At 44.8% G+C, this 283,393-nt stretch overlaps 32 protein-coding genes across 32 annotated transcripts in view; 12 read left to right on the top strand and 20 right to left on the bottom strand.

Moving 5' to 3' along the window:
• Positions 1 to 2,167, bottom strand: part of LOC128709666 (kinesin-like protein KIF3A) — a 15,789-nt gene extending 13,622 nt beyond the window's left edge. Inside the window, exons 1-2 of the mRNA XM_053804672.1 lie at positions 2,162 to 2,167; positions 1,842 to 2,057 (exon numbers count right to left, since the gene is read on the bottom strand). Of these exons, the coding sequence (XP_053660647.1) occupies positions 1,842 to 2,057; positions 2,162 to 2,167 (222 nt within the window). The remainder of the gene's footprint in view (positions 1 to 1,841; positions 2,058 to 2,161) is intronic.
• A 414-nt stretch (positions 2,168 to 2,581) lies between these two features.
• Positions 2,582 to 3,422, top strand: LOC128707440 (protein OPI10 homolog). The gene is made up of 4 exons (XM_053802392.1): positions 2,582 to 2,620; positions 2,696 to 2,825; positions 2,906 to 3,144; positions 3,225 to 3,422. The coding sequence occupies exons 1-4, from the start codon at positions 2,582 to 2,584 to the stop codon at positions 3,420 to 3,422; spliced, it is 606 nt and encodes a 201-aa protein (XP_053658367.1).
• A 251-nt stretch (positions 3,423 to 3,673) lies between these two features.
• Positions 3,674 to 5,839, bottom strand: LOC128707400 (cysteine sulfinic acid decarboxylase). The gene is made up of 4 exons (XM_053802353.1): positions 5,633 to 5,839; positions 4,989 to 5,176; positions 4,689 to 4,914; positions 3,674 to 4,618 (listed from the first exon to the last, which is right to left on the bottom strand). Exons 1-4 carry the CDS (start codon positions 5,837 to 5,839, stop codon positions 3,674 to 3,676), a joined length of 1,566 nt encoding a protein of 521 aa, XP_053658328.1.
• A 2,059-nt stretch (positions 5,840 to 7,898) lies between these two features.
• On the bottom strand, positions 7,899 to 112,646 carry LOC128706909 (semaphorin-5A). Its single transcript, XM_053801852.1, has 9 exons — positions 112,573 to 112,646; positions 87,644 to 87,738; positions 70,528 to 70,627; positions 10,799 to 11,515; positions 9,098 to 10,728; positions 8,859 to 9,026; positions 8,616 to 8,783; positions 8,301 to 8,527; positions 7,899 to 8,162 (listed from the first exon to the last, which is right to left on the bottom strand). Exons 1-9 carry the CDS (start codon positions 112,644 to 112,646, stop codon positions 7,899 to 7,901), a joined length of 3,444 nt encoding a protein of 1,147 aa, XP_053657827.1.
• Positions 112,647 to 120,841: 8,195 nt separating this feature from the next.
• On the bottom strand, positions 120,842 to 121,556 carry LOC128709662 (uncharacterized). Its single transcript, XM_053804668.1, has 2 exons — positions 121,057 to 121,556; positions 120,842 to 120,983 (listed from the first exon to the last, which is right to left on the bottom strand). Exons 1-2 carry the CDS (start codon positions 121,554 to 121,556, stop codon positions 120,842 to 120,844), a joined length of 642 nt encoding a protein of 213 aa, XP_053660643.1.
• Positions 121,557 to 122,017: 461 nt separating this feature from the next.
• Positions 122,018 to 122,741, bottom strand: LOC128709658 (uncharacterized). Its single transcript, XM_053804663.1, has 2 exons — positions 122,233 to 122,741; positions 122,018 to 122,174 (listed from the first exon to the last, which is right to left on the bottom strand). The coding sequence occupies exons 1-2, from the start codon at positions 122,739 to 122,741 to the stop codon at positions 122,018 to 122,020; spliced, it is 666 nt and encodes a 221-aa protein (XP_053660638.1).
• A 1,866-nt stretch (positions 122,742 to 124,607) lies between these two features.
• Positions 124,608 to 125,974, top strand: LOC128719869 (proclotting enzyme-like). Its single transcript, XM_053813509.1, has 2 exons — positions 124,608 to 124,883; positions 124,949 to 125,974. The coding sequence occupies exons 1-2, from the start codon at positions 124,608 to 124,610 to the stop codon at positions 125,972 to 125,974; spliced, it is 1,302 nt and encodes a 433-aa protein (XP_053669484.1).
• A 7,158-nt stretch (positions 125,975 to 133,132) lies between these two features.
• Positions 133,133 to 135,990, top strand: LOC128706988 (inactive ubiquitin carboxyl-terminal hydrolase MINDY-4B). Its single transcript, XM_053801932.1, has 5 exons — positions 133,133 to 133,186; positions 134,695 to 134,784; positions 134,851 to 135,210; positions 135,281 to 135,502; positions 135,562 to 135,990. Exons 1-5 carry the CDS (start codon positions 133,133 to 133,135, stop codon positions 135,988 to 135,990), a joined length of 1,155 nt encoding a protein of 384 aa, XP_053657907.1.
• Positions 135,991 to 136,818: 828 nt separating this feature from the next.
• Positions 136,819 to 138,257, bottom strand: LOC128707725 (putative Dol-P-Glc:Glc(2)Man(9)GlcNAc(2)-PP-Dol alpha-1,2-glucosyltransferase). The gene is made up of 3 exons (XM_053802684.1): positions 138,102 to 138,257; positions 137,434 to 138,030; positions 136,819 to 137,370 (listed from the first exon to the last, which is right to left on the bottom strand). Exons 1-3 carry the CDS (start codon positions 138,255 to 138,257, stop codon positions 136,819 to 136,821), a joined length of 1,305 nt encoding a protein of 434 aa, XP_053658659.1.
• A 731-nt stretch (positions 138,258 to 138,988) lies between these two features.
• On the bottom strand, positions 138,989 to 140,885 carry LOC128709655 (cytochrome P450 4d2-like). The gene is made up of 4 exons (XM_053804661.1): positions 140,729 to 140,885; positions 139,468 to 140,487; positions 139,220 to 139,402; positions 138,989 to 139,146 (listed from the first exon to the last, which is right to left on the bottom strand). Exons 1-4 carry the CDS (start codon positions 140,883 to 140,885, stop codon positions 138,989 to 138,991), a joined length of 1,518 nt encoding a protein of 505 aa, XP_053660636.1.
• A 1,865-nt stretch (positions 140,886 to 142,750) lies between these two features.
• On the bottom strand, positions 142,751 to 147,798 carry LOC128709653 (uncharacterized). The gene is given in 12 exon segments (XM_053804659.1): positions 142,751 to 143,187; positions 143,257 to 143,807; positions 143,882 to 143,951; positions 144,026 to 144,305; positions 144,374 to 144,480; positions 144,602 to 144,842; positions 145,221 to 145,558; positions 145,625 to 146,181; positions 146,263 to 146,332; positions 146,397 to 146,676; positions 147,260 to 147,366; positions 147,630 to 147,798. Coding segments are annotated over 12 exon segments (3,207 nt in total).
• Positions 147,799 to 148,785: 987 nt separating this feature from the next.
• Positions 148,786 to 151,375, bottom strand: LOC128719752 (cytochrome P450 4d1-like). Its single transcript, XM_053813383.1, has 6 exons — positions 151,207 to 151,375; positions 150,990 to 151,096; positions 149,989 to 150,268; positions 149,842 to 149,911; positions 149,206 to 149,762; positions 148,786 to 149,132 (listed from the first exon to the last, which is right to left on the bottom strand). The coding sequence occupies exons 1-6, from the start codon at positions 151,370 to 151,372 to the stop codon at positions 148,786 to 148,788; spliced, it is 1,527 nt and encodes a 508-aa protein (XP_053669358.1). The 5' UTR covers positions 151,373 to 151,375.
• Positions 151,376 to 155,211: 3,836 nt separating this feature from the next.
• Positions 155,212 to 157,049, top strand: LOC128709648 (cytochrome P450 4d2-like). Its single transcript, XM_053804652.1, has 6 exons — positions 155,212 to 155,368; positions 155,451 to 155,557; positions 155,618 to 155,958; positions 156,028 to 156,328; positions 156,394 to 156,805; positions 156,874 to 157,049. Exons 1-6 carry the CDS (start codon positions 155,212 to 155,214, stop codon positions 157,047 to 157,049), a joined length of 1,494 nt encoding a protein of 497 aa, XP_053660627.1.
• Positions 157,050 to 157,277: 228 nt separating this feature from the next.
• On the bottom strand, positions 157,278 to 159,080 carry LOC128709642 (cytochrome P450 4d2-like). Its single transcript, XM_053804647.1, has 5 exons — positions 158,933 to 159,080; positions 158,742 to 158,848; positions 157,990 to 158,664; positions 157,792 to 157,922; positions 157,278 to 157,731 (listed from the first exon to the last, which is right to left on the bottom strand). Exons 1-5 carry the CDS (start codon positions 159,078 to 159,080, stop codon positions 157,278 to 157,280), a joined length of 1,515 nt encoding a protein of 504 aa, XP_053660622.1.
• Positions 159,081 to 159,463: 383 nt separating this feature from the next.
• LOC128709639 (WW domain-containing protein tag-325) lies at positions 159,464 to 160,851 on the bottom strand. Its single transcript, XM_053804644.1, has 6 exons — positions 160,760 to 160,851; positions 160,626 to 160,662; positions 160,268 to 160,565; positions 159,871 to 160,194; positions 159,708 to 159,801; positions 159,464 to 159,641 (listed from the first exon to the last, which is right to left on the bottom strand). The coding sequence occupies exons 1-6, from the start codon at positions 160,849 to 160,851 to the stop codon at positions 159,464 to 159,466; spliced, it is 1,023 nt and encodes a 340-aa protein (XP_053660619.1).
• Positions 160,852 to 161,789: 938 nt separating this feature from the next.
• LOC128709622 (carboxypeptidase D) lies at positions 161,790 to 172,865 on the top strand. The gene is made up of 13 exons (XM_053804627.1): positions 161,790 to 162,278; positions 166,282 to 166,517; positions 166,600 to 166,927; positions 166,989 to 167,137; positions 167,216 to 167,307; positions 169,257 to 169,362; positions 169,435 to 170,065; positions 170,138 to 170,821; positions 170,885 to 171,261; positions 171,336 to 172,018; positions 172,084 to 172,270; positions 172,395 to 172,678; positions 172,750 to 172,865. Exons 1-13 carry the CDS (start codon positions 161,790 to 161,792, stop codon positions 172,863 to 172,865), a joined length of 4,362 nt encoding a protein of 1,453 aa, XP_053660602.1.
• Positions 172,866 to 175,406: 2,541 nt separating this feature from the next.
• LOC128708902 (protein krasavietz) lies at positions 175,407 to 182,988 on the bottom strand. Its single transcript, XM_053803882.1, has 11 exons — positions 182,953 to 182,988; positions 181,141 to 181,183; positions 179,777 to 179,848; positions 178,731 to 178,904; positions 178,541 to 178,641; positions 178,111 to 178,249; positions 177,525 to 177,829; positions 176,664 to 176,771; positions 176,131 to 176,350; positions 175,916 to 176,038; positions 175,407 to 175,429 (listed from the first exon to the last, which is right to left on the bottom strand). The coding sequence occupies exons 3-11, from the start codon at positions 179,835 to 179,837 to the stop codon at positions 175,407 to 175,409; spliced, it is 1,254 nt and encodes a 417-aa protein (XP_053659857.1). The 5' UTR covers positions 179,838 to 179,848; positions 181,141 to 181,183; positions 182,953 to 182,988.
• A 783-nt stretch (positions 182,989 to 183,771) lies between these two features.
• On the top strand, positions 183,772 to 184,831 carry LOC128707160 (probable 39S ribosomal protein L45, mitochondrial). Its single transcript, XM_053802108.1, has 2 exons — positions 183,772 to 183,819; positions 183,881 to 184,831. Exons 1-2 carry the CDS (start codon positions 183,772 to 183,774, stop codon positions 184,829 to 184,831), a joined length of 999 nt encoding a protein of 332 aa, XP_053658083.1.
• Positions 184,832 to 185,544: 713 nt separating this feature from the next.
• LOC128710502 (regulator of G-protein signaling loco) lies at positions 185,545 to 230,793 on the bottom strand. The gene is made up of 7 exons (XM_053805557.1): positions 227,758 to 230,793; positions 203,924 to 203,989; positions 190,029 to 190,400; positions 189,276 to 189,961; positions 188,037 to 189,214; positions 187,470 to 187,973; positions 185,545 to 186,497 (listed from the first exon to the last, which is right to left on the bottom strand). The coding sequence occupies exons 1-7, from the start codon at positions 230,791 to 230,793 to the stop codon at positions 185,545 to 185,547; spliced, it is 6,795 nt and encodes a 2,264-aa protein (XP_053661532.1).
• Positions 230,794 to 231,949: 1,156 nt separating this feature from the next.
• LOC128707628 (pseudouridylate synthase 1 homolog) lies at positions 231,950 to 233,378 on the top strand. Its single transcript, XM_053802587.1, has 2 exons — positions 231,950 to 232,505; positions 232,579 to 233,378. Exons 1-2 carry the CDS (start codon positions 231,950 to 231,952, stop codon positions 233,376 to 233,378), a joined length of 1,356 nt encoding a protein of 451 aa, XP_053658562.1.
• Positions 233,379 to 233,483: 105 nt separating this feature from the next.
• On the bottom strand, positions 233,484 to 234,701 carry LOC128707525 (MYG1 exonuclease). The gene has a single exon (XM_053802481.1). It carries the CDS (start codon positions 234,699 to 234,701, stop codon positions 233,484 to 233,486), a length of 1,218 nt encoding a protein of 405 aa, XP_053658456.1.
• Positions 234,702 to 235,028: 327 nt separating this feature from the next.
• LOC128707347 (28S ribosomal protein S18a, mitochondrial) lies at positions 235,029 to 235,587 on the top strand. Its single transcript, XM_053802298.1, has 2 exons — positions 235,029 to 235,128; positions 235,202 to 235,587. Exons 1-2 carry the CDS (start codon positions 235,029 to 235,031, stop codon positions 235,585 to 235,587), a joined length of 486 nt encoding a protein of 161 aa, XP_053658273.1.
• Positions 235,588 to 235,672: 85 nt separating this feature from the next.
• On the bottom strand, positions 235,673 to 236,499 carry LOC128708317 (COMM domain-containing protein 2). Its single transcript, XM_053803291.1, has 3 exons — positions 236,433 to 236,499; positions 236,281 to 236,358; positions 235,673 to 236,220 (listed from the first exon to the last, which is right to left on the bottom strand). Exons 1-3 carry the CDS (start codon positions 236,497 to 236,499, stop codon positions 235,673 to 235,675), a joined length of 693 nt encoding a protein of 230 aa, XP_053659266.1.
• A 388-nt stretch (positions 236,500 to 236,887) lies between these two features.
• Positions 236,888 to 237,693, top strand: LOC128708472 (proteasome assembly chaperone 1). Its single transcript, XM_053803450.1, has 2 exons — positions 236,888 to 236,985; positions 237,057 to 237,693. The coding sequence occupies exons 1-2, from the start codon at positions 236,888 to 236,890 to the stop codon at positions 237,691 to 237,693; spliced, it is 735 nt and encodes a 244-aa protein (XP_053659425.1).
• Positions 237,694 to 238,233: 540 nt separating this feature from the next.
• On the bottom strand, positions 238,234 to 241,039 carry LOC128706797 (cullin-5). Its single transcript, XM_053801738.1, has 5 exons — positions 241,028 to 241,039; positions 239,424 to 240,907; positions 239,221 to 239,341; positions 238,463 to 239,146; positions 238,234 to 238,371 (listed from the first exon to the last, which is right to left on the bottom strand). The coding sequence occupies exons 1-5, from the start codon at positions 241,037 to 241,039 to the stop codon at positions 238,234 to 238,236; spliced, it is 2,439 nt and encodes an 812-aa protein (XP_053657713.1).
• Positions 241,040 to 242,509: 1,470 nt separating this feature from the next.
• LOC128708299 (8-oxo-dGDP phosphatase NUDT18) lies at positions 242,510 to 243,520 on the bottom strand. Its single transcript, XM_053803274.1, has one exon. It carries the CDS (start codon positions 243,518 to 243,520, stop codon positions 242,510 to 242,512), a length of 1,011 nt encoding a protein of 336 aa, XP_053659249.1.
• A 124-nt stretch (positions 243,521 to 243,644) lies between these two features.
• Positions 243,645 to 249,109, top strand: LOC128709636 (copper homeostasis protein cutC homolog). The gene is made up of 3 exons (XM_053804640.1): positions 243,645 to 243,756; positions 244,211 to 244,249; positions 248,499 to 249,109. The coding sequence occupies exons 1-3, from the start codon at positions 243,645 to 243,647 to the stop codon at positions 249,107 to 249,109; spliced, it is 762 nt and encodes a 253-aa protein (XP_053660615.1).
• A 2,579-nt stretch (positions 249,110 to 251,688) lies between these two features.
• Positions 251,689 to 253,528, bottom strand: LOC128707280 (V-type proton ATPase subunit E). Its single transcript, XM_053802231.1, has 4 exons — positions 253,496 to 253,528; positions 252,333 to 252,677; positions 252,076 to 252,270; positions 251,689 to 252,013 (listed from the first exon to the last, which is right to left on the bottom strand). Exons 1-4 carry the CDS (start codon positions 253,526 to 253,528, stop codon positions 251,906 to 251,908), a joined length of 681 nt encoding a protein of 226 aa, XP_053658206.1. The 3' UTR covers positions 251,689 to 251,905.
• Positions 253,529 to 254,255: 727 nt separating this feature from the next.
• On the top strand, positions 254,256 to 255,609 carry LOC128707278 (39S ribosomal protein L37, mitochondrial). Its single transcript, XM_053802230.1, has 3 exons — positions 254,256 to 254,779; positions 254,841 to 255,133; positions 255,194 to 255,609. Exons 1-3 carry the CDS (start codon positions 254,256 to 254,258, stop codon positions 255,607 to 255,609), a joined length of 1,233 nt encoding a protein of 410 aa, XP_053658205.1.
• A 630-nt stretch (positions 255,610 to 256,239) lies between these two features.
• LOC128707277 (uncharacterized) lies at positions 256,240 to 257,898 on the top strand. Its single transcript, XM_053802229.1, has 4 exons — positions 256,240 to 256,343; positions 256,413 to 256,583; positions 256,736 to 256,890; positions 256,967 to 257,898. The coding sequence occupies exons 1-4, from the start codon at positions 256,240 to 256,242 to the stop codon at positions 257,896 to 257,898; spliced, it is 1,362 nt and encodes a 453-aa protein (XP_053658204.1).
• Positions 257,899 to 257,924: 26 nt separating this feature from the next.
• LOC128708347 (uncharacterized) lies at positions 257,925 to 258,392 on the bottom strand. The gene has a single exon (XM_053803322.1). It carries the CDS (start codon positions 258,390 to 258,392, stop codon positions 257,925 to 257,927), a length of 468 nt encoding a protein of 155 aa, XP_053659297.1.
• A 1,375-nt stretch (positions 258,393 to 259,767) lies between these two features.
• Positions 259,768 to 278,299, bottom strand: LOC128710413 (uncharacterized protein CG45076). The gene is made up of 8 exons (XM_053805467.1): positions 278,216 to 278,299; positions 271,809 to 271,838; positions 270,113 to 270,481; positions 269,232 to 269,347; positions 269,006 to 269,157; positions 260,764 to 260,962; positions 260,475 to 260,691; positions 259,768 to 260,400 (listed from the first exon to the last, which is right to left on the bottom strand). Exons 1-8 carry the CDS (start codon positions 278,297 to 278,299, stop codon positions 259,768 to 259,770), a joined length of 1,800 nt encoding a protein of 599 aa, XP_053661442.1.
• Positions 278,300 to 283,393: the final 5,094 nt, after the last annotated feature.

Genomic DNA, 283,393 nt, shown 5'->3' with positions numbered 1-283,393 from the left:
ATTTTCCGGTTGTGATTAGTGCTGGAAAATCGAACACAATCACCATTAGCTCGACCCAGTGACGAGACCGTCCAATCGAAACCCGTTTCCGTCCACGGAAATTGTCACTCAACAAAGTTTAACCTCCGTTAGCTTCATCACCTGCGAGAGCGTGCTATAAAATTCATTATCGATTCTCAGATCAATCGAACATTTTTTGGAGCTTACTATCCAAACATTTCTCTGCAGTTACTAAGAGAAATCACGAATCAATTTCAACAAGCAAATCCTAATCTCGTGCGAATCTTTTCTGACTCTCTCACCATCCGTATTACAATCATCAAATGGCATTTGAGATGTGTGAAGAACTAATCTACCAAATATTAGAGCGTAAGAAATCGTAATGGGTTTATCGAGACCCGTAAATACTGTTTACGTTTTCGAGAATCTTTATTTATGTTTAACTTCCACCACCATAGAATTCTAAGTTTCGTTTTTATTCGTAACCCATAAGCATCAAAATACTGCAAGCTTTTCCTTCTCAATCAGTAACTTTATCTGATAGAACAGAAGAACGGTGAGCAGCATGGACGACAGCGAGTGTTTTTCTCTTCAAAAGCCATACTTTAATTACTTTAAATAATACAATAAGATGGAAGTGAGTGTCCTCTTGTACAAATTAAGTTTTCAACATAATTTGATTAAAATAATACCCACTGTATTGTGCGTATGAAACATTTTTCTTGCTCGAATCAACATTGAAATTTCTAATAAATACATATTTGTGTCCCAATTGTTAATGAGCGGTGTATTGATACCATCCGAAACCAAAACAAGTGTGGCTCAGCAGCCATAATCAATAAAGATTTATCCGAAAATAAGGTCCACTCAAACCAGGTAGGTTTTAATTCACACCGGCGTGTTGTTAGTGATACTTAACAATTGTACTATAGACCTGCCAGGATCCAGATGGTTTCTCATGCAATTTGAATATCACCGAACGGTCAAACCTATAAATCGTCTAGATCGTCCACATGGACAGAGGAGATTCGGTAAGCCGAAATTCGCATCGCCTGATCGCATTGCTGCGTTCGCCAGAAACACCTGGATATGGCATTTGCAGCGTAAGGCACTTGGTTTATTTAGCAGACTTCTGCTGCAGACCCTGACCGCGAAGAGGTTGTAGTGCCTATTTACCACTCTCGAACAGTCAGTCTAACGTTTCGAACTGTGTTTGATTAAAACCCAGGCATTTTCCACTGACCTTCTTTGTGCCGAGCCATGTAAAGGACTGATAAATGTAATTTCGCAAAAAAAGGTTAACTCTTTTTTGTCTGTTGTGTAAGAATCATTTCATGTACTTTCAGCGTCACTACATCCGGTAAAATAAACATATTTCGACAAACACTCGGTTGTTGAATATTTTACCAGCAGTGCATGTCTTTTGACCTATTGCAAAGGTCATTTACAGCCCAATAATTCCAAATATCTGTACAAATAGAGACAGGTGGCACAGTCTCGATTTGCTTTCGACCTTGGAACAAACTTTTGCTCTCCTTGCATTCTAAGATGCCATCTGGTCAATAAACAAGGCAAAAATCGTCATGTAGCCATCTTAGCCATAGTAAAACGTAGTGAAAGCAATTAACAATACCCAAAGCATATTGGCAAATGGAACCTGCAGTCCGAAATGGGCATAACACACGAAAGAGAAAGGAAACGTAAGCCACGAAGAAGCAACGCAGGTGGACCAGTTCGGAGCCACTCAACCCATCATAATTGCAGCCGCATCTTACGATACACTGCCGCTGTGCTAGCCCGGTGTGGTGGGGTGAAACATTGAAACCAGTTGAATAACGCACCTGTGTCGAATCTTCGCCGAAAACGTTATCAAAGTAGTACACCTTGGGTGGTTCGCTGGAGTTTGCAGTTGGCTTTACGACCGTGATGCTTCGATTCGATTTGTCCACCTTGATCACGTTCTGGCAGTTAGAATCGAGCTCATTTTTGTCCATTGGCCGGACCCGTACGACGACTCGAACGTTTTCAATTTCACCTTCATTTTTGATCGCTTCCTCCTACGGTAGATAGACAGGGAAAGGGAAGCAGTGAGAGCATATCGGAACCACCAGACGGTTCGGAAACAGAGTGATGATGTCATGGCACCAAATTAACTACAAACCGGCATTTTGGTAATGTCTTGCGTCCCCGTCGTGAAGATCTTATACTAACAAGCACTGTGCACCGTTTTCACACTAGGAAACTGAACAAATTACTCATTGGTAACCCTCTTTCGGCAGCGGTCTTGAAAATTCGATTTTTCTATTTTGACAACAAAACATTTGCAGCGATTGTTGTTGACAGTTTCCCCTTGACAACTGATAGTTCGCACATTGAGATGCAGAGGACGCTGGTGCTGTCACAACAAACGCGTTCTGTGCTGGGACGGGCGGGAAAGTAAAAAAAGCAATAAATGATAACACCGATCATTCGATATTCGTCTGCTTTGTGGAACAATTACCGTGTGGATTGTAAACTGTACCGAAGATAGGACATTAAGAATATTTTATAAACCCCATTGGTTGCGTACGTTGATAGGAAAATGTTGAATGCACTAGGAGTGATTGTATCCGGCCGTCTGGTAAGTTCGAGAACATATTTTTCACCTGCTGTGGTATGTACTGGAAGATCTAACCGGTATCCGTTAATCCTCTAGGTCCAAACAGATTTTCAACAGATTAGTGAGTCCCATTTCCTAATTACCATTCCGGATGCGGATAATGTGAACCATGTGGTGGTGTTCCTGACCGGAACCATTCCTTTCCCTGATGGTATGGCCGGCGGAGGTATGTGTTCTTCTTCCACACAACTTTATGTTTTGTTTTCAAATGAAAAAGGAAGTACAATTATCATCATTCGATCCCAGTTTATTTCAGCTGGCCCGATCCGAATGCACCACCGAGCTGGCAACTGCTTGGGTACATTTCCAACACAAAACCATCGGCAATCTTTAAAATATCCCAGCTGAAAAAGTTGGACGAAATTACGGGCCAAACTACGATGATGAACAATGTGTTTGGTAGTAATCTTCCCATCTCACACATTGCTCAAATCGGTGTGTCTATCGAGCCGGAAAGCTCGCTCGTACAGCAAACTCCTTCAACGGTGAGTAGCAAATACCGGGACCGGTACGCTAAAGATCCTTTTGCCGATTGTCCGTCTAATCATTCACAATTCGACAACAGACAACATCGAGCACCTACTACCAGTTCGGTCAGAAGATACTGGAAAACTTTTTCAACTTTGTCAGCAGCTTCTCGGTGACGCAAAGCCAAATGACGCCGGCTCCGAACGAAACGTTTGTCCCACTATCGACGGTACAAACGTGGTACACCAACTTCGAGCGTAGGTTGCAGCAAAATCCAAACTTTTGGAAAAACTAGAGCCATTTCATTCGAACAAGGCAGCGTTACGTTGTACAAGGGCCTTATGGGGATTTCGCTTCGTGTTCTTTTAGAGTCACATGTACCAATTTAAAAAAACGAACTGGTTTTAATCATCTTAGGTATAGACTTTTTTGTAACCGTTCAATATTGCATCATTAAATGCTAAGGCTTTTGTGGTTTGTTTACAGTATGCGTCTGTTATATTTATGATTTTTTGTTTAATTTTAGCATTTTTGTGAGAAGCAACATTATTTTTGTGGCATCAACTCTTCGCCGACTCGCTCGATCTCGTCGATAATGTACTGCATTGTTTCAGGAGTTGGTCGCGGGTGGCAGGTTACAACCATACGGAAGAAATTACCAATCCCTTTATGCAGCAGCGGTACGTAACCGATCAGCACGGTTCCACGCTTTACCAGCTGTTCCTTAATGTCGGCCGTAACGCTGTACAACCGTTGCCACCAGTCGCTCGTCTCGCATTCCCGTCCGGCCACTCTCATCCAGGAGGGCACATACCAGAAGCTGATGTTCGTGTACTGATACTCTTCCAACACCAGCCGGAAGCCGGTCCTGTTGCGAAGCTGTTCGTGCAGCGATCGGGCACACTCAAACGCATTGTCGACAAGCGCTTCAAGCCCATCCGAGCCGCGTGCCTTGTACATGAGCCAGAACTTGAACGCATCCACCTTTCGGCCACACTGCACACTTTTGTCGCCCGTATCGTACGAGATGTCGTAGAACTTGTCCTGCTGGAACAGATAGTCCGCCTTGGCGGCATTGCATTCATGCAGAAGGCCACGTTCCTTGATCAAGAAAATCGAACACTGTAGTGGAGCGCCGAGTGTTTTGTGTGGGTTCCAGGCGAGCGATTGCGCACGATTAACGCCACTCAGTAGATGTTTGTGACGGCGGGACAGAACAGCGGTACCTCCGAGGCAAGCGTCTATATGCAGCCAAATGCCATACCGCTGGCACACATCAGCGATGAGATTAAAATCATCGAACGCTCCGAGAACGGTTGTACCGGCCGTTGCATTGACGAAGAACGGTTTTCGTCCAGAGTCGATCACCGCCTGGATAGCAAGCTCGAGCTCTTCCGGTATCATGCATCCTCGGCGATCACTTTTTACCTTGACCAGATTGTTTAATCCAATCCCAAGCCAGTGTACCCCCTTGGTAATGCTGTAGTGAGCCTGCAATTAAAGGAAAATTATTGAGAGTTTGAAGCTTTGCTGGAATTGTGTCCAATATCACGTCACGTACATCCTCGGAGGTAAATACAACCAAAGGTTCTGCAAGATTCATTACACCGGTTCGCTTTACATCTGGTACCGTGCGATATCGGGCCGCAACCATGGCGTACATGTTGGACATGGAACCACCCGGACAAAGAATTCCATCCCCATCGCCGAAATCGAACAGTCGCAAACATTTGTCGATGACCGCATCTTCGATCAACGTAAACGTTGGTCCAACCTCGAATGTATATCTGAGGAAGATAGCACAAAGAAGATGAGTTTCAGAAGAATTCTAGTATAATCGGTCAGGCTCATCACGTCTTACTGGCTCGTGTTGAGCGCCTCGGTAATCCAGCTTCCGGTCAATCCGTATGGATCAACACCGGCAAACAGTTGATTGTGGAAATGGTTGTGACCGGTGCGAACAGAATACTGCAACACTTGCCGCACGATCCGTTCTACCGTTGTCCCATTACTCGGTGTCCGTTCATCCATCGGGAAGTGTATCAACTTCTGTAAAGCAAGCGACAAGCAACGTCATAATGTCAACGAACGAGCTTTAGGTGTTTTGGATAGCCGGTTTGGTGCCTTTATCACCTTCACCGAATAATGTAATCATTATCAGTCGCTTGTCATCTTACTGTCTACTGATGTCTCTGTGCGCTTTGAGGATAGATAGACGGGCATTCTTGTAACACTGTGGTCAATAGCCTTATTATCTACGCTTCCCCAAATCGGCGGAAGCATAAATTTGTACCAGTTGGACGATATCGCTTGATTGGTGCTGAGAGAACACAATGACCGTCACCTTCATTGACAAGATCAAGGTAACGTTGCGTCCTCGTTGCGTGAATGTTGGCTGAGTGCTCTCTGCAACGAACTCTCTTCTGCGTGCAAATTCTCAAACAGTGCGCACGCGCACAAAAACACACGCGAACGTTCCTCCAGACGATCGGCAAGGTGGCTTACCTTAAGATCCTCCGGATATTCAAACGTAACCACCGGCTTCTGATGTGTGCTGGAACCGAGATAACCTTCGTCAACCAACACTCGATAAACTCGCTCCAGAATAGTCCACTCATCTTCGGCACTAGGTGGAGTTGCTTTTGGCGTCGAAGTGTGACCGTTCAGCTGAAGTTTCTGTTCCGATTCACCATTTCTATTGTCTGTGGCCATCGTTTCGCTCTGGAGAATCACCTGTCAATTGATGATTTAGACTACAGATGCACCGCACGCACTGCACTTTGTTCGGTAGCTCGACAGCGTCTGATGTTCAATCTGTCACGATTTCTCGTTTTCACCGTGCTACTTATCGGTGTGACACAGCGCACAGTCCGACGATCGGGATGATGGGTGGTGTGTGGTGGTAGGACACACAACGGACTTGAGACACGCATCCACCGTGCTGTCGCGTGGTTAGGGACGCTCTACGGCAATTCTCTGCTAATCAGCTGTATCAGTTCTCTCCCTGGATCTTCTCTCAGTGCGTTGGACGTACGGGTGTTTTCTCTTGTTTTCGCGAACTATTACGCGGCTGAATCGTAGCAGCAGGTTTGTTATGGCTGCGCGCAAACGCATCGTCGCGAATGGGGGAGCGATAACGAAACGAGTTGACACGGCGGGTTCGCGGGTTTGTTTGGCGGGTAATACTTGTTTCACAACGGAAATGAAATCTCGAGCCTGTGGAGTGCAGTGAAAACGCATTACGAGAACTAAACACAGCCGCAATTACGCTCGTGCGATAGTTTTTGTATAGCAAATTGCAAGCAGTCAGCGATAGTGAATGTGTAAATATTGACTAGCAAAAAAGTAAAAATAAAACATTAATCCCACCGGAGAGCTTGAAACCTACCCGACAAAGGTTCTAGTAACCTCTCCATGGGCTAGTCTGGATCAAGGAAACGATCCAGAACGTCATGTTTGTATATTTTGTTCTCCATGGGTTTTGTTTTAAAATCATTGCACTGATCATAGCTGCGTCACAATCTGGAGGTTAGTTCTTCATAAAAGACGAACGAGTCATTGGCATAGGATCAGGATTTCAATAATACATCAGTCTGACAATAATTAACCCTCAATTCGAATAGGATTTTTAAAAGAAAGAGATCACTTCATTGAGAATCACAGGATACTTCTCGAGCGATCTCTTGCTGTTAATCCATTGTTTACCTTAATCGACCAAAGCGTTGTTATGGCAACGGATTTCCAACGAATATTCCCCTATGTAAACAAAAAAAAATCTCCATGCGGTTTTAGCCCCTTAATGCCAATATTCATACTTCCATGCACAAAATTACCCAGGAGGGTATTTCTCAACAAAAAACACGTTATTACTGCTGGTTTTTCATTTTATTTAGAACTGTTTTGTTTGCTGTAACAATGCTACTACATTTTACTTGGTTTATCACTATATTTAAGTCATCGTCGAAATCGAACACATCGTTAGTGGAAGCTTCAACAAACTTAACCCAAAACGCTCTGTACGCTCTTACCTCTTACCTTGCTACACGTTTTGCACTACAATCTACACAATGTCTTTCAACGCTTTGCTTAAGTCTTTTTGAATTGTTTCATTTTGGCCCTTCGTCTATAATTAGCCGTGTCTTTCCTTTTCGACCGATGTCAACCAGTATTATGTTATGCCCTTATGTTATATTAATCAACCGCCCTAACGCTGGACATCATCATCGACATAAATGCTACGGGATCTACTATTGATACACTGCTCAATATGAGCTACCTTGTACTGTGCTACCGTCAACTCACTGTAGCATTAACTCACTTAAAATGGCTTAAAAGATATCGCCTACGAGCTAAGTCTTGTCTTTTTTACAACTTTAAAAATGTTACCTTTAGAGAGGTTACGTTGATTTTCTCCAGTAACAACTTATAAACGACACCATTTTACACTATTCAACCTGTTAGCTTACAACTTTTTTTTTTGTTACTTTGATTGGGCGATCCTACGAGATAAAGAGAATTATACTAATGGCACACATCGGCATTGCAAAGTTTCATCTTATCGCAATATTATCTCTACACGTCTATGTTTTGTCCGTGTTGCGCTAAGTGTTGCTACTCAAAACCCAAATACTTTCCATTAAAAGCTGTCAATCTTTAAACGCTTCCTAACAATCCTTTCCAACAGCTATCGAAAAACTTTCAAACTCTTCGGTTAAATTGCAGTTCGGTTAGAATTCCTTAACAACACATTTGACTGTCCCAATTCCATCCATCAGTACTTGTCCTCGTCCATTTCAAGCTGGCGGGCATGCCGGATGTTGTTGGGACCGTGGGAATTGCGCTTGATTGTGGCCGTGTCGGTTTCGTTGAACGATTTCGACAGTATCTTCGGTGTGTTGTTACCGAGCGGGCCACCGTTCACGTTGATCGATTTAACCAGCGTACCGGTGCCATTGGAAAGCTTCGATCCACTCGCATCGTTCCGCGAACCTTTGAAGGACGATTGTCGCTTAGGTTTATGGCCGCCATCGGTGTACTAGAAATGGAACAATTGGAGAATTAGTTAAATCAAACCTTTCATGCATAATATTCTGCATTATGGAATGTGTTAAACATGTGTCTTAATGTGTTATAAGCCAAATGAGGAAACATGGAACAAAGGGGGTCTAATTACCATTAAATCCATACTAACATCCTTGGTCGGTAGTGACGAGTATTGGTTGGGATAAGAACCATAGCACGGTGAACCCTGGATCGCTTTCAGTCCTTTCTTTTTCTTGTTCATGAATACTACAGTGCCGACAATGCTGGCACTGCAGCATACTACCATCGTTACCAGCACAGTGATCAAAATGACCGAAATGGATGACACGTACACGGCCGCCGGTGGCAGTGGAACATCTGTAATGCAATGCAAAAAACCCCCACGGACCGCTGTTTAGTATCTTTCTGCATGTCTAATAATGTTTTTTTCTTTTATTATATTTACCATTTGCTTGCTCGATGTTACACTTGCGCAGTTCGCGATCACTGCCCTGGCACGTGAGCTCACCGGTGGGCGAGACGGAATGTGGCTGCAGACAGGTCCGGGTGCGAATCTTCTCATTGTCCGCATTGCACGGTAACCATTCGCTCCACTCACCCCATCCGAGGAATGCTGGAATGCAAAAAAAAAACAAGAGTTGTACACTATGGAACTCCAGTTTGTTGGAAGTGCTTCCTTTCTACTTACAGTCACAAGTCGGCATATCGCAACTCTCGTACTGGACGCTTTTGCCTTCACAATCATTCTCGGGCGTAACACTACCCGACATCGAAAGGCATTGACGCGATCGGGAACGTGTGCCAGTACCGCAACTAACCGAACACGGTGACCAATCTGTCCAGCATCCCCATTCGCCTGTAAGACACAACCACATCGTAATGATCAGTGCTGTATGCGTGCCATCGTACGATCGACAACAAATTTACCTCTGCATGGTTGCGTGTTGCACGCTCGCCGTGTTTTGTTAAAACCAACACACTCCAGCTTTTCGCAGGTGCGTGTGCGATGCTGATATCCGCCACCGCACGACGCGCTGCACGGACTCCAGGAGCTCCATTCGCTCCATCCATCCTCTCCGTCCTCACCGCCCGCCAACCCCGTCGCAAGTGCATTTGGATCAACCAAACGCTGACAGGACCCGTCCGCCTGACACACGCGTACCTCTTCCTTCGGTGTAATCTTCAGCAGTGCCGAATCAGCTATCGCAGCTTTGCAAGTAAACCGGAACCGCTTCTCCACGTATCCACCGTTAGGGATCGTTCCGTTGGACACTGTTAACCACGGTGTCCAAGTGCCCGCCTTTCGGACTTCCGGACACGCCTGGCTATTGCACAGCTCGTAGTCAAAATGACAGCCCGAACAATCCATACCTCCGTTCTGCGGTACCGGGTTGTCACACTTGCGGCGCCTTATCCGGAATCCACCACCGCACACGGCGTTACACTCACCATAGTCACCGTACGGGCCCCAGCCACCATCGACGGGCGGTTGCTTCGGGGCCGGACACGGTGGTAGATGTGAGCAGTATATTTCCGCCCGATCCGGTCCCACACACACCCGGCCACCATGCGCTGGCTTCGGATTGCCACAGGTGCGACGCCGTGTCTTCACCGCCATACCACAGGTCTGCGAGCAAGCCGACCAAGCGGACCATTCCGTCCATCCGCCGTGCACGGTACAGTTGGTGACGGCAATATGCATACCGGTGCAGCCACGACCACCGTTCTTCGGCGGTGGATTGTTACAGGTTCGCGTCCTACACAGACAACTGTCTGCATTGGGACCGAAGTCGTCACCAGTCGCGCCTGCACCTCCGGTCGATGCCTGACCGGGCGATTGTGCGCATCGGAACCAACCGGACCACGCCGACCAACCACCATCCACAGGTGCTGTCAGTACGGGACATTCGGTCGCATTCTGCACCCAGTACCGTGCGAGTGTGTCTCCGTTTGGAGCGATCGTGCACGCCTCCTGCAACTCGTTCCATCCACAGTACGGATCCATCGAGTTAAGGCAGCTCGCTCGCGACAGATGACGCCCGCAGTGGTTCGCCGGAATGCGCATCAGTGCTCGCTCCGTACCGACGTACAGTGATTCCGTATCCTTCACGTACTGCATCACCTTGATGGGTGTTTCCGGAAGTTCCTCCGGTTGCCAGATTTCGATCACACACGTGTCTTTCGTGCGGGGCAGCACCGAGATCTTCTTGATCGTACCAGCATCGGTTGCTGCGTAGATGATGTGCACACGCTCGTGCAGCTTGGTGGGAATGATATCGATCGCTATGTGACTCAGCCGCTCCAGTTCCGTGTGATACAGTGGACGTCCCGTGATCGGTTGGATGGCTTGATCCATTAGCTGATATTTGGAAGATTCGATCAGTGACATGTGGCGTCCAGTTGCTCCAGCACCGCGACACTCGTAGTGATCCCGATTGTTGACTTCCTGACCGCGCCAGGCCGCTCCCTTCGATTCCTGGTACTTGAAGGCACCGTCGAAGGCAGTTTGTATGGCGGACATGTTGTACGCACAGATGGCCGACCCATGAATGCTGTTCCTAAAGGAGGATAAACAGGGTATTAGCATAAACAATCGAAAAATCACCTTCATTCGCAAAAAACACTTACTCTGGAGTGGTGAAGGTCGCATACAGAACGCCTTCATCTTGCGAATACACCATGCCCTGCACCTCGTTGTAGTAGAATGGATAATTTCCGGGCAGCGAGCAGTTGAGGCGTGCCTTCACAAAAGACGTCCAGTTGTCCTTCAGGATGCCTAGCGTACCGCCGGGATCGTTCTTACAAACGCGTGCTATCCGCGAGTAGATGATCTTCCCACAGTTCATGTACTCAACGGCGGCTTCACGCAGCACGAAATAAATAAACCCACCGTACTCGAAACTCCCCGCGAACTGTGGTTCGTTCAGCCAGAGGGAATTGTACTGGACGGTGCGCAGGATGCGCGAGTTGTTCTCCGTAATGTCCGATCGCATAATGGCGGAATCGAGCCCGGAAAAGTCGGTCGCCGTACCGACGAACAGCTGACCCGTCTCGGATATTAGCGCGGTCATGTTGGCGTTCGGGTTGAACGGACATTTCGCCACACCGTCATCGTTCCTGGTCACGGAAAGGTCCTCCATGTGGCGCACGGTGCACCGTGGATTGAACGCGTGAGTACCGCAGACGTACAGCTGGCTGCCGTAGTTCTGCAACACCATCACGTAGTTATGGCAGGCGTCCTCCGATTGACCCTTCTGCACACAGAGTGCATGCATACTGGCCGGCACCTCCCACGGAGCTCGTTCTTTCTCTACCAGGTTCATTGAAAACCGGAACAGGTAATCTCTGTTGAAGGGAAGAAGGGAAAAAATGCAGACATTAAAATGAGGAACTTTAACTTCATAGAAATGATTTAATTTTAAGTCGATAGCACAGGAATGGTTTTAAACAAACAAACATTGATGAGATTCAGCCTTTCGGTATCAACGCCATGACGAGATCTTCTGCAGAAAGGATTACTATAAATTACCATAAAATAATGGTACTCGGTAATATCTGCATTGGTGCTCTATTTTACAATACAATATTGCCTAAGACTTACACTGGCTATAAATATTGACCAACCATAATATCCTAAAAAAATATCAGCATTAAACATCCATATAATGTGTGTTTGGTACCATTTCGGTTCCTGTAATTAAATGCCTGCCCATGAGCACCCGGCAAGTCAATTAAAATGTTTCTTTCCTCTGCTTTATATCACCTAACACCCGCCCAAAAGGTGACGCATTTTAGCAGCTTCCATAACGATCCATCATCCAAATGGACCGCTCCGTACACGATGAACGGCGGCGTTTGGTTCAACCATAAATCGCCACCATAAAGTGTGCAAATAAAGTTTGGTTAGGTTTATAAAACGATGAATGCGTGAAGCGCACGGTGGATGGAAAAATGACTTTAATGTTGAAGGTAATAGTGGAGTGGAACCAAAAAATAATAAAAAACAACAAAAAGTCGTCGTCGAATTTTTGCGAATCGTCCAACCGCCCACACACGGCACGTCGCCATGAAAAGGTGAGTTTTGGGCAAATCCTACACTATGGGTGCCGTTGTTTTGACTCGAAAAGGAAATCGATCGACTGGCCCAAATGCGCTGGAAACCCGAGGAGGGTGCTCGAGAAGCAAGGAGTGATGGTTTATGTTGTTAGCTTTTGTTGGTGTCGTGGGTGCGGTGATCACCTTTGCCGTGCCGTGTGACTTTTGGAGGCGCCAAACATTAATGATTTCCCATGTTTAATTTTAATGCCCCCCAAAACAGGGAAAGGTCAAAGTGGAGTCGTCGGTTTTTGGTTGAAGAAGATAGTACAAGATAAGGAATAACATTTGATAGCATGCTTCTTATGCACTAAACAAAACGGAGCACACGTTTTACTGATGTTGATTTATTCATGTCTGGAATCGTTTCATTTGAGAAAGCTTAAAAAAGAAGAAGTTTTATGGGAAAAAATTAATTTATCATTAGAAAAATGGATTCTATTCGTTAATTTGGTATCTAAAAAGATCTTATGACCGACACCATAAATACGACGACTTCCGAATTTGAACAATCCCCAATAAATCAACAGAATCTTCCAGAGATAAAGATGTTCTCAGAGTAATTGGCCGTAAACTAAGGAAGAGTTTGATAAAATACCTCATTCAGCAACTTTAAGGATTCTGGGAGGACAAATCTGAATGCGACGTCTTTAAAATATTCTGGATCTACCGAATAGCTTCAGTTTTTTTTACATACCTATTACACAAAGTAACTTAGGCATGTGGATTAGATTAAAAATTTTGTGCCATCAATTCATGACGCTTCAAGATCACTGTTAAGCATACTAGTTGTCATCAGCAGTCTATGACCTATATTTTTCACGATCCTCAAAATCTGAACCAATTTCACCAAAAAATCATTGATTTATCTAGCATTAGTGTCACAAGTGGAAGATTAACCATTATTAATGACATAACCCATCAAGGTATCTAACTTTTCTTTCTTACGAAAAAAACTGCTTCACTATCGCTACCAGGTTACCTATTTGGCCACTAAAATAGTAAGAATAATATGTTTCCATACTACAAATAAGGAACACGGGTGCGATACCGTATGCAAATCCGAGAGCATCCATTTAGGCAAATCCCGTAAGTAATCGTACCGATTTGTTGGTCACAATTTATGGTCAGAGCGGGAATACCCCCTGTGTTCGTGGGTCTTGGTTGCCACCGTTTACGTGGGGTTTGGTTGTTATTTTGAAAATGCAAATCCACGCCATTACCTCACAACATCAACAGGTGTACGTAACCGGGTGAGCTTTTGTAAAATTGAACTCTCAAATGGAATATCTAATTATTCGCTTTGAGATTTACGAGATTTGAAGATAAGAGGAATATGAAACAATATAAAATAACTTTTTCAGTAAATGTAAAATTTCGATCAATATGCCCTACTTTATTTGCCGTACAATGGAGGACAACCGAACCATCTTCCGGAGCCAAAGCACAACAAACAGTTCATCATCCTACGCGTAAGCTTAATTAAGGAAAGATTTCACCCCAAACGTCACTTCCCGGAGCTGTGTCAACGGAAAGGACATCTACACGAAAGAGTCCGTTAATTCCAGACCACCCTCCTTTCTACCGAGGCATTGCGGTATTAAGATTACCATAAACAAGAAAACCCATCGTCTGAGGTCCATTACATTCATCTGGTGCAATATTACGCCCCTGGACTGGATGATGCCCCAATTGGTTGGCTGAAAGCCTTTAGTCGTCGTGACAGCCTTTAGCCGGCTTAATTCACCTTCCAGCCGTCTGCGGGTCGATTCGGATGAAGTCATGGGCGGGGTGTCATCATCCGGGCTGGTTGTGCTAAATCGTACCATGATCCTACTGCACGTACCTTTACTACAATTGTCCGTCCATTGTCCATCCGTCGTTGACCTTAGCGTCTTATTAACTTCAACCCAGCGCTACACTTCACACACAGCATTCGAACAGCAAGCTCTCGGTCTCGGCACCTTCGCCGGATCGTCCTACAGGTTAATGAGGACTCATTCATTCGCGAGACCTTCGCAGCCTTAGTAGGACTACAGCTTCGTAGCGACAAATTCGCCAACCGTCGAGAGAGACCCACACGCGATCACCAAATGTGTGCCAGGTACCAATCGCTACAGAAATGGCAATGACACTAACTCCACTGTTTGACAACCGCACCCATGCCAAACGCACCCTAATGGAGACACCAGCGCACCGAGCGTCATTTGCGTACTTAGTTGCGGCACTTGCGATCGATCCGACGGCGTAATGGTTCAAATTACTCTGCGATCGGATTAGGTGTAAACGCGCGCCGAGTACGAGATTTTGCACTTTGCGGGCCCCAGATTCAAAGATCCAGTTTGCAAACCGGACACTCGAGATCGCGATCGATCGTATGATGGAGCCTGCTTAAGGCCGATCGTTTATCGCCTCCGGATTCCGTTGTAAAACCACAACCATAATGAACCATAAGTCCATAAGACCAACAAACACAATGCGCGTACTTTGGCAGGTTGTTGGGGTTGTCTCCAGCTCGAAAACAACTTTTGAACGGAGCACACATCGCTCACCAATCGCGTTTTTTTTTTCTTTTTGCTGGAGCGTCAACTTCAAAGATATCTTCAGGCAATGCACCGGTGCGGATGGAGATTGTTCAAGAGATTCGATAGAAAGAGAAAAAAATGGGAGAGATACCAGAGATGCAGGATTGAATCAATCAGATGACAGTTTTATTAATTGGTTGCCATAAAGAATCCATATTTATTTGGCTGTCTGCAACAGTGGAGACGTGGTGGCGTAGGTTAGTGTCGTGTACTTGTTGCATCGATCTACGTGTGTACGGGCGCTTTAGAACACGCAATTTGCGGAGGAGTCTACAAAGTGCTTCACGCTGGGTGGGTATCGCACCTAGGTACATTATTCCTGCGCTGATTCCTAGTATTGCCGGCGGCGACAATGCATTAAGTATGTCAGTGATTTTTATGGCAAGTTTTGCAGTAACATTTGTTTTGCTTGCTTGCACCCCAGCTGCTACACGGTGCAGCGAATGCTTTTTTCTTGCGAATAATGCTTATCGTTACGCAGCAGTTTATGACGGCTGTATGAGATTTGTCGCATGGGTGGTACCGACAACGCCACGAAACGGGCGGCTAAAGTTAATTTATTATGCGTTCAAGGATGTGAAAATGGTCAGAAAAAAGTAAGCAGGAAAGATTTTGCTTCGAAAATAGCAAAACAACTTGCAAACTTGAAGTTGTTGATGCTAATTCCACAGTCGGTTTTGGCGGTCCTTATGCAAACGAAAAACACCTCATCACATAACATGATACAGCGAATGTATTGTTCCACTAAGCCTCTCCTCTCTAGGCAGTAGTGAGAAAGTAAGGATTAGCCAATCCAGCCACACATGCCGTTATGGGGTGACTGTTTTGCTCATAAATCCATTCCTTTTCGTTCAAACTTCCATCAAATAACACCATTAATCAAACAAATTAGTTCCAACGCGTCAGACGGCCGATAGAGGAGTGCCCGATTTTCTGAACCTCGGGAGACAAATTTCGCAGAAGAAAAAGAGTGTGTGAGAGAGAGAGAGAGAGAGAGAGAGAGAGAGAGAGAGAGAAGGAGGGTGACGCTGGCGCTGGCCCTTGAAACTGCTGCAGCCTGTCTGGTGTTAGCGTCTTGCAATCGCAACTAATACGCATTTATAACGCTGATAATAAACTATGTGAAGGTGAACAAGTATTACAAGAGGACGCGCAACACACGGTCACGATCGCGTACGATCGCACCAACATCATGTTGACAGATGTGTAAAGCACAAACAGAATCCGCGGTCTATGCTTGGATGGTTGACACTTTTCGATAGCAGGTGTTGATCGTTGGTTATGTTGGGATCATCTTCTCTTTCTCGTTAGTCGTGTGCGTTATTATGCAGATGAAGATTCACGCCCGATTGGTTATTGTTTGGAGTGTGATGTGTGAAGACGTCCTTCACGATAACCTTGAGCGAGGTAATCATGTCTTGAGATGTTCATTTTTAAAACGGCCAGATTAAGCGGAACGTCACAGCCAATGGTTGGGCTTTGGACAGGGGAAAAGCTTTGAATTTCTGTACAGCGTGATTTTATTCTCGTTTCCTAGACTACACTTGAGCTGATGACATTTCCTCGAGGCATTTGATCGCTTCAACTTCAACCGCAAGCAGACAGTAGACAGCAATAACATTTGCATCTTAATGCAGCACATTTTCGGTACAACAACATCATTAGAAAACTATCAAATCGTAATTCACATTACTTTATGAGATCTGTCGTAAAGGAAGCGAACGAACTCACTGTTCCACACGGGGACAACAACTTCATCATGGAGATGCAACCATCTGCAGCTTAAAATTTAAAAAAGGAATTAAATAAATTAAATTGAGAAATAAAACGACATTATGTAATGTGAGGTAATTATTTCCTACACATTCTTTTAGCAACATTTAGCAACGGAACTCTCATTAGTTTGCTAATCCCTGTTTTACAACATTTGCAACGCGACCGCGACGTTGACGGAGGAAGCTGGTTGATTGCCTCCTTTTAACTTCGTTTTGGTATCATGAAACTATCTCTTCTTGATGTTGGAGCCTCGATGAAGACAATCTTCACTGTAAAGCAACACTAAACTCATCCGCATCATGCGTACTTTAATCCAGTCTCCATAATATCACCACCATGCCGTGTGAGTGAGAATCCCAGTGTCAAAGGTGACAGTAACTATAGGGAAGAGATTATAATAAAAAACAGAATCACTTCCATCGAATGCAATCAGAGAGTTGCAAGTGGTGGAATTAAATTAAGATAATAGTACCCTTAGTTAGTAAACGGCACTCACCAGTGACTATCTGCATCCAGTCCCGTAAAACCTGATAATCCGCAAAGCTTTGGAGACTTTGGAGTGATTTTAATTGTCGGTATTTACTCACTAGCAGGTTCTTTTCAAGAAGGGATTGCGCGCCTCGCAGGCGTACCTCACAGTGTCATCCTAGATCACGATACCTGGATGTAAACGTAACAACCCCATTTCAATGGATAATAATTGAAGATTGGAGTTAAATTGAGATACCCTGATGAATCCGTGCACGAAGCGGATAGGCTTAGCTCCGAATTCTTTCAATTCCAAACTGCCGACCTAAACAGGGTGCCAACGTTTCCTGGTATTCGGACTGTACGACTACGATGTAGTAGGGTAACCAGATGGCAGGGATGTGAGCACTAGCATCATCGGAGCGCCACCTGACGTGTTTCGCGCATCACGGCGACTGTGACCAGACCGGTGGGTCATCAGCGTTACCGTGTCGAGCGGATTTAATTGGTAATTGCTTGTTGTTGAAGCAATTAAGCCTTGCTATAAAGCCAGTGCTGCGAGTGATGTTGAACTGACGTGGACGGACGTTTCGGAAGATATCGTTAAGACCTCCTGCTTTTTTATTTGCAGTGATTAGAGGAGTAAAAGGTGATTATTAACGGTGCACAAAGAGAGGTGGTTTTTTTTTGCTGCTGCGCCTGCTGCAATCTACTAGCGAGTGGTCCGGCCATTGCGACCAATAAAAAAGTCCAGAAAATCATTCCGCCGCAATCCTGCTACGCGCGTGGGTGTCCATTTGTTTGTGCGTTAAATGATTACATGAAGTAAGATGGGGGCCGCAACTGCAACGGTGACTTTTTCTTCGCGTTTATTTGAGTTCAATAGACGCATATTCACCGTAATGGTGCGTTTTGTCGGTGAATTTTATGTCCAACTCGTCTGGACAGCGTAGACTAATAAAAATAAACATCAAATTATTGTTAAACATACAATACGCGTCATGATGAGATGTAATTTATGAACATTGAAGGTTATTTCATGCGATATTTTGAAACATTATTCATAATTAAAACTAATGTCCACTAACACTCACAGATTTTATTTTTACTATTTTTAGCTACATCCTCTTGAAGATGCAACATCATCACATCTGCATAATGTGCTCACTTCAAAACTTCGTCTTAATTTGTCCATCACTTAATGCTGCTCAAAAACGCACATAAAGAACCGATGTGCAGCATCTTCTTAAAGTCAATCAAACTGTACAACTGGCAGGAACTTTGTGTCAAGTCAGCCATATTTGTGGCAAGCTAAAGTGGAGAACGCATCGCGAGTCTTTCCGGAGCTTATCGTTTAAGGTTGAATTCTGAAGAGTTGGAGCGTATGTCGGCCCCGATATCGATATTTGCACTCATGAAAATCGCACGGTCGTCCACAGTGATGCATCTTTCAAAGTCAGCGTGCGGATGACGGCGATCGATAAATATGCATCAATGACAGGGAAATGTTGGCCACTCACCGCATCACTTCACATCACCAAGAGAGACGACCCATCTCCATCGAGGAATGGGCGTGTGCATCGATGTCTTCCTTTACAAACAGCACACACACACACATGCACGAAGATGCGCTCAGTGTAAAGTCAGAATGCATTAATAATACCGCCAGGAGTGTGGCCCTACTCCAGCATTCGAGTGGCGATATAAATCACGTACTAAAAAGGCCCTTCAACGAAACGCACTGGCGGTCGAACAATCGATCCCGTATGAATCGGTTCTTTGCTTCTGAGTAAGCAAAATAATAGTACAAAAAGAATGTCGATTCCCCAGCCTGCCAGACAGGGCAGACTTATTATGCTAAAGTTGGCCCACCGTGTGGGAGCTAATTGAAAAATCGACAAGACATATTGAGACCCGTTGCGATGAGTTCTAATTGGCTTTTTGCTCCGAAGGGAACGCGAGGGTTGACAGAGGATCAGGAGTGGTACAGAAATTTCAAGATGATTTGCCATTGAGTTAATGATGAAGAATTGCTTGCAGACTCTCCTTCCTTTTTGTACATTTTCATTCTGATTTCGAAACGAGACGGGCGATGGTAGGGAAGATGCATTGCAGATTTGTTGGAAAATTTTATTCATTATTCGATTCCAGCACTTATTTGTCTACAGGTAAAACATTGTGACTCTACTACGTTGGGCTGCACCAGGGTTTTATCGAACAACTTATTTGAGTTTCAATTTGGATAAGAAACAACACTCATGTTCTATTAATCGTTTTGCTCCTCTTATGGAGAAGGTCTTCCAGTCACCTACATAGAACAAGGTCACGCCAACACCACCTAGCATGTATTTATCAGCACGATTGTTTTGAGATTGTCCACCCAACATGCAGCACATGCAAAGCGATCGATTCGATGTTTGTAAAACACATTCGAAAACGCATTCAGCGATCCAAAGCTCTCTGTGGCAGTGGGTCACATGCATTCGGTTAGAAACAATTCCCTTTCGGACGGTTGGCACCAAATGTAAGTTAATCGAATTGAAATGTGTACCACATTCATTCATGCCTTCGATCGCCTCCCGACCCATTCGCATGCTATTGTTCCACGCAGGTCAACGTTGGGCTGAAAAATGACCAGTCGACTCAATAGCAGTGGAAGTCTGCGCAGAACCACCAACTTAATCAAACACAGCAAAATGCAAAACGATTCCGAAACATCAATCATCCCGGGTACTGGCAATGCTTACAAAACGTCTACACAGCCTTGTGTGGTCAACACTTTCCGTGCATGCTGCTGCTAAAACGGGGACAAAGCGTTTTAATGGTTTGCGATCCTTCGCAACCAACCGTTTACTGCGAAATCCCGATGGGGCAAGGCAACGTGAAATCGGAGATGACGATTCAGTTCAAGTTCAGCGACAGGATCTGTTTGGCTTTTGGTTTGTCTTATCGCCGATCTACCATACGTTGCAGCGTAGTCGATGAAAGTTGTGTTGATCTCGCGGCTGTTAGCCTATTGACCTTTGGATAGTTTGTTAGATTAATCGACTACTAATCGAATGCGGAAAGGTAATCGAGATGGTTGAGTAAAACTGAACAGGTTATGACGATTTTCTAGAGGGAATGTTATGTGTAAATGTAGTCTTTAACATGAACTCATGTCAGTATGCACTTATAAGAGTATTTCATATGATGAAGAGCAATAGTAGAGTTTAGAATATTGTACATATATATCACACAAAATTTGTTTAATTTAATTTATTTTCTTCCTTTACCCGCATTGAAGTCTCCAGGTTTGGAGGTCCATAAGATATCGTCACATGGTACTACGTCATTCTGGTAATTCATACAGGTATTTCTTTTGGGAATTGTAAGCACTTCTTGGCCTAACGACCTTCCATAGGTCATGTTTGTCAGATTATGGATTACTTTGACATCCGCTGTTTCATATTTATTCAAATAGCTCATTGAAACAATGACCGTAATCTACATGAAAGTAAATCAAAATCAATTAATAACAGTTTTTCCGACGTGTACCAATTAAACACGGTGCATTTCGCTGCATGAAAATCAAACAACAATTTGTCGGCTTTGTCTTGTGTGCAAATAAATCACAGCGGCGTAACCATTAGCAACGGAGCGAGCGCGCGCGTGTGTGAGTGTTTAATTTTCCAATTAGGGTTTACCAAGGCGCCCCAGGATACTGCAATTAAGTCTAAATAGGTCCACCTCCTCGCACAGCTAGAACAGTTCCGAACACGCAATGCAAGTAATCTGATCGTCGCGTATACGGAGGTCTACTACTGCATGCTGATACACACCGTCAACTTTAAGTTGCTCGTTAGAATGATTATTAATTGGTACGGCAGTAAGATCTAGTTCATCTAGAATATCTCACTCGAAGGCTCGATTACCTCAGCAATGATTACTTTTAGTTTCTAATTCATTCATGGATTTCCGTCCCGTAAGTCGTCGACGATTGAATCACCATTATCACCCGTACCCGTCAGTTCGATCGCTGATCGTTTGCAAGCGATTGACGCTCTTTATCGAGGCAGGATGCAGCTCAAACACCGCCAAGGTGGTGAATTTATCCCCCACCCGGCGCACCAGAAGGTCAGAAAGGTGCCGTGTTCCTACACGTATCATTAGCATACGAGCCGCGTTGAAGTGCCCGTCGCGCTATTCTTCTAGCTCAGCCATCGTTATCCGTTTTGCCGGTGCAATGTTAAAGTGCAACTGATGCAAATGACCACCGGCTGGGATGATTGCACGAACCGAGGGTTAGCGAGGGTGGCGAGTGTACCGGCGGTGACAGTTGCGCCCGAGAAGCCGTTGCAATGAAGCCGTTAGCATTAAAATGATGTAAATATGCAACTGCAACTTGAACATGATTTTACCATCCTCACCGCACCCCGCCGGGACCGAGGACCGGGGCCCGGTCGATGGGAACCGAGCGCTGAAGTACAAACACGGTACGTTGTCTGTGCAGAGTGCAGCAGCAAAAGTGCAGCGGTGCAGTTGCGCTGCTTGCGGTAACTGCGCCTTACTCATGCAAGTCACGTCCTGGGAAGTCGCGCAAATGAAAACGGGATTCGTTGCGGTAAGTTTAGCACGTACGCTTGCGGTGGGTGGATCGGTGGGACGGGTGGACGCAAAAGGGACGCAAAAGTATTGGCAACACATGATCATGTTCTCGCAAAAAGGGTTTTTTATCAATATTTCACACGAATCACGAAACCTGTCCGAAATTTGAAACTAAGCAGACAAACTGAGGGGAAAAAGGTACTCCATCCCGAAAAGGAGGAGAATATAAGAAAGATAAACAGCAGTAAGATTGAACCACCGGTTCGATTGAAGCAAAATGGACAGCGGAACAGCGGTACATGATGATGGAAAAGCGGAAACCGACCCAACCGAATGGCTGCAATATTACAAAAAATGACACCGCAGTGCAATATCGTGGTGCATCTTGTGTGCATTGTGCCGGTTTGATGTTTGTTTTCTTGCTTTGCATCTTCCCCCGTTGTGCTGGGTGTGTAGCATTCGTTTCTTTTCTTAAGTGCTTCTTTATTTCGCTGATACTTTGAGACCATTCGATTCGAGGCGTTCGATTGCGCTGCGGATGCCGCATGGAGGCATCATAGTTGGTGATATCGGAACGGTAGAAGCTGTTTCGTGTCATGTCTGCCGGCTTGAATCGATGGAATGATGCACTTGCGATGCATTGTGCACGTTGAGATGGACTGATGGAAGTATTAACGGGCTATCATACGCATGATAATAATTAAAACATGATGATGATGTTCTTATTTGCATGCTGTGCTTTGGTTGACGAAGTTTGGGTTTAAATTGCCTAAGAATCCATATGTTTTATTAAATTTATTAATTCAATTTACGAATAGCTGTCAATGACCTTTAGAATTCCTTGCTTCCTAATATAAAACATGCAACCGATTGATCGGGGAAAGGTTTGGCCATTTAAAACGATAAAATTTGGAATAATGTTGAATTTTTCAAATTGATTTAACATGAATTGTCCCATGAATTTCTTTTAATCGCTTTATTGAAATTTTCTCTACACACACACACACACCATTCAACTGATCGTCGCATCAGACGCTTCCACCAATCCACCAGGGAGGAAAATAAATTATCAAACTAATCACCAAAATATGCAAACGTTTTCAACCTGACGCGTCCGTCGAAACGTAGCGCAGCATTAGGGACGCAGCCGGAAATTGGCCGTAAAGTTAGACCTTTTTCTCTCACTTTTACCCCGTTGCAGTGCAGGCAAAGACCAACAAAAAAATCCCCTCCTCAAAACAAATCCTCTCTAAACAACAAAACGAACTGCCAACATTAATTGATAACAACCGGAACGACCGCTTGCTGCGGTTATTTCGCTTCCCCCCGGGGTGGGGTTGGTTTGGAAGGGGTGGGGGGATGTAAACAGAGGGGTGCAAAAATCGCTTCATTCAGCCGCGTCCGAATGGCGGTTAATCGGTAAACAAAATCACGAAAGCATCCCGGAATCTCGCTTCATTAGCTGCGCATCTTCGCGGATGAGAAGGATGTCCGATCGCACGTTTGCCATTTCTGTGTCGATGCTTTGGCAGCATAGCAAATGACTTTATTAGTTGCTACCGAGTCGCTGCTAAAGAGTCCCCGTGGGAGATGGGTGCCGAGAGGGTGAGCGAAGGTTTGGCACATTGGCATTCGATCGCAAATTAGCGTAATTTTTGGACCTTTTTCTTGCGGTTGGAATTTGGTGTTGGGTGTACGGACGTCACCGTCAGGATCGTCAGGCCCTGTCCGCACCGGATGCAGATGATCTACTGCCATAAAGGCATAATTATCTCCAAAACACTATGATTCGGCCCCGTGTGTTTGAGCGATGAAGGTAGAAAGGGCTCAAGCATGCCAAAAAAAAAAACTCCCGATCCCAATATAAACATACCATAATGGGGAGCGCATCGATCGACCTACTCGGAACGGGGCACGACCACGCAGTTTGGGAACTCTTTCCAGACCGAACGAACGATTGTGCAATTAATCGAAAGGAAAGTGTCAATCACGGTACCGTGCTGGCGAAAGGTTCCGGGAACTCGCTCCCGTACCAGGGCCTCCAATATAAATTAGTCAAACAACAATGAAATTATCCCTCCCGGGAGTGTTCGAAAGTGGCGAAACGAAAAGCTCACCGGAAACCATTGTGATTGGATGCTGTCGTAAAGCAGCTCGGACCGAAAGAGAGCGAGAGAGCAGCGCAGGGAAAAAAGCATAACTTGTTCGTCTGACACAATGTCCACACGAGCGCACACTTCAAATGTCACACGTGTCTGTCAAAACTGTACTGGCCCCAAAGATCCCAGCAATCCCAACGCCCAGCGATCTCCGAAACTCCGAATCGATTTCACTTTCGGTGCGGCGTGCCATACTTATGGAAGCGATTCGGTAGGAGATATATTTGCTTATGGACGATAAACCTTGAACTCGTCCTAATCGAAATGTAAACGAGCAATTTTGAGCTTGTAGTCAGAGCGTAGGCAAAGGTATTGCCGACTGTAGCATATATTTCAGCTGATATTGCACGGACTTCAAAGTACATCCAGTATGCGTCACGACTGCGTCTCTCATTTTCGATTCAGAAGTAAGTTTTGAATCTCGACGAAAGCAGCTAACAGCTCAGAGAACTCCTGAGCAACCTAAATGGCAATTCATAATCCAACCTCATACGAAAACATGAAGATATCGCCCCTGCGAAGAAGACATAAAATGTGGTTTATACTGCACATAACCATTCATATTAGAAGCCACACAATCTGTCAACTGCCTGTCACGTCTTATGGGCTTAGACGATGAATTATGGACTATCCCCAATGTGCTGCAAAATGAGGGCACAATAGAAACACCCCGACACGGAAAGTGCATTCGACCAGCCGCCAACCATATGCTTACACACAATTTAACCATCCAGTTTTTTTTTGTTCCACAGTCGTGGTTTTCGAGTTGGCCACGGCGAAGAAAAAAAACATCTCATTGCTCGTCAAAGTCGTGTCACGTACTTACGACATTTTCGGTACACCGAGTACGCGGATGTTTACTCATGTCATTCAGAAGTGATCACTTTCTCCTTCTGCACGAAAAATGATCGAGGTAGTATGATATGGAAGGCCTACCTCTACACAACACTTCACCAGATTCGGAGGTAAATAAAACGTATCAGTTGTGGTTTGTAGGACGCAAACGATGTTTCAACACTTGCTTTAAAAAAAATGAAACACTTTAAACATGTCTCCTTGGGATGATGGTTCAGTGACTTAAAAACCCCCAAAAGCTATTACTTTACATTCTACGTGCTTGCGCGTGCATTAGCAACCAATCTTTCTCGCTCTTGTTGCGCGAGTGACCGTCGCTGTTAATCGATTGAGCGGTCGTAAAAGTGCAACGCCAATTCTGAGTGCTCGTAAAAGCGCCGCACCATAAACTCGTACGCCTTTGAGTTCTGAGGTCGAAAGATCTCGGGTCTGTTTGATTTGTGGAGTGAAATAGCGCCGCTATTTCAAGGTGTCGCGCGTTTAAATAAACGTTCTTTAATATCCCAGCGCTGCGAGTATGAAGGTCCGCCTGGTCACCTTTGATCTGGTTACTGGGACAAAAAGTCCTTCCGTACGTAGCAGACCTCGTGGTGAGTAAATCTGCACCTTTTTTTCTCGGAAATCTACAACAATGCCCGGTACGCCGCTTCTAACCGGCTTCTATTCGCGAAACCAATCCAACGCCATCTACAAGAAGGAACGGTACCAGAAGTCCCACTGTGACAATCGTACCCAAACGCGCACCGGTGTAGGTCTATGAATATTCAACGCGATATATTCGCACAAAACAAACCAAACAAACGAAACAAAAAACCCGCGATCGTTACAGACCGAGTGTTCCGTGAGACCTGAAGAAGCGCATTGCTTACCGATCGCTCTCTTGTATCACCCATTCGGGAACGGATCGAACCGCGACAAACCCAACGCGGTGGTCGACATAAATTTCGCTCTTATTTTTCTAGCCCACGTATGGTCGATGCGGCATGAGTCTGTCGCATCTGCAACACACGACTCCACCACTTGGAGACATTGTTCCGCTTTCCGCCACTTCACCGCCGCCGGTTCACCACCCTGCCCTGGTACCGAGTCGAGCGGGATGGATAATTTATGGAGTGTTGTTTTGGCGCGCCAGAGACCAGCGGCACATAAAATACACACGATCTCGTCCAAGTGTCGGAAGAATGCCCGATGTTTAATACATTCCGTTTCGTAGTGATGCTGTAACTTTGCGCCGAAGAGACCGATCCTTGGCATGTGATTTGCAGCTGTTGCGATTAGCTTCACATTTTCGGGGAAATGACAAAAGTTGGACGATTTTTGTGCGAAAAACCAGATGAATCATAAAGAATCAAATCGGGAACTAGTGCCAGCTGCAGGAACTGTTTCGAATTTTTAAAGTGCACGAAACTTTCTCTCAATTTCAAGCCTTATTCAGCATCTTTACTTGGTGTTATCTTATCTTTTAATGTGGAAGGAAATTAGCATGATAAAACTTCCTTCGTTGAGTTGCATTGGTTCTACCTTTTTCCCTGCAAAAGACGACCACCCGGTGACGTCTGATCTGGTGAAATAAATTAATTTCAATTAAAATAATGAAATGAGTGAATTAAATCGCTGCGGTAGGTTGGTTTCTGGTTTGCTTGCATCCGCCTGGGTATACTTTCTCACACAAGCTTAGGCGCACATCGCGGAATGGATATTAATTTCGCAACAGTAAATACCCGGCTTGAAATACCCCGGGAGATACGTGGTGACAAATGAAAGATTACTAACAGGGTGGACGATGGTTTGGTTAATCTCGTTCGTCGTAGACCCGATACACCTTGCTGTTGTCGTGATTGGGGCACACTAGAACGTAAAGTCACAGCAGGAGATGATTCTACGGGAAGGTGATCTCAACGCATTGGAACTAGCTGTATATCTGCACAAAGTCACTACACAATATTCCATCATGCTGATAATGGGCCAGGAAATACCTCTCAAGGTTCAAGGTTCTTTGTCCGTGTAGATAGGTTGCTTGACCATAGGACAATAAATTTCCATTTCTTCCCTGCATGAGACCACATTTTTACAACCCGTCAGGTTGTACATCGGGAACTCCACAGCTTGTTCTCGTATATAACCTAGTAGCGTAACACTTTGTAGAGTGTCATTCTGGCCTGCAATCATTAACCACGCAAGCAAACATAAAAAATACACCATAGGGCATGGTGGCAAACGATATGTGTTCCGGAAATAAATAGTTCAATATGCGTCCAAACCTGTCGTCAAGCTAATTAGCGATTAATTTGTAGTGGCGAGCGATCTTTTTCCCGCACGCAAACCTACCGAGAGCTCACACGGTGCGGCTACATAAAATCTCTCAAGCTTCACGATTTCTCACGAGCTTTGGATGCTTTCATTGCTTCGCCAACCGATAGGAATTCTTTGCCGTGGTCGAAATATACGACAGTGCCGTTGGTGGGATTATATTATTCACCCATTCCAGACCCACTTTCCCGGGCCTCGATTTGCAATGCGCAGCAGAACCACCACACGGGTGTGCCTCAGTACGAAATATGCATTTGTTGATGGCAAGATCGCATTATAAATATGATCCTCGGTTAGGCAAACTAGATCTCGGATGGGTATCACTTACCAAACCAAATCGTACCGAGAGGTAAGCTGTAGCTAACCATTGCTAAGACACCTCCCGAGCGATCTCTTTCAGGATGTATAAATTATGGAATGTTTACGAGTTAATTGAAATGTTTCCCGACCACTTTCAGTGACTCCCATGCTAACACGCGTGCACGCAATCCGCATGAATGAGACGTGTTAACGATTTGGAGCCAAGAAACGTTTTCTTGCCTTTGAGCTTGGTCTTAATTTCAAAGCTTTCAATACCGGAAGCAGCACAAGGCACGAGATTTACTCAACGATCTGCAATGGCGATCACCGGATTGCATGTTGAACTGTACACTTGTAGAGTTGGGAAATTTACATTTTTCTCTCATCATTAGATGAAGCGTCGTTAGTACATTTGGCATTAAAAATTTCCAAAGCAATAAGTTTACATTTCATTTGTGTAGGTATTTTCTGTCTTAACCCCACAAACCGTGAGAGACACTTACTCCTCTTTATCTCGCGTATGATACGATGAGATTGAAACTGATCCACGCATTGATCGTGGCGGTGATTCATTCCATTATCACCTTTCCAAACGGATATACACGCAGCACGACATCATTTCAACGTACCTGAAATGACATAGGAAAAGAAAATCAGTAATTAATAAGGTGTTCTCTGTGTTTTAGCTATCGATTGGTGTGACGGAACACGTGTGACGAGATGATCATTTTCATGAGCTTCATAAATAACGATAACCGTTAAAGGGAGCGATAAATGGCCACAAAAAATGTACCGTTTGCTAATAGGCGAATGTCGCACGAAATTAGATATCGAAAGTGGAAGGGAGTTTTATGATCGACTATTCCCCAATTAACGCACTGTATCAAATTTCATTACTGATGCGACTTTGGCTCCCAATACTATTAACTGTATTAGAATAGTCGAGAGAATTTTAAGACACTAATGCAATTAAAATAGTAAACACGATAGAGATACCAACTTTGCAAATTTAAACTCAACTCCTTGGCACTCCACAAAACGAAAACCTACATTTGCCGCAGGATACTTCCCGTCCGATTGGCATATACTACACACGATTACCAACATTCTACACACAGCCGGAACTCATTCTCTGCCTCATAACGATCGTACAAATCGCCACTAACGCAACGCTCACTCTCAGAATCCCAAATTCAATCACTCCCGGTGTGCCGGTGTGCGCACGCGCCATTCGTAAGCATTGCCATTAAATCACGACGACGCATTACGTACGGACGGTGCATGGCGAATCTCGCATGGTGCATTGTGGCTATCGGATACCCGTCGCGATGGATTGAACGCCGCACACTTTATCTGCCAGATTGTACCACTGCAGTTGCCCAATGGGGACATCGAGGGAGGCGAACAGCCACAACAACAAAAAGCCTAATCACATGACCGGCAATCCGTATGATCCGGCCATCGGTGTCCATCGGCAGCACGGGCATCGGGGGCTTAATTGACAATAAATAATGATGCAAACGAAAGACGGCGAATGAAGATGGGGTTCGCGTTCGTGACGCCGCCAGTAGGATATTGTGTGACGTTTGTCTTGCTTTTACTCCATCGTTTCTGCAACGCTTCGCATCGTTTTATCGATGCTTTCGATTGATGCAGCGCACACAGGCGCATCGGATTGATTTCGTATGCAAATGCGTGGTGCGACTGTGACATCGCACGATTTGCAACATTATCGGGGTGTTGCTTGTCGGAATGCTTTGAGGTCGTTTCGTCGAATGCAAACATTTGTCCTCGCATAACGAAAGGAAATGCAGCGATGCGTTTTTTTTTTGCACAATTGATACTGGTGAAACAAAATGTTCCACACTGCATGTTTATTGCTTTTATGTTGGAAAATTTCTTCGGGTTTTCGTGCTTTTGAAAAATTAAATTGATAATATTTTAAACGAATCGCATAAGTTTAACCATCATTTCAAATGAGTAGTTTATTAGCATTTCCGGCGAAAAAAAAACGAGGATAATAAAATTTGCGTGGAGATGGTCGAGGACAAAAATGTGTTACAATTACAAAAGCATACACACAATGTGCACAAAACTATGACTCACGTAATTGCTTAGAGTCCGATTGCAATCCAAACACACTAAGAGTCCCTGTCTTAACATCTGTTTCGTAGTGTGACGTGCTGTAACTGCTGGAAACCGTGACCACCCGGACCGTTTACCGATTGCTGCAAATAGATTGATGAATGTTGATTTCCATCAAACATGCAATCCTGCCAACTGTGTACTGGCGCAGCGAGAGCAAAACTCTGAACACCTCCGATCAGCTAGAGTGATCTTAAAAAATTGTTTAGCAATTAATTCATGTGCTTTGCGCATGTAATACTGCTACCTACTTTAACATGGGCAACATCAAAACCAGAGCATATGTAAACAAATACAAACGTTTAGACGTTAGAAACCGATAGCCCCATGAGTGTGAATCTCTTGCTAAGAAATTGCCTCTTGATCATACGAGCGTGTCTCGATTCAATTATTAAATGCCCGTGAGCTCACTCCTTTCCACCTCCATCCGAACTGCTATAACATCCAGCATTCTACATTCTACCACCAACTGCTTCTGAGACACGTGACAACAAACAGTGACACGAACTTTGCTACCTTCATTGGCTTATTTTTTTTTATTTGCCTCCGATGTCTGATGGCGATGAATTTAAAATGCGAATCAAATATCTCACGCTTCGCTTGTTAATTCGATGAAACCTGTGGCAGATAAAATTAAAGTTCGTCTAGCACGCCAAACCGCTTTACCGCAGCAGAGGTGGCCCCCAGTGGCCGTACTTTTCGAGGAGGAACGATAAAAAACGGGTGCATGATCACCGCCGGGTGGTGTAATGTTCATGTCACTGTACCCCCCTTCAAATGCACCCCGAACCGACGGTCAAACAGTTCGTTATTCTACATCGCGATCACGCCGTTGTCCAGCGCGGTTGGCGAAGAACTCGGGTAAGTGCTAAAGGCGAATGAAGTTAATGAATTGTCACGCTAGACATCCGCACACGATTGCTGATGCAGAGCAGCAGCGGCAGTGAACACAATTAATGTAATGTTCGGTGAACTTTTATGTATTTCTAATAGAACGGTCAGTACGGTGGCGCACACAGACCACGGATTGCCACTGATTTGCGCCACACGATCAGTGAATTCGGTGGCGAGACAAAGTCACGCGATCGAATCAAATGGGATTTTTTCAACGCATTAGAGTATTCCGGTTGCAATTAACATAACTAATATTTGATTGCATCAAAAAACGATCAACATATGACTGTTCGAAATGCGAAAATACGCGAAATTCTCAAGGATTTTTAGCTTTCAATTTCATGCATCAAATTGGCTTCTCTTATAGAATTTGTTATAGAAAAATGTGAGGTATTAATTCATTTTTCTTTAATAAAATCTACGAGAGTTCCCAACTTTTGAACTAGAATATTTCGAATTACTCAAACAGATATGCGTAACCGGTTCAACCAGGCAAAGGATGTTACCGATCAATGTTCAGTGTGATTAATGACTTCGATTTTTTCCCTGCGCCACAACACATATTAAAAGCAACTCGTGCAGAAACAGCAACCAAAAGTAGCTCATTTGTATCCGGCAAAACCCAAAACGACAAATTCACGGTTCTCACGTTCGTGTCGAAATGTCTCATTAACGTGCCGAGTCCGGAGGTGACAAAATGGCAATAATTTCACACCAAACATCGAACCGTTGGGTTGGTTGGTGCTTAATTGCAATCTTGCTACCATTTCATCGCCTCCTTCGATCGCGCCGTTCAACGCCGTTCGATCGCGTTTTTCTCATTACTTTCTACCGCATCTACGCAGCATGTGTTATCCTTAACCTGCGTCGGTTCAAAGCAATTATAGCTGCGGAAAAAGACGGCCTCCCCCCGAACGGCTCAAATTATTGAGCCGTGTACGGAGCGGGGTCGTGTACGATACAGTAGCGGAAAGGAGTTGCTGCTGTTTTTGAGATCAATTGAGATGAACATTGATCGATTACGTTGCGCTTTCATTTAGTCATCAGTCAGGCAGTCAGCTCCAACTACCTCTCCGACATATCGGCAACATGTACGGATCAAAAGAAGCCACAATTAAGCAGACCTCAAAAAACCATCAGGATCCGGTCGATCGATCCTTGCGGAAAAGGGATCCACACGAAGAAAACGATGCTCCTTTCATGGTGGTTGTTTTGTCGATGCCGATTACTGATTAAAAATCGATTGTTTTTTTTTGTTCAAGCACCAATGTTTGATTACCCGTTGAAAGGAGACGGAAAGCGTCCATGGTGCTTGGGTGGACGTCCTTCGAGCGCCATCCTAACTGCAACAGTTTGTACTCGTCGGTTGCTTTCCAACATCGATTACTCAATTAATCAACCGAGGTTAAGTAGTTCCGCTACCAGATTTCTGCCAAAGTACCACTGCCCAGAAATGGACAGCCACCATGGTTCCTTCCAATTATCCGTAGAATCGGGTTAAAACTGAACGCAAACTCGGCAGTACCCGGACAAGGTAAAATCAATCGTAAAAGTTTACGTTTCCGAACGAAAATGGTCATGGGTATGATTTATGGGTGCTGATAGTGGCCGTTGGTTCGGCGGTACAAAGGTTCTGGTCATCGCCCAAAACTGGCCACTTTCGTATGGTCCTTTGCGTAAAATATCCTGCAGCTATGTGTGTCAATCCGACTGTCCGACCGCCTGACCATCGGATGCGTTGACGAAAAAGGATAAAAGTGGGAGTGAACGGGGGCTATAAAAGAAGGCTTATATTACACGGTGGTTTGGAGCACCATAATGCCGTACGATCGTAAACCAATATCACGATGGAAATGAAATAAAATGTAGCATTGCCTGGACCTATTAGCCCTGCGGAGATGTATGTACCTTCAGAACGAATTGGATCGGCGAAACTAACTCGTTAATGTGTATTCCTTTCACACCAAAGCCGTACACTAATTATGGAGATTTAGTTTCCATAACGTTTTATTCATTTGTACCCTTAAGGGTCAATAAAAGGCGCATAATATTCCTGCCGATATTTTAAAATCTTTGCTGAATATCCTTGTTGCCCTTGATAGTTTGAAGGCGAGAATTAATCCAATATTTAATTTAAAACAAAAACAAAACAAACAACAAATACGCCTAAAGTCCTTGGAATGTACGCAAAACACAACAAAAGAGGCACAACATAAAATAACACCCCACGTACACAAAATTAAGCAACCCATCTTCATCCATCATCCTGCAGGCAATTCGCAGCTCAACCGCCCGATTGTCCCTCGTATTCACTCCGCCCTGTCTACCCGTTCCAGCACCAAGACTGGAAGACGCCGCCAGACATATCATTAGCGAAATCACATTCATTGAGCCGCGCGCGCACACCACCTTTGTCATCAAATCATTTAATTTTATCACAGCATTAACGACACCGGCGAACGATCTCGGTTGGTTGGTTCGGTTCCGTTTTGCGCATACACGGCCGTGATACTATGGGAGCTTTATGCTAAATTGCTGTTGCCATCGTGCGAAAACGATCCCCCTCATTATCTTCACACGTAGTAAAAAGAAAACTCATACCGAACGATGCGTTCGTGTATCGCGATCATGTTTCGGGCACGGAGCACTACAGAGGAGATGTTATCGTAGAAACTAAAGGCGCGGGAGGTGGAAAATTAAATGGTAGTGCAGCGAGCGGACGAAATCTCAGATTCTATTGCACAATATCTGAACATCTTATGCGGTTAGAGACAAATGGTAAGCAAATAGGATATACAACGATTGCACGGTTGATAGCAAGCAGTCATTGATTACAGAGTCACCCGCAAGTCAGTTAGAATACCATCATCATAAGCATACTCCTATGAGATTTGTTGATCACTCACCAAGCCAAGATGCATCCTCCGAGAAATGTAGTGGTCCATAATTCACCTCACGTTAGACCTTTCATTACGTTCAAGCCCCAAAGCGTACGGAACGGACCATTCCGCTCGTAATTACATTAATCACACTTTTCCAACCGGCAAACAATCGCATAAATCTTGATAACGCGCTCTCCAGTAGTTGCCAATGGCCAATGGCAACTCTTCGCGACACGCAGCTGCTCAAAGCTGGGCATCCGCACGAAGCTTGCTTCCATATGCCCTACCCGCACAGCTGGTCACAAAATCCAATCAATTGGTTCCAATAGTGCCAATAGCCACTAGCGCCATTTGTGCACTTTAATCGCGGTAAATACGATTCAGGGTCAGTATGTGAATGGTTTCGGTACCGCGCCAAGAAGGCCAAGATGTGCCGTTTGGAAGGATAATTGAAGGTATGAAATAAAAGGAACGAGAAGCAGTACGTTTGGCAACCGAGAGCTTCATCGAGATTTATCGCGAATCTAATTTAGTTTTCATTTTCCACTTCTCGTTGGAGGACAGTCGACACCTTATATGGTTTAGGAGAGGCACATGACAGGGATGATTTGTTGTTTTGATCTTAAGAGCTACTTCTCGACAGTGTACAGAGAAAAAAAACATTAGCCTTAAGCGATTACAATGGCATTCTTTTATAAAATTGAAATTAAAATTGGAGGTACTTTCTGTTAGACCAACTGTCATGCAATTTGAAGATGCTTCTTTTCAAACATCAGTTTTTATTGGACTTATTATTTGATTTATGCTTGACTTGTCAAAATCATTTAAACACTTTGCTATAAATTTTATTCCTATAAAGCTACTCTAATACTAGCCCAAACTCGGGACACTCACAGTCGTAGTCAGCCAATTAAAAAAAACCCATCTGATAACGTATACATCCTTCAAATTCCTCACCTATTACATCACATTGCAGCTTTCCATTCCCCGTATCTTGCGCAGCCAATGTAATCAGTAACTTAAATGGTGAAAAGGAAATGTTTAATCAAAACATGCGTCCCCAAACGTTGACACATTGGTCACTCGACTCGGGTAACGATATAAATCGTACGTGCTTGCCGGGTTAGCTTCCTGCACGGCCGTAGCAAAAAAAAACGGGCTGCGTACTTGTTCACCTTTTTCGTTTCTTTTCGTGCCGTAAGTTGTACAGCTTCCTTCACGATTACGGCTGAGGACGATGAAAATATCACAATTTTGTCTTATCGCCCTGCGGGTCCAACCCGTGTCAGATAAATGATTAATCACCGGATAGATGGATCGATGGACATCGTTGCGAACCACGAAAGTTGTCCCATTTCGATCCGCGCCGGGGGCCGAGCAGCGAGGTGAGGGCGATTCGCAGCTCCGAAGGTGACAGCTGGCGTTGCAAACGATCAGTTGTTGCGTGTTGCACAACTCCGACTTGCAGTTGCATCCGTTGTTGAGCGGATTATTCGACTGCCCTTTTTTCTGATACGTGCACAGTATCGATTTCTTCCCGTCCGTGTGTCGTACCGGGAACGGGAAAAGGAATGGGTAACTTATTGGCAGCGATTGCAATGACGAATCGAAAACCTTCACGATCGATACGTAGCAAGGATTAATCACTGACAGCATGGTATCGTGCGGCACCGCACCAGATGGCGCCGCTGTGTACGAGATCTCGTTCGGGCACTCGTTATCGGTCTGTGGCCGATCGGATGAAGCGTGAGCAGGGTGAGTCTCTGCAGAAGTTGCCAGTTGCGGCATTCGTCACAGAATCTCCAGACGATCAAGGGGTTACTCTTAAGGCTGGATGGTGCACGGGTCAACAGCAGAATACTGATGTCGACCTTACAGTGCCGGTGTCCACAACTGGGGCTTTGGCGATCTTCAGCAGATTCTGAGAAAGCGCTAAGAGAACTTCCCGTAGTCTCGCATTCGCAACGCTGGTTACAAAATGATTACACATAATGATTGTAGCAAGATCTCTTAATCACGTCCACGTTTACGTCGGTGCCAGGTTAAGCTTCCGATGATGGTGATGTACCCAGGTAGGGTTGGGCCAGTTCCTTTAAGTAGGTGAACACTCTCCAATTCTAACCACCCCGTCCGAGGGTGACTACTTTCCTGCACTGCCTTTGGGTGATCGGGAACCGGTGGTAGAAAGATTTTCACTTAACGATAAACTGGCAGGAAGTAGAGAAGACCGCAACAAAGCAAAAAAACGATGGAAAACAATTTCGAGAGAGTTCACGAGGAGAGTTAATTGCAAAATCAGCCGAGGCGCGCTGCACCAGCTGGACAATGCTGTTGCCTGAGCGGACGCCAGATAGTGGCTGATCGGTTCCGAACCCAAACTGTGGTTTACGCAAGAAGGAAAATTAATTATCAATGCAATCATTATTCGTTTCCCGCTGAATCTAGGATTCGTTTAACGACCTGGGGTCAGGTTAGGTTAGCGATTAGCAGGTGGTATTTTATGGGTAAGGATGAAAATACGTTGTTCGATTTGTTCGATTCACTGCGAGAGTGTTTACATTCTTTCCCTGTTTAAATCACGAAAAAAGATTAGCAAACTACGAAGCAATACCATTCAATAGTGCAGGAATAAACAATGCCTTTTAGCTAACGTTATGGCTCACTTTAATCACCACTGATAAAGTCAGCGAGACATTTCTTTCATTCGCACCTTACTGTCGTCGAAACCGTGGGTTTATCGTGCATCGTATCCAGTAGAAACAAGTGTTTCTAATTGCGTTTCAAATGGCATGTTTTCACTCATTACATTAAATACGCAACTAACGGGTATGTTTCCGCTTGAAAAGGCAGCATCCGAAGATGTTCCATTGAGTTTACCAGATTGAAGATAAAAAAAAATCGTTGAAAGATGTAGCCTTCGAGCAATAGGTTAACCATTTGCATCTTGCAGAAAGATCGGCCCGGACTAAGCACACTAAGTGAGCAGGAACTCTTTCTTCCACGACTTCGTTTCGCATACTCACTTCCAGCAGCAACATGTTGAACATGTCACAGGCATTGCATGAATTTTCAATTAGGAATGTTAGCATCGCCGATAGCATCAATTAGTTGAATGTTTCGCTCGAAACAATTACCAACACGAAAGCGCATGGTGCGACTGGTGGACTAAACCGCTTCGCACAGAACTGATTCTGGAATTGGACACATGTAAAATATTATCCCAGCAAAACAATGTGTGATAAATGATCGGACGGGAAACCGCTGTACAGCTCCCTTTTCCGATTGCCGATGTGCCAGTCACTTCAACTTTGCTCAAAAATGATGCTTGGTACAAGTGTTTTTGTTTAAAATCACTTCGTTTCCACACTATTTTTAACTGAAACGAATCGATTCAAAATGGAAAACAAAACCAAAAGCTTACCACATCTCACTCTCAAGCAAGGAAAATAAAAACAAGTATTCCCAGAGAAACTCCGGGATGCATTCCACTGCTCAGCGATCTTTGGCGCAAGAAGAGACACCGATCAAGTCCCGACATATATGGAAGTCGTCCGCCCATTTTCGTCCGTTTCGTTCCAATTCTACAAATCTTGGCGCAACGCAACGCGAAAGGAAGAGCCAAGAGGAAAAAGGGAAACAGCTCCTCCCCTAGTGCCCGTCTGTCCTCGAAGACAATAAGACTCCACAGCGCATCGTTCGCAGTGCAATCTTTCCCTTCGCGAAGTGGAACTCCCCACTCCAAAAACGCATCCAGACCTAGATGCAGCGCAGAGCGACAGAGAGAAAGGACCTAACTTTTGTGGTTGTGCGGTTACGTCCCCAGCAAAACGGTTTGGGCCTGTTATTATCCAGCCTTTGGAGATGCATGTTGGCAGGGATTTGTGACACTCGGTACGGTATATTTCCCCCGCTTTTCGCCGCACGATCGTGCGCTTCATCATCGGAGGCTGCTTGTTCTTGTTGTCAGTGAAAAGAAGTGCACTCAAATATAGACTTTAGCTGACCGTCATTGAGGTCGCTGTACTGCCCGGGACCGAGCCATGCTGTAACGGTATCCACGTGTGCGTGATGCATGCGTCTGTTGAATCGGAACTTCATCATGAAACGTGTGATCCAGATTGAATACCTACGCGATACAACGAACATTTGTGGCCGCGCGCATGAATGATTCGATGCGGAAGGAAGTGTAATCATCACCTTAATCTGACAGGTCTATTTAAATGAGACGGATCTTTAATTAAACGAAATGAACTGTTTGCTCTGCTCCGTGGAGTATTTGTTACTCAATCACTTATCAAAAACCACACCCCACACACCGGACGGACCACTTTCAAACCGGATTTGCGCGGTGGACGTATAACCGAATTGCCGTCATTAAATTAAATGTATTCCAGCATAAATCAGCTCCACCAGCTGTACAAAATATGCAGGAGGCAGGGTGCTTTATGAAACTGAAAACCCATAAAACATAAAGTTATTAGTATGGCTGGCGATCGAAAACAGATCGTAAAAATAGCCGAAATCGAACAATCAACTTTTAACGAGCGAAAGCATCCTGTTCACCTTCTCTACGTCGCACCCATGATGACCCAGGATGGCGATGAATATTTTGAATTCCACACACTTGCCACACTCGATGGAAAACTGCCTGCCGGATAAGAGTGACAGATTCACTTCGAACTTATTTGCCGTTCCGTCTTACTTTATCTGTCAGGTGTTGGACAGTTCCTAGATGTAGAGGGTTGTCTACACAGTGGAATCGATTTCTGTCAGTTGTTAGATTTTCCGCGCATCGTTGGTGAAATTTTGCACATCATCCTACCGTTGTTCAATGAGTTCAATTTTGCTTGTCTCTCTTGACCTGGCTTTGGTATGATTCAGTGTCGTCCAACTTTATTCGTGTAATATCGAGGAAGAATGCATTCAGTCATCGGCGTATCTTAAAAGTGCCCTCGACAGTATATCGTAACATTGAAGAGCTTGTTCAAGAAGTGTAGGAATTTCACACTCAAACCAACGTGTTCTCTAGCAGCTCTGACGGTCTCACAAGAACTAGAAAGCAATCTTAGACCAATGTAGGGTCTGACATTTGTAAACTAGAGGTTCTTTCCGACAACTTATCAAACCCAACATATTTTAAAAAAATCGCTTCACATCAGTTTGATCAACTGATTGTTTGGAATTGATCGAAAGGTAGATTAATTGATTGGAGGTTGAACAGATGGAGTTATCCAAATATTCTTCAAGTTCCATATGTAAGTTGGTTTGACATTCCTGAGATATTCCTACTCGCTCCATAATAAGATTTGACTCTTCCCTAGCTGGGAGAGGAACTTTTGTTTGGAAATTTTTCAATTTACTTTCAATGCAGCCTCCTAGCAAGTTCAGATTATGGCCGAAAAAAGCACTCCTCTAAAATATCCAACCCATTCTCCAACCGTTCCAAAGAAACTCGTGAAAAAAGGGTGGGCCATTGGATGGAAAAATTGTATGCAAATTAGTTGTCAAAACGATTGCAATTGAATTGAATCGACGGAACGGACACGAACTTTCATCTCCATCTCGCTAGCTACGTCCGTCAGTTCCGTGTGGTTGGGTGGAGATTTGGAGGCTTTGGCTTATCCTGCCGTTCCCTGGCACGAACCACACACGTGAGTGGAAATTGAATAAAAGACGCGTGCGATGAAAGCATGACTGCATCGCGCAAAACGATGTAAGCCAAGTAATCATACTTGTTTTAACGATTATGCATGCATTATAAGCCGACGCGTTGTCGTTGTCAGTTTGCGCACTGCGGTTGGGACGGAAAATATTGCCCACAGCGCACAGGTTAAACTTCACTCGGGCACACACTGTGCCGCAGGGTTTTTATTAGTGTTGCTGCGGCTGCTGCTTGGGTTGATGGCTGTGGCACCGCTCAGCTCACTTGCCTTCCGAATGCGCAGCAAATGTTACCGATCGTGAACTACATGCATGGTAGTGGTGCACCAGTTACCGAAAACTCCCCGAAAAAATAAAGCAGTGGGTGTTTTTTCGAGATGTTTAGCCAATGGTCTTCGTGTGCTCTTTCCCCTTACAACGCTGCCAACAACGGGCAGGTATGTCGTTGCTTCAGAAAACTTATTTACCCCTAGCATTGCTAACGATCCACTCGGGGGCTTTCACGGTCCCGAAATTGTAAGAACAACTCCTTAGCAGGATTTAAAATTTATTCCAATACGCTGCGTTGCGTTGCTGTTGCTTATCCTTCCTTTCGCAATCTTTTCCGCAAGGCGTGCATATTTTTAAGCCACGCTGCCCATCATCGGTCCGAGCTTCTCTCGGCGCATTTTCTTTAACGAGCCGCAATTAAAAAGTAAAGTATTCGTAAATTAAAATTAAAAAATTCTCCGCACATCATCGCACCGATGGCGTTTTGGGGTCGGGTTAAGATCTGACATGCATTCCACCCGTTGCGGTTCCATTTATCCGATGTTCCACAGGAAGCCTTGCTGCTTCAGAGTGTTGGGAGCCGACTCGTCAGCCTCACCGTTATTACCAATGCCCGGAGTTTATTACGAAAGAACGTTAAAGATGCGATTTTGCGTTGCTCCCACTGGATCGTTGCAAATGCCAAACGTGTTGCAGTAAGATTCTTGCCATTGTAAGAATTTTGGGAAACATTTGTTTTTGTGTGTTTTTTTGCTGGTTGGAGCTCCCAGCTTCTCGACAAGCTCCTAATTAAGCGGTACGTTTTAAGCGATGACCGTATGGTGGGAACGGAACGGGCATCACACTGTGAAATGTGCCTTAAATATTCGGGCGTGAAATTTGCAAGAATACGTTTATGGCTTTATTATTCGGTGCTGCACTAAGGCAGCAAAAGAGAATTCCAAAAAAAATGCACCTCAGCTTCAGCTAAACAGTGCAAAGTCGGGTGTTTTAAATGAGTCGTTGCTTTAATTATCACATTATTCTTACCCACACTGGACGACCATTTATTTTAATAAATATAAAACTTACACACACAAAAAACATCCACCCTTAAGAAACCAAAAAGGCTCCACCTTCAAGTGTCATCGAACATCTAACCGGCCGTAACAGCCAGTCGCAAATATTGGGCCCAAACCGAATCGATTCACCAATCACACTCAAACCAAAACGCGTGACCTAACATCGGTGTTTGGGCAGCTCGTTACCGTAACGAGCCCCAAATCTTTCCCGATGGCGCTCGAAACAGAGACTTACGAAATTATGATTTGTCCGTGAATCACGTCAAACACATCGCACATCGCACACACCCTTTCACATCCCCGCCCCAATGAAGCGCCAATTGTCGAACGCCCTCCAGCCCGTTAGCAGCAAGTGTGATTTACCACGTGGTACCACTACCCACAGCACCGTACATCACGGAACCACAATGCGGATAAATGGGCAAACATTTCGAAAAAAAAAACACGAGCTGAGCTGTGCAAGATGCATCACCGGTGATGTGACCGTGTAGAAAGAATGTGTAATGTACATTTACCTGTAGTAAATAAATAAATAGTAAAAAAACACAGAAAACCCCATCCACACGTTAATTGTGGCCCGAGCAATCGGAAAGCTTGACGCAACTGTTCGAAGGAGTGGTGAAGCACCTGGTACACCTTGCACAGGCTAATGGATTTGTTGCTTATAGCGGTGTGGTAAAATTGAGCTCCTAATAAACGTGCTAAATCACGAATTGCCCGCCAGGTTAGCGACATGAACTAGTTTTAACCCGCCGCTGAACGGCAAGGTGCGAAACGGAACGATTGAACTATAATTGAATTAGGATCGTTAGAAATCGCGAAATGGGAGAGCAAACCGCTACACGGTTAATGATAGTTTTTGCATTCGAAATAGTGCCGCCATCGGGTGATGGAGTGGATGTAAATGTGTATAATAATGCCTTTCTTACATGCGTGAAAGCCAGGGCAATGAAATTTTGTGGAAAGCACTGTCGAGGTAATTGTGTCTAGTGTTTCTTTATTAAATACTTTACTACTATTTCCATGCTGCTTCCTTGGTAAATGCCACCGATAAGTTTCCAGAGTGCCTTGTTTATGACAGTCCGGTTGTCATAATTCACCTCATTACGTGGTGTGTTACACGATACGGATTTTCCTGAGCAATAAATTGTGGTTATTAATGCTACACATCAAACCGTTGACGAATCGCTTTCATCCATGAGTGATTACCTTGGTGGTATTGCGATCAATCATGATCACGACAGACCTATTTACTATGCTTACTTATTTGCATCGTTATGATAATGGGAAATGTTTTCTAGTCTTGTTTCCTCGTCTAATAATATTTACACAAACAATACATCCTTGAAAGCTAATTTGTGTTATTGATACATGTTTTGTGCATACAAACGGAACAAAAGCATCCTTTCACTAACTTCATTAAAACGTGTGGAAACAATTTACTACATTTCTCCATGCACAGACTAGCATGCCGACTGGCGCCAAGCTTACATCGAATGCGCGACAAGGAAACCTTTATGCTGTTAATCAATTTTCTACCATCAAATGATGGAGTGCAGTGAACACTTGTGGGCATCCACGGTGGAAAACAACAGGAAAACAGTGTTCTATAAATCATAAGTGCAAGCAAACCGGTAGCAAAGCATCCCGAACGGGTTCAGCTGCGGATAATGTTGAGGCCGGCGTCAATGGCAGACGTCCGAACGAGGCCATTAATGACTAGTTTTGTTGCTGTGTTTGTATATACCTCGGATCGTAGCCAGATAAATGGCAATCGGAAGAAAATGGAGTAGTCGTGCAAAGTGTACGTCTAGTGTATGGTGTAGTGAAATGCTGCATTTTTAAGTAAACTTTGCTAATACTCTCATTTTTTTAACTTTAAAATAAATCAATCAAAAATTTTCCCCAAATATATATGCTAAGCTATTAAATAAGAAGTATAACTACAACTTGAAACTCCCGCTCGTAAAGAGAAAACAAATGAATGATGCCTGTAATGCGATACCGAACTCCTTCCTTATTTACTCGCCGCTATGCTTTCTTTTAACCAGAAAATCCAACACCCGGCAAATCAATAAGAATATCCTATCGCATTGCCAATTACATGTTCGAACGATTTAGCTCACACCGTGGCACGATTCACCAAACAGTTGCGCCGTAAATTGCGGCAATTATTTATTGATCAGGATCTCGCCCGAGAATCGAGAATTAATAACTACCAACCATCGTTTACAAGCTCAAGGTTGCAACACGGGGTTTCCCTGCCGGTGAAGATCGCAAGCAATTTTGCCTTATTTCGTTCGTCCCGTGTAGTTCCGATTCCGGGTGTTCAATTTTATGCACAAACATGCAGACAAACCCGTGCGGGCGCAGCCACTTTGCGCCTGAGCTAGCTTTCTTCGGTGGGCATTTGGCTGTGCTTCTTTCACGCAATACCAGGGCGGAATATGGGGAGGAAACAAAAAAAAAACAGGAAAGCTAGCTTCCGATGGAACTAGCGACGATTTGTGACACAAGCGAAAAGTGTTACTGGTTTTACGGTGCTGCAGCGTACCGTGCTGGCAAGTTCATGAATGCCTACCGTGCATACGATTATTGATATCCGCACATGTGTTCCATCCGTTCGCAAAATATGTACGCTAGTCGCTGCCGGCAACCGCCCGGTTTTTATCGATAACGGCTGTAGCAAACGGCGACACTGGCGGTGAAATGATCTGCTATTAATATTAATTTACAAGCTTTCGACATCACCGCCCTACGGGTTGGGTGAAGACCTTGGAGTCTAGGAGTCTCTCTCTCTCTCTCCCTCGTCAAACGTCACACGTTTCCAGCCAAACCAAATGTACCAGGGGAAATCTATTCAAATAAACATCTGTTTTGATTCTTAAATGATGTATAGATCCGCAGTTCGTCACTGAAATGGTAAGATAACTGGATAACATCTATCTCCACCAACCAGCAGAACATAAGACTAAGCAAAGACTTGACTCTAGGAGCTGTTGGTCAAATGGCAGCATAATCTTAAGGCGATCGACTGTTGGCTAACTACCGATTCCCACGCACCAATAGCTGAAAGTCTTGCGCTATCGCCCACAAACCGATCTATTTTATAGTCCATTTTCAACTTTTACTGCTCCGTCAACAATTAGCATTATTCAAATTTAGCAACCAGATCGGCCAGGATTGATAGCAACGAATGGTATTTGGATATTGTCGGCACATGTTTACTCTTCCTGGTTGGAGACGTACGTAACACTCCAGTAAGTGTACGTTGGTGCTCGAATTTAAAAAAAAAACACAGAAAACATGATCGTGCAGTACCTCTATCGGTTCCCAACTTTCCACCAACGTCATGCTGGAAAGTAATTTTCCAATTTGACGTTGGCCTGTGTTTCTAAAAATAGCAACCTTATCACGCATAGGTTTGCCAGGCGAATGCACAAGACGCTTCGCAGAAAACGGCCTTGGACATCGAGTGCGCATAGCTCCAACATCAAGAACTCGTGTGCAGAGCCGTGTCCTTATCGGTAACTTGTAGCGTTGGTAGCACGAAGAACGATGGCGACAGGCGACAAACGCAACCCATCAGCCCACGAACTCTCCGGTCAATCTTGGCGCTATGAAGCGACATTCACTGCACCAGTTGGTGTTCCAGCGCAGAAGAGAGCGAGAGATTGAAGAAAAAGAAAAAAACTCAACCAACGCAATGGTCAGCATGCAACCACCGTGTACCGTCGCCGATATCCGAAGTAGGTAGCGGTCTCCATCAGCGGCCCACCGTGGTCTAAGATTTATTAATAATGTTATAATTATTTTAGCCGCTCCGAAACTAGCTTAACCATGCTGCTGCAGCGTTTCGTGATCATTCTGTCGATGCACCGCGAGATACAGCGCCAGTCGCAGACGAACGAGTGGCCACGGCGATAGCATGCAAATCAAGCGAACCCGGAACGGAAGGTCGTAACGGTGGACACACTTGGCGGGTTTGCCATTAGCCGGGCGGTTGATTTGTTGGCGTAAAGTTCGCAAGCTTCCGTTGGCGTTCGACCCTGTCAGTGACGCGTCTTATCTTAGGCGTCCCAGAGGCATTCGCGTAAGTAATGGATCTCCTTCCCATACACACTTTCGATAGCGATCGCTGGTGTGCCTTACAAATGAGCAGAAAAGTGGAAAATATCACTGCACTATTAAGTCTATTAATAATTTTGACCGTACAAAAATAGCGAACCCAACTATTCGAAATATTAATTTCACGCCAACCGAAAACGTGATCGCGCTGAGGACGGCGTTTGCCTGCGGGGCTATATATTTCGCCAACATGCATCAAGCGAGGATGGTAATTTATTACCGCATGAACTCTCGCTTCGTGTCGTATTTGCGCAGGGCGGAAGAGTAAAGCAGCCAGCAACTAGAAAGTAACCCACCGGGCACGGGTTTACTAATAGGCTTGACGCATTCACCCCTGGCAGACCCTGGCGCAACTCACGGAACAAATCTGCTCGAAAGCTTTAGGCTATTTGTTTAGCTTTTTTCCGTTGCAGCTTCACAGCAGCCTTGTGCATGCCCTGGTGACGCTGAAGACGTTGTGGTGTCGTGGCTAAAAACAGCATCATTATTTGCGATCCAGTGCAGAATGGAGCCAACTGCAGTGTGGGAGATGGAAAAAGAGTCGCAAAAGTGGAAAAAACTGTACTTTTTACCACTAAAGTTCCACAAGACAAACTCTTCCTGCAAATCACATACCGATCGGTTGCGGTTTTAAGAAGATCTCCCACAATGTCACGACCAGCACAGTACCTTCCAACCGATCGGTTCCAGCGGGGTCCGTTGACGGCAAACGTCGACATGGCAGCCGTAATATGATTTTCTCTCAATAAATTATGCTGCGTGCCGAGACCCATCTAAGTCCCTGTTCACATCTTTGGCCTCGGAATGGAGCAAGGGCGCCTTGCCGTGGGTAAAATTAATGGAGCGCTAAAATCGATGTTTGTTGATAATCCTTAAGCAAAAGCTGTCCATCGGTCCGCCTCCGTTCGCGGTAATACCTTTCGGCAAACGCGGCGAGGGTCAAGCGGGCGGATGGGAGTTTTACAACAATTTACTTAGCGTTTCCTCGTCCCATTCACCCGTACCCGCCGCATCACGCATTCGAGCGCCACACATCAACTTTACATCGTGGCCGCCCTCGGTCTTAAAAGCTTAAACGTTTCGTTGAGCATTTGTGCAACAAATTTGCAGAGTGGCTATTAATCTTCCCCCGAGACCCGTCCCAGAGGACTTGGCCTCCTGCTCGTACTTTGACGCGGTCAGCAATCCCGATCGTTGGACTGTCCACTGACACTGTACTGTGAGGCTGAAGAGGCCACGTACTGGAGGTCCTGTCAGCTAGTGTGGCTTAGAAGTATGCGCCCGGGTGAAAAGAAGCAAAAACAAATATGGCGTAAATCGGCTACTAGCTGGCAACAGCCTAACCGTCATTCCGGTTCAATGATTAATGACACTGCGCCCGGGAAGAAGATGGGGTTGATCGTTCGCGGTTGGTTCGACACTTCGTCTGGTAGCGATTTCCATGTCCGCTTGCACCGTAATCCGCATTATCCCGAAGCAGCAGCGATGTCGAGCATCGAGGGATGTCAGTGTACTACTAACGCCACCATCAGATATCCTGCGATCTGTCAGGATGTGTTCAACGTCTTCCTACTCTTGAACGTTCGACGTGTCGAACGGCCTCTCACGGGCTGTGAGCTGAGTGTGCAGAATGGTATTGTAATAAATTGATAATTAAAAGCATATAAATTCAAACATGGCTCCAAAGGCAGCCAGCTAGCCGACGCCAACCTGCACATTCCTAGCATCCCACCGACCTGTCCGATGCGGCGTAGCGTAAATTTGAAATCTCAGGCTCGGGCAATAACCGGACCTTGCCTACGATGTGCCAAAGCCAAATCGCTGATCGCGATCAACCTTCCCAACAAAAGGTAGGTGGAGTGTGAAATAGTGCAGTTCGATTTTGCCGGAGCACCGGACCAGACGGAGCAAAATACCTGCTGTGTGACCGTTCCAGAGGCGGATCTAGTTTGACCGAAGGCGACCCTATTTGTGAACATATTTACACCTCTGCACCTGAAGCAATTGCATCGCAGTGGGGTGAGCCGAGCTGCCGTGGAACAATTGCAAGTCGAGTGAGGAACCTGTCTGGATCTGCTGGCAGATTGAAACGGTGGCCCGTCCGTGCAGGCACGGAGCAGTCTTCCGCGAAGTTCGCGCAACTCCGTGCATCCGATACTGCAACCCTTACTAGCGCGTCCCAAAATGTCCCTCGTTGGCTTTGCCCGTGGCATAAATTATGGGTTAAATATAGCAAACGACACCATTTGTTTAGCACACGCCGAGACGAACTACTTTTTAAGCATGACAAATGCGCACACACCGAACCCAGTAGTAGTTTGCCAGTTTGGTGTGTTTGCGGAGGAGCACCGGAATGTTTGCGGTCGGTCTATCGTGGAGGCGGTGGACAAGTGTTGAGCAAGTGTGCTGCTGCTGCTGCCGGGGGCAGACATCGGGGCAGGTTAATGAGTGCGCGCACGGGGACCTCTGCTGCCTTCGGGTGGCTTTGACAGTTGTATGTGGGATTTGAGCAGTCGTCGATGGTGACGATGTCGTAGGGGCTGGGCAATTCGCGTTTTGGTGTGGCGTTTGTTTGCTGGTTGTGTCGTACTTTAGTGACTTCTTTTAGCAGCTATTGGCCCTTGTGGGGAAAGAAGGTGTTTCTAATTGCGTCAAATGGCTTAGAGTTCAAAGAGTGGAAAAAGTATAGAAGTATGAGAAATCTTAGTCTTCAATGTTGTTACGATTTGATAAATTTTCATACAAAAAATACTGGATGATAAAGTAAGATGCTGCATGATGTCCCAAGCAGAAACTCTTCCATTTATTAATTTAACATTTCATTTAGATAATATGTCTCTGTTATTTACTGAGGAGATAGACATTGTAATATCTTGCCTATTTTAAATATACTCAATTCCAATTTAAAAGTGTTATACAATGAATACTACAATCACCAAAGACTAGTTTTTCGCTAAAGCTTCCGAGAGTGAATCAAATAATTGAATAATCAACAACATTTAGTTTGTTACTATTTCATCGAAATATGACACCGGTTGTCCAACATCATAATTTCACCGATAACTCAGCTATGTTCACTCTAAACAAATACAAAACGACTAGCTACAACAAATACACACGAGGCAACTTTCTAACTTCAAAGTAAAACATTGAACGGTTCGTAATCTATCCGCTAATGCAAAAGGGAAAAAATCAAGCCACCCGTAATCGATGGTGAAGCTGTATCGCATTTATGTTAAGAATTAAACACAGCTGCACGTTGATATCGGATTCCAGCGCAATGTTTCTGTCGGGAACTAAATTGTTTACCGCCCGACCCCGACGGACAGTAGAAACACCGGTGCGCTATGGTTCCTGGGCGAAGTAGAAAAAGGCAGCCGCTAGCCGACATCCGACATACTCGAACGACCACTTTCACTTCACACTAATGGGCGACATTTATTGACCGGTGTTTGCAATTAGTACTACCACCGTTGGGACAGAGGTTGTAAACCTCTGCGTGACCGTGCGGTACTCCACCTATAGGCTCATTATATTCCTTCCTGGCCATTTGACGTGTCGATCGTGCACCGTTCATTTGAATCCAATAGCAAATGACCCCAAGGAGCAATTGGTTTGGAAAGTTTTTTTTCCCTGGTGCGCATCCCAGCTGCCCACGCAACTCGTTTGGTGTAGTAATATTTGTTACGATTATTACCTAATGCGAGATAATCTTAGGACGGGAAATGGTCGTAAAACAAACTCTCCCCCAAGCAAAAGAAGCTACCGTCATGACATTTGTGACGATGAATTTCCAGCCACGGGTGCATATTACAAAGATGGGGTGGAGTGAACAGAGGCCCTAAACTGCAGTTGCAGCTGTATGCAAACAAGCGGCATCGCTTTGAGTTCACTCCCAGGCCGTTTCTGCAGGCAAAAGGAAGAAACCATAACATAACCAGCACCAGTCACTGTGTCAACTGTCGTTGTCGAGCGTTTGCATTAGCGTGGCACTGCGACGGAGACATTGCGACAAGTGACACTTGAGCGTACGCTGTATAGATGCCGCCCGATCGATTGCAGCGAACGCTGCCGTATTGCACCGCTGACCGCGTGCGATCAACCATCAACGACACCGCAACTGCAGGCAAGTTGTGACCATCGAAAATCCCAACCGTCCCTACTGGAGAGATCCCGCGAGGGATCCTGCTGGCGTAAGGCACAAGTGCTAACAACTCTTCGGCAGCCACCGTTTGGAACGTTTCGCGGTGACATTCGGCTGCTGTGTGTGAGTGCGCGAATGTGCGGAAGGTGGAAACATTACTGGCTGCGAAATACTGGCAACTGGCGCCATGAAACGACCCTCGCGACGCAACAGTGTTCGGCTCCATCTGCGGTCTCCACAGGCACGGTGGCACGTAGGCGACTCAGTATTCTTGTCGCCAAGGGAAGGCACACGACTGCACAAGACACGAGACATTAAAGTCACAAACCACCGCTAAGCCACCGCGAAACAGCATAAAAAATAAAACAGCTCCACACACAAAAGCAATCTCCCCCACGGAACAGGTTGATCGGGTAAAGTCACAAACAAAAACAACAAGGTCGGGAACGGCATTGCCGTACGAGTGGGCACCGCACATCTCACACGGGTGGGCGCTGAAAGACTGTGGACAGCGTGGTGGTACGATCATTATCGCCGATCGCGTCTATTGACCACCAGCCGATGTTCTACCAGCCATTCTACAGGAAAGTGAACGATCAGAGCGATCGCTCAATTTTCGGCAACTTCCGAACCACCCAGCAGCTGTGATGCCATGCCTCCCGTTCGTTTGCATAGTCTCGTTGATTGATTAATGGGGAAAACATCCACGGATCGCTATACGTGGCATGCGTGGGGTGAGCCAACTTTAGTGAGGGCGGACACACCATATATGCGTTTGCGGTGGGCTTGCGTTTCGCGATACTGGGCTGGTTTTGTAGGCGTCTTCATCAGGCTGGATTCGGTGTCGGAATGAAGCGATTTAGATACAAAAACACGTTCCTTTGGGTAGAAGTCCTTCGGAAAAAGGTGTGTGTGTGTGTGTGTGTGTGTGGTTTTTATGGTTTTTTTCAGTTTTAAATCTATGAAATATGGGCAATAATTTATCCACCAGAAGCGCCAGCCGAATGCGTCCCGTAACCATTTAAGCGTATTACACAGCCAAAATCTCATGCTTAAGAAGCTTATTTTTGTGTCTCGCTGCGCGTACCGCACTGATGAACAACGACAAACGAAAGTGAATGTATTAACGGGTTCTTGGTTTTGGAAGAAGCAAGCTCAATCGTTTATCAGCTCCAATATCTGCTGATTGGCGGAGTATTTTTAACAGTCGTAAAATGCTGCTTTTTCCATCTACAAAATGATAAGCTCAATAAGCCGAAACGATGTGCATGAAACGTGCCGCTGCTTATTACCCTTGCAAGGCTATCCCCACTCGAAGACTTCATTATCGATCGTGGTGAAAAGTGATGAAGCCGGTCCACGATTTGCATAATCCTGCGCGGAATGCACTATTGACAGACGGGATAGCATTTTCATCGGGCGACCGGTCCGATTGGGCCACTGATTAGACAAGAATTTTCCATTCTTCGCACCAGCTGCCAAACAGCCGAACGCGATCCGCGGCACAATTTGTCCGCAAGCGGCTGTGTGAAACATTTCTTTCCACGGCTGTGTACCCACGGACGAGGTCGACCGTACAACACATGTTCGCATGCAGTTCGCAAAACGTTCGCCCGTGCGGCGATTGTCCAAGATCGATCCGGGCGCGATATCCCGGACAGTCGCGCTGTGGGTTGCTGGGCTGCGCGTGGACCGCGTGCGCTGGTACTGGAGCGATCGATCGATCGACCTTTGCGTAGGTTGCGACCACAAGCACCACGTTCAGCGGATGGTTGCATGATGGAAGCCACCACGGTGTCGCCATCGAACGGTGGTGATCGTTGCGCCGCGCGGAACAAGTTTTTTCGCACATCATGGCGTCGCGCGATACCGAACGCCCGGAGGACAAGCCGGTGCTGCCAGTTGAAGGAGCGAACGCTTTCGCAGCGAGTCCACTCCAGTTGGCGTCAGTCACAGCCGACCGACGAGACGCCATCGTGTCGCTATTACCCGTCCGATTTGCGAATCGAGCGTTACACAACTTCCCGACACAATTGCTGCTTGTCCTGGGACTTGATCTCGGCGCGTGTTCCATCTGCTCCAAGAATCTTCTGCAGCGCCGTCTACGAGCTGGAGGGGAGCGAAACGATGTCACGGGATCACTGTGGTTTGGTTGATTGCGATTCAATTACGCTACCGTACGAACGTGTCTGAACTGCCAACTGTAACATCTACCCATGGTCCGGCAGAACCTCGTCAAAGCCACGGGAGTGCAAATGAATTCGTTACCGGACATGATAGACAAGACGCTGATCTACCGTTTCAGAGCAAAACGTACCAAAAGAAAGCATGAAAAATGACACCGACAATACTTAGCCAAAGCTTAACGAAGATCTCCCAAATCCTTGGAACACAAAACTGATCTTCTTCAGCTGATTAGAAATCCATAGCACAGCGGGAGGCACTCCGTGCCACATTCCCAAAAATGGGAAGCATTGATTTATGAATGCTCCTGATCGGAAACTGAACTGGCTGATGGTGGGATCTTGTGATAGCAATATCCGTCACCTAGCAGGGGAGTGTTGACGGATCGTTAGCTCATATATAACCACCCAGTAGGGGGATGTCCCGTGGTTCCGTGAACGTACCAACCTCGCTGACGTTTGCCTAATGGTTTTGGATGACTCACCTGAAAGTAGACAGAAGAACAAACGAGCAATTGGTAAACGGGATCTGAGTAGTGTTTGAGGTGGTTAAGTAAAAACAGTAAATAATCTAGGAAGCGCAGGCGACGGTACGGTTATTGCGCCCACGCCAAAGAAGACGATGCTTCAGAAGACTCTCGAACTCGATGCAAAACTCGATTTTGCAGTGTGGATATGTTAAAGACAACTAGACAGATGTACCTAACCTGCCTGGGGATATGTTATTGGGATGAGGCCCAACTAGTGATCATACAACTGACGTTGGCGTAGTATGTTTTCAGAGCCCACTTGAAACATAAACTGTAACTCTCTGCGTGTCTACTTTTCAGAACTCAATAGTGCCCAAAGATAAAGATATATTTAGATTTTAACTCTCATACCCTTCTACCATTTCTTGGCGTGCGTCAACCATGTCCGAGCTGTTGGAATGCTGTTATTATTTATCTACCAAAACCTACAACTTTTGTACCTCCCCAACGCTCGTATTCACATTCCACAAATTCTTAAATCACTTCAAATTTTCTTCCCACAAAGGCTCACACAAATTGTACCCAGCTAGTGCACAAATTAATGCTCAAACACCTGCGATATCGACCTACGCAGTCAATAACTGCCGCATTTGCTGGCCTCCTCTTCAACGAGTCCCATATCCATGCACCGCTCTGGACACATTCCAATCGATCGAGCACAAACACACACGGTGCTCCGCATAATTCCACAGCGAGCTAAAGATTTGCAAGCAGCCATCCTAACCCAATTCGGGATCTGTTTTTTTTCGTATGCAAATCACGCAATTGCCCCTGAGGCACGCGCCGATAATTTACGAACCGACATCCTTTACTCCCATGAAGGTAGGAACGGGCCATTTTTCATGTCCAACTATCGTTTCCAATAAAAATGTCCCCAATCTTAAGTGTGGGAATGATTTTCTTATTGATCAGGCTGTGGGTGAGTGGTTTATTGTGAGAGGTGCAGTAGAAGAAATATGCACTTAGAAAGGAGGAACTAAATCGGGTTTCAATTACTACGTATGGTCATAATAACCGCTTCACGTACATCGATAGTCATATCTTATTTTTTAATGATTTCATTGATAATGTTGCTTCTTTTACAACTTTGTAAGTATAGCTTATTATAGTGAATTAGTAGTATTAATTTCAATTCCTTCACAGTCCTAATGCAACTACTTGTCTTCGACCAAATAAAGTTTCCACTAGCACTGAGTTTCCTTCTGAATATCTCCAAAAAATACTAAACCTAAAACTCAAACTTTCAGAGTATAAACACTTTTTCACTTCTCACAAGCTTGAGGAGTCTCCGCACAGTTTACATCATGGATTGCGATCGCTTTTCCAACCAGCCCTTACAATCGATCATTAGCATAAATATTGCGCTCGTAACATTAGTCTTCCGTCGCTGCAGATGATCGGTTACGAATGTCACTCAGCAGCACCGGCCACAATTTCCATATCCATAGGACGAGCTGCTAATTAATATTCCAGATGCAAATGCACTCGCACCGGCGGAGTGTGTGTGCCTGGTTTCGTTCACCCGTTGCTGGCATCACAGCTGGCTACAGTTACGAGCGTCGCATTGTAATTAAGGCAAATGGAATTACATTTCGATTGACTTATAAGCCAAAGTTGCTCGCTCAATTACTTGCAGTAATGATAAGCCGAGAAAAATAATATGCAAAACAGACATGATCGATCTAACGAGCAGCAACGCGATTGGTTTGTGTTTTTTTTTTATTTCAATTACACAACATCACTACTCTATCGTTGGAAGACCCTGATGTGGATAGATCCAGTAATGAGAGCAGAATATTTACCAAAAAAAATATATTTCGACTACAAGTAGTCGTATCCTTAACAAGATTTGCAATAAAACGTATAACGCAGTGTTCGTCATTCATTTGGGTGCTTTAAAAAAAGTCTAAAGTAACCTCAACAAGCTTACTACGGCTATGGCCTATAATTTACTCGCCGTCCTACTGAGCTCCACTATTTGTAATTCGTAACGCTGTGTAAATTGTTTTAAATTATTTTCGGAAACCATAAAATTCACTCGTTGCACTGTATCGATATTCCTCGCACGCTACATTGTCGATCCCGTCGTATCAGCTCATACGCCGCTAGTGTATGAAATATGAATGATCCCATACACCTGAGCCGCCGCCAATGCGAACGGCCTCGAATGCCTATGCGATCATGCGAAAGACAAACTCCAACTGCTGCACCGGGCCGAGTACCACGATGCAGAAGGTTGTAATTATCCTTAATTTACGTTCTTTCATAAATGAGTGATTTTGCGAACTGGTGGCCGCTTGCGACAAAGCATTGCGGGGCGACACCGTGGAACGGGTAATCTTTGATTAAGAGCAAAAAGAACACGCACCATGCGCAGGGTGGAAATTGCACACCTTTTGCATGTGACGGTGGCGCCACACAACTACACGACTAGACACTGTAATTTGGAGACCGTCTTTATCGTGCTACAATTTGTTTGTATTATCTAGGCGGTTTTTTGTTTAATTTTTGTTGTATCGCCGATACTTGTTTTGTATCGCCGGTACGATTTCTCATAAACGTGTGCCAACCATAGGAATTGCGCCAGGGGTTCGTCGCCTACGGTTTCGCAAGAAAAATCGAAAGACTTCAACGTAAATCACGCAAACGAATGGTTCTCTTCCGGAACCGCCCGCACCTATGCGTCAGGGGTCATATAAATATTTGTGCACGTTGGCTTCTTCACCACGCAGCGCGAGCATGCATTCATTGTGCTTTTGACTGGATAAAAACAAAACCAAAATTGCACTTTTCCCCAAACTTTGCATTTCCCATATTTTACATCCTGCGGTGCGAAATCTCGCACACAGCATCATCATCAGTGAGCTACAACTTTCTCATTTTTTACGATTCGCTTTGTAAGTTGTGTGTGTTTTTTTTTCTTTGCACCATGAAAGGGCTCCAGGGTGTCTTTGCATTACTGTGCGCTTGACTTATGTGCCTCGGGTCGTTTTGAAACCATTTTACACTTTCTGATACGCGTGCGCAAAGTTCCTAGGGACATTCAGCGCAACGACATTGTTGCCCGGGATGAAGGGCTAACGGGACTGAGTCTTGTTTCTGGCTATCGCATTCTATCTTCAACAACTTATTCGAAGCGATCTTCGGCTTTTTGCTTGGAAGCAGGCCTGGTGAACGAATATGAAACACGGAGAACGCAATGTGAAAATAAAATTAATGGCTTACGATTAGCTTCCAACCGGTATTACATCTTAAATATATTTCCATTTTTGCAAGTCTCTTTGAGCGAAAAATCTGCAATATTATCCATTATGGCAATGGCATGCAGTTTTCGATTATCCTTGAGGTAAACTATGAAAATGACTTAAATGAATGACTAAATGCTTCTTCAAATGGAATCAAAATTTGAACAATACAACTGTGCTTCTAAATATCATTACAATAACGCCTATGTTTTACTTCAGAATTTCTAACCTTATCTTATCTTTTTTTTTTTATTCAATAAGAACGGCCAGGCCGTATTGCTAACCTTATCTTATCTTATTCGATTGAAAATTGAGTGCTGACACATGGAACATCGACTCACATGAACATCCAGACAAACAAACAGCAATTCGATGATACAATGTGTTGTACTTAATATTGCATAATTATGGAAAAGTGTTAATTACAGTTAATAATTTGAAAATTATTTGAAACACCCTAACGACATCTACAAACTTCAGAAAAGCTATTAGTTCATCCATTTGAGCATCGAAAGAAATCATCCAAGAAATATCTAGCTTACAGTGCATCATGCAACACACAAATGCAGCCTCCGAACTGCGGCAGCATCAATGTCACTGTGATCATCACCCAAACTTGTTCGAAAACATGCCCCCGAGCGTGACCTTTTCAACTCTTCACGCACTTCATTAACGTTCCAGCCCTGCACGACCTACCCCACACTGGTCGCTGCCTCACGTGCGGATAATCGAAGCAATTTAGCAAAACCTTTACCGAACACTGTCTGAGTGTGTGCGGTGAGTAAAGAAACAACCATAATGCTTCATACGGAAGATACCATCACACGTCCACTTGCAACTGGAACATATCCCTTTGCACTCGTGACACAGCATGTCATCAGGGGACATTCGAGCCCGGTCTCACGCCACCCGATGACAGCATCGATCTACGCTCGTCGTTGAATGACTCCCAAGTCTCTTCCCAAGTTGTTTATATCCTTCGCCTTAATCTCATCTTGTCACACACAGATAGGTCGCGAGTTGAAATCTCCCCAGAGGGGCAATGATTGAACGACACCCAAATACGCTAATTACACGTCTCGGCACTGACTGTCAACTTAACCTGCTCCCCCATTTCACAGCCGAGCCCGTGGAGGAAACGGTGGTACTGCAGGAAGCAAATCGCTGCAGCAGCAGTGATGAAGCAACGGGGGATGAAGAACCCATGGGGGAAGCAGCTGACCGGCAGGAAAAGATAGCCCTGTAAGTACCCGTTCGACGGATGGGCAATAAATTGAGATGCTTATCGGCGGTAGGTTAATGTCTTTAAGCAACAAAAATTGAGGTCAACCCAGTTCCAAGCGCCGGGCCGGACCTTTACGCGATGCGTTCCGCGCCCGACGGGTTGACGATGGTAGAAAATTATGATGATAGCCCGTTTCAGCAGGTTCCAATTGTTCCGTAAGGTGACACTACATAAAACCAACCCCTCCCGCTTTTGTGTACGAGGGTTGACCACACGAAAGCCACACACGAACTGAATTCGCGGCCCGTTGCAGGATTGCGTCATGTTGATCATGCGCCATTTGCACACCAAGGGAAGATTCGCTCGATGATACTCAATAAGTGGCAGCATTATCTGAGTACATTAAGTACTGCTTAATGCATTTTTGTTGCATGTATTATGAGCAAATGGAATTCTTCAACATCTTCATCACAAGAAAAATAAATTTTCGGACATGTAAATCTCAACATCTTAAACGGAAAGAGACGAAGTTCATCGGGAGTTCATGTTTGCCACAGTAGGTCAGTGAACAACTTCGAGCAAGTGCACGAACGGTCGTAACGGGCAGTAGTTGAAGTAGGGCTTGCAAACTGCAATCCGATCGCAGCCCAGATTGCATCGTGACCACAATGACGAAACTATCAATTTGCTCTAGTTATTGCATGTGCATGGCGCTGCTGGTTTTGGTGCCATAGACGCCACGGGATCATGCGCAACGGCTGCACCCGATGCCTAATGGGCGCCACAGCCTCCTTCCGTTGGTCAGCAATAATCTCCGAAACCTGCGATCGCCAGAACAGACACTCTATACTTAGGCAAATGGAAGGAAAGTTAGAAAGTGCATTTTGGTCCGCAACACGCCCATTGTGATGAGTGTGTTTTGCTTTCAGTTTTTACGCCTTTCCACCCTTGTTGCGGTGTCGTTGTTTCCGTGCGTACGTATGTACGTGCCACGGCCAATGCCGTGCACGGATTAGTGCGGGCGAATGAACCCAAAGGGCAGAAACAGACTATGTGGAGTATACCCTTCTGGAGGGTTTAAACGATCCTCCACACGCCGGATGTGCTCTACGGTAGAGGATGTGGAATTGGTTGGGGCGATGTGTATTTCGTACGATCAGATACAAATGGGACTTCCTTTGTTGCTACCGGGAAAGAAAGGTTAATGTTACTAATATCTCTATCATTTGTTACGAACGCTGCCTGCTTTCTACTGGCAGAAGCTTAAACAACGCACACTTTACTTGCATAAAGCCGAGCAGAACTCTATTAACGATTCGGGCCAAGTTTTGCGTGATCTAGCAGCATGCAAATGTAAAGGATTATGTAAATCCATTAAATTACTTCTGCCTTCAAACTTAATGTCCTATAAACTATTTAACCTTATGTTGGTTTGTTAACAGTCCCAAAACGCGACACTTAACCCATGACCACTTCTTTCCTACGGTAGCGTTGAATTATAAATCCGATAACTTATCACACTCGGGCCCACACACACACGCACACCTCCAAATGAACCACTTTGTCTGTATGCTTTTTTCAATGCTAATCTTAATACGACAAATTATGATCGTTACCGTGATGAAAGTAATGCTTCCTTAAGGTGGTTTTTGCAGTTATCGGCAAAGCCGTCACATATTTTGTTGGGTGACGAAAATGGAGGGTTTCGGAGCTTTCGTAAACGAATTAAAGTGACCGACCATTTTCTGCGCCCGAACGTGTATAGCACAGGTAACAGGCAAGCACAATGAAGTTTGTTAAAAAAATAACACTGAAATCTTCATACACGAAACTGTTGTTTTATGATATTTGTGTTGAGAATGCTACAGCTCGAAAACATAATAATTAAATTTAGTGTTGACCGAAACATGAAATACGGTGCAAAAAGATGGTAAAATTTTCCAATTAAAATAGTTCCTTCTAAATAATTTACAGAAACATAAATCCACCAAAAAGGTTCGGTAGACAACGGTATACAAAACTACACGTCACACATTGCATGTTGCAAGTTGAAGGAAGGTTACAACCCTAAAATTATGGCGTAGGTTTTGGCTCCGGATTTAATCTGCTTACATTCGTACGCTCGCAACATCGCTCGCTCTTGGACCATAATTTATACCGCGCGTCGTCTTTTGTCCTGGGTGAAAAATTTCGCCCAGTTCCCTTCGGTGGGTCTATCAACATCCTTCGGTTTCCGCAATCGCGATCGCGAACGGTTCGAAAATGCACCGTGTCGGAGTGAGATACTGCTCCACAGTGCCACAACGGCATTGCATTTCGAGCTCGCGAAAGTACTGTTTAAAGCCGCGACACTTCGCATCTTTTTGCGTTGGTTGCAGTACAAACGAAAGTGAGCAAAGCGGGGGGAAATGATGCGGAGTGGAGAAGGAGCACTGTAAAATGCATTTTCCTCGCAAAACATCTTTGATTTTGTGGTCTTTTTTTTGCCACCCCGAATCACTCTTCTCTCGCTGCGGGGAAACTTCACATGATGGGCGAAAAATAAATAAAACATAAAACCGTCCTGCGGCATGGAAACGGGTGGACGGAATAAAAGGTACTAATTTATGGATGTCGATTTCAGCACGAAATACAACGCATAAACGACAGCGCATAAAGGATGCATTGAGATGGTTTGCATCGATACGTGTTTTGTCGTCTAGCAAAGACCCGGTGCCGATTGGTTTCGAAATCTGGCGCTGGTGTGCACGTCAAAACACACGTGAAGCTGTCCTGTTCCGCATTCGCATTCGGTGAAGCATAATGCTGGAATAATTATTCATAATTTTCGGACCATATTTTATTGGTACATGTGTGATGTGTTTTCCTTCACTGCTAGCAATCTTTCAAATTGAATCGACTAAAACACTATAATCAACTAACGAGCCGAGATTTCTAACAAGCTCAAGATTGGGTACGCAATCGGCCCTTCCCCACAGAAAGAACACACGGTAGAAAGCCACAAAACAAACACAAGTTCAATGAATATTGCATAAATGAATATGTTTACCCCGAGGGAGCAGGAAATTGTACCCTGGTGATTATGGGACGACACGAACACGAACTGCGTTCGACACCAACGCCAGAGAAAGAGAAATTTCTGTTGAGCGCTTCTAATGATCGGTAGACAAGACAAACAAACTGCGATGAAAACAAAAATTAAAAAAAGTAACCCACATAAAATATGACAACACAGGGCACAACAATTTGTAGCGGAGACCCTTGCCGCAACCAATAGCTACAATACCAAACCTTCCCTGCAACCTCTCATTCGTTTAGGGTTTTGACCGAAAAATGCAACCAAACATCGTATATCTCCTGCGGACTATCTAGAAGATCGAAAGTCAGTGACTTCTCGCGTCAAATTGTTACTTTTCCGTCGCTTTTTTCGACTCCACCATGTACAGCAGGCCCGGTTCAACCACCTATACACCAGTAAACCCCATGAAACGGTTAATCATAGTGCCCTCTGGCGTCGAGAGGTTAACAGAAGGAACGCACAATGTCGGGGCCCACCGTTTGCTAAAAATGGGTCCCTGTCGGAAGAACTGTCAGAATATCCAACGGCGAACAACAACTGATCCAAGCCGCACACGGCTTGTGTTGCAACAAAACAGGGTCCTCAAAGGCAGCCCGCTTCTTTAACCTTTTTTTCGGGACTTTGGGAGATTCAGAAGATGTTTTTTTTTTATACTTTAACACTGTTGAAGAGGGTTATGTTTTGTTCGAAAGTGTCCAACCCTTCTGTTCCCTGTGGCGTTGGGCGATCTCCTGCCTACCCCTCCACCAATGCATATCACACTAAACACGTTGATTATTATTATTAAAATCGATATTTTCAGCGTTAAGATTTATGCCCATATTTCCCCCCAGCTACCTTTCGCTTGCGACCGCTGTCTTCATAGTTGCCCTAGATCACTTGCATTATGTATATGTGTGTGTGGATGGGTGGATGCATTTGGTAGCCTAAACGGGAACCTCCGATCGAGCGCAGTCTCACAAGAATCGAACATCACAGATACATCGCCGCACAAAAACCATAATACGACTGGATGTTTCAACCCCCGTACAGCAATCCGATCGGTCAACAAAGATATCCCAGCGAGCGATACACTGCTAATTATACACGCTGGAAATTGGCTTTAATATGTGATAATAGCGTCCATTAAGGGTTAAATTTATTTGCCTGTTTGGTGCTGCTGCTCTTGCGCTGCTGCACCAGAGCGATAAAGGGCACGATGGTCTTTGTCTGATTCGTGCATCGAGGTGGCGGGTCCTCCTATGTGTCGTATCAGATTCTTCGACCAAAGAGATATTAAAAAGATTATAAGATGCGAATTTTGATTTTAAGTTAATTGTTCGTTTATGTTCAAAGCAGGTCCAAGATTTTTCCACGAACCAAACAAAAGGTATAAAGATAAAAATTTTGGAGTTCCGAAAATTTTGGTAAGCTTAATTAAATTATGACTTTAATTTATATTTGATCGACGTCAAACTCACCTTTGTTCAAAATTACTTTGTTGCAGCAGTACGGTAAGATTTTTTTTTACGGAAAGCTGTCAGTTCCTCATGTTGGTACACACACCTCCTTCAGATCAATCCACCCACATGAAACGCATGGTAACCAGTACCGCTACCCGGTACCCATCCATTCAATCAACTTTCAAGCTCAACTCATATCAGTGGCTTTCCGTGCGACCTTGTTCCAGATGTGGGACGAAGATTGCAATGCGGTTAACGATCACTTCGGTGCAAACCACACTACAGTCCTTGGCGAAGGATACGATGCATTATGAGCAAGGTAACCCGACTTCTGTATTGAATTATAACAGCTTCCCCCCACACACACATATACTCACGCCATCTGGCGCATAGAGCCAAATGTTAATCGCAATAAAGCAAAAGATCATCCACACGCACGCAAATCTTCGTGCGCAACACATCCACCACCAGTGCACCGCGGCGCACTGCTTTGGAAATCGATGCGCATCGTGATTATCATTACAGCACCGCGGGCAGTGTAAGCTCATGCCAAACTATTAATTTACCTTGTCACACTGTATGATGTATTATGTTTAAAAATTACCAAACAACGTCCGTGAGGATGTTTTGTAAAGAAGAAATAGGAGATAAAAAGGGAAGGAGAAATAAATTCCTACATAATCTTTTCTCCTATCTTTTCACCGATGTCAAAATTGAGGAAGCAGTTGAGTTGCGAAAATGTACTGCGAGTGCGACGGTACGATACCGCGTTCGTCGCTTTTACTTTCGTTGATGTCTTTCGTTGTTCGATAAACCAAACAAATGTTTGATATGGACCGCAGTGTTTTGTGAGAGATTTCTCTACTTGCTACACTATTGGCGGTCGTGTAAGGTAATTATATCGCATTTAACATATATTTCTAGCTATCAGGTCTTGTACGCTTGTAGGGATGCTGTACAACATTCACACGGTTCTAGGTAACTTGTACTTTCCCCAATCGTTGGACTTTATTCAACAAAATGATACAATATTCTGACAAACTATTTTGTCATTTAATATGTGTATCTATGCCGCGGGAAAAATGTCATATTATAACAATAATAACCAAGCTGTTAATTCATGCGATATACAAACAAAATATTAAAACGTGCTCACTTCAAGCACGTAGCAATGAATAAACTTATGTTTGCTCAATTTCAATTTAAAAACATATTAAAATTTCGTATCCACCATCTTACAACCAATGTGCATTCCGTTTTTCCCCTTTTTGCCGTATTGACAAATCGATCAACTGATATGCGCGCCTTTGCATGACATTCGCCGGGCGTTATCAATTTTGACCGATCGAACACTATCAGTTTTGGGCTATCGAAAACATTAATCAAAACATCGACCGATTGGGCACTATCATTGACTGATAAATTAACACAAATCCTTCCAGATGGCAGTACATGCCCCACTGGGGTTACACGTACAGCCCGGGGTACAGTTATCTCGATTCTCGACTCAACCATCGAAAGTGATTCGTTTCGATTTCGGTCTCAATCGTTTCGCCACCACCATCGGCAAACATCATGGTGGCATAAGTGGCTCACCAACCAGTGAGTTCTCCTGTGCACGGCACAGTTGCAGGCGTTTACTCCTTGACACGTAAAGCAAATAAGCGATCGAGTGTGCTGCATCAGCAAAAGCCAGTCTGGTAACGGTAGCACCGCCGAGTTTGGTGCCCTCAACATATACATACACACGCTCATACTGCACTGCTAACATACGAATTTATTAAACCGGGGGAGGTAAAACCATGAGAAATGGAAGAAAAAATATCTCAGTGCAACTGCAACAGGCACAGGCACTGAGACTGCAAACTCTTCCCAGCTGTCTGTGCTGGCGGTGTCGATTAAAGAGGACAAAAATCGCTTGCTTAAGCAGCAAAAACGACGAATCAAAATTTAAGGAAAAGAAATATTCGTGCAAGAAAAGATACACGCTACCGCAGGTGGGTATTATTTTTATAAACAACAAGAAAGAAATAAAAAAAATCAATCAACTACCACCAACTGGATGAGTGAAGTGTTTTGCGATGCACTCGAATGTTATCCAAAAGCAAAAATATTCAGAGTACCACAGCAACATATGGTAGGTTCGTTTCTCTTTAGATGATTAAAAAATTCCACCTTATTGCAGCAGGAACGCAAACTGTTGTTGGCGTTGGCGTAACTGTTCTTAGATCATAGCGTGTGTCTTAATTATCACTGTGTGACGTTAGTGTTCCAAACAAGGTCCTTTGATGTTTTTATGTTCCTTCTTTACCTATTCTATATCAATAAAAAAAAACTGTACAGTACTGTATCTTATACGGCTTTCATATTGCTCACAGAGAAGGCTTCAGTTACGTCATTAACAATTGAACTGTACCTTTAAAAACACGATATCGCTTCTGTAGCGAAGCAAAAACTTTATTCCCAACTCACAAAGATGTCTTCCTTCATCTAATCCAGCTTCTTCTGATCTTCAACTCGGCGAAATGATTTTTTATGCTCCCTTTTTACGCTGCCTATCAACCGGCTGTTTATGGGCCGTAAATTATAGACTTCCTAAATATCAAAATATTAGTCAATTCGGTGTGGTATACCCGCAGGAGTACAAATGTAGCACAACTCACTCGCCCCGTTACCCGGTTTCTGCCATAAAGAAAAGGAAACTGCAAAGGGTTGGCCCGACAGTTCGACGAGAATTGGTGGCAAAAATGAAACCGAAAGTAGGTCTAAGAGATGTTTCAATTTCTACCAACGTTTCAACATTTCAGGGTGTAGAGCGACGGAATACACCCCGGAGGGTTTCTCCTCTCCGAGCGAACTGCACGCCACACTCGACCTGGCTGGTCCGATGCTAACGAGAATTATATCATCAAATCTCCACAATAGCGAACAACCATTACGTGAACGATTAATGACTTGCGAACGTATTGTAGTACACTTTTTACTGATAATAGGACTACTTCCTCAACGATTAATTGTGTGAATGACATTTCGAACACCAATCATAATTTCCATCAATAATAAATGCTTCCATTTGAAACTTGATGCATACGATATTGCTCTTAAATCAGACAATTGACAATGTTTTGGCTTTAAATATCATTAAAACAACTTTTCATCTTTCGAAATTAACGTACCATAAAGAGACCTCAAAAGCACTCGCACAAAGAAAAAAACACCTGGCGATGATGCAACATAGAGTCTCTTCATATTAACGAAGAAATATTGAACACTTTGCTTAATGGTAACGATTCATTCGCCAAGCTAAAACAGTCCATACATTAAGTCCATCGAAAATCGCATGTCCTCCTGTGTACAGTAACAGAAACATAACCTATCGAAAGCAGGCGCAGACACGGGAGCTGTTAATTATGCGCGAGTAAAATATTGCCGCAGTCAATAACAGTTGTAACGCCAGCAAAATGGGAGGCCGACCCGATGGCTAAGTGAAAGAGTCGAAGCAAAAAAAAAAAGGTGGTAATAAAACATATCCATATCTCATAAAGCTTTCGCAATGGTTCAGATTCATCCAGCATAAACGTACTGTTAAACTGCCTTCATGAAGCAAGAACACTGCCTCCGTTAATACCCGCACCGGCCGTTGATGACGGTTTCCCTCGTTCTCATCGCTAACAGGATCCGGGCGGGAAGTGTTGCGTTTTTGTGAACAGCAAATCATCCCCAAACCCGGCTCATATTCATGTCGTTAAGCCACACGGTAACTACATCCTTGCGGGGAAAAGCAAAATGGCCAACAAGCAAAACAGAATGAGGTAAAAACTATGTGAACCTGCACGTTACTCATTATTTGCAAGTGATTTGGCCACGCTTTAACGAGCCAACAGGCAACGAACTCGGACCAGATCGGTTGCTCAGGTGCTTCAAGCGGTGCAGTGAAATCAAACCTCCTTCCAGAAGGGGTCACGGTGGTGTAACTGATAACGATAAGGATACTTCCCCCCGAAAAAAAACAAGATAAATGTATTTTAAACTTGACCGCTGAGAACAGAGACGAGGAGGCGAGAAGATTGCGCAACGGAAGCAACGTGGAAGCCGTTGTGCCATCAACTGGTGGTGCCGATTATCGGAGGGGCAAAGATCGAAACACACCCAACGATCCCCCTGCACCGATCCGTTTTAACTTACGCGAAAGTAATTGGGACGGGTTTCTGGATATTCTTTGGCTTTGGTAGCGATTTATTACCGATGGAATGGATGGAAATTGGGAATGATTTATTTCTACCAAAAGTAACAGGTTCCTTCCCAAGCCGTTGTTTCGATTTCAATAAATACTTTATCGTGTTAAACGATCGATCAGAACCTTTAACAATTTCAAGTCCTGTTTCATTTAATATCTTAAATTGTCTTAAAGTAAGCAAATGCATTAAAACTCTCCAAAATTGCTGCCAATTAATATATATTGTATTCAATTTCATTTATTTCCACAATTTATGGATCAGTCTGTCTTCATAACTGAAGTTATTATGAAACTCTTTGATGTTTCTTGCGTACGAGATATTTGTCCATTGCAACCATTGTCCCATGAACAAGATCCACACTAATCTGTGGTTGTGGTGGGCTCCTTCGCAAGAAGGAATCCCTTCATGTAAGCAAAGAAGAACACGCACCACAATGTCTGCCAGATTGTTTGTTGGCGTTCAGAGAAGAACGAAACCCCAAACCAAAAGCAACACGATCACGGTAAGTCTCGAGTCATGTAACATGCAGTTTGGAGATCGTACCTCCAAGTAAATGAGTCTTCGCACGCTCAGCTACGAACAGAACAAAACCAGGCACGAATGGAAAGGAAATGCAGCAAGGACCAGTCACCTCTACTGAGCAGCATGCAATTTGAGAATATCCCGTTGTTAAACCGCAAACAGCAACGAACCAACAAAAAAAAGTGTAACTAATTAATTAGGTAAGCCCTCAGAAAGATGTTGCGCTTGAAGCCATTTTGTTTTTTTTTTTCTGGTTTTGTTAACATGATTGCACTCGAGCCGTGATTCTTGCCACCATTACGATTTGTCCCAAAAGGAACAGCAAGCAAAAACGGTAGTCGTGTTTCAGAAGTAAGCTCAAAGCTTTGGTCGCTTAAATGGTCTTAATTTGCTCGCTTGACGCAGATAGGGAGCACGATAATGCGTGTGGCGTGTTCATTCAAATTACTTCCATAATTAGTTAAACGTGATAGTGAGATCGCCATTCTTACAGGGTAGAAACATGTGTGCCCATGAAGATAGACCACTGAAGGAAATAAATCCTACGAAAATATTTATCAAACTTTGGGTTTTCTGTCACAAAAGTAAAACGAAAACTGGTAGAGATTTTAAAAAATAAATAATCAAAATTAAATTAATACACAACGACATTTAGCTGAACGAAAAATGCTAAACCAAACCGATTCATCCAACAAACGTCCGTCCGTCGGATAGAACCGATCGACTCAGAGCTATGTTTGACAGGCTAACGGGAACAGTGTCGAGTACACACAGCCCTGATGACGGCAGACGATACTCAATGATCCTCCGACGACACTCGCGCGATACTTTCGACGATCATTCATCAACGTGTCTCGGTTCGATTCCGTTTTCCCTTTTGATAAATGATGCGATAATCTCATCCACTCAACGCGCCCTATCATAACACTCGCCGCACAGACGAGTTGGAAACGGTTCGCATCGCGAGTAGAAAAAAAGGCCTCACATTCTATGCAAACGAGAATATTCTCCCTGGACCTCTTCGCCAAGTGTTCCCACTTTCCCAAGCTGCCAACGAGTCGAACCCGTGCGGCGCGGAGGTCAGGACTGTATCCAATTAAAAACTCATCGCAATCATCGCCTGCCCTATCCCAGGCTGGACGTCAATACGCGGTACGATCTGCGATTACTAATGAGATTCAAACGATTCATTGTCATTCTGTGGACACGGGGGTTTCGAAAAAAAAAGCAGATCTTAAGCTCGTTACGGAACGGAGTGGAGTTGGGTTTCCTCTTTCGGTCTTTCAGCCTCAAGTGTCGCTCAAACAGCCGAACAGAATAATCTTCACTTTGGCGGTCATCTTCTTCTAATTACTAGATGACAAGTGCGAGCCGCCAACGCGGACGCCGAGACAATCTTCCGCCGGTGTCCAGAGTTTCAAATCCGGTTGACCTAATCCTGTCCGTCTGGGCGGGTTTGCCCACAACACAAAAAAGTACCGATACCGTGCCGAAACAGATCAAACGACATCGAGAGCATTCAAATCGCCAACGCGTCCAGATCTGCCCAGCCCAGGCATGTGTGCACAGAAACAAGCGAACATTTGTTGCCAATCACCACCATCCTCACTGTTGCCAATATCGCGAGGATTTGTCGGACAACGGTTCGGAGGTTCGCCGCGAGATGCCTTGGACGATCGGTTGATATGACAAGTGTGTCAGTTAGCGATCGGCAAGCGATGAATCGAATTAGACGCAAGCATTCATTCGCTGACGGTGGAACCATATTAGAGGTTTTATTCAATAGGAGGATAAAGTAATTTTACAGATGGAATCAAATCCCTGCAGTCTACTGTTAGTGTGCTAATTGTAATAAAATTTCCTCTCTAATAGCTAAACTTTATTCGCACGCTGATTGATATCTGATACTAGCCATTTCAAACATTTCTCTACATAAAGAGCTATTATAATCACTCGTCGGGTCATAACCCTACCTTCACGAGACTTCCACCATACTTCCGAACAAACTCGCCAGTCAATAGACGCGAAAATGAGAGTCCCACAAAACCCTTCCACAGACGTAGACGTCGTCGTCGATAACATTGACAGTATTATTTTTAATGAAGTAAAAACAGCTCCATAATCCGGCATGGCAGGATACGGATAAAGCGTGTCCATCTAAGGAGATACCACTTGTCCCGTCCGTATTTCCCCCCCAAACACCACCCACATTAGGCGGAGATGGTTTCGCTCCGGCAACGCGGCGTTTGATATAAAATATCTTTCCAATCCCGGTCCCCGTTTGACGGAGGACAAATCAAAATCGGAGAGAAAGTTTTCCTTCGCCCTGTCAAATGCGATAAGTTTCGATACGATCGATACATGCGCTCGTACCGGTGAATCGAAAGGACCGATTTCGCCATTTCCTCCCATGCTCGTCTTTTGTTTGCGCCAGCACTCCGGAATGATCAAAGTCACCAGTTTTGTCGCTAAACCTTGACAGTGAAAAGAACTTTGGCATAAAACGAATTGATTGAGCGACGGATTTTGCTGCGCTCATTAAGCGGGGATTGAATAGACCGGGATGTGGATGCAAATTTCGGTCGTTCGGTCGTGTTTATGTTTATCGTAACTGTTTTCGAGTTGGAATTTTCAACCCCACTGGGAAAGTAATTAGGAAAGTTGAGATGGTGATTGAACGGTGCACGTATCAAATTACACGCAAACTATCTGATCCTAGCAAGACCCATCTAGATTACCCTTATTTACATTGTAAAATAAAACTCAAACAACTTTGACATTCTTTTACGTTGTTTTTGTATTCACACGAAACTAAAAAAATAATCATCTTGAATGAACAATGCAAAACGCTCCACCTCTTTTTAACTTGAATGCAGTGGAGAGATGATCCAAAGCATTATCCCGAAACCTCATAAAATATCCACCTCACCGTCGTTGCGTGCAACCTGCTGCAACTCATAAATACACCGTTTATTGTGACAATTATTTCGGCATTTAATATCGAGTTAAGTGCTTGTTCGGACGGGCAAATAATTCTCACTAAGCCACTCGCGTCTGGATTTTCCATGCAGGATCATTCGTTCACGTGCAGATCCGACACGGGCGAAAGTTGACCATGAACATTCGTCCAAAGAAAGACACCGGTACGAGATGTAATATAAAGCCGTATCGAGCGTACGCACGCAATGGTCGCAAAAAAACGCACGCAAAACCAGACGCAACCTGAACTCGGTTCTTTCACCATCGCAACTCACAGGTTTTAATGTTGTATTTTACCTTGAACAAATTGCATGTAGAGTGAGTCGAGGATGATCAAGGGTATTCAAATTTTTATCTCATCTTTTAAGCCATTCTTGCTTTGAAGTGGTTTTAGCCACGCTCCACAATAACCGAAAATAATCACGGATGTTTTTATGGAGCTGAACAAAAGTAACTCACATTTGATAACAATGTCGGAAGAGCGACAGTTTTGTGCTACGTATCATAGTAAACCATCTCCTTTCTTTGTTCCAGTTACTTAAATTACACTAATTACAAGATAAAACCATGACATGTTGGAGGTTGCCGGACAAAAGTTGTTCCAACATTGTTCGCTTAATGACCTGTAATTGTAAGCACATTGGGCTATCTCTCGCATGCCTATTTAAATCACATATGTGAAAGCCACACCATAACCAATCGTTAACAATCGTCCAGTGCAGTTGCTGGGATGCTTTTCCAAATTTTCAACACCATCAGCAGCAAGAACTGGTTCCTGCAAAAAAAATGCATCCCGCAAGCAAACCGCTACAAATGTGCCTTCTTTCCATTTCTGTAAATTAGTTCCTTCATTATCACCTACTGCGGTTGAACAATCTCGTGGTACATCATACCCACCTTAAGGTTGTTCTTTCCGTAAAACGTTTCTCCTGCTGTTTGCTGTCTCGCTGCATTCGATACTATGAGTTACGATGCCAATTATGCGTTGCCAATTTGGCAAGTGCATCGCAAAAGAAAGTATATCCTCACATGGACACATACCGAAAAAAAATGTGAGAACCGAACCAAGTTAATAACATTCCTGCTTGATATGATAAAAAACAGGGTTTCATCATGAGATTTGCGGTAAAATATAGAAATTATGCAATCTAAATTGTTATTAGCATAATCTTTCCAAAGTTTGAAGCTGAATGTTGCACTATTCTGAAGAAATTGATTTAAATAATATAATATGTACAGTTTCAAGTAATTTTACAGATGAGCAATCATTCTAATTGCTAGAAAGCATATTATAAAACTCATCAGTAAAAGCAATTTCACCTTACTCTACTCCTTCAAACTGTTAAACCACATTAAAGGAAGAGTTCCCTCAAGATATTCACACAGACAACACATAAACAACCGACACGCTCACACACTTTTAATCAAGCAAGTGAGAGCATCATTAAAATTCGCACTCCCCGTGTCGAAAGTCGTCGATAGCGAGAATTTCTACCAAACGTTCCACAACCCCAGCTGGTGGGCGATCATCATTCTCCAAAAAACCCCGCAAGGATGGACGCCATCGCGATGCAACATTCCCGTGTCCATTTCTTTTGCTCCTCCCACGACCTCGGCCGCAAACGGGCAAAAGGACGTTGGCGGTGCCGGGCGAGATGACTGCCTCCGGCCATCGGAACGAAGAAGTGCTGCGAATGATCATTGTTCGGCATCGATAATTATGACCGGAAGGTGAAATGAAAGTAATCATACCTGCGCGAACCACCTTCGTAACCCTGCCCTGCTCATCCTTGCGGCCATCCTTTACCGAGTTCGCAGGTGAGACCTTTTTCGGCCACAACAGACACTCGACACCATCCCCAAAACTGACCGGCCGGACGACGGTTCGAGACCTTTTACTTTCCACACCATATGCATCGGTGCCGAAGCGTGGCGGGAACCCGTCCGGTCGTTACAGTACCAGCCCGGGTGACGTTCGATGAAATCGATCCCGGCAATGACCATTAGACTGACGGGGCAGCACAGAGATATGGGGAGACTTTGAATCTCGTAACATGCAGCACAGATGGATGAAAAAAAATCCATACACAAGAGGAAGAAACAACGATCTTTACTGCAGCAGATGGAACAAACGATGGTAAAACAGTATAACTCTGCCTGCAGCCAACTGTCTGGCATCGAATGCATGGCGGAGAAAGCAGCTGCTGCCATTGCAAAACGGAAAGCGATTTTTAGCGTTTTTGTGCAGGACTCACTGCCCGACTGGTCATTATGATATTTTCATCGTTCATTAAACGATCATGATCGCGAAACCGTGTTACGGCAATCGTCGTGAAGGAGATACAGCGACTCGAGGTGGACCGGAGTGTAACGCTAGAGCTCGGGCAGTGATTTTATAAGACGCAGCAGCTGCGAGCGCAAAATATAACAAAGAAATCGTTTACTCTACGGTATTTCGTCCGATATGGATCCGACATTACTTTTATGCTTCGTTTACATCTTTATTTCCTGTTCCGCGACTCCCTTTTCTAGTTCTTTTTAATCATACTAATTTACGAGTACATTTTACTACTTCAATTTGTATTTCAACTTACCTTGCTCCTACGATAATTTGTTCACCGGATACATCGATCAGCATTCGGGTGTATGAAGTTACATTGGTGTCCGTAAACCGATTCGCAGTTGAAAGAAGATCTGGAAGAAAGAATAAAGAAAAAAAAGGATAAAGTAAGGCAACATTTTGATGAAACTAAAAGATATTGGAATTTGCTTCATTAAGCTCAAGAGACTCAGTGCAATTAAATAATTCTAGAACACAGATTTCATGCAACTTGCATGTAACATTAGAAAATCTGAGCGTAGAAATGTCGTAATGTTACTTTTAATATTGGTTTGGTGAGAAACAACCAGTTCAACAACCATTCTTCTATTATTTCTTTCTTTAATTAGAGATATCTGTAAGAAGACCAATTACCAAGAAATTAAATTAATAACTGGAAACTCCTAAAAACATTCATGTTTCATCCACTTACGTATATTACGTGAGTATATTAGGTAAATCTCTGCATCATTCAACGCATTTAAACAAAACTAAGATTCCACATATTTCTTCCTTGACGATACCTCCGGATGATAAGTGAGAAATTATTAACCAAAGCACTGAAATGGACCGGATTAATGACATTTTCTTTTTGCACACATGAGTTCATTTTGGTGATACGCTTTTAACACATTCATTCATCACGAGAACAAGCTTCCATTAAAGCCGCAGGACGTTGATGATGACAAACTGTGCTCATCACCGTCGCCGCGCCAGCGACGTCAACGCCCGCGGTTGCCGTTCAAGCAACCAGCTGCCCTCGCCATTTAGGGCTAGTTCACTTAAGTCACGCCGAGGCGTGAAAGGAAAACAACAGCCCAATCCGCACAAAGAAATAATTCCTTTCAGCACTCCAAAACTGCACATTAAAATACAAATAATACAAGCAAAACACATCTTGTCCGATTTGCTAATGGCATCGGTAATGTGCAGTCTGTGCCCACCGAATCTGCGCGACATCGGGAACGACGAATTGTTTGCCGAAGACCTTTTAGCGTGCAGAGACATCGTCGTAATATGCCGTGCACAACGCCGTGAACCGTTGGCAATGCAATAACCATAAAGATAATACAATGCATTGTTTTTTTTTCTACTGTGATGATTTTTTTTATAAATAAGGAATACCCATCAGAACTTTTCGATGCGATAAATGACGACACTGTGTAAAAGGTTTGTTCAGTAAATGAAAGCAAAGGGAGCTATGGAAAAACAAATGTGCGGAAAGGATTGTTCTTCCTTTCCGATAAGTGAAAAAACAAACACTTTTTAATTGCTTAATTAAAATATCACTATAAAACATACAGACAGAGCGAGGTTCGCCTAGAATCTTGAGCTTATTTAAACGCGATAAAACAGCTCGAAGCCACAAACCATTCCGTAATATGCAACCAATAATCATCAATAACCGCCCCGCACAACCACACGACTTAGGGCCGGCTGCCGTATTACTGCCTATTCTTCTCATGTCGCTGCTATATCTTTTGCATTCCATTTTACCAGTTCGAATGACACACTGCGCCCGTTCTACCGCGCTTTACTTTAACGTTCCTATTGCAGCCAATCGTTCCATCAAGATTGCCTCATAATCATAAACAACGTTCGACCATTAGATCATTTGTTTGTACATTGAAGACTAATTATTTGTGCATGGAATAAACGACAGCCCTTTCGGAATGGAGTAAAAGGGATGATGCGGTAACGGAGAGGGTGAGTACGGGGGGGTGGCCAACAACCCTTCACCCTTGAACGGGGGTAAAGGTTTTCTGCAATTCTGCAGTAGCATAAAACAGCCTCAACGTACGTCGAAGTCGAATGTCGAGCAATTGAACCGTGGAAGCTGCCGGGAAACGGTGTAAAGTAGAGCCAATCGACAAGTTCCACCCGGTAAGCGGAACTCAAGCAGAACGTTTGTGCATAAACGAAGGGCTGAAAAAAGCGAAGAAATCGCTCCAACCAACGCTCCAACATCCTATTCAGCATCTATCCGTTCGAGAAGTGTCTCTTAGAAATCGATTCGTACAGTGGAGTGCCATTGTGCCTCGCGTACCTGAGCACCGTGTGCCCCAGCGCCGAGCGGTTGCATAAGATTTTATCAATTTATTTAAATTGTGCTCCCAACCAATCCGTCCGACTTGGCAAAGTCGTTCACACAAACCCGAGGCGGTGCTGCACCGTGCGACACTCCACGCGGGAGAACAATGGAATCGAAGGGTCGCCGCGATTGTGACCGTGCAGGCTCTGGCTGGTACAAAACTTCCTTTTCGTCGTTGCAAAAAAAAGGGTTCTTTAAGCAGCGTTTGAAGGAGAAAGATGAAAACCATAGCACACGTTAGCATAATGTACTGCTGGTGGAGGGCCGGAGTACCAACCAAAATGACAATGGCACATGTAGGATGCCTGTGAAGAGGGCGAGTTACAGCACAAAACTGGGTCCAGCGAGCTGACGACATGATCGTGCCTACGGTTCTGAGCATTTTGTGAATTATGCTTTCGAAACGCTTCACCCCATTGGTGCGCAAAAGTGTCGTGAAGCTCGTTGTATGTGTGTTGAAGGAATTAAGCCCGGAGCTGCACAGCTTCTTAGCAATACTAACCTTGCAGGACGCTTTCACAGTTTTGATTTAGAATTCTTAAATTAATTCAGAATTAGCTGCTGTAAGTGCACTAATATTCTAAATAAATTGTACAAAAAGTCATCCAGCTTGATAAAGTAAAACTTTACACTAAACTTAATGAATCCAACAACAAGCGAATCTGTCTTTCTATTAAACCCAAAGCATTGCTCAACATTCAGAGAGTACACGCTTCTCGTGCTTCCATTTCATCGGTAATTTATGATTCGCCCTATTGCAGGATATTTTAATTACGCCTGTAATTCATACATCTCGCTTAATGCACCACATCGCGCTCATTGAAGTGCGACGTAGCCTCGCTCTTGCTCAACGCCATCCAACCCGACCACGCGCAATTGTAACCAACTTCTTGTGATCTTTAAATGATACAGCATTAAAAAAAACAACGACACGCGACAACCCAGACCTTAGGATGGAGCAAAATGAAGGAGTAAAAAGAAACAAGTAAACACATTAAATAGGAACATTGAAAAGTGAATGTGGCATACTGTTCCGCGTTTGTGATGGGATGCAAGAAACTGGAGCCGTTACAACGTACCACGGGTGGGGGGGGATCTATGCCGGGGATGGTTCGTAGCTTAATTGAATATTGCAACAGACTAGTCCCCACGCGGAGAACTGACTTTGAATGCATTTGCTGGAGAATATTAAATATTACTACACTTCATCGAATTAAATTTCTCCCACATGAGTAGTTATTGTTCAATCAATAACGATTTCCGCAATGACTTTGTTACACATTTCTGCCTATTTATTGATAGTTAGCAGGGAATGGTACAAGACAACATGGTATGTAAGTCACCCATTAAGCCGATAACACGAATCGTACAGTATCAAGTGCTTTAATCAAAATCTCACCACCTCACAAAACCAACTGGAAGGTGATCTACTTCGAGCCACTTGCCACTTGTGATTGCAACAACACCACTACATGACAACTACCGGTCTTGGCTATTGGAGGTCGCTTTCAAATGTCTGCGCTGTTCGTTCGTTCCGTTTGATCGCAACACGCTATCTATTTTCGATTTCCAAACCTCTGCACACACTATCCGACTATCGGTACCGATTGGCAAACGATTGCAACAAGTGCATTCGGGAAGCAACTCGAGAGGCTGGCCCGAGGAACTAGGAATGGATATCAATGGTGACACACGATTGGGTAAAACGCTTCCAATTAACACCCCTTCGGCAGGGAGTTGTTATCGCGCGATTAGGTCTTCGAAAGAGCGTGGTGAAGCACCGTACCACGCACCCGGCCCGGCTCGGGTGCAGAGCCGGTGACAAGTGTCCAACCTCCGTTGTTGACCTTACAAGGTATGCGTTACTTTCTGGTATGGGATTCTCCGTCCGCAGCAGCAAGTATGATCAATTTTCGCTGGCCTGGCCTGTTCCTTTTTCTCTACCCAAAACGGAACGTTCATTGTGGTCGCTGGAACACACACAGGAGACAACCACTTGAAAGAGGAGTCCGTTCGACCTGTTTGCTAAGCGGGATGGAGTGGCATTTGCTGCAGCGTTGTGCTGTAAATAAGCACCTCCAGATGTGTCTGCCTGATTCGCATCCCAGTCGGGAAGGAACACCGGGACAGGTTCTACCCGATCCAAGTGTACTCCACCGTGCATCCCACCGGGCCACAACAGCATCCCGTCAGGGAAAAACGGGTCCCTTCGACTCGGTAAGACGAAACTTAGAAGTACTCGTCCATCGTCCAACAATTCCAACCCGGTTCCTTCCCCATATTCTAGGCCCCATCCAAGACACGACTTTCGGGTAAGCTGCTCTAGCTCCTTCGTCGTGAAGCGAAAGACGGCCGTGCCAACCCGCAAGACCCAGACAGACAACCAGACGCAGTGGTTGTCACCGTCCGTGACCAAGATGACCGTAAAAGGAACGCTCCGTTGCACTGCCCGGAGCCTGTCGCGCAACGCATCGATACAACACCAACATAAAAAAAGCGCAACAACGGGATCAAGAAGAAACATTAACTGCATCCACGCCAGAAAGGGACACACACAGGTCAGATTCGGGTGGCAAAATCACTATAGCCTTCCTTTTCCGATCGCACGCTACCCACGAAAACTGTCGAAGCATAAGAAAAGCGGCGTTCGATCGACGACGACGATTTGTGGTGAGCTCGAAAACTTAACGTCAGCCCAAGCCACAAAAGGGAGACGCGTGGAAAATGAAATAAGTTAATTAAAGTGTTGGCTTAAAGTGTGACAAACGAAAAAAAAAACGCGCCCTCAACCAAAATCCGACCCCGCAAAACATACAGCATGCCCAGTATGCTGTGGCTGAATCTTCCTTTACGGATCGACATCGACTCCACCGTTGCACGCTGTCCTTACCACCGAAATGTAGCGAAATATCCTGCTGCAAAAGATTAAACTGAAAAAAGTGAACGGACCCAACCGTGCCAGCGAGCTTGCGAACTAAGCATGCGATTTAATAAAGCCATCGTGCGGTTGTATTATATACCCCCGCAGGGCCAGTGGTTTATACGCTATACGTGCCGTTACGAAACCGAAGACGCCCGATATAAACCTCAACCGCAAAACGATCGTACTGCGGGGCAGGGACACAAACACAGGGGAGTCATTCTTTCGCGCAGTAAAATAGCAATCGAACTCATGATGAACCAATCAGCACAAAACAATAGCCCCACTGACATAATAATTTATGCTGTCAAAAGTAATCTGGCCGTTTTGTGGTACGGTGCCGTGCATGAAAAATTACCACCAAGGATTGCTTTATTTCGTCAGCGAATAAACTTAAAAAAGGCGACAGACGCCACCGAAAGGAAGTTTCGACGGACCAGTCGAACGCAACAGGCATGTTTTGTGTGGGTTTTTTTGGTTTAGTTACAACACCACTCCACATTACCACGCTAAATAAGATTGATTCGAATGGATAGTAATTAAATCGCGTTCAATTATTGTGTAAAATGAAAGGGAATAATCTACAATAATTGAAGGAAGAAAAGTTTCATGAAATATTTCAAGCTAAGAACTGAACTAGACACCTTGGACAATCGATACCGAGCAATGTAAATTGAACTCTTTGACAAGTGAATAAACAGTATCAAACAGAACGGCGCCCGAGACACACAGTCTTTTTGGTGAAGCAGAAAATATAAAATTCCGTATCACAACCAGTGTTTGCGTGTGAAATTCTCACATTTTTTGGTCCTTCGAACCGGATTCGTGATTCACGGAGTTTTTTCTCTTCCATCGCTCTGCATCAGGAGCTCGGTCAAACGCTCTGCATCAAGAGCATTTAGCAAATCATCGTTCGCGTCGTTCTACCGCCATCGCGCATAGCCCTGCATCAGGGGCAACGGCCGACGATAGTGCGCCATCGCAATACAAAATTTGCGCCCAAATTTTGTTGTTAGCGTCGCTTCGTTTGTTTCGTTTTTTTTTATCGGCTTCGCTTGTTCGTTTCGTGAGTGTGTAAATTAACTGTGCCATGGACAGAAAAATCAAAGCCGTTCAGTTGAAGAGGAGGATTGCAGTGGAAAATATTAGTGCCCTCGAACGCTTTCAAGCCCAATTTGCCGGAGACGACGTCGATCAAATCCCGGAGGCCTTAGAAGACCTGGATAAGCACAAGGCAGATTACTTCGCCGCGGTGGCGAAGTTGGAGGAACTCGACGATGGTATCGAGGCGATCGAGGCATGTATCCTGGAAAGGATCAACGTCGAAGAGCGGTGTAGAAAACTAAGATCTTTCTTTCGAAAGCATCGGAGGGAGGAAGGTGCTCTAAACGTGACCACTGATTTGGCTTCTTCGACTCTTGCTTTTGGTAGGCCAAACGCTCCACACATCCGCCTTCCGAAGGTCGAATTGCCAACGTTCGACGGAGATCAGACGAAATGGTTATCGTTTCGTGATCGCTTCATTGCGATGATTGATGCTTTGCCGGATCTTCCGTCGATTGCGAAGCTCGAATATTTATTGTCGTCATTGAAAGGGGACGCGGCGGTTCCTTTCGAACATACACCGTTGACGGCGGACAATTATTCGGTAACGTGGTCAGCGCTTCTCAAGCAGTATGACAATCCGCGTGCACTCGTTCGTGAGTATTACCGAAAACTACATCATCTTCCTGGCGTGCAATCGGAGAGTGTGGATAGTCTGACCACTTTAGTGAACGAATTTTTGCGGAATGTGAGCGGTTTTGTGAAACTAAATCAACCGGTGGATTCATGGGACACGCCGTTATCAAACATGCTACTTATGAAGTTGGATCGTGCCACACTTCTAGCATGGGAGAAACATTCAGTGCACTTTACGACGGACAAGTACATGGACGTGGTACATTTTGTACAAGACCGGATTCAAATCTTAAAGTCGACTAACAATTTCGCGAGTGATATAGTCGATGGTTCGAGAAAGGTGGCCGGCACCTTGCGCTCATCACCACCGCGTCGATCGATCGCCAACGCAGCGTCTTCGCGATCATCTCCCATTACGCCAAATTACAAGTGTCCTTTAAAGTGCGTAGATAGTCACCTTCTTCGAAACTGTCCAGTGTTCTCTGGAAAGGACGTGCAACAGCGTCGGGAAATTGTAGCATCAAAGCAGCTGTGTTGGAATTGCTTGAGTGATTCCCATCAGGCAAAAGCTTGCAAGTCAGACTATACATGTCGTACCTGTCACCAGCGTCACCATACACTGCTACATACTCCTACTCCCAACTCAACAATCGCTATGGCAGTGCAAAACAACCATGGAATGGTGTTTTTGGAAACGGTGCGGTTGTACATCCTAGATGGCTACGGAAACCGTCATGAGGCAAGGGCTCTCCTCGATTCGGGCTCTATGTCAAATTTCATCTGTAATTCGCTGGCTCGGAAGCTTCTGGGGATACCTCGGAACAAGGTTCACGTATCGATCCTGGGCATCGGCAATTCATTACAGTTGATGAAGGGATCAATCTTTGCAACTGTGGAATCCCGAAACCTTACACATGCTTCTCAGCTGGAGCTACTCATCTTGGATTCTCCATTTATGGAAATCCCAACGGCGCCCATTGATACATCGTCGTGGAAGCTTCCGGAATTGCCACTAGCAGACCCATCGTTCTTTGTTCCTGACAAGATCGACATCATCATTGGCGGAGATACGTACTGGGAGCTTCATTCCGGTAGAAAACGTTCGCTCGGCAGAGGAAAACCATGGCTAGTGGAGACGTTATTCGGTTGGGTCATCGCTGGAAACACGTCATCGGGTGCTTCGCATGGTTTACAGTTGTGTCATCTGGCTGCCAATGAAACGCCTTCATTGGAATCGGTTATGGAGCGTTTCTGGGATACCGAGACAATTGGCGATGATACTGCCTTATCTGCGGAAGAGGATGCCTGTGAGAAGCATTTCGTGACCACCACAACCAGAGAGGCATCCGGCAGGTATGTTGTCTGTTTGCCACAAAATAATAATCCCAGTATCGTTTTAGGAGAATCAAAGGCGATTGCTGATCGTCGGCTCCTTGCGGTGGAACGAAGGTTAAGATCGAATCATGTGATGAAGGAAGAATACAGCAAATTCATGAAGGAGTACGAGCGTTTAGGTCACATGAAGCGACTTACCGAACCGGTCGATGATACCTATGAGCATTACTATTTGCCTCATCATGCGGTAGTAAAGGAGACGAGCACAACCACTAAGGTCAGAGTAGTGTTTGATGCATCCTGTAAAACTTCCTCAGGATTTTCCTTAAACGACAAATTATTGGTGGGACCGGTGATCCAAGACGACCTGTTTTCGATGATTGTACGTTTTCGGTCACATTCCATCGCCCTATCAGCGGACGTCGAAAAAATGTACCGTCAAATTCTACACGATGATCGCGACCAACGGTACCTTCGCATAAGATACAGAGAAGACCCAACAGAGCCCATTCAAACTTACCAGCTACAAACGATTACATACGGAACTGCGTCCGCTCCGTTCCTGGCAACTAGAACACTGAAGCAAATAGCTCATGATCATCAAACACAGTACCCGCTAGCAGTTAACGCAGTACTGAACGACTTCTACGTAGACGACTTATTATCGGGTACAGAAGAAATATCGGATGCAATCGAGATGCGTAGGCAGATCACAGGGATGCTCAAGTCAGCTGGCTTTTCCTTAAAAAAATGGGCATCCAACGTTCCAGAAGCTTTAATTGGCATTCCATCAGAAGATTTGGCAGTTCTCCCGACGCATGAGTGGCAAGATCCTCAATTTGTATCAACGTTAGGACTAGTTTGGGAACCAGCGGTGGATATGTGTAGGTTCCGGATTGACCTACCTCCTCCTGCGACAGTATTGACAAAAAGATTAACTTTGTCCTACATCGCCAAAATCTTCGACCCACTAGGCTTGCTCAGCCCAACCATCCTCATCGCCAAGCTCTTTATGCAGCAATTATGGTCCTTGAAGGCAAACGGAAAGCCTTGGGACTGGGATAGTGAGCTACCATCACATCTCCAAAGGGAATGGACGGCGTTTCATTCCAAATTACACTTCCTTGGTGAAATATGCATTCCTCGATTCGCATCACTCAAAGGAGCAATTAGAGTGCAGCTGCACGTGTTCGCAGATGCTTCACAACTGGCCTACGGTGCTTGTTGTTACATCAGGGCAGAAACTCATGCAGGGATCGCGGTGCAGCTTTTGGCAGCAAAATCAAAGGTTGTATCATTGTCCAACACCAATTCGATCCCCAGGCTAGAGCTGTGTGCGGTAAAATTGGCAATACAACTGTTCCGAAAGGTCAATCGAGCTCTCAATGGGACATACGAAGCTTACGGTTGGAGTGACTCAATGACAGCTTTATACTGGCTAAAATCTCCACCACGACGCTGGAAGCCATTCGTTGCCAACAGAGTGGCACAAATTCAAGCAGAAACCAAAATCTGCTGGAATCATGTTCCTGGCGTGGACAATCCGGCAGACGATGTATCGCGCGGTCTACTACCTGATAAATTACTATTTTGTCAACGGTGGTGGCATGGACCAGTCTGGCTTAGCAGCAAGGTCAAAGATTGGCCCAAGAGCCGTGAAGTAGAAGAAATCGACTCCAATGAAGAAGAACGAATTATACAACCGCAAGTTACTGCAATGGCAACCACGACCGAATTCAGCACCAGGTTATTTGCACGGTTTTCCACCTACCTCAAACTTCGACGAACTATGGCATACTGTTTGCGGTTTATACAGTGTTTAAGGACGGGCAAATCATCATCAAACAATACGCATGCCACTATTATTCAACTCATCGCATCAGTGGCACCACTAACAAGCAAGGAGTTACAGGAATCTGAGCTGCAGTTGTGTCGTTTAGCCCAGAAGGATTCTTTTTTGGAGGATCGTCATCATATCGCAAGCGGCAAGGATGTGCCGCGTAATTCGAGGCTGAAATGGTTATCGCCCTTCATCGACCAGGCGGGAATCATGCGTGTTGGTGGCCGGCTTCGGAACGCACAACTCCCAGATTCTGCGAAACATCCAATTCTACTCGCCTCCAAACACCAACTGTCTTCATTGTTGGCAGAAGCCTACCACCAGAAATATTTACATGCGGGCCCGCAACTATTGCTATCCATACTGCGTCAACGGTTCTGGATAATCGGTGGACGCAATCTGACGAAATCTGTTTTCCATCGATGTCACAGATGCTTCAGGGCCAAACCCACACTAGTGAAACAGTCCGTAGCTGATCTTCCTGTTTCAAGGGTTTCACCAACAAGGCCATTCGCGGTGAGTGGCATCGACTACTGTGGGCCGGTTTTCCTCAAATCTACTGTGCGCAACCGGAGTGCCACAAAGGCATACATCGCTATTTTCGTGTGCTTTGCAACCAGGGCGGTCCACATCGAACTCGTGAGTGATCTCACCACTGCTGCGTTCCTGGCTGCACTTAGGCGTTTTGTGTCTCGCAGAGGTAAAATCGTAGAACTCCATTCGGATAACGCCACCACATTTAAGGGAGCTGCACACGAGCTTCATCGTATCTATGAGATGCTTAAGTGCAGTGATCGCGAGCGCAACGCGATCTTCAACTGGTGTGTCAACGATGAAATTCAGTGGAAATTTATTCCACCTCGGGCACCACACTTTGGCGGGCTGTGGGAGGCTGCGGTACGATCAGCGAAACAACACATTATTCGCACGTTAGGAGGCACGAGCCTTACTCAGGAAGGTATGGTCACACTTTTAAGTCAGGTCGAACAGTGTTTAAATTCTCGACCATTGGTTCCACTATCAAGTGACCCATCAGATACGGAACCACTCACCCCAGGTCATTTTTTAGTAGGATCAAATATGACATCACTTCCTCAAATTGATAGAAGGCAGGTATCATCAAATAGACTGAAGGAGTTTGATTTGGTAGAGAAACACTTCCAATCTATTTGGTCGCGTTGGTATCCGGAATACCTGCAACAGTTACAGGCCCGCGCGAAACACTTAATGGTTCAACCGGTTCAGCTAAAGGAAGGACAATTGGTAGTCATCAAGGAAGATAATGTACCACCTACCTTATGGCCGATGGGTAGAATAAAGGTATTACATCCAGGAAAGGACGGTGTAGTTAGGGTCGTAACACTACGTACAGGTGCAGGAAAGGAAATCGTTCGAGCGGCAGCTAGAATTGCAATTTTGCCTGATCCTAATACTTTGTCCGACGAAGAGTGCTAAGTAGGTGCAACACGAAACTTACAAAATTAGATTTCAATAATATAAAGAAGTTCCTTCTTTGGTGGCCGGGAATGTGTAAAATGAAAGGGAATAATCTACAATAATTGAAGGAAGAAAAGTTTCATGAAATATTTCAAGCTAAGAACTGAACTAGACACCTTGGACAATCGATACCGAGCAATGTAAATTGAACTCTTTGACAAGTGAATAAACAGTATCAAACAGAACGGCGCCCGAGACACACAGTCTTTTTGGTGAAGCAGAAAATATAAAATTCCGTATCACAACCAGTGTTTGCGTGTGAAATTCTCACAATTATCATGAAACATCTGTCATTACAACTGGACCATCCCTTCGCCGCGAACCAAAACGAAGTTAATGAAAGAAATGCGATGTTTTCCAAACCATCGTTCGGGAACTCTTGTCAAACTCTCAAGGTTTCGGCGCGTCCTTTCTCACGCGGTACAAAGTGAAAGAATATGTAATTTCTGTAATTCGTCACTTGTTGGTTCGGGACAAGCAGCGAAAGAAAGCAACCATCTCGCCACAGAATCAACAAGACTTTCGCTGTAAATAAATGCCTGCGCGAGCGTTCTTTCACAAACCTGTTTCCGCGTGGATATGCTGCAGGCTACGGAGAATGTGAAGTTCTCAGCAAATTTGAGCTCCTGTCAATAATGAAACAAGATGCAAACTGAGAAGCACCATGAGAAAATGGGTCAGTGGCAGAAAGAAAGGAAAATAAAACCACAGAAACCACACAAAAACATGGCTTCGTTCTAAAAGTGAAAAAGGAAAAATTCGCACACACACACACACACTAGCATCGGGGAGATGGAGTTCCCCGTGCAGTTTCATCGCCTTAATAATTGATTACACATTTATGGCCTTAATTTTGATAATTTAATTTTTACTTCCCCGGTAGCATTCTTCCTTGCCTGCGCACACACAGCTTCGTCCTTCGGGTTCGTCGTCTGAGTCTTTTGTTTGTCCCATGGCAATAAACTCTGCACTGCCGCGGTTGCACCTAAATTATGGGCTGTACTTCCATTGATTCCCGTTACGCTCAGCGTGCACAATGGAAATGGGATGGGTTTTAAATTATATTTCTGCATTATTTCCCACCATTTACACCGCCAAACCCTTGAGGCGAGTGGTTCTGGTCAGTGCTGGTAGGTTTAAATCATTTGTTTGATTTAAAAATTCCACCCCGACCGGACGAGAATGGGAAGAAATGCCACTTCTTCGTCGAGTGTTATCTGCATCATCATGCCCATCTTCACCCATCGGCAGGGTACCCCCGGTGTAATGGAAGTCTGGTTGGGATGTTGTTGTACGCAAATGCGCAAAAAAAAGAAATGGTACCTTTCAAGTGCGCCTCCAACCTTATTGACATAAGGTTACCCCACCACGCAATCCGTTGCTGGTGCTCTTTCAATGGATGATTGGATTCAGAGATTCTGCTCAAAATCACACCATTGAAGGAACGCTTCTGTTTTGTTGATCCTTATTCCAGCTGCAGGGTGTTATCTCGCCTCCAGCGCAATGACGGACGTACAAATTGACAGTTATACGGCTGTACGGGCGTATAACGAAGGAACGGGGGAGGGGAGGAGGACGCCAAAGGGAAACCTGCGCACGATGACGCTGACGGGAGAATCAAGATCGAGATCGAAGTGTGTGCATGTTTTCACGTTGCTTTTCCTTCGGTTTGCTTCGGCCGCGTTCGTCCGCTACCGTAACCTACCCTCGTACATGGCTTCCATACCAATCGACCGGTACTGGGATTGGAAGTCCGCTCAACGCCCGGAAAGGAAGCGGCACCGGTATGCAGTTAGGCCGTTGTGTGCGGGAAAATCGATACCGACATGGGAGCAATTGGTTGCACCAACCTGAAAGCGGTGGAAGCATGTGTGAAAAGCAAGTATGTTGTAGCTGCTGCTGCAATGGTCAGTACGAGACATCGATTTGTACGCTGATTCAACCCGCTATTTCGAACCCGCAATCGCACGATAGATCAACTGCCCGTTCCTCCCGTGCTAGCCGCAGCCGAAAGCGAAGAAAAATTTCTGATGGACGTACTGACGGAAGAAAGGCTACACCATTCAAGCACGTACCGTAGTGGGGTAAGAAACCGTAATCTTTCGCCATAAATCAAAACAGCAGCTACGGGCTCCATACACTTTGTGTCTGTGTGTGTGTGTGTGTACCGTATGTGTGTACACACTCACACACCTTCACATATGAACTATCTCGACCGGGCGCAAAACCGGACCAACTGTTGCATTCTGTCAAATTTGCAAAGAAAATTTATCGTAATTCAAAGCGTCATTAATCAAAAGACTGCACCGTGTGACGAACGACGAACTCCCGGACGGACTAATGTGAGCGAGTGATGCGACGAAGCGCGTACGGGTCCGGAAGTATGACCGTGGAACATGGTGTCTTGTTTTTTTTCCTTCCTTTCAAAGCGCAACCAACCGACCATTCAACTACCCTATTATCGTTATCATAATCGTCATCATCTGATCCGGTGTAGGGTCAGGTTTTGGGGTCTTTTTTTCTCTCACACCATCTCTCTCGCTTCTTGTTCGCCCAACCGTACATGGTGGTGATACGCGAACACAGAGTAATACCACTTACAACACGTTGAGGATGAGAAACGCATATCGTTGGGCGTAAATTACATGAGAGCCTAGTATTCCTCTAAGTGCACTCTGCGCGCGAGATGACATTGACGGATAGCAGGAAGGTGGCGCTTACGGTACCGGAAAAATGCACCCAGATAGACATCACTACCGAACGTACTCGAGCGGAAACAATCCCACAATCTGCTTCTTCAACAATAACATTTAAGTGGATAAATAGCCCAGGGAGCAATCAAAACTACAAAGCGGACATAGAATAAACACACCGGCGACCGGTGCAGATGTAAAAACGATCTTTAAATTTCACACCGTAACGAAAATTCCACAATATCCAAACAGAGTTTTTTCGCTTTTTGCGCCACATGTCAATGTCATCCAGCGTGAACCAGCGAACAAGTTTCGCGAAAAGATCGCGACAGTTTGGGCGAATTCGGTTGTCGTTGTCATGATTTTCGGGATCGGTCCGAAAACTCGACACCGGCACCAGTCAAGTCAATACCGTTTACGTCAACGACATTTCCTTGCTTGGAAGGTATCGAAGATCCAAAATGGCGCAAAAAAGAGATCGTACCAACGCCGAGTTTGTGAGTCAAGTTGGACCAGTTGAAGGGGTTACATACATACAGGCGAAAAAAACTGCACAACTTTACCTTGAATGGTATGCAAAGACATTCCTCTGGTAAACTCTTTCTCTTCCCCTCAAACACGGTTTCCTCACGTGTCCAAAATGTGCCCGAGCTCGATCAATCACGAAGAAGGATACCGGGCTGAGTTGCATTTGGAGCGATTGTCGGTATGGCCGGATTTGCTCGGTTGCGGCAAATTCCCCACAGAAATCTTCCCCCCGACGACACGCATCCAGTGTACGTCGAACGGTGGTTTCAACATACCGATGTCTGTCCATTTCAGTTCAGGTCGGCCAAAACCCAAGTCGAACATGTCGATCGGTACGAGATGATACGGGCGGGCATGATGATCCGCACAGACACAGGCGAATGGCGAATTTCCCGCTGCACAAAACGGTTGTTGCAGGTTTCCGTATTTCACCATATTCCTGTCCGCCTACAGCAGCCCATCCCACAGCACAGCAGGTTTGATGCGCCATTTCCCATAATCGATCAACGCCTGATTGAACTCAGGCCACAATCGGGTGCACGGACACGCACAACAAAAACGATGGAGGAAAAATGCTTTACAAAACCGACCAACTTGCCAATTTCGTACGGGCTAATGAAATGGAAGTGTCTTAACCCTTGGTGCAACCGATCAAAAGTGTAACGAAATTTTGCTGCTCTACCGGCACACGACCCAAAACCGAACCGAGCGACAGACCCGCGGCTCAGGGAGATGGCTATGGAAATATTATACAACGCATTTATCTCCAAAATGGCCCTAATTGGCCCCTCGGTTAGCAGCCAATGTAAACGGTTATGACGCTTTACGGTTTTACGATCCATTTTAAATTTTATGGCTGACCAGTGGTTGACGATTTTTTTAACTTTATGTTGCTCGTGCCCCACCTCCCTTGAGGCCGCCTCATTTAGCACCGAACACCGAATGTTCGAAATGCTGTGTGTGCATTAATTGATTCGTGGATATTAAAAACTGCATATTAGCTGACACGCTTATTTCGGCTCGGATGATGAAGAAGGCAAGCAGACGGGATTGGAGGTAAAGCAAGAAGTGTTGGGTTTCGTGCAAATGGAAAGAACCATCCTTGAAAGGAACGTTACCAAACTGCCGAAATAAAGATGTCACTGGTAAATCGATGAGAAAGTGAGACATGCTAAATTAAAGCGAAAATGAACACGTCGAACAACATTCTTGTTTCATAATTTAACGATTTTGAACTGCACCGAGCGGATTCAGTTATCTTTTCATGAGTTTGTCTACATCTTTGCTAAGAAAATACTCTTTGTTTAACCGTATTTATCGCAGACAATCTTCAAATAATATTAGTTTACACTACTTCAACATCATTAAACGCTCCCTCTTCAGCACAAACCGCATACAAAATAAATATAATCGCAACACTCGCTTATGTATCGGTCGTTACTTCGATGGCGTACGTGACATTTTGCATGAGAACTTTCGATAGATTGACAGTTGGTTGAAAGTCATCAGTGAGGGGCTATGCGATAGCGAATTTACGTAGCAATGATGGCAAAAAATCTTATCACACCCTAGCGTTATCACACTTCCTAGCTTCTATTGAAACCACACGGCAGGAGGGGGGGCTTTCATATTTCATGCAACTTCACACCACGTGCCTCGCAGCAGGTGTAATGCAAACACTTCAGGGCATGTGTGCAAACAGTTTCGCAATCGACAGAATGGAAATAAATCCGATACGGTGACACTTGGAACACCTTCCAACATTGCTTCGATTTTGTCGATCCATTCTTTTTTTTCGAAGTTATTGAAGTTGTTCAAATTACATGAAATTAAGTCATCATTTTCTAAAATAAATTCTACAATAATTACATCACTTTCCTACAACCCTACAAACTAAAATAGACAGTTTCGCATCACAAAATCACACGCTTCAAACTATTTCAAGTGACATCAGGGAAGGTCTTCATGAAGATTGTTTTATATCTCCAAATAGCTCGGAGCTATTTGAAAACGGCTTTTTACACTCACACTTACACTTGCAGAATGGCGCTTTTCATCGCACTACTCACGTGTGCATATGCGCAAGTTGTGATTTAACTACACGCCATGCTAACGCTGAAAGGCATTCATCAAGCGAAAGTGCAGGCTACGTGAATAAAGCAAGGTTTGCTGCTCCGAATACGGAGCAGCTCGGATAACATATGCTCACACGTTTCGTGAAAGGCGCTCATAGAATGTGAGCTGTCCATAGAATTTTTCGACCATCAGCGGCACACATGCAATGAATGAAACGGTGCACAAATACTGAATACACGCTTTTGAGCTTTACATTAGCTTGCACAATCTAAATTAGAACATTGCCTGCCAGAGCGCTTGCATACATTGAGGACTCTATGGGAACATGGGCGCTGTAAGAGATTGTGAAGATTAACTAATGTGTGAAACATGGAGCATAGTTTAGTTGCAAGAACTACAACATATCAGTCATGCAGAAAATGTATAAAAACCAAAGCTTAATTTACTTACCGTTGTGTGATATAAATCGGCGATCATCCTTAATGTCTTCTATCGTAGCTACGACAAATGCGGACATTAACACCAACAACCATAATTGAGCCATCCTGCAAATGAAGTAAATAAAATAAATGAAAATCATTAATTATTCCTTACAGTACTTCATGATGACATGACATCGATTTTGTTGTGCTAGGTCCGAATAGCGGAATGCAACACGGAAACACTTCTCGCTAGCCTTATGCAACCTGCATGAGATCGATCAATATCAGTTCCCCGGTTGGAACTGTTTACCTTAACCGGCTACCATCCACACAAAACTACAGAACCGACAGAACCTAACTCAAACACACCGAAAGATGATTGATCGAAGGCACACACGGCCAGCAGCGAGTGGACATCGATATGTGCAACAAAACGCAAACGGTTAGCGTAAATCAAACATCCAGATATCGAGCTGAGGTCGGTAAACTTCATCTTCGACATCGAGAAAGCCACTCAGCACGTTCGATCTACATGCGTGCGTTTCTTCTTAGAAACTTTCCCACAATCTTCTAGCCGCACCGGTACGCCGGTTGATCAAATAAGGTCAATATTTGTTCACCCTAACATAGCTTATAATAAGGATGATGCGTTTGTAGCATCACGGAAAAAACCCGAGCCGGGACGTATTTCACGGAGAGCATCCAAAATATTGAGGCTTTTCAAATCGAGCGTTTGTTAAATAATGGTTTTCCGAGAGATGGTATGTTTGCGTTTGCTGTCTTCTAAAACTTTGAGGACGTGTTCTTTTCGTCGGGATAGCAGCAATCTTCCAACATTAACCATGGAGTGTTATCTCTTCGTCGCGCGAGTTATCAGTTCTTCTTTTGCTGCCCTGTCGTATCTCATAAAAATATGCGTCCAACCGTGGTTTAGTTTCTTATCGCACCGAGGCGTAAGTAGTTTACCGCATCTCATATCTGCGCGTCCAGTAAGTGTGTGCAATAAATAAGGAACCAGCCTTCTTTTTTCTAATCTACCCAGTGCCCTGCCCGGTAGATTTGGATCCGTTGATGGTACATTTCGCTTGGGCGGTGCAATGGTCTAATGTAGGACCACCGGCAATAACCTCCTCTTGCCCAATGTGCTTGGAGCGATGTTTCTGTACCAAACACACGTTCAACACAGGTAGGTCTAAAAAGCAAACCATTAAAGCGTCTTCGACGTGTGCTGGAATTGGTGTTATAAAAATTTTGGTGCTATGAACTACGGAGTCGGGACAGACCAGACACATCGTACAATCCAGCTCCAGCTGGGAGCTATCATAGCGCTGGGGTTGAAGAAATAGGAAACGACAAGTGAAAAAGGAATTGTTTCGGAGTGGCAGCATACGCTTATCTCTTCAACAGTTGACGTTTCATCAGCGTCACTTAAGCCATCGAAATTTTATTGATTGAGATACTTCAGTAATATTGCTATATTTTTAATTGCTAAAACTGATGTCTATACACCTTTTATAGCTATTATCATATCTATTGAAATAATCCGTTTGATCGCGAGAGATTATTTTGCGTATACCGATAGAATTAAACCCTAAAGAGAGAAAGGCATTTAATAAACTAAAATGGATAATATCGATGTGGATATCTATCGACTTATTTTCATTTCGGCAATAAGAAATATAAGTTCTATTATGACCAATATTAATATGAAATGGCAGATCTCTGTTACCAGATGCCAAATTTTGAGCATCTTTTTATGCTAATGATGACGATAATTGTACACTTGATGTTATGCAGTGCACCAGATGGTCACAATATTTGAAAACAGAAGTAGGAACATGTATCATGATTATGATTTACATAAAGTTTTTATGATGTCTTCCTTATATAATTATGATTTGCATAAAGTTTATGTGGAGCTGTTCCTTATTATGCACGACGTATGCCAGTCTGTAACTGCTCAAATTATTTATGCAAATTTCGATTTATGTTTAGACGAGAGCTCGAAAAAGAAGATGTTATAATTCTATATTACTACCTCCTGAAGAACGAGAACAGCATTCTAAAAATTTTGGTTCGAACCTGTTTCTTTAACAATAATTATGACACGATGGACAGCCCTTTATATTTACACTCAATTAAAGGTTATTCAGTTGTCAGTTACGTGTGTATTTGACTAAAGGTTTAGACCTATACGAGTCAATCAGTCAGAAAGACAGCTTTTCTTCTCATAAATCTACGTAACATCTCAATATTGGTAAAACTGGTAGATACAGTGAAAAAATGCATGATAGTTTCAAACATTTTCCATATGCACGTTAATTAAAAGAATGAAATCTCCAAACCGAAACAAAGGATTGCGAAACCTCATTTCAGCATTCCTTAGAATCAAACTGCCTTAGCCCCTGAATAACTTCGCGTCTAAAGAACGTCTTCGCAACCTCCCGATTAAACCATTTAGATGGGGAGAAAACAGCAAACTAAACTTGGGCTAAAACTTCTCGTTGGTAAAACCACAAACCTCAGGACAATCTAACGATAAAACAAAAGAACCTAAATTGGATTTACCGAAGGTTTAGGGCTGCACGACCGGCGGCTACTAACATTTGGGTTATCCTTCGCCATAGTTACGTTCCGCTGTTTGATTTATCGGTTGGAATTCACCAGAATTTTTCGCTTGCGGATCGGCATTTAGTGCCAAACAATTCGCATTCGAGCTAGGCCGAAAATTGATACCTCCAATGAAGTAATTTATGGCGGAGTTTAAGAAAACCAAACAAGAGCCGGAGTTTCGACACGAATTAAGAACGGAAGCCGAAACGCTCGGTTCATTTATTGCTGGGTTTGAATCCGAACAGCGAACTTCACCAGCTTTCTTCAGCTCCACCGTTTCGTACCGCTTTGACACCTCGGTCACAAATCAATGCCGTTAATTACACCCGACCGTAAGGACGAGGCAACACACCCAACACTAAACCAAGGGCACAAACAACAACACATTTCCTTCGGACGAGGTTAAGAAATACGCAACCCAAACCGTGTCCGTTTGCGACGTAAACCGTCTTAAGTAACAGTGACCAGTCATACGTGTAAGCTTGTCACAAGAAACCGTACAAATCGTACAAACGATTCGTGGTGCTTTAGGCCACCTCCATCCGAACAGTTCGATGTTCGGCCGTTGTTGCAAACAGGATGCATGCCAGCATAAGCCCCGTAGGGCAGGGAAAAATATATGCCAACGTGACGGTGACAGCCGAAAACAAAAAACAAAGGAATCGAAAAACATAAAGAATCAAGCTTCGTTCCAGGCGTCTGTTGACAAGTGTCACCAAATATAGCAAATCCGAGGGCAAGCCGTAACGTAGCGTAATGTAACAGAGACAACAACACCGTCGAAAACAACAGCTACATGGAACCGGCTGGGGTGCATGAAACGTTTGGTTTGGAGTTTTTGGTGCGACTGTACCAAACGCACGCTCAGACCGTCCCCGAAAAAACGTGTCCAGGTGAGGTAACGATCTACACACATAAAACATCTCGCACATCAGTACTCTAACTACACACACACACACACATGCCACAAAACCTTGTAACTCTAAATGAACTTCCAAACTCTGCCCGGTTTTCGCCGAGTCGGAGCAACATTGAAAACTTGCTGTGGTAATATTAAAATAAGTATGTAATCCTGCACTCAATCGCGTTCGATCGACTCCCGCTCCTTTGGGTGACCGGGAGAGAGTACGGACAGTTTCGTCCACAACATCCGTTGGAAAATAGACGCCAGTCAGCTAAAAACACGACAATCTTTCCGACATGTCCTCGAGCAGGCTCCAGGGTTCGGGTTCACCCGCTTATTCAACTCCTTTCACCCGCGCCAGCTCACCTCCCACTCGTTCGTTCCAGGCTCTGAATTATGTGCAGTGCGCGTGCTGTGCTGATGCTTATATGGGCGAACGAGATCGTCAGGACGCGATATTGATGCTAGCGAAACCGCGACACTAAACTAACACCGTTCGCGAATGTTGGCGATGACAGGAATCGCCAAAAATTGGCAAACCCTTCCTTCCCATGTTTGTGTAGAGCAGTGGGTCACGCTAACCTCCACGCGACTTACGCAACCACCGCCACCGCGGTGGACGTTTATGCAAATTTTGGAGCTGTTGGGACCAAATAAAAAAGGTTAAAAACGCGCACACACACACACGGTGCATGGCGTCAAACGTGTTGTGAAGGTGTACACACAGCGAAACACTCGCACCAACCACAAGACAAAAAAAAAACATCATGCCGCACAAATATGACACATTACTTAACTTTGTTAACGTGGTTTAGTTTGGTGTTTTTGCTTTTATTTGTTTTCCGTTGGTTTTCTTCTTCCTTTTTGGGGTGTATTTGAGCGAGTTATGGTGTTTGTTATTTGTTTGTTGTCGTTTATTTATTTATTTTTTGCATTGCACACAAGCTCCGACATAACGCTAAGGTCGAATTGGAACCGAGCGCGATTAACGCTCTTTGGACCAAACCCAGTCCCATGTTGAGTAAATGTAGACGTTGAGATTAAGCTAAGCAAAATTCATTGTCTATTTTTTTCCTTCAAGTCAAATATTTAAAAACACGAAATATAAAACTTGCAATGAAATAGTGTAAGTGGCTAAAACAAAACAAAAATCCGCTTTAAAACATATCCCTATTTATTGCAGCTCTCTAGCGGGAAAACGAGATGAATGCGTAAGCAGCGTTAAGTTCTCACGAAAGAATTCACATTTGTTCGAATTAGCATCAAGCAATGGGAAGCACGATAAACTGCGCACTGCGCATTGCGCACAATGCCATGATAGCGAAGAACTTACGAACAATTCTGCATTCAACATGCGAGAATACGATCAGAACATCCCACGGGAAATTTGTGCCATGCAGTGTGCCGGGTGTTGATAGGGTGGTGAGTGGATCGCAAACACTGTTGAGTTATATTCTTACACCACCAACATACCTTTTAGTCACGTACACACACCGAGCGTGTTGTAAAAAGGTTGTCTGTGGCTGCTGCTGCTTCAAAACGGTACATAAAGTGCCGTAAAACAGTGTCATGATTCTGCGCACGGAAGCTCAACGCACTGCTGTCAGTGTTGCTGCGAGTGCATCGAACCATTCGCGCCTCGGCAGTGTGCCCTGTGTGCTGCCACGCCGAGATGAATGCGGGTGGATGTGTGCAGCCCAGCTAAGCGCCGCATAATCTGACATCCTCCTTACACCCCACCTCACATCTTACCGGTCCGGTGCTGGGCTTAAATCTGCTTGCGTTTTGGTTTCGATGTGGTCTTCAAAATTGGACAGCGGTCGACGTCGATTGCAGTTTCTGGGGTTTTTATACATGTATTCTTCTCCACCACCTCTCAATACGAACCAAACGAGTGCGGGTTAAATCTAAGCCAAGCGCCCGCAGCCATACTAGCCAGGCAGGTTGGACTGGTGCGGTGTTGTGCTACGGTCGCCGGAAAGGGCAATGTTATCGAAACCACTGCGATCGCGCGATGCTCGACCGAATGCCGATGGATGGCCGTCCCGTCGGTTTGAATGCATCATCATCATGATTGGTTAGTAGGGTTGTGGGTTGACTTTCCCATAATTCACGTCAATCAGTACGGCCAAAGTACCGTACGTCGGATTCTTTCGCAGCTCGTCCGATTGAGGTAAAGGGATTTGATTTTTGCTGGAGGAAAATTACGGCCTTCAATCGAAGGCAGGATGGAATGAGGGTATAAATTGCATTAGAAAATTATTGCTTGTATTAAAATATGTGTAATACACTCAGAAGCATAAAGTATCAGCTAAATAATCCCCAATAAACGGACTCAGTTTTGGAATTCTCCCCATCTGCTGGATTTTCGAATGACATTTGGAAAGTTTTATAAATGTGTCAGACAAGAAGGAGTCGAACAGAGTCGATACCAGGTTGCTGAAGTTCCAGAACATAAAAGGATTCCAGAAATACCTCTATTTTAATTCAACTTGAACAAAATCCAGAAATCTACGACTCTTACTTCGTCGCATGAACTCTATAACTACGTAATATACACAGCTTTCGAGTTCAAGTGACGAATTTGGAGCATTTCTGGCCTTTGTTTATGGTCAGATCTGGTTTGTTAAGGATATGAAATTCTTGGCATTTTTTGGATCATTTTCCAAATCACTTTTATTCTGATTAAAACTGTCTCAAAATCGAGATCGTTGGAAATTTGTAAATCAGAAATTTTCGTTTCCAGCTATCAAAAGCCCCAAAAAGAGGAGAGGATACTAGATTTACCTCAATATGCCTCAGTTGAAATGTGAAAACCATGTAAAAACTGTAGTGAAGTGAATGAAGCGTCGGTAATTTTTCGGTAATTACCAACGTTTCCTTAAACATAAACTGTAAAAAAGAACAACTCCGCAATAATTACTTTAAGAATTCAATTACATTCAGCTCCGGTGCACTCAATTGCAGAGTTGTACACCTCCCTTTTCTGTACGTTTGCTTTCGCCCACGCAATGCTGACGCTTCCATTCGTTCCATATTTTCGCAAACAATAAACACTAATCCATCGTTACGGTTACACCGGTACGTGTGCCGTTTTGGAAAGCATTTTCCGTAAGTAACTCTATCGCTGCAGCATACTTCTGCATCAACTTCCACTCCACACCACAAGGCAGCAGGAAGAAAACCAGGCAAGGCACAGCATAAATGCATCTCCGGCAAACGGTGCCACCGACGCACCGAGTACCCTTCCGTAATGCACTCAAAGAATGGAAGCTGGCACGGATCGCATACCGTGTGCAGCCTACCTACACAACCACACATCAATCACTGCAAAAGCATATCCCTGCCAGCATCTACGCCGGGGCATACGACTTCGAAACGACAAAGGCCTCCGCGTTTGTTGTTGTTTTGCTTGGAGCAGCGGGCGAAAAATCGGAACCGTTGCATGAATAATTGCCTACGTTGGGCAAAACCCAACAAAGCACCTCCTTAGATGTCACTGCATCGCTCGCGGCCAGCCTGTCGAGTGGTGCTGCCAGTAGCGGATTAAAGGTAAAGCGGTATGACAAGAAGTAAAACAACTACACAAACCCCGAGACTTGGACGGAAACGTTGTTAGCAGAAGTGTGTGTGTGTGCAGAAACAGAACCAAACAAATTGCCAACCGACGCTACTCAAGCTCATCATGCGAGGAGAACAAAACAGCGTTGTCTGTCGTTTAAATTGGAAAGCTGGTAATAAGATTTTTACTTCCCAGTTTTTCCTACACAGTGTCCTACACCAAACATTATTGTAGTTTAATGAGCAAAAACGAGCATGAAATTATGTTTGACATTTGCGTATTTTTCAGACATGTTTATTATCCTGCATGTGGGAGTTACCAATTTGGTACTTTTTCCACCAATTGTCCATCTCTATCGTCAACACACAACGAAAGCTAATCTTAAAGCAAAGTAGAAGCCGCATAAATGCAAAAAAAAACTGTCATAAATGTCTTGAACTTCAATGTTTCGTAGGTCACAGGCCACAACCGATGCCAAACAAAGCGGTTTAACGCTTACACGCGATAACATAACATAATATTTCCGTCTTAGATACAGCACATAATCAGTAAAAGTGAACTTATTTCCCGCAAAACAGATTAAATGCTTCGCAACCAGTTGAGAGGGTGACACATCGCACGTTGCGAAACGGAAACGCAGCCTGTACAATAAATCCAAATTTCCCTCGAGCAAAACAACGGCTCATGAGGCGATAAGCTAAATGCGCCTAAATCATCGCCGTGACCAACCACCAGTTCCAACCAAAATCCTCGATCACAATGCTGCCCCAAATCGGACCAGGATTTAAACTTCCTGCCATCAGTGTGGCCGTGCGGGTAAAAGGGAGCTAATTGGCAGAGGCAAGGTGTTGATAGTACCGGGTTCTCATCCGTTCAACCAAATCTCATCAGAGCACTGCCATACTGTTAGCCATACTGTCTCCGTCGGTACGGTCTGAGCTGATAAGCTCACGCTCGGATCGAAGGGCAAATATTTAAGAAAATGACTTACTACGACAGCGCACGTACACTCGCATCAGCCGGAGCTACAATCTTATCTAGCGAACTAGCTAACTTACGCAAGAGATGTCAAACCGTGAAGTGAATTGGCGCAAACGATGGTGCGTATTACGCAACGATCCGTGAGTGATCGTTTTGGTGGGCTTTCTGACCCACATGCGTGATAAGCAAACGTTTGTGGTACAAATGGATTTATGGGCATGCTGGTACATGGAAGTTAATCCACCTGCAATCCTCATCATTTTATTTGAAGCAGAATTTGAAGTATATTAAAATAAAACTTGACACAAACGAGCGATCATCTTCATCTTTATGCTTTGAAATACTATTAAAAACATTTTCAGAAAAAAATCAGAAAACAACAAGTGCATTAAAGCGATATATTAATTTTCCAATGTGCAGCATTGATTCCTTTCTATTCATACTAAATCAAAACATATGCTATAAACCCGACTATAAATGTCAAACCAGACAACTTATCAACTCATCAATTTGCTTCCATCTCTTCAAAGAATCAAAGGAAATTGATTCGGTCTTGACCGGGTGATGATAAATCTATTAAAGCGCCAAATTGCATGCGCTCGCCATCATGTTTTGTTGAACTTTCTTGTTTAGCCCTTCCGTTTACAGTTTTATCATTCATCCCAGTATTAGTGCAAAACGAGTGGTCCAGCGAGGCCAATTTGAGATGCCGTCATGAGCGAGCGGTTCAACGTTCTTGTTGATTGATTGATCAATCTTCGGCGTTTCTTTGGGAAGAACTTTTTCAATCCACTATTTGTATGCGATACATTTTTCACAAACAACGCATTCGGAAACGCATAGGCGCTTGGTAGTGCCCCAATTATGCAAATCAAAACATCCAACCTTATGTCAGCCTTCCTATCGAACGAGTTTCATCTGAGCTGGAATCTAGTTTTGGGTACGAACGTCATCTTAAAATCTCAACGATTGCTCCTGGATGATAATGGAATGATGAATTGTTATGACTTTATTTCTATAAAGGAAGGATGAAGATTTACGATTTGCTATTGGGGTTTATTTTGATTCACATTTTTATAGCTCGGCTCATTTTATAACGAAAACAACGATGAATTAATAAGCATTCCAAAAATGTCTTTTGATATCAATTGTATATTATTTATTAAATATTTTAAGAAACTTAAGAACAGGTTTTTAAGCTACGAGTAAGACGAAAGCATTTAATGACACAAATGGAAAAAAAACAAATATACACAATTGAATGTTACATTAAAAAGAAAGTAAAACCATTACTGTTTCAGTAATGGTAGAATGTGTTAAATGGCTGAAAAGAAAAGAAAACGAGTTATTATCCAGTCGGTGACGTCGTTGTGCAAGATTTTGTTTCTGCTTTTGTTACCACAAATGATAAACCCATACCATGTATATTGATTCGCGAGCGAAAACTGTGCGCAGTGCAAACAAAAAGCGCAACAAAAGCGAAAACCGGACACTCGGCCGTTGAGGCCGAACAAACGAAATAAAAACATAAATGATTGAGGGACGAGAGAGGTTCGCCAACAAAAGTAAAAAAAAAAAACACAATCACGCACAAATCAGCAAATCGTAACGAACGACCGAGAAAAGCGAAAAACCAGAGCAGACAACGGAAGTGCAAAAAAAAAGGAAAAACCGAAACGAACGTCAACCAACGGTCAGCAGCGAACGTCATGCGCGTACGGGCGAATGCGCGGGAAAACGAATGACCTGAAACAATGACGCGCCGGTGTTTGCGGGTTTGCGTATTGTGGGGACGCGTTGGGGCGGTTTGGTACGCGCCACATATTTAGCCTCCCTCCTTGCCAGATCGCAAGATGACGCCGAAAATTACCCTCAAGGTCGATGTCCCAGGTGGATCAGGTGATCGACGTGCCGTATACACGACGATCCGCGATAGCACTGATTAATGGCAAGGCAACGACCGGTTGATTAATGCTGACTCGTTATGAAGCTGGCTGGAAGTCTTAACAGCGCACAAGCGACCAAACCGATTCTGCCACACTTTGGATATGAGACAGATTTCTGTGTTTTTTTTTATATGAGCGCTTGGCTATGTTATGGTACAATGCAGAGATTATGAGTTCAAGTCACAAAGTTGGAGCATTTTCTTGGTTCTTTTTAGGTTGAACGAAATTTTCTCGATCCGGAAGAGTCTCTCGTATTCGCACCTTGCAAAATCTCCTCAAATTTTGTGTATTCTAGACATCAGAACTCCAAAGAATTTTATTTTTGTGTTCCAGACTCCAAACTCCAAACAAAAACTCCAAAGATTTCCAAATTGGATTTTCCCAAGGTAGACAAGAAATAGTTGAAATTATCCTCAACTTTCCAAAATTGCCATGAATTTTATTCAAGTCTTCCTCAAATCTTAAAGTCCCTCAAAAGTTGTCGAGAATGTCTCAACCGAATTGATTTATTGCGGCTTGATGACTTTCTACTGTTATGGTTCACGAGAAAGGAAAAACGCTCAGAGCAATCATAACATTAAATGATCTCAAAAGATCCCGCAAGTTGATCCTCGAAACTTCACAAAGAAACACGCATTTCACACCAACAGTATCGATCAGCTGGCAGGGTCAGCTGGCCGGAAGATCAAAATATTGTTGCACCCAATGCTGCTGTTCTATTGACCGTGGGTCAATCCGGTACCAGCCAGCAGTCAGCAATTGCAACCGATGATTTCATCTTAACATTCCACGAACAAGCAAAGCATCCGAGCGCATGCGATAAGCGCAATCAGGGCGCTGTACGATCGGGAAGTACAACTGCACAGTGAAAAGATGCCGATGCAATGTTTCGACCCACAACACGATCGTGCCACGAATCACGTAGTCGCACCCGTGATTGCAAGTGTGACGATGACGCATGACACGATGAGCAACCAGAAAAAAAAACATGCCCCAACAGTTTAACAGTTTATCGCAAAAACTCATCAAACGACCACCATCAACAAGCCTACGTTGTGGCGATGAACGAACAACAATGACTGCATTCTGATAACAAAGAAAAGTGTTATATACATAAATAAACAACCATTTTTGCTGCTTAAAAACATAACATTATCGCACGGTCTGCGGTCAACTGGTAAAATATCAAATTTAGCATGTTGGCAACCCTTACTTATATCCCATTCTAGCGTTTTAAGCATGAGCATGACCCCCCGTAACCTCTCATTCTCGATCGACAATTTATTAATCCCGCATGACCTCATCAGTACCGAGTCTAGTCGTGTGCACAGTTCCGGGATTCGTTTCGACATTTTTTATAGCTTTATAGACATTTGCAAAGCTAAAACAACTTCCAATGCCGGGCTACCGGTACGGTGATGAGCTTTAGTGAATGTTGTGTCCGCCTGTCTGACAAGAGAGGCTTTTAAAGAAGCAAAACACACAAACAGAACTAGCGAAAATCGTAAAACTCGCTATTCTTTCAAACGCCTATTGAACAATGTCTAACAACAAAGAGAAACGAGTTCTATGGCATAAACTAACCCCTATGATCGCTAACTTCCTGAAAGGGAGCAGCAGTTGAAAAAAGAATACAACAAGCTCAAATAAAATTAAAATCATGCTTGAATCGGGAATTAATTAATGAACACGATACTTCACACCGCCATACGTTCAAGGTAGCAAACGCGAACGAAACGAACATAACGAGCCAGGAAGGAGCGCATAAATCTTCCGTTCTGATGTTTTTCTTTTCGGAAAGAATCGTCGCATTTTTATGGTTATGGTGCAGTAGGTTTTGTTAAATGAAAGCAATATGAGAAAAAGAGTCACAGAAAAATCACGGTGGAAAAGAAGTAAACTTCCCGATTGAGGATTAAATGCATTTCAAAAACGAAAATCAAAAAGTCATGTTCGCGCCAATCAAGAACAAGAACGTCGCCATCGAGATCGTGTGCACCAATGCACAATAGCTTTAAGCCCAATGCATTTGTGTATGCATCCTTTCCCGAATCGCGCTGTGTGCGTTGATTATAATTCCCACACAAAGCTTCCCCCGTACTCATCCCGCATCCCACGCCCTTTAGCTTAAAGAAGTAATAATAAACAAAGAAGTTTTTCTTTGGCAAAGTACTCCATCTTCACCAACCCGTTTCGCTCGCAACGTTCGCTTTACATTGTCACAAAACTTCACACCGACGCCGATAGCATAAAAATTCGCACAAATATCCTCCCACGGATCACGGGGTGCATGCGCTCCTCCGAACCGAAAGACTCCCAAAATTTCCGGAGTCATCGTAATTTATCACCTGCGAACGGCGACGGGCACGATGAGTTCACGCTGATATTTCACCCTGCCATATAAATAAGTGCAGCCAAAAGGAATGGGTGTTCCAATATCCGAACCAGTTGATCGCATTGTTCCGGAAAACATCCTTCCACCCCAGCAACTACCGGCACATTTTCCATTCGAAGTTCTGTTCTGCTTTATTATTGAAGCGCTTGTTAAGAGGTCGTTGTTGCCCTCGCCGTCTCTTTAAACAGCTAGCAGGAAAGAGTGCGAAACGTCCAGCGTACATGCGGGCCAAACAATGTAAATAACAACGCCATACATATGAAGGGAGCATGATTTTCGGCAGCAGCAGCTTTACAACAACTCTATCAAACGAGGTTTTTGCGCACATCAATTCAACGGACATGTCTCGAACAGGGCACAAGCGGCGTACATTTATGGAGATGTCTTTATTAATCCGCAACCGCAACAACCGATGAGTGTGCGAAAATCGTTTTTGGTCAGGGGATTATTTACTGTGCATTACAGAAAATATTCAGATCCGTCAGTACAATTCGAAAGTTTGACGTATGATTTGTGCATTGTCTTCGTTCGTTTTTGTATATGTCAAACAGTTTGGATTAAAGTTTATTATCGTGACATCTTTAAATGAAAGATTAATTAAACTTTAAATAATCGGTTGATCTTGAAAATTTAAACGAAATCAAAAATTCAAAACTAGGAGTCTTACACAGCACCAACATCAAGAAAATAACACGCCATATTCTACGCCTCAATGCAGCCCATTTCACAATCATCTGGAAACAATCAGCAGACGAAGCAACGCACACTGCAAAACAGAAAACACACAAACCACCAATCTAACCAAACATAACGCGCCTGGTGCGAAACGCCACACAAACCTATGGGGGCATGATAAGATGGTTCGCTTGCCTTGAACTCGCGCACCGTCGACCTTGCCATCGACACACAACTTTCGATATGTGTTCCGCGTTTCTATTCGCTGGGAACGTTCCAACCAAAATCTGGTGGCTACCTTCCCGAAACACTATTTGCCCCTATAGGCGAGCCAAAAATCAGGCGAAACGTTTCTTTTTTTTCTCCGTTGGCTTTGACTTCATAAATCCCAAACCTAAGGAAGACGTAGAACGAAGCTGCGTAACTGGTGTGTTGCGAATGGTTCGATTCAGCAAAAAAAAAACCGCTTGGAAAAGAAAGATGAACAGACAAACTGACTGTGTGTGAAGGAAAAATAATACCCTTGCGCAAGGAGCAATTCGCTCCACGACGTTAAGAATGATCGCAGCATACGAAAGACTTCTTGGTTGATTCTTCCGGGGCGTATTCCTTTTCTTTCGCGGGCTTACCAAACGCGAGTGAACGTACCAGAAGGAGGCAATAATAATTATGATTTCTGTCTTCTCGTGGACCATTGCAAAGAGCCAACAGAGCAAAATGTTTGCACCAGCTTTTCGACTCGATGATGTTCTAAAATCGTTAGTGAACGAATTTTAATGTGCTACACTTCTAGACCGAATGGAAGGAAGAAATCCGATAGTGTGGTAATTTTATTGGAATAAAATATCAAAGAGTCTTACAGTTTTAACAAAACTTGTACTATCTGTTCACACAACACGCAATCGATCCTTTAAATGCATGTCTAACTCTACCTTCGTGCTCTGAAACCATCATGCTCAACTCCTGCTGGTATGATAATGCTATACCGTCACTCTCAATCTTTAAGATGCACTATTCTTTTCTTATTTTTCAACTCAAAGCCTCAAAGAACTCACCTCCAGACGGCCGAAAACGACCCTTACCACCGTTGCAAAATGACCGACAAATAACGATCATTTGCCTTTCACCGGACTGCATTTACTGTTTTATGATGTTTCCCAATCTCGTGCTTTGTACGGTAGTGCGCAATAGCAGCAAACGTCACGCACACCTTCAATAAGCTGCAACAATCAAGAAATAAGAGGATCAAATTCCATTCTCCAACGGTTTGAGGCACCCAAATGGCCAGCGGAGGAGAAAAAAAACCGATCCAACACATTAGAACATTAGCATGTCAAGATAGAAATCACTGTTTTAAACATGTTGATGGTACGATTGAAGTTGCCTCCTTAGCTTGCACGATAAAGGACTCAAGCTTTGCCGAACGACTGCACTTGTCTTCTTGTCAATCAATCGACCGATCGTGTTGCCGTCCGTGCAATTTTACGCGGTTCGTGTTGTTAATAAATTCTTACGATTTTAACAAGACAGATGCGTGTATGTAATTTTGTGTATACAATACTTCTTAAGACCCTAGGCAGAGATTCAAATGGCAAAAAATTGCTGACAGTGCAGGAATCAAGCAGAGCTAAAAAACATCACAATAGCAAGATCATGATGAAGTACTTTGTACATGGAATTTATCAAAAACAAAAGACAAATATTGCAACTTTATAGAAATATTTTCATTATATACACACTGCATTCTTATTAACCCTAGCAAGCAACTGCTTTTTGCTGCTGGAAATCCTCGGACAAAAACCAGAAACCATCAACCGCCATGATAAATTGTGGGCGCTACAGTTTAAACGAGTTGTACTGCAATTACACGCAGTCTCCTTTAAGAGCATCGGAATATCGTGAAGGTGCCTCGTCACGACAGCATTGCCGAACAACGACACCAGTTAACTATGATCGTATGGCCGATCATAACGACGACACTAGTAAAAGCCGAGAACAAGCGTACGGACACGATAAAAACGAGTTACGGATCCTACATTACAGCCCAAGGTTCTATGATGTGTAACGGAAGGAATGAAAACTATTTAATGTCCCACTCCCAGATGCCTGTGATGTCTGCACCTTGCACACAACATTCTTCGACAAACAGATGCTCGGGAGCAGATTTTCTCTACACCCAGCGTAAAGTTAATGATGGAGCTCATTTTGTCCGCAGATGCCCACTGATTGTGGGATTACAAGTTGAAGGTCATTCGATTGAGTCCTCGAACTTCCTTGTCCCATCGGGCGACAAACGCACGACACTCTGCAATCAACACGCAAACATTCCACGGCGTTGTCCAAGAAAAACTTGGAACTCTTCTGCCCAGCTGCACTGGCGTCTACGATGGCGCCGTTCGGAGCCACCACCACCGACAACCTCTCGGAGTGATGAACGTGATGAAGTAACCGTCTCGTAACTCGTAACGCTACCCCTTTATACGAGGATTTAATCCACGCGTCATCGAAGTACGGCGGCACTCATTTGCATATTATTCAACTAATTTGTCATCTCGTTGCTCTTTCCATTGCACTGCACCCCCTGCTAGAAGAGGTGCTTTCTTCCATTCCACCGATCTTCTTCCGGTCAATATTTGATTTTGTTTTCAGCCAGCCAACCAGCCAGCCAGGCCAAGCAAAACAGTGCAAACGACTGTGAGCCCGTCCGTTGGTCTCGGCGCATATGCTACACTGTTGCTGCGCTGCATTCTCTGGTGCTGCACTTTCACCACCACAGCTGTTGCACCGGGGGTGCACCGGTTTTGTTTTTACCGCAGCAAATCGCTCGGGCACTCATTTGTCAAATGAGCCGTTTCCTTTGCCGGTGTCATAACAGATAGCGCTGCGCAAGGCAAAGACACAGCCAGTCTCAGCAAAGTGACACTTTCTGCCTGGTACAGCAAACAAGAGTCCATGATTGGGCCGGATGTAGTTACATCGGGCAGTTGTATTATCATACCACATAACAGATAAAAGTAATTATATTTGTGTTATTCCACTCATTTAAAGATCTTCAACATTAAACAAATCTTACAAACAGAAGGTTCTTCAATCGTAGCAACAGCAACGGTCATGTGATAGATTTGTGAATTCTCGATTTTAATCCAACAGTTCTATTTCGAATACCAAAAGTTGTCTAAAATTCCCTTTCAAAACAACCTCTTTGAATAACCATGAAATAACCCTGACCAGTTCATACGATTACTTAATACCACTTTGGTGCATCATTGCAATACCAATGCGACAATTATGTGGTTTGCTTAGCTAATTGGAGTCATTAAGCCGATTGCTGCGAGCACATAGCTCCCCCTTACGTGCGAAATGCCATCGCCATCCCGTCGATCACGGTTTTTCACACGGATCTAGCACAGAGTGCTCTGCACTGCTCTAGAACTCCCCAGCCCCCACCCATCACAACCAGTCAGATTTGTTTGAAAAGCACTCGAAGGCTTCACCGCAAACTGTGGCAAGCAAACGCTCCAATGATACGCTTGTCTCAAGCCTGGCAATCAGAAACCGCCGTACACACGGACTCACTCGTGGCAGCGTGGAGTCGGTGTGAGGGTTTTGTATGTGGCTTCATTCATGCAAAACCATGGGTGAGATTTTCCCGCTTGAAGGGCTTGACACAAATTCCGCACCGGATGATCGTGCACGGCATGGCGTGTAACGGTCGATCCATCCGATGAAGTCACCGCCGACCGCGATCGTCGACCTGGGGTCCAGTAGATCAAGCTCCCGACACCATCATAACCACCGCCACCAATACCAAATAGCTGCATCTAATCGAGATGCAGCGAAAATTGAAGCTGACGGAAAAATTGCATCGGATTAAAGCCACTCCAAACTATGCTCGATGAATGAGTGGACGCGGGCAGGTGCTAGTGGGCCTCTAATGTCCACTTGCAGAAGAAGTTTGAAGGTTGCTGTAAAACGAATCGTGCCTGTTCGTATGTAAGACATCATATTATTTAATGCTCTTTGTAAACAAGACTTCACGTACAGCAAAAGGGTTTGTTTAAGCATTCATGTTAATGTTACTCAAGGCACCGAAAAAATGCACTGGTAGAATTTGATACGCTTCGCCTTTTTTTACACTACATCCGCTATGACTGGGGTTACCTGCGAAAGGAAGCAGCCTTTTAAAGTAAGGAATTCCACGCTTTGAAATTGGAGAACTTCGTCGGAGGATGTCTTTTTAATGCATGAAGCCTTATCACCGCCACTGCATCCGTTGCTGAGTAGTTGTGCTTTGGTACATAAAAAATAAGACAAATAAAATAGTAAAACATAAAACTACAAACTAATAAGATGTATCTTCCACTTCTGGATGACATCTGCATCAACTCACATCTGATTCTGTGACAGAGACTTACCTCCATTCTGACCCAAAATTTCTCTTTTCATCTTTCATCTACTATAACCGGACACATATTGTTTTGATTTTGTAGTGTTTGTTACACATCCACCAGCTCCAAAAAGAGATTTAGGCTGGTCGATAGAAAAGTGTATGCCGCCAGATCAGACAAACAGACGAGCTTGCCGACAAACAACGCACGGCACGCAAACCTTACCCCAAAACTGTCAAGCGACAACGAAAAACATGAGTGGGTTTCTGTTTCTGGCACAGCAACAAAACACACCCCAGCATAACGAGAGGAAAAGCAACACAGCCAACCTCAGGCCTACTCTGAAACGTACAGGTTGCCGGGGTTTTTTTTTTGTCGGCTCTCCATCCGACCCGCCAAAAAGGTAAATGTTGATCTTATCTTGAAGTGCGTTTCACGAACATGAAGTCGTGGGTTTCTTTTCGTTGTGGTGCACGACACACGGGCTTATCAGTAACGGAGAAGATAAAAACTCGATCGCTGATGATGACGAACGATGAAACGGCCGACCATCAGGCACACGGACGCACACCGGCGCAATAAAAGGCGCGCGATAAGCGGTTGGAACCCGATTGAAAATTGCGTGGAACACTTATATCTAAAGCGAGGGGTATTTTTGCCAGCGCCAATTTGTCTACTCCGTTCGAAATCGGTTTTTACATTAAAAGGGTATTTACCATTTAATGAAGGACGGAAGGACTCGCCAGCACACCGGCAAATTGTTGATAACATATCAACCATGTGCTTGTGGGTGTTTGCTACGTTTTCTATTTTAGCACAAGCTTCAAGTGAAAACATTTGTGCAAATAGTTTCAACTACGACAGCTTTCTTACTATTTACGATCAATAGATAACCTCGCTGCGTTGTTGATAACCGGGTACGCCAATCAACACTCACACCGTTTGTTTTGCCAATCTCAATATACCTGTAATAGTTTCATTATATGATGGTACCTATTGTTTCGACAACCCCCTTCCCCCCTCCTCCCCCCCCCCCCCTCCATCCGGTTCGCGGAAACTTGAACACACATCAAACAAATTCGACAGGAGAAATTCAAGTCCACGTCCGTAGCAAACCCATGTTGATTACCTTTTCCATCAGTCCATCCTCTTGAGGCCCCGAACTTTAGGGGGCAGGTTAATCCCGGTGCAGACAGAAGCTGTCTAAGCACCGTACACTCAAACGGTAGTTCATATTTCATGCCGCCTTCTTAGCGTCTCAACGTCAGCGATGAGAAGCTGGCAGGCAGGTTAGTTGATGGACTTTCCCAACCCGCGATCCCGCACCGAACCCGAACACGTCGGGACAGTTTAAATATTTAACCCGACCCTTACTTGGTCGATTGTAAAAAGGGTTACGCCGCCGACATAATCCCATCGATCGGTGCTACCGAGTTAACGAGGAGACGCTGGATTAACCCTCGAAAGGGTGAGCACGCACCAAGGCCATAAGGTGGCCCTTCGAACAGACAACGAGGCAAATAAAACAATGCATCGTGTGGACATTGAAACCCTTCAAAGGATTAGCTTTCGCAGAAGCAAGTGAGTGTTTCATAGTTTGATAAACTTTTCCGTAAGCGTTTATGATTTACTATTGACAGAAGTGGTCGCCACCAACTATTCTTTCTTTTCATAACCTCAAACTCCGCTGTACGGAAAGCAACAATCGAGAAATAATACAACCAAGAAACATCCTTCATTCTTGCACAGTTTTATTAATGAAACCCTTGAGATAGTATCAGTTCCAGTGAAAACACAACTTCTAAGGCAAAGCAATTTCAAAGTTCTTGGAATTAAAACGGGACATTCGCACATTCGCGCGCTGAGCTGCATTATGCACACGCTGCACGGGACCGCACGTCATTGCCGTTGTTGGAAAAGTGTCAACCATTTCCCTTCCCGCTAATCTTGTGACGGAACGTGGTAAAGCAAACGCAAGCCAGCTCGTTTTTGTGGCGTGTTGGTGCTAACAATAATGCTGACCTAGCCACTAGACGTTGCACCCAACTTGTGAACATCGCGCACTGCACTTGCCATGTCTAAAGCCTCTCCAACAACAGCAACAAAAAACCTAACCTCATCAAGTATGCTCATGTGCACTCGGTACCAGGAACGGACCAACGCTTGACCGTCATTGGCGAAACCATCCGAGAATTCCGAAAGACGAACAGAACACTCACTGGAACGAAATGAGACGCACCTGTTCTAAGGCAACGTACACCAACGACAGCTTAAAGATCATTCGGAGCAACTTCAACCCCCAGAGCTGCAGGTAGTTAGTTGCATGATTAATCGATGCCATCGTCCGATCCGACCCTTTCTTAATGAGTTCGCATAAGCGTTGCGGCACGCTGTAAATGAACGTCAAACGGCACCTTCGATCGTTGCGGTCGGTGTGGTAACTGTTCCTTCAGGTACTGCTGCCGGATTCGATGCGTACCACCGATAAGCAATTGAAATTTCTTGCTGCGTTCCTTAAGGGTCAATAAATTAGTCACTCCCCGTGTAGAATCTTCAATGGGCCGGAAACACATCACAGCGAATTACAAACCCAAAAAAAAGAAAAGGAAAAACAAACTCCACACATGGCTAAACATATCTGCATAACTTATAATTACCACGCCGATGAAGATATGTACATGGTTTCAGGTTTAATTATGCATCGTTTGTGCCCGCGCGTGGGGAAGACGTACGAATGCATCACTGTCCCGAAACAAAGTGGCGTTGGGTTGCAGTTTATTCCGCGCAAGGGAACCAATATCAATCAAATTCATCAACAATTATCTGATGCCATGTTTACACATTCTTCACATTGCTGGCCCGTCGCGCTATGCAGATGTAACGTGTCCGGGCAGCGTATGCGTGGTCACGGTACAAGGTATGTTTTAAAAGAAATATGTAGCAACGTTTGATAAGATAAAGAGAAAATGAACTTATCAATTATTTTAAGTGCAGCAATGCGCACAATGCGACCATATGTTGAGACGAGATGGCGTAAGCTTGTAATGGGACAATTTTTTAATTAACCTGCACCGTCGATGATGGACTGTTTTACCATTTGTTTTCGTTTGTTTTATGATAAGAAACCCTGCCAACAAATAGTGTTTTCTCAATAACTGACATCATCATTTTTTTCCATTTCCACTAATCTCCGAACTAATCACCCTTTATGATTCCAAAACTCCCGCAGTGTGTTCGTGCGATAAAGATGATAAATCTGTGCTTTTCATTTCTGGTCTCTCAAAAATCGGCTCCTAATCTAAGGGTCTAAGGAAAAAAAACACAATAATGATTGCCTAAAAACTAACAAAACCCACAACGCAAAGCAAAGGTTCCAACAACAAATGAAAACCGAAAAAAAATGTATTCACCTATCGCCAAGGAACAATCACACTCGTCCAAGACAACGGCAGAAAAACCACACCGGGATAGGTGGAAAGTGGCTGAATAATGAAATATTGCTTCATCTCTCGATCGACCGAGATGTAAAAAGCAGATCAAACTTTTAAACATTCATGCAGATGACGGCTGAGCGAAACCCCTTCCACGATCGTCTCGGGGATGTTTGCCGTTACTTACATGGAAAGGGCCCACAGCCAAAGAAACACCCGGGATGAGAAGCATACCCCCATCAGCACACAAAGAAAGCGATAAGATAAGCGAAGGAAAAACTCGAAGGAAAATCTTACATTACAATGCAAACGGTGCGAGCAGCGGGGGAAACCAAAACGCGCCCGAGGAGAGAAAGTCACCTTGCCACAAAATGTAGACAAAGCATAAACACGCGCTAGAAACATACACACGAAAAAAGGTCTGAAAAAGCACTAATTAAAGCATTCAGAAAAAGATTGCGCCAGTGCGATTATGAAGGGCAATCTGATGAGGACGGTCCGAGTAAGATGTTCAAGCATCACCGAGTATAAGCGAGCACCGGACATCAGAATGGTTGGTTCGTGGTGCTTATGTTATACATGGTAAATTACAGAATAATGCATCCTATAAAACATGCTACATCTATTTCCAACTCCACACTCCAACTTCATCCACACGCATGAGAACTTGCCTGTTCACCACCGAAGATCTGAACGAAAGCCACCGCCAAGGAAGTGCGCTGCTCTAATGCTGCAACACCTCCCGCGGTGTGATCTATTCACAGCTCGCTGCACGATGGAAATGTGCCGGAGGGTATTAAAATATTTTGACACCAGCAACACACCAAACTGCGGTAAAACCGTCCGCCGGATAGGTCGGGGTGTAAAGTTGATTAATACGGCCCTCGCTCAGTCCCGGCGATCCTGCACAGCGTATCGTGCGTTCGAATTCGTAACACTCCGTTCCGGTGGTACGTAGTTACGACGGAAGACCTTAAGCACCGCGAAGCCAGGCCGTCTACCTACCGAGAGTTGAAGATCAGCGGGCTCGAAGAGCCATATCCGAAAGGCGTCTCTAATGTCTCGACGAAATCCGATCAATACCCGGATGCTTTCCGGTCGCCAACATATGGCCGTGGCGGAGTGAAGCCGAACAACCATTCGAGGGTTGGACCAATTACCGATCGAGCGCATTATTTCGGTGAAAGCTTACATTTGAAACAATCCAATCGATTCACTGTCTGAAAGCACGATAATCTGCTCTATAATTGATTACCTAAAATCTATCCAGATAATCTGTACTCGTTAGCTAATGTACGCAATGACCTTTGGAGAGGACTTTTTGGAAAGCACAATGAAGCCTTTGTTGAAGGAGTTGGTGGCTGCTCAAGGTTTTATTGACAACTAGAACTAGACTCTCGCAACAAACCATCCATAACAAGTGTTACAATAGTGTTGCTGCATTGTAAGTCATCCCACGCTTTAGCGCAACATTTCCTCTGGAAGCTATTTCAAACGATCACCGGGAGCTGTTCCAACTACCAGCATCTAGAAGATATTACTGTAAGCTGACCAATATCATCAATCAGAACGGATCTAATCAGTGGTACACGCGCACTCCACCGAGAGAAAAAAGGGAGACTGCACCTTTACTTAATAATCTCGTATTTCACGCAAAAATATCCCCCACAGCGCGGCTGACAGCGCTCGTAGACTCGCACAGAAGCCACACTGGTGAGGCAAAACACCCACACGGTCGTCCAACTCCATCTCCACAGCTCCATGCTTGCTGCGTTGCTGGGATCTCCTACGCCCACTGACTAGCCAGCTTCCAAGTGCGAAGACATCGTCCCCATCAAGCAGCCCGATCAGTCATGGCAGGATAGGATGCACTTTGAAGAACAATATACGCCATCCCATGTTGCATCACAACGCCGTTAAGCCGTACAGAAAAAAAAAATGAAGAACTTTCAGGGCTAAGAAACTAATGGTGGACCGATATATGGTTGAAGCTTACACACACTCTCCCTCCTGCGCGTAGGTACTTCGGCTTATCGGAGGCCACCCTGTAGGTCGGTTGGGGGGTGGCACGTACGCAAATAAGAGCCACAGCTCCGTAGGTGTACCGTGCAGCAAGCCGCGCCGGGAGGCTCGTATAAAAGGTCAACAAACCAGCCAGCGTCAGGGTGACGTCTTCTGCTGTTTTATGACAGCCACAAACCACGACGACAACCCCGAAGCCCAGCCACATGATTGAACCGTGTGGCGACAGTGAAGACGTTTTCTCCGACACGCCGGTAGGGAGGTACACCGGGGGGATTGGTTGTTGGTCCCAGGTCGGGAAGTCTTTCTACTCGCGCCGTTCTTCGAGCGAATGGGAACCGTTCGATTGTGCCCAGCAGAATGGAAGTGAGCGTCCGTCGTTTGGAAATAAGCCGCTCGATAAAGATACGAACCAACCGAACGTGTGTGTAGTCGAATGTGACAAGCATCATTCGGTAGCAGAATCAAGGTAGACCTCCGGCCAAGCAGCGCACCAAAAGAACGGCCGGTGTGACAGAAGACGAGACCGATCGAAGATTGTGTGTGTGACGGCCCTTCCAATGAAGCGCGTCATTCAATTGCTTGAATCTTGATTAATTATTGATCTACGAATGGTACGAGCCCTGTAACCCAAAAAAACCCCTAACGATCAACACTGACCGTGAACATCGCAGGAAGAACCCCTCGGAGGCTTTGGGATATAACAAAAAAAAACCGAAACGAAAAATCAAACAACGACATCCAATTGCTTCGACATCGTTTAGTTAACAAGGTAAGTGGTCTGCCCAAAGACAAAAATCCAACCCAAAACTCCCCGCATTGCCGCAATCAAAGACCGGTGGCCGGTGCTGGGATTATCATTATTTTCGAATTATCAGCCATTAGTTTTAATCGAGTGTGCATTAGTGTGCCCACACACACCAGCCCCGGCACCATAGCGGGACATGTTGGCTGTTTGATCAACTCCACGATGGAAAGTCGGTCAAAAGTCGGCAAACGAAAGCACGACCCAGCTCGGCCAGGGAAAAAATGTTTGGCTAAGCGAATGATCGACAAATGACACACTTTTTTCCTGCAGGATTGGATTGGGCAAGGTACGGGAGAAAATAATGGAGCAGAAAGAAGAAAAAAAAACAACCAAACATACTGTCACTAACGGTCACCCGGTCCTCACACTGATGTTTGATCTTTGTGTATAATTAAAAGCTACTTAGCAGTTGTTTAAATGGAATTAGCGACGAAAAAATTGATAAAATGTTGCCTTTGACTCGTTCGTTACGCCTTGTTAACAGTGTTGAGCGCCGGTAATGCATGAGCTTGTGAAAGTTCTCTTAAAAAATTTTTAGACTTCACGCTTGTACCTTATCAATTTAGGGGTGTAACAGTGTACCGAAGCGAACGTAAACCCCAACCTACAATTATGAGTGTGCATTAGTAACTTATTGCGATCTCGTTGGGAAACAAATGACTACATTCGAACTATTACAACTTCAACTTGTTCAGAACCATGGTGTTATTCAATAAACACACTTTTTAGCCAGCCATCCAATCGATCACCTTCAATAGTTGGTAAATCGATTCCTGCCACGATTTCGGTACATTGGCCACCGACCAAACCACCGCAAAACACAAGCGCAAAGTACACATTTTTCCTTCCCTTAGATTGTGTCGTTACGATAAAGCGTAGCAGCGATAAAATACAAAACCAGATGGTAATACGCATATCTTTGCCCCGGAATCGAATCAACGCGGACCGTATCGTACCGGCAGAAATCTTCCACCGTACGGATATCATCCCCCATCATCCAGATTCTGCTGCCAAACAGCGAAAATTTATCCGCGTAATTTTACGACGCTTCGGCCGGCACCACACTATCCACGGGACCGGGATCTGTGCGCATAAACTATAAACTATCACGCTAACTATCGATCGGTGCCTATCGATTGCCGGGCCATCGACAGGGTCGTCGATCGATAAAACGCAACATCGCAACGTGCGTTTCCCGCGTCTCGTATCTTCCAATCTCGGGTCGCACTTACCTGCTGACGAAGGTGGTCCGAGGTGTCTTTGCTGCTGGGCCGAACCACGTCCGGCACGGGGCACCGGCACTCATCGCAACCCGAGAGCGAGAAGAAAATTAATCCCACCGGAAAGCTATACCTTACTTGGACGGTGGTTCGAATCGCCTGGTGGTTTTGAGCTGCCGGACGGTCGAGCATCCACACAGGCTCGCCAGAAGTTCGGCCGTCGGTGGAGGAGTCGACTCCTAACGCGAAGCAATAATTTCCAATTTACCTCCACCACCACCACGGCACGGCACGGTGTTGCTTCTCACCCTTATTTTCTATTCTTGCCAGAACGTCGGTATGCCGTTGTTGTCGAAAGTAAAACCTTTCGTACGGCAGCACGTTTACCACGTTTCGAGCTTTTCAACAATCTTGCACATGCACAGCACACCCGGTTTTGGTGGCTAACCGCTTACAGCACCGCTGTATTATTGCTTCATTATACCACTATTTATGGATAATTTATAATTTACTGCCATATTTCACTAACCGCACAGCATAGTTATCGGCACACTACCGGCACACTATCAGCATTAGACTATACCATAAACACCCACACTAGCGCACGAATGCAACGGAATCGCGGAATCACATTCAACTGTAGCTGGACATCGGCGAAAGGTCCTCCGAGCGTTGGTTTCAGCAAATTGCACCACAAACCATTCACTTCTCAAAGAACATATCTTACTGGGACCGCATACTGCACCGGTGATCAGCTACTTCTTTGCCGATGCGTTTCAAAAATACAAATTCTATTCACGTTTCTTGCAGTTACTTCCGATGAATGCAGGATGACGTAGAAACATAACGTCCACATAGCGTTTCACCTCTCGCTGGTCACTCGAAACACCGCTGTTGATTAGTGAAGCAACCGATGGGGCAATCTATTTATTGCTCGAGAAAGTTAGTGGGTTTTTTATGGGTTGTGCTGAAAATAAAACCGAACAAAAGCATACATTAGATGGATATGGTGCGGTTGAGTGGATAAATAAACAAAACGTCAAGCAATTTGCTCTCTGCTAAGAGCTATATAATTGATATTCATTTCTACTCTTCTGTATTTGTGTCTTTTTAGAAGAAAAAGTCTATTTCTAAATCCTCTATATGGAGGAAATGTAATGAATGCTTCATGATTTCAACCTCAACCCGCTTACTGTGACGAATGCTTTGCTATTTCCGTGTTTGAAATGCTTATGTCGACTTAATGTCGACATAGCAATTTAAGGATATCTCTACGATAGTGATGCAAATGTTTTGTGAACTACCTAAACGCGGTTCCCCTAATACATTTATTAGAGCAATACGTCTTGCTCACTGCCTAAATACCCTATAAGAAATACCCCTTAGTACATCAATTTTCTAGAATGATTTTCTAACAGTTTATTGGCTATTCAAAATTAACGTCCACTAGATCACGCGTGGCAACATTATGAGAATAATATTGTACCACCCGCTAACAACTCAGATTGGCCATAAAATTTCACTCACTTTAGCGCATGAAGCTAAAGCCATCAACCCCGCAAACACAGACCGCCGAGTTCTCGCGGAAAAAATAATCAACTGTATCGATATTCTATTAGCGTAACTTTCGCCACAATTGTGACCGGGTGGTAGGAGGGAAAAAAAACCCCCACACAATCACACACACACACACGCTCGGTTGGCCACCAATTGCTGCTCATCACCATCATTCAGCTGGATTGCTGCGGTTTTTTCCTCGCTTACTCGCATCAGTGCAATGAAACCACCATAAAAACACAGACACTGCTGCTGCGACGAGAAGCTACAACTACCGCAGGCGACGAAAGCAATCGTGAACGCCACGATCGCGGTTAGTTCGCGCTGCCCAAGACATCGTGCCCAAGCGACAACGGGTCGGGCTATTAAAAATCTCATTTTCTTATCTGCCAGCTAGTGTGGCCTAGCCTCGGCGCAGCATCGACCCCTTCTTCGCGACGTTCGCCGGTTCAGGTTCACTTGCACACCACAGTCGGTGGCACCGTGCGTCGGTATAAGAACCGTTTTTTTGCTTTTAGGAAAAAAAAATTATGAACTAACCGCCAACCAACTTGCATCTCTGCCACCCGAGTGCATACTGCAACTGCAGCCGAGAGGAAGTGCTGCAGCAAACGGCACCACCCCAGCAGGCGTTTGTTTTCTCCGGGGATGTTTTGCCTTTCCTTCTCAGCGCTTCACGCTGCTGTTTGGACGCCGGCTCGGTAATCGGCTTGTAGGAAATATTGTAAGTAAGTAATTACAATCATAATAAATGAACAACGATGATGAGCGAACAGCGTCCGAGAACGTGCTTCGGATTGTGTTGATTAATATTGGATTCACGGGAGAAGACTTGCCAGAAGGGAACCATCGGCGTATAATGCACTTTGTCCCTCGCAGCAGCTGGCGAAGACTTGCTTTAATGCTTTTGTCGTTAACGGTGGAGCGTGATTTAAAAGTCGTGCACGGTTTCACTTTTCAGTTCGGCAGTTCTAAGTCCCGAGGCATCCCAAAGCCGTTCTGCTTCCAGGGGTAAAAGTTAAAGCCACTTAAACATAGCTTCACGGGGATTGTGTTTGCCCATTCGACAAGCCCCACTTCAGCTGCTGATAATGATTGAATTATTGTAAGACGGAAACATTTCAATCGTCTCTTGAAGTCGACCAACCCAGTGGAAACAACACAACCTCCCGGCTATCCATATGGCTAACGGTCGAAAAGATCCAGTGCGGCTAGACATCTTAAACACTTGAACACAAGAGTGCTACCAAAGAATGAAACAATTGTTCCTTCAATGCTCGACGTTTCTTTCTTAATGTTCTACATAACGCATAATGCGCACTTCATTAGCTCCCTATTAGTAGGATATTACTCCTACTATACTCCTTACATGTACATGTGCTCAATACAATGCCAGAAAAAACCTCCACCAGAGCAAAATTGCAACAAATTATTTCAAATAGCTTGTTTAGTTCCCCTTGAAAAGATTCTATGCAACAAAAACGCTAAAAGCCACGGAGTCGATACAAACCTTGACATTATGCGAGCGAGCAATATTTCCTTCAACTCGAGCGTAGAACTCCAGTGAACACCAACAAGTGGGCAATTGTTAGTAAGGGTGCAACTTTGTATGTTATCGCCCGGAATGAAATTGCTCCGGACTGCAAAGTTACAATCAAAATATTATAAAATCATAAATAATCACATGCTAAACGTGGATGTAATAACTGCGAGACAGAAATCAACAAACAGTACCCTATTGATTTAGGAAACGTTCTTGACCAAGGACGTACAGACGCTTGAGGGAAAGACAAAAGACTAGCCAAGCTGCCACATTCGCTCCGTGGTGCAAAATTTGGCTCAGGGCAGCATAAAACCGGTCACCAAAAAGGAAGGAGATGCTGCCATTCATCAGCAGAACTGACAAGGGACAGAAGTCGCCACCGCAACCGAAAACGTTCCATTCCTGCAGCCCTCGCCGTCGACTTCGCCACCATCGATCAGGGTACGATCACGTTTTCGGAGTCGTTCTTTTTGTTGTGGCCTTGCTGAGGACCCAAAGAATGTAAGACCCTACCAAAGCGAGGCTCCGAAGCGGAACGCCAGCCGTAGTGGATGGAGGAATGTATCAGGCACGAGGCATCCAGAAGCAACCACATGCCCGTTGGGAAGATGTTTCGAAATAATTCGCCAAACCTCCAGAGTACCAACCACCAGAAAAAAACAAACTCACAAAACACAGAAGGAAATAGCATTTGTGCTCCGCAACTTTCCGCATGCGAGCATCAGCCAGCGGGCATTCTGTGCGAGCTCACGCAACGCGGAACTTCGCAGTCTCCGAAAACCGGTACCCAAGACCTACCAAAAACAAAAACCTTGGGACATTCGGGAACGGAACGGTTCGATTATAACGCAAAAACGAATCGTCAAATAAGCAAATGGGTTCCACTCGTCACTTCTGCATCCACCGGTTGAAGGTCACTGACGGAGTTGAACCCGGTAAGGAGTTTTTGTTTTAGATTTTAGCATAATCGATCTATTCCTCCACGAAGAGAAGTACAAAATATGAGTATTGAACAATTTATAGAATTTAGAAGAATATCATCAAACTTTTTTGTCTGGAAAACTACAAGAATTCTACAAATTATGAGACTTTAAGTTCAAGAAATCTCCAAAGCATAACATCAACTCTCCTTTTTCTTTACAATACTGCTACATCATCGAGATCTCAACGAAAAGAAACTATCACTGTATTCATTTTATGTACTTATTCTTCCACTTCGTCATGGTCACACACAGGAATCTCGTGCCCATCTCGCGGAATAGCGCGAAAAATAAACAAACCATCGATCGTTGCGCGATTCTGTGGCTTTTTGTTTGCACTGTACCGCTGTGTACGTTTCACGCAATCATCCCTTCTTACTCCATTACTCCACATATCCCTCTGTGGTTCAAAACTTCTTAAGCTTCATGTTTGACATTCTTTCAGCCAATTCACTTCACACTCCCTTTCTGAACGCTTTAGCGCATCAAATTTGTCAACGCTAAAGTGTAAAGAACCACGTTGGAGAGAGTTACATTGTATAGGCAAAAGGGGTTCAAATAGCACACTTTAACGATTAAAGCTCTTTGAAATGCATTTCTTGCAATAAGAAACTCCGATACGTTCCGACCGTACCAATGCTTCAACCAACTATGTAACCCAGTCGGTTATTCTCTTATTACGCTTCTCGCAAGAACCATCTCCAGGCTCCAACAAAAGATGCGGACGACCGTACCGTCGTCATTGGAGATCCTTCTTGGTGCCACAGTTTCTTCCCCCAATGTGAATATTCAACCCAAAACAACGCCAAAAACGAGTTTGTGTGTTTGTTTAAAGTTTGGTCACGTTGCTCCCCGGTAAGAAAAGACACGATCGCCGGGGACCCGCTCGCGGACGTGTGTCTTCCACCGGACAGCAACAACGACAAAATAAAAAGGCTCCTAAAATAAGGGATAAACCGAACCTTTCGGGAAACAGGATGCACAACGGCATTGAACGGCGGCATTTGATTTCACCGGACCGGACCCAGCGGCAAAAGAAGGATAGTTTAACGTCCGCGTTCATCAAACACGATCATTGGGGATCGCCTTGGAGCCCACTTTACGGTTCAGTTTTCCGCCAGTGTAAACACGAACCGTTGGTCGCATTTAATTAATTGGCCCAGAACTAAGATTTCGACGATTTTTGGAGCTACACGGTTGATGGCAGTGTTTTCGTTAATGGAGATTCCCTTTAAAAGCTGTAACTGAGGCAATGCATTTAAGGCTCCTTCAAAGCAGGGCTCGAATGGGACTGGTTGGTAAATCATCCTTTCCTTGCACCATAAATCATTAACTGTCTGGTATCGTTCATTTATTACATGTTGAATCTTAAGTAACATAAGTGAAAAATCTTGTATGGAATAAAACCGTAAGATTTGTTGCTGGTTGAGCGTAATGAAACAAATTGCTGGTAAAATCGTAACGTACGAATGATAATTTATGGATGATAAATATTTATAAATCAATCAATCTATTTTAGTAATGCTTCTAAAAAACGATAAACAATACATAAAATTATTAATATGAAGAAAAAAAATGAATATTCGATTAAAAAGATTATTTTTGTTAACATTTGTGAAGCAAATATTTGTTTCATAAGGAATAAAATAAACAAATTTCAATTTTGATACCTAAAATCGAAAATTATCGATTGATTATTTACAAAAAAATAATGCACAGTTGATGGTAATATCGAAGCTATAAAATTTATCACAAAAACAACCTCCCCACGCAAAAAATCACAAAATATTCAAAATGTTGTGAAATTTTGCTCATTTCTACCCACTGCATTAAATACCAAACACTGCAAATGATTTGCATTTGCACCTTTCCTCAATACCATTCGTTTCTTCAGTTTGTATGCCCCCACAAACCCCATCCAATTTATTCGCGCCTTCAAATATTATATTATTTGCAGGCACTTTTGGTTGCGTTTGCTCAAAGAAAGAACGAAAAAAAAAACCACAGTGAAGTTAATAATCGTAAAACAACGCACCGATATGGAAATAGTCGTCGTAAAAACCGATTCCCTCTACGAGACGAGGGCAAGTTCAAATGACAAGCAACTGTACGCAACAGTGAATAAAAGCACAAAAATAAAGCAATACGCGTCGAAGCATCGATCGTGAATACATAGCACCCGCGCAGAAAAAAAAACGCCAAACAGCAATATAAAGAAAGACCCGCGCACATTTGAACGGAGGAAAAATCAACTTTCAGGCTCGGGCGCGCGCAAAATTATTTGCATACAAATCACAACTGTGGGTTCCAGTTTTACACGGCACGCTGGGACCGAGCAGTGTTGCTGCACACCATTTAAACAAAAAACCGTCCAGTTTCATCGGTGGTGCCAAGCAGTATCACAACGCAGGCCCGTTTGATTGTGTGTGCTTTATAGGTGGTTAGAATTGTTTATTTCTAGATCAGGTTAAAGTTGACGAAATCCACCACGTCGGCTTACCTGTGGAGAATGGTTGCAAAACATTGCACACGTTGGCGATATGCTGCTGTCCTGTTTTTTTTTTTCCAGCAAACACAACACTTTTACATTGAATTGAAATTTGTTTAATCGCACTCTTCACACAACACTTGCACAAATTTGTGATTGCAAGAGCACATTTTTTTAACTTACTTCTGTGTTTGAAAAATTGCGCTTAAGCGACGCACTTTTCCTTCTCTTCCCGCTTTAGCTTCAACTCACTTTCCGCGTGTTTGCTGTTGCTGGAGCAACAACCTATGATCACTGCGTTGGGTACATCAGCATCTCCACCGGTGGAGGTTCTTTTAAAAATAAATCTCATCCAAGCACACCGAGAAGCCTTCTTCAGGCCCGTTTCACCACGATTGGGGCACAATTCGTCTAGCTTAACATTTCACCGTGCCGCAAAGCATCACCATTAAACCATCCACGGTTCGGGCGATACACATATGTTTAATTTATTGCTTCTAATGCTGATGCGTTGCGTCACTTGGGCAGCATTTTAGGATCATGTTTTGGGACCGCGTAAATATGCATCACGCGCAGAACAACAGCAACAACAACTAGTTTTAAAAACGACGCGTACGAGCAACGCGTACTGAACGAAAACCGAGCAATCAGGCTACAACCGACCGTCGCGGCGATAGAGCAAAGACTGTGTGGTCGTGTAGTGTTGGAGTAGAGATTAAACGCCGCGTTTTCCTACCACACGCGTGTCGTACACGGTGGCGGCCAAGTGGTGTGCGTGTGCTCACGGTACGCTGCGGCAAACGACCGCGCGAGACCGGCACCAGAAAAAAAAAACACACATGCAGCTATAGGAATAACGCACTACTTCACCCGTGCGCGAGGGAACCGGTTTTGTTTACCTTTTGTTAGTACGTTGGCGTACGTCGGTTTGTCGGCGGGAAGTAGTGGTTGAGCGGGGGATCGATGGAGCATGTTGCCATGGAAGCTTTAAGCCAGAGATGTCAAACACACGTCAGTACGTGCGCAGTGTAGATAACGAATATCTGTGCAATAGAGATATTTATACGGTACGATCCCATCAGCTTGTTTTTACCAAGACTTTCGGAACTATCTTTCTTTCTTTCTCCTCCAGTTTCTCTATCACTATCCATCTCTATCTTTAACAAAATGATTACGTGGATTGGCCACTGTGCGCCCTTTTAGTTTCACGCCCCTGTTTTAACCCTTTGCTGTTGAAGAGAAGCAACAATCGATGTAAAACACACACAGATAAAACGTCTATCATCATTTCAGGGGTCTTCAAAACTATGCTGACTATCAACAATTGCGTATGGTACATTCCAAAAAGTTAACAAAAAAAGAAAAAGAAGTTTTTAAATCAAATTATCGATGTGCAAGTCATAACATATCTTCCCTTGCAAAAATGGGCAATACTATCAAGAAGATGTTCAATTTGAGAAAAAGAAATACTGTTACATCCAATATGAATAATTTATGTACTTTTTTTATTTTAGCACCAGCGTATTTTATGGATTAATCAAATACTATTTTCGACAGCTGAATTAAAGGAAGAAATCAACAGTTCGAATTCACTTAACATTAATTTAACAACATTAAGCACTTTCGCGAAAGAGAAAACTGAAAGTACATAATCCCAATTGTTTTTAGATATAGTTTATAAAATTAATCCTAATTTATACAAGAGTCACTCTTTTACATTTGAATTGCACTGATAGTATCGAGCAAACCATGTCCTAGGGGACATTCGGCGTACATTCTCATGCAATCCACACCATTCGCACCGTATTTGCGTGCCATTGTATATGCACTGTCTAGCTGATCCGTCTCGTGAGGTCTGCAAATGTATGGAAACGACACAATGAAACGATTTTGCACCTTTCCCGATAGGAAACTCATCAGCTACTTACGTGAAGATAACTTCAAACAGTTCTCCAATCAATCCATTGTGTCGCAACGACGTTTCGGCAACCTCGCAGATCGTACGCAACAAACAGCTGCGGCCGTTACGGTTCCAGGTCGTCAGCATTCGCTCCACCAGCTCGTAAAACTGCTTCCGGCTGGTGTCGGTATACTCACTATTGGCTCGATTTTTGAATATTGTTTCCGGCCGAGGGAAAATGATGTTGGGCAGGATGCGATAGACGGCCTGCATGTTGATCGACAAATTACAGCTTCGTGGCAGTGTGTGGTGGAATCGAATCGGGGAAAGAAAGCCAAGCACCATCTTTGCGAACCCACCATTGATGGGGTAGCTCAAGAGCCAGCGCTTGGAGCGTTGGGACAGCACACGATTCGCAGGACACTCTTGCACATCGGGTGATGCATTGGCGGTAATGACGGACGTCAGTAGAATAAACGAGAAAAGTAGCGCGTACAGTGGTATTACACGCAATCGAAGACTTTTCATGGTCGTGGAGACTACGATGTTCTCGAAAGACCCGAAAATGTAAGACTGATGTAGGATCACCTCAATTCCAGCATCAGTGCTACGCTATCTGGTAGCACAATCGATCAACACACTATTGTCTTTGAGGTGCTAATTGTCCAAACGATTCGTGACCGTATCTAGAGCACATCTAAAACAATTCTATGTTTCTTCCACCAACTTTCGCTGGGTTTAGGAACTCACGTAGGCTACTCATTCGAAAGTGTGAAGAACCATAGGAGAACCTTCAACCGTGGAAGACTTCCGATATAAGCGAGAAACCTCAGAAGTTAAGAGTCTCTATAAAAGTTTGTGAACTGGATTTGAAGTAATGTCTAATTACCTTGGAAATTATATAATGACCTAAGGGGTGTTCCAACATAATATTAACTAAACTTATTATTCTGTACCAAAATCCCAAAAACTCCCAACACGAAATCACATCACAACATTAAATCTTGCAAACCAATCGTCGAAACGCGATCGAGCAATCCCATGCCCCATGGACAGGAAGCGTACAGCTTCAAACAATTGACTCCATTTGCTCCGTACCGGCGTGCCATCAGGAACTCCACCGGTAGTGCATCCGATTCTTGTGGTCTAAAAATAAAAGAAACACATGAAGCGAATACGGCACACATATCCACTCGGTACTCACGTCAATATCACGTCCAATAGCTCCCCCACTAGTCCATTATGGTGCAGCGGTGTATCGGCCACTTCACACACCGTGCGTAGCAAACAGTCGCGTGCTCTGCGCTTCGTCCCAAGCATCATCTTTAGAACCGTTTCCAGCGTGCTGTACAACCGTTGGCGACTGTCGCGATCTTCATATTGGTCCAGGTCGCGGTTGCGAAAAATGGACTCCGGTCGGGGAAATATTATGTCCGGATTGATCGCATAGTTCGCCTGCATATTAATGCCACAGTTGAGACCGCGCGGAAGCGAATGGTGGAAGCGAACCGGAGCCAGGAAGCCTAGCACCACCTTCGCTACACCGCCATTGATCGGGAAGCTTATCAATCGCTTGACACGTTCCAGCGGTACGGTGGTGGCGTTGTCGATGTCTACCGGTTTGTACCCATCGAGCGCCGCCGCTGCAAGATACCACGGCAGCACCAGCGTAATGAAGACACACACGCGAATCTGGCCGATTGGGTGAAACATTTTCACGGTAACTATTAAACACAACCGCTACATACAAACCGCCATTGGGTGATGCGTCTGACGAGTGGTCTGATTCGCGTGATCTAACGACAAGCTGCTGACTGGCAATTATTTACGACATCAATCCGGGAAGATCTGTGCGCTTAACCTTGCTCCGGACTTCAAACCACCGAACGAAAGGGATTTTGCACCGATGGGACCGACACTAGTAGAGCAAATTTGCGTTTAACTAGTGTGGTGTTTGTTAATTAGACACTGTACATAATTGGATCAAATTAAGCGGCGACCTACTCCTGTTACGCATGCATGGGAGAATTTGCGTACCATTCGACAGGGAGCCCGAGATCTACACACTATCACACTCGCCGCGTACTACGGTGGAGATTGTTGTCCGTTCCTTTTAGCGATGGGATCAGTTAGCGTCAAGTCTCGTCAACCGGCTGCACGTATGACATCTCAATACAGCACATGTTCTTGCAATTTGTCGCTGAACTTTACGTCAACACCGTGTCGCCCTTGCAAACAGCAGCAACAAAACAGTACGGGTTGATGGATTGGTAGTTAGGGGGAAACACTCTATTTCTACTCTTTTCTAAAATGTATACATGTATTTTATTTATTTCTAAGACAACCGGAATGTTTTCACAAGTTGAATAATTCTAAAGACTTTGAAACCTCTCCTAAGCGTTACAAATCTAAACTACTGAATCAAATTTAGTATTATAAATTTTATAAGAATTCTTTGTATTATATGCCAGATTTGATCATTTTTTATGGAAATGTCTCAGCAAATCCACACCCTCAGCAAATGTTCCGCAACAAACAGACCAAACAAACGATTTGTGCTATCAAATGAAACAACTTCTACACAATCTTGCATACAAATGGCGGGTAACGCTGCATAACGGATCAACCCGTTACGAGACAGTTAGGAGTTAGGAGTCAGGCGTTTTTCGAGTTGAATTTCTAATTCAGTTAAACCCTTCCGTACACTTCAAAAAATTAAATGAAATTAATAAAAGATTCAATAAGTGTATTATTTTACTATCGAACTGTCATAACTGTACTATAATGAGTCGCCATAAGCAGTTAGTTTATGGAAGTAAGAGTCGCAACTCACTTTTTTCAACACTAACCTTATTTTACCTGGTGAATTGGTCGCTTATTATACAGCCTATTATAAGACCTAGACGGTTGCGAGTACTAACAAATGATACTGTTTAAAGTGCCATAAAAGCCATGAGGGTCGCAACCTAGACATTAGCCCTCTTCTAGCTCGTATTTGCTCGCCCGACAACTATAATGGCTTAATTTATGAACCAGCACCACAGAATGACTCAATACGTCGATTGTATTGAAATAAATTAGCATAAACAATACCATTTGCCAGTCGGACCGTTTTCGCTCTTCCCTAACGACCTTTCGCACCGTAAATATGCAAAAAAATTACAATTTTCATTATCAAAATATCGCATGACCCTCGACCGAAAAACATTTGTTCGGCGTGAGCATAATGAGCTGAACATAAAGATATTTGCAAACAGATTTGGCCTCATTTCTTGGTCGAGTGGTACACGATAAGGGGAACAGATTCGTCGCATTGCAAGACCGAAATACGATCGGGTGTTTGAGGCGAGTCTCTTTCGTCCGTCGTTCTGTGAAACGGCAAACCGGCAAGCTCGTACCCGGCCCACGCATCATACCGATAAATGGTATGCATTCGCCAGTGTCAAACCACCAGCAGATAGTGGAAGAGGCTTGCCAACATCCACTAGCTAGCAGAAGCAAGCCGCTCAGTTTCAGTTTGATGCGGAGAACAAGCAACGCTACACGGCTGTGTGTAGCTAAGAGTTAGCAGTCGTTAGGATGAATTCAACTGTGCAGGTGATGCTGAAGCTGATACTAGTTGTTTCGACCGTGTACGGACTCAGTATTGTCCGTGATCAGGATGAGCGTGAAAGCGTGATGAGTTTAAGTGACGTTGATCAGTCTCTAGTGAAGGAGGATCCCGCTGTGGACGGAGTTCGCTATCGGAAAGTACATCGAGCTACGTATGCCAATCGGAAGCAACAACGTGAGAGTAAACATTTGGATCTAAATGAGCTTGCACGCAAAAGACGAGCCACGGAGGGAAACGCTCAAGTAAGCGAAGGTATTCTACTCTACGCCCTATTGTCAGATACTTGTAATGCTCTTCCAATACACAGGCTGCTTCCAAGGGCAAGGAATGTCGCACACGGGCCGGAGAGAAAGGCTACTGCACACGCTTCCAAAATTGCAAGGGCCCCGAGCTGAAGGACAACGTGTGGTCCGTCCTGCAGCATCTATGCATAGTCGAGGGCATGAATGTTGGTATCTGCTGCCCGGACGTGGTACAGGATGGTAATGGGCCCGAGTTCTCCCTCCGCCTGCCGGCCACAGCCGATTCGTACGACGATGTCGATGGCCTGGGAGATGGACCGATGGGACGGGACGCCATCGTACGACCGGAAGAGCGCGGCTGCGGGCTGTCAACGAAACAGCTGTCCAAAATTTCCGGCGGACGTCCAGCGGAATCGAATGAATGGCCCTGGATGGTGGCGCTGGTCATGTCGAAGGCTTCGTTCTGCGGTGGTGCACTCATCACGGACCGACACGTGCTCACGGCGGCCCATTGTGTGATGAAGCTGAAGCTGAACCAGTTCATCGTACGGCTCGGCGAGTACGACTTCAAGCAGTTCAATGAGACGCGCTACCGGGACTTCCGCGTGGCGGAGATCCGTGCCCATGCCGACTTTGACCAGGTCAGTTACGAGAATGATATAGCGATGTTGAAGCTGATACAACCATCGTTCTTCAACTCGTACATCTGGCCCATCTGTATGCCACCGCTCGATGACGCCTGGAGCGGGTATCAGGCGGTCGTAACCGGTTGGGGCACCCAGTTCTTTGGTGGTCCGCATTCGCCCGTGCTAATGGAGGTGAAAATACCGATCTGGTCGAACCAGGAATGCCAGGAGGTGTACGTGAACCGCATCTACAATACGACGATGTGTGCGGGAGAATATGATGGCGGAAAGGACTCGTGTCAGGGTGACAGTGGTGGACCGCTGATGATACAGCTGCCCAACCGACGATGGGCGGTCGTTGGTGTCGTGTCCTGGGGTATCCGGTGCGGGGAACCTAATCATCCAGGTATTTACACCCGGGTTAGTTCGTACGTACGGTGGATCATCGAGAATGCTGTATTCTAAGGTTCTGGAGTATACGAGATGGTTCTTGCAAATCGGATATAGACAAACGGAAAAAAAATGTTTGTTGGTGCGTCTCTGACATCATTCTTTGTGTCTAGTACAGCATTCAATAATAAATCAACAGCAATTCGATAACAAATATGTGTAAAACATCATTACTAAAGCTGAGAGTAGAGAGAGACAGTTGAAAATCCGTTTACACTACGTCTTCAGATACTTGAAGATTAATTTTGAAACATTCGCGGTTTATTTAAAAGCAAGAGCTCTTCGGATAAATGTTTCTCTCTATTAGTTTATGTCCTCTTGCCTTTTCAGGCCATTGGTCGCGTATTCTTCACCGCCATACTTGTTGTTCAAAGCAACAACTTGAGGAAGACAATTTTTGATCATCTCGCATATCACCAGCAGTTTGGAAGGAAAGAACATTCTCCGATTCGCTAATCATTAACTACACAAAGATCTTCTTCCGGAACATGGTGTTTGAATTGTTGATGGTAGTCTTATTGCCAGAGAACCTCACCTACATGACCCTACGTCTGTTGATGATCTTGAGTGGAAAGTAGGTCTTATCATCCTTCAAGACCCTGATGTGACGCTTCTGATGGCAAAGAACATTTTCACCATCAGTTATTCATTCGGGGTAATTGATTGCTGATCTTGTTGTATCATTTTAAATTTTCCGCACTTCAAAGATCATTTTGGTGAGTTACTGCTTCATGGTTACCACAAGAAATGTGATGAGTGAGTGTGATGGTGATGTTTGTTGTCAGATGTCTAGACCAGGGGTCTCCAAACTACGGCCCGCGGGCCGCAGAGTCTCCAGGGTGGCCCGCGACGCTAGTGCTAATGTTACCATTTTAACGAAAATGTCTAATTTAGGAATGCCATATTGCCAGAGAACCTCACCTACACGACCCTACGTCTGTTGATGATCTTGAGTGGAAAGTAGGTCTTATCATCCTTCAAGACCCTGATGTGACGCTTCTGATGGCAAAGAACATTTTCACCATCAGTTATTCATTCGGGGTAATTGATTGCTGATCTTGTTGTATCATTTTAAATTTTCCGCACTTCAAAGATCATTTTGGTGAGTTACTGCTTCATGGTTACCACAAGAAATGTGATGAGTGAGTGTGATGGTGATGTTTGTTGTCAGATGTCTAGACCAGGGGTCTCCAAACTACGGCCCGCGGGCCGCAGAGTCTCCAGGGTGGCCCGCGACGCTAGTGCTAATGTTACCATTTTAACGAAAATGTCTAATTTAGGAAAGTTTTAATATTTTAAAACTGTTCAAATATTAATTACTGTAATAGATAGTGAGATTTAGTACTAGAAATTGGGAAAAAATTTCGTCACAAGCGCAACATCTCTGTAAATTACCCGGAAGATACAGGGTTTTACAATTGATGGAATATGGCGAGCCCAACTTAATGAATCGCGTAAGCTTATAAGATAAACTGGGAAATTGATTGTGAAACACAAAACACTTTACTGAATCGCAAAAGCTGGATATGAAGTCGTGGGAACAATTTCTTCTTCTTCTCCTTTATCGGCACAACACCCTGAAGAGGTCTAGGCCTGCCCATTTTTGGCTTTCTGTGACTTTAGTTACCCGTAGCTGGATAGTCAGTCCCTGCGTACGGGAAAATTTTCAATTTTATTGCTTCGGGGGCACAATTTAGGGAATTTCAAATCCGACCGTACCTGTTTACGTACCTGTCAGATTCAAGAGTTGAGATGTAATATACAAAATCAATGTACGAAATTTAAAACCAAGGAATGTTCAAAATAACGATTAAAAATTATGATTAATCATGATAAATACTTGTGATTAATATCCAATTTAATTTTGTAGTTCAACACTTGAATCCGCTAGTATGTAAACAGTCCGGCATAGATTGGGCTTCGCGATTCCATATCCAGTTTTAGCAATTCAGTAAACTATGTTACTTGTTTTACTGGTTACTTGTGTTAGTGTTAACTTGTTTTAGAATATCAATGTTCGTATCCATCTTATTTGTTTGTGCGAGTTGGATTCGCCGTATCCGATCTAATGTAAAATCCTGTAATGTGTAAGTGGCCCCCGCGCTGTCATTGTTTCAACCAATGCGGTTCGCGGGCTGAAAAGTTTGGAGACCCCTGGTCTAGACCAAGGCCACTCTGGCTCGTCTTCAGACAGGAGAATATATAATAGATACTAGATCAACTAAATGTGACGGACAGGAAGTGCCTTACCATGCAAAAATTCTTCGTTTCGGCGTCGAACGTAAAATAGTCTTGCATAGTCAAAGAAAATACTTCACTGTTTTCATAATGTCTGCTATAAGTAGACTGATTTAGCCTTTTTAAAACTATGTCTGTGTACAACTGGTTAGCTACAAAAGATGAAATATGGCCGCATTTGCCTCTAGATGGTTGAGAGCTCTTAGGAAAACATCCCTGCAATAAGAACACACTGGCTAAAGAACCATTCCTTATCACGACTAAACAGGGCCTGCCTTCCATTCGAATCAATCGATATCTGTATCTAAAAAAAGGCAACATACCCACACAGTCAAACACATCAAAGAGTCATTCAACCTATTATCACTTTCTCAAAAACCTTTCATCGCTCAGATTGCGCGCAAAACCACTTCCTTCGCCTGTGAGCGTGCTTTCGCCATTCCGTAACATTTAGCGAACCTACCGGTTGGCACTTTGCCGAAAATATATTGCAACCCATCGGCACGCGATTTTGGGACCCCAAATCGCATAGGGCCATTTTATTGAAGCACGGCTCACAATTTGCATAAGGATGTGACGAAACGACGAACGCCGGCAGTGCCCGGGTGCACTCGGCACCCGGTGGATCAAGTTTTGTTCCGAAATTGGTCCAACATCTCCAAAACTATCGATTGAAATATATATGGCGGGGCACATGATTTATGTGGCGTGAAGCGGTTTCGGTGCACTTGGGGAGCAAAACAGGGGAAAGAGCTATTAAAAAGTGGCACAACAGAAGGAGGGGGGTGGTGGCGACGGTGAAAGGTGGATAGGGTGGGGAAGTGTGAAATTGAATTCTATCCATCCGATGGATAGAACTGCTGCCACGTGAGGGAAAATGGTTTTATTATCACCCAGTTTTAGTGTGCAGCGGGACCATTTGCATCGGGCCGGGCCCTAGCGTGCTTCAGGCTCATTACGCCTATGCCGGGTGTTGGTTCGGTGTTGGTTTGTTTGGTACCCCTAAAGGCTGCACGATGATGCGATTTACACCTTCGCCACGTCACGTGTGCTGGTGTGTTTATGTAGATTGGCGGAGGCGAATATCATAAATGGACATCTAAATTGCTTCGTTTGCCGTGCACGCAGCTTCAAGGTGAGCGTGATTACACTGCCATCCTGTAAGTATCTCCTGCGAAAACATTCATCCATCATGGAAGGTACCCGTGACTCGGCGCCGGAGCAAGAGGCCGATCGGAGTAATTTGCACCACGAGCCACTCGATCAAGGCTACGCTCTGTCCCGATGTCCTTCCCGCTATCGAACGCAACGTGGTTCGCTTTATAAAATAAAAACGCCAATCCACGGAGCAGAAGTTTTTTTTCGCAAACAACCATCACGGGCGCGGTGTTGATTGACAGCGAGGATTGGCTGCACTAATACCATCGTGACGAAAATCTAAAATACCCTCCCACCATGGCAGATTCGGAGGTGCGATCGAGTCCACAACTCCACAGCAGATATAGTGCCGCTGAAACATTATAAACAATCGTGCTAATTACATTTTTACATACGATGCACATGGTAGTTGGGAAAAATAGATCAAGTTAGCACAGTTTAGCACACGAAAAAATTTACCATCCCTGTTCCATGTCCTGCTGTCATGTCCAAATTCATATACGCATGACATGTGAAGGTCAACCGAAACACCTACGGTGCCAATGGCAATACCAAGGAGATACTGACACGTTTGCTGCGTGTACTGTACGAATTATGATTTGAAAAGTTTTGCCCGTTTCACCGGCACCTTTTTCAATCAGGGTACGTAAACCTGCGCGGGACAACGGGCACATCGGTACCGAAGGCGGCAAACAATGTAATAATTTACTTCCATTGCCAGCGCGTATCATGTTAACCTGCCGTAGCCACAAACTGATTGAAAAGGTAACGCGATGTTTCCGTGCGGGAACTATTATAAAACAGTAATAACTGCTCACTCTTTCAATTGCGTTTTGTAGTGGCAAATGTATGATTTACAAGGCCGTTTACTTTTTACAATGTGCGAAGGTTGTGCCAAATGCATTGTATGTTGGAGATGTAAAGCTTTTTCTGCAGTCTTCCAGGTGTACCTATGCCTGTTATAAATAAATATCAATCAAATTTGATATTTAATATCCGTCTTTAGTAATGGGATTAACAAGGATAACCCTAAATTTCCCTGTATGTTTGCTTCTTGTACAAAGTACCAGGGGACTCCATTGAATGTTTGTACTAGAATGGAAATGTGTACTAACAATCCAACGTTGTCGAGTGTGAAAAAGTTTACGATCACTTTATATACACGAAATTCATGCAAACTTTACAAGTCTGTTTAGAAATTTTAATAATATTCTTCAGCTGCTGGTACCTCTGTTACACCTAACCTCACAAAAAGCAATCAAACATCACTTCAATTTGATTGGCAGCCATCATTACGGCGAATGTCAAACAACACACACCCTTATGTGCACACTTCAAACAGTAGTTGGAATGGTGTTTTCTCCATTTTGCCATTTTTTTAAACCATTTTACACACCCGCACACGTACCTGCGTACGGTACAAAACTGATAACGAAACGCTCGTTAATGTCACAAACACCACCGTACAAAATCACGACACGACCGTGCGGCACAAAACAATCTCTGCCAAACCCGTGATGGACGTACCGGCTGGCCGTAGCCACTCGAGCGGTGGCCCGCTTCCGTTAAATTTAGAACCCCTTGGTTTTTATTTTAGCCCCCTTTTTCGCTTCATTCGCCTGTCAAACACGATCCGGTTTCCCGGGGGAATTGAGGTCTTTTGTGGAACAAACACCGCACACAGCTGCCACCGCCACCTGACATAGTAAACTGGGAGTGCCGGCGGCGCTAAACGAATGATCGGAGCTGGTGGTAATGATCGGGTGGCTTCATTAAAACGCAAGTCCCTCACCCGGATGCTCCGCGGAAGGACACTCTGCACACATTTGCTATCAGCTGTAAAATCGAGGATTATTGATTAGGTATCCATCACCCGGCCAAAACGTCGAATATCAGGAACCTTATCAGTGACTAAACGAATTCTTGAGAATAGTCCGGACTCTGCCAAGAAGACTGGGAATTGATTTTGCAGACAGTGGACTTATTAGAAATAATCTCTCATTTATACGTCTTATACGTCCACATATAATTATGCCTCGAGTGACTACTCTCACATTAGCCGAGGTTTTGCTTTCATCGCCACCGGCCGAGATTGTAGCGCGAAAAACAAAAACGCAAAATAATGAAAATTCGTTCCAACCATCCAACGAACTAACATCCTTGACGCCGCATGCAAGAGAACACCGTCAGCGGGTACTGCAATCAAGCAAACGGTCGGCTCCACTCGTCACCGCCCGAACCTCCGTCCGCAAGCTGAAGTGCGCCAGCCCAAATAAGACACCCCAAACAAACACCCCGCCCGGTGTGGTGTGGCGTGGCGTGTTTATTGCACCACTTCTGCCGGTGCGGCGCATCAAATTCAGCAACACTGCTCACAACCAGGAGAGGGCACTACGGCCGGGACGAAAGGATAGCGAACCGTTGTTGGCAACAACGCTCAACTTGCCATCGCCGGTACTCCCCTCGCTACTGCTGGGCGCATCCACGCAAAGCCTACCATCGAATGGTGGCGGCTAACAAGTAGCCGCATAAAACTATTGGCCCAATGCTCACTTCAATCCATTCGCCAGCTGGAAGTCGTTCGTCACGGGTGGTTCAATTCTGCCCGCTCACAGGTGCTGGCCATTGGCAGATTACCCGCGTTCCTTGCCCTCCCGTACCGTGCAGGTGCAGCTGCAGCAGTGGAGCTTGGGTGGATTCCGCGAAACTCCGACGGCGAAACTCCATATTGAGTTAACACGCGAATCAATTCACACGCAGTTTAGACGTGCTGGGTGTTTGTTTACGAGTGTGTGTGTGTAGGTTTTTTTAGTGTTTCAGGTGTGTGTGTGTGTAGAGCTAGTGAAGAAGGCACTACAATTTATTTTCGTTTATAACATCAAACAGACGCACGTGTGAATGTTCATCTGCCTCAGATTTCGTGCTTCGGCTGCGTGCTGTTAGGTTTGGGCTGCGTACGTTAAAGGGGAATAGTGATAACAGATAGCTGAGCGTGATGTTTTATTCGGAAAATTCAAGAAAATCTATCTGTTGATGCTTGCTAGAGAATAGTGAAAATTCCTGCATAACACATTTAATATTTTAAAGCAGCTTACAACAAAACTTACTTGTGATACTAACGATCAGAATTCCAGTGAAACCGGTGTTGATCAGTGACATATTTTATAGACGTCTAGCGCTGACACGTGTCCTAGCTTTCAAACGTTCTAATAGACCGGCAGGGAAGGAAACAACATAAAAAAAACACGCCTACCATTGAACCATTCCAGACAAACCGTGGTGCGTGGTGCGTACAGGTGTAAATCGATGCACGTTGAGCACGCATCCAGCCAAGTGGTGTCTATCCATCGTACGCGTTAGCCATAACACGGAATTTGGGAAGTTCACGGGCCTGGTACTCAAGATTCGGAAAATGCTGACTTCCCGGCTCGATTGAGTGGTGCGATTTACGAGGCGACGGCACTTGGTGACGGAAAGCAACACGAATAAAGGCAGCTTGCAAGGTCGGTCGACGGGCCCGGCCTCGTTCGTGGTGTGGTTCTAGCGTTTCATTGTTCAGTATTTTAATGCGTACAGTTTGTTTTTCTTAGCGTTGTGAAGTTGACGAAATGAATGGTTAAGTGTGAGGTGTACTGTACAAACAAAAAAACAATAGATTATCGACAGTAGTTGAGCCGATCTCGTTTGCTGCAGTCTGTGTTACAAAAGTAGTTTTAATTCGGCACTTTCTCAAAGCAGTCCTTCTGTGTGAACTCGTGCTTTAAAACCTGCTGCATCATGGCAAAACTGAAAATAGTCGGCGGGCGGCCTATAACGATGGATGAAGCGATCGTAAGTGTGCATTTGTTTTTTAAAAGTAAAGTATAAAAGTTAAACGTTTCACGGTAGTTAATCAATTTTCACTGAAAAATAAATGTTAATGTTTAATTGTAGTAAATACTCATGCTAAGGTCCAATCTACTAACATCATATAGATGATCCGCGCAGAAATTTAATATTTCTAGAAATAAAATATCGAATACAATAAAAATACCTTCAAGTTAATTACTAAGAGAGTTAAGTTAACTAAACTAAAAGAGTTGCTAGGAGAGTGAAATAAACTGTATTCAATTTTAAGACTACTATTGTTCTACTGTTGTTATGTTGAAGAATGTTAACGTAGAAAACGATAGCTCTAAGAAAAACTTGCTGCAATAGTTCTTTATATCACCCACTAGCAGTGTTCTCTGTCAATCGTAAAATCCGGTATTTCTATGAGCTTAATCGTACCACACTACATTCCAACAAGTCGTCAAGCTTTTTGTGAGAAGTTTTGGTAATAATATTGAATTTTTAATGCCGTAATTCGGTACCAAGTAGCTCCGTTCGTAGTAAAAAGTTTCTTTAGTAAAAAGTAAAAACTAATTCTTCCTCTTTGCTGACACAACAACTCCAACAGGTCTAGGCCTCCCATTTTGTTAACATTAATAACCCGTGGCTGTCCGTTGTCAAGTCCTGCATACGGGCGATTGGCTTGGATGGGATTCCCAAGTCCTCAAGCAATATGATTATGGTATATCATTAATCTTGTAGAATGAATGTTCAGCTATGTACGAGTGTACGTACTAACTAAGCTATAATTGACTGCCGAAATAAAAGGGCGCCAATAAGGCAATTAGAAGATTCCCAGCAGAAAAAACGACGACACGTTGGAAGAAGAGATTTTTAGCAAAAATGGTGACAATTGTAGTAGTATCATAGTCATATAACACTTTACGCATCGTGATTTTGAAATAAATTTGAACTAAGTCAAGCCTAAAAAATACTGAAATGGGATTACGTAACGTATAACACTGTCTGGTCGACCTGGTGGTGTAGCTGGTAGTACGCCCAGTGTCGGTCAAAAATATTAGTGGTAGTGTCAAGCACGGACTTGACTTTCCCGCAAATTGGGAGCATCATTACTCATTACTATTAGATTTAACCAATTCATTAAAATGCTTCAAGTAAGGTAAACGAATATCGAATATCGGACGTCTTGGCTTGGATGCAGCCAGGAAAGTACGCAGCCAGTTCGCTTTTCACGTTTACGAAATCGCATCGTGTACTATCGGTTTGAAAACAATAGTTATCTAAACAAGTTTAACCATTTCAAATTTACAAGTTAAATAATTGATAAACAAATGAAGTAGAAAGTAAAATTATAAAATGGTCATGTCCACATTAAAAAAAAAAGTTGTCTATAAAATAGAAAACAATGTACTGCGTTGTCATTATACATCAATACTTTCACATCCTTTTTGGAATTAAACATCAAATACGAACACTAAACTTGTTTGTTGATGTTCTTTCTGTTGTAGGAACTGCGCCAGACGGTATTTGGATCGGCAGCCAGCCCTCCACGTGGCGAATGGACACGTACCGGATTTACGTTCGGCCCTGCAAACCAGGTAGACCAAACCCTTACGCCTACTCTATTTCCGACTCAACCTTCGTCGTTTGCTTCTCATCGACAGGAATATCCGTACGGACTGCGTACACCTCGAAATGCAACGCGAGGCATGCAGTCCGTCCTGCAGGCACACATCATCAAGCAGTTCATTTTCGACAACAAGCCCCGTGAGAAATCGGTCCCGCTCGAGGAGCTGCTCAAGCCTACCGAGGCAGAACAGGCCCTGTCCTTGTATACCGCCATGTCGGACATACTGTGGAACATTGGGGAAAAGACGAAAGCGATCGTTGCGTTGCCGGGCGAGGCGTCCCACATACCGCACAGCCACGTCTACTTTCAGGACAATGTAACGGAGAAGCTGTACTTCTTCGAGTTCACCAAGCTGGACGATCTGCAGATTTTTATGAAGCGGTATTTGCCCTACGTAAGTGTCCCATTAGACCCATTAGCCAAGAGATCCCTTTGACGCCACCTGTGTTGCTCTCCGTTTGCAGTTTACTGAAAATCCGGGCCCGGGAACATTGCTCTATCTGTACAGTGCTGTATTAACGCGAGGCATGGAGAACATGCGTAACGATTTGGATGCACCGAAGGGCGCACATCTGATGGGACCCCACGAGGAAGGTTCACTCAACGTCATTACGCTGCTGCTAACAGGTCGTGCAACACCGTACCTGCACAACGGTGTCGTGTACGTCGGTGACGAAGATCATTACGTAAGTGAGCGCCACTGCCGCAACGCGCGAACCGCATGCTAACGCACTCGATCTTCCAGGCCGTACCACAATTCGGAATTCTTAGCCGTGGTGCAATCGGTCTACTGGTTTGGGAAGGAGAAAATGAAGCGATGCGTTCCGCATCACGTATGCCCGGTTCACGGCTGAAAACTCCGGCCACACCCGTATGGGTGAGCTGCTGCTGTGGCCATTACGGCGTACTGTTCAACTCGAACCGAGAACTGCTGCGTAACTATCACGCCGAAAAGCGATTCGAGCTGCATTACTACACTTGCGCCGGTTGTTACCTTTCGATGACCGTCGATAACCGCGGACAGGACGAGGGTGGCGGCGACACCGGTGACCAGGACGGGGACCGGAAACGGGACGATATGGTGTCTACGCCGCTGGAAAGACTTATACACACGAAATGGATGGACGCCAAGATCACGTACCATGGCGCATTGCCCGCCTCGTTGAACTTCTAAAAGATAGTATGGTTATTTTGTGTGATGTTTCACCTATTAGAACGCAATAATGACGATTGTGAGCAGTGTGTTTCCGCCTTTCCTATCCCATTACGCACGTACTGGTTGCAGGTGTGCTTTCCATCTATCGGAAATAATCGTTCTGTTTTCTTTTATTGCAGTACTTGATTTCTCTCTAACCGGCTCCAACGCATACCGGCGAACTAGGTTCTGTTGGATTGGATTACACTGGAAGGAAACTGATCGCTTGCAAAACCTAAGCTAAACGTTACAATTATACCGCAAACCAACCAACCCGCCCTTAAACAGACGCACCGTTCTGCTTGCTTTTCCGAATAAATAGGGAATAAATTGTTCTGCGCTTAGTTTCCTTTTATTGGTCGTTTTAGTCAGAACGTCATCTTCATCGTGCATTCTTCTGCTACAACCGTTCACCTAAAACATTTATCATTTCGAATTTCACCAACAGTTTTGCAGCACATGAAGATACATTCTCGCGCTTATCATGTGGCTTCATGGGATGGTTTATCATTACATTTTGGCAGAGTCCTTTATGGGGAAACTACGAAGCAGAGTGGCTGTGATTCTAAGCACCAACTGAAGGTAAAGTTAATAATCCTCATAGTTTGTTCTTTCTGATGTGATGGACATTCGTGTTCGCATGTCCAATAGTAAAGTACAACGGTAACATACGATTACCCTCTGTGCCACAATGTTGCCTTTGGAGTCTAATTTACATCCTTATTGATAATTTTACCTTACCCTAGAATTACTTCAGACTTTCATGGCTATTACTATGCACAGCCTTCGAAATGCTATCGAAAAGCTTTACCACATTAGACGCTGTGGAAGAGAGTAGTTTTCCCACGAAATTTCCTTTCGAAAGAACAGAGCAAACGTTACAATATTGATAGCAATGTTTGTGACCAATTCAATCATTAGAGCGCCTCTAGAAGTTCCTCCTTTTCGCAGCAACCGCAACACAAGAAATGGTAAAAGAAAGTACCTCACCTCTATCAGTTGCTGTAGCGCTATTGATGCTAGTATGGCCAATGAACAGAGCAGTTTGTATCCGTACGATTGGTGCTGCATGCTTGCCTTCCATAACAGGAATCCACCGATTGTGTACAACGGCACTGGCAAGTACCGTGCGTACCACCAGCGTCCGAAAAAGCGATTCCATAGATAGAACGTGTAATGCCTATTGTCGGCCAATAAGTACGGATGCACGATCGTATTGTAGTGCACGATTGCAGCGAACATGACGCATACCACCGCAAGAATATACCATTTGCGCAATGCTGCTCGCAGGATTGTTTTACTTGCCGGCAATACCAAAGAAGCGCTGAACGTCGCAAAGAACAAGGCAAAATAAAACAACTGAAATAAGATATATTAACAGTATTGAAATCTTCTCCATTGGTATAGTGTGATATTGCTTACCTGTGGCAAGTGTATGGCAGCCTCGTGAGCCGATTTATCGCCTATCACTATTGAACCATTCCATATGAGAAACGCGATAAAGCCACCCATTACTACAGCGTACGCCCAGAAACGATCGATTATATCGCCAACAAGATCGAGCATACGTTTGGGAGAAAGGAATGTTTGTTTCAAGCTTCCACGAGCTACCAACAAATCGATGGCCCGCGAGCCGCAAGCGAATCCAACCCATACGATGTTAGTTTGACGCATCAGCACCGCACAGAAGCCCCAGAAAGCGGCCCAATTGTGGCGGCGTTTTTCACTGGCCAGTAGCAACAGCAGCACGGCCGTCACAGAAAGCACATCCGTGTAGTAGAGATGCGAAAAGAAATATAGAGGCGGAAGTAACGAAAGGGAACCTGTTTCCAGTAACAGTGTGGTGTAGCCTTTCTGGTTTAGAAAGCATTGTCGCAGCTTGTAAATCAGCACTACATTTACAATTGACGCGATAAAGGATGTTAGTCTCAGGTTGTACACCGAACAGGCCTCGAGGGGTCGCAAAACTAGCGCGGACACCATATATAAGCCAGGAAAAGTTGTGATCTTTGGATCCCACTAGTAAGGAAGGAGAGAAACCGAATTACAATCAATTGAACATCATAGGGGAAGTTTGTTTTTGTACTTACTACTTGAAACCGGCCGTGGCAGTAATGGTTGCCTTGCCGCAAATGAAACTCCTCATCGATAACGAGTTGTGTCGTTTCGTACACTTTGTTAAACACTAGGAATGAGAATGTTGAAAAGCCAAGCAGGCAAGCTAATGGAACTAACTTTTCGATCATCGTTTGGTCTTATCAGTGTACATTTCGGTTTAAAAACTAGACAGAAGTTGCGTTGCTGTTGAGACGTGGAGTTTGTTTACCACTCGGCAATCATTTGAGCGTAGATGATTGACAGTGTATACACAATGCATACCGCACTGCTCAAAACATTTGGAAATCTAAACGAGTTTTCGATAAATTATACTCGTACTACGATATATTTTGATTCATTAAATACGTCAAAATATTCGAGTCTTAAATATATAAACGTTTTCATTTCTTTTGCGCAATTTAATTTCTTTTCGGATATCAACAATCGCGTATCCGTAAAAAAATGATTGCTTACACGTCGGTCGGCTATTTGAAAACCCTGCAATTTCATGACAGCTGTCAACCCAAACAGGGCTTTGTTTACGTTTCTCGATGAAACGATACGTGAAATATTTCATTAGACCAGATTGAAACTCGAATAAAAACCCGTTTTTATTGCGCATACTTTACAGCAACGTTTAATAGGATAATTCACAGCAAAACCGCTCAGATTCCTTCCAGCGTAATCCAAACTGAACAACGATGCTTTGAGCTTTTTTTTCAAAATTCATTAATTGTTATTGCTCATACATTGCCAGAAGAAACATCATCCAACAAATAGCTCATTCTTCTTTTAGGAATTCAATCAAAATCTTTGTCTATTCTATCTTCCGATCATCGTAAGAAGGTTGCAGCCGGCGAATGTGTAGAAATGCAGCATTTCACTGGGCACGTGGAACGAATCCAATGTACAGGCCATCCCTTGGCTTCAGCGTCAACTGCATCGTTAGCTTTGGTTCCGGACCGGCTGAAGTTAGCTTAAAGTTACGAATAACCTTCGATACAGTACTTTTCAGCTCTAGCATCGCAAACTTTTGCCCTGCAACCGGATATATAAAACGATACCTTTCATCAACCTGTTGCACGCCATGCGTTATTCCGAAAGTACTTACCGATACAATTGCGAGGACCCGCACTGAACGGTACGTAAGCATACGGACTGGACTGTTCCATCGTACGATCCGGTGCGAACCGCTCGGGATCGAAACGCTCCGGATCGGGAAACAAGGTAGGATCTCGGTGCATGTGCATGATGCCGATGTTAAAGTTTGATCCTTCCGGCACAATTTTGTCCCCTAAAAATTGTAACCCAAGGCTTATTACGTCTAGTTCTCAAACCACATTGTACTATTGCACCTACCTAGCTCAACATTCTCGGTAAATCGACGTGCGATGATCGGTACCGGTGGATACAGTCGAAGTGACTCCTTGATCACCATCTCCAGATACTTCATATCTTGCAAATTACGATGGCTAACCGGTTTGTAAGGATCCGTTCCTGCGATGTCTACTATTTCTTGGTATGCCTTTTCCTGTACCTCCGGATGTCGGGCAAGCAGCAGTAATGTAAATGAAATCGCAATCGTGGTCGTATCGTGACCTTCAAACATGAATGTATCCACCTCCTCCTGAATTTCCTTATCCGTTAACGGTCGGCCATCAATTGTAGCTTGCAGCAGCACATCTAAGAATGCCATCCGACGCTTCGTACCTATGTCAGCCATGTCTTCATCTTCCACCGTACCACCAATCACACCGCCTCCCTGCTCCATCAACTCTTTCCGACGGGATTGAATGATCTTCGTGGTGAAATCGTGCAGCACCTTAATGATCCGATCCTGCCGTCCCTTGTCGGCGGAAAGATTGAACAGGAAGTCCACCCGTTGCCACACCTTCACGAAGCGTCCCGTAAGCACCAGGCTTAGCTCCGTAATAGCTTTCACGTACGCCGAATCGGCATCAGTTTGTGCGTTGATCGAGGTACCCATTGCCGTTTCACAAATAATGTCCAACGCTGCCAGCGTCACGTAGGGATAGATGTTCACCAACGATCCATTCGCCTCCGGACGCAATCGGTCAGCCAGTATGCAGCTCTGCTTGTGAAACACCTCGATAAACTGATCCAAAATCTTGAAGTGAAATGCTGGTGTGAGGATCTTGCGCTTGTTGAACCATTTCTGTCCGGTGCTCAGCAACAAACCGTCCCCTAGCCATGGCACGAGAAATTTGTACAGTTCGCTTTTGCGAATCTGCTTCTGGCTGCTCAGTACGGTTTCGTTGTACTTTACGTTCGTGCAGAACAGTGCTAACCGGTTCCCGATCCAGACGCGAAACAGGTTGCCGTACTTATTTCGCAGCTCCGACACGAAATCGATTATGTCTGGGAAAAGAAATATATGGGCTTGAGTGATAATGGTACGTTGACGTCAAATATTTTCTGGCGAATACTTTACACAATTGCAAATAAATTAAGTCAATCTCACCACACCTTACACTGTACATATAGAGGATGCTAATTATAATGCCTAACAAGAAGAGACATCTTTCCTCTTCGAACAGTTTTGTTAAGTTCTATTATAATAGAAACGACCTCCAACAGTTCCAGCCACACCTTGAAGTACCTTCAGGCTTTAGATTAATGTAGAGATAGAAGCAGCCCACTATCGGCAGTGGCAATGGTCCCGGGATGTTTTGGCCATACTTTAAATTTTGCCGCACCAGCAGATAGTTGATCGAGAGGATCACCACCAGAAGAGCTAACAAAATCTGTACCACCATCTCTCTCACACACAAACACTAAAAGAATCGAAGATGAATGAAACAGCTCGTTTTCGCGTCTTATTTATGCCGAACAATCGTACAGAGCGTGACCGCCGTGGTTGCGGTACCGGCGATGACTGTTGAAAGAGCTAGAAAATATGAAAGCATGTTTTACAATATTTACTACGATTGTTCGCTTGTTGTGCGCGTGTGAGTAAGCGATGGGTTTGTTTTGTACGCTGCGGTTTTGCGAGATAAGAGCGATTGCAGGCAAACGTGCAAACGTTGCGTGCGTACAACCACTGAGGCGCGAGTGTTGATGAGTACGCAAAGCAAAGCTGTAGGCTATAGTCATTGATCTCATCGCTCTGCATGCTGTACCAATACGAACTTATCGGCAGAGCGATATTGCAACAACACATCAAACCGGTGCAAACAAACAACACGACACCGTCAAGTCAATTGTGCGGTTCAAAAGGCTTACTAGTGATTAGGGCCACCTTCTCCCATCCCCCGGCCCCCACCAGTACGCCTTGTAGATTATTTTGCTGCCTTACAGCGACCCTCGGTCAGAGTGCACCGATTGCACGCCTGTTAAATTCGCACAGTCATTAAATCCAGACTAATATACTGAATTAGCAACAATTGTGAGAAAAAATTTAGCAATAAACGACAATGTACTAATCACAAACATTTATGTACCTTACAAATTTATTTTAAATACGAGTAATTAATTGAAACTTTTACCATACGGATTTTTTCCCGCATACATCAACACATTCCCCATAACAGGGATCGGCCTCGGTCCCGAAATGTTAACCGATTTTTTAAACGTCCAATCGTGGAAAACATAGCGCAGCAGAACTAGCACAACAAACGTTAATAAAAACTGCACAAACATTTTTCACAAAGTTCTGTATTGAAAGTTTGCTGTATATTTGTAACACTTTCCTCCACTGCCGAAAGTCTCTTCACTAACTAAGCGCAATTCCAACGTGTCGTACATCGTATAACAATTCGGACCAATCGTGCTTGTTATCAAACAGTTCTAATGTTAATGATTAGATAGTATACTTCCCTACCTACTACACATTACTATTGATATGGGAATAGTATCAGATAAGATACATTAATTATCGCACGGTATAAATCACCATAATATGCGATTACAGCCGAGACTTAATCTGCGCTAAATTTAGTTTAATTACCTTTCACATATTCCGACGCCTTCACTGAAAGTCTCCAGGGTGGGGACTACTCCAGCGTCGAGAACGAGATCTACTCTCAATAAAGGCTCCTGGGAATCGTCCAGTATCACAACATGTATATGTATTATCTATGTATATTATACGTTATATATCATATTATTATACGTTATATATATTATATGTTAGATAAACTGTTGTTTTGTATAGTGATTCAATTGTGATAAATAATTTCTATAAAACATCCTAGTATTGCACAAGGGATGCTTGAATGGATTTCAAAGCCCACTGTTAAACGATGGCTGAGTGACACGTGGTTGAGTGGCTGCGTACATTGGCTGCATCCGTGATTTTGAAAACTCAGGACGAAATTTATTATCATTGACGGATCACAGATTTAACTGTGCATGACAGTAGTAAATTTGGACGAATGAATGATAATATATGACATTTAAAGGGTTAGGGTTAAATTATTACTTAGTAAAGGCTTTGCTTATCCCAAAAATCAGTCAGATCAGAACTATTTTGAAACGATTGACAAAAAGCACATGACAATCGGAACATGAGCTCATGCAAGCCAGCACAAATCTTCGGATATTGAGAAGTTTACAAGTCTAATATGTAATTGCGTAATCTATACTTTACTCATTTTATTTTCTAAACAAAAAATTCGCTCACCTATCCCAGCCATTCAAGATTTTGATTAGTTTTGATTTTGATGAAGAATAAAGTATCTAATACTCGTCTAATATTCTCGCCCAAAAAAAGTTAATAAGCTCTTGACTTCAATCGAACGAAAATTCCCTGCTCGGGACGCAGAATAAGTTCAGCGATGAATGATTCATCATACTGTCCGGCCGGTGGCAATATTTCATAATGTCGCAACACTTTGCTGGTAAGGCTCTTGATTTCGGCGATGGCGAACTTCTGCCCAATGCAATTCCGTGGCCCAGCACTGAACGGCACATACTGGTACGGGTTTGACTTTTCCGCCGAGGTTTCCACGTTGAACCGCTCCGGATCAAACTTTTCCGGATTGGGGAAGAATTCGGGATTGCGACCGAGGAAAAATGGCATTATGATTGCATTCGAACCCGCCGGGAACACTTTTCCATCTGAAAGAGAATTTATGTCCAATGTGATGAGTGAAATGTGGAAAAAGGTCATGCGTGCAATATACTCACTTATTTCGACATCTTCCATCATTCTACGACCAATCATCGGTACCGATGGGAACAGTCGAAGCGTCTCCTTGATCACCAGATCCAAGTAGTGCATATCGTTGAGCATCGCTATGGTAACGGGTCGCGTACGATCGTCCCCAACAATGTTTCGCACCTCATCAAACACTTTCTGCTGTATTTCGGGATGCTTCGCAAGGTTCTGCAGCAAGAAGCTGATGGCCGATGTCGTCGTATCGTGTCCCTCGAACATGAACGTGTCGACCTCCTCGCGTATCTCGAGATCCGTCAGCGGTTGTCCATCGATTTTCGACTGCAGCAACATGTCCAAGAACGCCATCTTCTTCTTAATGCCCAAATCGTTCTCATTGATGTCGAGCGCGTTGGTGTTCCCGGACTGTAGCTCCTTTTGTCGATTCTTGATGACACTGTCTGTATATCCGTGCAACACCTTCAGCGCATCCAGCTGCTTGCGACGGTTCGAGGACAGGCGATAGAAAAACTCATACCGAATAAGGAAATTGAACAATCGTGTCTGTACCAAATTCGTTATGCTGAAAATGAGTATTTTTTGAAGCAAAACATAATTAACTGAGTTGCCAACTGCCAAACGAACGGCGCTACCTACTCCTTCACGGCCTGCACGTACTCCGATTCGGTGTTCAGCTGAGCGTTGACCTTTGTACCCATCGCGGTTTCTAGACACAAAAACCAAACCAAACGCTGAATGGTAAAATCATTGCCCGGTGCTAATCTTGGAGCTAAAACCTACCGCAGATAACATCCAACGCACACAGTGTTACGGGGCGAAAGATGTCGAACGTACTGCCCGTTTTGGCGTGCGTTCCCAGCACCTGCACGAACGTGTTGCTCTGCTGGTCGAAAACTTCCACGAACTGCTCCAGAATTTTGAAGTGAAACGTCGGTGTGATCACCTTCCGGTGTGTGTGCCACTTGCGACCACTGCTGGTCAACAGTCCTTCACCCAACCACGGACGTACGAAGTTGTACTCGATCGATTTGTCGATGTACTTGTTGCTGCTCAAAATGACCTACCAAGGGACAGTAAAATTATTGTATGCTTCTGGAAAAATACACTGTAGACTTCCGCAAACCCTACCTCGATGTCCTTGGGATCCGTCATAATGATGAGCATTTGCGTTCCCAACCACAACCGGAAACATTTGCCGTACTGCTGAATCAACCGTCCCACGGTGGGTAGAAATTCTGTAAAACATTTTACTAAAATAAATCTCTCTCCGCAACACACGAAAAAACCTTTCACCTGCAAGTCAGTTCACTCTCCTCCTTGATAAGATAACGCAAGTGCATGTCGGCGGCTACTTACCGGATGGTGTTTTGCCCGCAAAAAGCAACCCATTACCAATCAGCGGATATGCAGGTGGGCCTCCAAGTTTTCCGCTGTGCTTAAGGATTTTACTGAACTTTTCCACGTACGCGTACAGTGCCACGGAAATGACCAACGCAACGAACGTTAGCGTTGCCACGAACATGGTGAAGAATGTTTCCGGTGCTCCAAACTCCCCGAAATCAAAGTACCGACTGGTGCTTGCTTTGCGCAACGACTTCTAACGAAGGTCGATTTATTATCAGAGGACGCTAAAATTTATTAGATTAGAAATACACGAGGTGTTCCCGAGCCTGGATTGTTATTTCCAACGTAAATTTGTCGTCTCGCTTGTGATTACGAACTTACGCTCAAACACATACACTACAATAACACGAACGTATCAATGTGTATGAAAGATTCGTTAGCTAGCTTTCAACGAGACCACAAGCAACGAACCCTGTATCTCTTGTTGCTGTTTTTTTTTTCGCAAATCATGTTCTATTCTTCTTGAATCAATATTAAAAAGGTGATGAAATTATTACCATTCCTGTTTTTTTATTCAATAAATATGGCCATAAGAAACACACTCATACGCTCTCGGCCACCCTTAATACACTCTTGGTTTCAAACGCACGAACACACCATGCTCGGGTCGCAAGATTAGTTCCGCAATGAACGATTCGTCTTGCGCGTCTGCTGGTGGTAGAATCTCGTAATGACGGAGCACTTTGCTGACCAGGCTCTTCAGTTCCGCTACGGCAAACTTCTGTCCAATGCAATTCCGTGGCCCAGCACTGAACGGGATGTACTGATAGGGGTTCGTCTTTTCCGCCGACCGCTCCACATTGAACCGCTCCGGATCGAACCGTTGGGGATCTGGGAAAAAGCGAGCATCTCGGCCAAGGAAGAATGGCATAATGATCAAATTTGCACCGGCCGGGAAGATTTTCCCATCTGCAAACAGACGACATTATCAATAGTTTTAACTGCTGTTCTCACAAATACTGGTGACTATCTTACTAATTTCGGTTGTTTGTGTCATTTTCCTTCCTATCATCGGTACCGAAGGATACAGTCGAAGCGTCTCCTTGATCACCAGATCAAGATAGCTCATATCGTTCAGCATTGCCATGGTAGCGGGCCGCGTACGATCATCTCCAACAACGTTCCGTACCTCGTCAAACGCTTTCTGCTGAATGTCGGGATTTTTCGCTAAACTCAGCAGTAGAAAACTAATGGCCGATGTCGTCGTATCGTGTCCCTCGAACATGAACGTGTCCACCTCCTCGCGTATCTCAAGATCCGTCAGCGGACGGCCATCGATCGTCGCCTGCAGCAACATGTCCAGGAATGCCATACGCTTCTTGATGCCAAGATCCTGATCGCTGCCCTCTTCCATTTCGTCCATGTGCGCGTTAGCTTCCAGCTGCTGACGCCGTCCCTTAATCACACTGTCCGTATAGTCGTGCAGAATCTTTAGAACCTTCCGTTGCCTGCGACAGTTTGCGGACAGGCGAAAGAAAATGTCGTACCGTATCAGAAAGTCGTAAAATCTCAGCTGTATGAGATTTGTGATCCTGAAAAAGAAAAGTGGTTGCGAAGAAAACAACAAAGTGTTTCAATAGATCTACTACGGTGGTTCACATTCCTTGCCATACTCTTTCACTGCCAGCACATAGTTGGACGTGGAGTTAATCTGTGCATTCACTTTCGTTCCCATGGCTGACTCTAGGGTAATCGAAAAAAATCAGGTGGTTTTTTCGAGCAGTGCTGGAACGTACCAATGTCTTACCACAAATTACATCCAATGCGCACAGTGTCACCTGTGGGAAGATGTCGAAGGATTTGCCCGATTCCGCAAATGGTTGCAGCATCTTGATGAAGGTTGTGCTTTGACGGTCGAATATCTCCACAAACTGTTCCAGAATCTTGAAGTGAAATGTTGGGGTGATCACTTTGCGGTGGGTGTGCCATTTTCGTCCACGACTCGTGAGCAAACCCTCTCCCAGCCATGGGCGAATAAAGTCGTACTCTGTTGACTTATCGATATATTTTGGACTGCTCAACAATATCTGGTTTTAAAGATGTTAAGTTAAATACAAAGAAAAGAACGCTTTTAGGTACGTTAATATCTAATTTGATCGTTAATTTTGTTGATTGAACCTAATTAATAGTCGATGATCATTAACTTTACACAAACAAGTCATCCCAAAAAAAAAACCTCCTCACAATCCTTTATTGCACAGACAATGAGAAAACTGGTTCTATTGATTTTTTCTACAACGAACTTTAAACGACACTTTTTGTTACTGATTTTACAGCCGCAATAAAACGTAACATGCAATGCTGTACTAAACCGGCGCCAAACGACAAAAACATGCACTACACATAGCATCATCACATCATTCATTGCAATTAATCTTCCACTCATCCATTAGCCACACCGTGAAACTTGAACCAGTCCAAGCGTGGTCTCCATGCGGTGTAACGCGCTCCGTTCGACCGTGGCATTGAGTTTCAGATTCACGGACAGCAATATGCATTTGCAGTAGTTTCGTTTTTTTTTCTACACATCTCGTCAGGGTTAGAGGAGGCAACTGGGCGTTACCAGTATACTATTACCGAGCTGATGTTAATTCGCGACAGGGCACATACCTCGATATCCTTTGGATCGACTATGACGATCGCCAGCTGGGTACCGATCCATACCCGAAAACAATCACCATACTGCTTCAGCAGCTCACCAATGATGCGTAGAAATTCTGAGAATGAAATAAACACACAGCACAATAAATGCAGCGCATCTGATGCATCACGATCGCACTAAATTCTCGCACCGGCGTGAGAATGTTAGAACGGCGCGGTGGTGTATTGGTAGCAGAACCGGTTTTCATACGACAGGACTGGTCCAAAATCCCATCCGGACCAATTCCTCGTCTATTTCACTAACTGTCCGGCTTACCACGCCACGCATGACCTACTAAGGTGGTCATTAAGCAAAGAAGATGCGAGGATTTTCCCTTACCAGCGGGAGATTTGTTCAAAAACAATAAACCACTGCCGACGATTGGATACGCTGGTGGACCTCCCAACTTTCCCGTGTGCTTGAGCATCTCGCCAAACCGCTGGTAGAGCCACAGCACAACCAGCGCGGCTAGTGCCAGCAGTGCCGCCGCCACCAGGGAGAAAACCATTGTTGCAGTTCACTAGCCACCACTTAGTCCTCCGACTTCTAATCAATCACTGAGCAGCTCCCGACGGCCGACGTCCGTTGCCATTTATTCTTTACCGCTTGCCACATTAGAACGATCGTGCTCGCGAAGGCAAGTGCAGTCAGTGGCTGAACTTGACATGTTGGCGCGGCTGCTACACTTAACGCGGTAGCCTCCGTAGCCTACCTACCCACGCGTTGCCTCGCTTCCAGCTGCAGTATTTTGCAAGGAAGGTTTACTAGTTTGCAGCGCTGGTAGGAAGCTAGAGTACTATTGCCTGGGTCCGCACGGTGTGGAGCGTACAAGTTCATGCACACGCTAGAGGCCATTTAATCATTGCTCATTTCCGATATAAAAGGTGTAAACTTTGCAGCAGCAAGTGTTTGTTGCTCTCTGTAAACGAGTTTTATTCTTCAACCGGCTAATGTATTGCGTAGTTATTACATAAGTGTAATAATAACGTATTATAATACTTGTACTACACTGTCGCATACTAACGAGCTGAATAGCATGACGTAAACAGAGGATGGTTGCAATATTGTCTTTTTCTTTGCGTGAATCTTACAACCAGCAGTGTCTTATCGCTGTGCGAACTTGCAGGCGCATGGAAGCCGCCCTTACCCTACTTTTGATAATGCGATAACCCAAAAAGAATCCTGCTGTAATGCGTGCTCGCGAAAGTAAGTCAGTTATAAATGGTTGATCTAGAAACAACGAACCAAGATCAAGCGCATGTTTTCTCACAACAATGACATCCACAGTTGTTGTATCGGTTTTGTGTTCTTTATTTCATTTTCCATTTCCACGACATGTTTTTTCCAACTTTGGAACGCATGCAACTACGTTTCAGACACTTGTTTACTCAAGTGTTCAAACGTTCACACCCGTTAAATTAAGATCCCTCCGGTAAGTACAGTATCTTCATGATTATTCCCAAACACCGTAATTCCACTGCATAAGTCAACCCCATCAGTAAACACGTGGCTTAACCCGTATCGGCACTCCATGTTCTGGGCGGAGAATAAGCTCCGCTATGAACGTCTCCTCGTGCGGTTCTACCGATGGAAGAATCTCGTAGTTCCGCAACACTTTGCTGGTAAGGCTCTTCAGTTCCGCTACGGCAAACTTCTGTCCAATGCAATTCCGTGGCCCGGCACTGAACGGCACGTACTGATAGGGGTTCGTCTTTTCCGCCGAGGTTTCCACATTGAACCGCTCCGGGTCAAACTTCTCCGGATTGGGGAAGTAATCGGGATCGCGTCCCAGGAAGAATGGGAACATCACCACATTACTACCAGCTGGGAATATTTTACCATCTTAAAAGAAGCGAATAAACCTTAGATTAATTCTTGCGAACGAATTACCCAGGGAATTACGGTAATTACTTACTGATTTCGGTATTTTGCAACATCTTTCTTCCAAACATCGGTACCGATGGGTACAGTCGAAGCGTTTCCTTGATCACCAGATCCAAGTAGTGCATATCGTTCAGCATCGTCATGGTAACGGGTTGTTTGCGATCATCGCCCACAATATTGCGCACCTCGTTGAACGCTTTCTCCTGTACGTCGGGATTTTTCGCTAAACTCAGCAATATGAAGCTGATGGCCGATGTCGTCGTGTCGTGTCCCTCGAACATGAACGTGTCCACCTCCTCGCGTATCTCAAGATCCGTCAGCGGACGGCCATCGATCGTCGCCTGCAGCAGCATGTCCAGGAATGCCATACGCTTCTTCAACCCTACGGTATCCCCCTGGGCATCGTTTGCTTGATCGGTTGGCTTACTTTCGCTCAGTTCCTTACGTCTTGCCTGTATCACGCTATCCGTGTACCCGTGAAGGATGGCTAGCGCTTTGCGTTGCCTTCGCCGGTTGGCAGAAAAGCGGAAAAAGAACTCATACCTTATTACGAAGTCATAGATACGGAGCTGTATTAAGTTGGTGATTCTGCACACAAAAAAAGATTGAGACCCAACCCAATATAAATTAAAGCGCTTCAAGTTACTACCGACACGAAACTACTAACTCTTTAACCGCCTTCACGTATTGAGACTCTGAGTTCATCTGCGCATTCACCTTTGTTCCCATTGCCGACTCTGCGGAGACACATGAAAGAAATACGAACTCACGTAAATCACGGCTAGTGCGGCTACAACCCCCGTGATTACCTTACCGCATATAACGTCCAGTGCGCACAGTGTCACCAGCGGGAACACATCGAACGTTTCGCCCGATTTCGCAAACAGACGCAGTATGTCCACGAACGTATTACCCTGCTGGTCGAAGATTTCTACAAACTGTTCCAGAATTTTGAAGTGAAACGTTGGGGTAATGATTTTCCGTCGCGTTTGCCACTTGCGACCACGGCTTATCAACAGCCCTTCACCTAACCATGGGCGGATAAAGTCATACTCGCTGGATTTTTCTATGTACTTTGGGCTGCTGAGCAGGACCTGAAACGTACGGCAAAAAAATTCTTGATGTTACTTGTTTGCTTAACTTTATTTTAAGCCTTTTTTTAATCTGTTTTGGACCCATGTACTTTCCAAAGCTATTCTACACTTCAGGCATGCACATCTCACATTCTCCTTTAGAGAACAATTGATCATCGTAATTTACTGTTGTTTCGCAAACATTCTCACGATAGATACACTAGCACGCTTACGAAGCATGCAATTAAAATTAAAATTAATTTGAATAACACTGAACACTCAATGTGCAGTTCTTATCGTTCCACATCAGATCTCACTGTCGACAAGGGGGCTTTACACGCCATTTTTATTTACTGATAAGATCGCTAATCAATAGTTCAAGTATGCTTTACGCACATTATTGCATCGCAGCGTTTGTCTGAAAGTGAATCTATGTCATCAGTTGCGTCTCGTCTAATGTTTAACGTTTGCAATGCAAATATCTTTGTGCATCTCCTCTCCTGCCGATACGTGACGCGAAATAGTAATCGTCGCATGCGTGGACGACATATTGAGCACTTCGCACTTGCTGCAATCAAATGTACTTTCGTATGACATATGACGGTGCATTCGCAACCGTAAGCAATGCAAACAAACATTGCGCACTCAAACCAACACGCTGCTTATCTTCCGTTTTTGTTTTGCTACATGTAACCCTTTTTCGAATGGCCCTTCCCGTTACAAACCCGTTGCCACTACTCACCTCAATGTCCTTCGGATCGGTAACGAGCACGATCAGCTGTGTTCCAAGCCAAACACGCAAACATTTGCCATACTGTGCGATCAGCCTCCCGAGCAGTTGAAGGAACTCTGTAATGTATTTGCTTTGTTTTTAAAACAACCTCTACAGACACTAACACCACAACGATCAATCGTTCGGCGATCGTTCATTTCGGCACAACCGAACTGACCACACTAACCGGCGGGAGTTTTGTAGATAAACAGTAGTCCATTGCCGACCAGCGGGTATGCCACGGGTCCACCGAGTTTGCCGGCGTACCGTAGCGCACTGCCAAAATTGGCCACCGTCCACCAAATAGCGATCGACAGCAGCAACGCCACACCGCTCACGATGATCGCCAACATGATGCCCAAAGCTGCAGTACGTTACACCCGCGATGCGCGTTCCGAATCGTAATCGTTGTTTCCGCTTCGGTTGGCTGGTGCGAGTCAACCGTCCACCGTACACAGCCGCGACTCGACGAATGCGGACGGAATGCGTCTCCACCGCGTGCCGAACGTGACAAGAACGCTCATCGCGTCACCTTTCCGCTCGTGTGCGTGTGTACGTGTAATACGGCGACTGTAGAATCAAGTTAACCTTACAAAAGAAAAAATCGCGCCAGAATCAAACAAAAGCCGCACACAACGATGCAAAGCCGCCACATTAACCTGTCACGATTAACCGACGATCGGTTTACGATCGTGAAGTTTTTTTTTATTCGCGCTTGCGTACATTCGCGAATGTAATCTTTCGAGCAGTAGATCGACCAAACGCACACACACCCACATGACATTAAGGGTAGTTTCTAGGGGATGGTAACTCGGGCAGCCACGTGCTTTTTTTTGGTTTCAAAGTCAAATATTCTAAAGCAATTCTAAATGACAACCCTCACTCCATCGAAATATTCTTGAGCAGAGTGGTGTTGAATAAATTACCGCAAACCTGATACCAAAGTTCGATCCACATAATTTTATACACATACTCACGCATAAATTATCTCTCTTTAATTCTGCCGAGAACAGAACTTTGTATCGAGATATCACATTTAGAATCTTTCACAGCGAAAAGACTACACAGAACATTATTAGAAAAACGCATCATTACGAAACAGTTTAACGGTTGCAAAACAGGCAAGTCATTAAGTCAATTAACGTAATTATCTGTAAGGCAGGCGATGCTGTAGAAATAGCTAATACACTTTTAACTTGTACTTCATCAGTACTAGCTGGTCGTGTAGAAATAGTTCCTTGTTTGACCAAACCGGTCGCTTGGATATTAAACCATGTTTAAGAATATAATTGTCTTAAGGAAAAAATCGTCTTTCGCAAATCGATGTTGGGGTATAAGGTGAAACTTTTCATAATTTTTTAAGGGTTACTTTGCGGTATGCACAATACAGGCGTGATGTATGGAAACAGTTAATGTTATCGGGCAGCCCGTTAAGGATGTTATCGGGCAGCCCGTTAAGGATGTTATCGGGCAGCCCGTTAAGGATGTTATCGGGCAGCCCGTTAAGGATGTTATCGGGCAGCCCGTTAAGGATGTTATCGGGCAGCCCGATAAGGATGTTATCGGGCAGCCCGTTAAGGATGTTATCGGGCAGCCCGTTAAGGATGTTATCGGGCAGCCCGTTAAGGATGTTATCGGGCAGCCCGTTAAGGATGTTATCGGGCAGCCCGATAAGGATGTTATCGGGCAGCCCGATAAGGATGTTATCGGGCAGCCCGTTAAGGATGTTATCGGGCAGCCCGTTAAGGATGTTATCGGGCAGCCCGTTAAGGATGTTATCGGGCAGCCCGTTAAGGATGTTATCGGGCAGCCCGTTAAGGATGTTATCGGGCAGCCCGTTAAGGATGTTATCGGGCAGCCCGTTAAGGATGTTATCGGGCAGCCCGTTAAGGATGTTATCGGGCAGCCCGTTAAGGATGTTATCGGGCAGCCCGTTAAGGATGTTATCGGGCAGCCCGTTAAGGATGTTATCGGGCAGCCCGTTAAGGATGTTATCGGGCAGCCCGTTAAGGATGTTATCGGGCAGCCCGTTAAGGATGTTATCGGGCAGCCCGTTAAGGATGTTATCGGGCAGCCCGTTAAGGATGTTATCGGGCAGCCCGATAAGGATGTTATCGGGCAGCCCGATAAGGATGTTATCGGGCAGCCCGATAAGGATGCTATCGGGCAGCCCGTTAAGGATGTTATCGGGCAGCCCGTTAAGGATGTTATCGGGCAGCCCGTTAAGGATGTTATCGGGCAGCCCGTTAAGGATGTTATCGGGCAGCCCGTTAAGGATGTTATCGGGCAGCCCGTTAAGGATGTTATCGGGCAGCCCGATAAGGATGTTATCGGGCAGCCCGTTAAGGATGTTATCGGGCAGCCCGTTAAGGATGTTATCGGGCAGCCCGTTAAGGATGTTATCGGGCAGCCCGTTAAGGATGTTATCGGGCAGCCCGTTAAGGATGTTATCGGGCAGCCCGTTAAGGATGTTATCGGGCAGCCCGTTAAGGATGTTATCGGGCAGCCCGTTAAGGATGTTATCGGGCAGCCCGTTAAGGATGTTATCGGGCAGCCCGTTAAGGATGTTATCGGGCAGCCCGTTAAGGATGTTATCGGGCAGCCCGTTAAGGATGTTATCGGGCAGCCCGTTAAGGATGTTATCGGGCAGCCCGTTAAGGATGTTATCGGGCAGCCCGTTAGAAAGCGGATCAGGCTCAGGAATCGTTCATTACTGGTGCTAGTAAAGTATGCTACGTCCCAAGTGTCATGTGAACGAGGCCCATTGAAAACAATGTTAGAATGCAGCTGTAGAACAATCGTGTTACCGGTCAATCTATTATGCATTGAACAGCTTGCAATTGAGATCGATGTTACGTGAGGTAAAACTCCTCCAAACTACATGCATCTATTATAGATGAAGAGAATAGACGTAGTTGAATGATGGATGCTAGATGCTCATTTATTGAGCATCGGACATATCACCCAAGGGTTTTGGAAGCAGCTAGGAAAATACGTGAAAGATATTGGACTTAAACCAATATGACTCTAGAATATATTGTAGTTTAACGATGGAAGCTGATAGATCAAAAATCGTATCAAAATGAGATAGAGACCTTACACTTGTATCTTAGTAACTCATCATTTTCATGATTCGGCCATGTGGTTATGAGCAGATTCTGTAAACTTGTAATACTGTATTGTAAAATGTGTCTACGAATATCTCCAGAACCTTCTAGCCCTTAGCATAATTCTATGAAATCTTACTCCACAACAAACTAGTTATGATAATTCACCATTAATAGCTGTTGTTCATATGATCGTAAAGCGTTTTGTTAGTGGTGGAAGGTTTCCTTGTTTGATGGTAGTTCCACATTGCTCTTCTGTATGCGTTGGACCAGCTAAAGATCGTTTTGGGAGTCATTAAAATTAGATATTTGGAATGAGAGGGGGTTTACTGCTGGTAAGTTTAAACACACCAGGCCCTTTGAATTAATGGTCGGAATAGATTTGGGACTTCCCAGTTTAGCTTTACCTGGATTGGTTACACATCACCCAGTATGTAATTGAGCTTTTGTTTCAAATTCCATCCCATACCCTGTCATACGTTAAGCCATGCAGTTAAAAAAAAATATACTATGAGGTCAATGATTTTATTTCAATAGGTTTATATTTACTACTTTATTTTACTTAAGTCGTCCCTCAGTGACGATGTACTTTTGCCTTTCACCTTGCCAGACATGTTTACAGACAATTATCTTAATTTTCGCATGTCAAGCTTGTTTTTCAAACATGTATCAAATGTACTGTGTGCGGGTAAACGGTTGTTCAGTATATTGCTCGATGATCTATGCATGTAGCTGTGAAACACGATCACTGTGTATCTCACAAATGATTGTATTTTTACGAAAACACCACTTCCACACATACATCGAGATAACTTGCAAAAAATTAGGTTCCACGCGGACGGTACCAAAACGAAGAATAAACACATAATACACGCCAAAACAAAAAACAGAAACGATGACGCAGTCGTTACTACGACAACCAAAGCTTTGAACATCTTTTCTAACCTTTTTTCCTAAAGTCATCAACGCACTTAACAGGTCGCGCGGTAACCTGTTTGGTACTGTCCGCATCAATCATGTTTCAGTCATTGTTCTAACGCGGAAGCTCTAGCATACATACACGGAGAGTTGCGCTTCGAATCACCATGATCGTGTACGCGTTATTAACTGTGCTGTGCATTCTCATTGTACGCTTTGTCGCGTTCCGCTACAAAATGTATCAAACCATAGGGCACATACCTGGACCGCCGGTAAACTTTCTCTTCGGCAACACACTGGAACTGGTGCGGTACGATACAAACAGTGAGTTGGGCGCGTTATCAAAGTCACCGTAAATTACGTCACTCTAACGTCTTATCTTTGCTCTAAATTGCTTCTTTGGTAGAATTTTTCGAAAAGTTGATGGAGTATTTTCACCGCTACGGAACGATCGTACGACTGGATTTGCTCAACAAGTGCTGGATCATATTTTCCTCTCCGAACGATGTGGAAGTTAGTCCAACATCCCCCCACCAATGCTAAGGCTCCTTCAAAGTGTCATTATCATTTCAGCGCATCATCTCCTCCAACGAGTTCAATCGTAAATCTTTGGATTACGGCATCCTGGACGAATGGTTGGGCAATGGCATACTGCTCGATCATGGCAACAGCTGGTTCACGAATCGTCGCGCTCTGACCGGTGCTTTCCACTTCAAGATTCTCGACAGTTATGTGCCAGTGTTTGAGGAGCAGGCAGATGTACTGGTGCGTAAGATACTAGAGCAGGGAGGCTCCACCGTGGACATTTTTGCCCTCGTGAAGCTGTACACGCTCGACGTCATCCTGGAAACCTCGATGGGCGTTCGATGCAGAGCGCAGCAGGAAGATTCGGACTACGTTCGAGCCGTTTCGAAGTAAGTACCAACTTACGGCTGTTCCCAGATCTTCCATTGCGCCTTCATTAATTCGTAACATTTCACTAGCCTTTCGCGAATCACCTTCTGGCGGATGTATAATGCGATGGGTTTCTCGGACTTCACCTTCCGATTCACGGAGCACTACAAAACGTACCGCGAATCGATTCGAATCAATCGTGAATTTACAACGTCCGTCATCAAACAGCGCCGTGCTGAACTATTAGCGACGGCTTCTTCGTCTGAAGTAGACACGAAGCCGGAGAAAGGGCGTCTTTCCCTGCTGGACATACTGTTGCGTTCCGATATTACCGGACGTCAGTTTAGCGACGAAGAAGTCTACAGTCAAGTGAACAATTTCATGTTTGCGGTATGTTTTATGGGAGTCTATCCAAACATCGCTTTATCTCATAACTTTTCCTCGTTTTCCAATAGGGCCATGATACGACTTCCAGCGCAATTACATTTATACTGTACTCGTGCGCTAAATATCCCGATGTGCAGCAGCGCGTCTATGAAGAAATAAACGCCGAAATACCACCTGAAGAACCGATCACGCAGCAGCGCATCAACAATTTGAAGTATCTAGAGCTAGTGATCAAAGAGTCACTGAGAATGTTTCCTCCGGTACCGTACTTTTCGCGACACATAGACCATGATACGACGGTGGGCGGCTTCCGATTGCGAAAAGGGTCAACGATCGCTTTCGGTGCGTACATGATGCATCACAACCCGGAATACTTCCCCGAACCGGACCAGTTCCGTCCCGAACGGTTTGAGGATGGTGAAACCAAACGAAACCCATTCATGTACATCCCGTTCAGTGCCGGTAGCCGAAACTGTATTGGTAAGTGGACGAATGTCTGTTGTTTGATACCATTTTCACATCACTTTATTTGGTTTTTGACTTCTTAGGACAAAAATTTGCCTTAAACGAACTTAAAACTGCACTGGCGAAAATATTACGCCAATGCAAGGTTGTTCTTCCGGATCCGAGCTTTGTGCCGAAAATGAAGATGGAACTAGTGTTGAAACCAGTCAATGGCATGCATCTTCGGTTTTTGGATAGGAAAAACATCACATCGCTATGAGCTTAAAAGTTCAAAGAAAGATTTATTAAAGTACATGGGTGGTAGTGTTGTTTTGGGAATCATCAAACAATAGTCGGTTGTGGGAAATATTTTTTGTATCACTTCACTACCCACGATGATCACATTATGCCACTTATCAAGTTCTTTTCTAACATACAACTCGAATAACAATGTAAACACATATTGCACTTTTAAGCGAATAAACCACTTTTAAAACCCTCTAAGGACTCAACAGCTTCTTCTGATAAACTTTAAAGGCAATCCTTCCGCCGGCTTCAGTACAATTTCTGCCTTTAACGTGGGGACATAGTTCGCATCCGTGAGTCGTATCTGGAATCGCTGCAAAAGCTTAACGAGCGTTGTTTTCAGCTCATACTGAGCAAACTTTTGGCCAATACAATTCCGGCTGCCAGCACTGAACGGAATGTACGTGTAGGGATTAAACGTTTGCGTCGAACGCGCACCCTCAAACCTCTCCGGATCGAAACGTTCTGCATCGGGGAAATAGTCGGTGCTGTGGTGCATCGAAAAGATGTCAATCGCCACACTTGTACCTTGGGTTATCGTGTCCGAAAGCAGTGGCGTATCTTCGGTTGCTATGCGTGCTATCACTGGGACGGGTGGAAAGAGCCGTAGCGACTCCTTGATGACCAGCTCCATATAGTGGAGATTGTTCAGAGAGCTGTAAGGCAAACCGATTACTTAATCATTCTTTTACATATTTTTGTTTGCAAAAACCTACCTTAGCGAAAGTTCACAAAAATCGGCTCCTATTTCAGTCACTATCTCCTGATAAATTCTCTCCTGAATGTTTGGATGTTTTGCTACGTTGTACAGTATGAATGTCATGGCCGATGCAGTTGTATCATGTCCCTGGGAGGAAGATCAAATTCGAAGCATAAGCACAGTTATACATACTCTCATCATAAGGCAGTCTTACCGCAAACGTGAACGTGTCCACTTCCTCGCGAATCTCCTCGTTGGTTAGGGGTTTACCATCGATACGTGCCTCCAGTAGAGTGTCAAGCAGTGCACGTTTTCGCTTACCAAAAGACTCATCCTCGTTCGACGCTTCACTGCCGCGTGTCTGTTCCTCTAGTTGGTTTATCTTACGCCTCTTATCGATCATGTCCAGCGTAAAGTTCCATGATTTTTTCACGAGTTCATCGAACCGCCTGCTAGTGCTCGTCAACCGAAACAGCGCATCAACGTTAACGAACACATTAAACATCCGCCAGTACAGGATGGAGCTTAACTCTTCTACGATCTGTGTGTAGTAGGCTTGCTGGGTGTCACGCTTCTCACCATCCATCCCCACACCCATGGCCGTCTCGCAAATGATCCCAAGTGTGAGCAATTTCAGCTCGGGAAAGATGTTAACAGCTTCATCCGAACGACACGATAAGTTTTCCAGCTTTACACAGAACGATTCGGCCTGCCTATTAAACACCGGCACAAAGTTTTCTAATATTTTGAAATGAAACCCGGGAGTTATGACTTTCCGGTGGGTGAACCATTTCTGTCCTCGCGAAATAAGCAACCCATTGCCGATCCATTCCGAAACCTTGTCGTAGTCTTGCGATTTTGCGGCAAACGCGGAAGAGGTTAGAATAGCCTGCAAAAAGGAACCTATCTTCATAAACATCAAGAGTTTCCGGATGATTTTCCGGAAAGACTCAAATGATACAATACCTCAGCTGCTTCCGGTGAGGAATAAACGATGGTATAGTCGTAGAAAAAGTCCAGCTTGTATACCTTGCCATAGGTAGCCGCGAATGCGATAAGTTGATCAAATATTTCTGCAAAATAAAAACAACGCCAGTCGATAAGATAATCGCACTCGGCGTTTGTTCAACAGGCTCCACACAGTGACCTTTGCTTACCTACGGGACCGGCGCCGATAAATGATACTACGTTACCGATGAGTGGCCATCGTCTGGGACCTGGTAAGCCTTGGTAGGCCTTCAACTTCCAGTCAAGCAAAGCCAGCACTGCCGCAATCACACACAACACAGCCAACCAGTACAACATCTCGGAAGCGTTTGTAAAACCAAAACAATCACTGCCAACCGCAGAACCACCGGAGATAAACAAATGTGACAGCGTGGATGTAGTGGTGAGATTGGAAGATATTACTCACCCATCCACACCAACGCACACATGTTCAAACAGATCACAGGAAGTTGTGGGTTTTAAACGGTTTTTATAATGATAAGAATGCGATGTGTATTGTATGCGAATTAAAGTACTTTTTCGCTGGAAATTTCAATCACAAAATTAAAATATGTTCCATTTACGTGCAAGAACTGTGACCTTGGAAATGTTTCTAAAATTGTACTTAATTTAGCAACTTATTCACATTTCTCATAGTGCATCCACACAAAAACCCATTTCATCACTTACATCTTGCAGTTTTATTCAAAAATTGCCTCATAATCCTCCATCATGATGATTAGGCATTCACGCGGCACGGCGGTCAGTTTTTGAAACTTTACCGGACACACGTCCGCCAGTGTTTCGTTGAAGATAAGTGAGCTAAACAGCAACCCCAGGCTGAAACTGTCCACTTCGTTTTCCTCTATAGCAGCAACACTGGGAATTAGAAAAGCACTGTTTAGAACACAACCGTACAATCGTGTGGTTCGATGCGTTTCTTACTTCCGGAGGTGTTTTATGAGAACTTTGAGCGTATTCTTTCTTACTGCGTCTAAGCTGTTGATCAACTGTACAACTTTAGACCGTGTGTTAATTTCTAAAAGTAAAGAAAATTCAAAAACGTCAACAAAACATTGGAAGCTGGCGATCGTATCGAACTGCTCACTCAGTTCTAGCACATCCGGGAAATACTTTTCACATGCTTCCAGCGATATAATAGGATCCTTGAGCTCTCGCAGAAACAACTTCAGTATGCCGCATATCTCGTGGGGCGACTTTTGTTTGCGTAGTCTTTTGTAATTGTTCGCATTGATGTCGTACCGCAAGTTCTGTATCGTGTTATGATCACCCGACACACGGTAGACTCCGGGACTCTTCATGAACTTATCGTTCGATTCCAGCACCGTGACGCATTCGTGTATAATACGCGGTATTCGGGGATTGTCCAGCATAACGACATCCTGCAGGTAGGTGTTGAAGCAAGCTTCATCTGATAAACCAAACGTTAAACACGCAACACTGTAAACCACTGTAATGCCGCACTACTCCACGTTTGAACTTACTCTTGATGATGTTGCGCTTCTCCAGCGTTTCTTTGTCGGTGCGGCGCTTTAGTTTTAAATAGACCAAAAATCTGCCAGCGTTGAAATTTTTCTCCGTTGCGTTGTTGAAATTTTCCTGAAGCTCTTCGTACGCAGTCTGAAGCCTTTTGTTTTCGGATTTCACTTTCTCGTACTCGGCTTGCAGTATGGAGTAGCTGTCTTCAAGCGTTTTGCACTTCTCCAACACCAATCGATGTTCTTCCTGCAGATAACGAAACTGCGCGGCGGTATCTATCACAATCGAGGAGGTCGATATGGGCTGTAAAAACGTTGCGATTAGAGCAAAGTTGATATGCGCTCAAATACCGATGGAGTTTACCCTCGAGTTTGTAGAATGTCCTGCCGGGCGTGGTGGTCTGAATCGGGAAAGAACGGATGAGTCACAATGAGTCTACGAGTGCGCTGAGGCTTTGATGTCATAGGTGGAGCACCCACAATGTTACCGGATGTTACCTCTTTTTTATCGTCGCTGTCCGGTTAGAGAAGCCGTCCACAATGCTGCGTGGCTTCACCTTGCTCTGTGCTAAGCCCAAATAGTCACCCATCTTGAAGACCAGTTGTTTTCTGCCCGAAAATAGCAACCAGGCTTCATTTACAACCACGTCGTGGCTCAACGTACGTTCCAACTGATAAAATCCAACGAGTCATACACAGGGTATGCCTTCACGACCTTACACCACGACAGCGAACCGTCGTAGGGCACAATTACAACTCGCGCGCTGCTCTCTCCGTATACTAACGGACACGCTATCTTATCGATTGATTGATAAACACATGTGCTACGTCTACACATTTAAACTTAGTGCGTCATAATGTGGGAAAACTATCATCGGTTGAAACATTATGTTTAGCCATTTCAGATGTTTCTACAAGTTTTTTTTGTTTTTATAATTATTTTGTTTAACAACTGAATTGGTTCCATTCAACACTCCGAATGTTTAGAACAAATTGCTCCTCAAGGTATGCAATCCGTAATACATATTTCAAGCGTGGAGGCCTTTTCACTATGGGCGAATTGACACAACACAACTCCGCATTCAACCACATTACTATGGACGCATATACGTCCAAAAGCAACTATGGAAGCGAATTTCAGCGCACAATGGACAGAACAGTGACAGCTGATTGTCGCAACAAGAAAAAAAACCTAATTTCTTTTCCGCTGTCATAATGGTTGGTGCTGCCACAGTGTACAAAATTTTCATCAACAGTTCAAGATCAAGAGAAGCTAAATAATTTACCAAACCGTATCATATGCGTGCATTCCACGCCTCCCTGCGTGTGTTCCGTCTCCGCGGAGGCAGTTAGAATAACGCTTTGTCGCACTGTGGGTGAACCAATTGCTGACAATCTCCGGGTGTGCTTGGGAAGTTGGGTATTGGGAAAAAACACAGTGAATCACAGTGCATTAGTGATAAACAGCTGCTGGCCCATATACTTCGGCGGTCGTTGGCCAATTGCTCGCGCAGCAAGAGGCAGAATAATGGCAGGCGTGAAATTATCGCTGCTGGTGTCAGCAATTGTGCTAAACCTTTGCTTCTCGGTGCTGTCGGTGTACGGTTTTACGGTGCAAAATGTGAATCCGGTCGGTTCCCACGAGCTGGATGAAAGCTTTCTCCAGCAACCCCATTACCGTGGCAACGACGAGCTGCTCGATGTATTGGCGCACCTGCAGAAGGACTACCCGGAGCTGGCCAGGGTACACACGATTGGCCAGTCGCTAGAGGGTCGTCCCCTGTCCGTGCTGGAGATACGCCCGAACGTAAACCGTCCGCGCCCCTTGCTGATGCCCATGTTTAAGTACGTAGGTAATATGCACGGCGACGAAACGGTGGGCCGCGAGCTGCTGCTGTACCTGGCACAGTACCTGCTAGCAAATTACGGTCGGGATCCGGAAGTCAGCGCGCTTGTGAACGAAACAGCCATCTATCTGATGCCAACAATGAATCCCGACGGATATGAGCGGTCCAAGGTAAGCGGAATAAGACGGTTCAGTGAAACATATTGCATTTTTCTTAGCCGGTGGGAGACAGAGGAGGTTGCATGTGAGTGGATGAAACCCCCCTTTTCACCCGCATAGGGGCAATAGCGGGCCAGCTGGGAAAGGTTCGTGACGTCATTCGGAAAGAGTACAGAGTGGCATGCAAATTAGACATTCTAGTACAAAGAGAAGGACTGCTGCGATTACGTTTACGAAATTTCTACGCGTAAAACTATAACAGATGGAACCGGATTAAGTGTTGGGTGAATAGCTTGAAGGGAGATTGCACATGCCATGTAGGAGATAAGGATTTTGTAAACATTATGGATTTTGAATCCATCTTGAACTTGTTCAACAGGTTGTCAACTTGTTCTACCATCATCCAAAGCTGCAAACTAGTGGTGCGAATTGAAAAGCTACAGAAGAACATCGAATTTTCTTGAACTTCATACTTTAAGCCCAGAAATTGTAAAAACACCCGTCACAATCGTTTCGTTTAGCGTAGCTTAGCCACACCTCGCCTAAGCGGGACTAGTCCGAGTAAACCCCACAAAATAAATCCCTTTCACCAGCATCCCGACACTTCGTGGACCCGATTCCACTATTGGAACAGCATGGCAATGGTATAAACCGGTCGGTACGAATCATGTCTGTTGTAATTATATCATGCAACCACCACCACACGCGCATTTATCTTACCTTCGTTTGATCGCAGCACGCTGTACGGAGACACGTTGAAACATGGTTGTCTTGGATTGGGGAATCACAAACCGTTTCCGGAATTCCGTCATACGCAGATTTCCGCTCCGGTTGACTGATGACGTTGTGGTTCTGGGTCAAAACTTTCACTCTCTCACTCTCGCATACACATACACACACACTCTACAAGGAACTTATGGACACAGTACGTGGCGCAAAATGTCTAAATTATGCTGAATGAATGATGCCGGAATGCGTAAAATTCTTCTCACAAAGTGATTTCAATGCACCAACATGCTCCCTCACCAAATCACTATCACTGCCATCCACGCTGTGGGATGAGAAATTCTATGATGGAATAGGGCTTTTTTTTCTCGCCAACTACGCCTATTGTTTCCATTGCTAACATACACGGCCACATATAGCGTAGAATGTGAACGGCAGTTTTCACTTCACAAGCATCCGTGAAAATAGAGGAAAAAAAAACTAACGTCCAACATCCGTGCGGAGGCGCATTAGAGCGTGAGATGGCAGTTAGCATAGTTGACACAGTTTAGCATCATCCATATTCTAAAACGTGTCGCCGGTGTAACCTTTTAGAACGTTTGAATTGTTGAACAGAGGGACCAATTGTTCCCTAGTCTAGCAAGCTAGTTTAGCTTTATTGCATTTTGGATTAATAACGATAGAAAAAAGAGACTTTCCTTTGTGAAAGTGCGTGTGATTAAAGTAATAATAACATATTCAACTAGAAGCGTGCGCATTTTGACTGAAAATGTGAAGTTAATTTAGGGAAAGCTTGCATTGGAAGACTATTATCGTGCTGATTTGGTAATTGTTTGATTTAATATAATTAATTAATTTGCTTCCGTATATATTTCACGTTGCAATAATATTAATTCAAATTAACCAGCCAACAACTAATTTCATTTTATTTACATTTATTTTAGCTTCATTGAATTACGCACGGCTCATGGAGCTGTTGCTCATAAATTACGAATCGAATAGAAATGCTTCCCTGACAACAACGACCATCCAACTGCTGCTGTCATCTTAAGGTCAACCATTGCCATTGCCATCCACTTCAACGCCTCACACTCTACAACCCGTCGTCCCGATACCCCTTGTAGAGATTTTGTACGATTGTTATCATTATTCACTACGCAAACATTCATTGTAATGCAGCTGATGTCCGTAGTGCGGCTTTTTTCCGAATGGACCGCAGTGCCATCTTCAGCTGCGGGGCGGGTATATTTGCATCGCATGAGCACAATTCAAAAGGCCACAGGGGTATCCGGTTGAAAAGGGATCCATATGGACAATTTGTAAATCTTTCACTCTTGGTGCTCTTTCGATGACGTCCCCAATCGTGGCGTTTGTCTCTTTTGGTTAGATCAAGTGTATTCCCTAAACTCGATGCAAGACTAAGAAAGTAGCACATCAAATTATCGGGAAAAATAAGACGTCTTATCGGTTGTCTGATTCGATTATTTATGATTGAGTTTGGTGCGTCGTCCAGCTGCTTGGAGAGATTGCATCTTCACTTTACAGGACCGGGGTGAAGATGGCGTGGTTAGTGGCAAAAGGCAATGGAACGGGAGCAAACGGGACTTTTAATTAGCACCTTCCACATCCACACACTATTGTGTGTGTCACTATCGGGGTCATTACTTCGCTTAAGAACGTTTACAATCTTCTATAATAAACCCTTCCGAAAGGGCATTGCATTTAGGATGAACCCTGCACTTAGTGTAAAGCATAAACTGTAGAACAATTAATAAAGCTGTGACAGAACATAATCGATTAATGCATACACCATTTTGCTTTGTTGCTGTAGTCACGGCCAAACAGGAAACATTCCGTTTTTTTTTTGTTACTGATGATGATTAATTGTTTATCTAAACAATTATAGTGGTGTACGTGTACACTTATTTGCACAGTCTGTTTCGGACACTGACTGTGATAAATTGTACCGATAACGCGTTGCGCAAATCTGGCGCACGGGTGAGCCAGCACCAAAATCGATTTAATGCCACGATAGACAACAACACAGGGAGAATACTTTGTTTGCTACACAGCCCACGAACAAATTTCCGCTAGCTTTACGAGCGTAAACCTTACAGTCGAATTCCCTGACACTGCAGTTTATATTACGGAAAAGGTTTCTACATCAGCATAAATTGGTTGAGAGGTTTGCAGCTTAATGCTAACTTATTTATTGTGTAATTAGGTTGCAATTATTTTTCCCATTACACAGAAGGTCTGGAACTATTTAAGTATGTAGCAGATTTATGAGAACGATGGTCTATGGTCGTCAATTCTATTCGAAATATTGGATCACTTCGAATATTCCCCATTGCTATTTATAACGTTTAGACCTAATTTAGTCCTATGCTTTTGCTGCTAACTCTGAATTGTTAGTCGAAATTGAACTTAGCTTTTGAAGCTATTCAGAAATTCGGTGTCCTCATATGAGTAGATCTGAATTGGAGATCCATTTCCACATGTTTGTCATTGATTTTCGTTTGGTAGCGTTCGCCATTGTCACTTTTGTTTATTAAGTTTATTAACCACATGTCGTAAAACGTAATTTATGATGCTAGTTAGTTGCAAATAATTAATATAATGTATCTTCAATGTGATTTGGAACAAATGTTTGTGTAATATCACACCATCATTCATAATAGAATGTGCCCAACCATTTTGTGCAATTCGAGGCAAAAATAATCCTTTTGCAAATTAATTTTCCTTTGCCGGATTAATGAACATCCTGCCGATATCCACCAGCATCCCGCCATCCTTTACGCCTCATATACCGTATGATATTTCCTCGTAATGGCTGCCCATTCATGGCAGAAAACAGACATATGATGCTTGCAGTGTCGTAACGTACGTGGGATGAATGACGACGGGATGGTTGATGCGTGGGATACTTCTCTGTGCCGTGCTGTTTCGCAGCGAGCTTTTCCGCCTCCATTCGCTGTTCGTGAATGGCAGACGAGGGTTTCCTGCTTGTTGCACTTGATTTCCTCCTGATTGTAAACTGTGCAATACAAACAACGATGTGGCTGTTGGGGGGATGGGAAGAAATAAATTTCCCGTGGGTTGTACCCATTTACCAGGTATTTGTCAACCGGCGAACCTTTGAGAGGCGGTTATGGTACATATCCAAAAGTGTCGACGTAAATCGTCGCTCATGCTGTGACGCAAATCGGATAATGAATAAGAAATAAGTGTTTAAAAAACACTTTATTGATCTGTGATGGTGGTGTTTTTTGATTCCGTGTCTTTGCAGGAAGGTGTCTGTGAATCGCCACCGGATTATGTTGGACGGTACAATGCGGCAAATGTGGATCTGAACCGAGATTTTCCGGACCGCTTCGACGATGACCGTACGCGCCATCAGCGCATGAAGCGCCGCCAGCCTGAAACGGTGGCTGTTATGAACTGGATCCTCAACAATCCGTTCGTCCTGTCGGCGAACCTTCATGGTGGTGCTGTCGTTGCCAGTTATCCGTACGACAATTCCATGTAAGAACCTTTCGGACAAGAGGGAAAATCGTTTTGTTACGAAGAAAAGACTACAATGTTGGATCCTTTTTTCCCTTTTTAGCCATCATCATGACTGCTGCGAAGAGAGTCGCACCCCGGACAACAAGTTTTTCAAGTATGCTGCTCTGACGTACGCGGAAAATCATCCAGTAATGCGCCAGGGACGCGACTGTAATGAAACATTCCAGAGCGGCATCACTAACGGTGCATACTGGTACGAGCTGAGCGGTGGCATGCAGGACTTTAACTACGTGTACAGCAACTGTTTCGAGGTAACGCTGGAGTTGAGCTGCTGCAAGTTTCCGTATGCGAGAGAACTGCCAAAGGAGTGGAACAAAAACAAGCGCAGTCTGATCGAATACATGAAGCTGGTTCACGTTGGTGTGAAGGTAACGATACCTGTTTGAGAGAAAATTGCCAACCATTAATGGATTATTTGTTGAATTTTAGGGTCTCGTCACGGACAGTGCCGGTTATCCGATCAAGGATGCGGACGTGATCGTGAGTGGAATCGATCGGAATGTACGCACCGGCGAGAGAGGCGAATATTGGCGCCTTTTGGTACCGGGTCAGTACAATGTTCGTGTGGAAGCAGTTGGGTAAGTCGTTGAAATTTACGCACAAACCAAATGGTCAGGCAAAATGGTTTATCTTCGTTATTTTTTCCATTATTGCAGCTATTACCCGAGCGACCCAGTAAACGTGCAGGTTAAGGCTGATCAGCCGCTGCAGGTGAACTTCAGTCTGAAGATCTACGACACACAAGAAGGTATCTAAAGCTTCTATCTTCAGCTACGGCCGCGCCCCCTCAGTTGCGGTGTGTCCAGTGCTTGCTTCATTCGAATGCCATAGGCTGATGGGTGCGACCGGATTGTCGATTTAGGCTTTTGAGTCTTGTACACACTTTCGTAGAAGGCACCCTTAACTTAACAGCACGCAGCAGGGAGAAGCGTTCCAAACGTTCTTATTATTCCTATACCCGTCGCTTCGAGCATGAACTTTTTTATGTTTTTTTTTTTTGTTGAAAAGAGCAGTGAACAAATCATACTAATTGAGATTGCTTACGAGTACCACAACAAATATGTATAAAACACTTCAAAATGAAATATGCGGATTGTTATCCTCAATTTCATCCAATATGAACAAACCATCCCTACTAACAGATCGTACCAACAGTTTTATAAATAATAAAGCAGTTAAATAAGCATCAGTTCGGCACAGAGAAGCAAATAACCTAACAGTAAAGTATTAGTGGAGATATATAAAGCCAACATCTGTGGAAAAAAAAATTCTCACTAAAAAGGAAAACTATCATCTGAAACATAACTAACACTGTTGAAAAACAGATCAGCTCATAATTGCATCTAATTTCTCGAATATAATAACCAAAGTGGTGTTCTGTTAAATTAATGAAATGGGCTTACAAAAAATCATACTAACTGCAATATAATTGCACTAACACTGACACATATATTAAGGCTTCTTGTAAACAATGGATGGATTGGTTATGGGTACTAAAGCTACAATTATTTGTTAAACCCCCTAGTTTAAGTACGTTCGTCCTTACTATGCATGCACCTTTTCAAGGGATTAACCTTCCGTTTGCCGAAGTATTCCAAGCTTGTTGATTATCAAAAATCACTCTAAATAGAATTCTCTTATTTTTTGGCAATGCTTACCCAAATGTTTCGTTGTTTTGGGGAATTGATTTGCATCATTTTTTTTATTTCTTATACATACGGGATACAGTGGTAAATGTGTTGTGGTAAAACACAGAGGTAAATGTGTTTTTAATGCAACTAAACACCCAAGTCAAATATTAAAATCACTGGATCAAGGCTCAGCAGTTACCAAGTTAGATCGATTTACTGCAAACAAAGAGCCATTTTTAACTTAATTTTGTAAAGGACAATGTATGTAAGGTTAAATATCTGTTTTGTGTGTTGAAATTAATCCGGGGTTCTCTGGATTCTGGATCAGCCAGTACGAGAGTCGATGCATGTAATATCCCTGAGTAAACTAATGTTTTACAACTGAAAAGGAAAAAACAAACTTACCCATCTTCAAATTAATGTACATTTCAAACGAGCATCATGTTACCAACTGTATAAATGTTTAGAACACTGTTTCTCAAACTGTAACATTTCTAAATTCAAAACACTTGAGGGTGCGTGTTATGCAATTCACAAAAACACTGCACAAATTCCCACAGATACAACAAATGAAAGGAAAGCAAAATATTCTACTTCAGGTTCTTAAACACTAAATTCTTCTTGTTGGTGTACAAAAGAATGATCGTGAGCGAAAGTGAAGAATAAAGATAAAACCGTACGTACCATAGCAATTGCAATTTTATATACTATTTACGAACAATCTAGCTTTGTTAAGCCTGTACTGAGTATGTTCTTAAAGTGTTCTGTATCCAGCGATTGGTAAAATGTACTATTTTATTCCTATGTAAAATATTGAAAGGTATGTTCGTGTTTGTGTGTCTTATCGTATATGTCCGTGTGAATGAAGCGTCAAAGTGATATCTCACAATCTTTGCCGATATTAAAGCGAGATCGTTAACAAATACTAACTACTAACAAGCAGTTATAATGTAAAAATGTCTTACTAACGGTAGTGTTAACAAAAAGTTCACCAAACTAGAAATATGGGTGTGAATAGTAAACGACACTTAAATTCTAATTCTGGACCTCTAACTACCTTTTACAGCTCCTTCCAAGTCGGAACAGGTGCGAGTTGTTCGTGAAACGTTCGATGAGTACGGATTTGCTAAAACGCCCGAGTTCGTTCACCATAACTATACCACTATGGTGCGGTAAGTGAAACTCCTTTCCAACGTCCCCTTCAGCTGAATGTACTTGAGCATGCCGTTAATGTCTACTTCCAGGTACATTCAAGATCTCGCCAGTAACTATCCTTCGATTACGCATCTCTACTCGATCGGCAAGTCGGTGCAGAACCGTGATCTTTGGGTAATGGAAATTACCGAATCTCCCGGGAAGCACGTACCTGGCAAGCCGGAAGTGAAGTACATTGCCAACATGCACGGTAACGAGGTGGTCGGCCGGGAACTGTTGCTATTGTTTGCGAAGTATCTCTGCGAAAACTTTAACCGTACGCAGCGCGTTACAAAGCTGATGAATCAGACGCGATTGCATCTGCTGTTTAGTATGAATCCGGATGGGTACGAACTGTCCGATGGTAGCGATAAGGAAAGTCTGCGTGGACGGTCGAACGCGAACAATGTCGATCTGAACCGCAACTTCCCGGATCAGTTCGGACGCAACCAGTACAATACTCACCAAGAGCCGGAAACGATGGCCGTGATGAATTGGTCGCTGTCTACGCCGTTCGTCCTGTCGGCTAATCTGCATGGTGGCGCATTGGTAGCTAACTATCCGTTTGATGATTCGCCCAAGGATTTCGCATACTCCAGTGCGTACGGTGATCCACGCACGGTTAAGAACCCGACGGAGGAGAACGAACTGTTCCAGTATCTGGCACATGTGTACGCGAATGTAAGTGCAGTAAGGAAGGCAATTTAAGTCAGGCACCTGTTTAAAAACTTGCTGTTTTACTCTACTCCACAGTCACATACTACGATGCATCTTGGACATCCATGTCCGACATACCTGCGGGAAAATTTCCCCGATGGCATCACGAACGGTGCTGCATGGTACAGTGTCACCGGTGGCATGCAAGACTGGTCGTACGTAGTTGGTGGAGCGTACGAGCTGACGCTTGAAGTTGGTTGCGACAAGTTTCCGCCCGCTTCGCAGCTGCCCGAATTTTGGAAGCAAAACCGCGAAGCGTTGCTGCAGTACGTGGAGCAGGCACAGCATGGCATCACGGGATACGTAAGAAGCACGATCGGACATCCGATCGGACGGGCCAGTGTAAAGGTGAATCAGATCGAGCATGTCACCTATACAACGGCGAATGGGGATTACTACCGATTGTTGCTGCCGGGTCTATATAATGTTACTGCCGAGGCGGAGGGCTACGAGCCACAATCGCTTGAAGTACGCATCCCACCGGAAGCTGATCGGGCGGTGATCGTCGATTTTCAGCTAATGCGTGACGATCCGCAGCATTGGTCGTCGGCGTACGACTACCGAACGCTGGAAAACGTCATCAACACGCGCTACCACTCGGACGCGGAACTGAAAACCACAATGGCCGAATTCGAGAACAAACACTACACCTCCGTTTCGCTGGAGTTCGGTGGCAACGAGGTATCGATGGCGTATCCCTCCGTAAAGCTGACCGATAATGTAAGCAAAAGAAGAAAGGGCGAAAATGAACAAATAGGCTAATGATTCTTCCTTCAAATGCAGATTGGAACACCGGAGGAGACAAAACTGCACATCCTGATCGTATCGTCACTGTTCCAAACGGCCGCTATCGGGCGCGAGATGGTCATGAATCTGGCCCGTCACGTGCTGGCTGGCTATTTAATCAAGGAACCGTTGCTGATCAAATTGCTCCAAAATACTGTGCTGCACTTCGTTCCGGTAAAGAACGACTTTGACGAGATCGTGCAACAGTTCCGAACGAATGCATCCGTTTGCAACCCCACACTGCATACGGATGAGTTGGCAGATAAGTTGCTGAATGCGGAAACGGACCATCAAAAGGATATGTTCCTGCGCATGCTGAAAGAGGAGGAGTACGATCTGGCCCTGACATTTGCTGCCGGTGGACACGATGTATTGTAAGTCCTGTACATAGTCACGTACCGCCAACGAGCACACACTAATAATGGAATTATTTCTTCTTTCAATTCAGCTTCCCAAACACGGACGATAAGGTTGCAATCTATTCACGGTTTGCGGAAAAAATTAAAGGTCACAAGTACAGACAGTCCGCCAGCTCCGACAAATGTACGGTCGATGCCGGTCAGTTGCATCAAGTCGAAGCGACGCAACGTGTCACAAACGCGATCCACAAGCTGTACGAGGTGCCACTGTTTACGCTGCAGCTTGGTTGCTGCAAGATGCCGTCCGAGTCGTCGATTGCGAGCGTATGGCGCCAGAATTTGGAACGCATGATCAACTTCCTTCGGTTGATCGATACCGGCATTCGGGGGTACGTGAAGGACATTCACGGCACTCCGCTGCGCAAAGCAATCCTTCGCGTGCATGGCAACAATCTGATCTACAAGGTAACGCCCAATTTGGCACACTTCCGCATCGTTCTGCCGTCCGGCTCGATGGAGATCGAAATCAGCTGTTACAACTACACGTCCCGCATCATGCCGGTAACCCTGAGCGACAGTCAGATACTGGATCTCGGTGACATTGTGATGCAGGAGGCTGCCCGACCACGGGAAAGCATCGTCGCACCGCCAGTACCGGTGATACCGCAGGCATTGCCCGAGAAGCATCATGATTTTGGAGTGCTTGAGCCAAGCAAAACGATGAAAGTGTTCCCGCAGGATGGTGGCGTGGAGTTTAATGCTGTTGTGAGTGGTAAGTAGCTCCGCGAGTGTTTTAAAAGGCATCGGCCAATAGAAATGATCTTACATACGTTACAGGTATTGTGCTGGATGACGCCAATCATCCACTGCCGGATGCAAAAGTGTACGTAACGGACGCACACACTCAAAAAGTGCTAGCAAACGGTCGCACCGGACCGGTAGGAAAGTTCCAGTTTGAATCTCTGTCCGGCACGGAAGACATTTTGGTACACGCTGAGCCGTCGGGTTATGAGCAAGGCGTAAAGTAAGTTTTGTAGTTGATACTCAACACATCAGTACGGCAATGTGGGGCTCATTCGATGATCTAAGGCCCAGTATTCTACATCAATAGTATGTAAACATCATAATTCTCTTTGTTTGTTGAACAGGAAAATAAGACAAGGACCTCTGGGCGGTGCCACCGGCATAGTGTTCCATCTAGCACGCGACGAACGTGTGCTCGGAATGCCTCGGTTAGTCTTCGTCATACTGGCCGGATGTGTTTCGGTCGGCATCATCGTGGCCGGTATCATGTGCTTCATGTACATACAAGCGCGCCGTCGCGACTCGCGCTACTACTACAACTTCTCGCTTCTGCCGCAAAAGGGTGAACTGAATCGGAAACTGTTCGATGACGACGAAGAAACGGAACTATTCCGTGCCTCCACGAAAAGTAGGTTGAGATGGGAATGCATGCCGATGGTTTGGTGCATTTAATGTTGTGTGTTCTGTTTCATGTTGTAGAACTGCAGCCATACTTCGATGATGAACGCGATCCGATCACCGATACGGAGGACGACAGTGAGGAGGAAATTGTGATGCTAAATCCTTCATTCCGTAATACCATCAGTCAATCGTAACCCGGGGGTAGAGTGCCCTCCCTGTCCGACCACCTTGAGTTGAGTGAAACACCAACGGTCAATTATCCTCGTACCTTAGCAGAGAACCTCGTTCGTAGAACGTTCGCAGAATGTATCGGGAATAGATGCAACCACTTTGCTCTCGTTTACACTTAGACGACTCTCAGCGCGTGACAGTCTTGCCTTACAATCCGTCGCGCTATTTCTGTTTCAATTCTAACGTAAAGGGACATTAACTACAACTACTACTATGACAACGAACGGACCAACTCGCGCCGTGCGGCGCTAGTAAACTTCATCAGTTTTGATTTGTGATAAACGGACAACTCATCGTGTGCGTGAAAGAATCGGTCCCAGTACTGCATTTGTTTTTTTTTCGTTCCGAGAAATAACCTTCCCGGCACAAACTACATTAACAAACAAGAAAATATGCTAATGTGAAACTAAAGAAAGTGAACTTACTTACATTCGCGTACCGTGTGCTGTGAGTAGCAAAAGAGACACATAAGATTTGAGCCCCGACAAAAAAAAACGAAAGGAGATAACAAATCATAGCGACATTCCTTCGGCAGGGTACATATTTTCTGGTTTAGATTAATTTATTATTTTTAAGCAAAAGTAACTAAATAAACGCATCATTAGTGTTGTACAATCAGAGCACTGTGTCCGTTACTATTTTCTCAATATATTACAGGTCACATTTCTCCGTATCGAGAGAGGGGGAAACAATGAATAAATATAAACCGAGTCATGTACTCTTCCCTTTGCACCGACAGTGTGTGTTGTCCCGGTTTGCTCTTGAGTTGCATATTTTTATTTGTGTGTTGAGAGTTGGTATTCTTTTAGTATTACATTTTCTCATGAATTTCCCTTGCACTTCGAACCGTTTCGCTACATTGTGTATCAAAGAGGAGCTTGTAAAACACCACGCTAATGTCTCCCGTCAGTTTCTCTGAGTGTGGATTAAGTGCGTTTTTTTGGAAGACTCCGGAAAATCAATGGTCACTTGTTTTGTATATCATCGTCAATGGCAGGCATTCTTCCTCTTCCTCCCATGAACCATATTTCAGAAGGAACATTGGTTCATCGACGTCTCGAGAAGTTTTGAATGTGCAAAAGAGCAAATTTGTCAGACGGTCAATGTCCTAAGTTGATTTTGAGATGTTTTTGATTGTGTGTACTGACAACGTGTTGTAAGTACTGAATCTAACCTGCAGTATATTATGCTACCTGAAACCCAAAAAGATGTCTGCTGATGCATCATTTTATCTGGTCTTGCCTTTTTCTAAAGTTATAGATGGATCCCTGGAGGAGTGGCCGATTCCTGACCATTCTCAGCAAATTGCATTAAGCTGCTAATACCGTTAATTGCATGTCCTCCATCTAATGAAAACACCAAAAAATTTAACAACTAAACAGCTCTCTGTAATTCGTTGTTCAGTGTGTTTTCTTATGCTCTTACAACAAAAGGTGACGAATAAAATCAATTAGTATTATTATTCTCCTTTTTTTGGTTAAGGCTGGCGTACATTTGTTTTCATTACTTTAAGATTAACTACTTGTCCTGTTCAAGGCACAAATAAAAAACGATGGTGATGATAGAAAATTATAATGACATAAGATAATCCCAAACCTTTAAGATGTTTCCGACGATTGAAATTAAACGAAACATGTGCAGATAGTAGAATGCGATATTTTTCCTTCGCGGATTTTGAAATGACGTTTAAGGATATATGTTTTTATTGCTGTATCTATCTTGTTTTAACTATATCCTCTACAACTGACCCTCTCTTTCGTTTGCAGTAATGCCCTCTGGTTTAGCAAGTGAATCAAATAAAACGTACAATATAAAATAAACATACAAAAAAAAACCCCTTTTATTCTGCTCAACGATGATGTACGATAGTCAGCTAAAGTTTTCCTTCCCTTTAAATACCTGGTCAGGATCATTGGAATTGGTCATACACAACAAGGGACACCCAAAAGATGCCAAACAGGACACACAACACGAACATAGCATACCGAAACTATTCCTTTCTACTGAGTCCGATTCGTCGAGTTCCATCGGTGCATGGAACCGCCAATCAACTTCGACAATACTCCCCTGAGCGTCCGGAACATGTATAGAATAAGATGAGGAAAACATAGGGATGGGGATAACAAAAATAAAAACAGCAATAGCAGCTCACCACTACCACCACTGCAAGAACTCAGTGAAAATCTTCCCTTTCAACCATATCTATATTTATCATCTGTTCTCTATAGAGTCTCTACACACAATGCGGTACGGGAATTTCACCCTTCCCTCGTTCTATTCAGCGCGGGCATAAATTTCATCGTTTTAAATAAAAGTAACGGGTAAAATGAGAATATATAAGTTGTGCTAGCAGCGGCGCTCGGGATGCGGAGAGTGGGGATAGTACAAACATCGTCACAGATTTATTATAGAAGAACGCAAGTGGTGTGATGGGTTGATACTGTTGTTTGTTTGGGTTGTGGTGAAAAGAGTATCCAATGCGAGAGAAACGAGATGGTTATGATTTAGTCTTCCTCAGATTCACTTTCTGCAAGTAAAGACAGAGAGAAAGAAAACAATTAAAACATTTGTAGGTTCATGTTTTCTAAATTAGTAATATTAAACTTATGGCTGGATCAATAAAGGGGTAGCTTATACAACATGTTATACTATATAGATAAAATAACGATAATTCGTTGTTGCAGCCTTTTAAAGACAAAAGTCAGCACATTAAATTTACTCAAATTTGTGTTTGCCTGATGATACGTATTCGTAGTACATCAAGCCAAACCATCTGTCCTTTTTTTAAATGTAACAACTTTATGAACCATACTGATACCAAAGCACAAAAGGGTATTCCGACGGTGAAACTTAATTTGTTTTCAATATATTCTTTAAGCATTGCCTCTCGCAGCATACAAAATTGGAAATTTTTTGATTTCGTTGGTATGCTATTAACCATAGAAGAATGCTAACATTTTACTTTATTTACACTAAAGAGTCGGAGAGGAAAGCAGCACGAATATATACATACCTTCTTCGGCGTTCTGCAGCCACTCAATGAATTTCTTCATCTGTTCCAGGAAGTGCATTTTTCCCTTGTTAGAATGGCCCTCCTTGTACCACTTCAGAATCGAATCTTCTGTGATTACTTCGGCTGCAAAGAAGAGGAACAAGTTGTAATTTCAAATGAACGATATCGAGCAATGACTGATGGATCATTGACGGCAACCAGAATATGATGCTTACTTTTGTAGAAAAGCAAAACAATCTTCGAAAAAGCCTTCATAAAGTTCATGTTTTCGTAGCAAAACTCTTGCACCTTCAACAGAAGAACCATCTCGGATCGGTCCGTGGTGGTGAACGCTTCGAACAGCGGCGTGTAGGTGCGCAGATGTTTCAGTGCTTGCTCCGCGACCAGCTCTTCCTTCTTGTTCCATTCGGCTAGTGACATAACGGTGGACCAAATCTGTAGCAAACACGAAAAAGAAAGCAAATTCAATTACTAAGGTACCCAAAAAAGTAGGCCAACAAACAAGTAATCTATCTCAAAAGGTAATGTTCCAAAAGTGTGAATGAGATATGCCCAAACAAAGCTTGCTTATGCAAAACTTTGAATAATGATGGAAAATAACACACACACACACACACACTTTAAGGACATGATCAGATCATATCAATTTGGCTAACCCTTTAGAACCACCAGACGATGTGGATCCGCCAATAATGGATTTGTCTCGGGTGCCATCAAGCATGATACTATTTACGATATGGATACTTACGAGACCAACTACTTCATGCTCGGGAATGTTTGATTTCGTCGACATTTCCTTCGCGTCGGCGATAATATCCTTAATTGTCTTATTATCGTTAATATCATCAATAAGCAGCTGTGAAATATACGAATGAAAGATAAATGATGTAAGTACACTTTATCATGAACCAGCTAATATAGCATAGTTTACAACGTGTAATGTTTTAAATCTTAACGCGCTGGATAAAATTTTGTATTATCGAGCGCAGTACGACTTAAAAATGTTTAGTATACCAGGTGACATTAAATTCTCCGGCAGGAGAAGTTCTTTTATCGATAACCAAAGGGACCGGATGTCTTTTGAACCATTTCCCTATTGATCACAATACTTGTTCTGGAAGTACATTCACCAAAACATTATTCTTATTTGATGGGCTCTACTATTATCCTTTTGTTAGTTGTCTCAGATTAATTAAAAAGCAAGTAAACACTTCAAAATTCCGAAACTATTTACCGAAGCACAGATCTGAGCATTATCTTGCACACGATTTCCCACTAAACAGAACGATAAAAGCGATACTATTTAGTTCTACTAACTAATGTGCGTATTTGGTCGGTCAACGGTTCAGCATTTACATCAACAAACTGTTTGCAACATCAAATGTTCGTATAAGCGTACGTCCGTAACCGACACAATAGTAAATGAGTCGGAAAACATGTTAGGTCGCTGACACTATGGATTATATTTTAGCACACTTTCGACACCTACAAATGGTATCCATTAAGCATCATGAGCAGGCTCTAATAGGTGCGTATTTTGAAAGACAGGCAGAAATTATAGGTCACTGCCGCCTATTACCATATGGCTTCAATCGGACGTTGAACGTACCTGCGTCAGTTCTCGCTTTGCTTCCTGGCTCGCCTGAGCCATATGGAGCTTGAAAATTTCGGCCAGATCCTTCTCAACAAGTACCGTCTTGAGGTAGTCCTCGCTGCGCTTGTTCATGGGCAGAAAGTCCATTAGGCGGGTGTCGAGACCACCCTTGCGCAGAGCCGCCACCAAGGGCGCATTGCCACCCTTCTCTTGCTTGAAAGTGATAAACACCTCTAGCAGAAACTCCAGCGCTATCCCATCCTTCGTCAGGTGTTCATTGTTCAGCACGTTCAGCACTTGCGGTGGAATGGATCCATTAGCTGGAAAGAAAGAAACGAGTGGGAAAAAATACATACATCAAAACCTCGTGCGTATTAGCGACACATTTATTGTCAGCGATGCTGATAATAATGTTATAGTTCTCATTGACGCCAGAGGTCATAGAACTAAGTCGGACCGATAAAAGCGTAAGCAAAATAAACTATACGGTTATTTAATTTAGGCACGTTTATTTTTAAACACCTTCGGCGTGATCAAAAGCACAGCTTCCGGTAATGATCCTGGTGCCATAAATCTAAACTACACCATAGTTAACACTTACCCATCCACAGAGCTGTCATGCGAGCGAGTTTGATCCTTTCGAGTGGAGTAAAACCCTTGATGAAAATCAGAATTTTCTTCATTTCCTCTTCAAACATTTTCTCGAGATACTTGTATCGACGCATAAGCCGTATAAAGATCTTTATAGCAACGGAAAGAAATTTGAAATAAATAAAACGCGTCAGTTAAGGTGTCTTCACAATTTCATGGACATTATACATATAATGATAGTAGTAGTACGTTGTAGGAAACAAAAAAAAGATACGAGTTTACAGCAAAGGAACACGAATCTCAAGCAAGAAGTTTCCATATTTATATAGCACACGTGTCTACACCGGAATGTTGGCATGTTGTTTTCAACATTCGGCTCTAGCTAAATGTGTGCAAAATCCCAACCCAACACACGAAAGATTAGCCCATTACTTATGTACCTGCTCATGGTTCCGCATCGATTCCATGTCTTCCGATGCTGCGAATATACAGCGATCGGTACGTGGTTTCTCGCCATCTTGTGAGATAGATCCTCCGGGTACTGTAACAATAATGTTATGTCTCTGGGTCAGTCAAATCAATCATCCACGAACAAGCTACGTGCACGTGACAAACTTTCTCTTCACTTACCGAGTAATCCACCAGCAATTAAGATATCGAATAATACTTCACCGTAGCGACGATAGTCGAGTTTATTACCAGCGCTGTCAAGGTACTTGTAAATTTGCTCTAGATCTTCAGCTGAATCGAGACCTGCAATGACCGCGTCACGGAATCCCGTGGGGTCATTCTTCTCTCTTTCATCTGAAAAATAAAGTAAGCAAAAACTAGTAAGTGTTTGATTTCGGGAGAATAAACAATTGGGTGTCATTTACCAATAAGCTCTTTTTCAATAATTCTGTAGCCAGGCTGCGTATTACGACACATATAACTTTGACGTGTGTAACATAGCTGAGCCGAAGCCAATATTAATCTTACAGTTACTTAAAATTTCGTATCCACAAACTGATGAGGAAGGCATCTTGTTTCTGGCAGGGAACTGTATATTTTAAACCTCATTTTATGTTTATTGAGTTTAAGCTTCAACTCTGATAACCAATTGTCAAATAACCAACGAATCAAAAACATTAAAACCGCATTCACTCAGCGTTCTTGTCTTTCGTTCACCTAACTTCTTCAGTAAGAGGCGTTGTTATGTAGCCAGACTCCGTGTTATGACACATATAGGGTATGCGTTTGCACATGCATAACATAGCTAAGCCGAAGCCAATATTGATTTCACAGTTTCAAACATATAATTATCCACATACAGATGAAGACGCATCGTGCATGTGGCAGGGAACTGTGATGTTTTTTTTTTCTTTTATAAGGTATCCAGTTTGATGTTTCCTATGTGTACAATTAACTTCATCCGAAGGAACAGGTCCCAACAACGCACTCAAACATTACAATGCGTATGCAAATGAACAATCGATTATACTATACCATAACCATAACTATACCATTTCACACACGAATGTTTCCATTAGGAAACTCGTATGCAAAAATGGTGAAAATTATCCATTTTTTAAAGCATACGCTAGTTTCAATTGACAATTGATTACAATAAACACTAAAATAAAGCGTAAAGTTGTCTAAAAAAGAGCATATTGGGCCAATATCATCATTAAACTTACCCCTTTTCCTGGTCTTAATGCGTTGACCTGATAGTACTGGTCTTTCGGCTTTCTGACTCATACAACAAATTACTGCAAAACAAACGAGGAGAAATAACATTTTAATAAATCGGCAGAATTGAAAAAAGTCATTTGGATATTTTATAATAGTTGAATCCCTTATTCTAAGTGGTGTTTATGTTAAATTATTATCCTTCTCTTGTTCGCTACATTTGTTTCTTTAAAAAATCGTATTGCTACCATATCTCAGGTTGTTGCTAATTCAACTCAAACGTATGCCCCACGGAAACAACAGAAGGATTGGATTAAAACAGAACGTATCCGCCCCCGTGCGTTCGTCCGTCCGTTTCCCATGACCTAAATAAAATAAACAGACCATACTGTCAGCGGGCCTTGGACGTCGTTCACGTTTGTCCTTGCAAAGTTACCTCGATGCAACGAACAGAGACAAGTATATACACACTTCAGGGCTTTCCACTGTAAGTTCGTAACGAACGGTGTTCGTCAGAACAAACAACTTTTCTAGTGACCATTTAAACAATCTAAATGTTTAAAGAAAAAAACCTAAAAGAAATTTCTTTTGAAATTATCATGGTATGCGTGATGATTACTTTCAAACGTAAAAACTAAAACAGATGCATGTATGTTGGTGCAAAACAGTCAAACAAAAGGAAACAAATAGGATTCGAAACGTTCACAAACAAAATAGTGATGATGGTTGCAATGCGTGTACGCAGCCTGAGGTACAGGACTGAGAAGAAATGTACCGTAGTAAAAATGTGATGCACCGGCCTTGCAGAGTAGTAAAAAACAAGGGTAATCAATCCAAAACTCGCGCGGTCGTAACAATACTGTTGGTCCGTCGAAAGTATCTTACCCGTGTTTTCTTCAATCACGAAAAATAATTTTCAATTTCTCTGTTCCCCTGACGACGATGTGAGCTTTTTATGGGTAGTCGTATGCGTACGTTCGTAAACTGATCTGAAAAAGGGCAATACGAAGGTGAGAGATGGTACACGGTCAAATAGGGAGCGGAATAGTCCACACGCAGTGGGAACCGCTAACCAAAAATTAAGCATTTCAAGAAATTCCTCTGTTTTTCCGTAGATGTCTCTTCTGATCTAGTTTTCCCGAGATGATTGAAATAATTTCAGCATAAGACAATACTACCTCATCTATTCCTAGCCTAGGACCGAAAGCAACATTTCTTCCAATCGAAGCCGATTGCGCTTCGAATCAATCGAAAGAAATTAAATGCCTCCATAAAACGCTAAGTTTGCCTGAAACACATTTGCTAAGGGTACGGAAAATACTAAAACTAACTAAACATAAATGAAAAACAAAAGAAATAAAATAAAGCTTACTTAGTTACTGGGTTTCCGCAAAAATGAAGTCGTCGGGTCCGATCTATCCAATCACAAATGGGGGATATGTGTGTAATAAATTGTTTAGAAAGATAAATTAACAAAATTAAAATCTGTCACGCGCGCGCTCGGCTTGCTCTCCTTTCTCTTATTTCCAGTTCAAATTACTCCTGTGTGTTGTTGCCCTGCGTTCTTCTCTGAACTTTTTGCCTAGATCTTTGAAGCTTTTGTTTTTGTGTTTCTTTGTTCTTTTTGTCTCCCAAATAAAGCGCACACACACACACCAAGGAGTGTAACTTTCTTATTATTTCGTGACGACGAGGTGTTTGGTTGTGCTGTGCGGTGGTAAATTGGTGAGGCGGATGTGATGAAAATGAAGACACTACTTCTACCAAAAAGAAAAAGAAGAAGAAAACAAAACACAATGAAACATTGTTCTTTCGACGCGCTTGATGAAATCATAAAATTTGTTGGTTCTTGTATCCTTGCATCTCTCATCGTTGCACTGTGCAAGATAATTTTGCCGAAGCGCACAGCTTTGAATGTGTATATAAATACCTCATTTCATATACAATTAAATGTGCATGGTTAGCATGCATATGCTAACTAGCAGACAAAGCGATACGCAAGTACACAGGCAGCCACAGATTGTACATGTTAGTGCAACGTTGGGGGATTCCTCGATCTTGAGAGCGTATGGTACGCCTAAACCGCCAATAACCGGTTTATGCACAATGTAATTGCCGTCACAAGCAACTTTTTTCTGCTACTCGCTACATCTAGCCAGATCGCTCCTGCTCACCCTTCGGCAATAGGAGTATCTCGCACGGCATGATAAAGGCCGCACACGTGCACATGATGACTGTGACATCGATTTAACCCAAGAAAGGTTTCTGCGTTGCCTTAAAATGAAACAACCGCGCGTGTTAGCATTGAAAACTTCAACCATCCACTTCCGCAAGCTGCAATTACGCTCAAAACCATACTGTAAAGGTTATGTTCAAGGCAATTCACCATCAGTTCGCAGCGTAACTGGGTTGCCACAAAGCGATTGCCCACAATCTACCCACAAAGATAGATCGATGACGATGATGATGACGACGACGAAGAAATGTCTCCCTTCCTATGGTAGTTTATACACTGCAATCCAACATGACACATCGTCACAAAAAGCTAGGTTAGGATTTTCCATCCGCTCGCCGCACCAAACCCAATGACAGCCACAAGATAGCAGCAGAGGTGGTTCATGACAATTTTCCATTGGCCTCATGCTATGCCCGAAAGCACATATGAAAAGAAAAGGTTGCTTTGCTTTCTGCAATTTGCGGCCGCATACAGTAGCGAGCAAAAGAGGTATTTTAAACCTCTTGCCAAGCTCATTTTCCTCACACAACACACAAAGCAACGAAAAGTGAGTGAGCGATGTGCTTGTGTGTGCCCCTGTGAAACGCCATTTCGCATTCCACACGAAGTGGCCATCTTTAAGCCTTTTTCAATAAACGGAATTGTTCGGGAAGGCCACTTTCAATCCCGTACAACGATGATGATCATCGCGTATTTCTCGCCGTCGTGGCGTAGAATTGCTTCCCTTCTCAGTGGCACACACGCTTGAAGCGCTTATTCAAGATGGAACCCTCCCGCTACCTTTCTGAAGCTAACCAACGACGGGGTAAAATTTACATGACAAAAAAAACTCGTTTTCAGCCGGATATTAGTCTCCAACTGTTTTACCTAACATTCTAACCATCTGCCTAACCAATTCTTTACCTTTGCCCGAGCGCGAGGGCAACCCTATGAAGGGACTTTACTTACAAATTTAATAGTTATTTCGCGGAGCACTTGACTGAACACAACGATCACACCACACGCGCTGACGATGGAGAAAGAAAAGTATTGCTCGCTGTGCACAGGAAATTACCACTCGGGCAGTTTTCGGCCCATCAGACGATTCAACCGAGCAGGCAGGGTTCGTCGTCCTCAAACAACCGCTCGAATGATTGTCGTTCAAAATGACGGTTGAAAAGTCTTATTTTATCAATAAAAACACGGCGGACTAAATTTTCTTTAGTTTTTCCATTTGAAGATCTTTATACAGCCATATTGTTCCGCAGTAAATAGATAAAAATTCTAAGTTCATTTTCAAACACTTTTTTCTACTTCTGTGAGTATTTCTCGAGCTTCACTACTAAAACGAATATATATTAGTATCAAACTACAATAAATGTACAAATGTTAACTAAATCCATAAGAATTGCGATAAGGAAATGTAGGATTATGCATTTAATATAAAACTAGAACATAAGCTGCACATTTCAAATGTTGTTGCGAATCCAGTGCTATGGCTCATAAACACATCTGTCATCTTTAGCAGAATATCTCCTGCCATCTTATTTTCTATCGCTTTTAGCTATTTCAATACCATTCTTTTTTGTCTGTGGAACTTTTGGAGCGTGATTTTATGCACAATTCGTTTTATGCTCTTGGAATGCAATAAAACCTTGATCCCTGCCGATTCTCTGCTTCAGACGATTGACTGAGAGCAACTGGATTGTTTATTGGGTGTTTCAACATCTTATGTCATCTTTGTTAGACTTTTGATTTGACAGCTGAGTTGATTTGTACAATAAAAACATGGCATCGTTCGTTGCGGCCAGTCGCTCAGCGATTAAATTTTTACAGGTAAACACACTAAATACCGCCTAGAGTTCACGAAGCCTAAAATCTATAAGTATTGTTTTAGCTTCCACCTGTTAGAATCCTTGCCCCATGCCTTCAGAATGCGACAGCTATCAATCAGCAGCAAGTTCGACACCGGCGTACGAAGCATTGGGATCCAAAGTGGAAGCGATTGCGTAAAGCCAAGTTCGTCAAGATCGACATACCGAACATGAACGAAAAGGCGGACGAACTGTCGCAGGACCAGTTGAAAACTCGCATGAAGGAGCGTGGCATTTTACCACCCCGCCCGTGGTTGGAGCGTCCTTTCTACATCAGCTGCACGGGCGGTGTCTTCGAGCCGTACGTGCCGCCAGAAGGTGATGGTCGCATGTCGGCTATATCGCGCGAAGGTGCTAAGCAAAAGATAGAACAGTTGGAAAAGAAAACTAAGTCGATGATGGCGGTCCGGAAGATTCGGAATTACGATGAAGATTTTGAACCGCCCGAGTTCGCTACACTGGCCCAGGATATCTACATCGATGCTCACAACACGTTGTGTGAAAAGAACAAGTACAAGCTGCGGGAGATCGTTACGGAGCGAGCGTACCCGGAGCTGATGCACAATATCAGCGATAAGACGATTCGTTGGCAGTTTTTGAAATCACTCGAACCGCCCCGTGTGGTCCACGCGCGCTGCACCGATGTCATCACCAAAGAGAACGTGTTCGCCCAGGTGACGGTCCGATTCCACAGCCAGCAAACGTTGGCCATTTATGACCGCTTCGGCCGATTAATGCACGGCAGTGAAACGTTACCGAAGGATTGTCTCGAGTACGTCGTGTTCGAAAAGCATCTGGCAAACGAGTATGGCGTTTGGCGGTTGCACGAAAAGATTATTCCCGATTGGATGCCACCGAAGGCACCCGCATTCATTACGTACCGTGTGGATGATGAACCACCGGTGGCCGCTTCGGAAGCAGAACCGAAGGAGGTGGTTTCGGCAGACAAAACTGGTACGATTGCAACCGCATGAATGGTGCTAATTTGTTAGCGTTAATAAAAATGCATTATTAGTCATGATAATAAAATTATGTAACGAAACAACTCGTTCAAACGAAGCATGTTTGTTGAAATAATCATTTAACTCTCCAGTGAGACACTCAGAAATACGCGAAATATTTGTCTTAAATGTCTTTCTAAGACATCCGCACGAAGCTAAGGCAATTTGTGACGAACGACCCCTTAACAAATGTTGGCAGATTGGACATCTTCTTAAACAGCTTAACGCACGCACGTGCACAAAATCCTTTTTATGTAAATATTATAGTTGTAGACTAAAGTTTCTTTCGTTTTAGATAATCATGTCACCTATAATTTTGAACAAACTTTTCGAACGAGCATTTATCAGAAAACACAAATTGTTACAAAATTAAATAATTTATTTTTATTCCACCTTCAGTTATTCAACCTTCCAGACGGAAGGCCATGTCTAGTTTGGACTATTTACAAAGGAATCATATACCTTTTGCGTGGCGAACCATTAACATCACAACACCACATATCACGCCGATTCTATGTAATCGTACCCTTTAATTGCGCTAACACTGTTCAAATTTAGCAATAAATTAATTTGATTACAAATCTCTTCTTTAGTTTAATTTTACGCTGCCAAAATACGATAGAAACGGAGCAATCTAATCAACCGTGTGCTTATTCTCGTCCTGTCCTTATACACAACACATTGCCCTACACAAAACTACTATTCCCTTGATCGAAATATACATTGCGAGCTTGCGCAACGGCGACACTGATCGCTGGCGTGGAAGATGAGGACGAAATCACCATACTGCCACTCTCCGTGGCACTACCACTGACACGTCGACTTCCGCCCGGTGCGTCGTTGTGCGCTGACGAGCTTACAGTACCATTGCTCCCTACAGTCGTTCCAATGCCACCATTATTATTGCTGGTGGGATGATTATTGCTTATTGTACCGGAAGGATTAGGACCACCACTGACAGTTGCAGTACTATTACCACTAAAACTATTTCCCGTATTTCCATTGGTGCTTAGTGAGAGACCACCGTGCCCATCATTACCCGTATTCCCGGGTGGTCCCGGTGCATACGAGGCTGCAACAGGATGTCCCCAGTTGGATGGTTTCATCGGGAGAATCTTCGGCTTCGGAGGTAATGGTGGGGGACCCTTTTGATTATCAGCCGTACCGCCGCTCGTTTGCCCATCCAGCCCATTCGATACTGGTGTCGCTGTCTGGTAGCGCGTTCCGGCATGATGATGAAAATGATGATAATGCTGCCCGTGTGGATGATGATGCGGATGAAGATGATGATGATGGTGGTGGGACGGATACTGTACCAATGGGTAGGGATTGCCAGCAGCTGTGTTGCAAGTGGCCGCACCATTACCATTCGTGGTGGACGCTCCTGTAGAATGGTAATGAAGCGGATGTAAATGATTGCCTTGACTCGGTGGCGAGCTGTCTGGTGATGTCTCATGCGGATGATGTTCGCAACAACCGATGGTGGTCAGATCACCTTCAGCCGCAGTGCTAGAATCGCTGGAATGGTCACCGGTACTGAGGTGGTGCGATACAGAATTGGATGAGATGGTGCGTGGTGTTGCCGCCACTGACGGTTGCCCGTTGTAGGGTCTGGCATGGGTGAAGACTAGGGTAGTGTCTGGAAAGGATATATGCAGAGTATGCCGATTAGCGTATTGATGGACAGGACCACAATTGTTCACAGGGTTTTAGTAACGATGTAGTAATGAAATGTTTCATGCTTAATCTACAATATATTTTACTGAAGTCTTATTAAACAAATTCAAATCATGCATGTTAAATTAAACAATAAAATGGACAGAATAAATTGAAGAAAAAAAAACGTTTTTTAACTCTTCCGTATTGATTCAAAAATTAATGAAATGCAAAATTTTATAATTAGAAACGCATAACCGTAAACAATAAACAAATAACACACAACTTAAGAAAAAACATACAATATTACTTTTACACCCAATATACACAACTCTATTATAGTGGTGTGAAATTTGATTAAAACAGATACAAAAATAGCAGACGTGTGTGGAAGTGATAACAAATTACAATAAAATAGCGCACACGAAATAAAAAAAAAGAATCTAAACAGGAATGCAAATGGAAATGTATTAAAGGACAATAAAGTGAGATACAACAACACACAACACGAACATACAGATGTGACGCCCATACGCACTTATATAAAAAGGTAGGTACCGGTACAGGCGAATTGGATCGGAAGCATAATGGGATATAGTTTGTTGGTTGGCTGTTCTATTGCTAAAACATTTGTCCCAGGGTGCGTTTCGCCGGACAATCTGGACAACACTAGCCGAGAGCAACTTCTACCACGCTCGATATGCTCCCTGTTTCAGTGTTCGTGTTTGATGTTCGTGGTTCGGGAATAGTTCACGCGATGAGTTCACGCACACACACGTTCACAGACAGAAGAAAATTAATGGAAAAATAGAGGAAATGTTAGTAGATCGTTGATAGTAGATTAGTAAGAAAGTGAAGCTTCACTTTGCCATAGTTTGTTTTCGCTGTAATCTGTTAAAGGTTGCCGTAAACCAAAAGCTACACTGCATAAAATTACTCCACGCGGATCACTTACCGGCATAGCTTGTTTCGGACTGCGATCCACCGCCTCCGCCGGTTCCAACACCACCACTGTGAACGTGAAAGGGATCATCTTGTGGTAGTGGCGACGCGTTACACTGAGTGGACAGATTCAGATGACTATCGCTAACGGCCGTATGGACTGGTGAGCCTGGACCGGACAGATTTTGTCGACCGCCTTGACCGGTAATCGATAACCGTGGGGCCGGTTGGGGTTTATTGATCTGCTGTAGCGATCCTCCGACAAACTCACTGGTCGGTGTGGCGGCCTCTGAGCGACGGGCAGGTTTGCTGCGCATCAGCTTAGACGGACCTGCCGTCGTTGATGCTGACAATGCCGTATTGATGGACCCGGTGCTAGAGTTTACCAGTGGAGCCGCCGCAGCGGTGGAAAAGTTTTCCTTATCCTTCAGAAAATCCGGCAACTCAAAATTTATTTCCGTACCCCGTTGATCCTCCAGACGACTCCTCTGGGCTCGCTTTAATCCTTCCAGTAGCTCTGTTAATAATACACTTTAAATTAGTAATGTTCTTAGGGTTACTTACTATTCGTTCGCCATACCATCGTTCTGTGACCGCGTTGGGATCTGCAGCTTTACACCCGCCTTCAGTTTTGCGATGATTGGCTTTTTGATGCCCAGATTGTTCACACTTTCTCCTCCGTCCTCAGATCCACCCGTGGAACACTTTTTACTTTTTGCTCCTCGACCACTCTCGGAGGGTGCTGCATTGGACCCACGGCGACGAAATCGATCGCGTCTCGTTGAGGACGTGTCGGACACACAATCCACATCCGGTGGTCCCTTTCCAACTGTCCCATTACTGGCCGTTTTACCGTTCATCAGCTCGTTAAACACTTTGTTCGTAATCTCATCCAGTGTGTTAAGCTCCTGCTGAACTCGGCCACCAGCCGTTCCTTGCTGATCATCCTTTACCGGTTCCGTCTGTTCCTTGGCACGCGTTTGATTTTGGTTCATTTTGTTATTGCACGTGGCGGCGGCTGCTGCGCCGCTTCCGAATAATTGCTGACTTTTAGTGGTCGTTGCCACCGCATAGGAAGGTGGATTAGAGGACGGGATGACAAAGGTGTGCGGTTGTTGCGGCTGATTGGCGCCCGTTGGCTGACTGTTCAGAAGTTGCTGCTGTTGCTGCTGAAAGTGATGCACAATCTGTTGATGGGTGGCCGTATTTATAACGGGGCGTGCACCGGCCAATGGACGACCAAGCTCGGAATGAACCGGTCCACCGGAAGATTCATTCGCGCTGCGTATATACAAATACAAACCATCCACCGTGGTAACCGGTTGCGTCATATCGAGTGAAACATCAACCGCTGAGTGCACTTCCACCTTCATCTGGTCTAGCTCGTAATTGTACTTGTATAGGATGGGTCGCAATACGTCCGCCAGCGGTTTCGTTGCCTTACTCTTGACCGATATCATTTTGCGGTTTGGAAGGTTTAGCTTGAATACAACGCGCTGATCGATGTTCACCTCCTTGCCGGACAAACTCACCGACGGACCGTCCAGATCAAGTGGTTTTGTACTGCCGGCCAAAAACGCCTCGTAAGCATTGTATACGATGCCACGCTTTTCGAGTAACCGTTCTACCAGCTCCTTGATCGTTTCGTTCGATCGCGTCTGCACGACGGTCGTTGCACCGTTGGAAAGGATCACACGACAAAGCGTGTTGCGCGAGTCATCCGGATCGTAAGATTTACCACCGATCGCCGCATCAAAACTGTAACAGAAAGCATTGTATGAATGGCTGGATATAGGATGGAGAATTTCATTACACTCACCTTGCTAATGAGCTCCGTGAGCTGTGTATATCACTAGTGGAATTAGTTGAGAGTAGCTTCAACGTGTTGCTACTACTACCCCCGCCCGCTGTTGCCATGCCAGAGCCTTTCTCTCCATTTCCTGCTCCGGACGAACCGCCCTTCCCATTATCCTTCTTGGATGCATCCGAATCACCGCGATCCTTCGATTTACAGCGTGTCTTCCGATGCCACGGTAACAACGATTTTCTCCTACGATCTTCAGCATTGCTGAGCGACTTTTTTAACTTAGTCACACTGGCAGCATTCGCCGCGCTGGTGGACACCATCGTGGAGCTCGTACGCAACATCGGATCCAACTGTTCACCTGGATACGGTAAAATTTGTCCCTTCGCTTCCGCCTCCTGGCACACACGGTACATATCCGATTTGATGAACCGTTGATAGCTATCAAACTTCATCAGATTGAAAATCTGTTTCTGTGCGGCCGCAAACAGTGTCGTCTCTGCCTGGGGAAGATTTTCCAACGCAATGTTTCGTGCGATCGAATCCACATTCACCGGTTCACTGCAGCCAGATTCAAGATGCCGCGCAAATATTGCCTGTGCCTCACGTGCGCGCTCTTCACGCTCGGTTAACTGTCGATAACGCTCGCACGCCGTCCAGAAGTAGATGTTTTCCGCGGAGAACTCCTTCTTGAGAAATTCCTACAAAAAGAGAGCGAACAGCATTATATTGCGGAATAGTTGAGCTTCAAATAGTGGAATTTCTTACCGAGAATGTATGCAGTCCTCCAGCATCTTCCAGCAGTTTCTCGAACGAGGTTCCCCATGAAGCGACACCAGTCGGGCCGGCAGCTGCCGTACTGCCACTTCCAGCAGTTCCCAATGTACCGCCACCTGTCGTGACAGAGGTGGACTCGGTCGATAATGTATCAACGCCACCGGTGTACGGGTTGTAGCCACTTTTGGTCGAACTGTAGTCATCGTCAATGGATTTAGTGTACACGTCGCTTTCTGACGCGGCCAACGATGAGGGTCGTCGAGCCGATCCATTAGTCGGAGTACGATGTTCTGTCGAGCGCGATCGCAACGAGGATTGGCCCCAGCGGCGGAACGGCGATGCATTGTGATTGATCTGCTTGCCCTGCGAAAGACGGGAAATACGATGAGAAAATTAATTAACCAAAATTGATAGCAAGAAGTCCGTAGTATTGAAATATTAAATAACTTTTAGAAAGGTTATGCTTCTTCCCACCCGTTTATCACATTTTCCCTGGCTTCTAGTCACACAATTCTTTTTCTCATCTCTTTAATTTATCTCCCAACACGCTTTGCCATCTTACATCTTGCTCAGACTCAGCTGCCGGTGGTGCGACCACATTTATCTCCGGTATGATCGCTTTACGTCCACGACCAGTACTGCCGGTGATGGTGGAACTACGCTGGTCACCCTCAGTACCACCATCGTTACCGATGCTGCTGGCATATATTTCATCCTCCTTGATGAAACCCATCATCTTGAAGCCGACATGCTCGTGTGATGTGAGCAGCATGTTTGCACGTTGCTCACCGTCGTGTTGCGTCTCGCCGCTCGGGCTACCTTTGTCGACGTCTTGCGGAACGTCTGTATCGACCGGAACCACCGTTGGGGCCGGTGTGATACACGCGGGTGCGGCAAAAAATCGTTTCCGCTCGACGTTCCGGCGTAGCGTACTGCCGCTGCGCTGGAACGTTGTGGCCGGTGGACGATCGTTACCGTTCCGGGTCTCTTTGCCGTTAGCGCTGTTACTGCTGTTACTGTTGTTATTGCGGTCCAGTTGCAGTGGCGCATTTGCTGACGCCTGCTCACTGTAATGTTTGTACATTCACCTCACAGAACTATCACGCCGGTACAGGAGACTAATGTGAAACGTACGCGTGGAGTTCGTAGGGCAATATTTGCTTAGCTCCAACGTCCGTGAACATTACACCACGTGCAACACCAGCCTGTCCGACTGCATTTCAAAGACTTCAAAGATGTTGTTATAGCTCTGCACGTATCTCTTAGCTACCACAACACTGCAATGTGAACGTTCAATGTTTCATTAGCTTCGAACAATGTGTTGAACTGTTAAGAGGATGAAACTGATTGAGTTTCTGGCTTTAATTTTTCTCTGTTTTACAATCGTTTCAGATTTTTTTTTTGGTGAAAGGACACGCAACATGAGCCGTCTCTCCTACCCAAGCACATTACATTTGACGCTTTATATCAAATTAAATTATTTCTGGCAGATTGATTGACACGTTTGCCAGACCGGGGCCCGTCGTTAACGGTGCTAGATTTTCGACACCACACGCGTTAAATTATGGCGCAGTAACCGATTCCAATTGTACGGACGGATTGGAAAGTAAGGGTTAAATTGGTTTGCACCCCTCAGTTTAACGCCAACCGATGACATATATTTTATTTTACTTTATTTTCTGCACGATTTGCTGCCGTGCCTTCACTTCCGTGATCGGTGTTGAAGCGGTGGTTTTCGTTGTTATTAAAACATGTAAGAAGCATTAAATTCCACATAATACGATACCGTGGTGTGGTAAGCTTTATTTTTACTTTTATGTTTAAACGCACATCAAAGTCGATCGTCCATCGACATGTGGAGCCGCGACCGCTGCACGCAAAACATGTCATTGACATTGGGTGAATAAAAACGCTCAATTTATCTTCCAATATCAATCCGGCCCGACACCCGACAGATGGCCTTCCCGCGGTGCGCGCGAATGTGTCGTAAGCTATCGAAACTTATTGATAATCGTTGTTTTAAATATTTGACGAAAAGGCTATCGGATCTCGACCAACCGGAACGCATCAAAAGCCACTAAAAGCCATGGGAGGTCACAAACTATCTTTACTCTCTCCAGCAAAACTCCACTACAAAACCTCCCGCCTCGGAGCCGTCATTGGGAAAATGATTTTCGGAAAACAGTTGATCCGTTATGATGAAACGAAAAAACTACCAACGAACCCCAACGGATAGTGCCAGTCGTTAGACGTAATGCCTATACTTAATGACACGTTGCGGCCTCGCCGCAATCGCGGTGGTCTAAACAGTGGAAACTGAATTTAAACGTGTTTTAAAACACTCCAACCATCAGGCTGCGGTAGGGGATGGGTTGTGACCCTCTGCCTGTATCAGCGTTAGACATCTAATCAACATGTATATAGCATCCTAAAGACATGTTATGATTTGCGCAAGATAAATCCCGATTGCTCGCTAGATTCGTTTCGGTTTGATTGATTTTTCTCGTTCCGATTCCACTGATCTTACTGACGTGATATGATTTAGGCCCACAAGCATTCCCCACACATGACGTCAAACTGATCATCTTTATTGTGGAATTCTTTTATTTTATTGCAGGGACAACTGCATCATCAGTTGCTGAAGTTTATAATATTTTGACGTCGATCGTCCATGCAACCAGAGGTCGTTCAGAGCCTTGATGTCTCCCGGTGCACGAACGTCTATGAACTACGTCTCAATCCGTTATCAGAATTATTATTTTGTTTTTGAAGCATCTCATATACCCTCGTCATTAGAATCGTCATTGGAATCCGAGCCCAGCACTTCCGATGCCAACACTTGCACGGTATACTTCGTTTCGGGATATTCGGGTTGATCGACAAACAGCCGTCAATCAACAGCCGAAAAGAACACACACGCTTGAACCAACTCAAACACGGCAAACATAAACCGGAAGCGGGCTTGTGGGATCATGAGTTTTTTTTATCTTAAACAGCACCGTCGATCATGACCACCATTCGGAAACACATGAATGTAAACATGCTCGAGGGTGATTCATCAACATCGCCACCGAGACTACCGGTAAGTCACGTTTTCTTTAAAAAAACGGAAACACTTAGCTGTGAGCAACGCAAGAAAACAATTCAGTGCACAGTAAAATCACAATGAATGGAGTTCCGCGTTACTATCTCATGACTTCATAGGCACCAAATAACATGGCAAATGTATATATGGCACCAACTGGTATATATAACATAGACCACTTGTTGCTGTTGAACTGGTTTTAATGTCTTTGCTCAAATTTAGTAAACTCTGTTGAATGTTATCTCTACCACTACCTCAGACTCGGAATAAAGGCAGAGACGTTGTACATCATCAAACACATCAAACATCAAATTGAGATGTTTTTTAATCGATCATTTGCCTTACGTTTTTTGTAAGAAAAGTTGATATTTTATAACACCATATTTGTTTGAATTGCACCAACTTTTTAACACTACCGAGAGCACTCAAATCGTGTGGTGAATCAAAAGTAAACAACACCAAGAACATGCTCTTTTCCTATTGTTTAGATGTGAGAACATTTGTCCGCTTTTCTTCTTACACTCCCCAAGTGCCGGAAATAGAAAGCTTAAAACAGATGCTCAGTAGCTAGGAAGTTGCGTTACGCGTGTCTAACACTTAAACTAACAAATGTGTCTTCGTCTAAACGTTGGAAAACATGTACCATGCCCGGAATCGGAATCGGTATTGCAGAGTACCATTGCAATCTAACAAACCAAAATATGTGCTTGTCGTGAGTGTGACACGTGTTTGCAATAAGCATTCGTATTGCACACATCATAAAAGCATCACGCGTAAATATGGATTTATTTTTAGCGCGGCACTCCTTCTTTCCATTCCCGCTGACTCTAATCTCTCTCTCGCAAACATCTGCAGATCATAAAATGAAATGAATTTAAAGCATTTCGTTGCTAGTGTTGGTACGTTCTAACGGGGAGTTCCAAACTTCGTCGACCATTTTGATGCAGTGCAAATAGTTAAACGATCGTCCACAGCGCCGTACACAACCAGAGGCTAATGGAACCAATTTGTTCGCTCGGCGCACACAATGAATCAAGCCGGTTGTTTACCATACGCTTAGATTGCATTTGTTTTCGCCACTGGATATGATGTCAGTGGCTTTTACTGCGCCCTTTACTCATTCCTGTCTTCGCCTTGTCATCGCCATTGGAGTGTCGCCGTGTATTTAACTCCGCACAACTGTTCCGAAGAAGATGCAATGCGAAACTAAAACAGAAAACACATCAATTCGTGGAATGCAGTTGTCAGCTCAGAATGTAAATGCTCTAGGGGAACCAATGCCCTATACCGTGGGCAAACTTTGGCGGCGTGTCAGACGTGGACTTCAGTATCTTCTGCAACACTGTGTGGACTTGACTCTTTTTCTCGACTGCTTTACGTAGGATGCATCAAGGCGAGATAACCATACCAAATTTCTTACTTCGTTGGCCCATCAGTTGTTGTCTTAATCTTTCGTGATGCGTTCCCGACCTTCATAACTTTTCTCCAGTTTTTTTCCCCTTCTCATATCTGAACTTCACGGCGGAGGTCGTTGAGAGAACAAGATCAAGAGCATATCCATTTTTCAACGCGTGAAACTTGTACGATCTTTCATTAATTTATGGGGAATTGCCAACGGGCTGCGTGTGTAGGAAGTTGAACCAGACAGCTGTCTTCCATCTTCAACATTGGAACATTGGAAGAGCATACAGATGGGAATCGGCAATTGCATTGTTTTTGAAATTTAGGTGAAAAGAAAGAGTGATAACTAACACCAGCGACCATGCAGTGGTTCAACCTAGTTTCCAGTCCGGTGCTAACCAACACCACCACCGTTTCACTGTTTGCACCGAGTTCCTAAGCTGGCGCATCATTTGCTTCCCACCATGAAAATGCGCGCGTGAGACGCATTCGAAAGTTGCACGAAAGCAAACAAAGACAGGAAGTCTACATCTCATGTATCACGTCATTTTTGCATTACCGTACAAATGCAACCCGAAACGAATGCTTCAAGAATGTTCCTCTTATCTGCGACCTCGGGAAGGCCCCCCCCCCGGGGGGGGGGGAGGGGACTATCAACGCCAAGCATCACCTCATCCAAAAGATGACAAAACAACAGTACGTTCCCGGCCGATTCTACATGCAACACATGATGATGGTGACTGTGTGGTCGATCCAGATTGTTCCAACGTTTTTGCAACCGTAAACGACATACCGAACTGGCGCGATCGTGCAGTTTTCTTGTCTACACAACTTGATGAGCATTATCAACGGTAGTAACGCGTGCCGGGGAAATTGTCACAACAGTTGTGAAATTACCGTTTACTGCATTTAAAAGATTCACTTTACTTTATTTTAACGCTTCACCCTCAGTCGAGTAATTAAAACAGAATTTCGACCATGTTTGACAGACAGGCAGGAATTAATAAGCTAAAATAACGGTTGGTATATGGAATCGTGTACATTAAACAATCCGTATGGATAGCCTACAGTATCTATTACGATCCCATCGCCCAGTGTTTCCGTACTGCTTTCATTAGCCTTACGCTCAACTGGTAGCTCTATTCGTCTCAACAGCTTAGCAAACCATAAAACATTCCACGCGAAGTAGTAGGCAAAGCTAAGGAAACTAACAGCATGAGCACCGAACGTCACTCATACAAATCGGAAACGGTAGTCGGGTTTTATTGCCAATGGTGGAGTTGCTACGGTCCAAAAGAAAACAACAAAGCACACAAAACAACAAAACAAGCTCCAACGACACAAACCCCGGAAGGAAGAAGGCCGTTAGTGAGGTTGTTTTTTTTTATTCCCTCTTGTAAAGATTTTATTTTCTTCTCTTCGCTCTACGCCAAACTCTACAAAAACGTTATTTTTAGCAGCGATCCTGTAACATCAACAATGGCCCTAAACTGTCGCTGAGCGCGCTGTTGAGCAAGTGGACCACCGGCGGACAGTTGGTCAACCGAAGCAAATGACTTCTTTCATGAGGTACCAGCCGTAGGCCAGCGGGCTAATTTTCCCGCTGCCTTCGCCAACCAACCGTACCGACCGTTGATGGGAAAGGTTGTCCCGCCGACGGGTCGTGGAAAGGAAAGTGATCGCTCCCAGGGAAGGCCGACGTAACAAATCAGATTTCCACTGCGAAACAATTGCCATTGGACTTGACGGTACAACCCCGACGTATCTGTCTTTTCGCCCTTTTCCGTTTGCTCGAGAGTAAAATTACCCGCAGCCGAACTATACAAACGAGCAACAACGATGATACTCCACGATGGACCGACATTACCGACCAGGAGAAAGAACTTTGTTTTTACGGCGAACCGAGCGAAAATATGCGAAAAACCCTTCATTCCACAGCGGGGTGTAATTGGAAAAGTGGACCAATTACTGGCGAATGCTGCTGCCGCTACCGGCAGATCATAATCATCTCACTGCGCAGGGAGCCAGCGATGGTTACAGTAGCAGCAACATCTTTGAGCGACAACACAATTGTGCCGGATGTGTAATGGGTGGTTTTGTTCAACTCAAGGAAGAACAAGGCGCTCAAAAGTTCGAGATTTAATTTTTACTTGCAAAGGAAGAGAAGTGCATATGATTGTTTGTGAAGGATTCACGTTTGAAAGAAGGTAGACAAGTTTGAATCAAACGTCGTAAAACCCGCACATTACGCACGCTCAGTAAGCTCAGTAGACTGATCAGATAACGTCTTATCTCCTCGCCTCACTTCAAGAATATTTACTGAGATAGTCGTCGCAAGTCTAGGCAAAATACGCTACAGACTCATCAGAGACCGTTTGTTGTATTTCTGTCCCTTTTTTGATGTGCGATTAGAATTGAAAACATAGAAACAGTCTGTTACGAAACGAATGCCGGCAATGTTTTTGCTATCCCGAGAGTTTGATTATATGCACATTTCAATACATCTTTGACATGTATTACATCTTACAGCAATAAAACTATAATTTACGTGAGTCATATTACTAAAACTCATACTTGTTTGTCAATCCCACCCTTTGCCGCCCTATTGCATCATAAATAATCGATCAATTCAGTAAGGGAAGATTTGCGTAGGTCTTCGACTTGCGGACTAGAGCAATATGCAATCATAGCAAATGAAGGACAAATTGTCAGACTGACATCAGTAGGTACGGCCTACGGAAATGGAAGAGAGGATCAGCAAACTCCCACCATAAATTGCATTCTTCCACCAACGAGCACCATGCTTTACCTTGCGATCAACTTAATCAACCACAAGGGACGTCCAACCAAACGCTTTACCACTGCCCTGAATAAGCTGTGACAGCACGCTCCGATCGATGCTCGCTGTGTGCTACGATCGTCTGACGTGTCAGTCAACGGTGGTCAGTGTCAGCTAAAGAACATGTACAACATCAGCGCACACTACTCACTAACCGCACAGATCGGACAACTTCGCCCAAATGCTAATCCACACTCGGACACGCCGTGCTGTCGGAATTGCTCCCAAAGAGACGATAATGTATTCTAATAACATTCATTACGCAATTAAACATTGACCATTGGCGGTGTGAGTTGCGTTACGTGCACAGCCGGCTGGTTAGGTAAGGATACGAAATAATTAAATCACCCAACCGACGACGAGCCGGCCCGTTTGGTGACGGTACACTGGCTAATCTACATCGCAAGAAACCCTATCTACCCTTCTGTCTGCGTTGCGGAGAAGAACGCTCCCAACATGGGACACACAGAAATGGGCGAAAGTGAGCAACGCATCACGCCCAACCCAGGGGCACTGAAGTACATACATTTGCGTGTTCTTCATTAGCGTTTTCTTCGGCTCGTCCCGGTCGGCGCAACGCAATATGATGACCGTTGTAAATGCCGATTAGATAGCGCGGAGAATAATGCGCAACTGAGCACCACTCAGGGCGCACCGCTGACGATCGTCGAGATGGACAGGTCGGTCACATGATCTCGGGGATCTCCAATAGGTTTCGCTGGAGGTGTCATTTTACCGGTGCCGGCAAGAAAACTATGCGCGCACGTGTGAAAGATATCGTTGCTGATCTTGATCGCACACATACCTCCGGACGGGCAAACTTATCTTGGTTAGATACAAACACGCTAGCTTTTAACGAATGCTACCGTTGCATGTGAATGCTTTTCGCAACTCAGAGGTTATGTCCCCGGGTCGGCGTAACGTGACTTCAAAGGTCAAAATTAACCATGTACAGCGTGAGATTAAGAAGGACTGTTTGAATATTAATGGTCCTTCAGGGCATCCGAATACTCTCGCCAGTAGCTGCTGCGAGAAGGTGAATGACTTGAAGTCTTCAAGAAAAAGACGAATAACATATGAAGTGTTGAAGTGTATAATAACTATTTTATTGTTTCTAGACATCGTCCTTCTACCAGATCATTTCAAAATGGTCCATTTCATCTCAATATTCCCTTCATGGCTATCGTTCGGATTGTTTCTGACATCTAGCATAGTGAGCCAAATTCACCGACCTGATCTGTGGATAACCCACGGTACAGTAGTGTGTGCAATGCAAAAACTTCCGACGCCACCGACCGTATCTTAACCTTGGGCCGGAAATATAATAATGCAAGTCCACGGCTAAACGCATCGGTGACCGTCCCGTACACCGTAGACCAACTCCACCAGTAACTGTGTGGTGTGAGGTTTCGCTATGCAATGATGCAACTACTGCACACCAAAACCAACCCTTTTTTAGTTGTGTTGTTCGGTAACACTTGTTTTGAGCCATTTTGTAGTCTTGAAAAAAAAAACCGCATTCAAGTTATGGTTCCCAGGAGAAATTTATTGCGAAGGTTCTGTCGTCTGTGTTTTGTTTTCTCTCGCTTTTTTCGTTTCACTTCACGGTTGGGAAATTTCACACAACTAATGTAACTTCCGCTCGGTTCGGTACAGCGCATTGCAGCGGGTGTTGCAGCGAACTCGCCGTTACATTTGCTGCAGTACGAAGTGAATCTTTACAACGGTTTTTCGTTGCAACGTAGAGATATGGATGCCGAATGTAGACGATCTTAACAATGTTGTGTTGATAGGAATAAGTATATGTATTGAGTTATAACTCTTGCAAGACATTATTCATCAAGTGATCTTAACAAATCTATCAAAAAGTATTGGATTTCTTCGTAAACAGTTAAAATACTTCAGAATTCCAGCTGTTCATGAAAAGACCTATGCATAGGTTAACATAAATACCTACATCAGCACTCTATTTCTCTCATTAATGCATATTTGATTCAACAATCTGCTTAATTCCAGCTTGACGTGATAAACGTGTATAGAAGCTTAACTAATTCTACAGTAGCAAATGATAAGAATAATGCGCATTTCTTTGAAGATAAATACCAAACATAAACTGCCGTTGGTTAAATGTGTCAACAGTTCACAAGGTGCTCAAGATTCTTCCCCACCGTTTACCCGACCGATTGAGCACATTGAGGAAAGCGAACTCATGATCGGAAATTAAGATTACTTAGCGATCGCCACCACCTCCAACAAACACGGTAAACTTTTTTTACTGAAGCCCGGCTTTATCTCAAGCGGCATCCCGTGCATCTGGTCCCACCTGGAGGATTTGCCCGATGGAGCAAATAATCCCACGATCACAAAACAACCACCCGATCGTTTGACCAAAGTCACTGCCACAAGATTCCCCCCTCCCGGGTTTTATGCATTCAATCATAATTATTCCATCTCTCTAGAAAGTTGTTTACCCTTGCCGTATGCCAACCGGGCTCCCTTTCGCGGCGTTGCGTTTGTAGAAAGATACACTCGCGCGCGTTTACTCAGGTGCTCCCGGTGGGGGGGGTGGGTGGAGAGAAAAAGGGTGGCGTAGAGAGCAGGACGACGTAGCGCGGTGGGTTTGTTTTGTTTTTCTTCCTCTTTCACTATTGGAAGCGAGCGTTGGATGCCGTGAACCTGCTTGATCATCGGTAAACCATTAAACCATCCCTGCCATCCCCAAAAACTGACGGCCGTCCGCTTCGTCCGGGCGACCAAGAGAAGGCAAGATAGAAGCAACCGCTAAGCGCTTCACCGAAACCATTTTTCCATCATGTTTTTAATTTCCCAATATTCCCTTTCTCCCGGTTCTGGGTGTTCCGGATGGTTGTCGGCATGGAAATAGGCAGACGCGGCCGGATTCCCTTCACCCGGGAAAAGGGGCGTTGTGGTTGTTGGGGGGATGCAATTTCATTTCAGTTTTCCTTGTTTGCGTCGGACCGTATGATCTATTATCCTCCAAATGGGCCGAACGACGGATGTACTACCCCTTCGTCCACCTTTTCCATGGGAACAAACACGCAGAAAGCTCCATTGAGCATACAACACACGGCAGCATCAATTAAATTTGCACATTCGCATGGAAGTAAAATACTAATTCACCGCAACACGCAACAGCGTGAATGGTGGTTCGCGTGAGTGAATCACACCCAAAACAAATGCTACAGCTCATCGCAAAGGTGGTGCAGATTAACAATTCCATAAATCACTTTCATCATCCTTTCTCGTTAGTGGAGCATAGGCTCCAGTTGGATGGCGACATTGGCGTACACACGCTACAATATATTTGGCAACACTTTCGAAAGTGTACGACGCACAGCGCATTAATGCTTCGGTGATGTTGAGTGGACGTGTTTAGCAATAGCAAACACTAGCAGAGCCCACTGCAGACACGGACGCTCATGTGACGAACCGCGATTTCGATCTGTCAAGATGACTCTGACATTGCAGTTGCACTAGCGGATGCACTCGTTTCGATGTTCCACGATCACTTCCAAAAAATGCGTTTCCATTCAGCATCGACTCTCTCTTCTTCCAAACACAAACTTCAAGCACAAACAATTGAATCAAATCTTCACTTTCCTCTTGGCTGTGAACTTTCCACCGTAATCCGGGAACGCACAATGGATCATTCAGCTAAATTCACCTTCTCAAACAAAAAAAAACATCATCACGCTACTCCACGCAAACGAAAAGCACACAGGAACTCTCCGGGAAAGAAAACACTTTCCGAACTTTCCGGGGGTTTTGTTGTAGGAAACACAGCACAAAGTTGCACTTCTCGCCACGATCGACCATTAACCACAAACTTCAAATGCACTAGACGATGCGCTTGCTTCAAAAGATCACCGGAGAGTGTGGCGCGATATCTGTTGCAACGGTCCGGCACCAACCAACAGACCAGCGGGCTAGTATTTTGATTGTATGAATGGTCAATTAAAGGAAATTGAATTGGCGACGGGCGACGTGTTGTTGTTTGGGGAGAGCGAGAGCGCACAACTTCCCTTATGGAACGCGAAAAAAATACGTTTGAAATTACCGAGGGGTGGACGTGTGCTTTACCGGTGCGTCCACCCCTACCCCTAATATGCACGGACGCCTTACGGAAGCACGGTTGTGTGCCGAAATGTGCGTACGGAATGCAACGATCGCTTTGAATTTCAGGAAATGCACGTAGCATAAATATGTTTTTTTTTCTTCAAACAGCCACAAAACCTCCATGACCACACAACCGTTTCTAACCGAAACGCCTGCATGAAACTAACACAACTGTTTTAAATATTTGCCTGGTGGAAGTGGCCCAAGCACACGGAAGTGGATATCCTTCTTGAGCAGGAAAGTGGCCACTTTAATTGTGTATTTGTTTCCACTTTCTCGACATGAGGGACTCGCCCCTTTTCGTAATCCCCGGACATGGGGCACTCTGTTTATTATCTTCACTGCGTGAAACGATCTACGATCTACACTTGCACAAACGCGACAACCGTCCCGATGCGGGTGAATTTTTCATTTCCATCACAGCTGACCGACCCCAACAGCACCGTATGCGGGTTTTGTAAAATATCTGAAGAAACCGTTCTCGTTTTTACCACGATTGCTTGTATTCACACCCAATCTCCCGCACACGAAAACGATACGCTTCGATGGTAACCGGACGATAGCGCTGTTAGCTGTCGGTCTCGTTCGTCGTCTAATGGAAACTAAATCCGCACATTCTCAAGTCCGTAATGCCACCATCATCCGGAGTGTGGCGATCTCTTTGGCGCACCAGCCGAGTGGTGATGCTCTCTTCGGTAAATGCTTCCAGCCCCAGGTTTGGTTGCGTCTTGCTCAGCCGCGCCAACGAAATTCCCCGTTCGGAGTGCTGGTGCTGGTTGGCGTTAGAGAGAACTGAGGATTGGAAAAAAGCTGCTGATGGCCCTAGTTCGATGCTCACTGCTCTCTCTGTCCCAACTGGGCACGTCTGCTGCTATGTTGGTGAATTTTTTCGTTTGGAAATACACAACACGCAAAGAGCACGGGACGAGATTTCTCTCCGCCGCGAGATGCGTGAGACTACTCGCGCCTTGATTTGGGCTGATCTTGTTGATCGTGCAGCTCGATGGTGAGTACTCGGCCCGATCTCAGAGTTGCCCTTGCTGGAAGCATCTTCTCACAGCTCACATATGGTACGAGATTGATCACCCGCAAGCAACGACAATCACTAACAGATGACGTTGAAATGGATGTTTGCTTCTGAATTCTGGAATTCGTACAAAATCCCATGAATCATAATCTAAAAATTAGCAACACCATTGACTTTAAACAACACAATTTTTGTGTAGCACATACAGAGGCTCGCCTTAGTAGACCAACTTAAAGCCGATACAGCAACTTTGGTTCGATTTTTGCTTACACAGCTTGGTAAGCAAAACATTTGCAAACGTACACTTAACTTCGCATGCACACTGGAGAGCCTTTATTTTAAGTCGACCTACAAAGCATACTGTAAGCAGTCGGACCGACGTCAGCTACAACTACACCGCAAAACACAACAACCAGACAAAAATCCTAAACCATTCCGTTGCCTTCATTTTCCGGTGGAAAGTCTCCCCAAATTGATCACCCATTCAGTAACACCCGAAACAACAAAAAAAAACACGAGACACGAAACCTTCTGCTAGATCTTGTTCAAAACTGAACGGGCAAACCCCGAACAGGACAGGCCTGTAAACAGCCTGTAAATGGTAGAACCGATGCTTGACCGTAGCTAATATGGTCATTCCAATGCAATCAAGCTTTTCCTTCTACAAGCACCGAACTGGTACTTTGCACCACACGGATCTCCGGACGGTTGCTCGCGAAGGGAGTTACCTTACCACACAACGGCCAACCCAGCCGTATGCTTCGGCAAACCATACCAACGATAATAAGCCAATTTGGCAGTTTAATGATTCGACTTCTTCTGGTAACGCATAGCGTTCCGTGGGATCGGCCCCGAAAGATAGATCGAAACCCCGACCGTTCCTTCCACCATGGGAAACAAGAACACGGAGATGATTGATACACACGGTGCCGAAAGCGCAACGATCGCTACGAACCTCAACGTTCTTGACACACACACGCATCCCGGGTACGCTTGAACCGAAGCCCCAAAAACTTGGAGTTGTTGGTACGGTAGGGTGGCTCACCTACGCTAACGACGTCCCATTTTAACACCGCAAATAAGTCTGCCAGCATTTTGCCAAGAATTACCTATCCAACTCGTTTCATTATGGTCGGTCTTTGGCGTTCGTTTGCTGAATTACAACCACCCGCACCGATGGCCATCAACCGTTCGGAGATCTCAATTAAATCGATACAACCGACCTGAACCGTGACACAGTGGCGTGTAGCATCGATTAACTACACCCGTTCGTCGTCGTTACAACACATCCCAACCACAACACATCGTCGGGTACTAACGGTTGAAACGGTTCAATGGGGAAATTTATGGTAGTCTTAAGATCGGCGGATCTTCGCACCGGACAGGGTGCTACTTACATGTCTATTGCTCTCTTCCGTGACAGTATCGTCGTGGACACCCTCCAGCAGATTTGGAGCACTCACCTACAATGAAGAAAGGTAAAAAAAGGAATCAACAATTAGTACATTCTACGAACGTTAGGATGTTTTACTATCTACTTTCAACAAAATGTGTGATGTTTGTACTACTCCGCTTCTGTCGTATTATGCACCCTGTTTACGTCTCTTATGTTAAACCTGTTACGCGCGTGGTTCTCCGAGGTGTACGCGAGCAGTTTGGCACACGTTTTGTGGTTAACAAACACCTGATATCAGTGTAAATTGATATAACACTTGTCGTTTGTCTACTTGCTGTTCTCACGTGAACTCGCAATGTGTTTCTTGGAGACAACGGAGAATTTCCCATTTCCCCAGAGAGCGTAGGAGCGACTCGGGGGAACTCTTTTGCGTAAACTTTCATAAAAACTAAATCTAGCGCTAGCGCACCAAAAGATAACTTTCTGACAATAGGTCCGGACGAACGTGTACAACAGTAGCTTGAATTGCTAGTAGCAGGGGGCAAGGTAAAGCAGTAGCAAAGACCATTGTTCTCACCAACTTTCTAATGCCGCTTTGTTCAAGTTGGCTCGCGCACTGAAGTAATGATGTTGCCGGTGCGTGGTTTAGGCTGGGTTTCATTTATCATCCCATTATGGACGAGGTTTGTTTTGAAGGGCTGTCTCTCTCTCTCTCTCTAAACTTGAGTTTAAAGAACAATTCCTGCGTTTTATTCCAGATCTCACAGCGGGTGATGAAATGTTTTACAAAAATCTATAAACTGTAAAAAGAACACGAAACATATGTAAGGACCACCACGGCAAAATCCCAGAGCTCTTTTCAGAACTTGGAACTAAACAAAAAGAAAAACTCAGACGATAATCACCAAAATTAGCGCCAACGTGTGTGATGAAACAGAACACAACAATCCGTGGAGTCCTACGTGGACACTCCTGCTAAATACAACCAAGCGGTCCGTGTCTCATCCTCTGTATGTTTATCTTTTGCCGACGACCCGGAAGGTGATCCGACACCGAAATGAGCTAATAATAGCAGGGTGTAACAATTATCCACATCCACAACGCTGTTTTACTTCCCGAGAGTAAAGCGGAACCGTCAAAGAAAACCTTCCTGACAGGAGAAAGCTACGTTCCGACCAGTACGCACACAACCTGGTGGATGGTTCCCCTCGGAACGGAACTCAGACTGCCTGACTCACTCACCCGCTTTAGTTTATTTTTACTTGCAGCAAACGTATGCAGACCAAAAAGGAGAAGATGCACACGAACAAATCGTATTACTCCGGTTGCCTGTTTTGGGTTGAGTTGTACAAAACGAGTCCCAAAAGCCCATACGGAGTGAAACTGGATGAAGATGTGCACGGCCCCTTTCTTCTGCATGCCGAAACATATGTTAATGAGCTAATGAATAGCATTTAGAATCGTTCCAACAAAATGCGCCAACGGTAAGCCCAAGGCATTCCGCACTTTTATTCATGCACTCCACACCGGAAGTGTACTGCCGGGCAATTCCAGAGCTCAAGTATTCTTCGCTTGCTGTGGTTCTGTTTTGTTCGATCCTTTCCCAGTCATCCATTTAGCCGTTTATGCATGGGAAGGAACTGTTCCTTTCGCTGTCAGGAACCGACCGGAAAAGGGTATTCCTTTTGAGGCGGAAATCGTTGTCAAATGCGCGATCTTAAGCGGATCCTCATCTACATTAGATTTTGCTTGTGGAACGGACAAATCTCGCTGCGCCATTCGCGCATTCACGTGCGCCGTTCCAATGTGACCCAGTATCTTTTTACACTTCCCAGACCAAGGTGTTAGAATACAGCTGTGTTTCGTTTGTTAAACACGCTAAAAAAAAAAGCGATTCCACCCGTTGTGTAGTGGAAATTTAAACCATATCATTATTGTCCCACCGTGAACGCGAAGAAAGAACGGGATGCATTTCATATTCGCCGAACAAGCGTCAAAGTGAACAGCCCGATGCGATGCGCAAACCGTGTAATTTTACGCGTACCGCGCGCATCGGATTTCGATGATTTATGAGCGGTAAAGATTAGCGGAAAAGAACAAAACGGTTGGTAAAATATTCATCAAACGGTGAGACACCCAACAATTGCAAGATTTTGTTTTATTTTAATTGATTGCTCGTATTATTATAACATTAATATTGCAAACATTGCGAGCACCGTGCATTTGGACGTTGCGCACACGTGACACGAAAGTCAGGCGACAGCAGCGTGTTGCTTCAGGGCGCAATCATACCTTGGTACGGGGTGTTATTTTACTGCAACATTTTTCTTTCCAAAAATGATACACGTCACGTCAACTGCATGCAACATGCACTAATTATTGACAATTATTGCCCATGTCTTGTAAACCACTTTTATGGCAGACTTTCTGCTATTATTTATGTTTCAAATACTGCTACTTCTGTTCTGGTAAACCATAATCAAGGAAATCCGAATGCCGTAGATTAAGTCAGCGGTACTGGTATTGGTGAGCAGGAGCATAAATTGAAATATTGTGCATATACACAGTCTTCCTTTTTGCTTCGAATTATTTTATGCCGGAAAACCAACGGAACCAATTTTAATTTATCTTTCCACCATTTGCTCGACATAATTTTTGCGAATAGCCGAATCAAAGTTATAAATTCTTATATTTAACGCACAGTAACAGCGCAAGTCGCTCGATTATCGTCGTTCCATTTCCCACACTGATAAACCTTGTGCGATTGTAGCGCCGTACGCAGAAGAAGGCAACGAAAAGCTTATAGCGTCTGCGTATCAATCGACATCGCGCATAATCCGTCCGAAACGAAATAAAAAAACAACCCAAAAATCATACAAAATATGCATAATTTAATTTTCATAAATTAAGATAATTGAATCAAATTGGGACGCGGTGAATGTGTCGCTTGCCGGGTGTCACGCCTCTTTTGAATCCATGTTCACGAAACACGAAATCACAACTGGTGATGGACCGGAAATGGTGATACCGGATGGACAGATTCCAAATCTTATTTTTATTACTCTCTATCACTCCTTTCTACCGTAGCCCCGTTCCGACACGACCGATCGAATCGCGTTTGAAGTGGTGCATCCTTCATTTGTATGCATTTTCATCTGCTGCCATTATGCACGAACGCTTGGATCTCGCCGGGAATAGACGATCTCGAACCACACTCGAGTGCTGTTGGTGATTGGTTCGCTTTGGGTCATTTCCCATTCGGTCTTCGCTACCTTCGCCACTAACGGATATCCGTCGTACACCGTTAACTGCTCGTTGGAAAAACCTTTTAACTCCCGCTACGGAACCGTACCGGTTTATTGTCATATAGCAAAAAAACACACCCCTACGGAACGTTTACGATGCAATAACTTGGTACTGTTTAAAGTACTTCTACTTCCTAGCTTCCAAAGAGTACGTCGATACGAAAAAAACCGGTGCTACGGATATCTGGTAACTGCAACAACAATCTCCTAGGAGTTCATTCAACATTGTCAGTGTTGCAGTGTTGTTGCTGCGTCTGTTGCATCATCATCATCGTTATCCATGTCGATCTGATGTTCACATAATTGCGTATCGTACCGGATTTTCAACAAAACAGTAAGGCTCTCGAGGCCCGGTTTCTGTAAGCACTTGGGTAAACACCGCACCAACAAACGAACCTAGAACGTCCCATTGACGCATGGATCAACAGTAACCTGGGCGCGTTGGAATTTCGCTACCATACGACGGCGCTGGAACGGTATCTTTCGCTACTGACTCCGCAAACTGTTGGCAAGCAGAATAGCCCACTACTCCATCAGTAAGGGTGCTGCCGATAAGGAACCAGCGTAGGGGAATAATTTATTTCCCTCGGCATCGCACATTCTTCCCCGAAAGCAGTTACTAAACCGGAGCAACATTATTTTTCGCATGATAAATGTATCATAAATGAAGCATAAATTCTGCGTACTGCAAAAAGGGAAACAATCGAGGCTGTTGGCCCACGGGCGCCCGCCGTTAAATGGCCTTTTTGCGAGACCTTTTCGAGCGCAGCGCAGCGCAAAACATGTTGATCGGAGTGAAAATGCGATAAATGGAGATCGTTAGAATTTCATGGCGCGACACACTAACCGACAGTGAGGCTGTATCGCGTTGGTCAAGTTCAAGTAACTGTGCTCACTTTTGCCGAAGAATTCCCAAAGACATTTCAGTGCATCGCATAAGGATAATGATGCGGGGTCCACAATGCAAATACACACGTGGCAGTTACGGTACGTCCCTACTAGACGTGTATCGTAATGAGCCATGCAATAAATCAACAACCGCGAGAATAACATCCAACATTCAGTAACATAAAACCACGCGCGCGTTAACATCGCTCGTCACACTTTATTCTACCGCGAAAATGGAATCTGTGTCACGTGCCTCCAAACGAGATCATGGACCGGGGCGAACTTCAACAAGTACCCCACCTATGTACTAATTGTAGCGCGAATCTTACGTCTGGTAGGGTTGCAATTACGATCTTATCGGGCACGGTAAGCCGATTCATGCATTCCCATGAACTGTGCTGGGAAAAAAAATCCAATGGAGGCCGCCGGAGAAATTTGCGACCCGTACAATGGAGCTGCTACTAGTGGGATGTAGTGTGTGCTAAAAATAGCTCACGGTACTGCGAGACGTGTGCTCTGTTCGATAACTCTTCTAACTTGAGTTGCCAGTTGTAACGAATATTGAAATGCTAGTAGAGTAGTAGAGCTACGTCTAGAAATTGCGAATTTGCGAAGAACCGCAATGAAAACTTCTGTTGAGCCGCAGGTTGATACAAGAAATGAGCGAACTACCTATTTATATTCCAATCGATGCCTGATCCAATCCTGAAATAAACGGCTTTTATACCATCTCCGTAATGATTACCATAATTATGCTACAGCGATACTAAAAAGGTATCTTCGCAGTTCATCTGAAAAACTCCAGTCCAGCAACAAAGTATCGATCGACGGACATCAGACATAAGGTTTCGTTGGGATATTTTCTTTCTTCTGTTAAAAAAAACCCCCAAGCTGACCATCGTCGATCGGACCAAACTGCTCAGACTGTGCAGTATTTTTTCGTTCGCTGTATGGCCATGAAACCATGCATACTCATGCATTATGCGATCCAATCAAAAAGAAATAAATGCATGCCGGTGACATGCAGCTTACGATGCTTATTTCTCATTTGTGCATCTAAAACAAACCTACGGATGCCTTACGGACGGTACACAAATGGCAAGTTCCCCATCTGGACGTGAACCTCAAAGCACTAATGTCGTTGCCGGCTTAGACCCCGGCAGAGAGGGGTACTGTGAGTCTGTGTGTTTATGTTTGCAAAGAATAAATATTGCCCTGCGTTTACACCACCCGAGGCCAGCTAACGCTAAGCAAACGGTAGCGGGTTCTTGGTTGGAAGGATTTGATAACGCTGCTTCGCGTTTGCCTCACCATTTGCATGACACGCGAACCCATCGCAATTGGTGCCATTGGATGGATAATGACGAGCGAAGACGTAAAGAAGGAAGCTCCTTTTAACGAAAGTTAAGCTTCTATGAAATATCTTCCGCCGCCTTGCGTATCAAGTGTCACAGCCGAGTGAAGGTACACCAAACGATTCCGCGCTTTGCATTTAAGAACCTTCCGCATCCACATTGTCCGGGAGATCTTCAAGATGTTGCCACGGCCAACATCGCTGCAACAATGTTGCAGTGGAAGGAACTATCATTTCTCATGATTCTGCCGCTCGCTAGCGTTGGGGGAACGTCCCTACTTATATCTTTTCGGGCAGCCATCTTTCCCGCATGGCCGCAACATTCGGAATCGTGGGAAGAAGTATTCGCCGATAACGGGTTGTTCAGGGGTACCGCAGGGCTTCTCTCGCTGGTAAGTGGTTACCGTTCGTGCGGCATAACCAAATTGATGCGTTCCTGGTTTCATCGCACGCCTCAAGTGGTAGCTCTTGATGATCCCCTCGCTGTTCCCGAGATTCCCTTATTGCTTTGCATTAAGAACAGAACTCGTGACAGTAATTTTTCGAAAATGGTAACGCAACCCGTATAGACACGCGGTACCTTCTATCCAATGACTGCTGGTTTTGAAGGAAGCGGACACGGGTGCAGGTCCGGTTCGTTTCCCTATCAGCTGTAAGACGACCTGTCCAAATGATGCCCATACCAGTAGAGGCCGAGTATCAATTTACGATATAGGTGATCTCGTATGTTTACCGAATAAACATCAATGACCCGCTTTTCGGTTGTACTGCTTTAATTTGATGCTTACATTTCGTCTTATCTCAAAGCAAACAACACCGGACAGTCGCAAGTTATTGGAATAATTTCCTCAACAATCTTACATTCTGGTGCTTGAGAATTTTCTTAATGAAGAAATGTTAACTTCTATTCTAAGTAAACATGAAATTTAGAGTAGGTAAAAGGCTTTGATTACTCTTCTACCACCAAATAACAAAATTTATCTCTAATCGTTATGTAATTTAATGTTTAATGACAGAGATTGATAGTGGAGAAGATGTGTTGACAGAAGATTTTTTTTTACGTAATGTTTACACTTTCAATTAAACATGTTTATCATCTTGCCTTCAGAGTCATGTTGGAGCCTTCATAAATGTTGTTTACATTTGAAACGAATTCAAACAGTTCGATGCTTGATAAGAGTTTCAACAATCTAATAGAAACTAAAGCAAAACAAAATCCATCTGTCAACAATAACATTATTCCAAATTCAACACTGTCTGATGCCACATCACTTGATGGCGTCCAGCGTAGGGTCAAACTTCAAATGTTTATTATCTTTCCATTCTCCATTACAGACACAAACGGTATGAGAATCCATCCGTCCATTCAAAATGGTGCCAAATTTCGATCTCAAGGGGCACAAGTATTCAATGCAACGATGTAAATTGACGTCATTCGTACTGCAATGCTACTAACGACAGCAATTATTTCGTGTAATGTGATGGAGTAGTTTGCTGGAGCACAACATGCAATGGTTTATCGTACCAAATTCTTATACCTACTGAATTCCCATGCCGGAAATTCGCATTCGCCACACGTGATTCGATTAACAAAACCCATTTAATATTTGAAACCAAAAACGAAAATCGTTCGGTAGAAAAGGAGCATCCATCGACCTTGTCCGGTTGCGATCCTCATGTACCACTGCACGATCGCACAATGCAACACTAATTTCCGTGGGAACAAACGTGCCAGCCGCACAACTGTGCATCGGGTGCGTAAACGCATTTGCCTTTGCGCGAAACCCGAACACTCTCATTATCGATCCACCGGCGTACCCGTGTTCGAAGGGATTGATAATGGAGCACCACATCATGGTGCATGGCTGCTCCACCCTTCACGGATGTGGGTGTTTCGTTCTTTGTGTGCGGTCGTGCGAGCAGAGGGACATGCATGTATGCGAACGGGATGCACTTCATTGACCGACAATTGCATTGCGATAGGAAAGTTACACGATGCAACAATGGAGCAATAGCAGATAATGACAGAATGGAAATGATTCTCCTTCTTCGAACTCAAACCAATCGTTAGTGATATGCAGAAATACGTTTGTTTAATAGACGCACAACTTGGGTGTTTATCGATTATCAACTCCATCACCTAAGGAATTGTACATTGAATTCCAAATCTAATTGCTAGAATCGACAGATATTAGAGACTTGTGCGGCTCACATTGTAGAATTCCACGCTGGTCCCACCGAATGCCCAACACAGCCATCTTATAATGTTGTTTTTCAATGGCACGTGTCGATGGATTTCGGAAAACACGAGATTATTAGCAATAGAGAATCTTAAAGGTTATTCTTTTCCATCGTAGGGAACAATGCCATGCAGACAACTCATCTCTCTGAACTACCTCAAGAGTATAGAGTAAGCGTCAAGAGTAAAGCTGCGGGGCCACGAGCGTTGAGACTGCGTCTCAAACCTCCTCAGTCACTCATTTACCTCAAAAAGTCACTCAAAACCAAAGTCTCCGTTGCCTCTTGAGGATTCCCTCAATTTCAGTACAGTGGTGACCTTACTGGATTTGACGTTGACAACATACAGTGTGTGACGAGTAAAATGTTTTTCATGTATTTTTATTTTTTTGTTTCTATTGTATTTTGGTTTAAATTTTATGGAAAATATGGTCAAAAAAATTGTGGTTTGTTAATTAAAAACTAAATCATCAGTTTCTTAATTACAGGAGATTAATCGATGAATCATATTGCAGTTGAAAAGTATAAATTCAATTATAAAACATGTCCACAACTTTTGTCACACATTGTTCCAAAAAGTACGTTGCGGAGACATAAAAACATCATACCGTACGCCAAAACATTGTGCTTGTACAATCATAATTACGCATAAAACACTTTCAGAATGTAGTTACATTCATAATAGTACGCAAAAAGTGTACTTGTATAAAAAAATAAACCATTATTCTTTCGCCATACCATCGGCAGATACAACAGGTTTTGTTTACATTTTGAGCTGCTGACTGGCCGAATCTGTCAAAAAAGTCTCAAAAATTTTTGAGACTTTTGTAGATGAGCCAGGTTTCCCTCAAAACTCAAGTCACTCAATGTTTAGAGTTTTGAGGGAATCCTCATCGCTCGTGGCCCCGTGGCTTAAGAGTATAGCAGTTATTTCAATCCGCCATTCCCATGATCAGTTCCATGGAATGACTTCGAGACCATGCCTTTGTATAATAGAATTGAATTGTCGACTCTGAAATTTGACATCTCATTTATGAGTTCTTTACACACCTGTACACCTGATATAAGTTACTTTATGGGGAAGCGAGGATTTTTTTACCACAAAACCTAATTTAACCATAAGTGGCCAAGTCCTCCTGAGGTTGTTGTGCCGATAAAGAAGAAGAATACATCATCCAACAACGAATCTTACATTACATAAACACCGACTAAATGGAGATTACTTATGAGAACACTTACTCCAATTTTGTCCAAACTGCGAACCGACGCCTGGTGCACGCTGGTGAACGGGCGCTGCGGCACCAAAGCCTTACACATAATCGGTACATCTTCAGTTTCATCCGAGCCTCGATTCCGCCGCTCCAACCCCTCCACAGTGTCCTCCTCATCCGACTCGCCAATGTCGGATGTTAGCGGTGTGCAGCTATGGCTGCGCAGCTTATTACAGTGGGCCGGTTCACTGGAGGAACGCTTCAAAAAGCTCGCGGTAGTGGTGGCCGTCGCGTAAGCCGCCGCTCCAATAATCAGCCCCGCCAGCCCGGTAGCGGTGCTGGTCGTGCGCGGTGGATCAATCCGGAAGCTCGGCACGATCGGTGGCTGCAGCTCGTACGAGGAGTCGGGCGATATTTCAAAGTGCACCAGCTTCGCACTAACCCGACGCTCCGTCGTCCTGCCGTTGCCGATGGTACTGACGAGCGGCGAGTGGTTTGCATCATCGTCATCAACAGCAGCACCGTTCGTCTCTTCCGGTTCTTCGCCCTCTTCCACGTCCGAGTGGGACGGTTCACATTCGTACGAATAGTCATAGTTTTCGCCCCACACGAGCGTGCGGTTGAGGGAATCTGACTCCCGGCGCACGAACGACACCGACAGACGGCGCAGATTGTCCTCCGTCAGGGCTGGCGAGGTGCAACGACTTCCATTCTCGGAACTGTTCTCACTGGTCGTGGTGGTCGTCGTCGTTAGCGATCGCTTCGCTCGTGGACTCTTGAGGCCGCCCTCTAGGCTATTGCTTTTCTTCTTGACCGAGAAAAAGTTCAACAGATTGCTGTGGGATGGTTGCTTGGGAAGTTCCGAGTTGCGCCGTCGCTGGAAGTGCTTCCGGATGGCGAGCGGTGTCCGGAGTGCCTCCTCAAAGAAAGCCTTCGTCGAGGAAGATGATTTTCGGCCACCGGCTTTGGCCAATGGACAGCTTTCTTCTTCCGTCTTTTGCGCAGTTCCGTGGCTAGCAGTTGCCACTGCTGGCTTCACCGATGCAATATGGTCGTCGAGACGTGCCAGTTCCTCCAACATCATACGTTGCGAGGTTAGTTCCTGCTGTTTATGATCCGGCCGGGGCGAACTCTTGCTACTGCACGTATCGTACTGGTCATGTTCCATCGATTCAAAGTCAGAATCAATGAATGAGGCATCGGCCGGAGGTGTGAGCAGGTTTAGCCGATAGTTTTCCGTTTCTTCGTCTTGCTCACCGTATCGATTCTTGCCATCCAGCGGGTTCCCATCACCACCCAAGATACGTATCTTAATCGGTGTCGATGTAGCCCTGTGCGCAAATTCATCCCGATCGACTTCACACTCGCGTCCGCTCGGTGAACGATTCAACTCCTCCATTTTTAACTTTTTCTGCACGGACACCTCGGGATCGTTTGCCGTTGTGTCGGAATCGGAACTAAGTGCGTGTTTGGCGTGCTCACACGATGCACAGCGTTCCTTGGCCGATGGAACTGGAGCACCGGCAGCACCGGTGCCCAGCAGGGACTTGAATTCCAGTACGTTCTCAAACGACGAATCGTTGGCACTCTTTAGCAGGGCGATAAAATTCTTGCTCAAAACCGGTTGCAGCAAGCTGCTGAGGGCAGTTGCATCTTCGGACGCACCGGACGACCGCGCCTCAGGGCACTCGAACACGGTTCTAACGCTTGTTGTCACCTCGATCCGATTACCCGGCGGCAGGCGAAGAGTGTCGCGATCTGTCGCCTCATGTCGCTTTGGTACATTCTGTTGGACCATTTCACTGTTTTTGACTGTGCCAACGCTACCACCACCGGGAGACGATACAACCGTACGCATGATAATCGTTATCTCCGATGAACTCGACGGTCCGCCGTTCGGCGCTTTGGCTACCGAAGATTCTTTCGCCAATGTTTCCGACTCACTGTCATTTGCCATGGTCGTAGAGGGGTTGTTTCTGATCTACGCCTTAAACACTGTAAATCATTGATGCACAATGTTCAAACGGTGCTCTTAAAGCCACGATCTCAACTTAACACTAGCTGCATGTTACCGTACACCTGCTGCAAAATACCTCACATAAACACAACATCCCGTCACGTGCATCACAATGTGCCAGCCTTTTCTAGCGCGGATCACTGTTGTCCCCTTGATTTTCGGAACCCGAAAAAAAACCGATCGAACCGCGGATCGATACGATCCGTCCCGGTCAACTTCACTCGCCGTTCTAACCGGAGCCGCCCTCGTCAGGGACAGGTTTTACCGCGAACGTACGGCCGCATTCGGCGTGTCTGTGGGAAATGTGCAACCGCATTGCCGTGCGCATCGACGAAATGAATCTTCCCCACGCACGCCCCACAATTCTTGGCCCGGTGAGTGTGGAGTGGGAAGAACCTCGAACACTTGAAATCGAACGTACGAATGCGTTGCGCGTGCGCGAGTGCGCGATATACGACGCGCAACAACATCAACAACCGCGGACGGATCGCATCGCGCCCGGCTTAATTATCAATCATTATCGATTGCGCGCACACCCGTGTGTTAACCCGCATGCATGGACGGGCTGGCGGATTGTGTGCCACCGCCACACAGTCGGAAGAAAGGTGAAACTGGTTGGAATGGATGGAGCGGATTTTCGTCGAAGTCACGCACTTTTTTCGTCTCTGTGGGTAAACTACTTCCGGGGTCGCTTGGGTGGGGATGGGGAGCAGAAGGGGGAATACGAGTGTTGCATAGCATTAAGCCACTTTGCTCCGGAGCTAAAACCATCGTGAGCTTATCTTCTGCCATGAGTAACCATCGAAAAATACGCCCCTCGTGAATGTTTTCGAGATATTCGTCTATGTTGCAATGTGTATGTAGCTCGCAATCGCAAGTAAAATTGAATACTAAAACTTTACCAAACAATACACAAAAGTGATCAACAAAAAGGGCCCAAAATGGTAGACGCTATAAACGGAAGACTGGATAAACGAAGGAAAACAAAATGGTGAAAACCATTACAAGCAGCCGGATTTCCTGCTTGGTTCATGCATTAACCAATATTTACAACACCGTAAACAAAGTACAACAGAATTGGCTACTTTAGACAAATGTTCACACACGTTGTAAACAACAACGCGATACTAACACATCAGGCTAAACAGGTGATATCATCCTTGGCCACATTTCAACGAACCCGAACCAAAACAAACGGCTCAGGTGTTCAGATTTTCGGCCAAACAATTACACACCGACCCGAGTGGGGGCCATTGGCCACGGGTGGTCCGGGTTGTATTTATAGTAACCGTCTACCACCGCAACAAAGATTCACGAAGCTTGGCTGCAGTTTCATCTCCAGCATTGCAAAAAAAAACAAGGCGTCATCGGTGTGTTTACAGTTGATAAAATTTGATGTTGAGATAAACATCAGCGCTGGTTTGGGTGGAACAAACCCACGTCACTGATTGTTCCCCATCATTCCATTCGGCTAAAACATAATTCACATTACAGCTCGGCCTTTGCGAATGCTTTTGACTCATAAACGAATGGTTAGAATAGCACCACACACAATCATCGTAATATTTCAGCGGAAGTTCCCCACGGCACGCACATGCTCAACGTCATCGTTCACACCTTTTGGTGGTGAATCACAATCAGCACCGGCACACCGACTTAAGACGTGTTGAACAATTATTCCCTGGACATAGGAGTAGTGAACTGATCAGGTTGGAATTCTTGTTGGATATTGGTTTCAAAATCAGGGCTCAATTCGATGCGTTCATCAAACGTTTTATGAAGAAAGGAAGAGTTACTCAATACATCTTTCATCGACGAAGTATTCACATAAATCACACACATATTAAATGCTCTAGATTATTTGTAACTAGACCACTGATTAAAATCTTCTACACGATCGAAAAATATACCGGCTATTCACATTGCTGCTTAAACACAATTTCTTCGACACCGGTAACAAAATATGTACACAAGCGCGTACGTAATGTCACTATGATCGTCGTGCACAATCACCATATGATCGACCCGAACCGCACGATCGATTGATGCACGCTGAAGCACCGAAGATGAACTGACTCACGCGTTTCCCGGCGTATGACGAGAAACCTCACGTGCTCACAGGCGGAAGAAGCAAGCGAAAAGTAATCGAAATCGACGCGTTTCGATTGCTCAACGCCCGACCCGACCTTTCCGTCCAACCCCCAGCAGAAGCCAGCTGCACCCGGGGGTCCGTCGGCTGAAGGCACGAACGCGCCCAAGCACAGCTGAGACGAAGGACGAACCACATCGCAGCTAGTCTTGCAAATCGCAGGGAAGAAAGAGAAATGGTCCCCATAGACATTTGCTGCTACCCCTGCCAAAATCTTCCCTCATGTCTTTCGTAGTATTGAATTTAAAATCAACCCTTATGCGTCCGTCCGTGATCCGGCACACGGCCAGCGGGAAAGGAGGAGCTTCCTTTTACGGCCTGGACACGCACAAATGCCCTCACGATCAGCCTGTGTCAGGCGTTGGAAGAGCTTCAGCACACGGGAAGTGTTCCACTGCCAGGGTCGTCTGTGTTTTATTTCTTTTTCCACCTTTGCTTGCGGGCTTCAGGGCAAGTTTGGTTCCCCCCCTGTGTGTCTCGGTTGAGTGGGCCTAGATTTCTTCTTGCACTCGCATGATCAAATGTTTGCTTCTTCAGGTTTGCGGTCATTTCCGATGACCGTTGTCATCTGAGCAGCGAAAGGAAACTGCTGCCTTTTCCACAAGCGATTAGGCGCACTTGCACTTTTAGCACGTCAACAGTGCAATAGAGAATATAAATTGACCTGTAGCTACATTTGAATATGCTTGCTCTGTTTACCTAAACGCAAGGGAAGGCCTTGGGCAAACGGATTAAGGAATTAGAAATAGAATTAGGACAGGTAAATGAATATTTTCTCCAAACTTCGTTATTCGAGTCGAATAGATAAAAACCGATCAGGTCACAGGTAAGCGTAAAATACATTAGCAAGTTGCAGCGAAAGGGAAATAGATAATAAAGTTCCTACAATTTCATTCGATGTAAAAATTGTCGCCTCCACAAGCTGAATCAAAAAAAAAGCGCGGGAATTGTTCAACGCATGCCCCACATCGAGACACACGCTACCCTTCGGTTCGTTAGCATTTAAATGTACCAAATGAAAGCAAATGTTAAGATTACATCTCACAAAGAAAGGAAGACAACAATTTGATAGTGTCTCAAAGCCTGCGTAAAAAAAAAGACTAAAGCACAAATAAAAACGAATGTGCCAGAAGTGCATGATAATGGGTCGCAACGTTCGCTGGTACTAGATGCAACAAAATTGACCTCCTTGTATCGTTAGTCCCTTCATTCACCCTCCGACGATGTTAGGTTGAAATCCAGCCATACACGCGTGCTCGCATGGTACGACGAACGTCAAGCAACTTCCACCACAAAGGAACCAACCAATTCGGAAAGGGTGCTTCTGCCCTATCGACCTGCTGACGTTAAAAACGGGCAGTATAAATGTACCTGAATCAAAGAACAGGTGATAGAAATGTTTGGTAGGGTAGGACGTAACGGCAGGCCATAATTTTTAAACAATTCCTGCTGCTACAGGTTGAAAAGCCCTGTTTTTTGTATTTTATTTTGGTTTGAACCAAGAAAAGCACGTTGTTGAATAGAATGAGCACGTGCCGTAAACGGGCAGCACATATTCTTTAGGATCCCGTAGCATGAACAGTACATCTCGCTACGTGGTAAAAATACGCCTACTTAGGAAATTACGTCAGGCATGAGCTAGAAGATCGTTATGGCTAGAAGGAAAATACCTTAAGGAAGCACTTTCACTTCCAGTAGCTCGAAAGTATTGAAATCTGCATTACATACAGGCACTGGATTCGTCAACAACGAGCTACGACAGTCTTCGGACTGTCTACGGCACTCTCTTTCACCATGCGATTCAACTGTATCGTCTTTGTCTTGGAGACTTATCTGTGGTGGAGTTATAAAACCATGCAGATAAGATTAGATTTGTCAACAAATGCGTTTTTGAGCTTGATGCATGTGGGTGTTGCATGTTTATAGAAACGTTTATATTTATATTATTATCATATTTATAGAAACGTTTTTATTTTAAACGAGTTTTAAATTTTAATGAAATAACATGCTTCTCTGTTATTGCATCACAATCAATCGGACAATATGTGTTTTGCTGATTAAAGCAAACCGAAGTGCACAATAACTTCACTAATACTAAAAAAAAGTACAAATTGCGGCCACGGGCGGTATGAATCATACAATCCGTCGTACTGCACTGCACGAGTGACTAATAGCCAATTCTGCCATGTCGTTACTCACAATGCACTCTAACAACATTCCTCTAGGTACAACACCATAGGGACATTTGCAATCGTCCATCAACAACAGCGCTTACCGTCTTTATCTGTTCGGCAGAGTTGTACCCACAGACGAGTCCGTTCAGCATCATTTGCATAACGCCGGTCGGCTTCTTCTGGTGCAGCTCCAAGCTCGATTCCATATGCATCCGGATCTGATTGCGGTAATAGCAAGCATCTAAATAACACTTCACATAACACCACTCAAAGCAGTTGTAGAAGCGTTTTCTTTCTACAGCACTTGTACGAGATAGACCAGTTACACCACATCGTTGTCAATCAAAGCTGGCAAAACACATTTTTCGGAACTTCGAAGCGCATTCAACTTAAAACGCAACCGAACAGGTTGTGGCGCTTGCTCACTACCAAAGTCGTGATTATTCTTCGCACCAGATTGAACACTTCCACCAGGCACAGCACACAGACACATTCAACCATACGGCACACGGGCCTGTGGGAGAACCTTCCGTTCCGACGCGTCAAGACACGATGACAAAACTTTTCAATCGGTCATCAGATAACATTCCCCGACTAGCGCGATATTGGTGGCGGCTTGCGTAGTGAGTACATCCAAGGAGCTGCGTGTTTGTGGAACTGCTTCGCTGTATATGTCTGGTGACCGAATCGGACCCATCTTATCAGATAAACAGAAGAAACCACAGGAAAGACGTCACCGTGATTGGTGTTTAAGTACAAGAAAGGTACGGAACCGTACGGCTTGTGACATAAATGTGGATCACTTTAACTTTAACTTTGGATATTCACCAGAATACAGCCAACATAAATTTTATTGCTTGTATACGTATCCATTTTCCATTTTTTTACCAATCCAAACAACGTGAATGCAACCACTCAACTGCATGATGCACACATGCAAGCAACTCTAATTGCTCCAGCACTCGCGGGATGCAATTGAGTTGCGTATTGGAAGCACAATCCGGCAACGAGTCACGAGCCAGCCCCTTGTAACAACATGGAAATAGAGGCACTTGATAAGATCCAGACCCAACACACAGACCAAGCGGAAGAGCGGATCAGTCTTCGAAGCCATCTGGGTGTTTGCCGCGGAGGGACCTTCCGGTTAATAGCTCTCAATTGGCATCAATTAAACTTTTAACTCAATCAATTTCAATTTCCTTTCGTTTCGAGCTCACGGCGGCACAGTATAGCTGCCGGTGCACCCTGGGTGTTGTAAAAGTAACGGCGAAAAAAGGTTTTGTCGGTTGTGCTAATCGTTAGCAACCACAAATTGGTCTTTATTGCCGCTTAGTTTGGAAAAGAACGAAATCGTCCCTTTCACCCCCTATTTATACAATTTTCCGCTCTCCTAACGGCCATCATCTTTCTCCAATGTCGACTCGCACACTGTTTCGTCATGATCCTATCTCGCTTGACATTTCATCAAACGGTGAACTTATTACTGCAGTAACCTTCGCTGTCACCGCGTGCGCACCACTACATTGACGCGTTGTTTTCACAACATTCTCCCCTCCAGTGTTGCAACTCGGTTCTTCACTTAACGAAACGTCACTGTAAACCACGCGGTTCCTAGTTTTGTATGTTCTGATCGTTTGATAAGTCCTTATTCCTTCCGCGGTTTTACATCTAATACTGCTATTTTAGTTGCGGGTCGCTCGATCGTACCGGTATTGGTTTGTATTGTCGCACGCCTAACCTGACCGTCACTAGCCCTAACCGCTGCAATCACACGTCCCTTCGGCCAACTGTTGCGAGGCAGGTTCCCATCCACGATCAACACGATATCGCCGACCGCGATCGGCTTTACAGGCTCGAACCACTTAGTTCGACGGGTTAGCGTGGGCAAGTAGTCTTGGATCCACCTCTTCCAAAATAGCTGCGCATTGCGTTGAGCCGCGCTCCATATCGCTCTCACTGCTGCCGGTGAATCGTCAAGGAAGGCTTGTGGTTTAACTCCGTCCGAGCTACCCAACAGAAGGTGGTTTGGCGTTATTGGGGAGTCCATTTCGTCTTCTAACGGTAGGTACGTTAACGGCCTGCAATTAATAATAAGTTCTATTTCCGTTAGTGTTGACAGCAGCTGCTCGTCGCTCGGAGTCTTTGGTAGATCCAGGCTACTTAGTGCCCTCTTAACGGACTGCACCAGACGCTCCCAACAACCACCAAAATGAGGTGCAGCTGGCGGGTTGAAGCTCCATTTCGTTGTCGGGCTCGAAAACCTTTCCATCAACGATTTAGCGTCGACGTCCTTCATAGCTGCTCGTAGCTCTCGCGCTGCGCCGACGAAGTTGGTGCCCTGGTCACTGATGATTTCGCGCGGTGATCCGCGCCTCGCCATAAATCGTCGAATCGCCAAAATGCACGAGGCCGTCGTTAGTGAGTGGGCCACCTCCAAATGAATTGCTCGTGTGGTCAAACAGGTGAAGATCACCCCCCATCGTTTCTCGTGGCGACGTCCAACGGCTACATGTATCGGACCGAAATAGTCCACTCCGGTGTAAGTGAAGGGTCTCTGTGAAACCGCAAGCCTCTGATCGGGAATATTCCCCATTAACGGGGGGTTTGGCACAGCATCACGAACCTTGCACCATTGACACAGTCGCCGCACACGGTTGAACTCCATTAGCACCTTCGGTATGTGAAACTTGGCCCTCAGTTGGTTTACTACTGTCCTATGGTTGCGGTGACAGTATCTTTCATGGAAATCCTGAATTATCAGTGTTGTGACATGGTGTCGTCTCGGGAGGATGACCGATCTCTGAAGCGACTCATCGAAAAGGTAATTATTAATACGCCCGTGTGTCCTAAGCACGCCATGTTCATTTTCTGTCAGCGGTGTTCGTCATGCGTTTGATCTCGCAACCAAACTCTTCCCTTTGAATCGTGATGAATATGATTCGTTCCGCCGTTGATAGCTCCTCTTGAGTGAGTGGTCCCCTCGGTGTTTCCAACTGTCGAACCTTGTGCCGTAAAGTTTTTACATACCGAATAACGTATCCGACTGATCTCAGGAGCGTTTTCCATCGAGAAAACCGTGTGAAGTTAACGAAGTGATCTTCCATTGTGTGGTGCAGGATCACTTGCCGGGCTTCCTCGGTCGTTTCTCCGGCGTCGGTGTTGTTAATCGGCCATTCTCCTTCTGGTTGCCAGATAAACTCCGGTCCACGGAACCATCGTCCTGACGGCCCCATCTCTGGTATTGTCTGCCACTTAGTCGCGTCGTCCGCGACGTTTAGCTTAGTTGAAAGCCATTGCCATTCTTCCGCCTTAGTAGATTCGACCAGTTCGCTTACCCGCACAGCCACAAATGGTGAGTATCGCCTGTGATCGGACCTGATCCAGCTAATGACGTTCTTCGAGTCGGTCCAGAATACCCTTCTAGCAATACTCAATCGATGTTCTTCTTCTATGTGCTTGGCAAAACGGGTTCCTATTAGCGCCGCTTGCAGCTCGAGTCTCGGGATGGATAGGTACTTGATCGGCGCCACTCGCGTCTTCGAGCCGACTAGCACACACTCTATTACACCATTTTCTTCGAAACGCAGGTAAGCCACCGCTGCCATACCATTTTGACTGGCGTCGCAGAATATGTGCAGCTGTATGTTCTTGGTGTGGTACGATGATAGTTTTCGATAACATCTTCTGATGGTTGTTTTTTGCAGGTCGGGCAGCACGGCGACCCATTTCAACCATTTCTTCGCGACGTCACCCTCCAGTGTATCATCCCATCCCAGTCGGGATCGCCACAGTTCTTGCAGTAAGACCTTTAAAAACATCAGGAAATGGCCAATCAGGCCTAATGGGTCATATATGACCATCAATGTTCGAAGTACCTCGCGTTTCGTGGGCATCCGGATTCCAGCTAATAGTTCCTGGTCATTCTTCGGGCTGAGTCGGAATGTGAACGTGTCGTCTTCAGTGTTCCACCACATTCCCAACACCTTCTCAGTACCTTGCTCGGGGCACATCTCGATGCTTGCTTGGTTGCATGCTCCCCCCCGCAAGCGCTCAACGACCTCCCTGGAATTGGATAGCCAGTTACGGATTTCGAACCCACCTTGTGCATGTACGTGTCGAACGTCTTCTGCTAGCGTCACCGCTTCCTGGACCGTCTCAACGCTGGACAGCATGTCGTCTACGTAGTGCTCAAGCTTTATACACTCCGAAGCTCGAGGAAATCTGTCTGCGAATCTATCCGCGTTGATGTTCTTCACATAGTGGGCACTACCTGGGGAACATGCCGCACCAAAGGTCATGACGGAGACTGCGTAAATCTTTGGCGATCCATTTGGGGTTGTATCGCTGTTCCAGAAGAACATTTGGCTCCGCTGGTCGGCTGGCTTCATACGGACTTGGAAAAACATCTCGCGAATGTCTCCCGTTACCGCAACCCGGAACTCGCGAAATTTGTAGAGTACTGCAACCAATCCTACCAATTGGTCTGGTCCTGTGAGGAGAAAACTGTTTAAACTAACTCCCTGGACCTGCGCGGCAGCATCGAACACCATTCGAAGCTTTCCAGGCTTATTTGGATTAAAGACTGGGAAGATCGGCAAAAACCAGTCTCTGGGTCCCCGTTCGGCAATCTCGCTCTCCGTCACTCGGCGGATGTAGCCCTTCTCCTCGTAGTCCTTCATCTTTTGGATAATGGCATTCGCTAACGTAGGATCCTTCTCCATTTTCTTCCGTAGGCCCAAGTATCTCCTCAACGCCATGCTCCTGTTACACGGTAACCGCACATCGTCGTATTTCCATAGCAAGGCGGTTTGGTAGCGATTATCCAGCAGCCGGGTTTCTGAGGCCAGTATTGCATTGGCCCTTTCACTCTCCCTCGGAACGAGATGGTTTACGTTGCTAATTCCCAGCGATTCAATAGCGTAGTGTGTCTTCAACGTATTGTGTAGAAGCTCGTTCGAGGCGTCGTCACATATGCAGACATGGTAGCAGCTGCGGACTTCATCTTCATGCATCGACCCGCCGCGTGCCCCGAACACTGTCCAGCCAAGCTTCGTCTTTGTGGCGATCGGTTCACTACTTCGTCCTTCTGCATACTTGAGGGGCCTTCCTAGACTCCAGTTGTCCACTCCAATCAGTATGCGTGGTCTCGCCTTACTATACGAGGCAATGGGCAGTCCCTTCAGATGAGTATACCTCTCACCTAGCTCTTCCATGTTTAGCGATTGTTCTGGAAGAGACAAGTCATTAATAGAATGCACTATTTTTAGGTGAAATGATCTTGACCCATCGCGCACGCCTGCGATGCGAAGTGCCGCACGGACTGAGCCAACTTCCTGCCGAGTTGTGCCTCCCGTCCACCTCAAGCTCAATGGATCCGGCCTGCTTTCAACACCTAACTCGCCAATCAAACTATGTTCAATGAAGGTCGCCGTTGACCCTTCGTCGAGGAGGGCGTATGTCCTCACCTCCTTGTCGTTGCCGTAGAGGATCACCGGTACATAGCGTAGTAGGATGTTTGCATCTGTGCTTGAGTGTGTGTTACATTGTTTACCGTTACGTGTGGCGCCTTGTTTAGTGTTGTGTTCAGTGCCGGTTTTACGCGTAGTGTCATTTCTCTCGTGCAACAGTGTGTGGTGTCTTAGTTTGCACCCGTCGATGTTACACACCGTTTTTATGAAGCACACACCTCGATGCGCTGCCAAACATCGTACGCATAAGCCTTCGTTTTGTACGTGTGCACGTCGTTCCGATAACGGTAGTTCTCGAAATAGTTCGCAGTCCACCAGTTTGTGCCACGAGTCATGACACAACTTGCACTCGCGGCTGGTGGATGGTTCAGATGTGTGTACGGATACGTGAGCGTTTCGAGTTTTCGGCGGCCAGTTCGATTCACGACGGTCAATAATCGGCCCCCGTTTCGATGGTTTCGCCATTAATCTGGCCGCAGTTGCGATCTCTCCTATCCAAGTGCCAAACTCACTGACTGTAGCCTCCGACAATTGTAGCTTGTATCGGGCCCACTCTAGTAGACGCTCCGGGGGTAGCTTTGCCTCCAGCTCTTCGAGTAGTGCGACGTCGCAGTTGTATTGCCGCATCCCCGATATCTGGATCGTTGCGCACATCTTCTGTACGCTCTTCCCGAAGGCTGCTATGGTCTCCAAACTTTCCGCCCTAGGTGCGGGCATTTTCCTCACCTTCTGTATTAGACTCTCCACAATGAGCCCCGGCCTACCGTATTCGGATTTGAGGATGTCCAGTGCCTTTTTCAGTCCCGACGGCATTAGCAGAATGTGGTCGACCGAATCCAAGGCTTGACCCCGCAAGGCTCGTTGTAGCCGTAGTAGGTTTTCTTCCTCGTTAAAACCACAAGCTGCAGACGATCGCTCGTAGCTGGAGTAAAACATCGGCCATTGTTCTGGTACCCCGGAAAAGGTAGGCAGCTCTCTGCTTACAATCTTTCGTGCCGCCTTTTGACGAGCTGTTAACGTGTCATCCTCTGGGGTAACATCCAACGGCTTTGCTACCTGGAAAGACACACCACGCTCACCTGCTGTCGTGTTTCCGGGTTTCTCTTGTTGTCCGTCCTGCGTCTCACGGTGCGTTGCAAGGGATTCATCGACCGCGCGACGCCATTCCGCGTATTCCTGATCTGCTGCTGCGGCTTCATCGATGACCAACGTTTGGTCGTAGCATGGCGGTGATGCGGCCATCGCGCCCTCGAATGGACGCCAGCGACGTTGGTTGACCGCCATCCTGCTGCTGTTTGGTTGCGCCATTCGTGCTCCGTATCCATCCGGGGACGATACTGGGGTCAAGGGGTGATGAACTCGCCGGTCAAGCTGCGCTATTGTGGCTGCGACCCGATCTGTCGGCGTCGCTCCCAGCCTCTCTGTGTCTCGCACCCAGCCCTCTAATCCTTCCACTTTTCCGCTCGGTATTCCGTCCGAAACGGCTCTTTCGCGTTCTCGTGCGAATTCGCGACGCTCTAGTTCCAGCTCTCGACGTTCCAACTCCAGCTGCTTTCGCGCCAGATTGAGCTCTCTGGCTTCCAGGTCGGATCTATTCGTCCTTCTTGAGCAGATGGACTCTTCATCAGCGGATGGCGCATGTGTATCAGTACGCCTCCCTGAAGTATATTGAAGTGGCTCCGGCTGAAGCTCCCGGTCCACACTCGCACTTCCTGAACTTTTTGCTTCTTCCATGTCCCTTACAACAAACGCTTCACCTCGTATGAGTGCACTAAAATCCACTGTCGATTGACGGTTTCACTTTCGTAGTTTTCGCGCGCGTACCGTAACACTACTTGGTGATCGAACGATTTGCACTTTACCCGCGAGTGACTTAACTACGTGAAATTGTGAACAAAAAAACGAACTCGGGTGAATCGCGTTACACGATTAACAATTTGTGGAATGTTGTAAAAGTAACGGCGAAAAAAGGTTTTGTCGGTTGTGCTAATCGTTAGCAACCACAAATTGGTCTTTATTGCCGCTTAGTTTGGAAAAGAACGAAATCGTCCCTTTCACCCCCTATTTATACAATTTTCCGCTCTCCTAACGGCCATCATCTTTCTCCAATGTCGACTCGCACACTGTTTCGTCATGATCCTATCTCGCTTGACATTTCATCAAACGGTGAACTTATTACTGCAGTAACCTTCGCTGTCACCGCGTGCGCACCACTACATTGACGCGTTGTTTTCACAACACTGGGTGATAGGTAAAGCATTGGATGTATTGAGACCACTGCTGTACACTCGGTCAATCAAACATTGACCCTAGGTGTTCAAATTATCACATCATTAGACAAACACACAAAATGTGGCAATCAAAGCAACAACACACGATTCTTACACTCCTATACGAGACCATCGCGTAATGAAATGTATCCAAACAGTTCACGGCCACTAGTAGAGATCACGGCGGAACAAATGCTTGCATTATCCACCGGAGAAGTTTCAATACTGATACTACCGATTTGTCACAAAACTACACAGCCCAACGAAGTCAGTTGCCAGTGTTGGGAGGGTGGATATGGTTTTCTATCATTAACTTTCCTTCCACAGCCTCTCTGTACCATGACGCTGGAAGCGATTACTCACGACATGGCTGGTCTCGGTTGAGGGTTGTGAGTTGCACGCGACAACGGTTCTGGCATTAGGAGAGAAGCAACGCGCTCACTGAACGAATGCGTTCTAATTCTTCGTCATTTGAAATTCTTGGAACGCCTTATAATTGAAAAGCTAAACGTTCTTATTGGAAGAACGGAAATAGATACAATTCAGTCCATCATGTTCCATTTGGAAGAACAAGCATTCCTTACCTTCACACGACAGAACCACTATCAAAACCCATCTAGAACGTTCTCCTTAACTAATCTTCTGCAGGCCTGTTGGTCTCGAAATTCTTTACATGTTTGTGTCAAACGGGATATCCTTTTAATCATGAAGTCAGCTACCTTAAGTTTCTATTGCAGTGTAAGTAGTAAACGTTCACTTACCTCATCGTATCGCAGATCGGGTTCACTGTAGGTCGCCTCTAGAATCTTCATACCGCTGAGCCTCCTTTCACGGTCCTTCTGTTTGACCACTAGAGCACTACCAGCACACACTTCCCCGGTGGAACTTTTGCCATATTCTGTCTTTGTACGATCTTCACCACCACCCTTCACACCATGGCTTCCGAAGCTTGCACTTCTTAGCTCCTGCAAACTACCCCAAATGGCTGAAAAACCTCCGCTCAATCGTTTCGTTGCCCGGCTCTTTCGTCCGGAACCGGGTGTTCCATTGCCTAGCTGGTGCGTGTGTTTGTTCGAACCGCACCGTACGCTGTCATCAGCATCGAAATACATATCATCTACGGTAAGCTTATCGCCGCCTCCGGTGCTATCGCGTGCTCCATCACCGCCTGTACATCCGGTACCGGAAAGTGTGGAAATGTTTTCGAAGCTTACCGATATAGGGCGCGGCAAACCAAATACTTTCGGGCTAAGTTTGTAGGCTGTCATCTTATCACCACCCCGGCGACCATTGGTGCTTTCTTCCGTACCCATCGGTGTACCGTGGATTGCGGCTAGTTTTCCGGATGAAGATTTCGTAGTGTGTGTTGTACAAGCTTTCTTAGAACGTTTCACCGGTTTTAATGGCTGTAGGAACACGTGCTGATTGACGCCCGCAGGGACAGTGGACCGTTCGTCGGGTACCCCTCCCATCGGTCCCGAAGATTCGGATGAAATCAACGTCAAATCATCGATCGACAGCTTTACTTTTAAGCGTTCGTACGCTTCTGCGTCTAGCAGCATCTGTTCGTTCACATCTTCATCGCCATCCGCTAACGATCGGGTCGGTTTCTTGCCAAGTGATAGAATCATATCGTCACATGAACGTGCGGCAAGAAGACTATTCTTCACATTATCATTATTGTAGCGTTCCATATCGAGAAACAATTCCTCCATCGGTGGCACATCAACAGCCCGTTCTTCTACTACATTGCCCTGCTCGTCTAATGTTTGCCCACACGTCCATCGGTCATCGACCACCAAATCGACATCCGTGTCCTGTACCATGGACGTCAGTTCCTGTGGTCCGCCATCCTGCAAACAATTTAAAGCATTGTCCTTCGAGGGTGAGCGATCCGAACCGAACGGTTTTGGATCAGGTCTAGCACGAACCGTTAACCGATCCGCAAAAGGTGAGCCCGCTACCGCATAGGGAAAGCTATAGTCAGCTGATTTTGATTTACCGTGCGCGATTTGTAGCCCCGATCGAGAAGGACCTGCTATAGCACCATCCGGAGAGCATCCCGAACCTCCCATACTGCGGATGTTTCTGATTGGATCCATTTTGGGTGGGATTTCGTTTATTATTCCAGCCGGACGTAAGAACGGATGTGACTTTCTGTAGTGTGCTCTCACGTTCGCTATCTGCTGTTGCTGAAGCAATCGTTGTTGCTGTGGTCCCAACATTCCCGGGAAATCCACTAGCAATATCCGGTCGGAAATATTGCGGCAATCGTTATGAAATCCGATCCCAGAATCGGAATTGCTCGATGTCGTTGTAATTTCACTGTGATTGCTTGGTTGTGGAGAGTTTGCTGCAAGCATATCGTGTGCGTCCATGTCCATCCCTGCTCGTGGGTTTAGTCGAGGATCGGACCGATTACGAGGAAAGCCACGTGCTCCTCCCGCTGCCTGGTCCAGGTTTAAGCTTCTTGCTACGGGTGGCTTCCCGTATCCTCCCGCATTTCCATCCGTCTTCATGGGTGATTTCAGGCTGTACATGCTGCGTATCAAGTTGACCACATACTCTGAGTTGGAGGGAAACTCGAGACACAGGTTCGTTATGGGATCTTTCGTGCAGATGACTCGGAAGAGGGCCGCCTTCTCGAGGTGTATTTCATGATCCACCAATTTTCCATCGATCACAAACACATGGCAACTGTTCGAAATTACCACGTCTTTGCGCGGATGGCTTAGCACGTCGGCACTGTCACACATCAGCCCGTCCGCGTAGATAGCCGACGTTACTAGCCCAAAGTACTTGTTGTCACTTTCGCTACTGCTACTAACGTAACTGAGGCGTGCCGATGCGTACTTTGCGATCAAGTTGTTGCTGGTGTTAGTCAAATTCAGACATGAGGGCAGTATCGTCATCAGCACCGTCGTTGGATTGCGCTTTTCCTGTCGCATTTTCCGGATACAGCTTCGAACCGTTTGTAGCTTGGAACTGGTGGCGATCTGTTTCGGCATCTCGATCGTGCCAAGGTAGCCAACGATCGCTTGATACTCCAGCAAACCTTCCTGACCCGGACCCGGTCCAGATCCGGACGGACGTACTAGTGACGTATCGTCATTACCGGTACCAAGCTGTACCGAGCGCACCATTGCACTTACGTTAGAAATATCACAGCTGTTGCTGGCATTCGGACTGTGGATGACGTTGTACGCCGTTGACGAGCCGGGTGGCGGAGGCGAATCGTTTACCGTCAACTCTTCCTGACCATTTTCCCCATTCAGGATTAGCGGTTTTATGGGGCTGCTTGCACCGGGTGCCACTAGGACACGTTCTGCAGCACCGTTGGAACTGCACCCGCCCATTCCGGCACCATTAACCATAGTTCCTTGGGCTGATACGCGCGAAAATTTCGTCTTATGTGGATATTTGGGACGGGTGCGTTGCTGTTGCGCACCGTGAAACATTATGTCCTCGTCCGAACTGTCTGAATAGTAGTTCTCAGCGATGGCCATACGAATCGTACCGTGTGTCGTACCGATTAGCTGTACTACCGATTCGTGCGGCAATTTCGATACGTTAAGCCCATTCACGGAGATGAGGAAGTCGCCAGCACGCAATCCGGCCTGATCGGCCGGAGATCCTGCCACGATGCAGGACAAGATGCAAGGTTGCTGTCCGGAGATAGTGAAACCGAATCCGTTCGTTCCACGGTTAACTTCGACCGTTCGGTTGCCATAGTTTGATCGTTTCTTCCGTCGTCGATGAGCGGCTCCTCCAACACCACTCACACCAGCCGCATGCATGATGGCTAGATTAATGCGATTCACTATCAATGTTTTAATGCTTTGTTTTTGTTTTCTATAACACGATTGTTTTTGTTGGACTATTCATGTACAATTAACCTACATTACGGTTGCGGCACACAGAGCAAAATTGTTTCCAAACGCAGGTTCGAATGGTGCATAAATGGTACCTCGTAATATTATTCATACGATTCCTGTTTCACTGGCACCTTTGTTGCTGTCCGCATTCCATTGCCACTGATGATGGTGCCATTTAACCAAGAACAACAACAAACGTCACCGTATGCTCCCCGGAGCGCAAATTCCATTACACGGATGCTGCATACGAACGTCTGCAACAGAGAGCACCATCTTCAATCACAGCACCCAAGGAGGATCCACTTTGCATTAGGGCCGATTTTTCATAGAAAGTTTTCACTGGCCAGCGCGTCGATAGGTTTATTATTTTTTTCTCTTTCCTCTCGTTTTGCTGATCGTGTAGAAAGCTGTCAATTATGAAGCCAGCACAGCCTCCGCGATCGATCTTCTTTCAACTCTTGTTCTTTGCGCTACTTTTCGATACCACCGTATTTCTTGTTCGGGCGGATATGAAACGCGAAATTGGCTCTACATGGATGCAAGCGATGCCCTTTTTCCCTTCACATATTCCACACTGTTAAAACCTTTTCTGCACAAAGTTTAAAAGTGAGAAGTTTTGAACGGTTCAATATTATTTCAGAACTGTTTTTACCGATGTTACCGTTCGCTATTGCTGCAATATGTTCCACGAAAAACGGAAGATTTCGTTACAAACGTAAACAAAACGAACCCCTTGCTTGCGTACAACGGTTTCTTCTTCTTCGGCGTCGGTCAAGATACCTATGGCCAAGGTGTACTGTTGGCAGGTTTTTCCAACGGCCATTTATGACAATGACGTATAAATATTTGGAAAATGTGCAACGATACGTGCAAAAATGCAGATAAATGAATTTTCCCCCCTCAAAAACAAATTTACACCGACGCTGTCCCATTTGGAAAATGTCAAACTGTTTTGATCTTGTTGCAGCTGTCAACACATTTCCCATGCGCTGCACGCTATTTACATGTATACACCTAGTGCGATAGAAACAACACCGGCACGTGAAATCATTGCGCCTGCAGGCGTTGTTTTTCCTAAATGTTTTCACTGCTTCGTCGTGCCGTAATTTCAGTAGAATTTGCCCGTGTCGTACATCTCACGAAACAGTACGGAAGAACGTTTGGCACCTCCGTCAAACCGCAGCTGATAGACGACACCGTGAGAAATCGTTTTACCATCGAACTAGCGGCTGCCGTAGAAGCGAAGTTAGCAGACAAAAGGCTAGAAGCACAAAAACGAATGGAATCACGTAAGACAAAGCAGGAGGTACAACAACGGTATAATGGTGCGGTCAAACGGCGTAAGTGGGAAGATCCACCAGAAGATCCCGAAGCGGTGAAAAATTTCGATCCAGCATCGCGTGTTAAACGGCGCAAGAGTATCATCCTGCTCGGTTACTCGGGCGTGAATTACTTCGGGATGCAACGCAATCCGGGGACCAAAACGATTGAGGAGGACCTGCTGCGTGCGATGCTTAAGCAAAACTGGATCAACGACGAAGGCTTCCGTCAGCCGCAGCAAATTCAGTTCCAGCGTGCGGCTCGTACCGACAAAGGGGTGTCGGCGGCTGTACAGGTGGTGTCTATCAAGCTACGTAAGATGAAACTGGCCAGCCATTCAGTATTCAAGCTGTTCTTTTAAAACTGCTTGTTCGCTTCTCATTTTAGCCGATACTCTGGACATTGAGGCATTGAATTCGGAATTACCGGAGGACATTCGAGTGTACGCTGTGAAGCGCGTTACGAAAGGATTCAACTCCAAGACGAACTGTGATGCTCGCACCTACACGTACACGTTACCTACCATAGCTTTTGCTTTGAATGAAGAAAAAGTGGACATTCACACGTTCCGCCTTCCAGCGGATCAGTTGAAGCGTGTAAATGAAGTCCTTTCTCTATACGTCGGCACGAAGAACTTTCACAATTTTACTAGCCGCAAGGAATTTCTCGATCCATCCGTAAAACGATTCATCATGTCGTTCGAATGTGAACCACCTTATGTTCCGGAGGGATCGACAACCGAGTTCGCCACGATAAAAATTAAAGGACAAAGCTTCATGTTGCATCAGATACGAAAGATGGTTGGACTCACGATAGCCGTCGTCCGTGGCCTTACCGATAGTGGGATCATCGAGAAAGCGTTCGGACAGGAACGATACGGAATTCCAACAGCACCGGGGCTGGGTCTGGTGCTGAGCAGGATTCATTACGATAAATACAACAAGCGCTATGGTGAGGATGGATGCCACGAAACGCTGGAATTTGAGAAGGAGGAGCCCATGATACAGGAATTCTTCAAGCGACACATTGCATCGACCATTGTCGAGACGGAGCTGAGCACTAACTCGATGATTGAATGGCTAGAAAAGCTACCGCTGCATAGCTACGAACCACGAGATGAGAATGAGCCGAGCGAGTGGAAACCTAGAAATCGAAAAACTTCGGAAGATAATGATGATGATGAATAGAAACAATAGTCTGTTATTAAGAACAGATCATGTTTAAACGTACACTACCTGGTTTGCTGATAAACCTTTTTATTCACACGAAAATTTCGAACAGCCGCATGCGTTTCAGGCTTCCTCCGGAGCCGTTAAGCTTGCTATTGCCATTTTTAGTGCCCCTTCGCGCGTCTTGGTACCACCAATGAACCCGTTCTGATGGCAAAAATTTATACCCGCAATGCCTGACACTTGCTCTAGTTCTTTGTCCCGTATACCCCGCCACGGTTTGGCTAAAAATTTGCGACAGACGAAGCTGGCCGGTTGCACCGGTACGCATATAACTCGCCAATCATTTTCCTTATTGCAGTATATAACGTACTTCGGCGTGCCAACCAGTTTTTGTTCTTGTTCCAGCTGGTAAAGATGTTCCTTCCAAGGGCACGGTTTCTCCAGCTCGAGTATTTCACCTGACTCGTGTAAAGCCACACGATTGGCCAACGCTTTCAATACGATATCGCGCGCTGGCCACCAAGAGCTGGCGTAGTATTTCACTTTTTCGATAAATTCCAACCCTACGTACGCTTTGGCCTTTTCGAAACGCTCTAAACAACCAGGCTCGGGTGTTGGTTCGTCCCAGCGAGAATTGAATGAGGCAACTCGTGCACTAAGATGGGTGGAAATGTTGTACCGTGGCTCTCCGCTCTCGACCATCGGCACACCGTTGTCGATCGCGTCGATCTCACTGATCAATCCTTCGTAAATCTTCTTGTACACCGACCGCAAACATTCGGCGCTTGGTTCCTCCAGTCCCAGCTCGTTTTGCAATATATCCTTGAGCACTTCCTCACCAAAGTACGTATAGACCAGTCCTGCCGAACTGAGCCGTATGTCCCATTTCACGTCCAGATCAGGGCGAAGCGTCCGAAATGATTCGTTGAACACACCCTGATGATGATCGTACCGATGGCGTTCCCGGTCAAATATAGATCCAACATCCACAACTATATCACATTCGTCCAGTTTGCTCGTATCTCGAGTTCGGATAATCTCCGCCGATGCGTACCGTGGAAGTTGTTGCAGCATAAAGCAAGCAAGGACTTCGTCACAATGGAAAATGCCATCGTGGGTTCCAATCTTCACCCTTTTGGCTGCCGCACTGGGATGGTCATCCTTGAATCGCTTCGCTGGTTCCGGCACGTTGGAAGTCATTGTTCTAAATGGTTGCACGATAGCACGTTGTAAAATTGAATCTCCTGTACGATTGATGATATTCGATGTCTGACCGAGAAAGATGTTTGCTACAGATGAAATTGTACACTTGGACAGCCGGCCCAGCGTAGTTAACATTTCCCCCGCCTTCTCTATACACCTTAGTTATCAAGAGCGCGCATAGTTGACATTTCAAAAACTGAATGCACGATTACACGGAATGCCAAATCAGTTCTCTTTCTACATTTCTGTTGGTTGTTTATCTTGCATGAGTTTTCTGTTTATATTGTCTACCATTCGTTTCCTAATATTTCCTCAAGATCCTGTAAATTGCTGTCTGCTTTTGGTTACCTTTTCACAAAAACCATTATTGTTCCTAACCTCAAACTCGATCCATATTGAACAACAACAAATTTGACAACTGCGATAGTTTCAGAACCACAACAAATAGTCCAGTCAACAACGATGGCTCTTTCGCTGTGGTTTAAATACTCGGCATTTAACCAGCTTTCCATCAATTTTGTACGACATTTTTCACTATCGTCTGTGAATCGCCTCAAAGAAAGTAAGTATACCCTTGAACCCCCCCCCCGGTTTGGAGATCATATCAATTAAAACCATACCAATTTCCGGCACAGTCAAAGAGGTTAAGACAAACGACACGCTTGTAATCAAAGGAGAATATGTCCCGTCGCCCCGGCAAGATACGTTGATTCCACAGTTGATCGAGGCGCGTAAAAAAGGCGAACGATTTTGTCCTCAATGCACGCTCGGGCTGGACATCAAACACACCGACGTGCTCATCCTCAGTCAGTACGTACGATCCGACGGATGCATGTTGCCGCGCCGGGTTACAGGATTATGTAAGCGTCAGCAGCGACGAATGGGTGCACTGGTAACGATGGCACAGAAGGCGGGTCTCATGTCAAACCTCAATCCAGCGACCAGCAAAAAAGATCCGAAACAACGATATCAGTGGAAGAAATACAACAAGTATTTCGACGAAGAAACGATTAAATGTTAACACGTGCAGTATAAAAACATAAAGTAGAGCATTGTGAAACACGTGCAGCGTGGAATGCATAATCGATATCAATGTTTATTCGAACCTAACTTTGAACTGGCTTCACGTAGTTTCTTACGCGGCGAGTTCGCGCTTCCAGTAACGCTTGCTCCAACACCTGTATCATATGTTGCAACATGGTAGGATCAGTTTCCGCCAACACTTCTTTACGTGTGTGGTTGTCCTGCTTTTTAGTCCCCTCCTGTTCCTCCACAGCATCCACTGGCATGGAATGCAACTTTTCCCGATACTCACTCACACATTCTGTGTCGAGGTGAAACTTCATCTTTATTACTGGTGTTGCCTGCGATCGGAGACTGCGAGAGGCGATTCGCCCTTCGATGCGCCACTCCAAATCACGGAAATACAGCTCATCCTGACAGGATGCACGCAATACATTGTCCACCAGGTTGCGCTTGCTCGTTATGAATTGCCACAGTATTTCGCTCTGCTTTTCGTGAATATTTAGCAACGAAGTTTGCAAGACGGTGTAAAATTCCCGCTCGGATATTGCCATTTTTGTGCTATCAATTAGAAGTGCCACTAAGGCTTCTAATGCGCCCCTCACGGTGTCGTACGTGGACGATAGTTTTTCTGAAACATACAGAAAGGCGTTAGTTTTCCATTTTTATTGGTGTGCGCTTGTCGATTTACTTGCTGCAACTGTGCATTTCTTTTCATTTATCCCGGAGTTTATATACTCGATGGCTAACTTGCAAAACTCGATCAGTACTAGGAGAAAAAAAACGATAGGAGACAAATGAGCCAACAAAGTAACGAAACGTCGATTTCACAATTCCAACTACCTTCTTCTGGCTGTTCTAGTAAAAAGCTCAGCTGGTTTGCCTGTTCTTGACGAATTATTCGAGCCATGTGCAGATTTTCTAAACGAAAATCAGTAGCAAAAGCGATAAGAGTTGCAGGCCTCCTTTTTGCACTATGTATGGAACAAAACATAGAGATACTGTATTAATTTGTTATGATTGTTGCAGACAAACGACAAAGAATTAAAGTGTAATACAAACGGTAATCAGATAGTAATTGTAAACAGTTAAAACAGCTTTTGCTTAAATTATCCTCAAGTTGCAGCTAGAAAAAACCAAATGCATAGCTGCAATTTGCCTGTTGAAGAAACAATTGAACACACACATAAACAATCCCACCTGACAGCTGTCACAACACCAACAGCCTGCGATCGTTTTTGTTTGTCATTCCTGCCGGTCGTTTCGTTGTACAAAATCGCGGTCTGTAATTGCTGAAGATGAGTTTAAATTTTGGAGAAATTGTAGAACCATCTACCCGGGCCTTCTGGAATGACTATGATGAGGAAGCGGCCGACGAAGAAACAACCCTCACTAAGTACGTATCACCCTATTAATTGAGGAACATTTTCAATAGCATTCCGTCCGTCCGTTCGTGCGTTCTTTCAGGTTGGAATGGATTTGGTACAACGATCAGGAAGAATCGAGCGAAGAGCAGGAGATGCAGAAAACACTGCATCCACCGTTCCACTTTGTCATCGTCGAGGGTCAAAAAGTGGGCAGTTTCATTGGAAAGGTACTCCAAAATGGGCAGTGCAAACCCATTTGTCAGCTATCATGTGGCACGGTTAGTGTGTTTCATCTAACCACCGAAAAGCTGTTACTGTGCGTATCGGAAGAGCTGGATCCGAATTTGTTCGGGCAGATTGCACACCGATTGTCGCGCTGGTTGGATGCCGCGGAAACCGTATCAACCGTTTCGTTGCAACCGGCCGTACTGTACAAGGGACTCTCCGAGCATGAGCAGGAAAAGGTTTGCTTCATCAAAGCGTTAACTGGTATCCAAATTCTAGACGACATCGGACTCCTTGAAGCACCAAACGTTATCACGGGCGTGGCGGCTGGTGTAGCTAGCTATCGTAAATTCGGCGGCAAGGACACTGCCGTTTACGGTTGCTATTTGGACTCGGTCATATTGGATTCAGTGTCATCGGAACCGATACTGCGACTGTTGAAAGCCCTACGAGTACCATGTGCCGATCGGTACGAGCTGAAATTCAAAACGAGTTCTAATCTTTATCTATAAAATTTACAAATAAACGTGGTTGCGGTCAAAGTTCTACCTATTAATGAATTGAATGCAAAGGAACTGATTCCACCCAACGTGATTGAATGGGAAAGAAACACAAGCTTAATATTACATCCCGATGCTATTTGTTTATTACTAATTGTTCAGCACATCAGGTAGAAAGATCGGTGCCAATTGTTCGATATTCGTCTGCCCGATTTGCTCACCCCTGCTCGGTTTGGTGAGTGCATCCGGTATCAAATAAATCAACAAATTGTTTCCGCTTGTAAAAGATTTTCCACCCAACGATGAGTACCAGGTCTATGTGTTGAAGAAGCTATTTATCCTGTACGTCTGTGTCTCTATATGGTCCGTCTTTAAATGAAATTGCAAATGCTATACCGGCAAAGCTGCCATATCTGTTGCTACCTTACATTTTATCTTTACATACTAGCATTCGTGTTGCAGTCGGCTGACTTCGAGAGTGCCAGTCATGTTGCTGCGAAGGACTTGGGACGCAGATCGCTTGCACCTTTATGTTTCCCACCTACTGCCTGCTTACGCCATGTAAATGAAGGTATTTATATCGTCGTCGTCTCTCCGCATGTATTTATGCTCTATTAGCCACTCAAGCTGCTCCTTAATCATTTTCTTCGATGGCAGGAACATGTTTTTAAGTATATCAACCAGTTCGGCCTAAAAGAATAATCGAAAACCAACCAATGTTAGCAGAAGAAACGCGAGCAGCAAGTATTTCAGTCAGAGTAAGTAAAAACAGACGACGTACCTGTAGCGCAGCATTGCTCAAACGTTTGCGCATTTTCATGATCTTAATAATTGCCTCCTGTGTGCGCAATATTCGCAGCTGCACTATCGACTGATTGTCCTCTTGTTGGGACCGTTCCGTGCTGAGCTGCAATCGGCCCACCAGATTGACCTTACCGCGACGTTGCGGTTTGCCGTTCTTGATGATTGCGAACTCCTGATTTACCCAAAACAGGGTGTTTTCGCTGAAATCCTTTGGATTGCTTATGGCCGGCTCGTACACCAGCAGTTGACGCTTCAGCTTCGGGAAGGCTACCAACGACCAGAGTGTACGCCGCAGCTCCGGATCGGGAAGTTCGGTCGCGAGGCGCAAGTTTTCGTACGAAACCTTCTCGTTCGGGCGCTGGTTCCACGCGAACAGTACCGCCATCTGGAATGTGGTCACGTCCAGATCGAACCGACCCGTGTTGTTGGCGAACGTGATCGTACCGTTGCTCATATGATGGTACCATTGGAGCTTGCGGCCCGAATGTTTCTTCTTGTAAAATTCCTCCACCTCCGGAATGTAGTCTTCGAGCTCGAGCGGCAAACTGACCGAAACACGCTCGGAACCCCGAGCCCAGGCACCGGCATTAAGGATCTTAATGTTAATCGCATCATGACGCGTCGTTTGCGAACGGAACTGAGTATTCAAATCTTCACTAACCTGTGTTAGAAATGAGGCATCATTTGAGAATGTGTTATCATTTTATCAAGCGCAGCACTGGCTGTTTGACTTACCTTAATATCCTGAAACATTCGAGCCAACTTATTCACGTAGTCCGCAGGCATTCCGACTTCTCTTAACCATTCCACCATATCTTCCTCTTTTTCACTATCGGCGCTAGAATCTAGGATGAGTCTAGAGTGCGAAAGCAAAACCTCAATTAATGCCTGTCCCCGTAGCTTTGGGAGATTCGTTTTACATCCTGCAAACTACGTACCTGCGCGTTAGGTGAGCCTTATGGTACCGCATAAAGACATCCTTATTGCTTACATACTTGAGCACCAGCAGAACGTCCTTGAGACGAGATTCAATCTCTTCGGTGGTCAGCCGCTTGCTGAACGGCGTTCGCCGCAGCAGCATATCACAGTAGTTGGCCAGCAGCTCGGGACACTTGGACTCGGGCGTCGATATCTTTATCCCACGGGCCATTGCCGTGTTCGAGGTGGGCAGCTCTAGCTTAAACAGTGTTATGTCATTCACGACCGTTTTGAACGCTTTGTCACGAGCCGTCAGGAACCGAGGATCGTCATTGAACGCTTCCTTCACCAGATCGCTAAATCGGCGAAACAGCTTCAGCAACCGTTCGACGTATTTTTCCGAATCCTGCGTAATGATGTCGGCGGCCGCCACCATATCGGCCAGCCCGGCCTGTACGATGTGATTTTCCAGATCGCGTAGCATCGGATCCACTCCGCCAGCTACACGATCCAGCAGACGAAACATCAGCTGCAAACGTTGCGTTTCGCGCGCCTCGATCAGCGGTGCACATTCGGCCAGCAGCGTGGGCAGATGGTCACCTATTAGCACCGTAACGCAGCACTGACCAAGGGCCGTTATGCTGCCCGGTTCGAGGTACCGCTCGCCCCGGGCTTCCTCCTCACGCAGCTTTGCATCCGCATACTCCATGAAACTTTTCACACCGTTCGTTTGGAGCTGTTCGCTTGCCTTTAGTCGGTAGAACGAGGAGGTCGCGTGTAGATAGGCCGCCTCAAAATTCTCCCTGTAAATCTCCAGCTTATCCTCCGTGTTGGAGCACAGATTGACATAGCTTTCGCGCACACCAATCACAAGCTGCGAATCAAACGCTTCACCATTGCGTTCAGCGTGTACCAGCTTCATGGCAGACTCCTGTAATCGGTGCTTGATGTTCATGAAAATGCTCTGATTCCACGAGTCCAGCATCAGCTTGCGCACGATCGAGTCTTCGGCGTGGTTCGGTTTCTTTGAGGAGCTACTGCTACTGCTGCTACTTGTGCTGGCCGAGGCGCAAGCAGCAGAATTATGGCTCGTACCAGCCCCGGTCGCCGTTGCCGACGACGAGGAGGAAGATGATGCACCAGCCCCGGAAGACGAAACTGAGGAAGAGCTACCCTTGCTTTGTAGGCAACTTTCCAGCTTCGCAAACGGCAACGGCAGGTAATTGCTTTGCGTGAAAAATTTACGCCACTCTACGATGTACGCTTTCAGCAGGGCTTGCTCTTCTCGCTGTGCCAGAACGCGGCATTGTGCCTGCTTGATGTAAGCCACTATATCCTGCTGTAGACTCTCGTGTATCTTCAGTGGACCCTTATCGTCCCAAAGGCACACGAGATGCACGGCAAAAAACAGCTCCTGCCATTCTGATGGTGTGACGCGTTCCTGTTTCAGTAGGCTCAGTACAACGGGCCGCATACTAGGCCATTTGTCTTCGAAGGTTGAATTCTGTGTGTAGGAGTGATAAGAACGAACAAGAAAAACAAACAAAGCATTACATTATGATAAATAGAGCAATTTTTTCTACTCCTGCCCACTGCAAAAGCAGTTACATAGCCACGTGCCTACCTTTTGCATCATTTTGGTTGATTGTTTGGGATGAGTCCGTCAGTAGGCTAATGATCGTCTCTACGGTCGAGAATAAACAGATCCTGGAATTTCTACAACTGGCCCACAATCTTCCTGCGAGGTTTAGTTTTCAGCACGCTCATCCCAAACAGGCCGAAATAGTGAGAAACACGAAGCAGTTTTTCTCTTCCCCGCACGATGGTAAAAAATCTTCCGGCTCTTCTTACACAACTAACTAATGCACTTTTGAGGTCACACGATGAACCTTTCACCTATATCTACATGCGTCGATTTCCGGGTTTTCCGTTGCAAAGGACGTGGATAGTCCTGAAAACACCAATTAGGTGGCAATTCTGTACATCGGTGGTACACAAATGCAGCTATATCATGACCATGAAGACTGCTTCCAACAATCGACTGAAGCAACGTTTACTTTAAGCTATCACCGGACTCGAGAGAAAGTTTTGCAAACCGATAATGTGGAACGTTGTCGCCTTTTTTTTTATTCGCTGTTGTTGCTAATCAATGCTGCTTCTTGCTGCTGGCCAGTCTGATTGTAACGATCACTTGCGATGCGTGCGAAGCCGTATTAACACTAAATAACGATGCAGAGCATTACCAAAGCACATTGCAGTAGAGCGTTGCGTGAAAAGAGGCTAATTAAAAGGATTTTGGACTGAATTGCAGTTAAAAACTGCCACCCCAAATATTTCGCGTACGAGCCGGAGCGATTTTCAGTGGGCTGTCAAAGCTGGTTGCGTGTTTTTAGGCGCGGAGGGGAAAACAACTGGGGTGGGAATTGTCAAATGACAAGCGGCCAGGTAAACGCATGATGGGTCAACTATCGCGCATGATGAGTGACAGTCTGTAAATGCGAATACTATTTTACTTTACACTATTTAACAATAAAAAATGATTAATTAAAACAACAAGTGCTACGCTACAACAGATACTACTAAAACACATAACTTTTATCGGATCTTCCAGAACCGTTTCAGTCGCCATGTTGAACTGTGGTTTGACAGTCGAGGGACAAATTTAAATATATTTTTCAAACTGCACCGCTTCATGCGTTTTTATTTCTTTCCTGAAAAAAAAATGTGATCTGAAACTACCAGAATTCCATTTATGACTTTATAAATACTTTTATTTAACAATTTTTGATTTCATCATCTTAAAATGGTACCAGTTGCATGTGGTAGCAGCGAAATTACCGTGTTTATGTTTATCTGCATGCGGCTGTTGTGTTTGGCTTTCGTATCGTAAAACATAAAGATAAAATAATTGTTCATCGTTCAATTAACATTTTCCACGTAAAAACAATCGCCAGAGGAATTGCCTCAAAGCTTAAAGAGTATTTATCATCCTATCCATCCCCACGTTTGCTTGGACGATGGTTGAGAAGTCTTGCTTAAGAAATTATTCGACCATTCCCCCATAGTAAAAGCAATGTACAATACATTCGGTCGGACCAATCACCAACTATCGTACCACGTGCAGCTGGAAGGTGGCATTTTTACCGGCAACCGCCATTGCAAGCCGCGCACTAAGATCCTTGCTCAGCTCGTGCCAGATACATTTGCCAATCAGCGAAACCGATTCGATCGATGGTCGACAGATGACCAGCACCGTCAGACACAGACCGTCGGTTGGGTTTGCCTGGCCGTCGGTGGTATGGTGCTCCACACTAAGCACACCGTGCGGTCGGTGCTGCGGCAGATCCGCACCGAACAGTTCGATCATAAACTTCTTCAGCGTGGAATGAATACTGCGACCCGGATGAATCTCAACCGTCGGAAAGTGGTAAGCCGTCTTCTCGCTCAGCAACACGTACACCTGGTTGGTGGTTTTGTTCTTGATCGCCACCACTACCCGGAGATAGTTTTTATAGTGTGCTTTTCGCGCGGGCAGTATTTCCCGATGCCAGTTCGGATCTTTGGGGACACGTTTGCGATAGTTGCGAGCCAGTTCCACCACCGGCAAGATATCGTTCGCACGGAGCGACAATTCGTTCAGGTTTTGGCACCATTTGGCCTGAATCGATTCCTGATCAGCTTGGGAAGGTGTTTTCAGTTCACCACCGACCACATTCCCAGTTAGCACAAAACGAAACCACGATCCACCGGCAGTTTCCACTGCTAGCAGTGTAGTAATCTGCACCTTTAGGCCCGTTTCTTCCAGTACTTCTCTTACGCCCGCCTCGACGATCGTTTCACCCGGTTCCATACGGCCTGCCGGTAGGTACCACTTGCCAGCGCAAGATTCTTTTGCTTCCTGCATCATCAGCACCTCGTTACTGTCGTTCACGATCACGCAGGCTACGACGTACGTGACCGTTTTGCCGACGATCGGTATGTAATCAGACGAGGCCAGCGGTTTTACGCCTTGCGCTTCGGTGGCCGCATTCTGTTCTTCCAACGTAAAATCGCACAACTCACTGGTCAACTCATCCAGATATTGTCCTTCAAGAACGCGCACCAAATTTGTCTCCATATTTAGGTTTCGGTCTATTGGATGGATTTCTTGCAAACAAATATAATTATTTCGCGCTTTCTTTCACTCACAGACAGCTGGTGCGATACGATACCGATATTAGCTTGATCACACATTCACCACCATGGTTACACTGGCAATGTTTGCTTGGATGCTGGTGCAAATCACAGACTCCCGAATGTTGTTGCAACAAACAATCGAAGATCACTACTCAACAACGATCAACAAACGGTGTTGTAAGGCGTATTGTGGCAACACAAAAGGTTTAAATCTTTTCTACGGCCCACCAACCACTATTTCATCAATTATCACGCTCTATCTCCGTAGGAAAGGCTGCGCCGGATCTCTTCTTCACAAGTTCCGACGACGACGGGGCACACACACGTTCACCCGCGATGGTGGAATACGATTGAAAACAGGTTAGCACTGGCAGGGCTGAGACATGATGTTTTTTTTCTGAGGTCTACGTAATCTCTCTGGTCCGTCTGCAACCCGTAACCACAGAGCCACTTCACCACCGACGCAGGAGAAATCTTTTCGGACACCCTATTCTCTCTAAGCAGCAACGAAAATGCGACGAGGACCGTCGTCCCACGACACTCAAGCGATCGCCGCTGTTGTCCGATTTGGCCGCATGTACGCTAACGCGCCACAGATTCATTCACCTTTCGCCGTTTTACTATTTATCAGCTCTTTCGTCGTCACTGTCGTCGGACGAGATCGAATTAGGTATTAGAGGCACGGGGCATGATGGTGCGGTTACTGTTCTTCAAATTGCCTCGGGAAACACGCAACAGCCCGAGGCGCCTAGGCTCAGGTGGTGGTACGTCAGGGTTTTACTTTCAATTCGCTCCGGTACACGTGGCCTACTGGCGCGCCGCTCCAGAATGGTTGAAGTGTAGCCGTAAACACGCGATTCCTTCTAGACGATGAATGGATGGCGTTCTTTGGGTGTTTCAGTTCTGTTTTCTATCGAGCAGGCATCGCTGGAATAGCCACGAATGAGAGCAGATCTCCCAGCGCAACAACGAAGCTGGCGGGGTTGAAGATGATTACAGAGCTGCCACAAGAAAGGGGAAAGAAAAACAAGGAAAAACGATCATTCAAATGTACGAAAGACGGTAGAAACGCAAACGATATACTAGGTAGCATTGGACGGATAAACTGTAGATAGATAACTTTGATGAAAATGATGTAAACATTAATTGGAACATTTCACAGAACAACAATTGAAGCGCACTCGGTATCGGGGGTTCCAGGCCAGTTGGGTAAAGGGAAAAAGTACAATAAGAAATAAAATTGATACAGCAATAGAGGACCGCAACGATCTCAGCGAATCCGGCTTGATCAGCAATTTTCATACAGAATTGAACGTTTCTGACAGAATGCTCTCAATAGCAGCTTTAATGAGTGGGTATTACTGTAGAGTTATCATAACATTAGCACATCATTACAACCTCTTGGAGCGACTTGGCTTTATTATCACCACTCACAACACGGGTGAATGAATAATATTTTATGGAAGGTTTAAAATCAGCTTTTAGCAAACTGTTGCAGATCGGACCAACCGTTCGCCGATAGCGAACACGCAATAAAACGGCGAGAAAAACAGTCGGAAGGAAATGGTTCCGTTTCGATTGAAAGAGCAATTAAAAAAACGTCCGAAACCGAAAAAAACGGTACCGGGACGGAATCGAATGAAGCAATATCTGACTGTAAAACAAGATCAGAAACAACATCAAGCAAGAAGGGCCGGGTGTAATGTGCTTGTAAAACAGCCATGTTTAGCAAGTTTGTTACACGAAAGCATGCAATTTGCATGGTATCGGTAATAATGAGTTGATTTAGAAATTCAGGAAAAATGTTTTTCCTTTCGTTATGGAAAACATTCCGCATCCGACTAGAGCTTCAAATAGTTATATGATCAGTCGATAGTTAAGTAGAGACAAAGAACTAATGTGTTAGAATTCTCACTGGTGGTGCCCTATTCCAGATATTATTAGCCTAAAGAATATTGGCTCCAAGGAGTTTGATTATTTGAAAACAATTCTTAAAGGAATGGTTTTTAAAGGATGAGATGACAAATTACTATAAGGTGGTGCATACAAATTTGAATTGCCCTCCACTAACATTCCATTGGATCGGCGACCACCTGTATCGTGACTTTTCCACGTTTCTTTTATCGATATAACCAGATCGATCCAGTACAAAATCACCAACACTCAATCACCCCGGAAACCCCGTTACGGTCGAGTTGGGAGGTATGAAAAACCCTTCGCTTCCACCGAGCATCATCTGGTTTGTAACTATATTTGCCACCGGCTTTTTCGCACTTTTTCCAGCAAAAATAAAATGCATGCAGACCACGAGCTCAACCCAAACAAGCGCGGCATGTTGCTTATCCATTCGTCCATCTCACCCAAAACACACGACCGTAGCAAATTTCCTTCCAAACTCACTCCCGAGAGAAAGCTTCTCCTGATCGTGGTTTTTCCCCCAGCGAGTGGTGGTACGCTAGCATACGCATTAAAACCAAAACAGCGATAAAAATTACCATCGAAACTGAAGGTGGCCAACAGCCACACGGCATATTATGATGGGCGAATGGGTGGTTAGTTGGTAAAGGTGAACGATTCCATTTTAACTGCACGCGCACCTTTGCGAACAACGCCGCTCGAATCTCAGTAGACGGTGATGTGTGCCTTTTTGCACGGCGAAGCAACGGCATAGAGCAGGCTTTGCGATGATATCACACACAGAGCAGACATTTTGGCAATTAGTGTTCCGTTCGACTGATTATGCTCAATTTTGGGGGATGATTATCAAAAGCGTTTGGCACTCAAAGAGAAAACAAAACCATCCGAAAAGGAGAATTGCCCCTGTTCCGGACACAAAACCCGCGCTACTGTAGATTGGGATTTCCTTACATTTCGTGCTACCTGTTGCCAGCATACGTGTGTGATGCGTAACAATTTTACTGTTTTGAAGTAAATTAAAGACTTTTTTCAATGGCCAACAAATTTACTATTATTTTTCACAGTTGTCTTGATAGTTTTGAAGATTTGGTGGAAAATATAGCAAACTTTCGCAAACAATACACACCAAGGGTGATAAAACAAAACGTAAAGAAGGAAAGGGCATAAAATCACCCTGCGGATACCGAAAGGAATGTGACCCACAAAGTACACCACGGTTGGAGGCGGAAGAAACGGAGAACCGAAGAAGGAACGTCAAGGTGACTCGTTACGCATAAATAAGCATGCTGATGTTTGCTTATTTGAATAAAAGAAATGCGACTATCTCGGCATCGATCGGACGGACCCTGGGGTGATCGCTGCTGGTATTTGGATGACGATCGTCGAGGAAATATGCACACTGTCTACAGTAAACGATGGATCACGACAGAGTAAACACAAAAAGGAACCGATTATACTATTGAGCACAAAGTCTTCTTCGGTCGAGGACATATTTGCGTTGGTTTGTCATGTGTTTGAGCTAACGTCTCTTTCCACATTTTTTTTAACAGTAACGTGGACTAGTTATTCAAAGCTAATACGCTTGTGGGTGTCCAATAAATACAAAGTTGCAACCTAGCGATCGTTCACATGGCAAAGCCTCTTTTCATTCATAATCAATTATGCCCCATTTGGAAGGCAAATCGTTTGGATCTCCAAACGACTATTGTGTTAACAGAGTGTTAGTTCATCAAATCTCGATTGAAATCACACATTGGTGACCAGTTTTGTGTCTGTGAATATTTTATGAGCCAATCCTTCGGATGGCATCAGAAGCGCATCATCTTTCCGAATGAAGGCTTAAATTCGGATAGGACGAGGAAAAATAGCGCCTTGTTCGGTTGTGATGTAAGCGTGTTTGGGCGTTACGGACGAATGAAAGTAAAAACTTATGTAAATTAACCCAGTGTTAGATAGAGGATTAAGTAACAAACTTCCCCACGTTAGACAAAACATTCAATCTGCCTTATTGAGTTAATTTAAAAATATTACACTACACAGAACTCGGAACTGTAATATTGCTGTGCACTCGACCCATCGTAATGCAGTGAGCTATTAGTAGCATCTGCATTGCGCATTGCAGTTTTGCTCCCTGTTCGTTGTTTTGCCAGCACTTGCCACCAGACCCAACAGCTGGGACACTTTCTCCTTTCGCCACATTGTCCAATTGGCCATTAGAAAATGTATCACTACTCACCTACAACGAATCTAGCTCTTGCCACACATAAATACGTACCCATTGATAATTTTTCCCGAGCACAGCATCCAACGATTTGGGGCGTCACTTGGTATGGTCCACTCGAATCACTCTAATTGCCGCGACTTCAATACCCTTAATGCTACATTCCAGCAATGTCCAGCTTCCAACGCGAATTCATCACAGAAACCTTAAACAATACCGAAACACAATGCTGAAACGAGCGAGTTTCTACGGGCCAGCAAAACATTCACACCTTTGATCAAACTAATCCGCCCTGCTGTGCTGCCTGCTTGCTGACGTTCGACAAGTTGCGGACGAAGTATCGTGGGAAATGAAATTCAACAGAAGCGAAGCCGGTTTTGCTGGTCTTTAGATAGAAGGATTGCGCATATTTTTATGAGTGGGTGGTTGGGCCGGAGGGGAGCATTATGTTGTTTGTTGATAGTTTGCGTCGTGTTGTGAAGTGAACTGACAGATGCACTCTGGTTCAACTAATCGCGGTAGATCATCTGGAATGACATTTAGTGGAACAAATTGTGTTCAAATGGTCTTATTTTCATGTAAAAACATTTTTTCTATTCGATCATATAAAATTAGCATGCTACATTTGCGCATGCTTGAGCTGGGCGACTTCCGAATTGGTCCATTGATTTTGAAATGTTTGTAATGTGCAGCTTTTCATTCTCAACATTCACCAATCAGCTTATCCTCTATAAACAGTAAACAAATCGTGGTGGTTGCAAAAAAATGCACTTTCTGCTAGAAATTTGTGTGGATACATACGGATCGGCCGTTGCCGCAATTCAAGGTGGTGCGGATAGGCTAGAACTCTGTTCGGCACTCAGTGAAGGTGGACTAACACCAACGGTTGGACTGTTGCGGCAAATCAAACAATACCTATCCGAGCATGATCCACCAAAAACCATTCCGGTGTACTGTATGATACGTTGCAGGAGAGGCAGTGATTTTAACTACTCCGAACAGGAAATGAAAGTAATGCTTTTGGATTTACAATTGCTGGCACAAAACGGTGCCGACGGGTTCGTCTTCGGGGCACTGGAACCATCATCCGGTAAGGTGCATCTAAAAAATTGCGAGCAAATTGTGGCCGCTGCAGGAAAGCTTCCACTAACATTCCACCGAGCTATCGACTGTACGGATGAACAACGACTCGAGGAGAATCTTAATCTTGTAGCGCAGCTAGGATTTTCGACTGTCCTTACAAGTGGCTTAAAACCGACGGCTGAACAAGGGATGGACACGATCGCGAAAATGAAGGCTATAGCCACTGATATAGAGAAGGTATATTATCAACAGCCATTTGTATCGAACAAGAGACAATATACATTTAAAACTGTTTTAGGTTACTGGTAAATCCCTTCGATTAATGCCTGGCTCTGGGATAACGAGTGAAAATGCATTGAAAGTGATACAACGAACCGGATGCGATGCAATCCACGGATCGGCCAGCGTTGTGAAATCATCGGATAATGAAACCAGAACACTGCCGATGGGAGCAAGCAATGTCGATGCTTCACCCTTAAAGGTGTGCAGTACAGCAAAAGTCCAACAGTTACGCCGTTTGATTGATAGTAGTGAAGCAAAATAAAATAAACATATCCATTTCTTTCGCAGAATAATTGAAGTTTTTTTCGTTCCCTCAAATGTTTAGAAAAAAAGCCTTGGACATTGGATTGTACATCCCATACCGTGGTGTATTTATTCACGAATGTTTTACATGCACATAATTCACTTTCAATGGAACGATGCGGGATTTCAGAACTCATAATATCCAGAACTCCGATGACGATAGGATCCTGTCCTCGGCAGAAGAATGGAACGCCAAGTATGACACTATCTTCTACTCTAAATCCTAACGCCACCGAGAGTCCGTGTTGAAATAAATGGGTTCCTCGTCCTGTTAACAAGATGTTAGATTTTGTTCGGTACATTCGGTGCGAAATTATTCTAAGTTCTTGCTTGAATAATATGTTGATCTTCTACCATGGTTCAAACACGCGTGTAGTCATTCAACACAGTGCTGTCTTCATACTACGTCATTTCCTTCCCATCTGATAATCGCCATCTGCTGGATTAGTGTGTTTATTGTTACGCAAAGTACGAGGCTCGCGCTTCGTAGTATGTTCAAGTTTCTCCTAGTGATTAAACGCTTTGCATTAACTAAGTTTCGTTACTCGCCGTTTACAACAATATCTATTCATACCTATAATTAAGTATATATATATACTTTCTGTTACTTTTTTTTTGTTTTGTTTTTGCATTCCTTTTGTTTTGCTCCTATTTGTTCCATTATATTAAGGTCTACTTCCTTCCAATATACATATACTTTTTTATTTCTTAATAACACGTCCCGCCCTAGCTCCATAAGTAGAATGGTGATGTACACTCGTTCAACTCGTTCCCAAATCCTTGATGCCTTGAACCAAGATGTTATGGTAGTTTCGATAAGCAAGCACAACACCTTTTGACAGTGAAAATAGTTTGCTAAAGCGTTCGATTTTATCAATGAGAAAAATATCAAATCCACATCATTTTATCTGAGAAGACACACTCGTATATATATATTTTCGCTCTATGGTAGATTCACAATGATCTTAAATACACACACACACACACCTATATCAAACGATCAATCGATCTTCCCATTCAGCTCGTACTGCTATTAATTATCACCGATACACCACACCATACTATCCATACCATTGCTTCGAACGACCAGCAAAATAAAACATTGGTAAGTAATTTTGATGTTCGCAAAGCAAGATGCTGTGATACGGAGAGACATGTACAATGCATCGGGGACACAAAACAAGTACAATAATTATCGTTTTCCGGTTGGGCAGATTAGGCATTCAAGTTTCTTTTACGCAGTTCGACATACAATGAGCAGAGAATAATGATCTACCTAAAACATGACTCGTGAAAGAAAGCGAAAGAAACCACCGAAAGATGTTATTTACAGTGGTGTTACAATCGAACGGTGAAACAATCGTGTTTCTAGCATATCGCATATGTATATATGTTCTAGCTGTTCGTTTCTAAAGGAATGTATATTAACGATTGTATTCAAGTTTTAGTTCACCTAACTGCTAGTTAGGTGTTGCACTCGGCCTACCAAATTGCGGGAATGCGGGAAACGATAGCAAAAGTGTGTACATCCCATAGCACCTTGAAACAGCCTAGGCCAAAGACGCTTGTTTTACTTAAAATCTTACAATGGAAAAAATATATTTTAGAAAGGGAAAATATTTGCAACATACATAGATAGATCAAATACCGCAAAACCTACGACCTGCAATAAGTGACTTTCAACAGAAGGCATCGGACACAAGCTAACCCGTTTTCACGGAAGAAAGCTTGATCGGAAATTCACTGGAAAGCACTAAGTCGCGAGTAAAACAAAACACACAAAGCATTTGTGTACGCAGGTGGAGTGGTAATCGAAACGGAAATAAACAAAACATCAATTAAAACAATTATAATATGTAGCAACAATATTTTTTCTTCTTCTCGTGAAGGATGTTTCCGATAAAGCTTAGAGTCTACTTTTCTGCATCAGTAAATGTGTATAAGTTGCGATAAACTTCGGTATTGTTTTGCATTTCGCCGAAACATGTCCGACTGACCAACCGACTCCAAAGAAGCAAGGAATTCTTGTTGGGCAGTGTTCCCTTAAGATCAAATAGTGTCCCCTAGAAGCGCTAATGATTCTTCCATTGTTCCAGATGGAAGGAACAGGCTGACCAGGCCAAGATTTTATAGGCATCAGCACAATATATCGGCACAAGATTCAACAAATAGGGTATAGTTTTATTCTCCCCTCTAAAGGGGCAGAATCAATCGCGCAGTTGATGTTAAAATGACTAGGATCACTCGATCTTACGCTTCTTACGGCGGCGTTCTTCACTCTGAACTACGGTGTTCATGTACCATTCTACAATTGCTGACCGATAGGTAGTATAGGTAATTGTTATAGAACCTGCTATTTGCATGCGGAAACAAGGATATCTATGTAAGAATGGATGGTGGTTTTTACGTGCATTACTGGATGTATGTATACCGTTCCATCACCTGCGGATGGTGCTGTTGAAGTGATGGAGGCATCATTACTGCTACTCGCGAGCAGCACATCAACCAGGATTGCTCTTCTTAATCGTTGAATTTGCGGTTCATGTTGCGACCGAACAGCGCATTACGGATCTCCGGCACCAACTGCTGAGCAATCAGCTCCAGTCGCGACTCAAGCGTGTTGGACACCTGTGGAGGAATGTACCATATGGTAAGCGTGTGGATCTTTGTTATTTAAGTCCTAATCTTACCTTGATACGTCCCACCTGTGCCAACAGATCGACTCCACCAGTCGTATCGGCCGGGAGGAAGGACTCCGTGTCCAATGTGACTACCACGTCACGACCGCACTTGGACTTGTACAATTCTACGGCCGCCGGTAGCACGTTCTGGATGATTTGTGCGTCCGCTTGACGGCCACGAATAAGAACACTGGCTTCCATCAGCTGCCAGGGAAAGAAGATGTTAAATTAACAAGGTAATTTGTTCGATGTTCGCGATATCTAACCTGGAGCAATCCCTGGGTGATGAGGGCAGTCAGGATTTCGCCGTAGCGAGTGGAATCCTTTGTAACTTCGCCGAGACGACGACGGCACTCGTCGAGCACGCTGGATACATGGTCTTCGCGTACCTTCAGCACCTTCAAACGAGCCTGGTTCAGCATGTTTGATGACTGGATCTTCTTTTGCAGCTCGACCTGCTTTTCCTTCTTTTCGTAGTATTCCATGATCTTGAGGCGCTGCTGCTGCACTAGACGGCCCTTCTCGATGTTAAACTCTTCCTCAGCTTTTGCATCGATTTCTTCCGCCTTCTCGTTGGCCTCCTGCTCGATGAAGGCCATCATGTGCTTGATCTAGAAGAAATTATCAAGCAGCAGAATGGTGAAAATACGCACGAAATTGATATGTGATTTTTATAACATCATCACAGTCAAAATGAGATTGAAAGCTAAACTATTCCTTCTACGTTTTGATATCTTAAGTTCATCATCAACATGTCATATGACCGTCCCCTCCTAATGGTTACGTTGTCGCTAAACTCACGAGTCGGCGCCCCACTTGATCGATCCACAACCAATGGAAGTTATTTGTATGAAAACGATCATCTTTCAATCCATTAAATCTTCTTTCATGTAAAACAATTGGATGGTTCTATCGAAATTTAAATAAATGTAAGTACGCATGATAAAACATGGCGAGCAGACATCCGCTAAGTTTCGCCGTGAGAGGGTCATGTGACACATATTGCATCTTCACCAACATTCGGCCCCAAAGAACAGCTGAGATATTGGTTTGAAAAAGAATGCGTTCACGTGCTACATTTAATCGAAGCATAGAAAGAAACCTAGCTTTTGCACCACAATCCCCGTAGAAGGATAATGTGTAGAAATTAAAATATTTTTTCACTCTGCAAGACTGCCTAGTAAACATTCGATATCTCGCTCTCCCTTCCATCTCGCTGCATCTTTCGTTCTCTTTCACATGGTCACACTGTTTGACACTTTTCACATGACGGGTCCCGTGACCTGAACGCAGACACCCGAGAAGCAGACTGCAAAGTTTCGCCTTCCACCTTCGAATCATTCAACGCGTTTTCCAGCATATTGCCCTTATTTTAAAACGAATACAACCGATACCACATTTGCTTAACAGTTTCCCAGCTTGAACTTACCTGTTTCTGAACATCTGCATCGCTTAGTGCCATCTTGCCAGCGGTGTTGTAATAGCAAACTGCAAACTGCACACAAATGAAGACAGGGATATTAGTACGATGTTTTATTTGCGCACAATCGGAGTACAGTGTTTGTGAGCCGAACAGATTCTTAACCGTTGCCCTAAATTTGACTACATAACTATCAGCTGTACAGAAGAAACATACCGAAAAGTGAAGACCAGCACGCAGTTATTGCTTCGTCGTCGTCTCGAAAAAACTGCGATTGTGACCAAGGTAGCAATTCGGTACGATAAAAATGACAGCTATTCTAGGAACCGAGCAGCAGGCAGGTCCGCCCATCGTCTTTTTGCTTAGCCAGTGGTCTATGCGATGGTTTATCATGATACATGAAACGTCAAACCACTACCCGTCATACAGCATATGGAAGAAACATTTTTTCAACTGCGTGTTGCTCTACATGTTTTCATTATTATTATTTAACAAACAAGCGAAACCATTCAAAATATGTTTCTTTTATTTCACCAAAATGGATTAAATGAACTGTTTATCATATTCATAAAACAAAACACATATTCAGCTGGGAATGATGTAACCTGGCAGTTTAGCAGAACAGTGTTTACGAAACGCAACGAAAAGCAGAACGTCAAAAAAGATAGAAAATCGTGTTCTTGGTGTGCCTATTGGCCGGCTATTATTTAATCATCGTTTGTTTGTGATCACTATACATTCTCCCTATTTTGAACAATAATTATTCAAAATGCGGCTTACGAACACTCTTTTGCGACAGCACATAGGGTTTTACTTCAAGAAGCACTGGCTGCAGCAGGGCAAACGTGTGCCGAATAGCACTGGTGCTGAGGAGGAACTAGCCGCCCGTGGTATCACCGTCGTTGAACCCGCGGAGGTTATAAAAGTACAGCACCCGCGAGAGAATTACCACTTCCCCGGCATGGTATCACCTCCAGTAGCTTTTGATGAAACGCATCCCCTGTGGCAGTCGGAACCAGCGTACGTGTACGGCGACTCAAACGTGCTGCTGGAAGGTGTGCGTCAGGCACAGAGTCTGCTAAACACGGTTGTGTTTGATGATCTGCCTTTGAAAATGGAGGAAAAGCTTGATCAAACGAAAATTGCAACTCATCTTGATCGATCGATGCAGCAAGCTGTACTGTCGGCACTGGTGTTCGACACGGAACAAGTCAAAAACGCCATAATAAAGGTTCCGGATCGTCCAGCCTATAAGCTACCACGCACGTATGGCATTTCCGAGGGTCGGAGAAAGTGAGTAGAAAATAGCTTTGAAGATGTATACAATTCCTAATTGAATTTTCTGTTTCTTCAGCCAGCTGATACTGTCGAAACTGGTTACACATTGTGAACGTTTCGCTGGCCGTTCTGTAAACGCGAATCGTAAGGTAGTGTTCAATGCTCGATTTTTAGTGCCAGTGGTTAAAGAAAACGAAAGAGTTTTGTTGAACGCGACAGCGGAATCGATGATTATATCGCACGAACCACTGAAACCTCTGGATACAGCCGTTTATCGGCCAATGGATCTTGAGCTACCCAATCTGTTTCCTCTAAAGGAAACTGTTTCTATACCGGTGCAGAACATCTACGACTGGCGGAATGATTATCGTAAGTTTGCCACCGTGAGCACTACAACCCGGTTTAATATAATCTCTTTATCCTCTGCAGCTATCAGTCGTAATTACAAGCTTTCCCATCCGCACACCATACTCTTACACTGCTCACCGAGTGATGTGAAGAATGCTACGGAGCTACCGGTGACGCGTGATCAAATCGAAGGACGAACGATGGTGAAAGCATTCGCTGTTGCTGCTGCCCGGGCCCGTCAATTGTATGGCGAGGACGTTAAAACGCTACCCATCCCAATCACGGTGCAGGCCGTACAAACGGACAGCAAGACGTTCCACTTTAGCGTGTATCAGTTGAACACGTTGGATCTTAACTCATCCACGGATCGTAACATGTGGTTCCGCAAGGCACCGTTCGATCTGTACTCCCAGTGCGGCTATGTTGTCGGTAAGCCAAAGCTGAACGACTACAACAAGGATGTGTTGCGACATTTTGCCGTATTCTATTCAAATTAGGCCAGATGTTGATAATAAATATATAGCGTTGAAGTAAATGTGTAAATGTGTGCTGCTTTTAATGGCTTTTTTGTGATTATTGTACATTTATACAGTAGAAATCGGATACATAGCCAATTAATTAGAAAGATACTCCCAGAGTCAATTTTCGCTGCTGATTATCTTACATCTCATTGCGTTTTATGTTGCACAAAGGGGTTTTTATAAACGAAGCGCCGAACCCAGCACGGCACGTGCTCGTTGCAGTCGCGCATGTAGTCGCGAACATGGAAAATAGAAAATCAATATTACCCACGAACTTTGCCGCGTGACCGCGTGGTACGATTTTCCCGCGCTACCCTGCGCCAATGTTCGGATCGCTAGAACGCACGCAATTGGAAGAGCCTGTTCGGTTGTACGGACTATTGTTGTTTGCTTCTGAAACAGTTTTCAACCGACGAAGGAACCGTCAATATCCGCTGGCAAGTTTGTTGGTGCTACCACGAACGCATAAATGCGGTGCATTGAATAAAGGCGAGCTGCGTATCGCGGGTGTGACAGAAATTACAGAAATCGATTAAACATTCTAGCATCGGAGTCGAACAAAAGTTACAACGTTCGGCGTGATAGTGCAAATACACGTGCCCGAGAATGAGTAAATCTCCCGCTAGCGTAGTGTCGTCGGATGAAACACACAGTGCCGCCAGTGATGAATCGTTGGTTATCTCAGCCGCAACTTCACACACCTCACTCAGGTACATCTGGAGACTACGGACAAGTCTTCTGGCAAGCACCATGTTCAATCAAGTTTTGCTCTCGTTTAGATCTATTGGAATAACCAAAGTGGTAAAGAAGTCATCGAAAGACGAACCGACTACGACGGCAGTCTCGATGGCCAAGGAACGGCCACCATGGCGTCCCGCAAGTCTCACGGCTGTGGTAGTACCACCCCCACCTAAACCAGACATAAAAGCGCGGCTACTTGAGGCTTCCAAGTGAGTGTTCTAGATATAGAGGGTTTTATCCGAAGAGAAGGGAATGCAGTTCTATTTATGAGATGGAATCCAAAAATAGCACCCAAGCTGCGGCGTCCCCTGAATAGCGAGCGTAGTTGTGTGGTTTTCTAGGAGGTTTGCAATCATTTTAGGCGTATGCGTCGCGTCAATGCAGTTGTGCAGACGGATCCGGTACACACGAAGCTGATGAAGGAAGTATCCACCGACGAGCAGACCGATTTAATCCCAATGGTGGATGAGGAAATACTGACCGATGGAAATCTGGTCATACGTGAAGTTGGAAACCGTACGTGACACGGAAGACGATCGATTCTCGCATGCAAAGGCATTCTCATCTGCATCTGTTTACAATTTTCTTCCAGTGATACTTACACATTCCGTGGCGCAAATGACGGATGGAGTGGAAACGTGTGATAGTGGTACTCAGACCGCCATACCTCGGAGTGGAATATCGTTCCGAAAGTTCCTAGAACCAATCACCGGAAACGATCACCCGACCCATCAGGGCGCTCACTCGTTCAAACTCTCATCCGAGGGAGATCATGTAGATGTCGAAGCCGGAAAGCAGGAATCGGGACAAAAACAAAGCATATTGCTTTCCACGGAGTTGGAAACACTCGGGGAAAGTTTCGGGCACGACCCCACAGAACAATGCTCATCTCAGAGTGGTAGCGATAGCATGAAGGAAACGAATACACCGGATTTAATCAGCGCCACTGTTGAAGGAGATCCATCTCCACACCGTACCGCGACCTTGCTCGAAACGCCCACATTCGCTGCTTGGCAAAACTTGGACTTCTCCGACGAAGAGTCAGAAAGCTACGTTCCCCGTGAGCTACCACGTCGACCAATTGGGGAAGGTGATCGTCCGTGGGCCGAGTTCAAGGATCTAGTGATTGGATCGAGGGTGGCCAACATGCGTCTTTCACCCGTACCGCCGCGAAGACCTCGGGCACCGAATCAAAAGACAGTTACCTGGAGCGATAGACAACACCGGGCAGTATCGAAGTTGATCAACGAAGCATCGGCACTGGTTGATATGTTCGACCATGTGTCGCTATTGCTCGGGCCGGATATTACGCTACACAAACTTCCGCCCCAGCAAGAATTTCATCTACCACCTGCGAAATGGGAACCGTTGCTGACGAAATCCTGCGATCTTCTAGAAGAAAAGTTAGCCCAAGTACGGCATCTTTCGTTGAGCGATTTTGAAAACCAAGCGCTTCCGCTGGAACCGAAAGTACCTTCCAACATGTCGCCCATTCTGTCGGACATTGGTCCAGAAGAGATATAATAGACCTGGGCTACTTGAAGCTCATTTTATTTATTGAAATTCAAACTCATCTTAAGTAGTGCTGCATTAACGACCACAAGTAGAGTGGTTGTGTACCAAGCCAGATGTCCCTGTATGATCGTTCCGTGATTCTTTGGTCCATTGCAATCTTGCTCATCGCACTCCTCGCAAGCTGACATCCTAAAAACGGAATTGAATGCTTCGTTGCCCTGGCGAGACAGCAGTGCACATTCGCCACTAACCGCACATCCTCTCCAGATTCGTTCCGGAGCCTCGTTGGAGCTTGGGATCAGCCGTTTGTAGCCGCACACCGATTGCACTGGATGGTCGGAGGCGCTGAATGGTGTGCAGGACACCTTCTCCAATGTGACGAGATTGTCACAGTCAAGATCACTGTTGTCCGTACTACAACTGTAGCACTCCAGCCCGTGTGCGATGGGAACGAACAGAGCAACAGAAACCAGCAGTATGCTGATCGATCTTGCGATGATCATTCTGGACATTAAATAATGTGCACTCGCGGTGAGTTTGATTGACACTGATTGAATGATTGGCACATGAATCGTGGACTTGCGCTATATGTGCATTCAATTGGACAGACACAACGCTTGAACTAAGATAGCGCTGGTACTCAACTTAATCCTCTGATAACCGGTAGATGTACCCATATAATCAATGCTACAAAAGTCTGCAAATAATACGAGGTGAGTAGATAGGTAGCAAACTATCTGATAGAATGGTTAAATAAGTGAAGTGCAAGACGGTTTCGTTCGGGGTTTTGTTTTCTAACCTTATTTACACTTTTATTTACTGTCTTATCGATCGTAGTCGATTCCGGTAAACTTAACAACCAACAAAAACAAGTATGAAATAACATAAACAAATGAAGAACGCCACAGAAACACGTTCACTTACAAGGTATACACTAACATTGTGACAGTAGAGTAAGCTTAAGCATCAAACAAAAAAATGCAATAAAACAATACCAAACCAAACGTGAAATGGGCAGTAGTGTTGCGGAGAAAGATTGCCGCTCTGTGAGCTGTCAGTAAGTAAGTAAATGACAAGTTAAAACTCAAAAGCCATTTTAGCAATCAAACTCCGCGTGTCGTGTGTGCGTTCGGTTGGCTGACGGTCGAAGTAGGGGATAAGAAAATGCAAAAACCTTGTGCTTAACAATGTGTACGATTTACGGAGAGCGACGAACAGCGATTAATGGTTCACCACTAACGGGATTGATGTAGCAGAAACACCTGATCTAGACTTCGTCCGAATTCTACCCAATATAGACTTCATGTGGTGCGCTATATCGATCGAATCGGAACGGATATAGTTTCGTTATGTTGGCTCCTGCTTCTAATTGGCCCTTTTTCCGTGTGTGCCGATCGCAAGTTCTTGTTCTCCTACCGTACCACCGCTACATGATAAGCAACGGGTGTGTCTTACCTAATAGGCAACTAGGATGGCAGTAGCGTGCTTGTTTGCTAAGCGATTACAGTTTCGAAAATGCAGTACGCAGCCAGTAGCGTGTTCGGTCTCTATTACTACAAGCGGCGAGTTGGGTTGAGTTCGTTTGTGGACTAAAAATAAAAATTTGCTTGTTTCGTTCGAATCTAGGTTTTCCTATAGCGCCGGTGTCATATTTTTAGGGGTTTCTTGTTGTTTTTTTTCTGCGTTTTACCAGGCAGCTTTAAATTTGGTTTGGTGTGAAACGTTAGGAAAATAGCGTTTGTTTTGCCTCCAATCGTTGTTCGAATTTCATGTGCTGCTAAAATGCTAGCTAGTACCCTAAGAGTAAAATTCGGAAGAGAGTAAGCCCTAGTCCTTAGTTCTAGTGGTTACCGTGACCGGACACCGTTGTTTGTCCGTTCACTCGACGGCAGCAGGACTCTCCTCAGTCTTGCTCTCCTCGGTGGTGGCAGCGTCGGCGACGGGCACCTCTTCTGCTGGGGCCGCTTCCGCAGCCGGAGCTCCCTCCTCAGCCGGTGCCGCCTCACCCTCGGCCGGTGCACCCGTTTCTTCGAGTTTGGCCGCCTGGCGCTTCAGCAGCTCCTCGTCCGACTGTGCGATCGCCTTCAGCTCGGCAATCTCCTTCGCCAGCTCCTCGTTGTTCTCCTCGATCGCTTGCTTCTCCAGCTCGTTCAGCCTCGCCAGCTCATCCTCGCGCACCTTCTGTGCCTCGGTGATGCGGCTCTGCTCCTCTTCCGCCGCCTTGCGGGTTTCCTCCTCCGCCGCAACACGGGCAGCTTCCTCCTCAGCGGCCTTGCGGGCGGCTTCCTCTTCGGCCGCCTTACGGGCAGCTTCTTCCTCCGCCGCCTTGCGAGCCGCCTCCTCGGCCTCCTTACGCTTGCGCTCCTCCTCCTCCTTGCGCTTCTTCTCCTCCTCCTCCTTGCGCTTCTTCTCCTCCTCCTCCTTTCGTTTCTTCTCCTCAGCGTCCTTCTTCTTCTTTTCCTCCTCTTCCTTCTTCTTCTTTTCGGCCGCCTTCTTCTTCTTCTCCTCCGCCTGCAGGAAAGCAAAAAGGTGGTCAAAGTTAAGTCACTTCCACACTGATGTTCGCATATTCCACGCTGCCATACCTTCTTGGCTTCTTCGGCCAGACGTTCCTCCTCGGCAATGCGTGCCTCCTCGGCGAGTCGGGCTTCCTCGGCCAGGCGGGCCTCTTCGGCCAGACGAGCCTCTTCGGCCAGACGTTCCTCCTCGATGCGACGGCGCTCCGCTTCCTCGGCGGCCAGACGTGCTTCCTCCTCCTTGCGTGCCTGCTCCTCCTGGCGAATCTTTTCGCGTTCGGCAGCACTAAAATCACAAGGTGTTTAGAGCTACTATTACCACCCACAATCAACCCATGCCAACCCCATCGACACTTACGCTTCCTCCTTCTTCTTCGCCTCGTCCAACAGCTTCAGGCGCTCCTTCTCCAGGTTGACCGGCTCGTAGCGGACCTTGTTCAGCTCGGCAACGCGTTCGATCTTCTCCAGTTTATCCTTCAGCTTCGAATCGGTCGGATCGTCGTACAGCTTCGGGTTGTTGAACTTGCGCGTCGGACGAACTGGATTTAATTTTCCCACTGTAGAGTTTCGAAACATCCCCATGAACGGGAAATGGGAGGACGCGGGCCAGAGCAATCGGTCCCGGACGGATGGTCGAGCGGTTACGGGGTTGTTGTTGAGGTTCAGGGTATTTACGAGCCAGGACAGGTTTGGTTGGTTTCGTTGGGAAACGGATAGACGAAAGAAGAAGAGATATCTACAATCAGGGGGTTGGTTCTACAAAGCGATACTACAGATGAGCGCCATATTCTAATAGTGGATTGTTGGTTTATTATCGTTCAGCGAAAGCGGCGAAGCGAATCAGGCGATGTCATTTCGGGAACACAACAGTAAAAAACAATAACGAACAGTTTGCTCACGATCGAGTTGGGTCCAATCATCCCAACCGTGGAACAAATTGTTCCTTTATTGGTTTTTCCTCTTTCCAGAGCTTTTGTGTGCGTGTGTTTGTATAGGACTTTAAGAGTAAGGCGATGAAGGACGAAGGACACAATGAAATACACAGAGGACACAGCATAGAAAAAGAGGAGACATCACGCAAAACACGGGATATACAAAGTGGTACATTTTACACCGGTAAGTGGTAATCTGTTGTATGTGCAAGTTAGGTCGTGTCCTGTCCAGGGGGTAACGATGGGGTATGCGTTAGGTGTCAAACCATTTCCAAATTGCATCCACAAGCAACATGCCAATGTTAGTGGTTCACAAGTTCAGCATCGTTTTGAACACTTTAAACCAACCAATGTGTAGGAAGGCCATGGTCTACTTACTTTGATTAGCTGTTAGAACAAATTCGGGGACTTGGGGAGATCACATTCAGCGGGTGGCTCTTATAGGGGAAGAAACACTCCGCCCAGACGCACGGTGCGCGGCCGAGATGTATTGTCGATTTTGTGTGTTTATAGAGAGTATGGATGAAGGATGTGCAAGAAAATGTGTTTTTCGGAATGTTTTGATTTTGTTCAGACGATAAAACACCCGCCAGAAATAACAAGAACAGTGTAAAAATCACAAAGAGATAGATGAGGAATTGGAATGCATGAGAAATGTGGCCTCCAAATCGTGTGTCCATTTGCAGATGGTGTCTGTTTAACGTTATGTAGAGTGTTTCTGATTGATTTTTGCTCATTTGAGCCTTACGCATTACGGAAATGGAAAATTTTGTATAAATAATTAATTTAAAAAAACATGGCAGAAAAGAATGGAGCTGCAGAGTGGAGCTGGTGTGTAGAAGAAGTAGAGCTAGTAGATACAACAATAAGAACTGCTACCATATTTACACTCAGAATTGAGAAGATTTAGAGGTACACTACAACACCGGAACTACAATAAAAAAGATAGAGATAGAAAGAAATAGAAATATAAGGAGAAGTTGAGAAATTGCGTTGCAGAAAGATAGGCAAACAGAGGAAGAAAACTCACGGCACGGCAAAGAAGAGCGAATATCCTACGGGAAATAGGAAGAACTTCCAGAACTTTCGGAACTACTGGTCGGTAGTGGTCAACCCGCCAGAAAGAGGGCAGAAATAAGATAGGCAGCTAAGGCTGTTGTTGTTCACAGTATATCGTGTATCTTCTTCACAGTTTGGTAAAAAGTGAGGCGATTTGTTCGGTTTTGCACAATGTTAACGTACGAACGTGAAGCGGCATTGCATGTTGTATGCTAACGAACGGAAAGTAAATAAGTGATTCATCTGTTGATTTCCCTCTCTTGCTTTAACGCAGGAAAAACAAGTGGAATTACATTCAGTAAATAAATCGATGTGCTCTTTGCTGTAGTAGACTGTAAATATAATGATTCATCTGTAAATATATACTCTCTCCCTCTTTCTCTCGCTCTCTCTTTCTTTCTCTCGCTCTTCGGCTAATGGAACATGGGCGTAAAGGAAATTAATAGTACCACTCTTAACGAATTCAACGATGAGATTGAAACTGAAAGCTTTACCGCCGCTCTAACAGCACCCTGAAGGGGTCCTGCATTGGAATACAAATGATCTTAGTTCTGAGTTCTACGCTATATGAGGACGCTTGCTTTTCCACCCGTACAAAATGGTTGGAGTAGCTCGACAGTAGTGAAAGGAATTAGTTTGTTAAATGTTTGCCGTACAAAAACCTAGCATTGGTAACAAAACAAAGTATCGGTGTAAATGTGCAAGCCACTGTTCAGCCTTTAGCTGCTTCGTGATAGAATTGCGATCATTCAGGAGTACGCATCAGGGTTGGCATTTTGGGTTAAGAAGATGTTCGATAATTGCAGGAAAACAAAACAATATATAACGGAAGAGTTACATCCAACTATGTTTGCCCTCGTCTGGGAAGGAACACAGAAGGACTTTCGCGGCTTTTCTACGAGCTACACTTAAGCGGCTAGATTAACGTCACTGCTATAGATGCCCTTCTTGTCCCCGAGCTTCGATTTGTGAGTTTCGGTTGTGGTTTCCGTTTGCTTAACTGGAATTGTAAGTGCAATGCGTATACGCGGTAAGAGTAAAGGAGAGCCACATCGAACGCGTGAGCAGTATAATGTGTAGAAAGAGAAAAAGAAATTGAGGAAAAGATAAAAAAACAAACAGTCATTAGGATTAAGAACTGGTCACTGGATCCCCCAAATCCCACGGACGATCGAAGATCTTTCTTGAATCATACAGCACCCGATCGCACGCATGTTATGGATGCGGTAAACACACCAAACGGGTGATATGAGTCGGGTAGGTTGTGGGTGTTGGTTGTGTGTGTGGTGACTATTAGTATCATTTTTTTTTTATAATGGATGACTCGCTGAAGTTGACGCAGTGTTTCAGAGCTGTGGTAGAAATAGTTGTTGATGTAATGGCGAAGGATTTCGGTTAAAGTACGACGATCATCACAAACGTTTGCCAAAAAGACCGATGACTGATGAGTTTTGCGGCAACGAGGGCGAACGAGAACGGTTTGTTTGCGCAAAATATTACTCATACACCAAACCATGAACGTGTGTGTGTGTGAGTTTTCGGGTGGGTGAACACCCACGACTAGATGGAACATTCGCGCGACAGGTGTACACCAAATGGTCCATGACGGTTTAATCAACATCTTTTCTTTGCCTTCCCCCGAGAAAACACACCGAGCGAAACTGGTGAAGTGTGCACAAATATTCTAAATTAATCACAACCCCCGAATGGCGGCTGAAGGCCCGACATTTTCTGGGTGCGCTGGAACCTACTTACGAAATACTGGGGATGGTGAAGCGTTCGAGCGCTTCAGATGCTGCGATAGTTTAGCCAGACAAACTTGCCATTATACATTTTGCGCTGGTTGGGATTGAGCATGTTGTGGTAGGTACGGGTGTGTGCAGGGTAGAGCTGCTGACGGTAGAGATTGTTCTTAATTTTTACTAAAAGAACGAACAATCCAAAAAAAACCGCTCATTTTACCCAAACACATCATGGTAAATATATTCATGTGTTCGAAAACGTATAAAAAAGAGAGAAAGAAACAATAGGATCACATTAGCAGCTAGTAAACGATAAGGAATAATACACACATACGCCACAACGAATAACTAAACAGACATAACAAAGGAACCGGAACAAAATGGCTGACATTCGGGAGTGTTTTAAAGAGGTAAGTGTTACTTATTGGAGGTTTAGCTATTGTTTTGATAACGATTACTCGACGAGAAACGAGAACCAAACACAAAAAACCATGTTGTCCTAGTGGAGTGAATGACATCAACACTATGCCATCTATTGCTGCTACTGCTATGTACTACTACTAGTGGTTGCGTGTACTACAAACTTTAGATCATTTTCCTACATAGTGTTGGCTTGTACGGTGTCGGGTTGCATTGTTTTCAGTGTTCTTTGGCCATCACTAGTGGTCGACGGGTATGTCATTGGGTTCTGTCAGCGTCGTCGTCTGTTCCGGTTCTGATAGAGCATCAGCGTACGCTTTGCGTTTCTTATGAGCGTCGAGATCAGAAGTTTTCTTCGGTAGCTTGCTATAACTATCCATCCGCCCGGCATCATTGGAAGATTATCGTGTGGATGTGTGGTTGTGTGTTTGAATAGGTATAGAAATAGAAAACAAAACAAAAGACTAGTCAGCAATGCGTGTCCTGCCATTGCCCGAATGGCTTCAAATGAACCCAACAGGTGAGCGAACCGTGGCGAAACTCTATACACCGTGGAACCTGAATTTACTTGTAATCCTCTAGTGCCTCTTTGGCAGCCCTCATCATCGATCTCTGGACCCGTTTGTGGAGCTTACGTTGGACTCTCGCAAGTACTGTGGTGTTGTTAGTGGTTGGTGGTCAGATGGGCGTTGGTACGTTGGAAGGATGTTTTGGCAGGACGTTCGTCCGGGACGGTATTTGTTCATTCCCAGGTGTAGGTGCGAATTAGAAATAGATTCGTACTTTAAGTTTTGGCATAAACATTGGTACACTGTTGTAAATGATTCCACGCGTGTCACGTGTCACGAATGATTGCATTGTTTGGTTCAGTTTTATTGGGCGCCATGTTGGCTCGCGTGTATACAAAAGGAGATGATTTCCAAACCACAACTTCTAGTGATTAAATAGATCACGCGTTTAGTAACTTACACCAGGATCTCGGGAAAGAGGGGGGTTTCTTTTGGACATTGAAGGACATTGAAACATCTCACACCACCGATAAATTCAACACATATTTTTAGACACAAAACGGAAGAATTTTTGACTTCTTTACCGATACGCCTAGTGAGAAGTTTGATGTAGTGTTGGGAAGTAGTGGTGGAAGGATTGCTAGCTTAAGGGTACTCATGAATGAACTCCTTAAACTCATCCGGTACCTTGTACGCATGGTTCAGATAGTACTTTTGGAGATATTTCTTAATTTTCGTGTTTACTAAGGAGAAGAAAGACAAAGCAATAAAAAACAATGTGTATGTGCATCCACGTTTCAGGGATATTCGAAAAACACTCGTCAGCAAACAAACACGCGATGCGACGGTATAATGAACATTCTCATGCTACATCGGGTCGTTCGAAACGTGCAAACTCGTCGTTTAGTACGATACCAAGGTTCGTATAGTTTCGTGAGCTTAGTAGATACGGTACGAATAGTACGAGGTGATGGGATAGGCGAAGAACCTAACTACGATCGATGGTGCAGTACTAGTATAACGGTAGCGGTCTGTCGTACGTAGGTCCGCACAAATGGAACAAAGAAAGGGATAGAAAGAGAGAGAGAGAAAGAAAAAGAGAAACAGAGAGATAAACAAATGATAGCTACAGGGAAGAAACAAAACACGTTTAGCGTACAAATGTGCCAGAAGAAGAGGAGGATCCAGAAGACTCCAGAAGAAGACTTGCATTACGGAAGCAGTGCTGCAGGGTTGGTAACGCAGCAGGGTTACTACATAGCCATTTCGCAAACTAGTGCGATTAGATAATACCGAAAAGGGGGAAATTGTGATGGGGTTGTAAAACAAACACATTAACATTGTTGAGCATGAGCAAAGCCCACAAACGGTCGCTAGAACGTGCTTGAAGGAAAGAATGGGTGGGAAACAAAAACAATCGTTATCATCGCGCATCAACACAGTTTGTTTCTTAAGCTTGCAGCTTGCTCGGCCGAAACACTAGTCGTTTTACTATTTTTGGAAACACATTTCATTATTATTGTGGCAAACGAACCATGCACCACGCGCTGTTGGGCACCCAACGGTCGCCATTGTTCACTAGAAGTAGTTGCGTTTTGAAAATCATCCATTTTGCTGATAGTGGAGTGCAGTTTTGTTGGGAACGTGGGGATTTTCTCTGTTTCTCCTCTAGGAAAGCGAAGGGAACTAAGGGTAAGGGTGTTGATCATGTGATACTCTTGTCTTCTGTTTATTGCTCTACCAGCTCACGGTCTGGCGATGGTGACTGTGACGCTTGCCGTACGGGTGACATTCGCTCTGGTGTGTAACCCTGCACGCCGGCCTCATCCGAGACGGATCGCCGTGGTGACGTCGGATTGTCGTGAAAGTCGGTAAGTGATGCCGGGTGTAATGGTGGTGATAATGGCGATGGTGGTAAGGGTAGTGGTGAAGTTGGTGGTGTTTGCTGCTTCGGAGCCTCCGCCCGCCCCTTGCGGGCCTTACTCTTTCTGTCCTGCTTGCGCTGGACCCGTTCCCGCTTACCTTCCTCCACATCGGCCTTGGCCTGGGTGCGGTTAGACTTATAGTACGACATGACGTTCACATCCTTGCCGACCCGGGCGGTATCGTAGTTATAGATACGGGGTTTGCTTTTCGGGTAGGCCTGCGACCCAATGATGCGCGTACTGGCCAAGTGGTTCTTGCCTGTGTGGGTGTGTAAACGGAACAGGCAAATTGTCGTGGCGGAGGAAGGGGGTATGATTTTGCCAGCCACGTGTATCAACCATCGGCGCGTAACGGCAGTTGCAAGGAAGAGATTGAGAGAAAGAAAGAGAGAGAGAGAAAGAGAGATAGAAACAGAGACAGAGCAGATAGCCAAGAGAGGGGGAGAGACAAACGGTACGGGGGTTTGGAGGAAGAGAGAAACAAGAGAGACACATAGGGAAACTTGAAGGGTTTCCAAATGCAATACAAAAAAGGTCAAACACTTTTAGAAACAGATAAGTGTCATAATTAAACTCATTTGAATTGTTTTCGTTTTGGGCAAAAAAGCTCCGCACAACGGACAGAAAATGGTGAGCAACAACACAACAGAACGCTAAGATAGGAGAATGTAAAACAAATCGAACAAGCGCCAAAAACAGAACCTCAACAGAGCAACAGTATAGAACATGAAACAATCAAATATGCATTCAATAATTAACACAACAAAGATAACTCCAATCTGCAGAACTTTGGAGGAATTGCGGAGCAAAGTCACCCCAACGTTGATGACGAAACGTTCGAGATCCTGGTTTCTGGAACGGGGGAAGATGTCTGTGACTATATTCGAGCCATACATGCTATTTCGAGCTCAGCACAAACCCTCTCTTCCTGTGAACGGTTATTCGATGCTGTTAGCACACATTTGTTGTGATCGCTTATAACTTCTCTGCACAAACACGTAGCTTCGTGGAGCTTTGTTCTCCATTTCACACACTAACAGCAACACCTCACCGGACTGCTTATACACATCAGATCAGTCACATACACGGTTGTTTCGATCACAATACTAACCCTCCTCATCCACATAGTACGTATAGCGCCACAAGATGTCGTCCAACAGCACATACTCTTCGATTAGGTTCAATATTATCCCATCGTTGTTTAGTAGACAACGTTTGTTGGTACAGGAGGTCCCACAGGGTATTAGCAGGGCAATGGAAAGCACGGCAACAAAACACACACACTCAAACACACGAGTACAAAACAAACCCAACAGAACCAAGAATTAGAGTTGCAGCGAACACCCAGCACCGTGGAGTAGTGATGAAGCGATATTAGATCGAGGCAACGTCCAGCAGCGGCAAAACCGTAAAGCAAACAGTTTGAAGCGAAACAATGCAAAACGAATGTAAAGAAAAGCAAAAAAGAAAAGCAAATCAATGAAACAAACGAAACGCCACTACAAACGGCAACAAATGGAAGAATGGGGCTGGAAGATAGTGCGAGACTACAATACTGTTTCACAATAATTGATGACGAATGTAATGAGTTGCAAAGAGCGGGAAATAAAAGCTCATCGAAACACTCGTTTTGCTGAGGGAAAGTGGGTGATACGCAGAGATAGGTGGCAGGTGGCAGCGAAATGCCATGTTTTTTTTCTTTTATAATCATAATTTTGAACGGAAATTTTATTTTGAGGAGCAAAATTTGGACACAAATGTTGAAAGGCATGTAATGCGTTGCAGCTAAGAAGGTTCATAATGCTTGATTAAGTCTGGAAAGCATCTGAAAAATGGCTTTTTCTATAAGGGAGCATCTACTACGTAAGAAAGGTTTATAGAGACGACACACCAGAGGTGTTTGGAAATTTAACTTGTTGGCTTGCTTAGGTCAAAAGTGGAATGAGAAAAGGAAGTCGGCCATGGATGGAACGGTGGTGGACGGTAGAGAGGGTCGGAAACGGTTTCACTTACCGACATAGCGCGACGCTGGCGAATGATATCTGGCCATGGCCTCAATATCGTTACGGACGCTGCGAATCGGATCGGTAATGTGGCTCTTGACGTAGGTGTCACTGTTCAGGCGGTTGTGCGTGGAGAACGGATCGTACACCCACTTCTTGGGGCTGTCAGCGTGCGAAACAATCGATTAGTTACCGGCCATCAACCACCATAACGCTCGTATCGCAACAATACATACTTCGGTTCCGGTGCTGCCTGTGCGACCGGGGCCATCAGACGTGGAACGGGATCGTTCAGCTGGCGCAGCAGCAGTGCGGTCGAGTTGCGGATATCGCGCTTCTCGTCCTCAAATTCCTACTCATCGATGAACAACCCCAAAACACGGTAAATATAGAAGCAAACAACCGCAAATTAGTTCGGCGTTACATGTACAGTAAGGACTACCAGCTTGATACCAGTACAACCGCCTGGGTAAGCTGTTGGATTAGGGGATGCAATTTGAAAGGGCCCAACAATTTCTACAAGCGAGGTATAGCTGCTTTTAGCGGACTTTCGACCAAATGCGAGGGACTACACGCACACGACAGGGAACGTTAAGCAGCACGGTACTATAAAATATGATCATAATAGGCAATGCAATGGAGACGCCTGGTGGCACGTGTTTGGCTGAGTAATGACCGGGTTGTGTCTGTAGTAGCTACGGTTGCGTACTTGAGTTATTGAGCTGCGTACTTGAACTGTAGCGTTACGTTGCGCGCAGTGGTACAGGGGTACTAACATTTGTAAACCATCAACCACTTAAGGATGTGGGTCAAGGTCATTGAATTAATGCTCGGCACAGCCATACAATCTTTTGATTATTGTTTCTGATGGTGCGAAAATGTTTAAAGTTGCACGATTTGGGCGTTTGTATTTTTTTACTCGAGAGAAGCTAACGCGGGCAGTTTGAGGAAGTAAGTGCAATGTAGAAAAGGAGAGCAAACGCACACGCTAAGCAAGTTTAAGTGATGGGTAGTACCGGTGTGGTGGTAGTATTTACTGTTTGACACATTCGTTTATCGTTTGCTTGTGCTTTGCTGGATGTTCTGTCGGTGCTGCTGTTTCGTGTCCATTGCTTACCAAGTATGAGGGCGAGTTGTAATACTGCTCTAGGGCACTACTTACAGGACTAGCGCGATATTTACGTTCAATGCGATCGAATTCTTTGTTGATGATCGACGGGCGCAGATACGGCGAGCGGATCGTGACGACCCGGGCCGGCGATACGATGACGCGGGCCGGCGAACGAACCGCACGCACGGTGCGTACCGGCGAACCGAACACGCGCACCGGCGAGCTGATCACGCGTACCGGCGAACCCAGCACCCGCATCGGGGATACCACGATCCGCGGCGGTGACGTGACGACCCGCGTCACTGGAACGAGCCGCTTGTGCGCTACGTACGGCATCGGTGTGCGGTACGTCGTAGTGGTGGTGATCGTGTTGAACTGTTGATGCACATCATGGACGATCGGGTCGTGCGTGTTTGGTTTGGTGTGTTGGTATGTTTGTCGAGCGGTGGTGTGTGTTTTTGTCGCAAGGTGACCAAATAAAACGGTTTGTACACGATATTCACGATATTGCACACACAAATAGTAGAATACGAAACACGGATGACGGATGGCAACGTTGGTGAGGTTGGTGCGAAGTAACCGAAAGAAATACGAAAGGGGTAAATGGAGTTGGATGGAGAAGAAAGAAAACAGTGAGAGAAATAGATGGGAAAGAGAGAGAGAGAGAAAGAAGAAGAGGAAGAACGGAGCAAAAATAAAACAAAGAACGAATTAGGGACGAGAATCTATTATTTACAAACACGATCAATCAACTAATCTTGTCATCATTTGTTTGCCTAACTTTCTCATGTTGCTCTACATTGCTTCTCTCTTTTGGAAAACAGTGAATATGCTTGCAATATTGCATGAATAATCGCAAAACATTAGCATTCATCGCCGAGGTAGGACAATAATCAGGTAATCCTTCTAAATGCACAGTATCGACTTGGAGATATCAACCAACTCAGACATCTCAGCAAGTTTATAGCACAACTAAGTGCATTTAGAGCACGTTACTCACACAACTCAGTGAATTTATAGCTCAAAATTAAAGCAACTAAAAAACATTGCTTATTGATGTCTTACAATTAATTTCGATAAATAATTTATACATTTTGATAATGTTTTCTTTCCAAATATCACCCGAAATACTGAGTGCATTATGTGTAAATAAAAGAAGTTAAAATTCTACTTCGTTCTAATGTAAACGTTATTACATCACGATTCATCAAGAGCAGGGATTTGAGATACAACAATCTCAACGGTCCGCTATAGTAGATCGCTATAATAGCTATAATATTTGAGAAATATATCAAGAACTTCCCGGACATTAATATTTACTGGAAGAACTGAATTGATAAACTAATAAAAACGAGTTTCTTCTGTCATCTATGCCTAAAACTACGCTTTGCTCCATGTTCTTCCATGTAATAATACCCGTAGTGCTGAAATTGGTGTTCTTCCAATGTAATCCTCAATGATACCCATCTCTATCCTCAACAAAATACATGCAAATTATTCAGTGGGGAAGATAATTTCAAATTTACAGAAACTACCAGAAACTACTTCACGTGGGATGCAAAGTTGCGAATGTGCAAACGGCGTGATTTGTACAGTTTTGTACAGAATTGCAAAATGCAACCAGAAACGTACCAAAAAGGAAGAAACACGGAGATGTGAAAGACACCGGTGGAGGTTAACCCTGTGCAAAGATAATACTTACGCGTGGCACTCCGGAGTATCGCAGTGGAGTCTGTGAGGAAATAGGAGGGCAAAAGAAAACAGAGACTTGAAATTATTTGCAATTTTGACACTGGCTGTGGCACATGTTCCGAACAGGGAAGAAAGAAACGATCGGGGGAGGAACGATGATGGTCGCAGGACGGGAATTGATAGACGCGATAGGGAAAAGTTTACAAGAAAGAGTTGTAAAAAAACAAAACAGTGTTCAACGCACAGAAGGAAACAACAAAGTGAAGGTGATTTTATTAGGTATATGTAGAACGGCTACAGGACAGTACATAGAAACAAGAAAACCAATGCAAACAACGAAGATGTACAGAACTGGACAACATAGAAGCAAACAAACACATTCAAAGAAGGAAAACAACACACACACGAGAAACACTTCGGAAAGATCGTTTTCATACACGTTTGTGCGAAGGATTTCTCGTTGGAAGAGCTATAAACAGATAGTGTATAAGGTGGATAGTGTCAGTCCGTGATTTGACAGTTAGTACAGTGGAGCTGTGACAGCGGCAAATGGTTTTGGCTGCGTACGTTTATGGCGTTAGCTGAAGGTTGTTGTTGCTGAATGGCTATTTCTAAGAGGGATTACGGGGAAGAAAGCTTAGCTTCAGCGAAGTTTTGATACAGATGTACTATTTTTTTGCACTACACCGGCTAGTACTAAAACTAGCAATCGGCAATTTCACCATATATGAACAATATCGCATTCCACTGTACTAAAAGACTATCACGCTTCCCACCACCTGCTTAGCATTATCCTCTTCGTGTGTTTGTTTCTGTGTGTGTGTGTGTTTGTGTTCGTGTGCGTTCCGTATGTGTCCACTCCATCAAGCGGAAAGAAGGACAAAACAACAACACAACAACAGTTTTGCGATTGGATAAGAATGCTTTTTTTCCTTATCGTCTCAGTTTTATTGATTCGAACATTGGCCGTCCATTGGGTCGCTTTTTAAAAAAAGTGTTTGCTTCACAAAAGGTTATTCAACTTTGGAGATTTTCGTAATATGCTGAGTATAGTATGAGGGTACAGAGATAAACACAACACATGGTTAGTACGGTTCACCAACCGGATTTCGCTAGGTGTCTGAGCTACACGTGTCATACGCTGCTAGCCTGCCAGTACTAGGCTGCGGTCAGCAGCAGTACGCAGGTTGCGGTGCGAGTGCTACGCTATAGTACAGATGCGCATCTGCTATACCGCCGCTCTCTCTACCCATCTTATCCACAGATGCGTTTGCCGGTGCGAGATGCACAAAAAGGTGTCCAGATGTTGGTGAATGGTGATTTAGAAACTCTTACAGTGGGGTTAGTACATTGTGACGATCGAAGGCATGATACAGGGGGAGATAGAAGGGGCACACGCACACAATACGCAGTGCCCTCGGTCGTCGGTGTGAGGTGAACCGCAGGTCCGGCGATCCTCAGGTGATAGGGTCGGGGCCCGGGTGTTAGACGCGGTACGAGTAGTGCCGGTAGGTGGTACCGTGCGGCAAGCGTCCGGATGTGGTCGAGCTGTAGCTGTAGCCGCCCGGGCCGCTGCCGGCGGTCGAGGTGCGCTCCGTACTGTACGAGTAGCCACCCGGTCCGCCGCGGCTGTTGCGCTCCGTGGTCGACGAGTACGAGGACGAGGAGGTGGACGGGCGCGAGTACGGATCGGATGAGTTGGATGACTCGGTGACGGTCTTGTAGGTCTTTGAGTACGTGTAGGACTCATCACGACGCGGTGTCGACGTCTCGACGGTCGTATAGCGTGGGGTCTGCGAAATGCGTTTGTTTTCAGTGGTTGTTGTTGTTCGTTTTTCTCGGTTTGTATTCTTTGGATTTTGGGTCAAATGCTTTGCTTTACATCATCAACACTCCTTCACTGTGATGGTGACAAGGGGTAGGAAGGGAAGTGGGGGAAGGGAGGGAGGATAGTTCATGTGTTCGTTTTTTATCTCTTAATTTGTTCGTGTCTAGATTCTTGGAAAGCGCTTCGACTCCTGCAACTGCATCTCGCCTTTGCGATGCTTGGGCTCTTATTGGACATTGGGAGTTCTCGCTACATCAGTAGAAATTGAAACAGGTTTGAACAATATCCCCATCTCCGGTTCGTTTCGTTCGTTCAGAGGTGTCTTTCATTGCATTCTCGATCGCAATGCGCGTGTTTGTTAATACTGTTCTACTAAAGACCCCGCTAACAGGGGAACCACCACCGCACGGCTAACCTTGGGCGGCCACCTAACGCCGGTAGTAGGTACGGGCATAACCGGGCTCGAAAAAGATCACATGTCTGCGCCCTTCCTTAACCGGTGCCGTGCCGTGTACGCGGCGCAGCAGCGTATCAACATTGTCCGCGTCCGTCGTGTGCCCGGTGGCCCGATTGTACTCCCGCCGATGTAGCTCGCTTGCGATACGCTGACGGTTCTGGTCACGGGGCGACTGGTAGGCCTCGATCGGCCGGGCCAGAACGCGCGGATCGGGCTCGATTCCCTCGCGATTGATCGCCTCCAGTATGGAGACGCGGGCCTCCTTGCGAGGCTGTCGCTTGCCGTACGCCGTGACCGGATCCGGTATCAGGCTGGGCCGTGGCACAAACGGAACCTTGTCCCAGTCGACCCCACGTCTCTGTGAAGAAGAGATTGTGCAAGTGGTGGGAATTGATAGTGGCCTGCAGGGGTGTTTGGTTTGATTTTTTTTTTTCGGCAAGAAGGAGCCTTTACTCTACGCAGCTTCGGGAGTTAGTGTGCAGGATGCTGTCCGGATGCTGTTAGCGGCAATGACAGTGAGACTGTACCGTACGCAGTTGTGCCGATCAGCGTGCAAACGGTACAAAAATACAAAAATCACGCTGATCAGCAACAAAAGGAATGGCATGAAGGTATTAAAAAGAGAATGACTGCTGTTTCCTGCTGCTCAAGCAGGTCAAACAAAAACAAAAGGACATCGTGCACGATGGAGGTAAATTTGTCACCTCGTGCAACGTTATAACAGACGATTGCGCTAGCAAAAACCGTTCTCCCCCCTTTCTCTCTACCACGAAACTACTTGTTGACTTCGACAACTCCCCAGACAATGGACAAAAAGGAAAGAAAGACCTGTCCATCTATCTTCCCAGGGGGCCATGAGCCATCAAACCCAGGGCAACCTGTTCCGCCGCACTCAGCATCGCGTCGGTGTAGCTTATTTTTGAGCGCTCCACCCATCCACGACCGTGGTGACCGCTTGGTGGTTGCGCTCGTCGCTACATGCCCGTAGCACCAAGCAGGTTTGCGTGTAAAAATAGCTATTGCTCAGTCTAAAGTCTACCGCCACACGCCGCAGCGGGTGAAGCGGTCCACCACGCAATGGAGCAAGTCCTCTCCGGCCAAAGACACGATGCTGCGCGTGTATCGCGTCCCCCCCCCAAAACGACAACTGTCTGGTGTTTTTCTTCGCTTATCGTTGTGCTTTAACGCGCACGAAAAGACAGGCTCGGTGTACAAGCGTGGTGGAGACCGACCGTTACTATCTTCCCGTTTGCGCACGCCCTTGCGCTCGACAACATATTTTTAGTTTGACAAAGAGCGAATTCGTGCGATTTTTCTTTAAGTTGATCGGCGTGCGTTTTATATATGTACTGCAGCTGGTATGCTGAAACGTCATGGAAAGGTGAGGAGTTGTGCTGTTAAAAAAATATTCAAAAACACAGCAGCACAATTACGCTTCTCTCGCCCTCTCTCCGTGGAGCTATTTAAACGCGAACTCAAGAAGGTTTGACGTACGCAGCCGCATTCGCATGACCGCTTTATGGCGCCCTACTGGCGCGAAATTATGTCATAATTTGGAACGCGCAAACTATTTGGAACACCATCCGAAACGGAGGTTTATATTTAGCCCACCACGTACGGTGTTGGTACCGACACATTCGCCGCTTAAAGTAGCGCCTTGTTAGCAGCCATTGAACCTGACCCTGTTGGGGTTGCCATTTTTCCGCGGCAAAAACACAAGGCACACGCGTGTGCTTTGATGTGATAAAGCGGCGCCAAAAGCCAAAACGCCACCCATAGATCGCAGCCCATTTCGCATTCCTGTTAATTACTTGATCTCCCTTTACTTAATGTGCGTGTGCTTAAGTGTGTATGTGTGTGTGTTTTTCTTTCCGCTAGCAGCGATCTCTTTCGGGTTTCTTCCGAACTCACCCCTTACGGTTGCGCTGGTCTCGGGATGGTCGGGATTAAATATAGATTCTATCGTGCCACATTTACGTTGCATTGTACTGACGAGTGTCTGGTGCGTGTGAAAAGGACTACGGTAAAGCGAACCTACGGCACCGAGTTCCGGCATTTGCGCTTGAGGGGGTATTATAAAATCCGGATTAAATAGAAATTAAACAAAAAAAAACTGTGCGCCAGATGGTGTAACCGAAGCGGAGAAATAGCATCCCCATAAAGACCGATTCAGGACGATCATTCGAAGGGGAGCTAATTTATGATTCGAGGTGACAGTTTTTGTGGATGGGGAAAAATACGAAGACAGATTGCACTTCTTTTTCCTCTACTTTTCATTCTCCGTCACCAGGAAGATGTACTGTTCTACTCCTTCAAAACGAATAAATTTACGTACTTTTTGCTCAGAAGCGTGCGACCCGAATGCGATATTGTTCATTATTGGTAATTGCTGCCTTGAGGATCATCAGTGAAATATTTTTCAAACGTGTCTCAATTTCTTTACAACAACAAAAAATAAGTTTTTGTACATTTTTACATAACAAAGGTGTAATAGAAAACATACACGGAAATGTGAAACAAAAATCATTTGTTTTGTGTGTGTGTGAATTTTTGGCGTGAAAATATGTAATTTTACATAAAAATGATTGTAAAAATAATTACAAAAATGATAACACAACATATTTCACGAGAAAAAGAACAAAGTGTTCAACAGAAATTAAAGTGGGAACAGATCAGGGACGACAACAAAAAAACAACAAACATACATATAAACAACTATAAACAGCCAATTGTAACCACTGATTGTACACCGAATTTAAGGAATAGTGAAGGCCCGGTTCTGTATACCGTTTTACGGCCCGATCAGGAAACAAAGAGTGTCTGTTGCCCGTAGCGTTGGAACAGTTTCCGTGTGTGGGAACCATTAGTGTGTCTTTCGCTTTGCATGCCACACCATTACAATTCCAGTTTGCAAGTTTGTTGTTTCACATTTGTAAATGAGCTTTGGGGTTGTTTCGTTTCCCTTTTTTGTTTGTTTTCTATATATGTTTTGAAGTACCGAATTGTGAATGTTTTCAAGTTTGTTTGTTTGTTTTTTTTAACGGCTTGACGCACTTTGAAACAGCAGATGAGTTATAATGTGATATTAAATGGAAGGTAAGGTAAGGTAAGGTAAGGAAGTAAGGAACTTCACACATTCACACATACGGACTAACACACACACACAAGACACCTAGAGGAGCTTTATGCGAGAGATAAAGTAGTCATCAGGGGGGGAAAAGAAAGGAAAATGGCACAGTTTTTGGTAGAGTGGAGCAACCGGCATGATGAATCGGTGGCGCGCAATCGTGGCTGGTGTAACGTTCAGGAACCATTTTCACCGTTTTTTAAGATTCTATTTTCGTCCTCCGTTCCATTCACGTCAATATGCGGTGGTTCGTGCTGCGTGCGTTAGCTTTATCTTCCGAAACCGAATCGAAACGGTTCAGGAAGAGTATTTAAATACACCTTTGGGGCGGTTTTTTTTATTTTCGTTGAATAACGCCAGAGTCCCTTTTTTTACAAAACCGATTTTGGGAAGCACTTCACGCATCACTTAAAGCATGTCATACCGAAGTAACACCACTAGCTCACTGTTCTTTACTCAGCAGTGTCCAAACAATTAGTTTTCACAGCACTTCATTAGTCTTCACCAAACAAAAGGTTTATTACGCCAATTCCGTTCACTGATTCCTCGAACGTTACACAACTCCCGAGCGCGCACTGATGTCATCTGGGATGTAAAGAGTGAAGGAATTCGCCTGCGAGCGAGTTAACGATCAAACCGATCTCGTCCAATCGACCAAAAGACACTGAAGCTCACATTCCAGTCCTAACTGGGAGTTCAAATTCCTGGTAGAGAGTGTTGGTTTTTTAGGAACTTTGTGGGCCATTAGCTTCTCTTGGACAAATTCGAAGATCCGGGACATCATTAAACTCGCACAGGAAGGTGGACAAGATGAGGGGCGGTTTTTTTTTCAAAGGGAATAGGAGTAAGGATCTCACGTATGAGTTTGAGTTGTGGTTTTTAGTGGGATGTTTGAAGAATGTCATCCCCCCGACAGGGAAGACTTCAAGAAATTGGAGATCTTTTGGGCAATGTGCGTGTGTGTGTGAGGGTGTTGGGTTTTGGAAAATAGGAATGTGGTCTTACCGTCACGGTGTACGAGGAAATCGTGGGACGGGTATAGCTCGAGCCAACCCGGCGGGTGCTGTAGAAGTCGCTTTCGTAAACCATCGTGGTTTCGCTTTGACACTGAACGGCTGTTCGGATGTACTAGGTACCGCTGCGGGCTAGATTCCGCTGAAGCTCACTTCCACTACGTGCCGGCCTGTTTTGCTTTAGCGGGGGTTTTGCACTTGCTGCGCTGCTGGTCGAAATGGTTCTGAGTCGTCACCCGTCGGTGAAGGATGAAGTAGTTGCCTTCGAAGGGTTTGCGCTGAGCGTGCGCTGGCCGTCAGCCAAGCGAGTGGATCGGCTAGCCGCTACTCGCTGCTTAGCGTGCGGCAAAACGAGACAACACCACTGCTCATCACAGGATGAGTACACAACTGGATCGGGATGCGTCTGCGCAGCAAAAGTAACTGCGAAACGAACAGAACGGGATTTGCGCCACAATGTCGATCAAGCGGAAAATGGTAAAGGAGAGGAAAGCAGACAAGGGTTTTAGTGTGGGCGAAAATTATCATTTTCACTGAGTTGTTTATTTGACCGTGTGTGTGTGAGTGTTTGTGCGATTTTCATGTCGTATTTCGCGCACGTAATCACGACATTCATTCAATTGCAGCTAGCTGAAGGAAAAGGAGAAGAAAAGCACCAAAACAAACTAAATCCTGCGGGGTGAAGAATTTACCCACGGACAAAACTCAAAAAAAAAACCGCCCGCAACAGAAGGGCATTTGTCTCGCACACTCGCAAAAAAGAATAGGCAAATAACAAACGCCCCTGATGGACGTAACGAAAGATCACGCGAATTTGGTGCAATGGTGGCGCGAGTTGAACGAAACCAGACGGCCATACAACGAATGTGCCCATTTGCTAGCGTGTGAAACAAAATCATGCTAATCACGTTTCACGGATGCGGCTTTTGTGCCAAGGACGATGAATGGCGAACGAGCGGTAAATTTATGTGTCGTGGTGGGTTTGTTGCATTTCTTTTTTCTTTTCTCAAATTTTGTGCTTTCAAAATTTCATTCAACTTCAACTGTCACCTGTTCGTTGTCGTCTCAGGAATACCCGAGCAGGCTGCTTTTTTGGCAGTGTTGCCAACTTTCCCCATTTGTCCAAAAGAAGCATTGGGAACAGCACTGTTCGCCACTCATTCAATCGTTCCAACGGCAATGTGTTAGTGTTATTGCGTCAACGCATATGTGGGGGAAGATGATGGGCGACGCGATGGACGAATGGATGGAAGTAAAAATTTTGCACACGATCGTAAGAAATGCAATCCACACCAAAAGAGAGCAAATGTGAGTGAATACGCAAAACGGATGACCTCAAAGAAAGCAACAACCCAAACGGTTGGCAAATATTTTCTTTCCCAGCCAATTTTCGCCAAAGGGAGTATGGATCGATCCACAATGGTGGGTAAAATGTAATCGATGTGTAGAAGGTGGTCTGTTTCTGTGCCATGTTTTTATTCGGTGGTTTACGCGCGCATGGTTTTTGGAATTCATAAACAAACCAACGAAGGGTTGATTGTACAGAGTTAACGTTCAAATTGTGAAGAGCGCTGTGTTGACATTTCGGGGGAAGTGAACAATTATCGAATACCAGATTCGATCGCTCCGGCTCAAACAAAAGCGATCGTGTGGCAGTTAGGTTAGGTTAAGAACTTACATACATTTTAATTAAATAAAAAGCAAAGAAATTCAGATAACTTTCCACCCTCATTCAACATCCAAAAGGAACCTGTCATCGCTGTACTCTTATTTTCAAAATGAGTTTGTTATTAATGTTATTCCAACCATCCGCAAGACCATCCTGGAATGGAGGACACGAGTGAATTCCGTTCTATCGCAAAGCGACCTCTATTATAGCGGCGAAGAAAAAAAACTCCCATCGTGTCCATCCACTTCACTCCATGCCCGTTACCGGCCGCATCTTAGGTGTGTTCTAATTATAGCCTCAATTCACCAACCTAACAGCGATTGGAGCTATATCGCAAAAATCTCCCCTAGCGAGTCGAATGCGCTACAAAATCGTGCGCCACCTCATCGTCGCTTGGAATGTTGGAAGCTTGATTTTCCACAAACCGTTACACATGATTCATCGCAATAGGCCGTCCTTCGCGGTCGCACCTTCCTTCGTTTTGCGTTTGTTTTTGTTTGCTGAAATCACCACCTGATTTTCACCGTTTACCACCAACCGTTTGTTGGACGAATTGCGCATTGGTCCCTCATCGTAAGGATGGGGATGCGGGCTTTGAATCACACGCGCTAAAATATCTTCCTTCGGGGGTGATGGTATGTGTGTGTATCTATCTATCGGGGGTGATGGTATGTGTGTATGTAATGGTGAAGGTGAGGTTGGGTTATATTTCGGACGAGTGCATACCATAATGGGCTGCGTACGTTAAAGCGTGGAGACGCATGGTCGCTCACCTGATGCACGTTGACGAAGCGTGTGCTGTGGCTGACAAAAAATATATCTGTCCATATAAGGTATGCAACTACGCAGATTATGGAATATTTCTAAACCACGTAGAACATTTGATGCGTAAAAAATAGAAAATTGTATTTTTTTAAAGAATTACCAATGCAAGGCTCCACAAATACGACCTGCCATACTGCCATATGGCAACTTTAGTAGCAAGTTTATCCACAATTTACTTAAACCTGTGGATTGTACCTCATTCTGATTGAAAAAATTCTATTAAATAAATTCGTTTCTTGACCTTAACACTCCCTGTGGTATGTCCCATACTTTGTTGATTCGTTAGTGCTGACACAACGAGGTCACCAATCGCTTTCCACTTGGTTCTTTACTCCAAGGCTGGAATCTTTCTGTTCGACTGAGTGTTTCACTCAACCTTTAGGTAGGTGTCGTTTGAATTATTAAATGACGCATACGTTTCTTTGTCTAGTCTTTTACTACGCTCAAGTTTAAGTTTTGTTTGTCCTTGCTTGAACTGCTTATTCACATAATTTATGGTTCATCGTTCTTATAGGTTAAACCTTTGCTCACCTATTTTTACTAGAGTGTCATCTAGGTCAAATATTATCAATCTAGAATCGAATCCATGAATATCATCTTTTATATGTAATGGGTTAGAGTTTGCCTAGTAAGGACCTGTCATCATGTAAGACTTGTTTAGTTTTGTCTCACAGGATGTTCGGCAGATGAAGAGCTTATTTCAACCTAACTCAGCTATTTGGGGAATCATTGTACTATCCTCAAACGCTGATGTCTAAAACCTACGCTAGTTTGTACATTAAGGTATTCTAATATTTCTGCTCTCCACGTAATGCAAATAAGAACTTAATTTCCATTTTGTCCAAGAACTGCAAAGGATTCAAGCTTAAGATCCATCAATCATTTTAAGGTACATGTGTATGACCTTCAGCGTAATATCTTCTAAGGAATTGGTGACGATCTCTGTATCTCACTTGCGTATGTGTGTTGTTGTACTGCTGGGCGAAGCTGACGAGAACCCGAATGAGTAACATTCGCCGGTAACCAATCATCAACCACAGGTAAATAGCGGAAATGGTGACAAGAGACGACCAAAAGGAGGTACGTGGCACTTGGTTTTTTAAATTTAGGCCCGACAGTCCGACGCACCTTGCAATGCCAAGTTCTGACAGTGACGATGTAAACACACATGCGGAGGACATGCGAGCAATAGCCTCAGCATGAAGAGTAAAAACCTACATGAGTAAGGTGTCGTCTTTCTAAGCATCGTCGCTTATAAACATGACTTTTAACCTATCGTACCCTCGCAGCTGCGAACAGATGGTACGAAGTACTTTTACTTCCGAGTTGCACATAAACGGTTCAGCGGACGATCGGACGATCGAAAGATTTGTGCAGTTCGAAAGTGATCTAACGGAACGCACACAAAACATACACGTTCGCAGCATCACTGTCAGTGTCAGGGCCCTATCGCTCATGCACGAGCTTCCGCCGACAATGATCTGTAAAACGAGCGGGTGGTTGCTGAGAAAAAGTGAAAGAAATAAAGACCATCGTGCTTTCTCATCTCGTGCCCGCCTTCTGCACGGTGTTTCATTTTCATTTCCCCACGGTATCGATTCGATAAACAATGATGATACAACGTGTGATCGACGCGCTAGGGTACGGATGATGCGGCGTTAGTTTGCTGATTTATTTTTAAAATCGTTGCCACTCTTGGCATTCGATTTCGATAGAACTGTGTTTACACTGTTTGCCCAAACAGACACACACACACGCCACTAGGGAAGGAACTCAGGAATGTTTGATTGGTGGCCCAATACGTTCTGGGATTTATTGGGTTGCTACATTTAGATGTGACTGCTGAGAACGTTCCGCTCTTTTTTTATAGTGTCGATGCTGCAATCGATAACCGTATTTTGATTTTAGACTTGCCGCAACAGTGCTGGCCACTATTGCAAAACCTTTGTGCTGTATTCGAGCAGCGACGAGTAGTTACAATTATTAACTTCCTTGCATGATATGACGAAGATCAACAAAGTCGCACGACCTAGCACTGATTTATGATACCTACCTTCAAACGTGAACGATGACCTTCAAGCAATTCCAAAAAGAAACGGAGCGAAAACTATTCATGCCACGTGCCCTCCACGTCCAGAAGAAATCAGGTAGGCGTAAGTTAGTGTGGGTACGTTAAACTAAACAAATCAACAACGACAACATCCGCACCCTCAAATTGGACGTGCAGCAGTGTCGGCGCTGCTCCTGTTTTATTTTAACGATCTCACGTTCCAATGTCGTACATATTATTTACAACGTAGCGATACATACACGCAAAAAAAATATGAAATGAACGGTCAGTGGACGAGAGAACCCCACAATGCAGACATTGATTCTGGCGGTATGGTAAGAAGGAGAATACATAATGCTAGCTTAAATACAAGATTGATCCCCATGTGTGTTTAGTCGAAGGCATATGGTGTAGTAGGAGGTAGCTCTTTCTTATGCTCCTTGCTGTTGTTCTAATTCTAAACAGATTGATTTTCTTCCCAGGGTCACGAGTATCAACAGATGCTCTCCCCATTCATAGTCGTTCTAACAAGCTGCTGTTCGTACAGAGCGTTCGATGTGTTTAGTTTGTCTCACATGGGATCACAACCGTTTGTTGAAAGCATCTCTTCCAGCGTACTGTCTCTG

This window comes from Anopheles marshallii, chromosome 2 (assembly GCF_943734725.1).
Source record: "Anopheles marshallii chromosome 2, idAnoMarsDA_429_01, whole genome shotgun sequence".
NCBI classification, from domain to species: Eukaryota; Metazoa; Arthropoda; class Insecta; order Diptera; family Culicidae; genus Anopheles; species Anopheles marshallii.
This window is presented reverse-complemented; position numbering and strand designations above follow the sequence as displayed.

Coding starts and splice junctions, on each gene's coding strand:
- LOC128707280 (XM_053802231.1), bottom strand. CDS start 253,528: ATGGCACTAAGCGATGCAGATGTTCAGAAACAG. Junction 252,271..252,332: donor TCACCCAGGGATTGCTCCAG/GTTAGATATCGC, acceptor TTTCCCTGGCAG/CTGATGGAAGCCAGTGTTCT. Junction 252,014..252,075: donor CACAGGTGGGACGTATCAAG/GTAAGATTAGGA, acceptor ATTCCTCCACAG/GTGTCCAACACGCTTGAGTC.
- LOC128708902 (XM_053803882.1), bottom strand. CDS start 179,837: ATGAGTCAGAAAGCCGAAAGACCAGTACTATCAGGTCAACGCATTAAG. Junction 178,905..179,776: donor CATTAAGACCAGGAAAAGGG/GTAAGTTTAATG, acceptor TTTATTTTTCAG/ATGAAAGAGAGAAGAATGAC. Junction 175,430..175,915: donor GCTGCAGAACGCCGAAGAAG/GTATGTATATAT, acceptor CTTTACTTGCAG/AAAGTGAATCTGAGGAAGAC.
- LOC128707160 (XM_053802108.1), top strand. CDS start 183,772: ATGGCATCGTTCGTTGCGGCCAGTCGCTCAGCGATTAAATTTTTACAG. Junction 183,820..183,880: donor CAGCGATTAAATTTTTACAG/GTAAACACACTA, acceptor GTATTGTTTTAG/CTTCCACCTGTTAGAATCCT.
- LOC128707400 (XM_053802353.1), bottom strand. CDS start 5,839: ATGGCCACAGACAATAGAAATGGTGAATCGGAACAGAAACTTCAGCTG. Junction 4,915..4,988: donor GAGGCGCTCAACACGAGCCA/GTAAGACGTGAT, acceptor TATCTTCCTCAG/ATATACATTCGAGGTTGGAC. Junction 4,619..4,688: donor TTGTATTTACCTCCGAGGAT/GTACGTGACGTG, acceptor CTTTAATTGCAG/GCTCACTACAGCATTACCAA.
- LOC128709642 (XM_053804647.1), bottom strand. CDS start 159,080: ATGTTGTACTGGTTGGCTGTGTTGTGTGTGATTGCGGCAGTGCTGGCT. Junction 158,665..158,741: donor CCTCACCGGAAGCAGCTGAG/GTATTGTATCAT, acceptor TCCTTTTTGCAG/GCTATTCTAACCTCTTCCGC. Junction 157,923..157,989: donor TGGACACGTTCACGTTTGCG/GTAAGACTGCCT, acceptor TCTTCCTCCCAG/GGACATGATACAACTGCATC.
- LOC128706909 (XM_053801852.1), bottom strand. CDS start 112,646: ATGAGTGCCGGTGCCCCGTGCCGGACGTGGTTCGGCCCAGCAGCAAAG. Junction 11,516..70,527: donor CAAATTATCGTAGGAGCAAG/GTAAGTTGAAAT, acceptor TCCCTTCAACAG/AGATTACCTGTTCCGGTTTT. Junction 8,784..8,858: donor CGATATGCCGACTTGTGACT/GTAAGTAGAAAG, acceptor TTTGCATTCCAG/CATTCCTCGGATGGGGTGAG.
- LOC128719752 (XM_053813383.1), bottom strand. CDS start 151,372: ATGTTGGCGATCATCGTGAGCGGTGTGGCGTTGCTGCTGTCGATCGCT. Junction 151,097..151,206: donor TATCTACAAAACTCCCGCCG/GTTAGTGTGGTC, acceptor AATACATTACAG/AGTTCCTTCAACTGCTCGGG. Junction 149,763..149,841: donor TACGTGAAGGCGGTTAAAGA/GTTAGTAGTTTC, acceptor TTTTGTGTGCAG/AATCACCAACTTAATACAGC.
- LOC128707278 (XM_053802230.1), top strand. CDS start 254,256: ATGCGGCTTACGAACACTCTTTTGCGACAGCACATAGGGTTTTACTTC. Junction 254,780..254,840: donor ATTTCCGAGGGTCGGAGAAA/GTGAGTAGAAAA, acceptor CTGTTTCTTCAG/CCAGCTGATACTGTCGAAAC. Junction 255,134..255,193: donor CGACTGGCGGAATGATTATC/GTAAGTTTGCCA, acceptor TATCCTCTGCAG/CTATCAGTCGTAATTACAAG.
- LOC128709639 (XM_053804644.1), bottom strand. CDS start 160,851: ATGGGTGACTATTTGGGCTTAGCACAGAGCAAGGTGAAGCCACGCAGC. Junction 160,663..160,759: donor ACAGCGACGATAAAAAAGAG/GTAACATCCGGT, acceptor TTCCCGATTCAG/ACCACCACGCCCGGCAGGAC. Junction 159,642..159,707: donor CTCATAAAACACCTCCGGAA/GTAAGAAACGCA, acceptor TCTAATTCCCAG/TGTTGCTGCTATAGAGGAAA.
- LOC128707628 (XM_053802587.1), top strand. CDS start 231,950: ATGTTTTCACTGCTTCGTCGTGCCGTAATTTCAGTAGAATTTGCCCGT. Junction 232,506..232,578: donor GGTGGTGTCTATCAAGCTAC/GTAAGATGAAAC, acceptor TTCTCATTTTAG/CCGATACTCTGGACATTGAG.
- LOC128707277 (XM_053802229.1), top strand. CDS start 256,240: ATGAGTAAATCTCCCGCTAGCGTAGTGTCGTCGGATGAAACACACAGT. Junction 256,584..256,735: donor CGGCTACTTGAGGCTTCCAA/GTGAGTGTTCTA, acceptor CAATCATTTTAG/GCGTATGCGTCGCGTCAATG. Junction 256,891..256,966: donor CATACGTGAAGTTGGAAACC/GTACGTGACACG, acceptor ATTTTCTTCCAG/TGATACTTACACATTCCGTG.
- LOC128706988 (XM_053801932.1), top strand. CDS start 133,133: ATGGCAAAACTGAAAATAGTCGGCGGGCGGCCTATAACGATGGATGAA. Junction 133,187..134,694: donor TAACGATGGATGAAGCGATC/GTAAGTGTGCAT, acceptor TTTCTGTTGTAG/GAACTGCGCCAGACGGTATT. Junction 135,503..135,561: donor TCGGTGACGAAGATCATTAC/GTAAGTGAGCGC, acceptor TCGATCTTCCAG/GCCGTACCACAATTCGGAAT.
- LOC128707440 (XM_053802392.1), top strand. CDS start 2,582: ATGTTGAATGCACTAGGAGTGATTGTATCCGGCCGTCTG. Junction 2,621..2,695: donor TGATTGTATCCGGCCGTCTG/GTAAGTTCGAGA, acceptor TTAATCCTCTAG/GTCCAAACAGATTTTCAACA. Junction 3,145..3,224: donor TACAGCAAACTCCTTCAACG/GTGAGTAGCAAA, acceptor ATTCGACAACAG/ACAACATCGAGCACCTACTA.
- LOC128719869 (XM_053813509.1), top strand. CDS start 124,608: ATGAATTCAACTGTGCAGGTGATGCTGAAGCTGATACTAGTTGTTTCG. Junction 124,884..124,948: donor CCACGGAGGGAAACGCTCAA/GTAAGCGAAGGT, acceptor TCCAATACACAG/GCTGCTTCCAAGGGCAAGGA.
- LOC128709622 (XM_053804627.1), top strand. CDS start 161,790: ATGGCAGGCGTGAAATTATCGCTGCTGGTGTCAGCAATTGTGCTAAAC. Junction 169,363..169,434: donor AACTATACCACTATGGTGCG/GTAAGTGAAACT, acceptor GTCTACTTCCAG/GTACATTCAAGATCTCGCCA. Junction 170,066..170,137: donor TGGCACATGTGTACGCGAAT/GTAAGTGCAGTA, acceptor TCTACTCCACAG/TCACATACTACGATGCATCT.
- LOC128708347 (XM_053803322.1), bottom strand. CDS start 258,392: ATGATCATCGCAAGATCGATCAGCATACTGCTGGTTTCTGTTGCTCTG.
- LOC128707725 (XM_053802684.1), bottom strand. CDS start 138,257: ATGATCGAAAAGTTAGTTCCATTAGCTTGCCTGCTTGGCTTTTCAACA. Junction 138,031..138,101: donor GCCACGGCCGGTTTCAAGTA/GTAAGTACAAAA, acceptor CTTCCTTACTAG/TGGGATCCAAAGATCACAAC. Junction 137,371..137,433: donor CTGCCATACACTTGCCACAG/GTAAGCAATATC, acceptor ATCTTATTTCAG/TTGTTTTATTTTGCCTTGTT.
- LOC128709648 (XM_053804652.1), top strand. CDS start 155,212: ATGATCGTGTACGCGTTATTAACTGTGCTGTGCATTCTCATTGTACGC. Junction 155,959..156,027: donor TACGTTCGAGCCGTTTCGAA/GTAAGTACCAAC, acceptor ACATTTCACTAG/CCTTTCGCGAATCACCTTCT. Junction 156,806..156,873: donor CGGTAGCCGAAACTGTATTG/GTAAGTGGACGA, acceptor TTGACTTCTTAG/GACAAAAATTTGCCTTAAAC.
- LOC128708472 (XM_053803450.1), top strand. CDS start 236,888: ATGAGTTTAAATTTTGGAGAAATTGTAGAACCATCTACCCGGGCCTTC. Junction 236,986..237,056: donor GAAGAAACAACCCTCACTAA/GTACGTATCACC, acceptor GCGTTCTTTCAG/GTTGGAATGGATTTGGTACA.
- LOC128710413 (XM_053805467.1), bottom strand. CDS start 278,299: ATGGTTTACGAAAGCGACTTCTACAGCACCCGCCGGGTTGGCTCGAGC. Junction 269,158..269,231: donor CAGGCAGCACCGGAACCGAA/GTATGTATTGTT, acceptor GCACGCTGACAG/CCCCAAGAAGTGGGTGTACG. Junction 260,401..260,474: donor TGGCCGAAGAAGCCAAGAAG/GTATGGCAGCGT, acceptor GCTTTCCTGCAG/GCGGAGGAGAAGAAGAAGAA.
- LOC128706797 (XM_053801738.1), bottom strand. Junction 239,342..239,423: donor AAGGCTCACCTAACGCGCAG/GTACGTAGTTTG, acceptor TTCGCACTCTAG/ACTCATCCTAGATTCTAGCG. Junction 239,147..239,220: donor GAATGTTTCAGGATATTAAG/GTAAGTCAAACA, acceptor TTTCTAACACAG/GTTAGTGAAGATTTGAATAC.
- LOC128708317 (XM_053803291.1), bottom strand. CDS start 236,499: ATGGCTCGAATAATTCGTCAAGAACAGGCAAACCAGCTGAGCTTTTTA. Junction 236,359..236,432: donor ACTAGAACAGCCAGAAGAAG/GTAGTTGGAATT, acceptor TTTTTCTCCTAG/TACTGATCGAGTTTTGCAAG. Junction 236,221..236,280: donor GAAATGCACAGTTGCAGCAA/GTAAATCGACAA, acceptor TGTATGTTTCAG/AAAAACTATCGTCCACGTAC.
- LOC128710502 (XM_053805557.1), bottom strand. CDS start 230,793: ATGCATGCGGCTGGTGTGAGTGGTGTTGGAGGAGCCGCTCATCGACGA. Junction 203,990..227,757: donor CCGATCTGCGATACGATGAG/GTAAGTGAACGT, acceptor TCTTCATTGTAG/GTGAGTGCTCCAAATCTGCT. Junction 187,974..188,036: donor AACGCGGTCACAGAACGATG/GTATGGCGAACG, acceptor TATTATTAACAG/AGCTACTGGAAGGATTAAAG.
- LOC128709662 (XM_053804668.1), bottom strand. CDS start 121,556: ATGAAAAGTCTTCGATTGCGTGTAATACCACTGTACGCGCTACTTTTC. Junction 120,984..121,056: donor CTGTTTGAAGTTATCTTCAC/GTAAGTAGCTGA, acceptor ATACATTTGCAG/ACCTCACGAGACGGATCAGC.
- LOC128709658 (XM_053804663.1), bottom strand. CDS start 122,741: ATGTTTCACCCAATCGGCCAGATTCGCGTGTGTGTCTTCATTACGCTG. Junction 122,175..122,232: donor CTATTGGACGTGATATTGAC/GTGAGTACCGAG, acceptor TTTTATTTTTAG/ACCACAAGAATCGGATGCAC.
- LOC128709636 (XM_053804640.1), top strand. CDS start 243,645: ATGGTTACACTGGCAATGTTTGCTTGGATGCTGGTGCAAATCACAGAC. Junction 243,757..244,210: donor AACGATCAACAAACGGTGTT/GTAAGGCGTATT, acceptor ACTATTTATCAG/CTCTTTCGTCGTCACTGTCG. Junction 244,250..248,498: donor GTCGGACGAGATCGAATTAG/GTATTAGAGGCA, acceptor ACTTTCTGCTAG/AAATTTGTGTGGATACATAC.
- LOC128708299 (XM_053803274.1), bottom strand. CDS start 243,520: ATGGAGACAAATTTGGTGCGCGTTCTTGAAGGACAATATCTGGATGAG.
- LOC128709655 (XM_053804661.1), bottom strand. CDS start 140,885: ATGGTGGTACAGATTTTGTTAGCTCTTCTGGTGGTGATCCTCTCGATC. Junction 139,403..139,467: donor TACCGAGAATGTTGAGCTAG/GTAGGTGCAATA, acceptor TACAATTTTTAG/GGGACAAAATTGTGCCGGAA. Junction 139,147..139,219: donor GGGTCCTCGCAATTGTATCG/GTAAGTACTTTC, acceptor ATCCGGTTGCAG/GGCAAAAGTTTGCGATGCTA.
- LOC128707347 (XM_053802298.1), top strand. CDS start 235,029: ATGGCTCTTTCGCTGTGGTTTAAATACTCGGCATTTAACCAGCTTTCC. Junction 235,129..235,201: donor TGTGAATCGCCTCAAAGAAA/GTAAGTATACCC, acceptor TTTCCGGCACAG/TCAAAGAGGTTAAGACAAAC.
- LOC128707525 (XM_053802481.1), bottom strand. CDS start 234,701: ATGTTAACTACGCTGGGCCGGCTGTCCAAGTGTACAATTTCATCTGTA.